The sequence below is a fragment of the Chenopodium album genome, chromosome 20 (genome assembly GCF_948465745.1).
Source record: "Chenopodium album chromosome 20, dcCheAlbu1.1, whole genome shotgun sequence".
Taxonomy (NCBI): Eukaryota; Viridiplantae; Streptophyta; class Magnoliopsida; order Caryophyllales; family Amaranthaceae; genus Chenopodium; species Chenopodium album.
Window position 1 is genome coordinate 34675740 of NC_137853.1, and position 288358 is coordinate 34964097.

Genomic DNA, 288358 nt, shown 5'->3' on the forward strand with positions numbered 1-288358 from the left:
TGACCGTTAATTTATGTAATTTATAACTAACAATTAATATTAATAAAATACACCTAAAGACGGATTTAACGTAATTAAAGTGGAATATGTACATCGTATAAATATTGTAAAAAAAGAAAAAAAAAAAAAGGTGTAAAATATTTTGTTATGTAAAACTATACTTCGACAACTCTTAATAGCAAAGTTAGCTTGACCCAACCTGACTTTTAAATTTTTAGCTCGAAGTAAATTCGGTCTGAGAAATCCTCTTATTTTTGGCCCGAAATGTAGGAATTAAACACTTATTTTTGCTCTAAACTTGGTCCAGCTTGAAGCCTTGACCCGAAATAGGGCCAACTTTTTTGATCAAGGCTCGATCCACCCATGATTAGTTGATTAGCTCTATTATGAATGAGGTAAAAAGATAAGAGAATTCTCACCTTTGACTCTGAAAACACAAGATCAATATTTTTACCAGAAAACCAACCATTACAAGTCAAACTCATCTCTACGATAGCTATGTGAAGTTCGGATAATCATACCAAAAAGCCAACCATTACAAATCAAACTCATCTCTACCATAGCTATATAAAGTTTTGATAATCAACAACATTCCTTCCATTGTCTTTTAAAGTTTACTTTATTTTCCTTTCAAGTCATTCCCAAACAATGCTCTAACTCCTTAATAAAAATAGCATGGTCCCTACAATTCATCTCTACTTTATTAAATACCCCTCATATTAAAAACCAAACAAATTCATTAACTCAGTACATACACTCTTAAAAGTATCAAAATACGACACAACAATCTTTAAGGGACGAAGGGAGTATCAAGAAAGGTAAAAGTTCGCCACAGACCAATATGACTACCATCGTCCGACCCTTAATAGACCTAATCAACTAGACCTAACTCCCATCATCATAGGTTCATTCATATGCTCAAAACCTTGTGCAAAAAATGCAAAATTATAATCCATGAATGACAACTTAGCAACCAAAAACATACCATTTGGCCATATTATATCTACTCATTTAAAAAACCCATAATTAATTATTAATTATACAAATACAAGATCTTGCCTTCCAATTACCAAACTTTCATAAAATACCACCACATGAAAAAAAAAGTCTGCATTCTTCTTCTGACAATAATCCCAAAATTTTGCCTTTTATTTTCTCTCTCCTAAAACTTTCATCATCCTCTGTTTTTATGGTTTTTTCCAGACTCACTCTCTCTCCTCCATTGTTACACCTCACAAATCTCCATTTTTTCTCTTCTCTTCTCTGTAAATAATTTTCCACGTGTTCATCAAATTATAATTACCCTTCTTTAATTAATTATTTATTTTACCAAATTTTGTTGTTGATTTTTGCAGAAGAAGAGGAGAGAGAATTTTAGAGGGGAGAAAAATAAATAAAAAGGGGAAGTCTAAGTGAATTCTCCTTTTCAGTCCACACTAAATAATATCCCCTTTTTTCTTTCTTCTTTCCCATGTGATTCTGATTGCTCCCATCTTATGAAATCATCATTTTTCTTAACCCCTTTTTATATTTTTGTCTAATTTTTGATCCACCATTTTTAATTTTTAATTATTATTATACTTTATTATACTCAATTACATTCTGGGTTCTTCTCGACTTTTGATTTTTCTGGGGTTGTTGTTGAATTCTTCCTTATTTGATCATTTTATCCAATTTTGCACCAAATTTGATAAATTTTGAAGAGGGGTTTGATTATTTAATTCTGGGTATTTTTTTAGCTGGATCGCAATTGATTGGATCTAGATTAGGGCTGGGTTTATTGGAATTAATCGTTTTGGATCCGATTTTGGGGAAAACAGCGCCATCCCATGGCGCTGTTTCGTCGATTCTTCTATAGGAAGCCACCTGATCGGCTTCTCGAAATTTCTGAGCGAGTTTTCGGTTAGTTTTCTGAATTTAATCTTGGTTAATTATTTGTGCAATTGATTAAAATTTTCTGTGTTTGTTTGAATTATGGGTTTGGTTTTGATTTTTTGTTATAATGTGTGTAAATGTTAAACTTTGTTGTTCATTGAGCTGAAATGCTTCAATTTATGCTGATTTTGATCAATCTGAGGGGTTGTTAGGGTTAGATTTGGTTTCCATTTCTGGGTTTTTATGTCATTGTCATTTTTAGGTTGTTGGCATTTGACATTGTGATGTAGCTTGCATAATTGAGCTGGTTTTTTCGCTTGCATTCGACTTCTTGAGACGGTTTTCGTTGTTTCAGCTACCGAGAGCTGATTGATTGTTAGGGTATATTTGCATTATTTGTGGTTTTCCGTTAGCTGAACTTTTAATGTAGTTCTCATTTTAAATGGCGTTCAATTAGTGTAGGATTCTTGCTTCTCTGCTTAGAAGAGAATGAGGATGAGGAAACTTTAAGAACTTGGTTTCTCTTTAGTTAGCCTCTTTCTCTTAGTTGAGCATGTTCAATTGTTCTTTTACATTCAATTCTGCGAAAGGGTTTATCTTAAGCCGGGTTCGTTTGCAATGGTAAATTGGATCGTTGTTCCTTTTCAGTGTTTGATTGCTGCTTCTCCACGGATGTGTTGAATGAAGATGAGTACACAGAATACCTTGGTGGCATTGTAACACAGCTACAGGACTACTACCCAGATGCCTCATTCATGGTGTTTAACTTTAGAGAAGGGGATCGAAGGAGTCATATTGCTGATATATTGTCTGATTATGATATGACGGTTATGGAATATCCTCGTCAATATGAGAAATGTCCTTTGCTTCCCCTGGAAATGGTTCACCACTTCCTGCGCTCCAGTGAGAGCTGGCTGTCGTTGGAGGGACAGCAAAATGTATTGCTGATGCACTGTGAAAGAGGTGGCTGGCCTGTACTTGCTTTTATGCTTGCAGGCCTTCTTTTATACAGAAAGAACTATTCTGGTGAGCAAAAAACACTTGAAATGGTCTACAAGCAGGCCTCGAGGGAACTACTTCAGCTTTTGTCTCCTTTAAACCCACAGCCTTCACAACAGAGATATCTTCAGTATATATCCCGAAGAAGTTTAGGCTCTGATTGGCCTCCTTCTGACACACCTCTCATTCTAGACTGTTTAATACTTAGAGTCCTTCCTTTGTTTGATGGGGGTAAAGGCTGCAGACCAGTAGTTCGTGTTTATGGGCAGGACCCTTTAACCAAATCTAGCAGAAGTACTAAGCTGTTATTTTCATCTTTAAAGACCAAAAAACAGGTTAACCACTATTCAGAGGTAAAGTCTTATATTTTTGCCCACTTAATTTCTGATGATTTAATAGCTTTGAAGACCTTATCTTTGGCTTACAATTGCAGACAGAGTGTCTCTTGGTAAAATTGGATATTCGTTGCCGTGTTCAAGGGGATGTGGTTTTGGAATGCGTCCATCTATTTGATGATTTAGCAAGGGAGGAAATTATGTTCAGAATTATGTTTCACTCTTCCTTTATTCGGTCAAACATTTTGTCTCTTAGCCGTGAAGAAGTCGATATCTCATGGGATGCAAAGGATCAGTTTTCCAAAGACTTCAAAGCAGAGGTAAGTTGTAATAGTCCTTTGAGATGCCTTTTCTTCCTCAAACGTTGGTAGTTGAATGCATACTTATTATCTTTCTCAGGTACTCTTTTCGGACGTTGGAGCAGTTCCAGTTATAACCACTGAGCTACAAAGTGATGATGACAATGAATTTGATAGTGCTTCACCAGAGGAATTTTTCGAAGCTGAAGAGATATTCAGTAATGCTGTTGATGCCCAAGATGGGAAGACTGATTTGGATTCTCCTTCAATTCATGATAGTTCTGCCAATGAAGTCAGTGATGGAGGACAGAAAGAGGATAGAGAGCCACCTGCATTTGTAGATTGTGCACCAGAAGCAGGTGCTCGTAGGCGCAACTCCAAAGGACTATTGGAGCTTGAAGCAGTGAAGGATATAGGCCTGGATGATTGGAGTAAAACATTGCATCGGGATGTTGAGTCTGATCCTAATGCTGTCAAAGACATTCTTATGGATGATACAAATCAAAAAGAAGATGTTAAATGGGCTGTGGATGATATCATTTTGCATGAAGAGAAACATAAACATGAGATACACTATGATCTGAATGAGGTAAAGGACATTGTTTTGGATGGTCAAGATAAAGAGGCAGACACGACGATTGTGGTTTCAGATGTGCTCATAAAGCAGGATATCAAGACTGATTTTGTAGATGGAAACATGGTAGGGGAGCTGGATAGCAAACAAATTGTAGAGGACTGGGAAACGGAAAAGAGGTCAGATAGCAATAGTCCACAGCGAAAGTTGAGTGGTGATGCTACTAAGCTAAAACAAGAGAAAGTCTTGCAACCTTCACCCAAAAGGCCCCCTACATTTAACCAAAAGTCAGCTTCTGATTCTGCTTTGGGCAAGCACAGAGGAAAACAGCAAGAGGTAGCAGTGGATAAGTCTGGAAAGCAAAAACCAACTGAACATAGGTGGATACCTTCAAACAAAGGCTCTTACACCAATTCCATGCATGTGGCTTATCCATATGCCCGGGTTAACAGTGCACCACCTTCTCTAGGAAGTACAAAAAATCAAGTGAAGGACTCTGGTTCCGTTGGTAAATTGAAGGATCGTGCTGCCAGCACTGATCTTGGGTTTGTTGCTTCTAGTATCGATAGACGTCTGCATAAATTTCAGGATGTAAAGTCCATAAAACCTGTCGAATCTGCAAAAGTTTCTCGCCTTGAAACTCCTGATGATGGGGTTAGCCAAGAAGTTTCTAGCCCTATATGCTCTCCTCACTCAGATTCCTCATCTTTGGTTGATCCATCCTCTCACACTTCAGCCGAGTCTCATGAATTTAAAGAAGAAACAAAGGCACCCTTACCCTCGCCTCCCCTATCTACTGTACAATCTTCTTCATCATATATCCCAGCTGTAGAGGTTTTACCACTACAAAGACCTCCGCCACCTCCACCCCCACCTCCACCACCACCTCCTGTAACTTCTTATGTCAATTTTAAACCGTCCTCTTCAATGCCTGCTCAACCATTGCCTCCTAATTATGCTAAACAATGTGGAGTTACAACCATGCCTCAACTGGCACCACCCCCTCCACCACCACCTCCGCCTCCCCCATATTCGAGAGTCACACCTTCACCATCACCCCAAATGATCTCTGCAACCCCACCCCCACCGCCACCACCACCACCACCACCACCGCCTTCTAGTTCAAGTAGAATGCCGACACCTTCTTTTTCACCCCCTCCACCACCCCCGCCACCTCCTGTATATGGTGCTCCTGCTCCTTCCATCCGAGTAACCACACCACCACCACCTCCACCTCCACCTCCACCTCCTTCTGGACGCGAAATGCAAGTGACTTCCTTACTGCCTTCTTATGGAGCTGCTCCTCCTCCACCTCCACCTCCACCTCCACCACCACCATTTGGGGGTAGAGTTGCTTCCCCACCTCCTCAACCTCATGCCCCTCCACCACCACCACCGCCGCCACCACTACCTTTCGGAAGTCGAGGTCCTCCCCCACCTCCCCCACCACCGCCACCTCCTGGGTGCCAAGCCCCTCCCCCACCACCACCACCACCTCCAGGGGGCCGAGCACCTCCCCTGCCACCACCGCCACCTCCAGGGGGCCAAGCACCTCCCCCGCCACCACCGCCACCTCCAGGGGGCCGAGCCCCTCCCCCGCCGCCACCGCCACCTCCCGGGGGCCGAGCCCCTCCCCCGCCGCCGCCGCCACCTCCCGGTGGCCGAGCCCCTCCCCCGCCGCCGCCACCTCCCGGTGGCCGAGCCCCTCCCCCACCTCCGCCACCTCCCGGTGGCCGAGCCCCTCCCCCACCTCCGCCACCTCCCGGTGGCCGAGCCCCTCCCCCACCTCCGCCACCTCCCGGTGGCCGAGGGCCTCCCCCACCTCCCCCACCTCCAGGTGGAGGTCCTGGCCGTCCCCCACCTCCGCCACCTCCTGGGGGTGGAGGTCCTCCCCCACCTCCTCCTCCATTGCGTCCAGGAGGACCACCTCCACCCCCTCCCCCTAGAGGTGGTGTTCCAGGTCCACCAAGACCCCCAGGAGGTGGACCACCACCGCCCCCACCATTTGGTGCAAAAGCCGCTCCAAATGCACCTCCAGCTATGGGTAGGGGTCGTGGGTTGCCACGTTCAGCACCAGGATCTGCACCTAAAAAAACACCCCTTAAACCATATCATTGGAGCAAAGTGACGAGGGTCTTACAAGGGAGCCTTTGGGAAGAATTGCAAAGACAGGCAGGGTCCCAAATGTATTGTATCTTTCTTTCTTTTCTTTTCTGCAATAGCATACATAGAATATATTTTCCTTCCATCGCATGTGTCAATTGTGCTTACATGTTAACTGCCTTTTTGAGTTTTTCGATGGGTCATCATTATACTGCTCGTAATCCTTTTTAGTTTGGAGTTACTAGATCATGGGTCTTCAATTTACTGCTCATAATATTTTTTCGGTTTGGAGTTATTAGATGTCTATTTCAATAATGGAACTTTTCTGTTTTATCTAGGTCTGGTGTATTTTTGTTACGTAAGCATTGATATCATTCTTTCGAATTTAGTGCTGCAGAATTTGATGTGTCAGAGATCGAGAAGCTTTTCTCTAATCAAGTGTCAAAGCCTGCAAGCGCAGGAGGGAAATCTGCTGACAAGAAGAAGGCTGCTGGATCCAAATCTGAAGTTGTTCATCTGGTAATTCAGTAGAAATGGCATATTAATCCCTTAACTCATGTACTTGTGAGGCTTTTTTTTATTTATTTATTTTAATTTTTTAAAAATTATTTAACATGTATGCATTTGTATTGTTCATATATTTATGTTTCTGAAAGACTTGGTTATTAGCTAATATTCCTAGTAGGTTTCATTTAACAATCCAGTGTAGAGTTTGCATTTTAAAGTATTACTCTAGTGGTAAGTGTATGAGCCTATAATGTCGATGTATGATGTCAGATCTTTTGTTTTCTATGCCTACAGTTGCCTATTTTCTTTAGTACATGAATTGATGTTTTTAGAAAAAAAAAAAAAAAATCCTAAAGGTGTGACATTGCTTGGTTAGATCTCCTTTGTTATCACTTGGGTAATATCAGTGTGTGTGTGTTTGCAAAATTATTTCAGAGTTGCATTTTTTAAGACCTCAGTACATGGGAGCACCTTTTATTTTCTTTATTTCTTTGTGCAAAAACATCTTTTGAGACCAAAAATTTATGAAGACCTAAGCACAACTTCCCTGCAAAAAAGTCCAATGTCTGGCAAGTTGATTTGATTTCCTGTATTTTTGTTGATTGGCGTGAGCCTCTCATTCTCTCTTTAGAAGACCTAAGCACAACTTCCCTGCAAAAAAGTCCAATGTCTGGCAAGTTGATTTGATTTCCTGTATTTTTGTTGATTGGCGTGAGCCTCTCATTCTCTCTTTACTTTCTTTTCCTCTCTTCCTCATTTCCTCCATTTTCTTCCTCAAGGTCCCCAACACCACAACTCCATTTTTGCACATGCAAACAACTTTCACAGGATCAAACTAAAAATAAATTAAAAATGCAAATTAGAGATGGAGCACAAGAAAATAGTGAACCAAAACTTTCAAATCTTTTAAAGAAGAGCATGTCAATTATAAGTAGACGCTGATTTTTGGAATCCATTTTGTCGATATTTTTCCACCATTTTGTTTGCTCATCATTTATAAATAAATATAAATGGGAAAAAATCAATTGCTTCAACATGCAAACGAGCTTAAATTAAGTGGGAGAAGTGGGGTTTTTGTTAAAAAGTTAGGCATTGAAGTTAACTGTTGATCAAGCCATCCATGGATATTTGTAAAGTGGGAGGGGGAGGTTGTTTTTTCCCTTACATTTTTGGGTAAATGTGTGTTACTGCTGATCAGTTTAGACCTTTTAGGCTGTTACCTCTTGCAATTTCATTCTGAAGGCTACTACAGGTCAATTATCCAGCAAATTTGATTGTGGAGGTGGGGTAAGAGAGATAATGGCGGGGGAGGAAATAGAAGATAAAGGAAGGGAAAGTAAGAAAATAATGATTAAGATTCAGAGTTCCTGTTTCCATGAATGAATATAATGTGGGAAGTTAACATCTTTGCCAGAAAGAAAACTAAGTCAGCTCTCTGGGAAATTGACCTTTTTTTGCCGGAATGTCAGTTTAGATGCTACTTCACAAACTTTATATCCTAGGGAAAAATATTACTAAAGGTATTCGTTCATAAAATAGAGGTCTTAAAAGGCGTTGCATGGCAAAGAAAAAAAAAAAAAGCTGAAGACAACTAATGAACGGTGGATCTTTCATTCTCCTTACAGTCTCTTGTTTAGAATACCTGTAAGTACATAATCGATTCTTGATTCTCAGAGTGCTCACTCCTGAAGTTTTAACTGGGATTCCCCTGTGATTTATTAGTATCATTATTTGTAGCTATCATTTTTCATAATAAATCAGCAATAGAGCTGCTGTTCTGTAGCATTGTCGTTGTAGACTAGTTCTTTTATTGTTGCGAGACTTAATGAGGACAATGATTTTTCCATCATAATTACTAAGATATACTTTGTGTCTTCAAACAAGTTGATCATATTTTTTGTGAATGTTCCCCTGATTTTGGGGATAGCGAGTTACACGTATTTAGATGCATGGAAAATGTTATAGCCTTTTTTTCCCCATGAGCTATTGGCTGTATAAACAAAACCAATATGAGAAATTACTTGCTAAATTTATCCCCTTTTTAATAAACTTATTGCTTGTTTAGTCGATCCCAAATTTTTTGACATGAAGCACATGGAAAATAATTTTGACCGTCCATATGGAAAATCAGAGGGAACTGAAATGTGGATGTCATGGATCATTAACAAACATAAAGTTTGATGATCACAACGTATTATTTTCTATATCCTGACACTTATTCATGTAAGAAGATAATATGCAAGGGATTACTGTTGCTGCAAGGGTACATTTGTAGTCTTGCACTGAATAGTACACCAGCCAAATTTATGTTACCATGAGAAGGGGTTTTCAATCTTTGTGGTGCTCATGGTTATATTTGATGCTCACTAGTTATGATTGCAAATTTTCATTTCTCAAATGTCGTCACCTTTTTGTACTTTGCTTCTTGCTTGGATTCAATCATATTTATTTGTCTAAATGCTTGCTGCAGATTGATCTCAGAAGGGTTAACAACACAGAGATTATGCTTACAAAGGTTAAGATGCCACTCCCTGATATGATGGTATGCTAGAATTTTCTTCATATATATGGCCATTTTATTGAGTAATGAGGCAGCTCTTGTAGCGGGTTTTCAATCAGCAAGTCAATTTGTGCACATATATTGAGAAAACCATGATCCACGTTATTTAAGTAATCTGTTGCCCAACTTTGATAAATGTAAAGTATGTCCTTAAATCTATTTAAGATAATTGACTGTACACCTATGGACCTACCCTTATATTTTGGTGTAAAGAGAGAATTTGCAAGTTGGTGATGGATTCTGTTAATTATTTGTGAATGTATATAGATATCTCGATGATAATTGACACTCATAGTGGAGTGGTTTTGATGTATTCTTTGAATGGGATGTCTTTCATTCTTGATATGTTCAGAACAGACTTGTTGTACAGAAGATAAAAAACATAGCAGTCCTTTTGTCCTTTGGATGTGTAAATATCTTATATTAAAAATGTTTTTTGTCTTTCCTTGACCTATTTTTAACCTCTAAGACATGGAATACAGTTTTGAGTTGTGAATGTATGTTGGCTCTCAGTTTCATTATTCTTCTTGCACCATAACCACTATGTAAATTGTCAGATTAGTAAAATTGTGTTGCCAATTCTGCAAAAGCTACTAAGGTTCTCCTGGAACTGCACTCTCTAGGAAAGCTTTTACTTGATGTTTGGCTATAGCTGTGATTAAACTTTGATGTAGATGAATTTTAATGTGTTGTAGGTTATACTGTTATACCCACCTTTTCTTTTTAATATATCTGTGTGTGTATGTGTTAAACTTTCCATAGATGTTAATTTGCATCCTCTTTGGTTTAGACAATGAAGATTTAATCTTTTTAGTTTCTTAACATTTTCACTTTTTTGAGAAGGTACGGGGGGGGGGGGGGGGGGGGGGGGGGTGTTGGTTGTTAATTTGTGAAGAGATAAGCATTTACTTTGTCTGTATTTATTCATGCCATGCTAAGTGTTAGTGCTGCCTTAACCTATTTCGCAGGCTGCAGTACTTGCTATGGATGAGTCAGTCTTGGATGCTGATCAGGTGGAAAACCTAATTAAGTTTTGTCCCACTAAAGAGGAGATGGACACTCTAAAGGTTAATTTTTTATCTTTGAAATAAAACTTTATTATTTTTATGTTTCGTTGTTAATGCAAGTCTTCTGCACCATTATTTTTGATTGGGAATGGGTTTCACATGCTATAATAAATTAATAATTATCCCAAAGTAGTCCAAATTATTTTGCTGAAATAGTTTTGACTTTCTTTCTATTGCTTTGTAGAACTACACTGGCGATAGGACAAAGCTGGGAAAATGCGAGCAGGTCTGTAACTATGCATTTTTGTTTGATTAATAAAACATTCTATAGAACTTTTCATCTATTGATGTTAATTACATCTGTGGATCTTTGCCTTCATATTGTAGATAAAATTAGTATTGCTCAATTGATTATAAGTTTCTTTTCATGGTCTTAGCTATCTTTTAAAGATTTTCTCTTTCCTTACTCATTTTATTATTCCCAATGTCTGAGATATATGTGTACTCTGTATGTGACACTTGTGACTGGGTTTGCTTACTATCTCTTCTTTATGTTTTACAGTTTTTTTTAGAGCTCATGAAAGTTCCGCGGGTGGAGTCAAAATTACGAGTGTTTTTGTTCAAGATTCAGTTTAACACACAGGTACTTTTGTTTAGTGGGTTGCTTAATAATAGCACCATTTTGAGCACACATATGTGGCCTTGCTTGGTATACCATATGGAGATGTGTAATTTTACCCCTTTCTTTATGCAGGTTACAGATTTCAAAAAGAGTTTGAATACTGTAAATTCTGCATGTGACGAGGTACATTTCGTTTACGCAGATGCCACTTTTGTACTGTATTCATGTATGTCCTGATTTCTTCACTTGTGCTTTCTTATTTTCTACTAGGTGCGAAATTCTGGGAAGTTGAAAGAGATCATGCAGTTGATTCTTAATCTAGGAAATTTATTGAATTCTGGAACTGCAAGGGGTATGAATACCAACTTTGTAATGTGCTTCTCCGTTAAGTTTTTACTACATTCTTACTTGATAAACATTTACTGGTTATACACTATCCTGGTTGAATAATCTCTATGAAACTCATATTTGCTGCCCTTATCAGATGGTTAATATAAGATCTGTATTAGAACTTAGAAGCATCTTTTTCTCCTTTTTTTTCCCTTAGCAGGCCAAAGTAGCATCCTCCTGCTTTGGTCTAATTGGTATGGGAAGAGTGGAAAATCTACACTTTTTTGGCCAGACATTTAAGCGTGCTGATTCCTAGACTTAGGAAGAGCTCTTTGCCAATTTGTAATTATGCTGCCTCTTGATCTGCAATGTAACCTATGTGAGCTGTGTCCAGCAAAAGTGGACTGATCTCTAATTTTAACTATAACCTATCAATCAGATTTGCGCCCAGATCTGGGTTGATTTCTGTGAGGCCCCTTGTTAATCATATTCCTCTCCATCTAGTTCACTAAGGTAGTGAAGACATCTTTGCTTGATGTGCATTGCATTGTCAACATGGTTTCTGTCTCCATTAATATATATTGTCAAATTAATACGGAGTAATAAGAATCTTAGTTTACCATTATCTCTTCCTTATGATTTTGGTTGCTGCCTGACTATTCTTCAAATATATTAACAAGTCTATGTACATTTATCAATTGCCATTATCACACGGGCAAGGCTAGTTTTTTAGACCAGGCTGACTAAATAACCTTAGCAAACTGTTTGATTTTTAATTGTCAAGTGATGAAACTTCTTTTGATATTTTGATTGATTATTCAACTCTTCACTTCTTATAGGATCTGCAGTTGGCTTCAAGTTGGATAGTCTTTTGAAATTAACAGATACTCGTGCAACTAACAGCAGGATTACACTTATGCATTATCTTTGCAAGGTATGTCCTTCTTTTCAAGGTTTTGATGTCTTTACTTGGAACATTATGTCTTCTACTTGTTCATTGTGAAGTACCCAGGCCGGCCTACTTCAATTGCTTGGAAAGGCTGTGTATATTGGATCCTCCAGTCCTCCAGACAGGAGCCACATGCACTGCATGTCGGTGTTGATTGTTTAGTACTCGAACTTTATTTCGGATTACCAATTCAGCCTAATTTTCTCTGATTGTAATGTTTGTGACCATTTTATTATGGTGTGTGTTCAATGTATTGGGGGTGGGTGAAGGGATCTCGTCTTATAATATCAAGCGTCAAATGATGGGAGCTATATATAAGCATTTATCCGAAACTAATGAATGAGATATCAAAATCAATCAAATAATAGTCTTTAAGTGAAAAGTTATCTCTTCTAGGGATTTATATAAAAAGATTAATAGAGATCAATCAATTACAATATTATACTAATAATATAAAAAAAAAAAACCGTGCGTTGCGAATCTTGCGAGGGGTTAATTGGTTAAATCTCGTGTTTTCTAAATCAGGTTCTATGTGAAAATTTGTTATTTTATAGTCCCATATCCTGCCTTTCCTTACAATTAGAAACCTTTGCATATATAGGGACTGTTAATCTATTTTACTAGATCTAGATTTGACCAGGTGTTTTGATGGATTGAACTACAAACATCCAGAAACCGAATATGGTAAAAAATCTAATAAGTTTTAGATGCAGTGTTTGACGGTGCCTGTTGGAATTGTTTATCTGGTATGCACCATTGAATGAAGTTCATCACTGTTGCTTTGAATCTGTTACTTGGATGGATTCATGCAGAATCGAGCTATGAGCTGGGCTTAGTTTGTTGTTTCGTTTTTGCTTTGCTAGCTTTAAAACTAATATATAGAACTCTTGGGGACATTGGAATCTATTCCTAGACGTCTTGTGTGCTAGCGGCTTGAATATGAAACCTTTGCCTCTGTATTTTAATGTCCTAAGAGAATTTGATATTTTGCACAATTATAGCTTGAAGTCTGTATAGTAAAATTGCATGTGTACATAAAGTGAATTTGCATTGGATCTGCACTACCTGTTGAATGATTACTATAAACCCATGTAGCTGTATTTGATGACTATTAAAGCGATAATGTTGAAGGATTTCTAAATTTTTGTGATAGTTTAGAACCCTTGAAGGCTAGAGAGAATGTGTTAAATTCTCTGATTTATCATTTCTTTTTCTTCTTCTTCTTCTCCTTTTAATTTCTAGTTTCCAGTTCATAATAGTTTCTATTTTTCAGTTTGTAGCAGAGAAGTTACCTACACTGTTGGATTTTCATGAAGATCTTCTAAGCCTTGAAGCTGCAACAAAGGTTTTATTATTTTTCATTATAACAACTCTATGTTAAATAATTGATTATAGGCTGAGTTACAGCTTTTGTTTACAGATACAATTGAAGTCCTTGGCAGAAGAAATGCAGGCTATAAACAAAGGATTGGAAAAGGTTAAACAGGAGTTGTCTGCATCTGTTAATGATGGTCCTGTTTCTGAGGTTTTTTGCACGGTACGGCTATTTGTTATGTGATGTTTGAAGTAACTGTCCTTCATGATATGACATCTGTTGCATTTCTCCAGTTGACTTTCTATCCCCGTTATCCTTGGTACTTTAAGTTTCCTTTATTGGGGTGAATTCCTACTCCTTCCCTCCCCCCTTGACTCTTCTTGTGAGGTTGTAACACATGAAGTGTAGGACCTTTTTTGTTTTGACTTTGCAGTTTAGATTAGGAAAATCCAAGAGCTTTGAGGAGATTCAAAATCCAAACCTTTGGAACACAACCTTAGTTTTACAATAATGATCGCTGGGACACAACCATTCCTGCCAGTCTTGATATTCATGTTGTAAAATTAAGTTTGTTGATTTTGAACCTTCCTGGTTCTGCCCACGAGCTATTGATTTTGTGCTGTTGTCTTTTGATGCTGAAATGATAAATTCAATGTTAAGAAATCACAGCCGTCGGGGAACTTTTGCTTCCATTCTAATGCTGTGAAATACGTTTGTTTAAAAATCCTCATTCATTTATTTTATAATAATTTATTGTTTTTTCATTATTTGATTTTATTTTTCTCAGGCAATTTCACATTACGATTAGTTTCTAGATACAATACAAGATTTTCTTGATTTCTTTCACTACAAAATCAATTAAACAAGAAGAAAATGTTGCAGTCATTTTATGTAAAAAATACATTCTACATCTTAATGTAGGTAAAATAATTTGTCAAAAAATATTCGAACAGTAGCACCTTATTTTTTCCTCCTTTATACTTATGTTTTTATTATATATTTATTTATTTGATAATTTTCCCCCTCCCTTTCATTCTTTCCTCTCCCCTTTTTGCTTTATAGTATTAACCTGTATTTACAAATATTATTTTTATAGACTCTGAAGGAATTTGTCGGTGTTGCTGAAGCAGAGGTGGAATCTGTGATGAGCCTTTACTCTATAGCGGTATTACTTTTTCTATTTTTATCTTCACTATGGTGTACTGCATTCATGCTTTTCGGTCTTGTGTCTAACTTATTGTGAGACAGGGTAGAAATGCGGATGCACTAGCCTATTATTTTGGTGAAGATCCTGCTAAGTGTCCTTTCGAGCAAGGTATCATTTAAAGATTCAGTACTAGTTGTTTTTAAAGCTTATTGCTTGCTTGTTTTATTGAGTATGTCATAGCAAATGATAAATACACTTTTAACATCTTAAGTACCATTTTTGAGCAAAACCTTTTCATTTTCACTCAATTACTCAAGGCCTGCAATTTGTGTTGAAGTAATGTTATACCCAGTTCATCGTTGCTTCAGACTGCAGTTCCCAGTATATTAGCACTTCCTTTCACCGTGACTGAATTTGAACATCTCATATTTTATAAATGTATACTACTTTCCGTAATTTTGCAATTTTTTTTTGTTTGTCTATTACAGAAAAATTGTCTGGTTATATATAATTGCAAACTTTCTTTTGTTTTTCACAGTCTAATTGATTGTACCAGACTTGCAAATAGCAGTAATAAAATCAAGTTAGCTCATGTATTTTCCCCTAACTGAATGCAGTTGCACAGACTCTGTTGAACTTCACAAGACTATTTCGGAAAGCACACGATGAAAATTGTAAACAGGCTGAATTGGATAAGAAAAAGGCCCAAAAAGAGGCTGAAATGGAGAAGGCAAAAGCAGCCAACCCATCAAAGAAGAGTGAAACGTAGTTCAAAGATGACAGTTCTCTCATGAAGCCCAAAGTTGCACCATGGATGTAAAGGCCTCGTGCAGTCTCAGAAACCCAAAAGCAAAATCAAGCTTTTATTGCCACCATTTGCAGTGATAGTGAAAGATGTTTCGTGGTGATGCTGAATGAGATGCAGTCCGTCAAGGCCTTGTGAATTTTCGGACTTTTTGTCCACGAAGACCTCGAGTATGTTCAAGATGGGATGCCATGCAGCCGGTCACATGTTTGTGGCTGATTGAATTTTCAGATGTATATCATATCATCACTGTACAGATACGCCCATCCCTCCCAAGGGGTGTATATCTCACCATCAACTGCAAAAAATGGTCTGTAAATTCCTGTTAAGAAGGAACGCCGGCAGATGATGCTCACTTACCAATTATCCTCCGAAGCAGATGCCATCAGGATGGTGACCTCCAATGCTCATCTTGTCTTCCTGTGTACCATGCGACCTTGTACAAAGCTCTAACCTGTAGGTAGGTAGGTAAATTTTTTGTACCATAATATGTTTTGTCCCTAATTTTTTTCCTCCCATATAATCAAATAGATAGTGTTTAGAATAGGAGGTATAACAAACAGTTTTGTATAGAATTTTAGGGCCATAGAAAGGGAGATTAGGAGGTGAGTGGTTTCGGTATTGTTCATCATCCTTCTATTTCATTCAATGTAATTGTAATATACTGAGAGTGTAGAGTTGGGAGATGGGAAATTTCTTGTTTCTCCCATTCAAATAATTAGCATTTCAGAAGCAGGATCGGTTTTCTCTAATCTTCTATTGAGTGCGTGTTTTTAATCTTAGTGGTATATCTAAATAAATCATACGTACGTCTACTACTCTAAAGGCCATTGTTGGTTTGTTGTAAATGATCATTGGAAGTATTGTAAAAGTGAAAAACTTTTCTTATGGTACAGAAAAGAATTGGAAAATTTGATTCTAATAATCCAACCTTTGCGTGATTTTTTTTTAATAATCCGACCTTTTGATTATTCTACAATAATCCCACCTTTACACCCCATTCTATTCTATTAGGCCAAGTTGACCTACTACCTATTGTTCAGGTAATTTTTTTTTAATTTTCATTTTTTGTAACAATTAAGGATTTTTTTTTTTTTTTTTTTTTAAAAAAAGGTAATTCTTCTCCAGCCACCCACTTTCCCCTTCCCCGACCACCCCCACCTTCCTGCCTCCCCTTCCCATTTATTTCCATTCCGACCACCCCCTTAGCCACCTTCCTCCTACCACCATTAAAATCAATAATCGACAAAAATACCAACAACAATCACCATGAAAGCTCGATTCCATCATCATCTTCATTCTCACTCCCTCCATTACTACCATTACCCCTCAACTCAACCTCTGATTTCGATTTCAAAACCACTTTCTCTCTCCTAATTGTTGTCCTCATTTCACCTAAAACTCAAAAATCTGCCATTAACAGCAATGTCTCTCTTTCCTGATTCCTCTCAACCTCCATTTCTATGGAACTCAAACTCCAAAACCCATCATCCAATTCTATAATTCTGCAAAAACCCACCTCAAATTCTTCCTAAAAGACAATTATATATTTGAACGAACGTTTATCAGAGCGGGTGCCGGAGGATCTACCATTTTTGTCTGGATTTTGAGGAAAGGTAGGTTGGTTTATGGGTTTCGAGCTTTCGACGTATGTGGGTGGTTTTTTTTTTTCTGGGTTTTGAGCTTTCGACGGAGCTTTGACAGAGGTGGGTGGTTGTTTTTTTCTGGGTTTTAAGTTGTGGATTGAGGTGGGGATTTCAGGGGGTGGGTGACATCAAGAAATGAGGGAAAATGGTGAGGGGTACGGGGAAGGGAGGTGGGTAGTGGACTAGTGGTGGGGTGGCCGGAAAGAGAAGAGGATGGGAAGGAAAGGGAAGTTGGGTGGTTGCTGGCTGGAAATTATGAAGGAAGGAATGAGGGAAAAAATAAAAATAAAATTCAAAAATGTTTTTTTTTTAAATGTAAAATTAAATTTGGACTAATCAAATTTTGACACATGGCAAGGTGACTTGCTATTGTAAGTTGATAACCCGTTTGGCCTAATAGAATAGAATGAGGTGTAAAGGTGGGATTATTGTAGAATAATCAAAAGGTCGGATTATTAAAAAAAAAATCGCGCAAAGGTTGGATTATTAGAATCAAATTTTCCAAAAGAATTTGTTGTCTGGTTGTGCAAACAAAAGCCCTTGTTTGTTTGTTTGTTCCTACTGAGGTTATCTAGCTGAAATCATGTTAGGTTGTGTAATGCTGAAACTGCGTTGGCCGTTGGGTTGTGCCATGTTGAATACTAGCTCGGCCAGTGCCACCGTTGGATAGCGTTTTGCTCGGAATTCTGCTCGGAATTCTTACACATTAATGTCGAAATGTATCGTGACCTTTATTACTGCTCCATCTTTCGTTAGCTGCGGTGAAATTCATTCAAGTGTTCCTCAACAACAGGGAAAGACTTTCTTGAAGAGAAAGATCATGACTTATTCTATAAAATTAAGTAAAGGTATTTGAATATTGGTTAGTGGGTTGTGATTGTATCGTATGAACTAGTAGTAGGGTCAAATACACCTAATTATCGGACCAATAATATCATGGTTGTTGATTACTTGGAGTTAATGATGGTTTGTTGTTTGCAAAACCATAAGATATGGGGGAGAACCCACAAAAAAGTAAGATGATATTACAACTCTCACTTGTTAAGTAAGAAGGTTACATGTAAATAATTATTACATCCTTCTCAAATTATTTGTAACGATTATATATATTCTATTCTTTTTGTGTCAAATCATTTCAAATATTTTGAAGGAAAAATACACTTTAATAATCCCAACTATGGGCGATTTACCTACAATAATCTCAACTATTAGGTGAGTTTTTCTCCAGCAGTCCCAAACCGGTCAACAAAAGTCATTAACCTGTTACTGTAGGTTGTTTGACACGTGTCAGCGTGTGAGTGGTTCCAAAATAAAAATTTAAAAAAAATCAAAAAAAAAAACCAAAAAAGAAATTCTGGCAGCCACCATGCCAGCCATAACCACCACCTCCACCACCTGCCACAACCCTAAAACACCACCTTCACCAGCCACCCAAGTCGGAAACGACTCCCACGACCAGCCGCACCCCCGAAACCGGCCAAAACACCTATCCCTTGCCCGAGAAACCACCAACAGCCCCAAATCGCACCAAAAGGCACCAAAATCGCAGCCCCAAATCGCACAAAAATCGCAGCCAAATCGTCAGCGTGGGTTTTCGTGAGAATCCGGTGGGTATTCGTGGGTGTTCGTGAGAATTCGATGGTCGTTCGTCGGTGTTCGTCGGCGGAGGAGAGAGAAAGAGGCACGAGAAAGAGAGAGGAGGGGTCTGGTTGCGTAGGCGTTGCTGGTCGTGCGGGAGGATCGGAGTAATTGGCATCGTTGGCCGTGCGGGAGGAGCAATTGGGGTAGGGGTGGATCGTGGTTGGTGCTGTTGGGGATTGGGAGGGCCCGCCGGCTTTTTTCCGGTGATCTGGAGGTTTGGCTAAGGGTTGGTGGTGGTTTCCGGTGGACTAGGGGTGGCTGGGATGGTTTTTGTTTTTTTTTTTCTTTTTTTTTTTATTGTAATATTAGGCCACTCATGTACTGACATGTGTCATTTAAGAAACAAAAAAAAAAAAGTTTACCGTTTCAGCAGGTAACCGGTTTTTGGGACTGCTGGAGGAAAACTCACTTAATAGTTGGGATTATTGTAGAATAAACGATAGTTGGGATTATTGTAGGTAAATCGCCCATAGTTGAGATTATTAAAGTGTATTTTTCCTATTTTGAAATAGAGGTAGTATAAGAAGCTAAATCACCAATAGTCACTTACTAAAAATAGAGTACTGTATTGTTTTACGCAAATTAAAAAGTCATTAAACTGTAGGTTAATTGGTCTGCAATAATTTATTTATTATCTTTATTCCATGAAATTTGAAAATGCTTAGGATCCATTAGACCATACCCACTTCACTAAATCAACCCTACTATTTTTATGATATATGCTTTATTCGAAATTCTTTTTTAGATATTGATAGAGTATGAAACATATTATTGGGCCTCAACCATCAGCTTAAGCTTTTGGTTGAGATGGTCCTTTAACAGGTATACATCTTTAATTTTATAAACGAAAGTCCTTTTCAATTTAGCTAGCTGTCTCAATTTTAAAAACATAATTTGTGGTTAGGGAAAATGATGCATGTCGTATGAGGCAATGTCTATTTATTTATTTATTTATGGTATTATTGGGAGCGACATTATTCAAGGATAACTTTTAATGTTTTGCTTGAAGGTACATTTTTATATGATTATCACTCAAGACTTTTTTTTTTTAATATACAATTTCCAATTTTTTTTTGAGTTCTACACGATTATTGTAGCAACAAAAATAAAATACAAACAGGAAAAACAGTACTTTTGCTAAGAAATAAAAAATAGTAAGAGAATTGTTAAATACTTCGTACTTTGTTTATTTAGGTCACAAAAAGTGGAATGAGAGATGACAATATATGAATTTTTTTTTTTTTTTTTTTTTTTTTTTTTTTTTTTTTTTTTTTTTTTATATACAATTTCCAAATTTTTTTTGAGTTCTACACAATTATTTTAGCAACAAAAATAAAACACAAACAGGAAAAACAGTACTTTTGCTAAGAATTAAAAGATAGTAAGAGAATTGTTAAATACTTCATACTTTGTTTATTTAGGTCACAAAAAGTGGAATGAGAGATGACAATCTAATATATATATATATATATATATATATATATATATATATATATATATATATATATATATATATATATATATATATATATATATAAAGGGGAGTTTTTTTCCGAGATTTTAGAGCGCCACGTAGGATTTTTATTTTTAAAAAATTATTAGAGCGCCACATAGGATTAATATTTTTAAAACGTTACAATAGGATTATGCCACCTAACATTATGTAAACACATAAATATGAAAAATATTTTTTAAAAAAAAAATAGATCAACCCGTGCATCGCATGGGCTTCATCTAGTATATGAATAAAAGGTTGATAAATGGAATAAAGTAAAGTAAATAAATATATTAGAAAAACAGAGATAAAAAAAAAAGGAGTAAAACTTGGAATTATGAAGGGTATACTACATTGATATGGTTTTGGATGTACCTAGTCCATGCATATACTAGTGAATAACAAATTGCCACTTTTATGGTCATAAAATTACAAAAAAAAATATTTTTTTCAAAAATATGAAGCTATATTAATTCGTGGACAACGCATAATTCATCCAAAGTTTAGTAGAACATATAAACACTAGGGTGCCATGTAACAGCATTAATTTAATCCTTTCAAAAAAAAAAAAAAAAAAAAAAAATCTAGAAGATTGAGCAATAATCACTTAAATTTGTCTCATGCAATTTATATCGAAAAAGCCTAATTCTTAGCCCACATCACATTAAATAATTGACTTAATTCATAATATATGATTGCTAAAAAGCCTAAAGTTTTGCTGTCAATTGCATTATTATACCATATCGAAGCTCTTTGTTGGCTTTTAATTGGAAAATAAATCCCTTTATTCGTTTCCCAATAATCAACGCAAGTCACTGCTTCTAGTGTTGATTTTGCATATAATTTTCACTATTCTTTTATTATAACCGACAAACCGTCGGTATGATGCTATTGCTTGTCAAATCTGAAATCAGCAATAATAAAACTTGATTTTGGAGATTATGTTATGCAATTTGTCAATATTGGTACGATATGAATTTAAGGCTAACTCAAATGATCAAACAACAACTATGTTAAGTCAAAGATCTACTACGAGTACTATTTTTTTGCAGATACGTACATACACTTTGTATTTATTGTCGTTCTATTTGATTTGCAAGTCACAAGTCAATTGGAATTGACCTTTTTGTTATTGTATAGATAAGGTTGTGTGTATCTGGACCTCTTCATTTTTAGAATGAGAAACTTCTTTTAAATGTCCTTAAGGGTTGTTACATATTTGCGTTTCTTGAGCAATTACAGCTCTAATGAAATCGTACTCTGTATATCTATCTTTCCTCTTGATCATTACAGCGGCCTTAGAAGTATATAGCTCAGATCATAACTTATATACAAAGTATAAACCATTACCAACTCACATCCAAAGCATAACCTATATCTTGACTCTTGAGCTTATGCAGTAAGCTGACAAAGGAAATACGACGTATTTATTTGGTCACAGAAGGAAGCATAATGCAACAGTTTAAAACAAATTATATCATTGTGCTAATCCTTTTGATAATGACAGAAAGATTCTCAATCTCCCTGTAAATTTCCTCTGTTTTTGGATGAGACCTGTCATTATACACAAACTTACAGGTTGATCCCCCTAGTTCTACCCAACTACATCCCACTTCTTTCTTCACATCCTGTTGTTTCATCGTTGTTCTGACGTTTTCTGATTCGTCCCACAAGCCCTTTGCAGCATAGATATTCGATAAGAGCACGTTCATCTCTGCACTTGAAGGGCTAGTTTTCAGAATCTTCTGTGAAACTATCCCTCCAAGCTCAAAATTGCCATGTAATTTACAGTAATTCAATAAGGTTTCCCAAGCATATGATGGAGCATCTAATGGCATTTGTTCAACCAACTCATAAGCTTCATATAACATGCCAGATCTTCCAAATAGATCAACCATGCACGCATAATGCTCAGGCCGTGGACTAATATGCCACTCGTTTTCCATAGACTTGAAATAAATTTGTCCTTCCTTAACTAGACCTTGATGTGCACAAGCAGTCAAGAGGGCTAAAAATGTAACATGGTTAGGTTTACAGCCTGACTGAATCATAGAAGAGTGAAGCTCGAGTGCCTGACCTACAGATCCATGGTATGCTTGAGCCACTATCATGGTGTTCCAAGTCACAGTATCTCGATAATCTATGCTTCTGAACAAGGTGGCAGCATCATTTATCAGCCCACATTTAGAATACATAGATATAAGTGAACTAGAAACCAATACATCATGCACATAACTAGTCTTTATTGTTTGTAGATGGAGTGCTTTACCCCAACCATGTAGAGCAAGTGAACCGCAAATAGACACAATGGTTATGTATGTCGTTTGATCAGGCCTATATTCGCGTCTTTTCATCTGAGAAAACAAATACAAAGCCTCCTCTGTTTGAATACCAGAAATCAATGTATTCCAGGAAGCTGTATCTTTTTGAGTCATAATATTTTCGAAGAAGTTGTGAGCATTTATCATATCTCCCTCTAGGACAAACCCGTAGAGTATTGAATTTGATGAAATGATATTCCTCTTTGGCATCCTTCCATACAAATCCAAAGCCTCTTTTAATCTACCATTTTCAACAAACCCGCTAATCATACAATTCCAAGCAACAATGTCCTTATTTGGCATTGCTTGGAATAATTTCAAACCCTCGTCTACCATCCCATTTTGCATATACCCTCGGATCATAGCAGTCCAAGCTTGTGCATCCTTTTCGAAAGGAATATCACCAAATAAGGCCTTCGCCTCGTTCATCAACCCTGTTTTTGCATAACAAGTTAGCATACTAGTCCACGAAGCCAAATCGCGCTCAGGCATGCTTAAGAATAACTCATTCGCCTCTTCAACACATCCCATTTGAACATAACCACTCAACATTCTATTACAAATACCGACATTTCGATTATAGCATTGATCAAATAATTTTCTAGCCTCATCAATTCTTCCAAATTTTATATACCCATTTAACATTACATCCCAGCAAACATGGGTTTTTAATTCATCTGGTATTTGATCAAACAAAATTCGCGCTTCTTCCAACTTACCACACCCAGTATACCCACTTAACATTGCAGTCCATGAAACTACATTCTTAGCAGGCATAACATCAAACAAACGACGAGCTTCATTAATCATATGATTTCTACCAAACCCAGAAATCATACAGTTCCAAGTCACCACATTTCTCAGCGGCATTTCATCGAACAGTTTACGTGCAGAGTCAATATCGCCACTTTTAAAGTAAGAAGTAATCTTTCTATTACATGAAAATGTATCATGGTTTCTTGATGAGATAATTGAACTATTCCCAAAACTGCGAAAGAAACCATTTCTTCTTGCAAAGTGCCGAAACTTTGAAAACATAGTAACAGTAAATGAGTTTCAGAAGAACTGTAATTTCCATGTGTAAATACAATGAGATGACTTCATAAAACTAAGTATGAGTATAATTCTAAGTGGATTATATGATTAATAGATACGAGTATATTTTTTTGGAGTAGATGGTTTACCAACTTTACTAGATCTTGGCTAGTTGAGAGCAAGGATGTTAGTCCATCACTTCATTTGTTGCTTATAGTGCAATCGTACACATGTTTGATATAAGGTTAAGCTAAGGTGACGGGGTAATGTGACAAATGAGTTTAAAACTAATCGAACGGACTATATTACTACGGAATATTAATTCGTATTTTGTATATTAAGGAAGCAAACGTGTCAATTTCGAATAATTTTTTGAATTTTGTCAAGATTGGAAAAACCATTATTTTTTTTTTGAAAGAGTTTGATTTTTGCCTTATTACATACTTCGTAATAACTATGAATGGGGTATTATATGTTTAATATATCAAATTTCTATAATGTTGACTAATAATGAAATGTTAAAAGGTTTTAGTAATAAAAAAATGTACATTAACAAACGTGAATGTCAAATCATTGCGGTTAAGAAAGCAAATGAATTACTCTACAACATATTTATTGTGTATCCTATTAACTCGATCGAGAAGGTTAAAAAATGACAAATTTCAGTAATTTCTTATCACCTCTTCAGCCTTAAAGAATGCCACAACTCAATAGTTTTGGAAAAGTTTTGTAAAACACTTCAACATAAAAAGGTAGCAAATGTACCTAAATTAGTTACATAGCTAAGCTAACTATCCCTTCCAAATTCCGCTGAAAGAGGTATGTATAGTGTGATTGCATAAAGTACCCAACTATAAGAGTCTTGTAATTCACTCAACCAACCTCCACCTTATTTCCATTAAAAGACAAAAACTTTAAAAATATTAATCTAAAAAAAACAAAATTTTAATAATGGAATTTAGTATGACCCACAATTTTTGCTAAACATGGTAATTATGAACCATCACACACCTGAGATGAATGAAACTTCACAAGTTCACATGTTAATATCAAGAATTTATGACAAATTCCTTCTTACCAACCATTCTATTCTTAATCAACCTACTCTTAATTAATTAGGTAAAATCTCACTTCTTAATTAAATTTTCTTAACAAAGCCATTAAGAGATCGTGCACTATTTTAAACTTAATTTTTAAGCAAGTCAAACCCATCATGAAACCCTCAACTCCAAGAAACTTTGGATTATATTCTTAAATAATTTCCCTGAGTGTATAAGAGCTACAAAAGCAATGATGTACATGAAATTCGATCTCAAGTCTTAACTTCTCAGTACTAATAAGCATTTTAAAAAATTTACCAGCTAAATTACCGATACACATACGTAAATTTGTAATAATTGCACACGAAAATCATCCCTGATTGGATGCACAAAGAAAACTTGTATTGAAATATGAAAATCAATAATTTCATTAAATTGATGATTTTTATCATCTTTGCATCTCTTTTTGTATCAAATACTCTATCCTTTTTTCCACTTTAATTTCTCTGTACAAAATGCTCTCTTTTCAATTGGACAACAATGCTTAAAAAATAATGTAAGATCTAACCTTTTTTTTCTTGAATCAAAAAATAAAAACTTACACAAATTCTTCCAATCCTTTCAACTTTTCCTCATTATAATCATAAAAACAATAATCATCATCTTCTGTCACGCTAGCATCTTGATCATTGACAACATACCCTTGAACAACTTGTTGTCTGTAACGTTGATCGTTTTCGCAACATTGATAGAACATACAGCTCATGATAACATCAAGAACAACGAGGATGGAGTATATGTAAGCGATTAGCACCCCCTCGAAGGCCATGAGCCATAACGAGGTACTAGTAATCGGGTGTTGAGCTGTTGCGATTATTCTGAAATGGAACAAGGCCTCCACTGCGGCGAGGCCTAAATTAGTAGGCACGGCTAAGGCCAGCGCAGTGGAGGTCTTACCTCGTATTGAAACACAAGCTTTTAGTATAGACAAAAACCCACCCCTTCTTTCAATTCCTGACGACACCAATGCCAAATTACACACAACAAAAGAATTCGCGAGAATTATTGAGTAAAAAACCGCGCCAAGAGCTGATAAGAAGAGCACCCATCTAGGGGAGTCGAGCTGAAACCCTTCTAAGAAGTTGAATGCCAAGAAAAGGAGTGAAAAACATGTTGCATTCGCAGCGAAAATGATAAACGTGTTGCAAAGATAGGTAGATAGAATAGGGTGGTAAAGTGATATAAAAGAAGAAGAAGAAGAAGATGGTGTTTTATGGTGATTAGTTTTTTTGTAGGAAAAAAAGTGTATAATTGAGGCTTTGGCTAATAAAAGAAAAGAAAGTGTAAAAGGAAGGGTGACAATTGAAGAGGAAATGGTTTGAGAGAGTTTAAGGCTAAGGAGAGTGAAAAAATCGGAGTAAGGGGGGAAACCGGCGGCGAGGAAGACCGAATGGAGGCGGCCATAGACGGTGGGGAGGAGCGCGAATGAGCGAGGCACAATAGCTAAGGAGATGAGGACTGAGATAGAGAAAGGTAGAGCAATGAAGGCAGCAACAGAGGTGAAAAATTGGTAGTGTTGTAAAAAAGTATAGATTGATTTTCTAATGATTTTTGCAGCTCTTGCCATTGAGATTGATGGATTTTCTTCCATAATTTTTTGAGGTGATTTATAAAGAGAAGTTGTTATCTAAAGAAAGTGATGTGAAAATGAAGCGAAAATGATGTTGATGTTAGCTTAAGAATTTTTGAAGTTATATGTATTTTTGTTGGTATTTCATTTATTTCCTCTGTTTTTTTGGTTCTTTTTGCTCTGTTTTTTTGGGGTGGAAGGAAGGGAGTTAGAGGAAGAAATAAGCAAAGGGGGTATGATGTTTGTTCCCTTTAATAATATGCAAATGATGGGAGTTTCTCTCTCTAGATTGTGATGATTTTCTCTCTCTAAAAATGTTGGTGGTAGTTTGGAAGGGGTGTTTGGAAAATGGTGGTTTAGGAGGAATGGATAGGCCAACAACTAGAGACTGACATACTACTAGAGGAGGAGGTGGATTGGAGTTAGAGTTGCTTTCATTAAATAAGGTGGGAGTTTTAAAATATATTTCTTTGTTTTTTTTATTTTTTTTATTTTTTATTTTTTATTTATTTATTTTTTTGTGAAAGCAAATTTATAAAGTTTATATTTCGTATATTATATACTTCCTCTATTTTTTTTTTTTTTTTACTTTGTTTCTTTTATCACGCTTGCCAATACAAAACTTTAACTATCAATAATTTTAATTCTCCATAAGTAAAAATTATAAAAGTTATTTATTATGCTAGTACTTATTGACACGAATTCAAAAAGATGTAACATGAATATGTTTTTCCTTACATATTATTCACAAAAGATGGTCAAAAGAGATATAGTGAATAGTGTAAAAGTCAAAACAGGTTAAGTAAAAAAGAACAAGTATGTATTTATGTATATTCTCCTAACAAATTATGTATGTCAAAGGGGGGAAGTATTACAAATGTGCTAATTCGTGGCTTTATTTGAAAAGAATTTCAACATCATGTGTTTTTTCTTATTTCAAATAATTATCACGTATGAAGTATATTTTTTGGTAATATTATATTGATTGTTAAATTTTAATAGTGTGACTGTTTTGTTTTTTGAAAAAAGTTATGTTAATGCCTTAAAGGTATACATTACAGAGTATATTCAATCATTTTGACTTTGACATGATCTGACCATCATCATAATTCTAACAAACAATTCTAATTATAATAAGAGTCCTTGTATACGATAAGTCTAGTCACAGCTCAGATGTACGATAGTTCACAAGTTCAATTCTCCATCTCCATTTGTAATTTATATTGCTCTTGTATGTGGCATCTCGAAGGAAGAAATAAAAAATCTATGTAGAAGAGGTAATTATTATTTACTTATTTTTTTTTTTTTTTTTTTGGCACAACTTAAGCCGAAGGTTGGTTGAGTGGCTCTTATATGGTTATTACAGTTTTATAGTTTAGTGTAATGTACTAATGTATATGTGAAATTGACTTTCTCCCTACTCTAAAGAACTTTGCTAATAATTTGAAGTTGTAGCACATGTTCGAGTTATGCATTATTATGAATCAACATTATTGTAGGCCATTATTATGACATCAAAACTTGGACTGTAAGCATGGTTTAACTATGTTTTTCTTCATGATTATGAATTAATTGCATAATTATGAATTTATGATCATCAAATGCAACAACATATATGAGTTAACATTAGATTTGAGCCACTTTTGGATTAAGAGTTTAATTAAGAGCTGAATTTTTGTAGTTTATTCTTGTATTTATGGCCTACCATATTCATTGGTATGGACTAACCTTTACTTGCAAGAAAAATAAAAATAATAAATGTATGTAATATAGCTTTTTACAAGGCGACAAGCAATGTATTCTAATTTTATTGGAAAATTAAAATTTAAAAAAATGAATATCGAATTGAATCAACAATCTATTCATTGTAGTTAGTCAACCAATACTTTAGGGGAAGAAAATAGTAAAAGTCAACCCACTTCAAAAATTAGAAATATATTGTGTCAAAAAAAAAAATTAGAAATATATTACTCCTTCCACTCCGGGTCCCTTTGAATTACACTACTTAAATTTACTTATTTATTTATTTATTTATTTATACATTTATTTATGACAAAGAAAATTCTCTATTTATCCACTCAATAATTTTTTTTCCCAAGGAAAAATAAAATCCATATCTTTAAACAACATTCCTTAATATTCTCTTAATTACTAATAGAAGAAAAATAGAAGAAAAATTAGTATGATATAGTCAAATTACTTGTTATGACATGAATTAATTCCAAATAATAATGTTCAAGTTCATGTGATCCACTACTAAGTACATAGCTGAATTTGCTAACACATTTGAGCTGTCTCATTAATATTTTTGGATATAGTCTACTTAACAAGTGGCTAACTTTGCCAGGAATAATTTTTCTAACCAGTGCTCAATTTTTCATGAACATTTTGAAGGTTCCATTTTTTTAAAAAAAGTTAATAAAAAAAAACCAATTATTTATTTATTTATTTATTTATTTTATAAACTGTAAGTAGGGGAACAACGAATACAAAGGGGTTATAATTCATTTAAATTATTAAGATATGCAAATTGTAATAATAAGACAAACAAAGTAATTGTTGCTCATACAAAAGACATGCATTACGATAAGAGAATGATAGATCAGAGTTTGATGTTGATAAGACTTTAAGATAAGAGAATAATAGAGTTTAACAACTACTTATTAATTGCAAATAAATAAAGGTATTGTGCTCAAAAATATGAATTGAGAATTTTGAAATAGTCATATATGTATGACAATTAAAAATTGAGGGATCAAAACATAAACCACATTCTTTTTACACAAAAAATAAAATTTTACAAAAATCTCTCTTATTTATTTCAATGAAATCGAACTGGAGTACTATTGGAAACCATTTATGTATGTTACGAGTAATAATTAAATTAATTGATGATGATTTGAGATGTACGTTTATTATCCTCTATGATCTCCTACATTGAACTGATTTCATGTCAAATGTTCCATATACAAGAAAAATAATTTAAACGGGATTTAATTACAAGTTACGAGTATTGACCGTTATGACTATCGATTAAATTAGTTCATGCCATCCACTCACATAAAACTATCAAAATATTATTCATTAGTATTATATAGTTCTAATTCAAAATATAATTCAACTCAAGTTTCTAAATGATGACATGGTAAGTATTATATAGTTCTAATTCTAAAGTAAATTGACCGAGAGTGATGAGGTTAGTTGAACATCTCAATTGGTGTGACTATATATGGAGTATGTTTTGGTTGGGAAGGAATACTGCCTAAATCACTTCTACTTCAAATTAGGTAAGACAACAATTTTATGCATTTTTGTGGCTTACCAAACTTAAGATACTTAGCTGACTCACCTCAATGGAAAGAGGAAATAAAATAGGCGATCCATTGTTTTCATTATTTCTAATCACCAAAAAAAAAAAAAAAAAAAAAAAAGTTTTTATTTAATTGCCCCAAGTTTCTTTTATTTCAAACATTAATTATTCCTCATTTTTGCCTCTAGAGATACATGTCTTATGAACAATATTTATCCTTTGATTGATAATACACCTAATGTTAATTCTCAACATAATTATCACAAAAGTATATTGCGTGCTTTTCGAATTATTCATAAGATATATGAAGTATTACATATGAAGAAAATACATCACAATAGTATGTTTTCCTATATTCTTATGGAGTATTCCATAATATATAATCTCTCTTGATAAAAAGTATATTTATAAATTCCAATTATTGAAGGTCAACCTATATGCTCTCACTATCTCATGTGTTTCCCTATTAACATTATATAATCTCAATTGCATATTTTTTTTCTTCCCTTCGACAGTGTGAGAAATTCCACCACACAAGGTTTTTTTTTTTTTTTTTGGATAGACCAATAATGTACATAAAATATTATATAAGGCAATGAAAGCGTGTACATGGAGAATTTTTCAACTAATTAAATTTAGAAAAGTGTTTAATTATAAGTTCTTTTATTATTATTATTATTATTATTATTATTATTATTATTATTATTATTATTATTATTATTATTATTATTATTATTATTATTATTATTATTATTATTATTATTATTATTATTATTATTATTTTAGTAGTAGTACTCTTTCAAAGTAGTTTTCAGCATATTTATTTTGGGACATCTTAACTACTAACCGTATGTGTATTAGCCATATCTTAAAACTCAATTCCTTAAAATATACAGATTTATCAACAATAGTACAACTTGTTTGTTTTTTTAAGTACTACTAAGGCCCTGTTCACTTTAGCTTAATTTCATTCCAATTAGGTCAGTTCAGTTCTAAATCTCTAATCAGTTCGGTTAAGTCAGTTCAGCTCCTAATTTCCTTCTCTCATAAAATATTTATTTCAGCTCTATTCAGTTTCAGTTCAGTTCTATTCAACTCCAATCAGTTCAGTTCAGCTCCAATCAGTTCTGTTCAACTCTGTAAATATGAACAGGCCCTAACTCAATCAAAAAATAAAAGTCTTAAATTGATGTTTGAAGCCCAAATCATTTTATATACTCTTTTGAAAGGTATAAGAAAGTTTAAAAACAATATGTGTGTATTATTTATTTATTTATATTTTGACATAAGCAAGTTTTAATAATGTTAAAAATAACAATTTAATTCTTTCAAAAAAATAATCACTTAGCTTTCAAAAAAAAAAAAAAAAATAATCACTTAATCAATTTTGGTAAAAATGATATAAATTCTTTTAGAGGCATAGATGATGTATTTTAAGGAATTAAAGTATTATTATTATTTTTTTTAAAAAAAAAGGATTTTTTTTTTATAGTACTCGTATAAAAAAAACAAATCACTAGTTACTCCATACACATAACTGAACTGATAGATATTAGTATATTACATGCTCTTCCTACTTTAAGATATATTTTTGTAAACTAAAAATCTTTACCATATCTTAGATATCTTTTTACCTATATTTTTTTAGCAAAAATGTTCGATGTATCTTTATCTTTAATTCCCTATTTTTATTTTAATTTTTTTACATTTTTATTATTATTTGTTTTTTTTACAAAATATATCCTAATTCAAAGAAAAATTATCATATTATGTGTTCTTTATCAATAACTTTTATCACGTTTGTTGTATTTTTTTGAAACAAATTATCACGTTTGTTGTATAGACTATAGATACTTCCATTATTTTTAGGTCGTAATGCCTTTTTTTTTTTTTTTTTGAATTTATTTATATTCGAATGTTCTTAAATAGTTATAACATGTTTCAAAAAAAAAAAAGTTTTAACATTATTCTATTCAATAATGAGTTTCTCTTTATCATGTAACACAATGTCCAATTCCTCTTTCAAAAAAAATGTAACACAATGTCCAATTTCATGTACAAGTATTGTAAAGTGCTTGTGAGCCCAATACATTTGGGCCAGATTTGTTATTGCGGATCTAAACTCTAAAGTTTTGGGCTGACGTGAGTAAAATTTTCCAAAACATCTAAAATACAAATCAAGTTAAACTAAAAGCAAGTCAAAATTTAGTTGGCATTGCAAATTAAATTTGTTTCTTCAAGTAGTTCATAATCTTGCAAACTCGACATTACAGTTTCATGTGCACCAAAATTAACAAAAGTTTGAGAAAATATCACAATTTCTGTTGCAACTTAGAAAATAATCCTTTTTTTTTTTTTTTTTTTTGAGGAAAAATAATCCATTAATTTAATACTAGTACTAATATAACATACTAGAAAAGAGGAGCTCTACAAGGGGTTCCTTTCCTACTTCGCTTCCGATATGAATAGCCAAAGACATTGCTTAGCTTCTTCCCATCGGCCTCCTCATGTATCGCGATTGTAGCCAGTCCCTCTAAATCGATCTTTCTCTTCTTCGTATTTTTGTTGTTATTACCTGCTGCAGCCGTTCTCTTCATCTTCTTCCAAGGCAGTAGTGTGACTTGATTTTGATCTTGAATAAGTTGATTCTTCCAATCGTGGTGTCGTTGCAAATCATCATTAGTACAAGTAATCCTGCACTCGATCGAGCAAAACGAGTATCCCTCAGCTGGCAGAGTGTGCATACACTTAACACAACAACGACCGTTATTAATCATCTTAATACTTTTGTCATCATTCTTTTTCCTAGACTTAGGGAAATAAATGTTATACACATTTATTTTAAACCCGTAAATCTCAGAAAGATCTATATCATGAATAATGTCTTGTAAAATTGGAGCGATTTCCTTATTAACATATCCGTAACTCCCTGAACACTTCATAGCCCTTAAAATTCGATGACCATTATGAAACTCGGCCACCTCCGACTTTGTTAAACTCTTTCCTCTACATTTAAGACAGAAGTAGGCTCGATCAATAACCACTTCTTCTCTACCTTCCTTCTTCTTTTTCGTCTCGAATTTCACATTTAATAAATCTTGCACCAATGCATTTGATATCAAAACGCGTCTTTGCTCTTTAGAAAGAATTATTCCACTATCATAACACTTTCCTCCTGTCATAATTAAGATCTGTATGCAATGAAAAGAATTAATTAGGCTAGTGATTTATTATTTATAGTCCATTAATGAATTAAGGAAATTGATTAAAAAAAAATTACAGCAACAAATTAACATTGAGTATTTATAACAAGTCTTAAACCATATATATATGCATCGGTGTTATTACACCATTAATTGAAACCAAATTTTCTCCGATTTCTTTAATTTATAACCAACTAAACGAAAATTGAAATTAATTAATTAGCATGTTAGTTTAAAAATTAAACGTGGAAAATATTCATGCTTCAAAGAATCAGAAATAAAAGAGATTTTTTAGAAGAAACCCTAGATTTGAGTATTTTAAGTAATCCAACTGTTTAAAAGATTAAAAACCTAAATTGAGTATCTTAAGTAATCCAACTTAAAAGAAGTAAGAATAACCCTATATTGAGTATTTAGAAGACCCCTAAACTGATGATGAGTATACTAACAATTACTTAAACAAACAATTAACGTGAAATTATTCTAATTAAACTGATAAAAAAAATAATAAAAAAAAAAACTTGTACTATCTTTACCTCATAAATCTATGTTGCACAAAAAAGGAAACGAAAAGGAAGAATGAAAACAATTAATTAAACAAGAGACATTTAATTAGAATCAAAGACCAAATTGCAACAAATAAAAACAAACACACAATTCAATGACTCGATCGATGACAGTGGTACTTACCTCAAAAGCGGCGGCGACGACGGAAAACAAGGTTCTTCAAGATCAGAAACGCCAATTTGGAAAACGTTTTCCAGATTATTGGAGACGTTTAGCAAACTAAGGAAATATTAGAACAAAAAATATGATGCTATAATGAAGAATTCAGTATATATTAAAAGTATAGGCTGTAGAATATAAATAGAAATCTAAACTATAATGAGCCGACTTAATTCTTTATTTTTTTTTATTTTTTTTTTTTTTTTAAATGAGCCGACTAAATTCTTTCTCTTTAGAAGTGTGTTTGTTTTTGGTAAAACTTGTATCACAAGTATCTCAACTTGTTTAAGTGAAATCTAATACGAAATATATAATTAATAAATCTAAGTAGTACTCCGTATTTTTTTTTTAAGTAGTATATGATAAATTGATAATATACCAAAAATAATAATATTAAACGAAGAGAAGAAATTTTTTACTAGTATAAAAGTCAATTTTTAATAACAGGTTTCAATAATAATCAGATTAGGAAGGTTTCAAAAAAAAAAAAAAAAAAAAAAAAATTAAATTAAAAAAAAAAAAAAACAGGTTAGGAAAAATTTAACACATTGGTGACCCAATTCTTGAAGTGAAAAGGTTAATTAATTACTTAGTTTAGAGCTTCTTTCTTTCCTAATAAGTAATAGGTACTCACGTTTTTTTGTAAGTGAATTTATTTTGGTGACCCAACACAAACTTGGCCCGACTTAAACTGACCCGACCCGAATTGACTCGAATTGAAATTGACCCATCCTGAAATTAAAGTTAGTCCTAAAAATTGACCTAACTCTAACTGAACCGATCCGAACTTGACCGACCCAAAGTGCTCATCTAATTTGACCCGAAACTCGAATAGAACTAACTAGAACTCAACCAGTAACAAACCCGACCCGAACTACCGTTTGTCAGGTCTAGGTTTATCAATATAAGCTGACGTGTCCATGGACGGGGAATTTGATGAGGATATCAGAATTGATTGCTACTTCATGGAGTTTGGTGACGTTTCATATGATTTGTTAATAAATTACACTGTCAATTAAATTACTTAGATAATTTTTTGTCTTAAATTAAATCACCAAACTAATTAATTCACAATGATCAGCAATTTGCCATATAATCTTATTATCTAAGGATAATATTTATTGAAAAAAAAAATTAATTCAGGCCAAGTTTTTCATAATGGGATAAAACAATCAAATTTAAGAAATTATATTATAAGTTGTTGTTTCCTACAAAAAGTACAGTTATTTACAAGTATATCATTATCAAAAATCCTACCTCATATTAAACTCACTATATATTTGAAGACCATTAAATTGCCTAAGGAGAGTGAGGAATAGCTCAGGTGGTCAGAGCTTTCCTCTCGGTCCAAGGTGATCCTGAGATCGATTCTCACAAAGTTGCTAAATTAAAAATCAAGAGTTCTAAAATGAATGATCTAGAGTTGATGCACGATTTGCTTAATGCAGAGTTCTCTACTACTCATGGCGATGATGGAACCGCTCGCGCCTTCTTTTGTATCAATTGTAGAGGGAGGACTTTGACAAAGAAAGAAGCAAAAGAGGATCATGAAACTCATCTAGTGTTTCGATGTAGGGTGTCTTCACATCACCTCGCCTATTTAGTAAAAGATATTGAAAAAGTATTTGATCTTTCGGAAGTATGTACATACATCATCAACAGTGAAAATATTTGTTATCGAAAATCTAGAGCTACTAAACCGATTGATAGAACCAAGAACAATAAAAACAAAGCTTATTGTGTGATATGTAACTTTGTTTTATTAAAGAATGTAAAGTTTTGCTCGATCAACTGTAAGCTTATTGGTTCGAATGGTGGTTTGCAACAACATCGTAGTGAGATGATAGTTCAAAATCAAGTCCCATTGTCATCAAAGGTTGCAGAAAAGAAGAATAAGAAGAGGAAATCGACGACTAATGATGACAAACTTGATACATCAAGAACAACCTTTAAGGCAGCAGAGAGGCAACAATGTTCTATTATTAGCTATAGGAAGAAAAGTAGGAAGGGCATACCTCATAGAGCTCCTTTGTTCTAATTAATCAAACATAATTTTTTTATTTTAGGTTTTCAATTAATTGATCAAATTAGAATTCTTTACTTTTCAATTCGATTTGCATTGTATAGCACATTGTTATTTTAGAATTTCACAATTTAATAATCATTTTTTTCCTTGTTGTACGTGAGTACATCATCGTGATTAAATTTAAACATCAAAAAACTTTATGACTTTTAATTTAAGTTTTTAGAATTTATGAAATACAATATACAAGTAATTCTTATTCTATTGCAGTCTTGTGTAGACTTGTTTGTACATAACTAATTTTCCATATGTCACGTGTGTTCAAACCCGGGTCATACACTAGTTACGGATTTACGAGTACATTCGAGTAATCATGGAATGTCTATTTCATCATCCCCTTCTTAAATCGTTGTTGTTCTAATAATGGCGGTTAAAGATATGGCTCGGCATTGAAGCGTACTCTGAGCTTTCCTCCATTGAAACACTTTGAGGTTTAGTTTTATCCTTCTTTATGACCCTCGAGTATTATACAGTTTTTGATTTAATTGTCCGTATAATCAATTAGGGTTCTTAGATGATTATATTATTTCTTTACGCAAGTACTAAATGCAGTACAAAATAACCTAAATGCAGAAATTAATTAATGATAAGAAAATAATAAATGACTGAAATACCCTTTTCCAAAATGAAAAAACTGATTTGTCATTTCACCAGACTTTTATTTTTTACATTTTCTCTTTTGCAATTCATTTCATTCGCTATTTTTTTCCATTTCATTCACCATTTCAGTCGCTTTATATATATATATATAATTCATTTCATTTCATCATTTTCCTCACAATTTTTCAATCTAAGCTCTAGAGACGAAGAAGTCGTTCACGGTCGGCTATGATTTCCAAGGGGTACTGGTAAAACATGATTTCCGGGGGCTATCATTTACCCCCGGCTATGGTTTCCGGGGGTACTAAAGACCCTCGGAAATCATAGCCGGGGGGTAATAGAGACCTCCGGAAATCGTAGCCGGGGGGTGCTGGAGACCCCCGGAAATCGTAGCCAGGGGGTACTGTTGACCCCCGGAAATCGTAGCTGGGGGTATTGTTGACCCCTGGCAACACAACCGGCACCGTGATACATGCCCATGAATAAAAAGTTCTGTTTAAGATGGAAATTTTATTTTGTTTGATTGTTCTTCTATAACTTAGATTTTGCGAAGAAATAAATTTACAACACATAATTTCATAGTGCACTTTATTATTGTCCATGATTTTGTATTGTATTGAATATTTAATACTTCGTAGGATAAAAGGTTGAATACGTTAGAATATGGTTGTAAATTAAACGGTAGGATGTTTATATAGATATATAGTTGGGAGTGTAAAGGATTTAATTTTAATCCTTTAAAAAAAAAGTGTAAAGGATTAAATCAAATTAAGGGCAAATTTGAAATATAATCTTTTTAATAAAATAACTTATTCTGCATTTAGGTAAAATTGTACCTGCATTTAGTACTCCCCTTTCTTTATTATCTGATTTTTGGGAGAGGGGTTCCTCTTTTCTGGGATTTTTAATTTAATCTAGGATGGAATTTTCATGTTATTTCGCTGTGAAATCAATCTTGGTGTTGATAGAACCCTAATTTTTTTTCACGCAATGAGGAATAAGACTCTGTTTTTTGGACTCACTTTTTTTTAAAAAAAAACATTTTTTGGACTCACTTTTTAATTTCTGGGTTTAGTTTTATTCAATTATACAAGTATTTCATTAAGATTCATCAATTATAAAAAGAACAAGGTCTAACTGTAAAGTTAGATTCAGTCTAATGTATTAAAATTTGCATTCAAATTAATTTAATTTGACTTCTAATTTAACTTGTTTTTATATCTTGAGTATCATGGATGTACTGTGATGTGGATGTTGCTATAAGTAAGATAGATACTAATACTCCCTCTATGTTTAATTAAATGAAATGTTTTCCTTTTGTGGCGTGTTTAAGTATATGAAACTTTTTTTTTTTTTGAAAAAGTTGCTCCCATTAATCTAAACTTTGCCTCGTCCGCCAAAATTAATCCGAACTTTCGATTATTAACTATCACTCCCAATTTTAGGGGTATTATTTTCTATTGCACCCAACAGGTCATCCAACCTGATGTAGGAGGTTACCTAGACACGTGTCAACACGTGATAGGTCCAAAAAAATTTAAAAAAAAAAACAAAAATTAAAAAAAAAAAACTACCAAACCCAGCCACCACCCCCATTCCCAGAAAACACTCTATCACCACCCCCACCTCGCCGGAAATTTGCGCCCACCCCCGAAAACCCCTCCTCCGTTGCCGAAAACCGCCGCCCAACCACCCCTTCCCTTCCCCCACCCCCGAAAACCCCTCCCCAGCAGCCCAACCACCCTCGAAAACCCCTTCTCCCCCTCGAAAACCCCTCCTTAGCAGCGTAGCCACGCTTGAAAACCCCTCCCCAACAGCCCATGTAGCCACGAAATCGGCCACAAATGGCCGAAATCGGCGACATTCAGCCACGAAATCGGCGACATATAGCCACGAAATCGGCCACAAACGGCCGAAATTAGCCGGATTAGGGTTTCAGCCCCAACATCGGCCATTTTTTGCCAACATCGGCCATTTTAATTTCGGCCATCGATGGTGGTGTTGTGGTGTGCGTCGGTAGTGTTCGTGTGGTGGTGGATGTGGTGTTCGTGTGGTGGGGTAGCAGCTGGTTGGTTTTAAGGTTTTTTTTTACACCTTTTTTTTTTTGGAAAATTTGATAATTACCACCAACTATTGTTGCCAAAATTGAAAATACTACCTCAAGGGTTTTTTTTTGAAATTTTACCACCTAGAAATTTCCAAAAGTTTTCAAATCCCCACCTTTTGTGCAATCTCTTTCCCTCTCTCTTCCCTCTTTCTTCCCACGATTTCCTTCCAGTTTCATCTTTAAATTTGATTTCAAATACAAAAAATTCGCAAATTAAGTTATAATTGCTACAATCTAACCTACAAAGAACTGAATTGAGTAGTTTAATTAGGGTTTGGGTAATCAATTTGGGGGTTTTGCTCAATTCAAAAAATTAGGGTTTATGAATTGATTAATTGGACAATTAAACATGTAATTGGGGTAATAAGCAAACCCTAATTTTCCTTTTTTTTATTTTATTTTCTCTATTTTTCTCAACCAATTACATATTGACACGTAAGCAAAAAAAAATAATTCACAAATGTTTACCTGATTTACCGGGTTGCAAGTCATTTGGGTGCAATAAAAATTAATACCCCCTAAAGTTGAGAGTGATTAAATAATAATCGAAAGTTCGGATTAATTTCAACGGACGAGGCAAAGTTGAGATTAATGGGAGTAATTTTTTTTTTAAGTAACTTCTCTCTATTTTTTCATAAAATTCTCTTTACTTTTAATATAATACTATGGGAGCCCGGATGGTTAGTCGTTATGGTTAAATTGCCCTAATACTTAAAGTTTGTTATGTACGTAGGCCTTTATACACTTACTAAGAGGCTAATGGCAAGCATAACGTATCAAATGTTTCGAGCTCCACTCCCTCACTTCAATATAGTTCAAATCTACCAGGAATCTATGAAGCTAACTAGCTAAGAAACGTTAAAGCCATCAATAAACCCGTTCGATTAAAATAATCTAAAAAGAAAATTAACTTAATAATTGAAAGTCAAAGAAGAGAGAAAACGTAAGGGTAGATAGGTAAATAAACTTTTGTAAGGGTATAAACGACAACACACTGTTCATAAGAGTAAGCTTTAACTTTTTATAAGGTAGGAATTCTACTATTAATAACTTGACTTGTTTCTTTTATCACGCTTGTCAATGCAAAACTTTAACTATCAATAACTTTAATCCTCCATAAATAAAAATTATACAAGTTATGTATTATAATAGTGCTTATTGAGATGAATTCAAAAAGATCCAGTATGAATATGTTTTTTCTTACATGTTATTCATAAAAGACGGTCAAAGAGGAAGCGGTGAATAGTGTTAAAGTCAAATCAGGTCAAGTAAAAAAGAACGGAGGAAGTATTATTTAGGGTATAAGGGCAATGAAAATAAAACTTTGCAAAGAATGAAAGAGAGAAAGCAATACTATATTCTTCCATTCCAAATTTTGGGAGTCAATAAATTAGATACTATACTTCTACATTAAAATTAAGGCCCTGTTTACATACTTCACCTTAAAAAAATAATATTAAGTAAAAATAATTTCAATTAAGCAAAAATAAATTAGCTGTGTATATAACAATATCTCTGAAATTTCTAGCTCCGCCACCCACTGCATTAGGAATCTGTTAGTGGTGTCTTGGAGTCATTTTATCCCTTAAGTATCCAAAATGAGCTCGGAATTGGCAAAAAATAATGTAGGTGCCTCGTTTTGCGTGTCATAAAATGTATCTATTTGTTTAATTGTCATTATTTTTTTGCTGCAGAAATTATTCGTGTAAGGTTTTAGGGGTTGGTTTTGCCCTTAAGAATCCAAATTGAGCTCGGAATCGACAAAAAATAATATAAGTGCCTAGCTAGTTTTGCATGTCCAATGATGTAGATCCCAACTTTCAGCTATCTTTTCAAGATAATCTCAACTTATATAGGTATTTTCCTAAAATAATCCGAAATCTTATTATTATTTTATTCACCACAGAAACATACACGTAGGGAGGAAAGGAGGGACCAACAATAGTTGGCTCAAGTGGTAAGCAACTTGATGTTGTTTAAGGGAGGTCTCGGGTTCAAGCCTCACCGTATGCATACAGAAACTCTTGTTGGGAGACTCACCCACTATAAGCCAGGTGTCCTACCCGGGTTGAATCCGGATGTAGTCGGAGCTAAGCTCCGTTAAATCGGGTGAACATCCAAAAAAAAAAAAGGGAGGAAAAGGAAAGGAGGGAGAGAAGGGAAGTTAAGGTGGTTAAGTGCTAACTGGCTATGATACCTGATCAACGTAGACGTGCATGAGCATAACTTGATGAAATCATATTAAAGCTTATAAATTACAAGATCGGGAGGAGTAATATCTGATAAAATACTTCGTTTAAAAATTTTGCCAGCTTTAATTTTGATGTATTATAAGTTACAAGGACGGCAAATGTGATTATAAATAGAGATCAACTCAAAGTGAACATATTCACAAACAACTATTTAATTACAAATTTTACATAGATAAGTCGTTAATTAGCAAGAAAAAATATATACTAGCTTTACTATCATGGCGAGCAACAATAGTTATATTGCTTTATTTTACAATATTTCTAAAATAACTCTCTAGCTATTAATTGTTATACTAATAAGCAATAAACAGAAATAACTTATCTCTTGATGCGTGAACCAAACTGACAATAGCCGCGTCGTGGAGAACCACTGACCTAAAAGACGATTCCGCGCTACCTCCCGGTGCAGTAGACAATTGCGGTCGCCCTCCAGGATAAGCACGGCGCCGGAGTTTATGTGCACTCACAAACCCGACTGGAACTCAGAATACTTGCCCAGAAAACAGAACAGGAAGAACATGTGTTTAAATAATTTTAGAGAAGAGAGAAGACTGATTGTGTGTTATGTTTTGGCTGAGAAAACCACCGAATATTTATAGGGTGAAGAGGAAAAACGGGAAGCATAAAAGGTGGGAAGAACCTGGCCAAGAAGATGACCAGATTAATCTAGTCAGTCAACAAACGAGGCAAGAAACAAGGGAGTGAATTAATCAGCTAAAATCAAGGGATTAATGGCTGATTAATTCCCACAACAGTCAGAAAATCCCAACAGTCAAAAACGGATACTTGGAATATTCTGTTAACAAGGAAAAGGAAATAAAATTTCTCCAAAAAGATAACAAGGACCCACGCCCGCGCATCGCATTCCCCAAGACCCCAAGTCCCGAGGCCCGAGCCCGACCCGACCCGACCCGGCTCGGCTCGGCGCGCGCGCGCGCGTGTGTGTGTGGAGTAACACACACCTCCAACTTACTCAACTAAGTAGTGCTAAAGCACTACATTATAAAAACAAGGAAAAACCTTCCTCCCCAATCAATGTGGGACTTTTCCCCTTCCATTGTTTTTCTCTCTCTCTCTCTTATTTTTTCCTAACACTCTAGCATTATATCAAGAACTTCCAACAATCCCCCACAGGTTCGAAGATATGAAAAGAATGAAAGAAAAAAATGAATTCTGGGCAAAACAAAACAATTGCATAAGTGTCAATGTCTCGCGACTTGAATTAACACATAGTGGACATCAAGCTATGATCCCTCACCTACCAAGTGACCTTCGTCTTGAACTCAATAGGGAGTTAGGGACCCGTCACTTTGAGCCACACAATTGAACATGTATAATATTCTGAAATTCCGCGAATAAAGGTGACGCATTATACTGGCCATACGTCCAGCCTGGATGCTCATAGGTGCTCTAGAGTATAAGCCCACGAAATACTCATAGGAAGCGGCCACACTTCCACACCTAAGTAGGTGAACTCCATCAAGTGTGAGCTACAACACACCTCCAAAAATATGGATATGGGTTCATTAAGAGCCGTATGCTCATCCTCTTTCTCATATGTAGCTAAGCACAAAACAAACATCTAGAGATGGACAAATAAAAAATGTGCTTCCGAATTATTACATAACGTTCCCCTTTGAACTCATAGTGAGTAGGAGTTCATTATTTCACAATTCATACAACGGGCTTTAGCCCCATCTCTTCCGATGTTTCCAAAACTAGTTTTTTACATAGGCCTTTAGTTAACGGATCCGCAATGTTCTTTTCGGACTTTACATAGTCCAGTGATATCACCCCTTCAGACAACAAATTTCTGACGGCTTTATGCCTCAGACGGATGTGTCTCTTCTTCCCATTATAGGCATGGTTGTGTGCAACAGCAATAGCAGCTTGCGAATCACAATGAAGTGCAACTGAAGGAGCTGGCTTCCCCCACAGTGGAATATCTGCAAGCATGTTCCTCAACCATTCTGCCTCATGACCTGCCAATTCAAGAGCAATAAACTCAGATTCCATAGTAGACATAGCAGTACAAGATTGCTTACAAGATTTCCAGGATACGGCTCCACCCCCAAGGGTGAAGACATAGCCACTAGTGGAGTTAACTTCATCATTATCGGATACCCAGTTGGCATCACAAAAGCCCTCCAAAACTCCAGGAAATTTGGAGTAGTGCAAACCCCAATCCATAGTACCCTTAAGGTACCTAAGCAACCTCCTTAGAGCAATCCAATGATCACTGCTTGGATTATGAGTGTACCTGCTCAACCTACTAACAGAATAAGCAATGTCAGGTCTAGTGTAGTTCATAAGAAACATAACACTACCAATAATTCTAGCATATTCAGACTGATTAACTGGATTACCATTATTTTTCTTTAAGTGGAAACTTGGGTCATAGGGAGTCTTAACTGGATCGACATTAAATGAGTCAAACTTTTTAAGAATTTTTTCAACATAGTGTGACTGATTAAGACAGATGCCATTTGGAGTCCTTTTGATTTTTACTCCCAAAATCACATCTGCCTCACCCATGTCTTTCATTTCAAAGTTCGAACTCAAAAACTGTTTTGTCTCATTTACACGATCCAAGTCAGTCCCAAAAATCAACATATCATCCACATAGAGACAAATAATTACACAACCATGACTATCATGCTTAAAATAAACACAAGAGTCACCTTCATTAACATGAAAACCATTACCAGTCATAGTCTTATCGAATTTGTCATGCCATTGCTTTGGAGCTTGTTTAAGCCCATACAATGCCTTGACTAACTTACAAACCTTCTCCTCTTGTCCTGGAACAACGAACCCTTCAGGTTGGACCAAGTAAATCTCCTCATCCAAGTCACCATTCAAAAAAGCAGTTTTGACATCCATTTGATGAACAACAAGACCAAAAATGCAAGCAAGAGCAATTAAAGTCCTAATGGTTGCAATTTTAGTAACAGGGGAGTAAGTATCAAAATAATCAATGCCAAACTTTTGAGTAAAACCCCTTACCACTATCCTTGCCTTATACTTGTCTATGGATCCATCGGCTTTTAATTTTTTCCGAAAGATCCATTTACAAGTAATGGGCTTACAACCTCTAGGAAGTTCAACCAATTCCCAAGTGTTATTATTGAGAATTGATTGTAATTCACTATCAATTGCTTCTTTCCAAAAAACAGCATCAACTGACCTCATTGCCTCATCATAGGTTCTTGGATCATCTTCCAAAACAAAAATATGCACAAAATCATCATCAATTAAGGAAGATTCAGATAAATAAGAAGTAATAAAATCAGGACCAAAACTATTTTCCTTTCTTGCCCTTTTGCTTCTCCTTGGCTCCAAAACAGAATCATCGTTAGTAATAGGAGCATTAGCAATAGGTAAACTAACAGAACTACTAGCATGCAATTCACTATCATTAGAAGGAGACATTTTCAAAGGAAAAATGTTCTCAAAGAACTCAGCATCTCTTGCTTCAATGATATGACCACCTGCATAAGAGTTGTTAGCACCTTTAACAAAGAAACGATAAGCTGCACTTTGATAAGCATAGCCAATAAAAATAGCATCAACAGTTTTGGGACCAATTTTATCCCTCTTGAAACTAGGTATGCCTACTTTTGCTAGGCACCCCCACACTTTCAAGTATTTCAGGTTTGGCGCTCGACCTTTCCATATTTCGTATGGAGTCTTGTCAAGCTTCTTGTGAGGAACCCTGTTCAAAACATGACAAGCAGAAAGAATAGCCTCCCCCCACATGTTATTAGGAAGCCCAGAACTAATAAGCATAGAATTCATCATATTCTTTAAAGTTCTATTTTTCCTTTCAGCTATACCGTTTTGTTCGGGTGAATAGGGAGCCGTCGTCTCATGAACAATGCCAAGTTGCTCACAAAATGCCTTAAGAGTGTCAGGGCTGTACTCACCACCCCTGTCACTCCTAACTCTCTTGATCTTTTTGTCTAACTGGTTTTCTACCTCAGCTTTATATTTGAGGAACATTTCCTCAGCTTCGTCCTTAGACCTGAGAAGATAAACCATGCAAAAGCGTGAACAATCATCAACAAAAGTAATATAATACTTTTTACCCCCTCTGCTTTCGTGATTATTAAAATCACCTAAGTCACTATGAACAAGTTCCAGTACTTCAGTCTGTCTATCTACTGATTTAAATGGCTTTTTAGTAAATTTGGCTTCAACACAAACTTGACATTTCGAAAAATCAGTTTTAGAAAAACTTGGAATCAAATTTAAGTGTTTAAGCCTTTTAACAGAATCAAAATTAACGTGGCCTAATCTAGCATGCCATAAATCAATAGACTCAGCAATATAAGCAGAAGAAGTACTAGCATTCTTATTCATAGTGTCAATTTTAACATCAAGAGTAAAAAGCCCCCCATTACAAAAGCCCTTCCCCACAAATTCCCCATTGCGAGTAAGAACTAATCTATCAGAATCAAAGGAGAGCTTCAGTCCAGCTTTCATGAGCAAACTGCCAGAAATTAAATTCCTGCGCATTTCTGGAACATGCAAAACATTAGTGAGAGTAAGCAATTTTCCAGAAGTGAGAGTGAGAACGATTTTCCCTTTGCCTTGGATAGATGCAGAGGCTGAGTTGCCCATGAAGACATTTTCACCTTCAACCTTGTCATAGGTAGTGAACATGTCCTTGTTGGCGCAGATGTGTCTGGTAGCTCCAGTGTCAACAATCCACTCAGCAGCATTACCTGTAAAGTTAGCTTCTAAAACAACAGCAACAATAACGTCAGAATCTTCAATAAGGTTTGCTTGACTTTGCCCATTCTTCTTCTTGACCCTGCAATCTCTAGCTCTGTGACCAGTCATACCACACTCATAACAGATCCCCTTAAACTTGTACTTCTGAATTTTCCCATTAGGCTTAAGGTTACTGTTTTTGGCTTTGGACTGGTTGTTTGATTTGGGTTCAACAAGGTTGGCTTTGGCAGAAGAAGAGGAAGGGAAAACAGAAGGGGCTTTGTCTTTGATACGGTTTTCCTCCTCAATTTTGAGGTGGGCAGCAAGTTCCTCTAAGGTTAGGTCTTTCTTTTTGTGCATGAGTTGGTTACGAAAATCCTTCCAAGAGGGAGGGAGTTTCTCAATCAGAACAATAGCAAGGGTAGTATCACAAATAGACAGACCTTCAGCAGCCATATTAATACAAACACTCTCATAGGCATGAATCTGATCAATAATAGGCTTATCATCAACAACTTGAAAACTTAACCACTTACTAACACAATAACGTTTAGTACCAGCATCATCAGTTCCATATTTTTTCTCTAAAGCATCCCAAATATCCTTAGCATGATGAAAACCCATATAAATATCCAACAGACTATTCGACATATAATGCAACAACATGCCCTTACAAGTTCTATCATCCTTAAAAAACTTAATCTCATATTCAGACAAATCATCTTTATCAACAGGTTCAACAATATCATCAAGAACATATGCAACATCAATCTGCTCCAAATAAAAACGCATCCTAACAGCCCAACGTTTATAATTCTTTCCATCAAGAGGTTCTAGTTTAGACATATCAGGAACAAGGAATTTGGAAGCCATGATCGTCTTTTAGATTGTTATACTAATAAGCAATAAACAGAAATAACTTATCTCTTGATGCGTGAACCAAACTGACAATAGCCGCGTCGTGGAGAACCACTGACCTAAAAGACGATTCCGCGCTACCTCCCGGTGCAGTAGACAATTGCGGTCGCCCTCCAGGATAAGCACGGCGCCGGAGTTTATGTGCACTCACAAACCCGACTGGAACTCAGAATACTTGCCCAGAAAACAGAACAGGAAGAACATGTGTTTAAATAATTTTAGAGAAGAGAGAAGACTGATTGTGTGTTATGTTTTGGCTGAGAAAACCACCGAATATTTATAGGGTGAAGAGGAAAAACGGGAAGCATAAAAGGTGGGAAGAACCTGGCCAAGAAGATGACCAGATTAATCTAGTCAGTCAACAAACGAGGCAAGAAACAAGGGAGTGAATTAATCAGCTAAAATCAAGGGATTAATGGCTGATTAATTCCCACAACAGTCAGAAAATCCCAACAGTCAAAAACGGATACTTGGAATATTCTGTTAACAAGGAAAAGGAAATAAAATTTCTCCAAAAAGATAACAAGGACCCACGCCCGCGCATCGCATTCCCCAAGACCCCAAGTCCCGAGGCCCGAGCCCGACCCGACCCGACCCGGCTCGGCTCGGCGCGCGCGCGCGCGTGTGTGTGTGGAGTAACACACACCTCCAACTTACTCAACTAAGTAGTGCTAAAGCACTACATTATAAAAACAAGGAAAAACCTTCCTCCCCAATCAATGTGGGACTTTTCCCCTTCCATTGTTTTTCTCTCTCTCTCTCTTATTTTTTCCTAACACTCTAGCATTATATCAAGAACTTCCAACATTAATTACCACTAACATTCTCTATTCTTGTATATTCTTGCTTGCTAATAATACATATACACTTTTAGTTAGTATACCAAGTATTTAGTACTCGTAGCTAGTATGTAGTAAACGTATAGGAGTTTTACTTCATGACTAGACTTGGTTATAGGGCGGGTATTGGATCATGGTTGGTGTGGGTCAATTGCAAGTCAGGTAAAAGAGGATCACATGTTATAGGGCCAATATCGGATCGGGTGCGACTAATACAGGTTATGGGTCAATAGCAGGTCGATAATGGGCAGACCAGCAAACTATCAATTAAACTAAATACTAGACCAACCCATAATTAAGCAATACGAAAATATATATGTATGTAATTCTTTTATACATAATCTATTTTTTTATATATATATTAAATTGGACAAACGCTTTGGTCCTATATTGACATTATCTAATAAGAGCCAACATAACAAAATTAAAAGATCACCGGTTCAAATCTCATCCACCCTTCCTTTCTAGAGAAATTTATTTCACGCTGTCCATATCGTGGGCTTCAACCACGTTAAGCTTTTGCTTGAGAATATCCTTTTAACGTTATGCGTATATGTGTAGACAAATCAAGAGATTAATTAGATCTTAATTTGTATGTTTTTTTTTTTGGTTTAGATACGACAATATGCTATAAGGACAGCACTAAACTCACCGGTGAATGCAAAAGCTTTGCAGACTGTAAAGCCGCATGCTTGGAAGAGGAAAACATTGTTGCCTTATCCGGAACTTGTAAATTTACTCCCGAGTTACGTAAAGCTGTATGCAATACTGAGCCTTTTTTTGATTTAATTAGAAACAAAGTTGTAAGAGACTTAACAAAATGTAAGCCGGGTACCACCACCACAGAGGAAATTATTCCTACTCGTACTATAATATACAGATGTGTCTGCTCTTTCAAATGCTCTAGATAACTCTTATCTAGCTAAAACTATCGTCATTGTAATCGCCTGGTTAGGACCATTTGATCAATATTGTTGTCTTTTACTTTGTTTTGGGAATTTGCTTTGCTTTTGTTGTTTGATTTTCTTGAGGTTTTCATAGTCCTTTGATGCAATTGTTGTATGAATTTGTACTACACTTACATGCAATGTATGTTTGATTTTGAATTATATATGATGCTCCATTTTCTTATACACTTGTCCTTTCGCGCGCCATTGTTCAAGATATGAGAGGTTTCTGTCGCGAGTCAAGAGACTCCAAGCTCTTCAATTTTTCATTACGTATAACAAGACCCCACATGACTATATTTTTCAATACTTATAACTCACAAAACATGGTCAAAAGAAAGTGTGTGAATAGTGGTAAAGTCAAAATGTGTCAACTAAAAAAAACGAAAGTAGTACTAAATTCCCTCAAAAAAATAAAAATAAATACTCCGTATAATACTAAGTTAGCTTGATTTATTTCTAGAGTATCATGGATTTATTGTGATATGGATGTTGTTATAAGTAGGATTGTGAAGGGGTTTAGATGATCTTTACCCATTGCTAGAAAGGTTATTCATGCTATACTTAATTTTTTTATCCCAAATGCAGATTATGTATACTACTAAACATATATTGCAATTGCAGAGTTACTTTTTTTTTTTTTTTTTGAGAAACCAATTGCAGAGTTACTTCGTTCTGAATCTACAGGCAAAAAACTCAAAAGATAATCATGAAACTCATGGAGTGTTATAATAAAATAACATCATAATCAATACCATATTATATATATATATAACATAAATAGAATAGACTTCATCACTCCAATACAATTTGTAACCCAAAATAAACACAAATTGAAATCAGTAAAGAGGAGCTCTATGAGGGACTCCTTTCCTACTTCTCTTCCGGTATGAATGGCTACAGTCATTGCTTAGCTTCTTCCCATCGGCCGCCGCCTCCTTCATCGCAACTGTAACCAATCCCTTCAGATCCACATCAATCGACACCCTCTGCTTCTTCTTTTTCTTACTCATTTCCTTACCAGAAATCTTCGTCTTCTTCACAACAACAGGCAGCCTAACTCGATTTCGTTTCAGCTTGTTTTCGTTACACTCCTTGGTGATCATTTCCATATCATCGGCAATGATCTTCCTCTTCTTCGCAACAGGCAGCCTAACTTGATTTTGTTTCAGTTTCATCCACTCGAGATGTTGTTGCAAAACATCATCCGGACAAGTAAGCTTGCAATCAATCGAGCAAAATAAGAACCCGCTTTTGACCAAAAGATGCTTACATTTAGCACAACAATTACCATGAATTTTGTCGTAGTTGGTTTGGTTATTGTGATTCTGTTTTTTTCTAGACTTGGGGAAATAAAGGTAATGTCCATTAATTTTATACTCGTAAACCCCAGAAAGATCTTCGAAAAGTGGACTGATTTCCTTGATAACATATCCGTAACTCCCTAAACACTTCATACCCCTCAACACATAATGATCTTTATGAAACAATTCTACCTCCGACTTTGTTAAAGTCCTTCCTCTACAATTCACGCAGAAGAAGGCGAGATCGGTTTCATCCCTAGTCTCTTGTTCATCTTCATCACGTTCCTTGGTGGTCAAGAATTCCGCATTTAACAAGTCGTGCACCATCAACACACGTTCTTCGTCACCGGAGAGATTAAGCGCGGTTTCACAGTTTCCTCCTGTCATTAATTAATCAAACAGTCTGCAAAAAACATCATCAATATATTAGAATCGTTAAATTAATTATTATGGACTATAACAACTATAATCTCAGTATTTTCATAACTATAACAACTCTTAAATTATAGACTGTTACACGTATAGAATAATTAACAAGAAGTACCAACTATACTATATTTTCTTTAATTACTTCAATTAAACTAATTAACTTATTTAATGATTGAAATCAGTATATTAAACGCTGAGTATAATCAACAATCCAACTTATAGGAACCCTAAATTACTTGGGTATCATCATTCATCAATAACCCAACTTAGAAAACCTAATTTAAATATTATTATAATTAAACTAATTATTAATCACGCTCGATTATTTGAATAAAAGAAAAAGAAAAAGAAATACAATCTTTAACTTATTACCTGAGAATTAGGTTCAATGGACGGGAGAGAAAGCTCAGTCTTTAATGGAGAATTTTGAGTATGCTTCAATGGAGGAGAGAGAGAGCAGAGCAAGTATTGGAAACTGGTTTATGTTTTGTTTTGATGCAAACAAACTAGTTCAATTACTGATAACAGTAAACCGACATATGTTGTATATTTTTTGGAAAGTCTTGAATCCCACTTCTCAAGCTAAAATAGTTTAATTATGGGAATATTTTGATTGAGATTTTTTTTTTTTTTTTTAAAAAAAAATAGGTTGATTGAGTACGTTAATTGAAGGTCTATTTTTTTTTTTTTTTTTTTTTTTTTTTTTTTTTTTTTTTTGGCATATAGTAACTTTATGAGGATTATGGATTTGTGGGTATGATAAAATTTTGTTTATAAATAATTTTTTTTATCTTAACTTAAATAATAAAAATAATTAAATAACAACAAATAGCAATTAGCCATATAATCTTATTATCTAAGGATAATATTTATAAAAAAATATCCAAGTGAAGTTTTTAATGATTGAGTTTTTTTTCCTTAAAATGTTAATAATATATCAAAGCTTGTCACATCATGTGACCTCTTGTAAAATAAAGAACAAAGTAACCCTTATAACACAATCGAGAGTAGCACCTGTAATTTTGACTAAGGGCTTGTTCTCTTCAGCTTGATTTCGAATTAATTTAAGGCCTATTCACATTTACTGAACTAAATTGAACTGATTGGAGCTGAACTCAACTGAACTGAACTGATTGGAGCTGAACTTAACTGAATATTTTATGAGAAAGGAAAATTAGGAGCTGAACTGAACTGAACTGATTGGAGCTGAACTCAACTGATTGGAGCTGAACTGAACTGAATATTTTATGAGAAAGGGAAATTAGGAGTTGAACTGATTGGAGCTGAACTGAACTGAAATTAAGTAAATGTGAACGGGCCCTTAGTTCAGTTAAGCTTAAGTTCAGTTCAGTTCTTAATTTCCTTTCAAATAAACAATTTAGTTAAGTTCAGTTCCTAATTTCTTTCTCTAATATACAATTCAGTTCAGTTCAGATTAGCTCCAATCATTTCAGTTTAGCTCAGCTCGATCAGTTCAGTAAATCAAAACAGGCCTAAGTAACCCCTATAATACTGACCAAGTAACCTCAATAACACTAACAAAGTAAGCCGTGTAGCACAAGTAACCCCTATAACACTAGCGAAGTAATTCCATGATACATGTGGCCAATTAACCACATACATAGTATATAAGAAGTTGTGCATAAGCTGTTGCATCCTAAAAAATCTAATACTCCCTCCATGTTTAATTAAATGAAATGCTTTCCTTTTACGACCATGTTTAAATAAATGTAACATTTTTATTCAAAAATAAATAAATAAATAAATGTAACATTTTGTTTTTTTAGTAACTTCTCTCTATTTTTTTTTTAATAATATCCTCTCTACTTTATTTGTACATAATAATCTGTTTAAGGATGAGGGTTTGGTTCAAAGTTACTTTGATGGTTTATTTGTGTAACCCGTATATATAAGCGGTTTAATATTAATCTTGTGCAGTCTTGTTTGTATGCTAATTTTAAAAAGTGTGTATTTTTTCAAAAAAAAAAGAAAAAAAAAAAGTTGTCTAGTTTTTTTTTATATATTTATTTTATTTTTTTGATGTAAACATATGCCTAATGTGCTACAATCATTATTTTTTGTACAAGGGTAAGGGTCTGTTCATATTTGCTGAACTGAGCTGAACTGATTGGAGCTAAACTAGACTGATTGAAGCTAAACTGAACTGAAATGAATATTTTATGAGAGAAGGAAATTAGGAGCTGATCTGAACTGAAATTAAGTAAATGTGAACAAGCCTAAATGAAAATAAAACTTTGCAAAGATAATGAAAGAGAGAAAGCAATACTACATTCTTCCATTGCAAAATTTGGGAGAAATTAGATACTATACATCTACATTAAAATTAAACAAAATATATGTATTAGATTTATGGTACTAGAAGCTCAATTTAAGATTAATATTACTCAATATTACTACCTCCGTTACATATTATTTGCAACGATTTGACATAAAGTAGAGAGAGAAAATGTCTAATCGTTGCAAATAATATGTAACGGAGGTAGTATTAATTTTGTTGCAACTTAGGGCCTGTTCACATTTACTGAATTGAGCTGAACTGAACTGATTGGAGCTGAACTGAACTGAACTGATTGGAACTGAACTGAACTGAATTGAGCTGAAATGAATATTTTATGAGAGAGGAAAATTAAGAGCTGAACTGAACTGATTGACCCTTAATTAGAAATGCCCATTAATTAATAATCTAATATTAAGTACTAACAAAACACATTATTAGTAAAGAGGAGCTCTATTAGGGTTTCCTTTCCTACTTCGGGTCCGATAGCCACAATCACTGCTTAGCTTCTTCCCATCGGTCTCCTCCACTCTAGAAATTGTATCAAATCCCTCTAAATCGATCTTGAGCTTCTTCTTGTATATGTTGTTACTACCCTCTTTCGCCGTTGTTCTCTTCGAATTATTCTTCAAAGGCAGTGTGACTTGATTTTGAACAAGTTGTTTCACTAAATCATTACGTTGTTGCAAATCATCATTAGTACAAGTAATCTTGCATTCGATGGAGCAAAACGGGTATCCCTCAGCCATAATGTGCATACACTTAATACAACAGCGACCCTTAATCATCATCGTGTCGTTGTTGATTTTTTGGTTATGGTTTTTTTTTCTTGACTTAGGGAAATAAATGAGATAATCATTAGCTACATACTCGTATATCCCAGAAAGATCTATATCATGAATAATTTCTTGTAAAACCGAAGTGATTTCGTAATTAATATACCCGTAACAACCGGAACACTTCCTAGTCCTCAAAATTTGAAGATTATTATGAAACTCAGCTATCTCCGACTCTGTTAAACTCCCTCCTCGACAACTAATACAGAAGAAGACTCGATCAATTTCGACTTCTTCTTCGATTTTATCTTTATTACGTTGCTTTTTCTTTTCTATCTTGAAGTCTGCATTTAATAAATCATGAACCAATTCATTTGATATCAACACATGTCTTTGCTCCTCAGGAAGAATTATTCCACTTTCATAAATTTTTCCTTCTATTGTCATAATTAAGACCTATATACAATAGAAAACAATCAATTAGTCTCGTTAATTTATTATAGTCGATTAATATTAAGAAATCATTAACAAAAGTACATCTTTTTTTTGAGAATTATATTTTTAATAATCCCTGATACATACCCACAACACCATTGGAATACAGCCACACTCCATACAAATTAACGTTCGATTATTCAAATAAAGAATTAATAATTAACTTAAGAGAACTGTAATTTAAGTTTAATGACAATTAACTAACAATTTACATTCGATTATTCAAATAAAGAGATAATAAATTTAAAAAAATATCTTTACCTCAAATCAACTTCAATGGAGGAGTCCTTTCAAAAAAAAAAAAAAAAAACTTCAATGGAGGAGAGAGATGCAGAGCAACGAAAAAAAAAACAAAGAAAATATTATTGGAAAGTTGGAAACTAGTTTAATTTATAATAATAACTATAAAACAAAATAAATTTGATTATTATTAATATAATAAATATATGAGATTTCCTCAGTTGAGTTATATTTTTTTGGTAAGACTTAAACACCAAGCTAAAACAAGTTAACTGATTTTTTTTCTATTCAAAAAAAAAAAAAAAAAGTTAACTGATTTTGTTTTTTTAAATATGATAATATTTTACATCCCTTCTTTTAATTAAACAAGAGATTCTTTTCTTTGAATTTCCAAAATTGTGAGCTTACTTTTCTTTATACTACCTCCGTTTTATATTATTTGCAATGATTAGACATTTTTCTTCTCTACTTTATGTTAAATCGTTGCAAATAATATGAAATGGAGGTAGTATATTTATGCCAAATTTGTTTTCGGTGCTTTAAAAAAAAAATTTATGGAAGAATTTCAGAAGGGGAGAAATTTTTCGCTAGCCAGTTATTATGATAATATTTTTGTAAGATATGATAATACAAATTTTGCTGGAGTATCTTAATAGTAGCAAATTTGCAAATCGTTTAATATTTTTTATCTTTTTTTTTTTTTTTTTTTTTTTTTTTTTTAATTTGGTCATATGATAACTTAATTTGGAATACGATCGGTATGATAAATTTTGTTTCAATATATTGATAGAGTCTTGTGAGAAAATGTTCCTAATTTCCTCAAAGCTCCTGTTTTCCGATCCCTAAGGTAATCAATTTCATTGATTATTTTATTTTTGTCTTAAATGAACACATCAAATTAATTTATTTTGAAAGAAAATTATATGGAATGGGGCAGAAAAATAGGGAAAGAATGAGTATTATGTAATATTACATAATAAACTTTACTAAAAATTGGGGCAAATTTGTTGATATTTGTAATTTTGTAAATCCCAGTCCGAAACATCACAAAGTAAGTTCATTTGATTATTAAAAAAAAAATAATAATAAGAAGTTAATTTGTTGTTGAGAAATGAAAAGCCTTGAGTAGCCGCGTTGCTGCCAGCATGACATTATACTGCGTAATTTTTGGTAATAAGTCTTGTTTCCCAAGTTGAAATAGTTAAACTAACTAAAATATGATTAAATAAATGTAAAGATATGATAAAATTTTGTTTGATTATCTTAACTGGAGATTTGCAACTTAATAAATATTTTATCTTCCATTTTTAATTTTTTTTTTTTGGTTCTCGCCTGATGATAGTTACATTAGGAAGGGAAGAAAATGAAACTAAGGGTCTGTTCATATTAACTGAACTAATTGGAGCTGAATTGAACTGAACTGATGAACTAAACTGATATGAATTAAATAGAGCTGAAATGAATATTTTATGAGAGAAGGAAATTAGTAGCTGAAGTGAACCGATTGGAGCTAAACTGAACTGAACTGAACTGATTGGAGTTGAACTAAAGTGAACTAAACTAAAATTAAACTGAAAAGAACAAGCCCTAAGATAATAGTGTTGGAAAAATAAACTCTACTATTTCTCGAAAAATAAAGAAAAAAGCATTAAACTCTACTATTTCTCAAAAAATAAAACATTTTGCAAAGAATGAAAGAGAGAAATTAATACTCCACTATATATTCTTCCATTTTAAATTTTGGAGATAATAAATTAGATACTATACTTCTACATTAAAACGAAGTATATGTATTAGATTTATTGTACTAGAAGCCGTTACACTTCCAAAAACCATGCTATACATACACAATTGTACAAAACCTTGTATAATTAAAAAAAAATGTAAGAACAAATTAAATTATTATGACTAAGAAATTTTGATAAAAGATCAATAATCATGTTACATAAAATTTTCCAAGTATAAAGAACCCTAAATCAAAGAACAAACGAATTGAAGAGGTTCACACTAGTATGAAAATAAATTTACTCTGTACCAATTTGTTCAACCTTGATGGTTTGAATTCAACCACCAAATAACACCTTCGTTAATTTTAATTTGCAACAAAGGAATGTTTTATCTCTAGAAATATTACCCCTTTGTTGTAACTGACAATTAGCGAAGGTAGTATAGTTCTTCTGTATTTTTATCGCGATGATTTACCTTACCTCCCTTGAAAGTTGGCAATTTGAGAGAAGGCAGAAGCACCAACTTCAGTATGATCATCACTAGTAGGAGCACTACTACTTTCTACTCCATCTACACCCATAATTGGAGCCGTCTCTAAGGGGATCAACAACGAGCTCTTATCCTCGGCTGCTTCGGTCTTTGAGCTTGCCTCTTGGAGTTGCAATGCATACTCCAAGTTCCACAACACATCTCCCATCGATGGCCTATCAACACCGTATTCGGCCAAGCATTTCTCAGCTGCTTCGACATACTTCTTCAAGGAGGCAGAGGATATTGTTCCTTGCAAATTAGGATCTACTATCTTCTCAAGAAGTCCTTTTCTATAGTTTGACATAGCCCATTCAGCCAAGTTCACCTGGTCCCTTGGCAAGGCCGGGTTTATAGCCGGCCTTGCAGTCAGGACCTCTAGGAGGACTACTCCAAATGAGTACACATCGGACTTCTCAGTTAGTTGTTGTCTTCGAAAGTACTCTGGATCGAGGTAGCCAAAACTACCCTTTACCGCGGTACTCACATGGGTTTGTTCCATGAGGCACGCCGCTTTGGATAGCCCAAAATCACTAACTTTGGCCACAAAGTTCTCATCCAATAGAATGTTTGTTGTCTTTACATCTCGATGGATAATACAATGTGCAGCACCCGTGTGTAGGTAATGAAGACCGCGAGCAGAACCAATACATATCTCAAGCCTCTGCTTCCACGGCATGGGTGCATTGAGCTTAGACCCATAGAGGTGCTCTCGAAGCACACCATTCGACATAAACTCGTATACAAGACACATCTCCGAATTCTCATCACAATAACCAATAAGGGACACAAGATGCCGGTGTCTAAGCTGTGAGAGCATCTGAATCTCGGTTTGAAACTCATTTATACCTTGCTCTGATTGCGGATTACCTCTCTTGATGGCGACTTTCGTGCCATCGTCTAACTGACCCTTGTACACTTTCCCAAACCCGCCAACTCCAATCACCGCGTTCTCATCAAAATTGTTACAAGCATCTTGCAACTCGCTGAAGCTAAAGAATTTACCAACCCCTTGGTTTGTTGATGCAAACATACCACTCTTTCGAGACCCAAACATCGAGCTTTTCCTCGAGGTTGTGATCGAGGTGGTTTTGCTAGAGAGGAAGCTACTATGACTAGTGGTTAAAGGAAGAAGCCAAGAGGAGAAACTGTTATTCCTTTGGCAATTTAGGGGACGTTTATGCCACCTTACAAACATGACTACAACTAGTAGTAAGGCCACTATTCCCATTACTAGTCCTACCACGGCTAACACCTTCATTGTTTTCGAACCCGAGGCTGCCCCCATGTAGTTTCCCTCTACATCGAACAACCCACTTAGGCTGCCCGCGGAGTTGCTCATCTTTATCACCTCCACCCCGTTGAGGATTGCGTTGGGATCGCCTGACCCGCCCGAGCCCGGACCCACCTGGACGACAACCAGTCCATTTGCAATTTTTGTGGAGTTGATCACAAAGTCCCTGTCAACATTTCAATACATGTCTAAGTCATAAAATCCAATACATATTGCACAAACTTTTTTAAAAAAGGCAATATATTATTGTACATCAAATATCAAGTTACACTAATACATAATACTATAATTTACATAATTGTTTTATTGACACAATTACTCACCTTACAAAAAATTTACCCCACAAGAATAATCCTACTACCCTTTATAAAATTTATCTAAGATCACTTCTTAATGTACAATAACATTAAAATAATAACAAATTGTGATATCTCAAAGCATGTTAAAGTTACCAAATGTATTGATTTAAAATTATTCCAAAATTGACTATGTACAACAAAATTATTATATATTCAATAGACCCAAAAGATATTGTACATAGTGATTTGAAGAAGTTTCCTATATTGGATTTTTATGGTCTTAATTTCAAAATATTGCTATATATGATACTACTCATACTAGCACTTGATGTTTGAAAAGAATTACAACCCTTTATTTTTTTTGTATGTAGAGGCACTATCTCGAAATTTAGCACAAAAAACCAAAACCATTCACAAATTAAGCAGGAATATGTCAAAATTCCCCCATGTACACCGAAAATTATAATTAAAACATGGGAGTAGTATCACAATGACGAAAGGCTAGCTACAAAGAAATTGTAGCCATTACAATACTTCTAACTCTAGACGGGCCTAGGCCAGGGTCGGAGTGAGTAAAAGGAATGGATAACTAAATTTACACATGGTAAAATAAAACACAATTAAGTCAACTCATTAGTCAATGCTGTAAATATGCTTTAATGATTATATTATAGTACTAGACTATTATATATAATTAGTTATGTAAAAATGTGCATTACATATTTATAAGATGGCACATATATAAATAATTACCTGTAATAGGCGGTTGATAGAGCCATAGTTTGTGTAGACAGATCGAGATTAGCAACACCCATCATACCATTGACATACACATTGAAGTACAAATCATTCAATGCAATACTCACAATGTCACAAAAATGTAGCCTAACGAGATAGTCATATGACGAATCTACCGGCATCTTCCATGTAAGGTTGAAGTTGGCCTCGATGGTATCCGCATTCTCCATCTCAGCCGCCGTTGCGTACACCCAAGGCGGTGCAATGTACATCGTGGCACCGCCTTCCGGGTACTTAACCTTGCTTGGGTCAATCTTAGCATCCTTTGATCCTTGTGGGAATGTGTTGAACTTTTCATCTGGATGCCATGTTCTCCATAGTGTGTCATTTTTTGGGGACACGAGTGGCCCACCGACGTTTAGTCGGAGGGCCACCTCGAAGGCGTGTTTGGCCACTCCATCGATGTTTCCAACGGGTGGGACCGGGGAGGCGGTGTCTGAGATGAGGTCATCTGGGACGGAGATGACCTCGATGGCGTTGATGAAGGCGAAGGAGTTTTTCTTAGGGGAGAATTTTAGGGTGAGTGTGTCTGAAGTTAGGTTGAGGATGTATTCTTTGAAGATGGGGGAAGGGTAATGGACAGTGAAGTCATGTAGGAGGACGAAGTTTTCGGTTGTGACTCGAAAAACGGCGTTGGAGAGGTTGTAGGAAGGGTGAGGGAGAGGGAAGAAGTAAAGGCGGATGAGGTGGAAGCCTTGTTGAGAGATAGGGAATTTGTAGGAGGATGCACTAGGGAAAATCCGAGCGGATTTGTATAGAGGTAGAGGCGGAGGTGGAGGTAGTTTAGACGAAGGAACGCCGTCTTTAAGTGGTGATGGGAGTGTATCGACAGTCACTTTAACATCCTCGTCGCTACTTAGATTGCTAACCGTCGATGGATCTGACTTGAACGTCCGTCCATCGGGGAGATCGACATCCTCTTGCGCCCCGCAGGCGATTAGGACTTTATCCCTAGGGGCGTATTTTGGTGTTTTAGGAGCAGGAGACGTGACATCAGATGAAGGAGAAGGCGCTTCAAGAGGGGCTTGCGCGTAAATGGTGGTGGGTGTAGAACTAATGAGGAGGAAAGAGAAAATGACGACGAATAAAGAAGATATCATGGTGTTAGATTGATGAGATAAACAAAAACATGTGGTGTACTAGCACATTAAAGGTGTCACATGGCCGTAATCGTGGTCCTGGTCGTGGCCGTGGTGGTACTCATGGAGAAATCTAAGGAACTAAAAAACCAAAAAATTAGAAGGAAATTTTTTTGATATGTTTTATGTTGGATTGGATTATTGAGGGGTGTATAGTAAGGAAGATGGAAAGAATAATAGAAGTTGTGGGAAGGCACTATGTGAAGAATAAAGAAAAGGACTTGAAGAACGTGCTTCAGTGTACTATGAAATTGATGAATGTTAGTGTTTGATGTTTATTTGTTACATTTTTAATGTTTAATGGGACATATTATAAGACCTAGTAAACGAATAGGGGGCAAATATTTGTATTGTGGGTCCCTTCAGCAGGCTTCGTTAGCTGGCTATATGTACACATTTTTAACTACCAACTAACATATGAAAGTCTTAAACCGCGTAATCTATCTTCTTTGCTTGTACTACTTTCGAATGTGAGGGAAAGTTTTGTAGGTCTATAAACACATCATGTCATTTATGATTTATGATTTGCTATGTATCTAATATGATTGGTTTTATTGCGATAAGGAAGAAAAACGATTAAAAACATTCATTTGAGAGGCTACGCCGTGATTATGTGAATCATTAAATTAACTGTTAGTTTCTACTCGTAATGTAATATAATTAGTTTTATGTCAAATTGGTCTTGAAATTCCAGTGTAATCCAAATTAAAATACTCTTACTAAATACTAATGCAGGTTTGAAGTTATAGTAAAGAGGTCATAATCTATTAGTTTTAGAGAATAAAAATATAATTAATTCGTATATTGTTGAGTTGGATTTCACTATCTATCTGACTATTTATTGTCTATCGATTTGTAACACCTACATTTCCCATTATGTAAACATAAAAAATATTCCTCAACAACTAATCATCCCCCATCAATTGCAACTCTACCAATTATTAGATGACAAGTTAAAGTTTTTCCATGTATTACCATTATTTTTGGACAATAGATAATTTTGTAATCAATCCTAACATAATTTTTTTTGTTTATCTAATGTTCATTTGACTTGCCACCAATTATTATTTATGAACCTTTGACACAAAATGATGATGTCTATATCAATCAAGCTCCATTAAATAATGTCAACTTCTTGTTAGTGGCATCCCACAACTTCCATGGGAATTATTCATTTTTATTTTCCTTTTTATTATTCACTCATTTATGTATTTATTTATTTATTTACATATTTCTTTTTTTGGTGAAAAGTCTAAAGGTTTTGAACTCCTATTGAACAAATCATCATATTTATTTATTTATTTTAACATTATTTTAATTTAATCTTTGTTAATATATGGTGTTGAGGGACCAAGTATTTGTAGGCAAGCTAGTAGTAGCCTGGTAGTAAGATAAGAGCAATAAATATAGATGATTGCATTAATGTAACACCCATTCTTGTGAAATCTGATACTCTGTTCTTTGTTGCCCCACATGAGAGGATGAGAGTGCATCTAGGCGCATAGCACCTATAAGTTTAGCATGCATATAGGAGGGCAGTATGGGGTTTTTATTTTTTCATTTGATATTTTTCTACAGTGGTACATTTTTGTGTATTATAATGTACCATTAAGGTATAAATTTAATAAATTGTATTAATAGTACTTTTTCTGTACTATTATACACGTAGTGGTACTTTTTGTTATTTTATGTCGTTGATTATTTTCTCCTAAAATACCTACCACCTAGAGCTGTCAATTCGGGTAAATGGGTCGGGTTCGAGTCGGGTTTGTGTGGGTCGAGTCATCTCGGGTTGGGTCAATACAGGTTAATGTCAGGACCTATGTGGGTCGGGTTCGGGTTGGGTCATGCTTGAGTCGGGTCACGTCGGGTCATACGTCTTTTCGGGTTCGGGTCGGGTTCGGGTCGGGTTTAGGTCGGGTCAATAAAAGGTCGGGTTACATTCGGGTCGGGTGAAAAACAAGTCGGGTTAAATTCGGGTTTTTACGGGTTTAAATGAGTTAGGGTCGTGTTCGGGTTCGAGTCGGGTTTGGTTCAAGTCAATTATTTTCGGGTTATAATCAGGTCGGGTCATTATCGGGTTTGAGTCGGGTTCGGTTCAAGTCGGGTCGTAATCAAGTCGGGTCATTTCCAAGTCGGGTCATTATCGGGTTTGAGTCGGGTTCTATTCAAGTCAATAATTTGCGGGTTATAATAATCAAGTCGGGTCATGTTCAAATTCGGGTATCAAATATTGGATTAATAGGGTTTAAGTTTGATATCAGGTCGGGTCATATTGGTTCCAGTTACATTTTTTTTAATTTTTTTAATTTATTTAAAAATCCAAATTAAATTACGTAATTTAAAACGTTTTCTGAAAAAAAATATTAAATAGACAAGTGAATAATAAAATTTGAATTCCCTTAAAAAAAATAATAAAAAAAAAAAAAGATAAGTCAAGTAAGATGAGAAAGACCTGCTATTGTCTAGGTCTTGTGTATTTTTTATTTTTTTGTTTAATTTTTTTTTTTGGCTGCTGTCCAGTTCTGTTTTTCTTTGACGAGGATTATGCAAGAGATAAGTCAAGTAAGATGAGAAAGGCCACTTTTGTTTTATAATTGGAATCCATGTTAATAAATCGAAAAACAGCCTGAAACTCAATAGTCAATACGGAGTACTCTTTTTATCCTAAAAATTCCTAAATCCTAAAATTCGGGTTAGTAATAGGTCGAGTTTAAATTCGGGTTGGGTCAATAACAAGTCGAGTTGAATTTGGGTCGGGTCAATAACAAGTCGGGTTGATTTCGGGTCGAGTTTAAATTCGAGTCGGGTTAGGAATGGGTCGGGTTGAACTCGGGTCGGGTTAGTAACAGGTTGGGTTGAATTTGGGTTTTGACGGGTTGAATCGGGTTTGGGTCATTCTCGGGTTCGAGTCGGGTTCGGTTCAGGTCAATAATTTACGGGTCACATTTGGGTCGGGTCCTCTCTAGGTCGGTTCATGGTCGGGTTCGGGTCTCAAATACTCGGGTCAAGGGTTGGTTTCAGGTCGGGTTCGGGTCACCATTTTTTTCGGGTTCAGACGGGTTAGGGTTAGGGTCGGTATTTCGGGTCGGGTCAACTTTTGACAGCTCTACTACCACCTATCACTTATTAGGCTGTAGTGGTACATTTTGTCATCTTATATATTTCTAAAACATATAGGTGTTATGCGCCAATACTTAACCAGAGGATGATGGGTTAAACCTCGTTTCTAGGAATTTTGTGACTATTTTTGCTTCGATTTTCATAAACTAAAATTACTACAATTCAATGGTTCTTTGAACTTCAAATGACAATGATTTACAACAAAATTAATACTATACTCAAGTGCCTTGCTACATCAGTTGAATTTATACATCTGATAGGGTTCAGGTGATATATATTCAATATCAATCATTCAATAATGATATTTATTTACGACATTTTAATAAAATAATATAAATAAACTTGCTACTCAATCTCAGCCGTACTTGTAAAGTTGATAGTTCTCATATGAACGGTCAAGATGAAGAAGCTTACCCCGCCGAAGTGGCATATGCGGAAGCAGCATTTAATACTGCGGCAATGTCCCACGAAATTTGGCTAAGATGACTGGCAGTTAAGGCGCCTTAGACAAACACCAACCCAATTAAAATCTAAACATTAAGGAAACTTAAAAGAAAGGTAACATTACAGTAAAGGAAGAAAAGTATAGATTATAATAAATAATCTTGTTATATTCTATATTACAACAAAACTCAGTTTGAGACATTGACGATCCACGGCATCATGTGGATCAAAAAATGCTGGACACTTGAGCAGCCTGTAAATAATATTGAAATTTTCTTTCAAAATGGATAAATTACAGTACTCAATTACAACCTTTACTATTGTAATCGACAACCTTGCTCTTCTTGTCTAAGATATATCAACCCGCGACCTATTCTCTGCATTCAAGAGTAGGCAAATCCAGAAAGTTAGGGTCAGACTTATATTCTAGAGTAAAAGAGCCCTATAAACTGTAGCTTAGAAGGAATAACAGAATTTGTCAATACCTCCTTCGTGTCTTTCAACCGCAGAAGTTCTAGTCTCTCCGATGGTCTTCTTCTTGTTAGCGTAGTTAGCTGCAATTACAAGCACAATTTATTATACTTGAGATGAGTGACAATAAGGTAGGAAGAGAGGGAAAGATGAGCATACCCAAAAGCTGAAGCGCTCAGGATCTTCCTTTGTGGGCATCATTGCTTCCACATTAAGGAGTTCTGCAAGCCGTCTTCTATCTAAAAATCATAGAAGAGGAGGCACTCAGAAAAACAAAGCAATGCTTCACAATATGGATTACCATGTCTCAGAAGGAAAAAAAAAAATCCATGTCAGAACTAGAGCACACAGATTATCATAATATAACTGATGAGGACCATATTTGGCAATCTGTGGTGTGCTGTAGCAGATATACTTGGTTTGTTTGACCAAATGTTTAAATTAGCTCTTTGTATCAGTTTTCTTAGTAGAGCAGCTCCTAGATGGTAGCAATGGCTAGATTTTGGGAAATATAGACTTATTTTCTTTTTATGTAATTATGACTCCAATCAAATAGAAGCTACCCAAAATCAATTTGTAGCTAATATAAGCTCTGATAAGTTCCCACTAACTTCTGACTAATCCTAATCAAAAAGTTGTAAAATTTCCAGTAAGGCAATAAGTTCAGATTAATTCAAGTGAAAAGAGCAAAACCACAGATTATTCTAATCTATGAAAAAAACCGATCGCCAAAAAGAAAAAGCAGATGCTCCAACCAACATTTCCATATCTGGATTTAAAACAACTTCTCAGCCAATGGAAAAGCCACTTACCAAAAGCTAAGCCAATAGCTACAAAAACCCAGCAGCCAATACAAGTTGTAATATATGAACAGACTAAAGCATGAAAAGAAAATCCATATTGCCCCTTGAAGAAACTCATTTTGTGATTACCTTGTCTTGCTGCCTCTTTTGCCCTCATCATCCACATTTGAGCATATTCTGCAGCATTATTTGTCAGTTCCTGCAGCTGTTAATGCCCACAAGTCAAATAAATCAAGACCAACACCTGGATGATGCAGAAGGTAGCTACTCAATTATGTATCAGTACTACAAATTCCCAAGTCCCAACCTACAGAAGGTAACATGAAGCTCTAACCTAGACCCCCAAACTTTAACTGGCAATGAAGTGAGCTAGAACCTTTCGCTTCAATTTGGGAATCATGCATACCTAATGATAGAATTAGTTACTGAGTAGGTCCAGTCGGGTCAATTATGGGTTGGGTCATAAAGGGATCATCTTGTAATGGGCCAAAGAAGGTTACTGGTCAACAGAGAACAGGCTGCAGGCCAGTAGATGGACAAGCTAAAATGAGAAAGCAGAAGCAAAAGTATGCAAATGTGAATATACAAGTAAAGTTTTTTTTTTTTAATTATCTTTTTAATTATATCAATTTTCTATTACAAACATATTGGGGTATCATTTTGTCCATATGTTGACCATGTCCAATCTTGTCCATTAAGACCATTAATAAAAGCCCTATAAGCTTGACTATAGCTTTATACCCATTGGACTATCTTGACCACAGGGCCTAAAGAAGTAAAGATCCTTAAATTGCCCCCAACTAATTAGGCGCAATTCAAGGTTCACTCTAACCTTTCACAAAGAAACTACTGAATAATCAGGGACATTCAACACTAATCAACTGACTAGTTGCCTTAGAGTGCTGAGCATCAAAACAAAAAGTTGCTATATTTGAAGGAAGCCTTAATCTTACATCTGATCTCTCTCTTGATCCTTCTGGTGGATTTATATCATGTATCCATTCTACTTCTGCAACACGGTAACTGAGGAAAACAAAGTAATAAATTTACAAGATAAGATCTAAAGAGACCTGTAGCTAGCAGAAGCAAAGACACAGACAACTTACCCATCTTGATCCCAGGATCGAAGGATGCGAAATCTTCTCCGCCCTTCAACCTGTGAAAAAAATAAGCTATATATGATGAACAATCTGCTGTACGATATATCTCATAAAATCAAGCAGAAAAAAGGAACCAAAAATTAAAAAAATGAGAGAGCTGGAGAAGAACTTGGAAATGGGGGTGAAGAAAAAGAAAAGAAAAAAAAAAAAAAAAAAAAAAACCCACAAATCAAGAGGAATTGGAGGTCATAGCATGGGAAATTCAGAAGAGGGGGGGGGGGGTGTTTAACGAGCCTAAAAAAACTATAGCAAGTAGCAACATTCTTTTCTTTTCTTTTTTTTATCCCTTTTTTAATTGTGGGAGAGGGGGTAGATTAGGTGTTGCACCCTACTAGTCCGAAACCCCACACAATAAAATTGGCTTGGTTTTTTGTTTCAAAAAAAATATATTGGCTCAGTATAGCTATGTGAAATTACACCAAATCACAGGATACCATTTAAGTATAATATAAGAACACCCATCTATATTTTTCATATTCATATTGTTTGACAAGATTATAATGAACCCAAAATAATTAATTAATAATATTATTATGTCCCTTGCATATTTTAAGCATATAAAAAGAACCATTCAGTCTGTAATGCATCATCATAAATTGAAAACTGGTTCATCACAATACTGATGCACCTTCTATCATAATAATAATACTGACGGTAATGCACCTTCTATCATAAAAATAATAATACTGACGATAATGCACCTTCTATCCAGAAAATAGTATCTTCAGGTAAAATGAAAACGGGTTCATCACAAAAGCAAAACTAATTCAACAGTCAACGCAGAAATTCAAGAAGTAAATAGATTCTCTTACTTCTATATAGAAACGGCCATCCGGAAGTGGCTCACATCTGCATGAATAAACGTCGAAACAGGGAGGAAAATTCAAATACGACCATTATACTGAACAAAAATAGCAGAAAAGGCAGAGGGCTATTGCAGACACATACTCTGTTATCTCCACCTCACAAGCAAATTCAGCTATGTGACCGGTTGTGGAGTCAAGTGTTACCTACATCATTATAGAAAGTGTAAGCCCATAGACTACGAGAATCCTGATTAAGGGAGGTAAACACAAGCGACAGGTTGCAGAATTCTACCATGCCCATCCGATGATTTCCTTCCATTATTCTCCTAACCTGTTGTTCAAGCAACAAGAGAATAAAACCACCATAATCTGTAATAAGACTAAAAATAACTATTGTCAGTTGCTATTTGTTTATATGTGATTTAACAGAATTATGCACTTGCAACTAATATATATACTCTATATCAAATAAACTTGTCATCATCCAGTTCATAATGATAATCAATCTTTCAGAAATTTCCAGGAAAGAACAAAACAGGACAAAAAATAAAGTTTTAACTGCATCTAGGTCCAGAGTCAATTATAAAAATCTGTTCCATGCATCAAAAGGAACAAGATACAGTTCCAGATACCTCAAATTTCAAATATTGCTACATGAAGCCAAGCAAAGAAATTGGCCGATTTTTTTTTTTTTTTTTTTTTTTAAAAAAAAAAAAAAAAAAAAAAAAAGCACATTCATGCCAAAATCACATTGTCAAGTCGGGTCAAATTGGTTACCAGTTAATATCAGATTGGATACACATTCGGTTTTAGGTCATGGAGTATCGTATCAAATCAGTTGTCACTTGTCAGTTAATGTCGGTTGGGTTAGGTCGGGTTACAAGTCACTCGTATCATCCATTAACTGGTCATTGCCAGTTTCAGTTGGTATTTCGGGTTGGGTCGAGTCAGTTTTCAACACCTCATTGCCTTGAAACTTGCTATATACCACTCAGCTAATTTAGGGGTCAATGAACTGGACTATTCCAGCACCTATATTATTTCTTTTAGCAAAAGAAAAATGGAAGTAAAAAATATAGCAGGCTTGTCAAACAAAGCAAGGCATGAAGAAACAAACATGAAGCATCAAAGAATATCAAGAAAAACCAGCACATGAGTAACACCAAAGAAACAGAAAAAGAGAGCACACAATAAGCCATAAGCATGAAGCATATGTAAGTTCCAGCAACGACTACCTCCTAATAGAACATAATTTCTACTCCCACAAAACTCACCATAAGCCTGTAGCGAGGTTCAAATATATTGAGTGGCAACTTCTCACAAGGGAGCACAGCATCCATCACAAAAAGTGGCATCAAATCAACGCCAAGTTTTACCAAACTGTCATTCTCTGATTTCCTCTCCGCATATTCCTCCGGAAAATTTTTCTGTATAATATTGTTCAAAGTTACACTGGAAAAAAAAGAAAAACAAAATAAATACCAGATATAGTAACTTATTAATATGTGTACAAGTATTATATTAAAAGCAAAAGTGCCTCCTAAAAGGCATCGTCTCCATATATCAGGCACTTTAAAGTTATGTTCTCAAACTATTGAAATTAATCATGAAGTCCTTTTATCCACACTTTGTGGTCGACATATTTACCACAGAAGACAGCCATAAGCATCTTACAATCCCCAGAAAATACCAAATCTGTTTGTCTAAAGCATAAACATAAGATAGTTACCCCCTATTAAAATAAAAATTCAAACTTTTATACAAATAAAAAATCAAATACATGAACTCAAGAGAACAGACCTTACTGCACACGTCCTTGGAGTGATAAAGAGAACAGTTCGACAAAGGGGACATTTATTACCTGCAATTTTATACAGGGAAAGAACTAAGGGCATGAGATTTGTAAATATATATGTAGTTTAAAAAGTGGAATAGACCATTACAAGAAAGCAATCTCACTTCGGTCCATTGACTGAAATAGACAGGAGCGACAAAATGAATGACCACATGGAGTTGTAATTGGCTCATATAGTAACTTCAAGCAAAGGGTACAATCAAATTCATCACTACGTTCTGGTTTTTCACGACTTCTTCCACGAACTAAGCCAGTACAAGTTCTCTCCAATATCAAAAGTAGAGCCTGTAAATGAGTACTATCAAACACAAAAAGGAAATTAAAGTGAAAATAAAAATACAGAAGCACTCCAACAACAATACAGAGAATCAGTAAAGAAGTAATTCTTACCAAAGTGGATCCAGCTGCAAGCCAGCAATAACAACATCACGTGCCGAATCATATCTTTCTAACTGCCCATTACACAAAGATCAAGATGAGATACAGAAGAAATGCTCTTATACAACTTCCTCACTCATTAACAAACCAACAAAGCATGTACATATGTAATGTCCATAATATAAACAATTTTTACAGCTACAAACTTGGAAATACGCTTATTACAAAGTAAATAATGAGCAAAATAATGAGAACTAAATGAAATAAGTAAATAGACAATAGATGTATCTTTTCATATAGTGGAAAACTTTTAAATATAATTCAACACATCTTACAACCAACACATATATACTTCCAATGGATATCAACCAGAAAAAGGTACCTTCCTCGTTGATGCAATAACATATGTAGCATATAACAAGGGGATGGAATACATGTACCAAAAACAATGCAGTTGTAAATATAACTCTGATCCTTACCAAAAATAGAGCATCGGCTTGCAGGATGAACGACTTGACAGAATTGTTTCTGCAGCTCATGACTTTTTCAGCATCTTTCAAGGCCAGCTGCATTGAGGTAATCAAACATATTAGGGAATTTATGGTTTCTTGTCAATTAAGTTGAGAGCTAGAGAGCTATGACCTTATGGTACATTTAAAAATAGCAGTAGCCTAAAGCTATAATTAGCAAATATCTTCACACACTGAAGGTTCCTCCATTCTCAAACATCAGTGTATTGGGAAAACCGACAAAGTTGGCCTACAACACACCCCCACCCCCGCTCCTCCCCCCCCCCCCCCCCCCCTTCTCCCACTCTCATCTATGTATCAAAGCATGTCATCCCCAAGGCTCGGACCAAAGAAAAAAAATATCTTTGCAGTTGCCATGATCAAGAAATTCCTATTTAAAAAGCCATGGCATAATTCTACAAGTCTGATTTCGATGTTTTAATTTATGTGATTCTTATATCGTATTCCTGCATTAAGCTTAATAAATAACATATTACTTTTACCTTCGAAAAAAAAATAATAATAACAAAATACTTTTCAAGTTTCCAACAAACCAACGCCTTATTTTCTATTACTATTCACAACAAATGAAAAGATTTATACTTGTTTTACCACAGTATACAGGCCCTATAGCTTCCAAAAAAAAACTACTTTAGTGCAACAAATTAGCCCAAATAAACAGCGAGCCATGCTGAAAGATCCCTCTCTACCTATCTCTCTCCACCCCTCTCACTCTTTCTCATCCTCCAAACTCGGAATATCTTCCTCCAAACTCAGAATATCTTCCTCCAAACTCAGAATATCTTCCTCCACATAGAGTCATAGAGATTGTAAATGAAAGCTAAAATATATAGTCCATGAACTAGGCTACAGATCATGTACAAATGATGAAAGGAAATGGATTGATAAATTCACTCCAAACAGACAAAGAACAGATTTTTAAACTTTAATGATGGTATCCTAGTTCTATGTGTAGTTGTGTACCCTGAAAATTCAGTAAAGTTTCTTAAGAAGCAACACATATGATTAAGTATACAGAAAGAAAGATCAACGTATCATACTTCAGCATGTGTTGTAGGATCCAGCCCATACAATGGATTATATTCAGATGCAGAAGGTGCTCGACTTTTTAGAAATTGGCTTAACCTGAAAAGGTTCCGTAGGGGAGCACAAAATTTGAACATCATATATCATTGAATCTTCAATAAGGAAGGAAGGCGAAAAATAACTTAGCCAGATGTCAGCTTCCATGCAGATTACCTTATATAAGCAGCACATCTATTGCTCAGAATAATAGGATCACCCGGTTTGACAAGAATGGCTTTTGAATAACAATCAATTGCCTGCAGCGATGGATATTAAAAAAATAGTCCAAACAAAAGGGTCAAAAAATGAAAAATTATTACTTTCATCTAAAAGAATTTAAAAGTTCCCACTTTTAAAATGAAGATTAAACTGATTAGAATGGTAACTCCCCAAACAGAGCACTATATGAAGTATAGACACCGAATGATACAAAATCCTGTTTTTACAGTAACTTAGCAAAATAGTTTTTGCTTTAAAAAATCAGTCTCAGAAAGCAATTATTAAAATGCATAAACATCTTCAGATGTCTAGAACCAGAATCATCAGTCAAAAGGATCGCTCCAGTTATCATGTGTTGTTACAAATGCATGAAATCCGTACTTATTACCCTGGTTCCCCATGTGCAGCACACAGCTTGGTGTATATAGTATTGAGTATTGCCCATCATATATCAGGTATTTAAAAATATACGCCTCATAGAATTATTGCTCCCCGCTACCAAAGCACCAAGTACTGAATACCCCCTAAGGAAATTAAAATCAAGATGCCAGGAAGCAGCTTAGCAGCTTAAAGTTTCAGGGTCCGAATCTTTTTGCTTTTAGAAAAAGTATAACTAGTATGAAACCCTTGGCTTTAAAAATGCATCATAGAACTTGCTTGCGGCATGATTTTATGACTCAAAGATCACATGAAAAGGTAAGCATTACAAAAAATTCACGGTGAGACTCACTGTTACACAGTCTAGACAGGAGATTGGATGGTCAATAGAACACATTGAAAGGCTATATTTTGTGATACCTTAGGAGCAGTATATGAATTCTCAGCTATATTCATTAGTGATTAAACTCCTCTATCAGATTGCATGGAGCCTGATTAAACAGCGCTCATGAGCAACTTATCCACAGCCTGATTTCTTTAGGGGTTATTATACATTTTCAGTTTGACAAATTTTGACTTACCACTACACAGGGAACATGTTATTGCCACAAATGTCGCGATAACAGAAACTGCATATCCAAGGACTGACCATGAACAACAAAATGACTTGCCACACAACACACAAGTGCTTGTGGCAAATACTCCTTTTGTTCAAACTATTCGCATCGTTCTAACCCTTCATAATTAAAATTCGACATAACTTCACCACAAATTGCCCTAATTGATACCAAGTAACTAGAAAGAAGTCCAATTATAAAGCTTTTAAGTTCAAATGTAATGATCAAGTTTGAACAGTTGAGCTTCAAACATGCAAATTCATCTTCATCAACAACTTCTCTAATATGAATAATATCCAATCATATCATCGGAACAAAATTTCTAATTCCATCAAAATATAAACTACAATTACCAAATTCATCCAATTTCAAAATTAAACAAAAAAAATAAACAAAGAAATTCAATTAATCACCTCCTCAAATCTCCCTCGACGAAAAGCTTGATTTCCAGTTTTGACAAACTCCAAAACCTGATGAATTCTCTCGTTCGTCATCGTCGATTCCTTCTCATTCACCTACAAATTCCACACAAAATCACTCCAATTTCAAAATCACTTCAAAAACTACGTCAACAAATCAAAAACACACTCAAAATTGAACAAATTACTCAAATTTATAATAAAAAAATAGTATTAATTAAACACTAACACAGACGAATTCTTCAACATCATCAATTCCATCGGGAAAACCTCCGATCACCGGAGAATTCTCAGTAATCGACATGAATTCAATTCCTTGTTTCTCTCTCTATAATGAATTACTTTGTTTCTCTCTCTAAAATTAACATAATATCAGTGAAATGCAGAAGTAGAAGAGGAGAGAGAAAGAGCAGAGGTAGAAGAAGAAGAAAAGAAGAAGAGAGGAATCGTGTTCATCTTGGAGTCGTACGTTATACCCACGGACCATATTCGATTACGTGGTCTACGCAGTTCGGGTAATCGGGTATATCTTTCTCTATAATCTTCATCCATTTTATTTTAGTCTATCTTCTTTTTGTGCCTAAATCATTCTTTCTTTTCGTCTTTACTTTGCCGAATTTACCGCCGTCTGTTAAAATTTTGTTTTAGTTGCTCATGGACGGGTTGTGATTGACTGATTGGGTAAGTCGATTGGGGATTTGGGGCATCCTGTCGGGTTAGATTTTGCCGTAAAGAGTTGGATTAACCTGATTGAATCGTGTTGGAGTGAAATGATTATGAGTTTTCTTTTTAAAAAAGAAATTATAATGAGTTGAATTAGAGGTGATAAATTGGTTGTATAGGTTGGGTAGTTCATTAATAGTATTTGGATTTGATTGAGTCATTTCAAGTTGTATTATTTTGGAGTATGTTATTGTATACAATATAGAAGAAGACGAGTTGGTTTCATCCTCATTTTCAATATAGGAATATTCGTTTTTTATTTATTTATTAGTTTTCATATATTGTATGGACTAGAAATGACAATTTAGATTAAATTGAGTTTGTCATGTCTAAGTTAAAGAGGAAGTACTAAAGTAGGGTTATCATGCATTTGCAAATATATAAAAAATAAGAATATTAAAAAGTACATGGAAGAGGGAGAAATGAAGAGAGAGATAGGAAGTGGGACCACTTTTAAATATACCACTAAACCCAATGATACTATTAATCACTCAATAGTTCTACTCTAAAATCGGAATATACATTATGTGCAATTACACTCTTACCCCTCGTTATGCAATTGTTCTTGCATAACGGGACTCCCTTTAAACAAGCTCCTAAGTTAAAGTGATCTCAATCCACATCACCACTCAATAGTCCATGCCAACGTTACATATGTACCCTTCTTGCACTAGCATAGTAGCATCGTGCTACATCACCACTCAATAGCTCATGCCAACACTAAGTCGTTAACTAAAAAAATATAGAAAGAGGTTTAAATTCTTAGGGCCTGTCTGATTGACTGACCTGAGCTACTGAATTAAACTGAGCTGAAGTAAACTTATTAGAGTTGAACTGAGCTGAAGTAAACTTATTAGAGTTGAACTGAGCTGAACTGAACTGAATATTTTATGAGATAAAGAAATTAAGAACTGAACTGAAATGAATATTTTATAAGAGAAAGAAATTAAGAGCTGAATTGGACTGAAAATAATCTGAAGAGAACAGGCTATTAATCTCATGCCAACATTACACTGCTTTGTACCCTAGATGAAGAACATTATTGATTATTCAAAAGTAAGTACTAGACCTTGACTTTTTCAGCTTACCTAGATGAAATGTTCACCCCCATGTTTTTGCATGTGGTACTTCTGCCTCCCAAATTTTAATATGCTCAAGATCTTTTTCGGCCTTTTGCTTATTTAATTGAACACGAATCTTATGTTAGGATTTCTTTTCAAAAAAAATGTTAGGATATTTCTTGTTTACTTCATTTAATAGTCTTTGTTAATAACTATTTTATTGAATAATTGTACGATTTTTGTTTTATATTAATGAGCACGCATAAACTAGGCACCCACTCCACTTTCATCTCACTTTCTTCTCAAACTTCAAATTAAATAAACAATCTTTCATAGTTTCCGTTCAATTATACAGTCGTTCATCTATTTGATTCACTAGCTATTTCAATCGTTAAATGGGTTACGTGACCACTTCTAATAGCATAAAGATCATCATATTATGTAGTTTTGTTGTCATCATTGTGCTCAGGGGCACTATTGGAATTGGAAGCCTCGATCGATCTTCAACTGAAATTGGAAATCAAGCCTTCAATAACGAGACGAATCAGGTACTTGTTGAACTTCATTCGAACAAGAATATATCCGACCCTAACACTCTGATTAAGCCACCTATTAACCCCAATGTGACCTACACACTTGACCCCGCCAATAGTCTAGACAACCCACTCATCGACCCCAATGTGACCTATACATCCAACTTCACTAATCTAGATAAACCACTCTTTGACTCTAATGTGACTTACATATCCGACTCTAATTATCTAGAAAAACCACCCATCAACCCCAATGTGACATATACATCTGACCCTGATAGTCTAGACAAACCATCTATTGACCCCAATATTCCATATATATTGGGGCCAAAGATAACCAATTGGGATTCCCAGCGCCAAAAATGGATTGAGCAAAACCCGGACTTTCCCAACATTGTTAATGGGAAAGACCGGGTTTTGCTAGTGACGGGTTCATCCCCTGACCCTTGTGAAACACCATTTGGGGATCATTATTTGGTAAAGGGGATCAAGAACAAAATTGACTATTGTAGGTTACATGGTATTGAGATTGTGTACAATATGGTTTACCTAGATGAGGAAATGACAGGATTTTGGTCAAAATTACCCTTAATTAGAAAGTTGATACTTTCTCATCCAGAAGTTGAGTGGTTTTGGTGGTTAGATAGTGATGCACTTTTCACTGATATGGTATTTGAAATTCCATTAGAAAAATACAAAGATCATAACCTTGTAATTCACGGGTACCCGGGTTTGTTAGAGGAGAAATCATGGATTTCGCTTAACACCGGAAGTTTTCTCCTAAGAAATTGTCAATGGTCATTAGACTTGTTAGATGCTTGGGCACCTATGGGTCCTAAGGGTACAATAAGGGATGAGGCCGGGAAGCTCCTAGCCGCGAATTTAAAGGGAAGGCCTGTTTTCGAGGCAGATGATCAATCCGCATTGATATACTTGTTAATTAGCCAAAAGGAGAAATGGATGGAGAAAGTGTACATTGAAAACTCTTACTATTTGCATGGTTTTTGGTTGGGTTTAGTAGACACATATGAAGAATTGGAGGAAAAATATCATCCTGGATTAGGGGATGAAAGGTGGCCTTTTGTGACACATTTTGTGGGTTGTAAGCCTTGTAATAGTTTTCGTGATTACCCGTTTGAGAAATGTTTCAAGAGTATGGAGAGAGCATTTAATTTCGCCGATGATCAAGTTCTTAAGCTATATGGGTTAAGGCATGGGAGTTTGTTGAATCCTAATGTTAAGAGATTTAGAAATGAAAGTGATAAACCTCTTAAGTTTGTGGATGAACTTGATATTCGAAGGCACAAAGTTATTGATTCATCAAAGAGTTAGTAGCAACAGGATTTGATTTATAGGAATTATTTTCAAAGATTCATTGTACTTGTAAGTTATTGTAAGGTATGGTTGATGCAGAGGAATGTTTTTTTGGTCAGATGACATTATGTCATACTTTATGGTTTCATAGTGCTAGTTGTAATTTATTCTTTGGTATACTACATTTATGTTTTGTTACGAATGTACAGTAAGTCAGTAAATGACTTCTTGTCTTTGTAAATTAATTAATTATACACTTTATGCTCCAATGAAGAAGTTGATTGCTAGTACTCCTTAGGGCCTGTTGTGATACGATTATTTTTAGTTCAGTTCAGTTCACCTCTAATAAGTTCAGTTCAGTTTAGCTCTTAATTTCTTTCTCTTATAAAGTATACATTTTAGTTCAGTTCAATTCAGTTTAGTTCAGCTTTAATAAGTTCAGTTCAGCTCAGCTCATTTCAGTCAATGAGAAGTACTTATTATGTTGAGGATAATTTGTCTTATACTCGTACTTTGTAAATGCTACGGAGCATTATAATTTACATATTGGGATATGCTTCTATTATTATACTTACTATGCAATGAAGATTATCCGCTTTATTTTTCTTTATGGGCTAAAGAGAAATTCATTATTATCAACAAATATGTAGTAGACATTTCACACAATTGCCATTGCCTTAATCAAAGATAATTTTGTACATAGTACATTGAATTTTTCAATACCTCCACAAATTATGAACTTAAATCAAGAAATTACCACATGTGAAATATATTTTAAGTCATTTAACGAACTTTAGCTAATATCCTTACAAGTATTTTATCAGATTTATAGTACATTAATTGTGTTTATTTAACTTGTGTATTCGAATATGTTAGTTATTGAGTTTTCGAGCCAAGCTTATTCATGTTGAGCTCAACTCAACCTCTTAGAGACATGGTCGAGTTTGAAGTCAACTACTATACAACTTACTTAATACTCCCTCCGTTTTTTTTTATATGCATCACTTTGATAATTGCACTATTCACATACCATGGTTGACTTAATTTTTTCACCTCTAAAAAATGAATAAATGTTATTATATTATAAATCATTAGATTCGTCATAATGTCTAGTTTCATAATATAATTTTGTTACAATTTTTACTAATACACGATTAAAGATATTTATGGTCAAAGTAGCGTTTTGGCAAATGTGCCGGTCAAATTGATGCATATAAAAAAAACAGAGAGAGTAGATCTTTGGTAGAGCCAAGTTTGATTAGCTTGGACTAAATTAGCTTTCTCCTGTCATTGTAAGGTACCAACTTTAAATACTACCTCCGTTACAAGTAATGTACAACGATTTGACATAAAGCATAGAGGGAAAATGTCTAATCGTTGCACATAACCTGTAACGGAGGTAGTACTACTTTGTGAAGAGGAACTTCCCTCATTAATCTCAAAGGCTTAGGTTGAGTTGACTCGTGAGAAATCATGATCTAACAAGACTAGTTTCCTTACCTTTCAAAATTTATGCCCATCTATGAGAGTGGACTAAAATGTTTAATGTTTAATGCTTAATGCTATTGTTAAGGTTGATTTTAATATTCGTCACCCCTTAACACTTGAAACATTTCTCAATTACCAAAATTACCTTACAACAATTTATTACCACATACCAAACCGGACATCGAATATTTCTCCATCAATCTTTACCTCTCCACCCCTAACCTCCTACTTCAATTTAGGATCATGACACATTTGTGTGGTTTGACTATCACTTGTAAAGTGATTACACAAGAGAGAGAAAAAACACAAATTATACAAACATGGATGACCCAGAAGACGAAGCCACAAACCGATTCAAATTCAACGACTGGGACTCCCTCCCTTCCACCCACAACCATCACCGCCACCACCACCGCAACAACCACCATTACCACCACCATCTCTCCGTCTTCCCGCCGATCAATCACGAAGGCCTTCCTATCCCACCACCACCACCACCACCGCCGCCTCCTCCGCCGCACGCGCCGCTAACACTTTCTACTTTTACTTCAGACTCTGATTCTCCCTCCCCTTCTTCTCCTCCTCCTCCCCCGCCAAAACCCAGGTATTCTTTGTTGATTAATAAATGGGTTGATTTTGTTCTTCATCTTTGGAATTCTAAGCTAAGGGCTTGTCTTGCGATTGTTTGCTCTCGTGGGTTTTTTTCCTTGGTTTTTCCGGCGGCTTCTGCGGTCTGGGTTTTGGGTTTTTTGTGGTTTTGGGTTCGGCGACGGCGGCAGCGGTTGAGAAGGGATGGTGGGAAGGAGAGTGTTGAGCATTTGAAGGTTTTGATTAAGGAAAAAGATGAGGTGGGTGTTTTGGTTTTTCATTGATTTGTTTGATTTTGGAATGCTTGTTATGTGTTTGTTGAAATGCCTGTGTCAATTTTGTGTGAATTGTGGAGCAATTATGCTATGTGTTTTTATGACATTGGGTGCTGCTTTTTTTTTTTTTTTTTTTTTTTTTTGGAATTTCTCTGCTTTTCTGGAAGTGTGTATGATGGAATTCTGGAAAAAATGATTGAACTTTTGACAATGTACTATTCTTACTCTACTTGTTGTGAGTCAATTGAACTTGTGGAGTTGTGGATACAACATCATGATACTATGGAGTCGAACTCGTAAACATTCTTTAATCGTATTTTCTCAAACAAAAAGAGGGGGAAAACATAAGGGTTCGGAGTGTTTTGTGTTGGCATTTTGAATTACCCAAGGACATACTAGTGTAGAGTTCGACTTGTTGGACTTCTTTCATTTTTACTTGAATGTGCCTAATCAGAACTCATTCGAATTCATTGACTGAATTACATGAACTCAAGTTTTAGCTGTTAAATGAACTTCATAAGTATTTGGACATATTGGCCTCCATTTGAGTGTACTTTTCCTGAAACTTACCTTTTAAGGGGAAGAAGGATAAAGGCTTACAAGTTCAGATAAAGGCTACTTAAGTTTCATTTACAACCAAACTAAGTCTAAGAAGGGCATAAGAAGTTGATTCAAATTAAGAATAAAAAGTTAATTCAAATTAAAAACAAGAAGGCCATAAATTTAGATAGGAAAAGTTAATTAAGGATGTTAAGCTTAGGGTAGGGGAAGTAAGGTGAATATGACAAAGCTTTAGTCTTAAAAAGTTATGCGGGTTCTATAAAATTCGAAGAAGTTATGGAGGGAGCCCCCGTTGATGTTAAGCTTAGGTTAGGGGAAGTAAGGTGAATATTTCCACTTAGGTTGGCTGATGTTATGAACGCAGGGGGAAAATTAGGAGTTAAGGTATGCCAGTGTAAAATGGGTGAGAATAAATTGCTGATCAGCTTCAGTTATAATGCCTTATTATTTTATACAAAGCTGCTTACCAATTTGCAGATATATAACAATAGGCCCCTTCTACTTGGTTATGCTGGCAAGATTTATGGATAGTGTGGGTTTGAAGCATGATATTTTGCATAACTTCCGCTATAGAATCTGAAGTGAAAGGTAGTTTGACTTTATACAAGTTTCCATGCAATGCTTCACAACATAGGTGAAATACTCAGAAGATTCCAGACTAGTCTTTGTTTTTGGAGGCAATGGACATGTAGTCGCACTTTTAACATAGGTGAAATAAATAAACCTAGCTCCAGAATTAGCTCTATACAAATTCATCTACCCACTTTTAAAGTACTCCAACTGACAAGGTTAACTTCTGAATTAATGAAATCTGACTTAGTTGTGATTGTTTATTGAGTCACACTATTATTTTAGGTAACAACCAATGTTAGTTTGCTACAATGGACTTGTTATCACGAGACATTTATGTTGATCGCAGTCAGCCTATGTATGAAACAGGGTGGCTGTTTATTACTTTATTGCTTTTGATGTTAGAGGCAGCAATGGATTGTTCCATTCTTTAAAAGGCTGAAAATAAATTATGTAGCCATTTAATGGCGTTAATTGTTCCGTCCTGTGGTTTCGATGACTCTAGTGGCCGCTTACTCCAGAATTTTTGAACAACTTTTTAAAAAGCTTGACAAGGTTCTGTCATGGATGAAGTAAAGTGGATTTGGCTGATTATGCCTAGAATTTAATCTTTAAGGCAAAATGCAATCATCTCAAATGGTTTAGGATGAATTTTCAGTGCAGGTCACTATGTGTAAGCAAAGTGACAACATGTGTTCCCCTTGTTGCTTGTAAAACTTTGTGTTTGTGTGTGTGTGTGCGCGCGCGTGTGCGTGCGTGTGTGTGTGTTTGTGTGTGTGTGCGCACGCGCGCGCGCTAGAACTTTAAAAAGGTGTATATACTGAATTTCTGATACGTGAAACTGAAATAGTCTAAAAAGGTGTATATACTGAATCTCTGATACGTGAAACTGATAAATTAAGCTTGTAACTATTATTTCATTCTAGATTTCTTGTAAAAATAACAAGGTCCACTGTTTGGCAATGTTTATAAATTTAGGGGGTGGGTGTGAGTAAGGAAAGACCTGGAAACAGGTATTTAGAGGCAAAAGGGTGTATATGATATATCTGATATGTGATAACTGGTAAATTCAGCTTGAAAGAAAATTTATTATTCTAGCTTCTTGTTCTTGTTTGTAACTAATGTGGAATTAATAAAGTCGATTGTTTTTGGCAACGTCTATATATTCAGTGGTTGGGTGTGGGGAACAAAAGAATAGATCTAGAAACTGCTGTATTTGTTTGAGGTAAATTATTCGATATGAACCTTAACTTGTTCCAATGATTCATTGCAAAAAGCATGGTCTTTTACTTTTAGACTTGAGTTATCCAGGGCAAATGTCGTCTTTGGTATCTACAACTCTTTACAGTGGGTTTTACCCTTCTTTTCTACGTTTCTGTTGGTTTATGATGAAATTATTGCCCTCCTAGTGTTATTATGGATGTTTTTGTACTGAGTAACTTTTTGTGTGGAATTCGGAGGGAAGGCACAAACTTGTTAAACCGGTCAATTAATATTTTTTGTGCATCGTGGTATGCCTTGAACCTGAAATTTGATTTTGTTGCACAACTCAATTGATTAAGAAAATAAGAGATAACATCTTGTAATTTTTTATATTATGACCCTTATGCACCCATTTTTCCAATTTCTACTGCTACCGTTGAATCTTTTGGTATTATGTTTATTGCCTTGTTTGTGCTATCATGCCTGTGTGTTTTTAATCTATGTTTACAGTATTCCTATCGCCATATCTCTTTATGTGGAATAGCTTACTCGTTTGATACAAATATCAGTCATTTAGTTTTATTGATTTATAACTGTACTAAAAGTGTTATGCATCTCTTATGCAGAAGATTATTCAGCTCTTGGACCAGATTGCTCTTATGAATAAGGTATTGCTAGCACGGTACAAAATTCCTGTTATAAAATCTAGCTGATTGAGAATATACCCACGGCTATGTTTAGGAATGTGGCTGGCTCCTTGAAACCACGAATCAGGTGTGCAACTGTGTTATATGTATTCATATTTATTGTATATCTTATGCATAAACTACAAATTGGCCTAATACATTATTAGGCTAATATGTATATAAGTTTTGTTTAAAGTTGTTAGTGTGCCTATGCTTGTAAATGGTAATACCATTATTATTTATCATAGTGATCTCTAGTAGTTTCTTCATTGATACTTCAATCTTAGCTCAATTATTTGTATGTTGATGATTTTTGGAGTCAGAGACTTCTTGTAGTTTTAATGGAGCTACCGCTTTTGGCTATTATCTGGCAGTTCTTTGACATCATTTAACCGACCACATTACTGATATTAGTTGCCTAACATCCAAGAAGAGAAATCGGGGGCCTTATACTTGGTAGTTGCGAAACGAGTGCTACCTGCTTTGCAATGGAATCTGATTTGAACTTGTTAGTAGATCACTGTCCTTTATTACCTTGACCGATGCCCATTATCCGAGACAACCTTCCTTTGTTGCGTAGGTTCGGAAAGTTGCATACAACAACATTACAGCTGACTCAGATTAATCTTCTCAGGAGATTTTCCCTACTTGCATTACACAAGTTTCATTACAGAAGTTGACAGTTTAGCTAAATTGTGATTATTAATGACTAAATTGATGCAATTTGCCGGGTAGTTGAAGCTGGCTATCGTGCTTGTATAGGAATGTCACTGTTTATCCACACACTTTGTTTATTATAGAATTTACATCAAACAACCATGTTTGAATTGGCATTTTTAATTTTTTATATGCACGAAATTGCACGTATTTGAGTCCAGTAGTTGACAAATTATTTTTACATTGTGAATGCTGTTGTGGGCCATTGTTTCTAGACATGAAAAAGAGTGCTTCTTTAGCAACATTTTGAGATTTAAACAAGATCCACAACATAAATTTCGAATTCGTCATTGACGTATATTGATTGTAAAGTATACATGAAACATTAGTACTCCGTATAAAACTATGGACAATTATGTAACTAGACCAAAAATTTCCTGTTTAACTAAACCTTACAAGTTGAAAATACCATTGAAACAACGTTAATCAGCCAAAATTTGGTGTTTGATTAGCCAAAAGTGGTGATTAACTCTTTCATGAACCAATGACGATATGTCTTCGGATATCATGTTCATCCACAACCTTGAGAGGTTTGTCTGTTTCGTTTCTGAGTCTCTTGAGGTTAGGACTCAATAAGCCCCTATGCCTGAACCCATAGAGCTTAAGAACTTGATTGTCGGCGAAGTTGAATGCTCTCTCCATACTCTTCAAGCATTTCTCAGCTGGATAATCCCCGTAACTACCACAAGGCTTGCACCCGACAAAATGAGTCACAAATGGCCATCTCTCATCCCCTAAACCAGGATGGTGCTTCTCAGCCATTTCTTCATATTTGTCCACCAAACCCAACCAAAATCCATGCAAGTAGTAAGAATTCTCAACAAACACCTTAGGCATCCACTTCTCTTGTTGGGAAATCAACAAGTATATCAATGCGGATTGATCATCTGCCTCAAAAGCTGGTCTTCCCTTCAAATTTGCTGTTAGGAGCTTCCCGGCATCATCCCTCACCACGCCCTTAGGACCCATAGGTGCCCAAACATCAAGCAAATCCAAAGACCACTGACAATTTCGTAGGAGAAAGCTTCCGGTGTTGAGTGCAATCCATGATTTCTGCTCGAATAGCAAATCAGGGTACCCATGGATCACAAGGTTATGATCTTTGTACTTTTCTAATGGAACCTCAAACACCATATCAGTGAAAAGTGCATCACTATCCAACCACCAAATCCACTCCACCTCAGGGTGAGAAAGCATCAGCTTCCTAATTAACGGCAATTTCGCCCAGTACCCTGCCATCTCCCTGTCTAAATGAGCCATGTTATACATAATCTCAATCCCATGCAACCTACAATAATCAATCTTATTCTTCACCCCCTTTAACAAGTAGTGATCCCCAATTGAGTTATCACATGGATTAGGAGGTGAACCTGTCACAAGCAAAATCCGGCCTTTCCCACCTACAACACTTGGAAAATCCGGGTTTTGCTTAAGCCAATTCCTACGCTGGACATCCCAAGTGTCAATCTTCGGCCCCAATGTGTAGGTCACATTGGGGTTGAAGGGTGGCTCGTCTTGACCATCAGGGTCAGACGAGTCCTTCCCAGAACGGATTTCAGCAAGTATCCTGTTAGTCTCCTCAATGAGGGCTCGGTCTTTTTTGGCTTCGGATGAGGAACCAATGAGATCACCAACTCCAATAGTGCCTCTAAGCACTAGGATGGTTATGAGCCCACATAAGACGGTGATCTTTATGTTATTGACAGTCTTCAGCGTCTGTTGTCGCCCTCGCAGGAACCCTGAACTTGGTTTCCCATTCGCAGTATCTGCATGACCCATTTAACAAAATAATACAATACACTAAATGAACGTATTAATGTTTGGTTGAATAAATTTTCTTTTCAACCCCCTTCTCTCTGTTTTGAACTTGTTACAATGCTTATGAAAAACTGAGGTTTGAAGATTATAAGTAAGGGTTTTGTAAAGCACTTATTTACAGGAATATGTAGATATGATATATATTTTTATTTTTGTTCTTTGAGCTGGCTTTGACGCGTAGGGGGTATGTATCGAATGTTTGAATTTTCAATTGATTGTATCCATACTTAATTTGTTGATTGTGTTTTCTATTTCTGGAATCTTATAAGTTGTAAGAAAGTGGTCTACCAATATCAGTTTTCATTTGAGCATGATTATACAAGTAGTATATAGTCGGTCGCATGAAATATGGGATTATTTAGCCAGTCTTTTTCTAAAAGAGTTGATTTCTATGATGCTGTCTTGTCTCATTTTCTGTTGGGTATTTGCATCCAGAATCCTTGTCAACTTCATATTGACTTTTTGCTGTCATAAAACATCGTAGCAGTAAAGAAATGGAACCAAACATTAACTCATCATGTATATTCGGTATATTCAATATCTAGATGGTTATACTATCTCCGTTACATATTATTGGCAACGATTTGACATAAAGTAAAGAAGTAAAATGTCTAATCGTTGCAAATAATATGTAACGGAGGTAGTATTATATGCCACTTTTGATCTATCTTTGTAATAAAAGACAGCATCATGTATCTTCCTTGATTAAAAAAATTACATATTAAGATGGTTATGTAGGTTGCACGGACACGTCATATAGATAATATATTATACTCCGTATATTCCGTATATGTTTGACATGTACTGTATGCTGACATCGTCTGAGACAATCTTAACATATCAGATGATATATTCCTTTCATATGGATACTGCATACATACTGATATAAGATATGTTTGGGAAAGTTTACAGGCATTACAAGAACTTCAGAATACACTGTAAAATAAACAAACAAGTCATTAAGAACCCTTAAATATATTAACCAAAGTTGAACTCTTTTTTTACCCCACCATTTGTATTACTAGAATACAATTTAGGTAGTTTTATTGCTGCCATTGAACCAGGCAATAGCAAATTATACACAAAATTTGATCATTTTTCAACCAGATTATCACTTTGTTGCCTTATTGTAGGTTTGTGGTTGCAAAGATACTCACAAAGTTCATCAACATACTGTCCGTTCACAGTTTTGTTAGTGAAAATGATACTCAATTTCTCTGCTTCATCTTTAAACATCTTACCAGTTTCATCTTGAAGCACCATTGTGAGTGATTCAGCGACTGAGCTTTTAGTTAATGATCCGTCCTCTGTATTTCTCGGTATCTCAATCCCAACCTTTTTATCCAGGCTCATGAATCTTGCAATCAACCCATGATCAATAGCTAATGGTAGCATTATTAGTGGCTTTCCGAATTGAAGTGCTTCTATGATCGAGCTCCACCCACAATGTGTTAAGAACCCTCCTACAGACTCGTGATTGAGTATCCTAACTTGAGGTGCCCAACTAGTCCAAACCATCCCTTGGCCTCGTGTTCGTTCCTGAAACCCCTCAGGCAGCTTCAGTATTGACACTTCTGATCTCCTAAACGCCCAAAAGAATGGCAGTCCGGACTGCTCTAACCCGAGGGCTAGCTCTATCAGTTGGTCTTGATTCGGCTCAAACTCACTCCCAAAGGCTACATACACAACTGATCCTTTTCTCTGTTTGTTCAACCAGCTATTGATCAACTTCCATGTATCACTGTCATCTCCTAAACCAGAATCTTCCAAAGAAGACGGTAGCAGCCCCGAGGGGAGCACAGTTTTCTCATTAAGAACTTCAGCAAGCTGAAGATATTCAGCCTCCAGCTCTCTGCAGCTGCGCACTACAATCAAATCGCAGCCTTCAACACAACACTTAACTCGAAAGACATCAGAAACACCAGAAGATGTTATGGTTCTTGCAGTACGTGTGATGTTTCTCGACTCATGTGGAAGAAAATAGACAGAGCTGTTAGGAAATGGAATCCAAGGGGGAGGACAACAGGGGTCGGTCCAAGTACCCGAACCGGCTTCCATCAACTTTGTAGGAAAAGCTGTAAGTGTCCTTGCTGATGTTATGTTGAAGTACACCTTACAAATACCGAGTTTATCAGCAATCGGAGGTATCCAGTAACAACAGAAGTCGTAGATGATCCAATCCAACGAACACGAAGATTGTAATAAAAACTCGGTCATGGGTTGTTGTAGACCGTCGTAGGCCTTCTTAAGGAGATCAGTTCCGATTTCAAAGCCAACGTCGGAAGTAGCCTCCGCACCATGTGGTAGGTTTTCAACTCGAGGCAAAGGAAGAGGGACTAGAGTGATCAAAGGGGCTAACCTTTGAGGGATTTTCGGAAGGCGTTCGAGGTTTCGAGGGGTTGAAACAAAGAAAATGTGGTGACCCTTGTTAGCAAAGTGTTTAGAAAGGTCTAGGAAAGGTATAATGTGACCAAATGCTAGCCATGGAAACATAACTATGTTGAGCTTCTTGTTGTCTTTCATTGTTAAATTTTTTGTGAAAATTGTTGAAGTTCAATGATGTTTAAATTAGTTTTAGTTCATAATTTATACTGTACAAGTTATTATAAGTTCACGTGAAATAGGAATTAGTGATTTTGTGCCTTTTTTTATTGGTGAATTTGTTAGAGCGAACGGAGTAGTAGTTATCCGACCGAGTGGATCATCAAAGTTGATGGAAGTTTTTGTCTTAATATGATGAAAATTCTCGATAAAGTGGCCCATTAGAATTAAAGTTGGAAAAAAAATATTAAAAAAATTCTTGCTACAATTATTGATTTTACTTAAAAAGATAATAATTTTGTTATTAATAATAAAATATAATTAGTGAAGTACTAGCTACTAAGAGCATCTCCAATGGTAAGCTACAAAGGCTTGTAGCTTACCTTGATACATCAAAATTTCAATCTAATTTTTTTTAAGCTACAAAGTGCTCCAATGGTTAGCAATAGAATATTGTAACTTGGAAAAATAAAAAAATAAAAAAAAATAATTTCTATCATACACATGTCATAATATAAGAGGATGAAGTTTTCTATAGAAAATCAAGCAGTGTAGCTTGTTTAAGCAACGTTGCTTGATCTAGCTACATCATTATTGTCACTCCAATGGTAAGCTACATGCTTACAATTTAATTTAATTTGCAAGCAAGTCCTTTTTGTATACCATTGGAGATGCTCTAAGTTTGGATTGATTACAAGAAAGATTGTAAGATTGTAAATAACTCATATGTATAAAGTCAATAGCTAATGAGCGTGGTTAATGTGTGATTTTTTCTATATTCCTAACTTAATAGGAATAATATATTAATTTATTATGGAGCAATAGCGTCAACAGATCAGACTTGGTTATGTTTGAGGCGATCCCGAAAAATCTTCATGTCGCTTTATTGGAGGATCTGAGTGGGATTGCTTAGCCAACATTTGTGCTGCGAGTTTTTTTTTTTTTTTTTTGGACGAGAAGAACCAACGAAAAACAATGGGTAATTCCAAGTTTCTCTTCTTGATAAACAAGAAGCGTTTCTCATAAGGGTAAATTTGGAACTATTAGTTGACGAAGTGAACCTAACGTTACCCCCTTTTCAACTTACCCCCTTTTGCAATTCACCCCCTTTTGCAATTCACCTCTGTCGTGACCAAGTACCCAGAATCTAGTTCCCACCTCCGGCGATAAATCGTCGAAAGCGGGAGCTAGACCAATTAGAGGTGTCGATCAATTAAAAGAACGGCCAACAGTAGGAGTAAGCTTCAATGGAGGAAATTGAGTTTAAAAGGAGGAATTTGAACTCGATGACGGCTTCAATGGAGGAATTCAAGCTCAACGACAGCTTCAATGGAGGACGGTCACCCTTACCCTTTGGGGTTGACCATGCCATAAATTTTACCCTTTCTTATTGGGTTTTTCGTTTGATTTTGGCGGCGAAGCCGCCTATGTTTGCCACCGATAATGGTGCATGGTTGTCCCTAGTGTAGACGAAAGAGGAAGATGATGGTGTCGGTGGGGACGAAAGAGGGAGGTGATGGTGGAGGTGGAGGTGGAGGTGCTTGTTGTCGGAGGAGGTGAAGACAAAGCTGTAATGGAACGCCGCTAACGTTACCGTCTAATGTCCTCTTCAGTAGTCCACGTGACTTGCTTCAATGGAAGTCACAGTCAGCATTTATTCAACTTTAAAAACATTTGTTTATAATTCCCTAGGCTGTTGAGATAGAATTAGGAAACTAATTCTATCATATAATATATTGTGATAATATCTTTAGTGATATGATAATATTTCCTAATTGATGTGTTGTATAGGAATAGGAAATATTGCTCTAGGGTTGTATTATATATATGCTGTGAAGTTTAATGAAGAGGTTAAGCGGAATTCCTTTCATATTATTTGTCATGGTATCAAGAGCCTAGGTTAGGTCAATTTTTTTTCTCTTCCGCAAAAACAGAGGAATTTAACACCTTGGGTTATAATGGCCAAGGATGATGAAATCACACCACCGCCTCCGCCGCAGGTAGACTTGGAGTACTCTCTTGGGTCGAGTGATCACCCGGGAATAGTGATTACTCCGGTGAAATTGAAGGGGCCAAACTATGATGAATGGGCTAAAGCGATACGACGTTCGATGATCGCAAAGTTCAAGTTTGGTTTCATTGATGGTTCGATTGTGGAGCCGAGTGATGTGTCGAAGAAGAAGCATTGGGTTGCGGTGAATTCTATGCTCGTTTCATGGATTACAAATACCCTTGATGACAGCTTGCGTTCTCAAATTGATGATTTTGATACTGCAAGTGACTTGTGGATACATTTAAAGCAGCGATATTGTGTGGTTAGTGGTACCCGAATCTGTCAGTTGAAGCAATCATTGGGTCGATGTCAACAGACGGCTTCCGAGTCGGTCACGGAGTACTTTGGACGTCTATCCAAAATCTGGAAGGAGTTGGTGCAGTATTGTCGTGTGCCTAAATGTTCTTGTGGAGGTTGCAAGTGTAATATTGCTGGGCAGGTTGGAGAGATTCGAGAAGAAGATTATTTACACTATTTTTTGATGGGACTTGACGATCCCTATGAGGCTATTCGAGCTCAGTTGTTAGCCCAATCACCCTTGTCGATGGTTAATAGTGCTTATCAAACGGTTATTAACACCGAACGATTGAGAGTTCGAGATGGAAAACCGAAAGAGAATGTCATGGCATTCAAGGTGGATACTCGTATGAAGGATGGTGAAAAGTTGTTTTGTGATCATTGTAATCGTGTTGGTCATGACAAGGAGGGTTGCTACCAAATAATAGGTTTTCCTCTGGGTTGGGATGAAAATCGTAAAGGAGGCAGGGGTCGTGGAAGAGGTGGCTCAAGTGCTCGTGGAGGTAGAGGAGGACGTGGAAACAATGATGGACGGGGAAGTGCTCCACCCAATACAGCACACCCTGCTAATGCTCTTCAAGGAGGGGGCGTAAACAATGGGGGTAGCACGTCTTCTTCCTCGTCTTCGCAAGCTAATCCTACACAAGGGCTTGTGGGGGTATCCTTGGAGCAAGCACAACAAATTATTGATGTGCTTTCTAAATCGAAACCGCGGCTAGAAGGTAATGCAAGTTTATTGTGGATTGTTGATACCGGAGCCTCAAATCATGTGACGAATGATCTTTCAATCATGAGAGATGTTAAAACCATTCAAAATTGTCCGGTTGGTTTACCGGATGGCCAAACAGCAAACTCGAATCAATTGGGTTCGGTGGTATTGGAGGGTGGTTTGGTGCTTCATAATGTGTTGTTTGTCCCTCAATTAAATTGCAATTTAATTTCTGTAACTCAAATTAGTGATGATTTGAATTGCTTGGTTCAATTTACTAACAAAATATGTGTTATCCAGGACCAGTTGACGAGGACGGTGATTGGCGTGGGTGAACGACAAGATGGACTTTATTTTTTCCGTGGTGTTCCGCAAGTGAAGGTGCTAGCAGTGGATTGTGTGGTCGACTTATGGCATCAACGTATGGGACATCCGTCGGAGAACATTCTCAAGTTGATTCCTCCTGTGAGTAGTTCTAGTAGAAAATATAATAAAGTGTGTGATGTATGCCCTCGGGCTAAACAATCTAGAGTTAGTTTTCCTATTAGTGATAGTAAAGCTAGTCGTATGTTTGAGTTAGTTCATATTGATGTGTGGGGGCCCTACATGACACCTTCGTCTTGTGGAGCTCGGTCATTTTTGACAATTGTTGATGATTTTTCAAGAGGAGTGTGGATTTATTTATTAAGAAATAAAACTGAGATTGGGTTAATGTTTCATAATTTTGTGGCCATGATTAAGCGTCAATTTAATCAAGTGATTAATGTCGTACGGAGTGATAACGGTACGGAGTTTAATTGCCTACAAAATTATTTTTTTGAGAATGGGATGTTGTTTGAATCTTCTTGTGTTGGTACACCCCAACAAAATGGAAGAGTGGAAAGAAAACATCAACATATTTTGAATGTTGCTCGAGCATTGCGATTTCAAGGGAATTTGCCTATAAAATTTTGGGGGGAATGTGTGTTGACCGCTTGTCATTTAATTAATCGAACACCTACTCCAATCCTTCAAAATAGAACCCCGTATGAAATGTTGTTTGGCAAACCACCATCATATGACTCACTTCGTGTTTTTGGGTGTTTATGTTATGCTCATAACCAACGAAGTAAAGGTGATAAATTTGCGTCAAGAAGTCGGAAGTGTGTGTTTCTTGGTTATCCATTTGGCAAAAAGGGATGGCAATTGTTTGAATTAGAGACGAGGGAGTATTTTGTGTCTAGAGATGTGAAATTTCATGAAAATATTTTTCCTTATGTTGAAAGTTCGGAGGAAGTTCGAGATTCATCTTTGCATGTTGAGATGTTTGATGTTGAGAATGTTAATGATTTTGCAAGTTGGCAGCTTGGTAATATTTATGATAGAGTAGTTCATGAAGGTGAACAAGGGGCAGTAGGGCTCGAATGCTCGGATCAGGGGCACGACCAGCACCCAACAGGTGCTGCCCAGACCAGCGGACAGCCTTCGGGCGCTGACCAGCAACCCCAACAGCAGCCACGACCTTCTGGTCTGGCCGCTGGAAACCCAGCGCACGCTGGGAGTGCAGAACAACAGCAGCACCACACGCAGGGGCTCGAGCAGCTGCCTGGAACAGCCCAACCAGTGCAGTCCGCAACCCACCTGCGGGAAAGTGAAGGAAGCCGCGACCAGGTTGCGGACCACACTGCTGGGCAACTTGAGACCGAAGATGATGATGAAATTGAGGCAAAAAATCAGATCAATGCTCCTCAAATTGATGTAGTGAATGAAGATAATTTGGGGAGAGGGAAGCGAGTGAAATATCGTTCGACCAAGCTTCGAGATTGCGTAACACACACCATACGGAAAAATAATAGTCCAAGTTCACTTGCGGCATCATCTTCCTTAGGTAGTCTCTATCCTATAACATATTTTGTTAATTATGATCGGTTTTCCGAAAAACATAGAAATTATATTGCTGCAGTCACAGAAGCACGAATACCGAGATCTTTCAAGGAAGCAATGAAACATGAAGGGTGGAGAGAAGCTATGGCCTTAGAAATAAAGGCACTCGAAGATCAAGGTACTTGGACCTTGGTGAATCTTCCGGTAGGAAAGAAAGCACTTGGAAGCAAGTGGGTTTATATCGAGAAGAGAGATGAGGCAGGTAATCTAATAAGATTAAAAGCAAGACTTGTGGTGCTTGGCAATCATCAAGAAGAAGGGGTCGATTACAATGAAACATTCGCTCCAGTGGCAAAAATGACTACCGTCCGTACGTTCTTAGCAGTTGCAGCAGTTAAAAATTGGGATGTACATCAAATGGATGTACATAATGCTTTCTTGCATGGTGATTTAGAGGAGGAGATCTATATGAAAGTGCCACCGGGATTTCAAAAAGGCAACTCAGATAAGGTTTGTCGGATGGAGAAGTCCTTATACGGATTGAAGCAAGCTCCGAGGTGTTGGTTTGCAAAATTGTCTACAGCCTTGAAAAAATATGGTTTCAAACAGTCATACCAAGATTATTCTTTGTTCACTCTGTCGAAGGGTGGAATGCAGTTGAGTGTCCTAGTTTACGTGGATGATATGATAATTGCAGGAAATAATACTTTTGCATTGGAAAGTTTTAAAGCATACTTGTGTGAATGTTTTAAAATGAAGGATTTGGGTGCCGTGAAATATTTTCTGGGGTTAGAAGTAGCACGTAGTAAACATGGTTTCTATGTGTGTCAACGTAAGTATGCATTGGATATTATTTCTGAGACAGGGTTACTAGGAGCAAAACCGGCAGACTTTCCGATGGTGCAAAATCATAAACTTGCATTAGCAGAGGGGAAGGAGTTTGCATATGGTGAACGGTATAGGAGATTGATTGGTCGACTTATATACTTGGCAGTCACAAGGCCGGATTTGGCTTATTCGGTGCATATTTTGTCCCAATTTATGCAATGCCCAAAAGTAGAACATTGGGAAGCAGCTTTGAGAGTAGTTAGATATTTGAAGAAATGTCCGGGTCAGGGAATTCTCTTGAGGTCTGATAGTAGTCTCCAGTTGGAAGGTTGGTGTGACTCGGATTGGGCAAGTTGTCCTTTGTCTCGTAGATCGTTGACTGGTTGGTTTGTATTACTTGGATTATCCCCTGTGTCTTGGAAGACTAAAAAGCAACCAACAGTAGCTACAAGTTCCACAGACGCCGAGTATAGGTCAATGACAATGTTGACATGTGAGTTGAAACACTTGAAGCAAATACTTCGGTCTTTGGGTGTAGAGCATAAACAAGGTATGAACATGTATTGTGATAGTCAATCGGCACTTCATATAGCTAACAATCCGGTGTTTCATGAGAGGACAAAACACATTGAGGTGGATTGTCACTTTATTAGAGATGCTATTCTAGAAGGAGTGATTAAGCCATCGTATGTTTCCACGAAGATCCAATTGGCGGATATTTTTACAAAAGCCTTAGGGAAGGCACAATTTGAGTTTTTACTTGGCAAGATGGGCATTAGAGATCTCCATGCTCCATCTCGAGGGGGGATGTTGAGATAGAATTAGGAAACTAATTCTATCATATAATATATTGTGATAATATCTTTAGTGATATGATAATATTTCCTAATTGATGTGCTGTATAGGAATAGGAAATATTGCTCTAGGGTTGTATTATATATATGCTGTGAAGTTTAATGAAGAGGTTAAGCGGAATTCCTTTCATATTATTTGTCAGTTTTTATTACACATTTTCCACTAGAGAAACACTTCTTGTTTATCAAGAAGAGAAACCGGGGCGCCCCCAAAAACAATACAACACCACACACACGATGACACGACAACTACATTAAGTAACAAAACCCCAAAAAGGACCTATGCGAGCATGCTTTAGTTTGTTGGACTCTAAGATATTTGCCCGGAGGTTTTAATAATGGAGTGTAGAGTGTAGACCCTTATGTAGGGGTGAGCATGGGACGGGTACCCGTACCGTTATACTAATGGTTCGGGTACCCGATAACCAAAATCACTAAAAGTGATACCCATAACCGGAACCGATAAGTCCGGGTACCCGGATTTTCGGATCGGTTATCTGGTACCCAATAAGATATCTAATAATGATAATTAAACTTATTATGTAGTTATTATGATATAATTTACAACTAATTAGCAACAATACCATATGATCTTGACCAAATTATTAATAATATTACTTATCATTGTAATTATAAAGTGATTATGAAGTAAAGTAAATTTTAGATTTATATTAATAGATTTAAGTAGGGAAAAATAGCAAAAAAAATGCTTATCGGATCGGATCGGGTAACCTTTATTTTTAAAATGATACCCATAACCATACCCGATAACAAATTATCGAAACGGGTACCCTAATTTTCGAAACGGTTACGGATCAGTTTTTCGGGTTTTCAATTTTTCGGGTAGTTTTGCTCAGCCCTACCCTTATGGCTTAAGCTTTCCTAGTTCTTTAGTTTGTTGTACTCTTTGTTTCTTTTCTTTTGCTTGTCTTTGTCTTTGTGTGTGTTTGTTTGTTGCTTTGAGGCTTTGCCCCTCTCTTCCATAAAAAATCATCTAACGTTGGGGTGTAGCAAGATTCATGTATAAGATACTACCTCCGTTTTTCAAGTCTTACTCAGTTTTCGTTTTCTAAATTTTATTCACTTTTATTTATTCCTTTTGTGATAACTTTTTTATTTTTTATCATCTACAACCCCACTTTATAAGATCCAATTCTCCTACTCTCAATATCTCTCATCTTTAATACTCACATGTATGATTCTCATTTTACTTTTCATAGGTTTAGGTAGCTATAGAAAGTGAGTATTACATAGCAAAATGAAGATAGTAGAAAAGTAATAAAAAGTGATTGATTGCAAAAAAGACAAAATTAATGTTGATTACTTACTTTAGCTATGGATACATTAAATTTGTAAGGGAAAATAATGCCCTTTACCAAGTAGTGTTTGATGTAGTTGCATAATGATCAATGATGTTTCACCTTTTGGCTTTGTTATTATACATCCATACGACTTAATTCTTTATACACTCTGTACCTGGTTTTCCGTAAGAAGCATAAACCTCTTTTAATAGACCATAATTTTTCACGAAAAATTATCCAACCCAAAACCAAGTTCTTAGAAATGTAGGGAAGGGAATGGAGAAGGAAATCACCTCCCAAGAATTAACCGTATTTAGTAGGAATTGAGAGCATGTGTTGGTTGGACGTTGGAGTGATTTTGATTGGAAACGGATTCAAATAAATTATTACCGTTATCAAGTGTTTGGTTGGAAGGTTTGGGTAACAATTACCATTACTCAAGGGTAATGGTTTCCACCCATTTGTTACCTCTCTAAAACCTAAAGTAACAATTTCCCTTACACTCCTCAAACAAAAATAAAGAAAGATTTAAGTGATTCCTTTTCATAATTAAACCAAACAAACGGAAAGGTAAGAGTTAAATGATCTCTTTCCTCCCACTTATTTGTTCTCTTTTCCACTCCATCTCCATTAGTCATACCAAACGCCCCCTGAGTGGTATAAGGTAATTAAAAGGTGAACAATACGCTTTGTGTGCGGTTGGCCACACAATGTGACCGTTTGAAAAAGAACAAAGTAATCCGGCCTATTACACTTATTGAGTAATCACTGTAACACTAATAAAATGTACCTGTAATATTGATCGAGTAACCCAATTAAGGTCCCAATGCGTGGTTCCTAAAGGCGTGGGTACCTTGCATCGTATAGCCGTTTCGCGAAAAGAACATATTACACACATGTAAAGAACATACCGTTGTAGTGAAAAGAACATACTATTAAAAAGTAATGAACATATATCTAAAGTAAAAAGAACATATTTATATTAAAAAAGAGTGAAAAGAACATATGTTCATGTTCTTTAATCGTCAGTGTAATGTACTTTTATTTGTGATACAATGTTGATTACTTATTGTGAAATGTTCTTTGATTTTTTTTTAAAAAAAATTATGGTGAATATACATAAATAATGTTTATTACATAATATTTTCATGTTCTTTATAAATATTACGGATGTTCTTTAGATGTATAAAAAAAACATAAAATTGGATGTTCTTTACAAAACAATTATATATTCTTTACAAAACAGCTTTATGTTCTTTAAAAAACTTCTACATATTCTTTCCGCATTTTTTTGTCTGTACCTTAAAATTTTCATTAACGTCCGGTTCTCTTCAACTTAATTTCAGTTTAGTTCAATTCAGTTCAAAATCTAATTTCCTTGTCTCATAAACAATTCAAAACATGCCCTAAATATCGCAAATTCTATGCTACTCCTGGAGTACCGTGTGCATGGTACTCCAGGTTTAAAAAAGTTATGTTATTTTAATATGAACTTTTTGTTACTTCAATTTATATATATATGTTATTTTAAAATAAGTATATGTTATTCTATATTTGCATGTTGTTTTTTTTTTTTTTTTTTAATCAACATTAATCCTTTTGTTGTACCTCAAGTTTATAAAATTCATGTTATTTTGATGTGAACCTCTTATTATTTCAAATTATATGTATGTTATTTTTTAAATATTTATATGTTATTTTAATACATTTTTTTTTTTTTATAAATGATGTTAAAGTAAATAAGTGAATAACATACTAGTATTGTTTAAGCAAAATACCACAAGGTTTTAAGCAAAATAACATAAGACTTCGGCAAAATAACTCACGTATATTGGGTATGGAGTAGTGGAGTACCGTAATCCAGGAGTATATAATACTACTCCCTCCGTCCCCAAATGATAGTCCCTTATGGGCAAAAATCACGGGAATTAAGAAACTTAAATAAAAGTAGTAAAATTACATTGGAAAGATAAATTTACATTGGGTATGTAAAATAGTAGAGAGAGAAAGTAATAAAAGTACATTGGAAAACAAAATTTATATAGGATAGATAAATTTGCACAAATATTGTTGTAATTAGAGAGAATTTTGATAAAAAATTGATATTAATGGTACTTGAAAAAAGCAAATGGGACTATCATTTTGGAACTAACAATAAGCCATAAGGGACTATCATTTAGGGACGGAGGGAGTAATTGCCTAAATATAAGAACTTGTGTTTTTTTGAAACAATAAGAACTTTTTTTTTTTTTTTTTTTTTTTTTTTTTTTTTTTTTTGAGGAAATAAGAACTTGTGTTTAATTTTAGGAGAGATTTTTTTCCCCCAAAGGCCCAAACATAATTACATAGCTTTTCCTAAAAAAAAACATAATTACAGAGCTCAACTCTCTACAGCATCAACTTTCTCTCTCATCGGAAACGCAATGGCGGGAAATCAAATTTCCGGCGACGGCCTGGCGTCAAACCTCGCCGGAATGTCAAAGAATCAACTTTACGACATCATGTGTCAAATGAAGGCAATTTCTTTGAGTATTTTTCTTTATATTCATTGCTAGATTATTACGAAATTAATCAATTTAACACTCTTTATTAGCGAATTGTTTGCGAAATTTGTTGATAATCTTGTTAATTTTGTTTTTTGCAGTCTCTAATTGAGCAAAATCAGCATCAAGCGAGAAAGATTTTGATTCAGAACCCTCTTTTAACAAGAGCCCTATTTCAGGTTTGAATTAGGTTTTTATTTGTTATTTTTGGGAATTTATCAATTTTTTTTTTGTTATTTTTCATCAATTTATTAGCTTGTTATCATTGCATAAAATACTGATTTATCTGGTTATGAGGGTGGAACTGTAGAAGTATTAATGTTCAATTTAGGGTGAACTGAATTTTGGAGTTGAATACGAGATTATTTGAATTGTCTGGGAAGGTTTTGTCCGTCGTTACGAGACGTTTCTGAGCAATGTTGGTGAATTAATATTCTTTGAATTTGTTTATTGGAGTATCTTAATTATCTGCTATGGTTTTGAACCATTTTGGGGATATATTACTATGTAATTGGGTGAATTGATGTAATTTTACTCGTATATCATTATTGCGCCTCTCTCCGTTGAGAAAATAGTGTTTCTTATTGGCCTATCTCTAATTATACTAGTATTTGGTATTTCTTTTTTTGAGATGTTTGAATAGCAAGGAGTGTGATACTTAACGAGAGAGAACTTTTTGTACCTTAAATGCGTTACCTTGGAGATATTAGGATTATATTCGATGTTTATGTCAAATGTTGAAGTGCCTAGCGATTTAAAGAAGAAAGAAATACAATTGTATTGTACTTTGTATAATCTACTAAATTTTCCTTTGCTATGAGAGGAAAGCATGTTACTTCCACATTCATGTGGAGGCCTTGGCATGTGAAAATTATCAAATGGTAAAGATCTTTCGTAGTGTGTTGCTATTGGCAAATGTCATTTGTAGATGATGGGATCATGTAATCTTAAGCATGTAATGAAATGCCTCCATCCCTTGGAAATTATACTCTAGGTACATTTTTGTAATTTTGTGGAGAATCAAATGTAAAGAGCCCAAAAGTTCATCAATATCGCACCCTTGTTGGGGTCACTAAGTGACTTTTTTCCCTTTTTATCACCGGAGGAGGGGGGGGGGGGGGTGGGGTTGTCAAACTCTAAGAAGTAAAGCACCAGCAATCCTCTGAAAATGTGAGGAGACAGATCAAGGGGAGAGAAGATGAAACTAGCAGTCAGGTAATCCAGTTGAATGATATGAAAGCATGAACTGATACATAGGAAGTGACAACAGTTTAAACTTTTGGTCACTGGAAAGAGGAGTGGGTAAGTGATCTGATAGGAGAAAATGAAATGATGTGGAATGAGAGAGGAATCTTTTACTATTGTTGTGTATCATAATCTCCGATCCGTTCTTGAATAATGGCTTTTCTTTAGCTAGTTGAACAACCTTCTTTTCTGTTCCCTTTTTTTATATATAATTTATATATATATCTTTGTTGTAAGCATTTACATATACAAACACGTCCCTAATTACCATAATCATCAACTGATATTGATTCTTTTTTTGAGCACTGTATACTATGAGAGAGGTTTCTTGGTTGCTTACTTTTAATCCAAAGGTTGGAGTGTGGGTGGGGATGAATAAGGGTATTTTTGTCTTTTGCCAAAAAGAAATGTGTCAATTAATAAAGAACGGAGGAAGTATTTATTTAGTGGGAAGCTGTAAGTTAAGGAATTCAGTTTACAATACCAAGCAAGTGCTGCAGGAATTTCAATCTGGCACCAACACTTCCTGCCGATATACTGGTTTGAAAGTTTCTTGATCCATAATATTGAGGGAAACTCTCTTATAGTTAACTCTAATCCCATACTAAGATGGTAGATGTATTTTCTTTCTTTAATAAGTTATGAAATGGTATTTGATTGTGTAACTGTAACCTCTACATTATATTTATTTCACTCTTTGATATACTTGTTATGCAACTCTAGCAGTTTGGTATGTGGTGATCTGATGATGCATGATCATTAGATATTGTGGCTGGTAGTTGGTGTTAAATTCAGTGTTGGTATAAACTCCAAACTATTCTGCATTTTCATGCATTGTAATTGTCTTCTATATTGATAGTTGATACTGTTGTATTTCTTTCTGTATTGGAGAGTCTTGCTTTTAATGTAATTAAGAATATAAGTGGCAGGGTTTTATTTATGAAGGAATTATGTTTGCTCTCTTAAGAATTGCATATAAGTGGAATTACGCACACTAATCTTATGTCTTGGAATAGCTTTTTACTTGAAGTAGTCTTTATTTGCAACCTTTGTTTGGCTGTTGATTCTAAATTTCCATTGCATGCCCCAACAGGCACAAATCATGCTTGGTATGGTGCAGGCCCCGCAAGCGGTAACACTTTTCTCTGTGTATAATTTCTTCCACCTTTAGCTACTAAGTTTTGCATAACTAATAGACTATGACACAGGTTCAGAGCAATCAGCCTCAGGCAGCTCCACAACCATCACCTCCTGTTCAGCAAACAAATATCCATGCAGCTCACTCAGCACCTAAGCAAGTTAGTTTGCCGGACCAAGCTAATATATCCCAGGCTCAAGTTCCTGTGAGAAAGCAACAACATAATCAACCTTCATTGCCAATCGCGTCAACTCCTGTGCAGGGTATGCATCCTCAGTCCATACCACCACAAGTAGTTGAGCAGCCTAGGGGTCCCTTGAATACCCAGGCAAGCCAAATGCCACATCCGCAATCTTCTCAACTTCCTAATATGCCCCCACTACCGATGCATTCTGGATCACAGCCGCCTCCTGTTCATCAACCACCCATGCCACCTGTGCCTGGCCATTTACAGCAACCAATGCAAACAACTGGTGTTTCTCATCATCAACTACAACCTCCACTACCTCCACAGCCTAGGCCTCCAATTCAGATGCAGTATCAACCACCAATTGGAACAAATGTCAACTTTCAGAATGCTGGCATCCCTCAAATGCACCATTCTCAGCCTATGTATCATGTAAGCTGTAATTTATTTAGGGGAAAATGTTAACTGTTGGTTACTATGTCTTCATTTTGTGTTCTAATTTTATGTTTTCTTGGGGGAGGGGGTGGGGATGGGTTGGCAAGGCTTGGCTTGGCTTGTATTATTTCCTAGCATCTGTCAACGTTGTTATGATTCTACTTCATTTTAATTGCTTTCTGTTGACATTTCTAGACAAGTAGCAGGCCTCCTGCTGGAGCTGGACCATTTACTCAAGGGCAACCGCCTCCTCTCCCTCACCAGCCACCTCATCAGTATCAGGTATTTTTAATGCTCAAATATTCAATAGTGCAATGGGGAACATAGCTACTAAGCAAGTGATTGTTGTATTGCAATTAATTGTGTTTATCTTGCTTTTTCTTGGCTTATATTTGTATTTGGATATAAGTTTTCTATAACAACCTTGATTGCGCTCATAAAATTACAATTTAATCTATTTGGTCATCAGTTATATTATCGCTATACCTGTGGCCTTTTTAAGCTCTATTGTCTAGCAACGCGTCCCTTTTTCCTCTCTGCATTTTTAGGGTCAGGAAGTGATGTTGGTGCAGTGAGGGGGTTGATAGGTGGCATGTATATTGACCCGCAAGGTACTGAACATGGGTGTAGAGTGGAGTGCATTTTACTTTTTGTGTATTTAGTGTGTAGTGAAGCATAATTCTGAATTTGTTATAAGAGAGTGATGGTGTCCAAGAATTTTTCATTACTAAGTTAAATCTTTAGAGTAGTAGAAGCTGTAGAACCAAGCTAAGGGTTTGTTTGGTTTCAAGTAATTAGGAAAGGGAATTATGGAACCTTTTGTTGTGTTTCTTCAATTTCCCAGCAACCTTAAGGGGTTTTTGGTTGACACTAATAAGGCAATCCCTCGTCCCATAATATAGTGCCCATTTTTTTACGCAGTCCTCAAGAAGTGCCTTTGACCATCAATATCTTTAGTTACGCAATAACAAAAATGACAAAAAGTCAATATTATAAAATTACACATTGAGATGAATAAAACAATATCTCACATGATTTTGTTTTTTGTATGTTATTAATGAGAATTTTCAGTCAAAGTTTTAAAGTTTGACTAAAAAGAAAAAAATAAGGCACTATATTATGGGATGAAAGGGGTATGATTTATCAATTTGGAATGGCTGAAACCTAGGTCAATTGTTTGGTTTAGAAATTTTCATTTGTAAACCCATACCTCAAACCTAAGGTATGGGGTTTTAGAAACCCAAGAGGAGAGGTGTGTGTCGCTCATGATTCCTGTACAAAACTAAGCACATTGTTTGAAAATTCAAGTTTTCTCTTACCACCCTGATTTCGTTCTTGATTCCAACCCCATACCATCTTGTGAACCAAATGCCTCCTAATAGAATTACCCTAAACCCCTTATGCCTTTTCCCCCACCAAAGAGGGGAGGAGGAGGATTTTCAGCAGGGACTGTGTGGATTCTTCTTGGCTGTATGCAACTCCACATCCCACCTTGCCATCCCCATTATATTCCCAATACCAGCCAAGGTTCATCTTTGTTATTCCTTATCCAGTGTAAACACCTCCTTTTTAACTTCATACACCGCTTACAACCCACATTTGTTTCCTCTCTCACCAAGACCATGCCAATTCAGTGATTTTTGTCTCGTCACCCAACTACAGCCACATGCCCTGCCCAACTCCACCTCTCTTATAGTCATGCCTAAATAACTTCCAACACCACCTCTTAAGGCCAAATAAGTAGACCTGTGAAAAGAAGGGAAAGTGTGTAGGCCTTTTCCTCTCTCTTGCTGGTAAATGAAATCTTGCTGTTTGATGGTCATATCATTCCTCGGTGGTCTAACATCAAATGTCAAGGTCTAGGCCCTTTGATATTCAATGTTTGGAACTTGAGAGCGATTACTTTTCAGCAGTGATACACTTGTCATTTGTTGAGAGAAGTCTTGGAATTGGAATTCACTTAGGAGTTGCAGTGAATGCAACAAAGACGGCTAGAATGAGGGTGGTGACATGAACGAAGGCTGTGGCTAAAGATGAAAGCAGTGACAGATTGTTTGAAGAAGATGTAGTTTGGGGCTTAGTGGACACTTGTAGGAGTATCTACTATTATGTGAATCATCATCCTTTGTTGTAAAAAAGAATAGAAACTTCTTTTTTTTCTTTTTCCTTTTTAATTCCAGCCAATGAATTTTGATAAATATGGGTTTTTGATTTATTTTCTTGTCTTTCTTGCTTTCCTTTTCTTTTCATCTTAACAGACCATAAAAGACACATCTGGCTAAGAGATACTCACTAACCGTTTATTAGAAGTTGTGAGGTGCACTAAGGTGATAAGCATAGGCATTATTGAGTGATGTGCCATCCGCCGTTTTTACTGTGGGAGGGACTTTCCAATTCTTATATGGAGTATCAATCCATGTGCCCTTCTTTTGGTCATTATGAAATCATCTTTAGCTAACTCAGGATTTATTCTTGGTGATTTGGATAATATTTTGCAAGATATGATGCAGAACTGTATTGCACCCTATAGTAGATCTATTTTATAATGTGATAATACAAAGTCAAATTGAGTAAAAAGTCAGCTACTCTAGTTAATTTATTATAAACATGAATTGAACTCATTTAAACTCATCTTGGCAATATATTTTTACATGACATGCTTTCTTAAGATTTGAGTGAGGATTTTGGAAATTTTCCACTGTCTGAACCTTAAAATTTTTGACACTTATCAAGTGTGTATATAGGCAGTATAGACCTTAAACTCTGCTTTTTCTAACTAGTCAAAAAATTCTCCAGCACTGATCAATTCAAAAGCTCAATGCATGTAATTATATGGTAATTTTTCTTTTATAAAAGAGTATTGAACTGTTTTGTTGAAGAGATTATGATGTAGACTTGGGTTATGTTCTCTTTACTAAAATAAGGTTTGATCTGGTCTGATTTGAAATTTTTGATTTGGCCTGGTGTGGTCTTATCAAGATCATATCTCCTGGTTTAATTATAAGAAAATAAATAATCATGTGGGATCTAGTCTGATTTATTTCAGGTCTGGTTTGATGTTGAAAGAGAGAGTAATAAGCAAAGAGAATTTTTATACTAACTCTTTAATTTGAATATGTTGTAGCCTGAGAATACTCTAATCTGAGAGTATTTGACACAATCATGCAACCCATCTGAGCTTGATCTTCCAAAATTGTAAAACTTGCCTGTTTGTCAATTTGTGTAGAAAATTTTTAGACGTTTGATTTTCATTGTGAGCAGCTTGACTGATTTGCCTGTATGAGCAGCTTTCAATTTTCCCTAAATAACCTTTTAAAGTAGTGAAAACTTCTGTACTGAGTTTTGGGCAAAGTGGCTCTGCATTATTAAACATCTTTATTTGATTTTTTTTCCCCCAGTCAGGAGGCTCACATATGAATGTTGACTTTAATCACCAGAGCGCTAACAAAATGCAGATGGAAAGGCCATCCTCTTGGCCACCTGTTTCTCGAGAAAACACGTCTGGGGCACAGCTTCCTGCACCATCTTTGGGTCCAGGACCACAGCCTGTAGGCAATCAGCCTCCTCGTCCACCTCCAGTAAGTCATTTGCAAACCTATTTACCTAAAGATTCTTGAAGCTTGCACCTAGTAAATTGTGTTTGTTCTTGCAGTTAACCCCTGAGGTGGAGCAGCAATTGCTTCAGCAAGTTATGAGTCTCACGCCAGAGCAGATTAATCTTTTGCCTCCAGAGCAAAGGCATCAAGTCCTTCAGTTGCAGCAGATGCTTCGGCAATAACTTGGACTAAATTACATGTGGGTTTTCAGGTTCTGCCCAGTTATACGAGTAATGGTAAAATATATGTCTAATGTCACTTATTTAATCCAAGTTAATCTCTGTTGTAGATTGTTTTACTAGATTTCCTTAGCTATAGGACTTTCTATTGACTTTTTTTTCCAATTTTAAATGAAGCCTAAAGTTAGCTTCAATTTGAACATTTGGCTACCAGTTAGCTGGATACAATTAAGAGCTCTCTGCTCTTGCTTTTTTCTTCGCTTTTCCATCCAAGATCCTACCTAAAAATGCCCAACAAGGTAAATAGCTCGAAAAATGACTATTCGTACCCTTTTCTTTAGTTGTTCCATTTCGCACACTAAATACATTCACACCCACATCGAAAGAGAGAATTTCCAATCAATACTATATACTAAAAGACACACCAGCAATGACACGTGTCATTTTCTGGTGTGTCGATTATATTTTTAAATTTTGTTTTTAAAAAAATCCATTTAAAAAACAAATACATAAATAAAAAGATTTGATCCGTCCTAATATTTATTGCCAATTATAAACTTAAATATAAAACAAATTTCTTATTTACATAAATAAAAATATTTGATGTATGCATGTATCCTTCCACAATCAAATGCATATTTTAAAAGATCCGCTTGACAAATAGGCTATTTTATAATCCATCATAATATTCAGATATGTAAATTTACTTATACAATGTTAATTTAAAATTAGTTATTAAAAATTTCCGTGCATGGCACGGGGTCTAACCTAGTTGAATTATTAAATGATGTTGGCGGAGGTACGTCGCAGAGTGTATCTCCAGGGAGAACCACCAAGGACATCTTTTTTGAGTAGTAATTCTTTGAATACTATATGATTACAAAGTATGTTTGAAAGATTGAGTTGAGAAACTCATATTCAAGGTACAATTTTGCTCTAAGAACATAGTTCAGATACGAAAGAACATAGTACATTTTATTCTTTTATTGAGAAATATGACCTTAACAAAGATTTATTTATTAGCAAATTCATCAATTAAAAATAGACTGAAGAACTCCAAGATTAACATAGATCTATAAGCAAATTAATTGATCGATGATCGTTATGTTTCAGATTTGTAGGCATATAGATGTTCAATAATTTTATCAATATATTGGTCATGCAAGCTTTCATTAGCAATAATTGGTTTATACTTCTTAGCCTCATCTCTGTACACTTTACCAGCTTCATCTTGGAGCACCAGTGCAAGTGCCTGAGCCACTGAGCTTCTAGTAAATGACCCATCTTCCTTATTCCTTGGTATTTCTACTCCAACTCTTTTCTCCTCCATAAATCTCGCATTTATCCCTTGATCCAGCATCAATGGCAGCATTATTAATGGCTTTCCAAACATTAGTGTCTCGATGATAGAGCTTAACCCAGCATGTGTCAATATCCCTCCCACTGAATCATGCTGCAGTATTTTGAGCTGAGGTGCCCAGCTTGTCCAAACCAACCCACGATCTTTAGTACGCTCAAGAAACCCGTCAGGCAGGTCTGCAGAAGAACCATTTGATCTCCTAAATGCCCAAAAGAAAGGCAACTTAGATAACTCCAATCCAAGTGCTATCTCAGTGAGCTGTTCTTGACTTGGTTCAACCTCACTCCCTAGGGCTACATACACTACTGAACCGCTTCTTTGTTTCTCTAGCCAACCAAAAATCGAATTATGCACTTCATCTTCAGCGCTTACCTGCATAGAGGGTGGTAGCAACCCCACAGGAAGCACTGGCTTCTCAGCTATAAGTTTATCTAAAAGTTGAAGGTAATCAGCTTCGAGCTCCAAGCAACCACGTACAAGGATCAAATCAACGCTGTTACAAATAGTCTTAAAACGGAATAAATCAGAAACACCTGAAGAAGTCTCTGCTGTTAAGTTTTTGTGTAATATCCTTGCTTCGTAAGGTAGAAAGTAGACGGTGCTTTTCGGAAAGGGGATCCATGGTGGAGGGGTAGTTAAAAATTCGGCATTGGTAAGTGAATCAGCAGCAGGACCATTATATTGACTTAATGGACCAAAGATTGTAAGCATTCTTGCACCTAATATGGAGAAGAATGCTTTTCGAATTCCAAGTTTTTCCGCAATAGGAGATAGCCAGTAACAGCTGAAATCATAGATGATCCAGTCTAATGGATGAGTAGCAACAGAAGTTTCTAGAAAATTTTTCATAGGCTCTTGTAAACCGTCGTAGGCCTTCTTTAGAAGATCGAACCCCATACTATAGCCAACGTCGGTGGTGGCTTCAGCATTTGGTGGTAGGTTTTCAACTCTAGGCAATGGAAGAGGGACTAGAGTGATCAAAGTGGCCAAGTTTTCGGTTATTTTTGGAAGGCGGTTGAGATTTCGAGGGGTTGAAACAAAGAAAATGTGGTGTCCCTTTGTAGCTAGGCGTTTGGAGAGCTCTAGGTAAGGTAGTATGTGACCAAATGCTAGCCATGGGAACATAACTATGTTGAGCTTCTTATTGTCTTCCATGGTATGGGATAGAGAAAGAATGATGTATTGCTTGTTTAGTGTTTTTTGTGGGAATAAATACTTCTTTAGGTTCCTTATATACTCCCTCCGTTTTTAAATACTTACTCCACTTTCCTTTTACAGCCATTTTTAAATACTTGCTCATTTCCTTATTTGGAAAGTTTTTACAATATTTAATTAATTTCTCTCACCTAGTGGGCCCAACACAAATCATATTCTATTAATTTTATATTCTCTCTCCTCTTATTATCTCCGCTACTTTTGCTTTATACAATTTTTTATTTTTCCACCCACCCTACTACTGTTATATTTTATTACTTTCTCCAATTTCTCCTAAAACTCCGCGCATGGAGAAATGGAGCAAGTATTTAAAAACGAAGGGAGTATAAAAGAAAAAAAAAACGAAGGGTCACCATTTTAATGTTTTAGAAATTAGGGTTACCGTTGATAATTTCTTCCCAATTAGCAATAATTTAAAATGCATACAACATATATCAATTGTGTATTTTTTTTTTAGTAAATCAATCAATGTAATTGATGTTTTATTATACGTATTTACTTATTTCAATTTTTTGTAGTCCTTCCGTATATATTTATCATTTTCCATGTTTTAATGTTGCTTAAATTTCATTTATCATTTCTGACATACTCAAATATAAAAGTCTTGAATCTTTTAATTAGTAGGCCTCCTATTGGAACAATATACCATCCCTCGTCATTCGCCAATCGCAATCGCCATCGCCATCGCCATCGCCATATTAAATAAAAGCTAATACATTCAATAATGCAATAGGAAACTTGCAAGTTACAACATGCTACCTCCGTTTCTTTTAGTTGACACGTTTTCTTTTTGGGTAAATTTTTTACCTTGTATTTACAAGCTACCCCACTTGCTTTTTCATTCTCTATCTCTCTCTCTCCTCTCCTTAATATATGTGCCTAAATCAAACGTGTCAACTAAACAGAAACGGAGGAAGTATTGATTAAGCAAGCAAGTAATTGTCGTTTTGTTATTTTTAGAGGGGAAAAATAAGAGGGATTAATTTCGTTTGCCTTTGAATTTAGCATGTTTTAAAAAGTGAAACTAGTATGTGGTGCTAGTGATGCTACGAGTTGTTGTTTATACTCCCTCCGTTTTTAAATATTTGCTTCACCTTTTTTTACGGCCGTTTTTAAATATTTGCTCCATTTCTTTATCAGGAAAACTTTTTATAATATTTAATGCATTTCTCTCAACTAGTAGGATCCAATTTTATTACTTTTAGATTCTCTTTCCTCCAATTAACCTTTCACTAACCCCAATACCTTTATACTTTATTACTTTCTCCAATTTCTCCTAAAACTCCGCGCATGAAGAAATGGAGCAAATATTTAAAAACGAAGTTGTTTAATTTGATGATATCATATCGAAATTTAATATTTTTTTAAAAAAGATTTGTATTAGGAGAATCATATTTAATATTGTTTTTTGAACAAAACTATATTCAATATTTTGTATGTTATGATTTAAAGGTATTCAACTAGTGTTCGGCCCGAGCATTGGCCCGGGTGTTACTTCGAGTATTTTTATCATATTTATTATCAAAGAGCTTGAAAGAAATTTTTATTGTCGGAAATTATAATACTCGTATTACAATAACAATAATAAATAGATTTAAATAATTTTTGCTTTTATTTCTAATATGTATTTATATATTTATGTGCATAGAGAGAACAACATAAGCTTATAGCTTGGATGGTAATAAGTTGGTTTCATTCAATGAGGTCTTGTGTTCAAACCTTATTGTATGCATTTTTGGTTAACCAGTGGCATATTGAACGATGATGTGGCATTATGCTAGTGCAAGAATGAGATACACGTGGCACATTGACATATTTAGGAACGATTTTTAATATATAAAACTAGTGAGTAGCCCGGGCGTTGCCCCGCGTTGTTACCGTTGTAGACGTGCAATCGATAAATTTTTTAAACGACTTATTAAAATTGTATAATGATTATTATTGTCAAACTAAAAGTGAGTTTTTTTTTTTTTAGTATATTTTAGGAAAAATTGACATTTACTACCGGCGAAAGCACCCTTTGTCACATTTGCTACCCGTTTAAAAAAAAAAATTTATTTTGCTACCACACAAATTCACAAAATTCAAATTTCGCTACCATTTAACGGAATCCGTTAGGTTCCGTTAAATTTATTCCAAAAAAAAAAAAAAAAAAAAATTTAAAAAAGAAAAGTAACCCAGCCACCCCTCCCCTCAACTGCCACCCCGACCCTCCCCCCAGCCGGCGGCCGGCGCCTAGAGCTTCAGCCGGCGCCGGCGCAAACCTATCCCCCTCCCTTTCCCCCACCCCTACGCTGCCGACGGAACCCCCCCTTCCCTTCCCCGTTCTCGCTGCCCCGACCCCACCCCGGAACCAAAACCACCCCTTTTCCCCTTCCCCCCACCGGAATCCAATCCCCAGCCCCGTTCCCCCACCGTAATCGACCCCCCTCCCCTTCCCCTAACCTTAATTCGGCCTTTCCTAACCCTAAACCACCACCCCAAAACGAATTTAGGGTTTTGCTTATGGTGGTTTTGGGGTGGTGGTTTAGGGTTAGGAAGGCCGAAAAGGTTAGGGGAAGGGGAGGGGATCGATTTCGGTGGGGGGAACGGGGTTGGGGATCGAATTCCGGTGGGGGTGGTTTTGGTTTCCGGGGTGAGGTCGGGGCAGCGAGAACGAGGAAGGGAAGGGGGGTTCCGTTGGCTGCGTAGGGGTGGGGGAAAGGGAGGGGGATGAGTTTGCGTCGGCGCCGACACCGACAGGAGGGAGGGGCGGCAGTGAGGTGGAGGGGTGGCAGTGAAATGGAGGGTGGCTGTATGGTGGTTGAATGGTGGCTAAAACCCAACTAACGGAAATAGTAACGGTGTAAGTAGGTGGTAGTGAAATAAATATTTTAGAGTTTTGGGTGGTAGCAAAATAAAAAAAAATATTAAACGGGTAGTAAATGTAATACTATGTACTTTCGCCGGTAGCAAATGTCAATTTTTCCTATATTTTATTTTAATTGATTCTTGTGGTTTGCACTTATATAATTTTTTTTACATATTGATAATATACTTGACAATTGGCTTAGATGGTGAAATGGTTATTTCTTCTTGTAAGAGATTGAGGGTTCGATCCCCCTTATAATGTACAATATATACAACGTAGATAGCTAAGGGTCTGTTCTGTTCAGCTTAATTTCAGTTCAATTCAGTTAAGTTCCTAATTTCTTTCTCTCATAAACAATTCATTTTAGTTCGGTTCAGTTCAACTTCAATCAGTTCTGTTCAGTTCAGTTGTTTTCAGTAAATCGGAATAGGCCCTAAGGTGGTAAGACTTGTAATGTAATACTCCTCAGTTTTTTAAATACTTGCTTCACTTTCCTTTTGAGGCCGTTTTTAAATACTTGCTCAATTTCCTTATTTGGAAAGCTTTTATAATATTTAATTCATTTCTCTCTAATAGAAGGACCCAATTTTATTACTTTTAGACTTTCTCTTCTCCAATTTCTCCTAAAACTCCGTACATGGAGAAATGTAATATTATTTAAAAACGGAGGGAATACTTGTTGGTGATGCTCAAAATCGTAGCATTGCATTGTAGTACTCCGTATTATCTTAGTTATTTCTGTCAATGCAATTGTAGAATATGGCGACAAAATACTAACGACCCCATAGGACATTTGTAGTACAAAGTACTGTATAAAAATGATACTTCCTCCGTCCCTTGTTTACATTCATATTTTTAAAATTACACGAGAATTAAGAAACTTGGAATAAAACAAAGTACAATGGGAATTACAAGACATTAATTGATGTCTTTGAATAAAACAAAGATTGAATAATATTTAATGATGCACATGTCATCAATCCTTTAAAATGAAAAAGGATTAATAATAATTTTTGGTGAAAAATAAAATGACCAATTATATTCATCTAAAGTAATGCACATTTTTTAAAGGCATTAATAAAAGTGAGAATGAGAAAATAAGAGTGAGACAAAAGAGAAAACATTAATTAAAAAACAGAAAAATATGGATAATTTGGGATATTTGTTAAAAATTTACTTACTCCCTCCGTCCCAAAAAGAACGACCCATTTGGCCAAAACTTTGTCCCAAAAAGAATGACCCATTTGCATTAAAACACCCACCAATTTGCTACAATATTTGTGCAAAATTAGCTTTCCCATATAAAATTTTGATTTTCCATTTTATTTTATTACTTTCTCTCTCTATTTTTATACAAACCCCCATGTATATTTATCTTTCCAATATACTTTTACTCTTTTTATTTAACTTCCTTAATACCCGCGTAATCAACCCAAATAAGTCAGTCTTTTTGGGACGGAGGGAGTACTAAAAAAGAAAAGTAAGAACGTAATTTTGAAATCCCAAAAAGGAAAACGGGAATATAAATGAGGAACAGAGGGGTGTGACCGTGTGAACTATAGTACTTGACTAAGGACTGATTTAAACTGAAATTAATTTTACATCAGTACTGTATGGATTATTATAATACGAACTAATAATTAACGCTTAATTTTACCACCTTTTCGCCACAAATCAATTTTCCCCTCTTCTGAATCTCCTCTAAATCCTAATTAGCAATAAATTGTATTTCTAATAAACCCTAATTTACACAGAAATTGATTCGCTTCAGCATTAATGTGCTGCTCTGTTGGTTCGCTGCTAGAATTCTGTGGTCAAATGTAAAATCGCAAAAATTCTGGTATTTTTGTGTTATTCGTTGCTAAGTTTGATATTGTTTTGCTTTTTTGCTGGTATTATGCTATAATTTTGCCAAAAAATTGTTTCAATTTTCTGGTATCATCAATTTTGTTAAATTATGTTTGCCGTTTTTTGCTGGTTATATAGAGAGAGAACGATTAAGCTGGTTAGTTAGATGACAAATTCGTACATGCTCCATTCATTTTTTCTTTTTTTTTTTTTTGCTGATTTGCTCGAATTGAATTTTGTTGTTTTTTGAATTATTTGGTGATTGAATTATGATATATGACTTTAAATATTCAATTCGATATGTAGACATTGTCTGATTAAGTGATTATCTAAAATGATTGGAAAAAAAAAAAAAAAAAAGATTGCTATGATATATGACCTAAGTTTCTGCTCTTAAATTTCAAATCTAATATGTAAAAGACGAGAATTTAGCTTGAGCTAAGGGATGGATTAGTCAATAATCGATGAGAATGCCAGGATATACGAGTTTGATTTAGGCATTTAGCTATAGAAATTTGAAGTTTGCACATAGTAATGTGTTTGATTTTGTAGTTAATATCTGAGGTCGAGCAGCAATTGCTTCAGCAAGTTATGGTTCGGCAATAACATGGACAGACTCATTTACGCGTGAGTTATCAGGTTTTTCCCTGTTATCAGTTCAAGCATATCACATTTTATGTTATGAGTCCTATTAATCCACCAAATTTTCTGAGTATATACCTGTTGATTTTTGTTGCAGTATTACAATGTATGTTTGTTTAAGATCGAGTTGAGAAGTCATGACTACCCTTTTACCATTAGCATGGAATTGTTAAAGATATGATACTAACATAGTGTAATATGCAAAACGTTTCAATTAAAAAAAAACCGAAGAAAATAAATTACAGCTTATTCTTGTCCTGAGATAGATCTGTAAGCAAATTTATCGATTGCTAAGTTTCAGATTTGTATTCATAAAGATGATAAATAAGATCATCAATGTATTTGTCATGCAAGCTTTCATTAGCAATCACTGGAATATATTTCTTAGCCTCATTTCTGTAGATCTTACCAGCTTCATCCTGGAGCACCAATGCAAGTGACTGAGCCACTGAGCTTCTAGTAAATGACCCGTCTTCCTTATTCCTTGGTATTTCAATTCCGACTCTTTTCTCCTCCGCCAATCTTGCATTTATCCCTTGATCCACCACCAATGGAAGCATTATTAGTGGCTTCCCGAACATAAGTGTCTCAACAATAGAGCTAAACCCAGCATGATTCAAAAACCCACCCACTGAGGGCCTGTTCATATTTACTAAACTGAGCTGAACTGAACTGATTGGAGCTGAACTGAACTGATTGGAACTGAACTGAACTGAATTGAGCTGAAATGAATATTTTATGTGAGAGGGAAATTAAGAGCTGAACTGAACTGAACTGATTGGAGCTGAACTGAACTAAACTGAACTGAAATTAAGTAAATGTGAACAGGCCCTGAATCATGTTGCAGTATCTTGAGCTGAGGTGCCCAGTTCGTCCAAACCAACCCACGATCTCGAGTACGCTCCACAAACCCATCAGGCAATTCCACAGAAGAACCAACTGATCTCCGAAGTGCCCATAAGAAAGGCAACTTAGATAACTCCAAACCAAGTGCCAACTCAGTGAGCTGTTCTTGACTTACCTCGACCTCACTCCCTAGAGCTACATACACCACTGAACCACTTCTTTGTTTCTCCAGCCAACCAAAAATTGAGTTGTGCGCGTCATCTTCACGGCTTTCCTCCATAGAGGGTGGTAGCAACCCCGCAGGAAGCACTGTCTTCTCAGCAATAAGTTTGTCTACAAGTTGAAGGTATTCAGCTTCTAGCTCCAAGCAGCCACGTACAATGATCATATCACTGCTGTTACAAGCAGTTTTAAAACGGAAAATATCAGTAACACCTGATGAAGTTGTTGTTGTTGTGAATTTGTGAAACATCCTTGCTTCGTAAGGAAGAAAGTAGACAGTGCTTTTCGGGAAGGGGATCCACGGTGGAGGGCTAGTTAGGAATTCAGCATTGGTAAAGAATTCATCAGCAGTACCATTATCCTGAATTATTGGACCTACGATTGTAAGCATCCTTGCACTAAATATGGAGAAGAATGCTTTTCGAATGCCAAGTTTTTCAGCAATAGGAGGTAGCCAGTAACAACTGAAGTCGTAGAAGATCCAGTCTAATGGATAAGTAGCAGCAGAAGTTTCTAGAAAAGTTTTCATAGGATCTTGTAAACCGTCGTAGGCCTTTTTTAGGAGATCAAATCCCATACTAAACCCTACGTCGGTGGTGGCTTCAGCATTTGGTGGAAGCTTTTCAACTCGAGGTAATGGAAGAGGGACTAGAGTGATCAAAGGGGCTAAGTTTTCAGGGATGTTTGGAAGGCGTTCGAGGTTTCGAGGGGTTGAAACAAAAAAAATGTGGTGTCCCTTTGCAGCTAATCGTTTGGAGAGCTCTAGGAAAGGTAGCATGTGACCAAATGCTAGCCATGGGAACATTACTATGTTGAGCTTCTTATAGTCTTCCATGGTTTAGCCGTTTTAGGAAAGAAAAAGAATGATGCATTGCTTGTTTAGTCTTTACCCCAAATATATATAAGTACAAGTTATTGAGAGAGCTCGGTCGTTAGGATTTAGGAGGTCAACGATGCTACATTCATCATATTCTCTTTAATTTAGATGTCAATGAAATTATAATGCATAAAGTGTTATTATACGGATTAAGTAGTAATCATGTGCATAAAAATTATTTTTGGGGCGGGTAATACCGTAATATAATATGGGGGCAAGATATTTATTTATTAATTTTTTTTTTGTAATTCTATTTTTGGTGTTTTATTATGGGGGCAAGATTAAATATTTAAATACGTGTATGAACGTTGCCCATACTTGTATAGTTGTATCTTATATGTACAACTGTATATGTGTGATAGCGAAGGTTACCCCCATTACTTATAGTGACAAGTTATAGTAGTCTCTCCGTGTTTTAATAAGTGTTACACTTCCTTTTTTTGACAAAAAGCTATATTAAAATATTATATCGATTTCCTCTCATGGTTCCCACCCAAATCCACTATTACTTTTATTATTATATCTTTCGTCTCACATTCATTACTTTTCAATAAACTATTAACTTCACTGTCTTTCTTGTACAATTTTTTAATACTCCAACTACCTCGCTTACGTCTTATTTTATTTAGGTCAATTAAATTGCTTAAAACTATATGCCAGTCAAATTGTAACACTTAGAAAAACACGGAGGGAGTAATGTATAAAGTTAAAAGGGGTTTTGGACGATAAATTTTACTTTTCCAAAATACACATCTTTTTTTTTATTGTTTAAAAAAACTACTCCCTCCGTCCCTAAATTACATTCCTCCTTTCTATTTTTGGTATTTCAAAATTACATTCCTCCTTTCTATTTTTTGGTAATTTTTTTTTTAGTAAAACAACTATCTTTTTCTGTTTTATATTTCATGCTTTCTCACTCATCCTTTCCTAATCTCACTCATAATCCTTGTGCCAAATTACAATGAATATGATTGGTTAAAAATTTTCAATTAGGAGCATGTGATTGGTCCTTTTTTTTTTTTTGCAAAGGATTGATGACATGTCATGAGTAATAACTAATCTATCTTTGTTTTAATCAAAAACATTATTTAATGTTTTGTACTTCCCATTGCATTATCTAATTATTGTTATTTGTCTTATTCTTTCCTCCTTATTTCCCGTGTAAATTTCCAAACAGGAATGTAATTTAGGGACGGAGGGAGTATCATTTTTTTTTTATTTGAGATAATTCATACTCTATTATTTAGCCTCATGAACTCATTGACATGTATATAACTATATTTTTTTAACAACAATTTTTTAATATACTCATTAATTTATTTTATTTATTAGATTAAGGTGGATAACATTCTAGGAAAAAAAAATGAGCTTGAAAGTTTTTTTTTTATATATATATATTGCACACTTACGCATCGCGTGTGTCTCTTAGCTTGTGTGTATAACGTGTGATGTTGCATTTTTTTTTAATAGCAATCGTGTGATGTTGCAGTTTTGTTTATGTACTCCCTTTAATTCTCTAAATGGTGGGTGTACGTTAGTTTATTGTAAAACGGGTTAAAGTTACTTTAAAAATACTTAAGTTACTCTTTATACGGATCCGAATCCTCTATCCCACTATTGTGTCCCATTTCATGTTCCATTCAGTTTAATTGGTCCATATCATTTAAATATCAATATTCTTTATTTAATTTTTAATAGCAAACTAAATTAAATAATTTTTTTACATAATTTATATTCTAGTCTTTTTTTTTCCACTTTTATACAATTACGTTTAATTCAATCTCATTTTTATTTTTTCCTTACACTACCTCCATAACTGTACTCATCTTCTTTATAAAAATAATAATTTTGTACCACTAAAAATTCACATATAAAAATCGATAAAAAATACATGTATCCAAAACCTAAGCAATTAATATACACTCCAATAGCTTCCTTAATGACCAGAAATAAAACATATGCATACAGTATTTCATAGATACATAATTCAATTAAGAATAAAACTCAACCAATTCATACCTCGTATGGTAAATTGTCGAAATCGTTTGTCAATATTTTCGTGGAGTATCCATTAAAGTGAATGGTAGTGCTTTAATATTTGTGGATGCAATTAAAAAAATTAAAGTTCTTCGTAATGTTATCGTGTTGTGGATATAGTATAAAGACAAAAAAATGAGATTGAATTAAATGTAAATGTATAAAGAAGAAAAAAGGGCTAAAATATAAATTATGTAAGTATTTATTTACTAGTAATTTAATTTTCTATTAAAAATTAATTTAAAGAAAGATTATTGATGTTTAAAATGACGTAGACCAATCAAATTGAATGAGACATGAAATGGGACACAATAGTGGGATAGAGGATTTGGACCATAAAAGTTACAGACTTACAGTATTATTTTTCTATTAATAAATTTTATCTTACAAAAAATTTAAAATGTATTAGATTAATCATATTAGACTTTATAATATGTAATCACAAGTCTATAAGAAATTACATATTAAAATAAAATTCAAACAACAACAAATTAAAAAGTATCTCTTAAGTGGTTAAAGTTACGAACAAAATAGTTTATATTATGCTCAAACTGACAGTTTTACAATAATATTTATGTAAAGACTTATTCTTTTGCTTATGTAACACTTAATAAATGCTGTTGGTTTTTTTTTATTTATTTTTTATTTTTTATATTTTAAGGCCTTGTTATGTCGTTCACTTCACCTTATTTTTGCTGTACAGAAATTATTTTTTACTTTAATAAAATTATATTTGCTGAACTTAAATTATTTTTATTGAACAGAAATTAATTTTAATGAACTGAAATTATTTTTGCTGAACTGAAATTATTTTTACAGATTTTATATTATAATTCATCTTTAGGAAAACTGAATTTTACTGAAATGAACTTATTTTTACTGAACTGAAATTAATTTTACTGAACTGATATTATTTTTCCCTTAGTGTTAAACTTTCTTTTATAGCAAAAAAAAAATAATAATAATAATATTATCACTTCTCCTATGATTCCATCAAAATTGACTTCTTTTATTTATATAATTTATTTCCTCTTCTCTCACATTCATTACTTTTTACTTCCTCCGTTTTTAAATACTTGCTCCATTTCTCTTGGACACGCATGCCGATGCTAATCTTTGATCACTAATAGCTTTAATAATCAATAAGTATAAATTCTAACAATTGAAAATTAATAATCTAATCATTAAGATGATTTCAACAAGTACCCACAAAACTATATTCTTTCTTATGTACTCCCTCCGTTTTTTATTTATATCCATCACTTGGGAATGCACATAGTTTTAGAAGATAAATATAATATTGTGAGTGGGTGAATAAATTATTATAATAAAAGTATGATGGGGACCATGAAAGAGAAAGTATGTGAGAGAAAATAGATATTTTATTATTTAAGTGGGGACATAGAATAGAGAGAAATGATAAAATAATTTGAGTGGGGTTTATAGTAAAAGAGAGAAATAATAAAATATAGTATAACCTTACCAAATATAGAAGTGATGCATATAAAAAAAACACCCATAAAAGGAAAGTGATGCATATAAAAAAAAACGGATGGATTATAAATCACAAACATTAGTCAAAGTAGGATAAATGAATAGTGCAAAAAATAGAAATGGAGCAAATATTTAAAAATGGAGGGAGTGTTAACCTATTAACTCCTATATCTGTAATTTTTTTTTTTTAATAATTTTTTAATACTCCATTATCTCTTATATATTGAGTCAATTAAAATGGCTAAACTATATACTAGCCAAAATGTAGCTGTTATGAAAAAAGAGGGAGTAATACTCATGCTCCCTCTGGTTTTTTTTTTTTTTTTTTTATATATATATATATATATATATGCATCAGTTTGACCGGTATATTTGCCGAGATGCTACTTTGACCATAAATATCTTTAATTGTGTATTAGTAAAAATTGTAATAAAATTATATTATGAAACTAGACATTATAACAAATCTAATGATATATAATAAAATCTAATGCTATATAATATAATAACATTTATTTACTTTTTAGAGGTGAAAAAATTAAGTCAACTATGATTTGTGAATAGTGCAATTGTCAAAGTAATGCATATAAAAAAAAACGGAGAAAGGATAAAGTAGGGACTAGAAATCTAGAATTGCGTGCCCACCTAATAAAGTAACAAGCATAGTGTGCTCAGATTTTCAAACGTTGTGGACCTTGTGGTGGTGGTAGGTGCTCCCGGGCTCACCATACTTGCAGAAATCATATGGCATGTAGCATCAATTATTGTTAGGAAAGATATGATAGAATATCTTCAAGATCTTATGGTTAGGCAAGATATAATTCCTAGCTATATTTATGTTATTATTTTAGGCTAGGATAATTAGTTTCCTAGTTTAATATTATCTTTGATATTATCTTCCTTGTTGCTCAAGGAGACCACTTGTATAAATATTTGATCATAATCAATGAGAAGGGCAAGCCATTGAGTATCAATCTTAACAATTATAGACAATTGATGACAGGTTAGTTAGTGACTTTATGGAGTTAAGTATAAAACAGGGGACTTAATTGTTGCAAAATATGGGGAAAGGGGACTCAATTTATTTTATAGAGGAAAAAGGGATTGGGGTTAAATTTCCGATTAAAGGGGGTGTTTTCTGGTGACTTAACTCACCTTTAACTCAAGAAGAATTAAGTCCCTTGTAAAGAATTAAGTCCCCTCATTATTGCCTTGATTAAACCAAATGAATTTAATCCCTTCATTAATTATTCTTGCTGATTGTCTCAAAAGTATAATTGTTTGAAATTAAGAGAGTGCAACAACAAAACAACAAAAGCTTTGGTTTTTTTTTTTTTTTTTTTTTTTTTTTTTTTTTTTTTTAAAAAAATATTTGTTATCCAAAAAAATAATTCTTTCAATAATAATTAAAAAGAAAAAAAAATAAAAAGCAAAGCATTTTCTTCATCTTCATGGTCTGTAGCTTATTTGTCTTTCCTTTGTAGCAGAAGCACACATTAGTACTATCAATAAAGGCTTGCAGAGCCCTGAAAATTATATTAAAAAAAATAAAAAAATAAGTTATGAACTGTAATCTTATATCTTATATATTTTTATCTTAGGATTTCTAATTGTGTTTAAGTGATGTACCTGAGTAGAGGTTTCTGTTGTGACTTGTGATGAAGCTAATGATTGATTTCCTCTTGTGTTAATTTGCTAAGAAATAGTATGAATAAAAGGGAGTTAGTTTAATATTATATAAATGTAGTACTCGATCTAATTGTATAAATGTACATACCACTGCCTGTCTTTGATAGCCATTAGGATAAGTATAGACCCCGAATCCTCGGTTGTGCATGGGTATCGATGTCTGAGATTGTTGAGTGGCAACTTCAGGTTGATTTTGCTGGGTAGGAAGCATGGGGCAGGTAGTCTTTTTATGGCCTACTTGTTTACAATTGCTGCACTTATGTTGCATCCCCTTCTTTGACATCTTGATCCCCCCTGTGAGCTCGCCAGCAGAAGCCTTCCTCTTATAAGTTCTCCTGTGCTTGACAATTTTTACAGGAGGGGTAAATATTTGTAGGTTATGGGAGCATTCTGGCCATTCATTAGGGCCATTTAACGGCTCTAATGGAAATTGATATGCTTGTAAGTACTTATCCTTGGTGAGCCACTCATGAACATAGTGTTCAGGGTGTTCCATAGCCTTCCATATTGCTGTCATTGCATGTCTACATGGATAACCCCTCAATTGCCACACATTGCAGCTACATGTCCTATCTAGTAGGCTCACAACAAACCTGACTTGTGTTCCCCCTTCCCTTACACCATACTTGAAGTTCCCATCCCAATATGCAATCCATCCCCGGGCAGCAACCTTTGAATATTCAAGTCCCTTTTGTATTCTAGGACATAGTAAGACCTCTTGTTTAGCAAGGTAGTCTCTTTTCTTCTGCATTTTCACCATCAATCCCTCCCTTATATCCTCAAGCATTGTTATGATTGGTTTATGCCTTGATGAAAGGATGTAGGCATTGAAAACCTCATTCATATTATTGTCAATGCAATCACATTTTGACTGAGGGCTTTGGAATGCCCTCACCCATTTCTTGTAATTCCTCTTTAGCAAATCAGCAGCAGCTTCATCATTAATGGAAGAGAAGAGCTCCATGTTGGCATTAAACTCATTCTTTGTGGAACTCTTTGCCACTTTCCAGAATTCCCTTCTATACTGTAGTCCACCCCCAAACTTGGTCCTGAAATTACAGTACACATGTCTTGCACAAACTCTAGTTTCCGCTTGTGGTAATACATTAGATATTGCCTTTAATAGGCCCTTTTGTTGATCAGACATCACTGTATAACCATACCCATCCATTGTCCCTAGGTCCACTGCAAGAAGCTCTAAAAACCACTCCCACGTGTCTGTGTCCTCAACCTCCACACATGCCCAAGCTAGGGGAAACATTTGGTTGTTTCCATCCCTTCCTACGGCTACAAGAAGTTGACCACCAAATGGTCCTTTTAGAAAGCACCCATCCACACCAACGAAAGGTCTACAACCAGCAAGAAATCCCTTTTTTATAGAGTCAAAACAGATGTACATCCTTTTGAATTGTCCTTGATTCAGCCCAAACTTGACAGTGTTGTTTGGGTTAGATTTCATTATTTCAGCAGCATATTTATATAACATGGAGTACTGATGTTTGTACTCACCAATAATAAGTTCTTTGGCTATGTTTCTAGCTCTCATGGCAATGTAAAGACTAATCTGAATTCCATACTCAGACCATATTGTGTCTACTATCTCCTGACATTTTACATAAGGGTTGATTCTAAACTTCTTATGGTAGTGTTCTGCAATCCATTTAGACCTCAGTTTGCGTACATTAGGCACTCTCCCACAAGTGTGCTTTGGTATTAATGTCTTGACAATCATCGTGCCCTTGTCTTTGCATACAGATGCCCAAATATACCAAGGACATGCTCTATCAAAAGCTTTGCATTTGGCCCCAATCCTCTGCTTAGAGTTTTTTGTGAAAATCAAATCCCTTCCCTGAGTTACAGAGTAATGAGTAAGTCCTTTTCTGAACTCTACTGCATCCTCAAACTGCTGTCCAATAAAGAAATGTTTTCCATCATCAATCCTAAGGGTTTGCATGTGAGATGAGTGTGTCATAGGCTTCTTACTTTTTTTTGGAGGGGTGTCTGCTACTAAATTTCCAAAATCCGCCTCATCTTCAGACTTTGTTGGACTGTCCGGGCAGTCATCACTTTCACCAGATGTGTCTTCAAATGGATTTGCATCATCTCCTGTCATGCCCTGAGAATTTCTTATACTTTCTAGCTCAATCTGAACCTCTCTCTCTTTTTTATTATGCTTTCTGAGTTCCTCCCTTGCCTCCCTAACCTCTTCATCATCGGCATCACTACCCTCTTCATCATAGTCAGCTTCATCTTCACTACTAACATGCACTGTAGCCTTGGCCCCCGCACTACAATTAGTACCATCAACCTGTCCAGAACCCTCACCCTCATCGGTCTCACTATTGTCTTCATGCTCTGTGTACACGTCCATTATCCTATAATGTGTCAACAAACTAACAAACTTTGTGAAGTTTGCATCATCATAACTCATAAATCTCACTCCTGTGCTCATTGGTTTACTTGGATCACTGTAGTGCACCTTAATTATGTCATCATAATTTAAGCTATCTATTATTTTTCTCATTCCATTTGCATTGAAACCAATAGGTATTTCATCAAATATTCTAAATTTTCCCCCAACATATTCCAATCCTTGATTATGCTTCCAATCACCACCATAGTGAACTACAATTGTCATAGGGATGACTTCCATTATCTATAAGATCAGACAAGAAAAATACAATCAATAATAAAACACATCCAACTCAACACAAATTTCCAATGAATATCATTAAGTCATTCCATTAATAATCAATAAATAATTACATTATATTGGCATGTCAAAGCAATGGCAGAGTGTTACAAATACTTCAAAACCACTTTGTCATTATAAACATTGACATTATAAGTACAAAATAAGTTGATACATACAGTAGCAAACATTAGCATATTAGCCCATTATAGCAAAAAAAAAAAAAAAAATAATAATCATGAGCATCCTACTTGCATCCATTTCCATCCCCAAACATTATCACTCAATGATTCTGCTTATTTTTTTTTCGGAACGATAATCAATGTTTCTGATAACAATGATAAAAAATAAAATTAAAAAATTTAAAACCCCAAAACAAGCAAAAGATACATCACCAAATCGTACACAACAAGAATTACAAAACAAAAACCATAATTCATCACCATTTAAGGCATAATCAAAGTTTTAAAGAGTACTAATGCATGAATTTCACTAAGTACATAAACCCTACCAATTATGCTGGCAAACGAACAACCTAAAAATATATCTCAATTATGTAAATCCAAACAAATAAAACAATTAATTAGAAGAAATACGTACCTCTTGATGCTCTTTGCCGCAATTTCGTTGCAATTCCAAATTTGGCTTTCGTCCAAACCATTAAGGACAAAAGGAGAGCAATGAAAGTGACGATGCTCTGCTTTTGTTCCCAAAAAGAGGCAGGGACTCAATTTTTTGCAAAGTAAAATATTTTTAAAAAAATTAAAAATATACTTTTTTTTTTTTTTTTGAAACAAAAATATACTTTTTTATTATTGGTTAACTAAGGGGACTCAATTATTTAACCAAGGGGACTCAATTCTTTCCCTTAATTAATTAAAACCCACCGATAGCCCAAGCCCGTTCTAGCCCAGTCCCTTTTTCCTCTATAAAATAAATTGAGTCCCCTTTCCCCATATTTTGCAACAATTGAGTCCCCTGTTTTATACTTAACTCTGACTTTATGTGTATAACGTGTGATGTAAATGTTGCAGATTTCTGGCTATTAAGACTACTCTGGTTGTCTTATTTTACTACGTATTTGCAATTTTGCATCATATGAAAAAGTGCTCTTCATTAAGCTTCAGTTGTATGATGTCGATAAGATGAAATATTACAGGGAGGTCAGGGACTAATCAATTTAAGGACTTGTTCTCTTCACCTGAAACAAGTAGATTTGGTCTGAATTTTTTAAGGTCTGATCTGAATTTTTCTGATCTGGTCTGATCTGATTAGATTTAACAGTTTGACTAAACTTTGACCGCATTTTAATACTAATCTATAAAGAAAAATATGATCAAAATGGATCTTGTTAGATTCGTCTCATTAGGAACTTTTTAAATATGTAATTTTTATAAAAAAAATTAATGCGCAATTAACTATATTTAACGATAAGTAAATGATAATCAAAAGTTCTGATGTGGTCTGATCTGAATCTTTCTGATCAAATCTGAATTTGTTATGAAATAAGTAAAAAGTATTTGAAATAAGTTGATGAGAACAAGTCCTAAGTCTGACTGAAAAGTAATGGTCCTTTATGATCATACTCCATCCGTTTTAAAATACTTACTCCATTTCTCCATGCGTGAAGTTTTAGGAGAAAAGTATGTTTGACAGATCGGGTTGAGAAATCATGATTATTTTTCACCGTTAACATGGTGTTGTTTAACCAAGATACAATACTAACACAGTGAAATGCAAGGTGCTTCAATTGAATTGAATGGAGGAAATAAAACATTACATTTTATTCTTATGCTAAGAAATATGAGCTTAACATAGATCTACAAGCAAATTCATCTATTGCTATGTTTCAGATTTGTAGTCATATAGTTGATCAATAAATTTGTCAATATATTGGTCTTGCAAGCTTTCATTAGCAATAATTGGAATATATTTCTTAGCCTCTTTTCTGTAGTCCTTACCAGCTTCATCCTGGAGCACCAATGCAAGTGACTGAGCCACTGAGCTTCTAGTAAATGACCCATCTTCTTTATTCCTTGGAATTTCAATGCCAACTTTTTTCTCCTCCATTAATCTCGCATTTATCCCTTGATCTACCACCAATGGCAGCATTATTAGTGGCTTTCCGAACATAAGTGTCTCGACAATAGAGCTAGACCCAGCATGATTCAAGAACCCTCCCACTGAATCATGCTGCAGTATCTTGAGCTGAGGTGCCCAGCTCGTCCAAACCAATCCACGATCTCGAGTACGCTCCACAAACCCATCAGGCAATACCACAGAAGAACCAAGTGATCTCCGAAATACCCATAAGAAAGGCAACTTAGATAGCTCCAGACCAAGTGCCAACTCGGTGAGCTGTTCTTGACTTAGTTCAACCTCACTCCCTAGAGCTACATATACCACTGAACCACATCTTTGTTTCTCCAGCCAATCAAAGATTGAGTTCTGCACATCATTAATTTCGCGGCTTTCCTCTATAGAAGGTGGTAGCAACCCTACAGGTAACACTGTCTTCTCTGCAACAAGTTTATCTAAAAGTTGAAGGTATTCACCTTCTAGCTCAAAGCAGCCACGTACAGCGATCAAATCACTGCTGTTAAAAGCAGTCTTAAAACGAAAAAAATCATTAACACCTGCAGATGTTTTTATTGTTGTGTGTGTGTGAAAATTCCTTGCTTCGTAAGGCAGAAAGTAGACGGTGCTTTTTGGAAAGGGGATCCATGGTGGAGGGCTAGTTAAAAATTCAGCATTGGTAAAGAATTCATCAGCAGTACCATTATCCTGAATTATTGGACCTATCATTGTAAGTGTCCTTGCACCAAATATGGAGAAGAATACTTTTCGAATGCCGAGTTTTTCAGCAATAGGTGGTAGCCAGTAACAACTGAAATCATAGACAATCCAGTCTAATGGATAGGTAGCAGCAGAAGTTTCTAGAAAAAATTTCATAGGATCTTGTAAACCGTCATAGGCCTTCTTTAGGAGATCAAATCCCATACTAAAGCCTACGTCGGTGGTAGCTTCAGCATTTGGTGGTAGGTTTTCAACTCGAGGCAACGGAAGAGGGACTAGAGTGATCAAATGGACTAAGTTTTCAGGGATTTTAGGAAGACGTTGGAGGTTTCGAGGGGTTGAAACAAAGAAAATGTGATGTCCCTTTGTAGCTAAGCGTTTGGAGAGCTCTAAGAAAGGTAATATGTGACCAAATGCTAGCCATGGAAACATAACAATGTTGAGCTTTTTGTTATCTTCCATTGTTTTTGAAAGAGATAGAATGCTGTATTGCTTGTTCTGTGTTTATACTTTATACACCCTAAGTAATTGAGAGAGGTTGGTTGTTAGTGTATATTGTACTGTGTACCTTCATTATTAGAGGTTGGCAATATTAGTATAATAGTATTATGCTCTCTTTGGCATTGCACCATATTTCTCTTTTAGATGTCCCGTTGATTTTGTCTTGGATCATAAATAGCATAAAGGTCGGATCACTACTTGTTTAAGTAACAATTCTAAAGAGTAGTTGAGATGATAACTCGCAATCTAAACTAGGGTCCAAAATGGAGTTTATCTTCCATACGTTCCGGACTTGGCTTTCATGATAGTGCCTAACTACCAAGCATTTAATATAAATGTATAATGCATACTAACAACCATACTAAATTATTAAGCTTGTAGAAATAAAAGTCAGATGATGACAGGTCAATGTGTTTAACATGTGATACTGTTGTGTTTATCATTGTCTTATGAATTTCAGATTTTGAAGTGCTTGATTCAATTGCAAAAGAGTCTCCTTTATGATATTAGTGTCCAATCTGTATTGGAGCTCAGTTAATAACTAGCAAGAACCAATGCTAAGAGTCTTAGTATACTTACACCTGAGTAACCAGGTTTTGCCCTGTTATCCGTAATCCGTTCAAGCATATCACCTTTTTATGTTAAGAGTCTTAGTATACTTTTTGATTTCTGAAGTTTCTAGAAAAATTCTAATAGGATCTTGTAAACCGTCGTAGGCGTTCTTCAGAAGATCGAAGCCCATACTAAAGCCTACGTCAGTGGTGGCTTCAGCATTTGGTGGTAGGTTTTCAACTCGAGGTAATGGAAGAGGGACTAGAGTGATCAAAGGGGCTAAGTTTTCAGGGATGTTTGGAAGGCGTTTGAGGTTTCGAGGGGTTGAAACAAAGAAAACATGGTGTCCCTTTGTAGCTAAGCGTTTGAAGAGCTCTAGGAAAGGTAGCATGTGACCGAATGCAAGCCATGGGAACATTACTATGTTGAGCTTCTTATTGTCTTCCATGATTTTGGTAAGAGAGATTTCAGATTTCTGTATTGTTTGTTTATTCTTTACCTCAAATATGTAAATACAATGCAAGTAACTCAGAGAGCTCGATCTTTAGCTTATACAATCATTTTTGGAGGTCAATGATCAATGTTGCTTTCACCATATTCCATTTAATATAGATATTATGGGGGAGAGTAATATAATATGGGGGTCAACGATCAAATACTTGTTTGAACGTCGCCACCATTACTTGTATGAACGTAGTTATACGGAGTCATACTCTACCTGATGGTGTTGCCCTGTTGCTAGTATTTAGGCTAAACTATGATAATTTTGGCCGTAAATTCTCTTTAATCTCTAAAAGATAACATTGTCACGAATTTTTTGTTGAATTCGTCTTAATGTATAATTTATTAATCTACACGGAATAATCACTTATGAGATTAAGGCTTTGATTGATTGATTGATAATTAATTAATATCACAATTGATAGTAAACCCTTCTGGACTCTGCAATGAGCATTCTTTCTAATTTTGCATCAACATACGGCTTAAAATTGATTTCATCGAGGCTTTGCGATCACCGAAAGATCCTTTTGCACAGAATTTCAGACCTCTCTTGAATAGAAAACCTGAAAAACTTGGCAGTTTGATAAGTAAAGGAGTAAACCAAAACTTCAAATGGGCATCAGAAGACATGTTTTCAAGGGATCAAGGGCACTGAAAGTCTGAATGACCAAATTTTTGTAGCTGCAGACAGAAATGAGATTTGTTATATAGATTTTTATCATCATATGCGACCGCTGTGTGCCTATTTCAAGAAGGCTCATTTTCTGTCAGAAAAATATTACACTAGATCAGAATTGGTAGAAAGTTAGAAACAGAAAACAAATGAGGTTTATCATATGAACCAAATCAAGTTGATGCTGCTTTCTTCTTAGGCCTTTTCTTTTTCTGCCTTCGCTTGTTACGAAATTTTGGCTTCTTTGCGATCTGTAGAGGACATTTACCCTTGGTAATTCTAGTATTTAGTATTGATGTATCTTTGACTTTCAGAGAGTGCTCCTTCCTCTTGGGCGGAAAAATCTCGGTTATTGAAGGATCCAACACATCTCTTGAGCATTGTAGAGCAATACCCATCCTCTCTGCCTCATCCCAAAGCTCTTTGCCCTTCTCAAATTCACCACACTTACAAAATTTTGGAATCAAAACATCATACACCGGACCATAATCACCAGCTGAGCTTTTCTTCATGCGACCAAACAGCTCCAATGCATAATTTACTCTCTCAACCCCACAAAGAACACCAACTAGGTCATGATAAAACTTTGCTGGTGGCTCGAGCCCATCTTCTGCCATCAATTCCAGTATCTGATTACCTTTTCCAAACCTTCCTGTCAAGTATAAAACCCGAACAATAAGATAATAGGTCACCCAATCAGGAGCACACCCTGATTTCCTCATTGAATCAAAGATTCTGAGCGACTCCTTCACTCTTCTTGTTCTACCCAAACAAGAAAGCAACACATTGTAACTTATTGAATTTGGAATTATCTTGTATGTTTTCATTTCCATGAAAACATTCAGAGCTTCTGGCACAAGCCCGGATGGGTTTTTCTTAAGCTTATGCTCACAGAGGCACCTTAGGTACGTGTTGAAGCAGTAAAGATCCAGAGTAATTTTCTTCGACTTCATCTCTTGGAGAAGTCTGCGAGTCTCCTTGACATTTCCCTGCACAGACCAACCATATAATATACTCCTATAAACACAAGACTCTGCACCGGATATCTTATCCCTATGATGATACACAACCCCTTCTGCCCTTCTTGCATGCCCTTTTGCACAAAGCGCGTTTACAATAGCAGTGACAGTGATTCTGTCCTGTGCACACTTGAATAGGTCCAGATTTTTAAAGATGCCCAATGCATCATCTTCTCTCCCCATCTTAACCAATGTTTCAGCCACAGTTCCGAAAGTCTGAGCTTCCAAAACCCTCTGATCCTTACGAAGATCTGCCAGTAAAATATCAACTGCCCTGTGATCCTTCTTCTCAGCAAAAACCCGAATGGCATGGTTAAAGTCCTTATCCCCTAAAGCCGAACCCAAACTCCTGCATGACCATGTAAAGAAACGAAGCAACCGCCTCGTGGATGCTTCCTCTTTACAATGATTCACCACTTCCACAACAATTGAAGGGGTTAAGTGAACTTCACATTTCTTAAGACTCGATTCCAGTTCACTTAGGCCACCGATAGGAGTCGAAACAAGGCTACATAGCTCTTGAAACCCAGGAAGCTTATGTAGAGCAGTAGGAGTAGGAGGTGTTACCAATGTGGTATACGGAGAAAAACGAAAGCCTTTCAGCTTCTGGGTACATATTCTTCTTAGCATTACGTTCTCTTAGGCAATTCATCGAACACTTGGTGAGCAAGAGCAATACGCGCAAATTCAATCTAAGACTAAACTTTAAACAAACATCCAGGCATAAGAGTAAAAAGACTCCAAATTCCAAATTGTTGCTAAAGATTGGTTGGCATAAATCACAATAAAAATCGCATCTTTTTACAATTATACAAGACTGAATTTGAAGCAAAAATAAAAAAAAAAATGTGATTGTCTGAGGTTTGATGGGTCGAATTTGAGAAGAGCAGGAACTTTGCAATTAAGAATTTGATGAAATACGAGATAACTCTAAATCTCTAGTGACAGGGATGGTTATATGAAGAATTTGACGTCTGGAAGATGGTAAGGAGCAAACTGGGTTGGTTACTTGGTTATACTCGATAGAATGAGCACGTGTGTAAGGATATAATCGTTTCATAAACAAGTTTCGTTTATCACGAGGATAAAAGTGTAATTTTTGCGGTGAAAATAGTAGTAACTTGTTTCATCACGGAGAGTCGGAGATTAAGTGGGGCGGCCTCATCCTACACTTGCCAGCATGGTTATTGGTTGCAAATATAACTTTTAGGAAAGGCTATTAAGCTATTTTATGGTTCAATGAACTCCCTTCATTTTTTTAAGTGCCCCACTTTTTAAAAGCAGCCGTTTTCTACTGTCTTGTTTTCAAGTTTAAAATGCACAACTTTGTTCATTAATAGCTATAATTTTATACTATTAAGAAGTAAAAAAGGTTATTATAATGCAAATATACGTAAAGACTAATTCAAAAATATTTACATGGCAACATATGCTTTTAGGACTTATTTGGTTGACAAACAAATTCATTGGAATTTAGAATTCCTAAGAAATGAATATATGTACACTTGTTTGGTTGCCAAAAATGTAGGAATTGAAACTTCCTAGGAAGTTCTACTTCCCACAAAATGGAGGAATTCACTTACCTAGTCCCCCCTAGGTAAGTGGAATTTCCCATGGGAAGTAGAAATTCTTACATCCAACCAAACAAGTTTTGGGAATTCCTAGGAATTACAACTTCATAGGAATTGAGATTTCATGGGAAATTCTACTTCCTACATCCAACCAAACAAGGCCTTAATATATTGATAATAAAACAAATGTAGTCAAAATAATCATATGAATAGTGCAAAAGTCAAAGTGTTACGATTATTATGAAATGGAGGGAATATATTTTTTCTCTCTCTTCCTTTTAATCCTATAACATCATTTTAAAATAATTTTCTCTCTTACATTATACCTAGTGGTCTCTCGTTTACATTTTTCCTCCTTATTTTTCCAAATTTTTTTATTCTCAGGGTTGTATACCGGTCCAAAATCGAACGGGATCTGACCTGAATGGACCAGGGCCTTAATCACTGATTTCTAAGGATCGGAGATAGGACCTGAATCAACATGTCCGGTTCAGGTCGGTTTTCAGGTCCGGGCCAGTTTTTGTACGCCCCTATCCATCGGTTTTCAGGTCCGGGCCAGTTTTTGTACGCCCCTATCCATCGGTTTTCAGGTCTGGGCCAATATTACTTTACTCTTTAGTCTAAAACTCTGCGCACACTTTAATGGGCACTTAATACACAAAAGGAGTAACTTAAAAGTAATACGAAGTAGTAGGTAAGTATTAGCTGCAATCTTTGCAAATTAACCGTCACAAAAAATGACGCCACGACGGTGTATTTCTTAATAACCAAATTACATGTAGTTCAAATGAAAGTCTCTATGTTCGTGAAACATGAAGGGTACGGAGTGTGGCCACTACGCACCCATCCCACATGTATATATATGCACAATACTTACTACGCACCCAAAGAAAACACAACAATAGTACAATACTTGTTTCGTTTGACTGTAGTTACCCCTTAAATTACCCCTTAAAAGTTAAAACCGCATAAATCATACGGAGTACTCTAAAACAAAATAGCTGTCGAGTATCGACCATAAAACAAGATAAAGAAAGTTCCTTTGTTTATAACACTGTTGAAAAAGTTTACATTTTTGCCATTGCCAAGATCATCCCCAAAACAAATAATTGCTGCAAACTTCTTTCGCTGGAAATTCCTGGATCTCTCCTTTTTCGATCAATCCCATTACGACCTTCGATCACCGGCGTCGATTTCCGATCAATTTTCTGGTGACCGTCTTCTTTCCCCCTGATTGTTTAGTTAATTTTCCCTCTAATCGTACCCAATTGATTAATCTAGGGTTTTCATTACGAATTGAATTTGATGTTTGTTGAATTTTCATTTATTTTGTTGGAATTAGGTTAGAGAGAGACCAAATTCCAGTATTAGTCATCAAAGAAGAAATTCGGAAAAATGAGTCAGGTTTTTGAGGGGTACGAGCGTCAATATTGTGAAATTTCAGCGGATTTGACTCGGAAATGTTCTGTTGCTGCTGCTCTCAATGGAGGTGATTCCCAATTTTCTGAATTTATTTATTGTTTTGATGAATTAATTTGTGTTATAATGGCGGCAAATTCTTTGCTTATGTAGAATGAGGGTTTTCAGTTATAATTAAGTGGGTGGGAAGAAATGGTTGAATTATTAGATTGTTTGTTTTTTTTGGTGTTTAGAGAGCCACAAGGGCGAGTGATGAGAATCAATCCCAAGATTTTTTGAAATCGGGAGGGAGCTCTATCCACTTGAGCTATCCCTCACTCTCATTATTAGATGGTTTGTGATTGTATGATTTGGAATAATAGTCTTGGGTTAATCCCTATAGGTTGATTGGACTCGGATGGTTTGGAAGGTAGATGGGTCGAAGTTGTTAGAATAGGAATTGATCATGGCAGCATTGTATAGTGTATACCCTCCCCTTTTCAGGAAGAACTCAACAGTTGAGTCATAATCGGATACTCGAGCATGGAAGACAATACTCCTAATTATTGAATCTATCTTGATTCTTAGCATGACTATGTTTTAGGCTGAAGTTTTTTGCTAGCTTTGCTTGCTTATCATAGTTGGACCAACTACTTCATATCAATTCCACTTTGGGGCTGGGGGAAGTGGGCATATTGACCTCTTTAGCTTCGGGAGAATAAGAGGTAGATGTTGGTAGGATCTCCCTATGTGTGATGCGGGACTGCAGGAGCAAAGGGTCTACTCAAAATTACATATCTTAATGAGATTTTAAATATCTTGGTGTGGTTTATGCTGTATCTCAAAGCTGTAATGGGTATGCTTATTGATTTAAAGTTGTTTTTGGGCTTTGAGAATAGGAGCAACAGTTTCTTGCCCAAGCCAGCATGTCCCAATTTAGTTAGAATGGACTATGGAGTATTTGGTTGGCTTCAGATAAGTTTTGGTATTAATAATGTGGTATGTATTTCCTTAGGAGTTCTAGTATTTCAATTATTTTAGAGATTAATTCTACAGGTTTCTATTGACCTTCCCAATTTTAGGGTAATTGTATTACATCAAAGATAGACTTGAATTTTGATTATTGTGCTCAATCTTTATGCTTGATTTTTTAAAGGGTTTTAGAGCGAATACTAATCCCTCTTTCGTGTTGCTTGTGCGCTGTAAAATCCTCCCAACTTGCGTTAGGGATTTATTTTTATTTGGGTCTATTTTGATTGTATCAATAAGACTTGACCAACCTGTTTATCTGGTAACATAAACTTTTGAAGAAGCAAGTTTTATTGGTTTCACTTAACAAAGAAAAGGGGTCTTTATGGTGTTTGAGAGAAGGGCTATGTTTTTGTGTCACTATCAATTTGATCCTTAATAGTGATGGGAGCACTTTTTACTTCTAATATAAAGAGGCAAAGAGCTTGGAGTTGATAATGATGTAAAATACAACTGTAGAGGATATGTATTTCTCAGAATTGCAGGAGTGTGGGTCGTTCAATCAGGGGTAGCCCATCCGCAAGCTTACCCCAGCACAAAAAAATATCAAGATTTTGTTTCTGTTGGAGTGGTGGGATAATTGGAAGGTTATTGTTCAACTTTTATTTTCATAGGATATTAAGTACAGCTTAGTAAGATGCATTATTTTGACATTTTTCCGAGGACAGAATTTAATCTTTAAATCCAGCTAAATCTGTCTAGATAACTTACATATAGATGTCTTAAGGTGCAGTATCTAATGTGTTAATTTTTTTTTAAATATATATAGAAAGATATCCAGTGTTTTTCTGCAATGTCTGTTTTCCTCATCTGGCAACTTGATAGCAGTCTCTACCTACTAGACAAATTTTGATTTCACTTTGACTATTGAGTAGAGTTGGAGGCTGGGAAAATCTCTGCAAGTCTGCATACTAAGACAAAATTATATACTGCTTTGCATTAATTAAATCAAACTTTCACATTCCTCATGATGTTGTATGGCACTTCTCTTAGCTAATCATAGTATTTTTATTGAATCATCATTCGTTGGTGTGGCTATTTCCCTTTTTTTTTTTTTTTTTCTTTGTCTGATTTATCCAGTGCTGCTTTGCAGAACAGAAGAAACAGAAAGTCTCTGAAATCAAAAGTGGGTTGGAGGAAGCAGAAGCACTGGTATGTATAAGATCTTCTCTGTTGCAATTTTTCTTGGTGAACATTAATCTCAAGTCAACCCTTTGCAAGTTGTGGTTACAATTTTATTTTTTTTTTCAACGTACACAGATCCGGAAAATGGACCTGGAGGCAAGAGCATTACAGCCGAATGTGAAAGCTATGGTACTTGCCAAGCTTAGAGAGTATAAAAATGACCTAAGCACCCTGAAATCTGAGATCAAAAGACTCTCTTCTACTGACAGTCAAGCTGCCCGAGATGCGTTACTGGAATCTGGCATGGCTGATGCGCTGATGGTTAGTGCTGTATATTTTGTTTATTATAACCTATCTCATTATCTGTATGGCGAACAACTCTTGTCAGTTATATATATTTATTCATTCAAAAATTGAAGATAAACTTGTAAATTGTTTGTAATTCATAATGTATATTACTCCGTATTAAACGTGACTGCTTATATGAATCTTGCTGGTCATTTGACTTTTTTGTGTTTGTTTATACACGGTTCAGGCTTCTGCTGATCAAAGAGGGCGGCTATTGATGTCAACAGAGAGATTGAATCAGTCCACTGACAGAGTCAGGCAGAGCAGAATGACCATGCAGGAAACTGAAGCTATTGGGGTTTCTATACTTGAAGATTTGCATTCTCAACGCCAGTCACTTTTGCATGCTCATAATACAGTAAGCATTGCTTCCTTTTGAGTGACATGTATCTTTTTTATATTCTTGGAAACCCCTTTGTGGTTTTTGTCAAGCCTGTTTGCTAATAAAATTTCTGCTAATTATTGTACCCAGCTTCATGGGGTTGACGAGAATGTTGGCAGAAGCAAGAAAATTCTGGCTGCAATGTCAAGGAGAATGAACCGGAACAAATGGATTATTGGTACTATCATCACTGTACTGGTCCTTGTAGTTGCGTTGATCATTTACTTTAAGTTGTTCCATTAGTTTGTCAACTATGTCTTCAAAGATCTATAGTTTTTGGCAACTCGCCTTGTTGGCAGTTTGATGTCCATAATCTTCGGTGTGATTAATCATTGTATCATTTTGCTGTTGCCAAGTTTCTTTGTTTGTCAATTCATATTGTGTTATGCCACTTCACTTTCTTTGGCCAAGTTTAATATAGCCTGGTGTGTCAAGGTTTACCCTTAATTACCATCTTTGTCAATCATCAGCTATTGTGTAACGGTTAGCACTTAAAATTCGTGTTTTGGAGTTAACAACTACTTCAAGTACTTGTACTTTATTTTTACAGTAAATTTTTAATTTTTTTCAAAACATACTAATCTATCTGCTGTCGGAAGTTCGAAGTCATTATACTATGTAGAGACCCAGAGATGCATATATACTTTGTGTGCCAACTGAAATTAACATGCTGCGTAAAAATGATATGGGCAGAGAACGTGTTAATATCAAGATAGCCTAAATGAAAGTGTTAATCGTATTTATTTCTTTGTCATGTATAACTCAATGAAGAAAGGGAGCAAATAAAACTTGTTCTGCTAAGGTCTAATAACTAAGAAAGATAATACTATATATGCTTGTGCTAGGACGGTAGTACTATGATATCTATCCTAGCATGGTACAAGGTTAAGAATTTACACAGATGCTTTTATCAATATAAATGATCAGTTTCACAGGTCCTGTTTCAAGTCATACTTAACTCATACTCTCATCATGGACATGGTTGAAGTCTTTAAAATAGGAAACCAAGACGGTTAACTAAAGATGCTTCAACTAGCCTGAAAGGAGAAAAAGGATATCCAAATGTGGTTGAGTTGTAATTACAATCGAATCAAGCAGATCTCTAAGTTCTCTGGCTCCCAGCGTAAAATGCACATCAAGAAGGCACCACCTGATTTAAGTATAAACATAGACCAAAATAAACAGGTTTCACAACAATTATGACGTGATAAGAATGAAGTTAAATTCTTCAGCTTTTTCTATAGATACATCTGATCACTATGCGCCTCTTTACAATAATGGGTAAAACATGAAGGAAAAATAAATAAAGAAAAACCCTTCATTTAACCGATCAAGTTGGATTCCCAACTTCACGAAAGCTTCAGGCAGCTCCCTATAAAAGGAGCTTCATGGGACAGCAGATGTTGGAGATTAAATTTCCCACGATTGCATAACTCACCCCCAGAACAGAGATGCTTACAAAGTCGAAGGTACAGGCCTGTAAGCTCTAGAGAGCAATAACAAATCCATGCCATATTTTTTTCATAAAGGACATGAAAAATGGAGCTCAGACAGATTTGGAAAAAAACAATTATGGCAGCAACAGCAGTGATCCATCAGAAAAATGGTTTTCCTCAAATATGTAGTCAAGAAGTGTCATCTTCTGGAGATGAATTAGGATCATCTTCATCTTCCTCATAAAGGTCAGCAGACGGATCTCCATTAAGATCTACAGTAACGCCATTCACCTTCCTCACGAATTGCCCACGTACACGTGGCCTTCTCTCAGCAAGCTTTTTGCGATTCACATACCTTATTTTTTTATCAAAACATCTCTCCTTCCTTTTCTGCCTGAATTTGATCAAAGCTGCCTCTCTCCTGTCAACTTTGCTTAATTTTGCTTCACTAAAAGGTAAATTACCAAATGATGGCACTTGATGGTTAGCAGGCGACTGACCCTGTGGCAAACATACACTCATTGGGTAATAAGAAAATGGTGTCATCCCAGGTACAGGCGATGGACAATGTGAAAGATGGTTGTAATGAGGCATCATAGTTGATTGACCATGGTTTTGAGGATCTTTCTGTTGTGTATGTGCTGACGATGGCATCATAAACTGGTTCATGACTCCAGACATGAAGTAAGGATAAGCAGTATGTGCTGCCAAAGTTGAGGTATCAAACTGCATCCCATTTTTCGACTGCATGTGCACCTCGGACAAGCCTTCGTCATTAGATTTATTTTGCATAAATTCCATAGTTACAGGAGGGGTGCACGACCTTTCCATGGAAGTGGAATCAGGTACACTGGTACTGCTGGGGAAGTCTTCTCCATGTGAGTTATTTTCCCACACGTCAACATTTTCATATCTCATATTGCCATTGATTACATGCCCATTCCAAGTATCTGTTTTATCATCTGGTCTGGAAGGTTGAGCAGCATTAGCTTCAACATTAACAACTGTTTGGCAATTGCTCTCAACTGCGCCGGATTTGACGTAAGTGAAGAATGCAGAACATTCGCCGATCTTCAGCTCACTCTTTCTAGGAAAAAGATCACTCTTTCTCAAAAATGGCTCACTCTTTTTGGAAAATGGCACAAAACCTGACCAAGCATAAAGATTCTCAAAATGATCACCACAGACAAATGGCAAAAAAGACTTGCACGCTTAACCCAAAAAAAAATAAAAAAATAAAAAATAAAAAAAAAATTGTACATCTGTAACAAATCTGATTTAGTTTTCAAACTCGCAACCCCTTTATATTAAACAATACTCACTTGAACGACCAACAGCATATCTGTAATTCAGAAACTACAGCACTGTTCACTGAAAGGGGAAAAAAAAAAACAAAAACCTAAGAAGTTATAATCGAGTCACATGGGATTCTATATATGTTCTGGAGTCATATTTCAATGTCGGTAATTACAAGACTTAGAACAGCAGCACAATTAAACTAAAACCAGATTGGAAACAAAGCTTATAAATAAGCATAAGAAAGAATTATAAATGCAAAGCAGCTTGCCTGTCCGGCGGTCACTTGGAGCCGGTATAGCAGACCGACAGTCAAATAAATTTGCAGGCACAGCTTCAGAAGTGACTTTGTTACACTGGAAAACAGGAAGGAAAAAAAATGAGGAAAATAGGAACAGTAAACTGCAGAAGCAAGAAGTGAGGCGAGAGAGAGAGACCACAAGACCAAAGCCAAGAATATTTCAACTCACAGCATCCAAGTGTTATGTCATTCCAACCAAAAAAAAAAAAAAAAAAAAAAAAACCTGAAGGGCCTGATGCCAAAATGGTTATCTCTATTAGAAAGAGGAGACATTTAATTCACACCATCCTCAGAGAGTCAAATAAAATATAAAACAAAATTTGAGTCATGTCACAATGCAAACATGTAAAACACCAAAAGAAGAGTGTTTTTGCTTGGCAAGATGAATTGACACAGTTAAAGAGTTAGATTACGCAGTCTAACTTTTGCGTTTATACAAGAAACTCAACTTGAAAAATTGAAGAGCCCGCTTACACGAACACTTAGATCAGAAAATTATTATTTTGATCAGAAATTATATATATATAAACAATCAGAACCCATAAACAGTCAGTTTCATCATTTTACAAGACTCTCATCTAAAGTGTAAAATCCTGGATTGTGACCATCCCACCTTTGTAATTAACCAAGGTATGTAGATATGGACAAACCAACAAAGTAAGCATCATCAATTAGTGCAACAAGCCAACAAACAAGGTTACCTACAAAAACATCTGATCCATTCCACTAAAGTTCATAACTTGTTTCAGTCACTCTGTGCCAAAGAAAGCGAAGTTCCAATATGAGCGACCAAGTCCATTTCCTCACCCACCACATTTTAAATCACAACCCCAAAAACCAAACCCCCTTCAAATTTACACTCACAAGGCCTCATGCCCAGCTCCCCTCTCGGCCTCTCCTTCTAATCCAGTGTTATAGTGAAACAACATACATTTTCGTACATAAAATCATTAAAGGATGTAGCTTGGTACTCCGTATATAGTTTTGTTAAACTAGTGAAGTGATTTGCAATTTCAAGCATGTTTTTTTTTTATTTTTTTTTATTCTGTTAGGAGAGGGGACAGAATATATTTGTACCTCGCAAAAGAACCTATATCTAATGCATTGCAGAAAGGTAGCACAACAATCATTTCATAATAGCAAGATAGAGGCCAAAAAATCAGCTGTTCCCAAAGATCCTTCCCATCCTCCAAACAAAAACAAACTAAAAGGCTGCAAATAGTAGCTTGCATTGTGCATTTGTGTTTCTTGCATATACAACATTATAATTTGTTATTGAGAGTTAACATTGTTGGACATGCCAAAGTGCCAAACAAAGTTATCCGATAAGACTCCCCAGACTTCTCAAGTTTATCCAATGAGACTCTCTAGACTTCTCAAATTTATCCATCGAGACTCCCCAGACTTCTCAATCACTAGTTAAGAGCTAGTTTTTATTGTATGCTAGGTTTCACACTTCATGCAAAAAAATATTCTATAGGCACTGAGATTTAATAGGACAATTTATATACAAAAACAAAGCACAAATAAAGAAAAGCTCAAATTGATAAAAAAAAATGGCTGGCACAGATCAAGGACAATAGTAGAGGAGTACATGTAAAAATCCTCTTAACACACAAACAACAAATCTCAGAGGAAATGTTATGCCTGCCTACACACTGACCTCCTCCTCCTGTTGTATTGCAATGCTCATTTCTGGATTAACACTTCTACGGGACTTATCATCTGTGTCATCGGAGAACAGTGTTGTGCTGTTAGTATTAGCATCACTGGGATCTGATGCAGCTATTTCGAGGTCATAACTCACGATATTCTTCTCTGCAAGACCAAGCTGCCAATACAGTAAGGAGCTCAAACAATTAGATGTCTCTGACTGATAAAAAAAACATTTCCTTAGTTGGAAAATGAAGCATGAGCAGACTGAGGTTTCTAAATTTCACAAGCAAAGAACAATTATTTCATCTCAAATAAATTTGTAGGGTGTAGCTACATAGGATCACACAAAATCACTAACAAGCATCTTGGCATGTAAACTACTTGACACTTACCATTCGTCGCCTCCTCCACATGTGAGTCCACAAGTTTAACAGCTCATTCGTCCGTAATGGCTTCACAAGGAAGTCTGCTGCTCCCAGCCTCAAGCACTTCACAACAAGAGTAACTTCGTCTTGTGTTGACATCACTAACAAAAGGATGAATAATAAAAATAAATAACAAATTTAAAAATAAGTTCAAACAAAAAAATTGGAAATAGGCAAACATACTAATCACAGGTATTCGTTGCAACTGTTTGTCCCGCATTATGTACTTTAACAACTTGAACCCCTTTTTTGTAGGAAGATCAACCTCAGAAAGTATAATATCAATGTCAGAACTCTCTGCATTAAGTGCATCAACAACCTGCCTAGCAGACTTGACTGATGTCACTGTAGCATACAAACACACATAAGCACAAGTAAATTCATCGGTGAATAGCCAGAAGATCGTAAAATATATGCAAACAAGAAAACTAGGCCACATCTACACAATTACTTCCATTAAAGAATGAAAGCCACACAATTTAAAGGGAAAAAGTGCAAAAATGTAAGACCATGGGCACATTTTACCTCACAATAATTACTTAGAAGTAAAACGAAGAGATAAATATATTAAACTGGCATGTAGCTAGACAAGTGATCAAATTCTGTCAGATGATACTTGACATGTCAGCACATAAAAACTACAAAGGCAATCCCCATTTGTTAATAGGACTCTTAAGTCTTAGTCTAGTATTACCAGTATAAATGACCATCCAAATATTACGAATAAACTTTCTTTGATTGCAAGGTGCATCATCCATAATTTGCCCTTTACTTACTTAGACCTCCCCTTAAGGAATCTGCTATGAATTCGGTTATACTGTAAGAATTTGTAAGAAAGGAAAACTGAGTAGAGAGAGTAGATAAGAGAAGGAAGAAGATAGTATGTATTGATATTCAACAATGAGCATCCAATACACCTTTCATTTGAGAGGAAAGGGCTCTCCCAGAGTTAATCACACTCAATTAACAAAATAGCATGATCATTACAGCAGATTATTCCCCCCTAATATAGACTAAGCCAGCTCAACACTTGCCTAAAGATTCCCCTTAATCCATAACAAACTTTCTTAACAGAATTATTGCATTAAAGACTCTTCTACCCTTTGGCTTGCTTAACTGATTCCACTCCCCTTGCCCTGCTTCTTCCTTGCGTATGTGACCAAAATAGGAGGCCTGAGCTGATCTCTAGCAATACCTCCCCCAAGAAGATTCACCTTGTCCTCAAGGTGGAAATCTGGAAAACGAGCCACAATATCATCAAAGGGTTCCCATGTTGCTTCAGTGTGTGTGAGATGCTGCCACTTAATGAGTACCTCGACCAAAGTGAGAGCTCCTTGCTGACTGTTCCTAATCCCCAGGACAGATTCAGGTTGCACCTCAAGGATCAAGTCCGCAGTCAACTGAGAAGGCAAAGGAGATGGTGTGTGACCTTGTCCAACTGACTTCTTGAGCTGTGAGCAATGAAAAACAGGGTGTATTTTTGACCCCTCAGGCAGCAGCAACTGATAAGCGACCTCACCCACTCTCTTGACCACAGGATAGGGACCATAAAACCTGGGAGATAATTTCTGATTGAACCTCTGACCCACAGATTGCTGACGATAAGGTTGGAGCTTAAGAAACACCAAGTCCCCCACCTCAAAATGCCCTTCTCGTCTTCCTTTGTTCTCATAATAGCGCATGAACTCTTGTGCCCTAACCAAATGAAACTGCAGCTCATCTAGAACCGCATCACGTTCCAACAATTGCTCCTCCACCGAGGCAACTGCAGTACTACCCGTAGAATAACGAACAAGGTGAGGTGGATCCCGACCATAGAGAATCTTGAAGGGGGTAAAATTTGTAGCCGTATGAAAAGAAGTATTATAGCAGTACTCTGCCCAAGGAATCCAAGCAGACCAAGAACGGGGCTTCCCATTAATAAAGCAACGGAGGTAGGACTCGACACCCTTATTGAGCACCTCAGTTTGCCCGTCAGATTGGGGATGATATGCTGTGCTTCTTGCCAATTGTGTCCCTTGTAACTTGAAGAGCTCGTTCCAAAAGATACTCAAAAAGACTTTATCTCTATCCGACACTATAGTAGAAGGAATCCCGTGCAACCTTACTACTTCCTTAATGAAAACTTGGGCCACCATAGGAGCAGAAAATGGGTGTTTAAGAAGAATAAAGTGACCATACTTCGAAAGTCTGTCCACTACCACCAAGATAGTGTCCCACCCAGCAGATTTTGGAAGCCCTTCAATAAAATCTAATGAAATGTCCTCCCAAACTCTCTCCGGAATAGGTAAAGGCTGCAAAAGACCCATGGGAGTAAGAGAAGAAGTCTTATTTTTCTGACAAACAAGACAAGCTTGCACATAACGGGTAACATCCTTCCGCATCCCCAACCAATACCATTCAGCAGCAAGTCGTTGATAAGTGCGAAAATCCCCCGAATGGCCCCCAATAGGTGAGTCATGGTACTCCTTAAGCAAGGCTGAAGTGAGACCCGAGTGTTTGGGAATAACAACCCGACCTTTATACTTAAGAACATCATTGTCCAAGGCAAACCATTTAGGAACCTTAAGTCCCTGCCTGATGTTGTCTGTCAGCTTACAAATCAAAGGGTCCTTGTTAATATGAGCTTGGAATGTAGCCCACGGCACCCCACAAGAAGAAGTCATTGTAGCACAAGTAATGTGGGGAAGTAATTCACGAGACAAAGCATCAGCCACCACGTTGCTTGAGCCGGGTTTATAGTGAATATCAAAAGTGTAGCCCAAAAGCTTACCCACCCATTTTTGGTAGGCTTGACCCACCTCTCTTTGCTCCAACAGAAATTTCAAACTCTTTTGGTCAGTGCGCACAATGAAATGCCTTCCCAAAAGATAGTGGCGCCACTTTTCAACAGCCAACACGATTGCCATCAACTCTTTTTCGTATATAGGCTTGGACCAAGCCCGGGGTCCAAGTAACTTACTGAAATAAGCAATGGGATGTCCACATTGCAGCAGAACCGCACCCACACCTTGACCACAAGCATCGGTTTCCAGAATAAAAGTTTGTGAGAAATCGGGTAAAGCAAGGATAGGAGCCTTTGTCATAGCCTCCTTAAGAGCGACAAAAGCTTGAGTAGCTGCTGCACACCAACCATAATTATCCTTCTTAAGCTGCTCAGTTAAGGGATGAGCAATGTGAGCATAATTTTGGATGAATTTCCGATAATACCCTGTCAATCTCAAAAATCCCCGTAGTTCCTTCAAATTTCTTGGACGAGGCCACTCCAACATTGCTTGAATTTTACTCTGGTCAACTTCCACACCACGGCCAGAGATAATGTGGCCTAAATAAGCCACACGCTCCTGCCCAAAATCGCACTTCTTGCGGTTTGCATACAACCTGTGAGAATGAAGCACCCTTAAGACTTCCTCCAAGTGCCTCACATGTTCCTCCTTAGACTTACTATAAACCAACACATCATCAAAAAACACCAAAACGAACTTGCGAAGGAAAGGTCTGAAAACCGCATTCATCAATGACTGAAAAGTGGCAGGGGCATTCGTTAGCCCGAAAGGCATTACTAGAAATTCGTAATGTCCTTCGTGGGTACGAAAAGCAGTTTTATTCACATCCTCCTCGCGGACACGAATCTGATGATACCCCGACTTAAGGTCCAATTTAGAAAAAACACAAGCGCCATACAATTCATCCAAAAGTTCATCAATAATGGGAATTGGGAATTTATCAGGAACAGTACATTTGTTTAAGGCCCTATAGTCAACACAGAAACGCCAAGACCCATCCCGTTTTTTAACCAACAACACGGGGCTAGAATAAGGACTAGAAGAAGGTTGAATGATACCTGCCGTGAGCATATCATGTACCAAACGTTCGATCTCATCTTTCTGGCTTTGCGGGTATCTATAAGGTCGGACACTAATGGGGTTCGTGCCTTCCTTCAAGATGATTGAGTGCTCAATTGAGCGTCGGGGAGGCAGCCCTTCCGGCATTGCAAACACCTCAGAGAACTCATGAAGGATCTGCTGTAAGAATTGTGGCGCCTCATCTGAAGGTGTATTCCCAGAAAATTCCCCCACCAAATGATTTAATTCCACCAAAAACCCATACCCCTCTTTCTGCAATGTCTTCATTATAGCCTTAAGCGAAATTCCAGAACGACCAAGAGAGTGATCCCCCTGCAATGTGACCGTCTGATCACCCAACTGGAACTTCATCAATTGTGTCTTCCAGTTGGTAGCGATAGTGCCCAATTTTTCGAGCCATTGAAGACCCAAAATTAGATCAGAATTTCCCAGAGGAAGGAGAAGGAAATCTTCCACTATTGAGAGGCCCTGAACTTCCAATAACACCGCCTTACACACCCCCTCCCCTTGCACCGCCTCACCGGTGCCCAAAGTCACAGCAAAACTCTTAGAATCCGACGGAGGAATCCCCAATTTCTGAGCGGCGATGGTGGAAATAAAATTATGCGTGGCACCTGGGTCAATCATCACCACCACGGCTTGGCCATTCACCGTCCCTGCCATGCGCATGGTTCTTGGGTTGGTTATTCCCATCACCGAGCTAAAAGAGACACCAGGGATTGTGTCGGAAGAGGGAAGAGGTGTGGTTTCGTGAGAAGGTTGTGGGTCTACCGCCGGCATCTCCCTGGGTTCAATCTCATCCGCCTCCTCAAAGTCGTCACCCTCCCCCACAGTCAAGAGAACACTCAACCCACGCCGCGGACAACGGTGGTTGATGTTCCATTTTTCATCACAACGAAAACAGAGCCCCTGCTCGCGCTTGTGCTGAAGTTCGGTCTCCGACAACCGCTGTATCTCTCCGGTGGGTTTAGGGTTGTAGCGGCTAGTGTTTGGGTGAGGTGAGGTGGAGTTTGAGTGAGCTGGGATCGTGTTTGGGGTCTGGTAAGGCTGGATTTGGGTAGAGGAAACGGGTCGGGTCGAAGGGAACGGGGTTCTCCAAGTGGGTAGCAGTCCAACAGATCTGGGCCTTGGGCCCAAACGCAACTTTTCCTCGATCCGCCCGGATAACTCCATTGCCTGGTCCAACGAAATCGGGTCAAGGATCCGAACCTCCACCTTAATTTCTTCCTTCAACCCGTTTATGTATTGGCCTTTCGCGATTTCTTCTGGAACTCCTTCGATCGGAGCAAGGAGTTCAATGAATCTCCTCCGATAATCCGCCACTGTTCCAAATTGGTGATGAGCGAGCCACTGCTCGTGGAGGGTGCCAGTGGCGGTGGTGCGAAAACGGCGAAGTATCACCTTCTTCAACGCCTCCCACGACAGGAGAGGGTGTCTCCTTTGCTCCCATTGATACCAGAGCAAGGCGTCTCCCTCTAGCGCGACAATCGCCGCCTCCAGCTGGTCATCGGCCGAGAGTCTGTAGAAATGGAAAAACCTCTCCGCCCTGAGAATCCACCCATCCGGATTGGTTCCATCAAACAAGGGTAAATCCAACTTCCGCAACCTCCAATTAGACTGACCTCCTTGCTCACCACCTCCTCCAGCCACCAACTGAGATGGTGTTCCCGCAAATGGGTTGTCCCACTAGTATGGTGGCCGCGACAGGGCGGGGCTCCGAACGCGACTTCTCCTGAATTGCAGCGATTTGAGCTGCGATATCAGCTCGAAATGCAGCTAACGCCGAGCTAACCTCATGAGCCACTTGCGACGGCACTCCGGCAATCTCTTGCTCGAGCAAATCCAAACGCTGCGCATGAGTTAATCGAGCCATAACTTGCACAGGTAAGATCGATTGCTCTGATACCAATTTGCTATGAATTCGGTTATACTGTAAGGATTTGTAAGAAAGGAAAACTGAGTAGAGAGAGTAGATAAGAGAAGGAAGAAGATAGTATGTATTGATATTCAACAATGAGCATCCAATACACCTTTCATTTGAGAGGAAAGGGCTCTCCCAGAGTTAATCACACTCAATTAACAAAATAGCATGATCATTACAGCAGATTATTCCCCCCTAATATAGACTAAGCCAGCTCAACACTTGCCTAAAGATTACCCTTAATCCATAACAAACTTTCTTAACAGAATTATTGCATTAAAGACTCTTCTACCCTTTGGCTTGCTTAACTGATTCCACTCCCCTTGCCCTGCTTCTTCCTTGCGTATGTGACCAAAATAGGAGGCCTGAGCTGATCTCTAGCAGAATCGTCCAAAGGGATGTATTAGGAACTGGATGTAAAAAAGGTGGCTTGAAAGCTAGAAGGATGGGAGATGGCAACAAAAAAGACAGTTAGAACACGACATTTTACTAAAAATATCACCTCCACAATTTGTGAAATTAGTCACAAGTCAGTGGCAGATCCATAAAGGACCAAAGCTGGCTGGCTATTCATAACTTTAAAAATCAACTAAAAAAATGACAAGAATTCCTATTTGTGATTTATATACAAAGTATGACAAACCACTTACAGAGAAACAGATCAATACAGTGCAAAACAGAACCTCCCCTGAATTTAGTGATTTATATACAAAGTATGACAAAAAAAACACCATCACTCACCTCAGTCACTCACCAGTAATTTATTACTGGTATTGCAAGAACCAAATTATCCGATAGTCCTGGCACAAACTTTCTTTATATCTCACCATAATCATTGAAATTTTTTGGTCATGTCAGGTGCAAACATTAAGTAGCCCAAGGAGTGAGACGATATAACTTTCCAAAAACAAAAATGCATCTAAACCAACTATGAAGTACGAACACTCTTTTAGAGCTTTGAATAAGGAGAAGCTTGACAGCCTTGACTATCTCCGATCCATCGAGCATCTTTTAATCTCAAATCCGCACAAACAACAAAATGAATGGGAAACTTAGAACTAATAACAGCCTTTGCAAGCCTTCATATGATGTACCCTCCTATCTCTAAAATCAATCTCATATAGTCACATCATTTATAACCTTTACATTACTCCACAAGCTCAATTTTCCAACATATATCTCTGATCTATCGATCATCTTTCAATATTAAAATCTCAAATCCACACAAACCACTAACTGAATAGGAATCCTAAAACCAATAACAACCTTTGCAATCCTTCAATCATAAGAAGTACCCTTCCTACCCCTAAATTCGTTCTCATCTAATCACATATCACCTTTACATAACTCCACAAACTCGAATTTCCAACATTCAGCATAACTTCTCAATACTCTTATCATTAATTCATTATAATATCAGTTTAAACTACAGCTAATCCCAAAACAGCATTTTTTGCCCAACCAAATATTAACATGGCCTGCTTCATATGAGTACTCTAATTTCCGTTAAAAATACCACATCCGTCTAGAAATAATAGTCACATATACTATTTTAAGATATCCGCAAAATTTCTTACTCCGTACATCTCCTAATATCCAAAAAATTACTTCAAAAAGATCTCAAGGGTACAATCATACAATTATTATTTCCTACAGGATTTCATCCTAATCGAAATCATCGCTTATTTTTAATTATGAGAGGTCGGGACAATATAACAACTATTTCTATAGCTAGAATAGTATAGGACTATATGTAAATTAGACAATCTTACTTAAGGTACAAAAAATATCATAGAAAAATATCTAACATAAATATCCAACAGATATTTCCAAGATGAAAGTACAACTATTTAATTAAAAAGAGCAATTAAAAGATTTAAAACAACACTAAAAACATCAAATTAAAGTGAAATTAAATAAAATTACCCTGATAAGAACACTTGCAAAGGAGAGATAAAACCTCTTGAGAGCTTTTCGAATCATTATCACACAACAAAATCCTAACTTTACTTCGATCAATAAACTGATCAGTAGTATTCTTCACGTTACTAGGCCCAACTTCATCAATCTCCATTTTCCCCCAAAAAAAACCCTAAAATCAAAAATCGAAAAAACAAAAAATCCCTAATTTCGTTATCTCATAATTTTCGCCATTAAAATGGAAGAAAAAATCCAATTAATTTTGAGAACTAATAAGAAATTAATTCATAACTATAGAAGTTCCATTAGAGCAGCAGAATTGCTAAAAGCAGAGGAGAGAGAAAGTGGAACAGTGAAGATTTTAATTGAAGACGCCATTTTCATCATCACCTAATTCTTCAGAGTTTTTTCAGGAGAGAGAGAAAGAAGAGGGTAAAATAAATATCAATCATGATATTTGAGAACCAACAAAATTGGACGGCTGAGATTGAGTTTTGATGGAGATTGGACGGTTGGATTGAAGTTTGGTGGGACCTACTCGGCGTATGTTAGTAGGTTGTGGGGCCCTCTTCCCCGACCAAACTATTTTTTCTTTTTTCGCTTTTATTTTCTCTCTCTTCTCCAATTATCAACTTCAAATAGAGTTTCTCTTGTCAAAATAAATAAATAAATAAATGGTGTATTAATGTCAAATTATATTATGACAACTCAACAATTGCTTTGTTTCGACTAATTTTATACCATCTCTGTACCATATTATTTGCAACGATTAGAGATTTTTACTCACTTTTTTGTCAAATTATTGTAAATAATATAAAACGGAGGTAGTATGTAATGTGACTGTATTTTTATTGTATTAATATATATTTATGTCTTACAATTTATTTACATTTAAATAAAATTAATCTCTATTCAATAGAAATTAATTTTCTTTAATAAAGCCAAAAAAAAAAGAACTAGTCATGGCCTAATTTAATCTTTTTAATTGCAGCCATTAGGCAAGTATTGAAAATTACTTGTAAATTTTTTTACTTTTAGTTGAGCTCAAAATGATGTTTTAAATTCATTTTGTTTAATTGTTCTCGTGTTTTTGGATTATGATCTAGCTAAATCAACACCCTAACTATAGTACAACCTTGTCCAATTGATCCAAGTATTGAAATCATACATCAAGGAATACAAAACAGGATTATGAACAACTTAGGGCTTGTTTGGCATCATTTTTGGTTTTCAGTTTCCTGTTTTTTTTTTAAACTAAAAACCAAAAACAGGAAACAAGAAAAAGGTGTTTCCACTTTTCTGTTGTCAGTTTTCAAAATTTTTATGATTTTAATAAGTCTAAATAATTTTTGATTCATTATGTGACATATATAATACACTTAAAAAAAATAAAAAACCAAAAAACAGAAAACCACAGCGATGCCAAACGAACCCTTAAAAATAAATTTAAAAAAAACAAGGAGCTAAGCTTATGTTATGTTCACCTGAATTAAAATACCTCAATATTTACTAGTATATTAATACTTGTAAGAATTTTTCAGTAATTACCTAATTTTTACAAGAATAAAACTAAACTATGATAAAATAATGTGAAAAGAACGTAGCCTAATGAATTTTCAATTTGCAATACAAAATATTTAAAGGTCAAGTGGGCGATGCTTACATGTATAATGGGGTACGTGGACGATTAAGATGAAATTAAGATTTGTATAATAGATTGAAGTGAAAGGGTGAAAGGCGCATTTTAGCAAAGTAGAAGGACGTGGATGAAAGAGAAAGGACACGGAGGAAGGAAAAGTGAAGGAAAAAGGGACAATATTGAAATAGGATAGCCTATTGGAGATAGGGGGGTGGCCACGTCATTTCTAGATCTATTATTTCCTTAGATTTTTTTTAGATTTTTTCTATTTACCCTTGGAAAAGATTGTAAGGATAGTACCACAAAATCAAATTCTGATTTCTTATTTTTGCATTGCGTGTCGTCCTTTTGTTGATGCACTTGCAACTATGGAAGGTATATATTCTATCCGTTTAAGTATCGGATAATACCAACAAGAGTTGGCTCAAGTGGTAAACAGCTTAATGTCGCTAAAGGGAGGTCTCAAGCAAATTCGAAAAATAAAAAAGGTATCTAGATAATAAATAATTGACACAATTTGATTGTTTATACTACTTTATTCTCTCTATATTTTTTTTTTCAATGTAAAACTTTATAATTTTAATTAATGTATAATTACTTACAAATATTGATAGAGTATATATGGTGTATTTCTGAGTTTTAATCATGGTCAAATCAGACAATTAGATCAGACCAGAACATATAAGTTCAAATCAGATTAAATCAGATCAAAAAAATTCAGATAAGTAAAAATAAGGTGAACCAACCAAGCCCTAAGAGTCAACATGACAAAGAGGTAATATTGTGTACTCAGTATCTTATAGAAGAGAATTACTTTCAATGTTGTAAAACAACACAATTTTAATTAAACCATAATCAAACTAAGCGTCTGTTCACTTCAGCTTAATTTCAGTTCAGTTCAGTTCAGTTTAGTTCAGCTCTAATCTGTTCAGTTCAGCTCTAATCTGTTCAGTTCAGCTCCAATCAGTTCAGTTATGTTCAGTTCAGCTTTTAATTTCCTTCTTTCATAAAATATTCATTTCAGCTCCAATTCAGTTCAGTTCAGTTCAGTTTAGTTTAGTTCAGCTCAGTTCAGTAAATGTGAACAGACTCTAACACGGTTTCTTTCTCCACATTTCATGTGATATCCTCCGGCTTATCTTACACTATCTATAAATAAATGCTTATTATCCTACTATTTACCTTTAATTAATATATATGTCCAAACCTGAGAGTACACAAAAGTAGGTTCATTATTGACCACGTACGTAATTAGACATTATTCTTGATGCGTTGACTATAATTAGTTCTCACATCACTAGCTCTATGCATCACTCCCCCATATTTGTCACCAAATAATCCCTTAACAAAAGGAAGCACTTGGTTTATAAGTGTTTGTGAAGGAACAAACCCACTTCCGGCGGCTTTTGATGAGGCAGGCAACCCAACAAAGAACTGCTTAGCTGGGATATTTGAGGTCCATGTTCTCCAAGAATTCTTGAACTTTTCAGGGTTACTAACATCGAACTCACAAGAAGGGTTGTTGTAAAACTGAATCCAAACGTAGTCGAAAAGCCCGGTGTGTAGAGCACCGTTGAGCTTTTGGTCTGGGAAAGGGCATTGTGGTGCAGCACTTAGGTATACTTTCTTCCCTGATTGTTGCCCATGCTCGGTGAGTCTCCGTGCTAGCGCTTGGTAGTGTGGCGTACCTGACTCGATGTCGAAATCTATGCCATCTAGCACGGCATTGCCTGGTGAGAACATAGAAGATCATATCAATGCACTCCATAAATAAGCTGAGTATTAAACTAGGGAAAGGATGTAAAGAAGATGAGAATAATAGAATTTCAAAACATTGTCATAAAAAATTGTTCTTTACACAACTTAATGCTAGTCTATGTTTTTTTTTTTTTTTTTTTTTCCAATTTAATCTAGTCTGATCTGTTACATCAAATATAAATTGATTACTTACTAAAATATAACCCAAAGTGTTACAATAATAATACGAGTAATAAAAAACTCGCAGGGACAATTTTAACACAAATTATTACAATCAGAGTAAATTACATAACAGGCTTATGTGCTAGTGCATACCTAGCGGGCGAAAATTGGATTGGCCTCCAAGGAAATGATCCCACAAGTAATCGGCAACACCTGTAGCTTCCTCGGACGATGATAGAGAGTAACTCTTAGTTCCACCACCAATGGAGAGCATGACCTTAATCCCCATACGTTGGCAATTTCGGATGCCAACGCTCACTCTTTGGCACCCACCACCTTTAGGGGTGCAGTGGCCACCCAAGTCGATTTCGGGTTTATGGCCACTCCCAAATTTGTAGAGAAATGCTATGTTAACATACTTACATAACCTACTTCTACATGTATCTGTTAATGTTCCTTCATTCAAATTTTGGCCCCAATAAACAGCAATTCCCCCCAGCATTGGTTTTTAAGGCCAAGGAAACTAAAAGAGTGGTTATTCTAACTAGCAAGAAAAGAGGATATGAGCCAATTTTAACACCCATTATTTTTTTAGAGGTTTGGCTACTATTATGTGTTAAGTGTTATTGAGTTAATTATTTTAAGGCCATCAAGTGCAAGTCTTATTTATAGAGTAAGAAACTACAAATACTAGTACTATCTCCGTTAATTATTATGTGCAACAAAGGAATAATTTATGTCTCACAAATAATACCCCTTTATTGCACATAATAATTAAAGGAGGTAGTACAACTTTAGGTCTTGATTTATTATGCTTGTTATAAAATCCCACGACTTAGAAGTTGACTCAATAGTACTAATGTGCTAATTGTACACTAGCACTAATAGCCAAGGACAACAACTTGATCAACTTGCATCTTGCATCTTGCATGCATTATTGCATTGTTTAGTTTCACTTTCTAAGAAGTGTTCCCTCAATTTCAAGGTGGAAGTTAAATAATAAGCAAATTCCCTCATTTTGTGAGAAGTAGAATTTCTTATGATTTTGTACTAAAATCTTTATTTTATAGGAATTTGTATTTCTCTAAAATGCATTCTTTGAACATTCACTGAGCTTATATTATTAGGTATACTACATATATGCTTGCAATATTGTCAAGACATGTCCTTTTGTACTTTAAAAAAAAAAACCTATGGTGAAAATAGGTAAACAAGTAATTTTAATTTTTCAATTTAGCTCAGGTAGAGGTAAATTAATCATTATTTTACGGAGTAAATTTTAAAGGGCATTTTTTTTAAAAAAAAAATACAAGTACGTACATAAAAATTGCATTTGCACAATATTTCGGACTTGTTCACTTCAACTTTTTTCAAATACTTATTACTTATTCTTTAATAAATTCAATTTAGATCAGACCAAATCGTAACTTTTAATTATTATTTAGTTAATTGCGTATTAAAAAAATTATAGAAATTACATACGAGTATTTGAAAAAAAGTTGACAGTGAGACGAATCTAAGAGCATCTCCAATGGCAAGCTACAATGCTTTGTAGCTTGCTTTTCCACATAAATTTCTAAGCTACAACACTTTTTAAGCAACAACTTGTTTCAATGGTAAGCCACAACATATTGTAGTTTGCAAAAAAAATAAAGTTTTAAAAAAATAATAGATAATTATACACATGTTCCAATATGAATGGAGATTATTTGTCTCTTTTTCAATCAAGCATGTAGCTTGGTTGGGCTACAATTGCTAGCATGTTGCTCAATTTTTTATTCTCCAATGGTAAGCATGTAGTTAGGAACTTTATTTAAATTGCAAGCAAGTCCTTATAATTGAACCGTTTGAGATGCTCTTAAGATCCAATTTCCCTCCCACGCGCTTAACTCCATTTCTGAGTTTCTCCATTCGACCCGTCTCAAAAACACAAAAACCTACCCACCATCTCCCTGCTCGCCTTACTCGTCGGAAAAAGAGCCGGCGACAACCCATCTACTGCCAGGTAGTCCTCCTCCCTCATCTCTCTTCCTTCTTCCCTTTTCTCTGTTTTCGTTTTTAGGGTTCCAAATAATTGTTGCTGCAACTTACAGTGCCGCCTTCTCTTCCTCTTTCCCCCTTTTTCATGAATTGTCATGCTAGATTATATACCAAACCCTAACTTACATGCTTTTCATTCATTCAATTTTTCTGATTTTTAATTATTTGAATTATACATGTCAATTGATTGAAATTATGCTTGAAATTTAGTTTTCAGTCATCTTGGATATACCTGTATATTTCAATTTATAAAAGTTCTTATTTCATGAAAATTTGTTTTAGTATAATAATTCTTGAATATTTAAGGTTTGTTTGTAATATCAAACATACAAGTATTAAAATTCTTTTTTTCATGCTTAATCATAATGCAACCTAATATTTTAAATTTCCCGATTTATTGAAGTTAGTATGTAAGGTTTTGAAGATGTATATGAGGGTTTAAGATGCTACCATTGAAATGAATGATTTCTGTGATGGGTTTTATATCTCAGAATCTAATTCATTTGTTGAATACAAGTATATAAGACCCTAATTTTGATTCTTGCTGTATAGAGGAAATACTTTCAAAGTATAATTAACTTGTGAATCTTACTTTAAACTAATTTTAGCTTATATGGCCTCATTGCATTTTTTGGGTAGATACCGGAGGAGGAAATTAATTCTCCAATTTCCTTATTATTACTAGTATTTATGGTTTAGCTTAGGAGTATCGGAAAGGGTAGAAAATGATTTATTGAGCTAGACTTAAGCACTTCACCCAAGGTAGCCAATGGACACCTCTTAGTAGGTTCTTTCACTAGAACTCAAGAACTATATGTTTTTTTGAACTATAAGCATGGTTTACACTTTAGACTGTTTTACATGCTGCCCAGAGTTAATAAAAAGGGGTCATTCTGATATTTAAACATCTCTATTTCATGAAAAGAAACTTTAATCTATGTATGTGAGTATACTATCGTACATTGGAATGTTTTGTATTTGATTCTTACAACCCAAATTTTAGTAGTTTTTAGAGTTGCTCAACCATTTTTCTCGTGCCTCACTCCAGGATTTCCAAGGGATATAAATTGCATACTCTATTGTGTTTTAACTCTTACTAGTGCACTTCCACAAATCTAACACAATTGTCAAAGCCCTTATATTCAATTTAACGATTTATCAATGAACTTACCGGTTGATATTTCATCTAAATGAAATTTAAACTAAAATCTGTTGGTAAGTTTTTGGTGGGAAAGTTTTTAAAAATAAGTCCACCAAGCCTGTTATGTTGAAACCCAGCCGCCCTAACTCATCTTAAGTCATTTAAAATACCTTGAATCTACATTGATTTGTTTAGGTCCTTTAGGAATGTGCATATTTTAGTTATGAGGTCCTTTAGGATGCATGCGATTTATACCTATAAGAATTTGATTGAAAATTTGTTTCTTGTCAGTCTATCAAGTTGCATTTTATAATTAGTAATTATTTTCAAAGTAATGTGGTAAAAGATTCATATCTTGAAGAGAGTGTCCCCTTTTTTAGGCATTTCTTTAAGGATAGGGCATGTAGCTCACAATTGAGTGTTTGATTTGCCTTTTAAAATCTCGTAATTTCTCTCTCCTATGTCTTATGTGGATTGTAGATATTGTCTTGTTTCTTCTGGGCAAATGTGACCGTAATTTAATTAGTAGCATTTGTTAGTTTTCCCCCTTCCTGTTTATGCTGTGTCAATTTAAGTGCTTGTTTGAATTTCAGGCCTCAATCTTTTTGTGCATTAAGTAGATTTGGTGGAATATGATTGTTCCTGAAGTGGTGTCTCATCAGATAACTTCCTTATGCTGTTTATTGTCAATTATTGGACTCCATTACTTTTAACTTCCACTTTCTTTTGTTCAAGATTAAAGATTTTCCTTTCTACATTCAGCTGTGCCTCCTTTATGTTAATTCTAATCACAGATTTCCCCAATCCTCCTTATTTTAATGGAAATTGCATGTTTACTGTGTGTGTCCTTTGTTTCATATCTTACTCTTTTTGCATTCATGCTCATGATTCTATTTTTTGATAAATTGGAATGCTGCAGAGGTTTGATTAATTAGCTCATTGGTGACAGGAAAACCTTGAGAAAGTCGAGATGGGATACGCACAGTTAGTCATTGGTCCTGCAGGAAGTGGGAAGTCAACTTACTGCTCTAGCTTGTATCGACACTGTGAAACCATGCGTCGGACAATTAATATCATAAACCTTGATCCTGCTGCTGAAAACTTTGACTATCCTGTTGCTGTGGATATCAGGGAACTTATTAATTTGGAGGATGTTATGGAAGAACTTGGATTGGGTCCTAACGGGGGTTTGATTTACTGCATGGAGGAACTTGAAGATAATCTCGATGACTGGCTTACTGAAAAGCTAGATGATTTTCTGGATGATGATTATTTGGTTTTTGATTGTCCTGGACAAATTGAACTCTTCTCTCATGTTCCAGTTCTTAAAAACTTTGTGGAGCACTTGCAGCGTAAGAGCTTCAATGTTTGTGTAGTTTATTTGCTTGACTCACAGTTTATGACAGATGTTACCAAATTTATCAGTGGCTGTTTGTCATCTCTGTCTGCAATGATCCAGCTTGAATTGCCCCATGTTAATATCATGTCAAAAATGGACCTCGTGAAGAATAAGAAAGACCTTGATGATTTCTTGAGCCCCGAGCCACAGATGTTACTGTCACAATTAAATCGCCGCATGGCTCCACAGTTTGAGAAGTTGAACAAAGCCTTGATTGATCTGGTAGATGAATATAGCATGGTGAGTTTCATCCCTCTTGATTTGAGGAAAGAGAACAGCATTCAATATGTGCTGTCGCAGATTGACATGAGCATCCAGTATGGAGAAGATGCAGATGTGAAGGTTAAAGATTTCGATATCGATGCAGATGATGATGAATAGCTGCAGCTCTCTCTGACCATCGGATTAGCACAACAAAATTAAAGTAGTTTCAAAACTTGGCCTATTGTGAACTGCCTTCCTCATCCTTTCTATTTTTTGTTCTTATGGATCTCTTGGTGAGTGGTGAGTAACGTAAAAGTCATGTTAATTGGAACTATTGAGACTTTGAACTTTTGAAGTACATTGTTTCTTGTTTGTTAATGCTAATTAAGTTGCGAAACATAATACAGAACTTTTATACATGTCAAGATTCCTTCTATTCAAAATGGTGCTGTACTAATTATATTGGTTAATTGGTTAATGTAATCCAGTTATACACTTATACACTCCCCATGTGATTTCAAATGTTGGTTAAAAATAAAGGAAGAAAATACGAGTATTTTTTTTTTGTTTTTTTTTTTTTTTTTTTTGCACGAAGAAAAAATGAACTTGTGAGACTTACAAAATATGAAGTACGTAGCTAGATGGGATTCTAGGGGTTGTAACGAATACGTTTGTTTGGGTCCTTTTTTACGACTTTGGCGGAAATTGACTTGATTTAATTGAAATCTAAAAGATTTCATAGAACAGGTTAAAAGATATCAAAATTTCTACATATTTAGTTAGCAAAAAATTGTTACAGAGTAATTTAATTCACAATTTTAATTGTGAATAGGTAATTTTTTTTATTTTTCCCAATATTTGTACTTGCTGGTTAGTCGTCATAGGGGTTACTTTGTGAGTGTTACTCCGTATATAAGTTACCCAATTAGTATTCAGCAAATCACAATATCTTAACATTTCTACGAAATTTTATAGTCAAACAATGAAAATAGGGGAGTAAAGAAGTGATCTTCTGGAGTTTTCCCCTAGCATGTAGAGCTCCTGCTAGATCTTCCTGTAACCAACTCATGAGCCTGGTATTATGAGTTATAATTTCCAAGTGCAACTGTTTCTTCTCCAAAGCCGAGCTAATACCTGTCAAACACAAGTCAATAAAACTGGTCACACTGTCAGTCTGCTTATTATTAGTTTGGCCTTGAACAACACTTCCATCTGCACCCTTCAACGTCCAGGTCTAGACATTGTGATCTTTTTTTCCTGCTTTCTTCTGAGACAGAGAAGACATCCTGCACTCACTCTTCCCTGCAATCAGCTGCAAATTTTTGTTTTGCCCTTCCTTCTCCTTACTTCCAGTTCTGACTTCAAATCCTGGTGGTAAGTCCTTGTCAGCATCAGTAGAATCTATCCTCTCAGGTGAGTGATGGTTGAGTTTATAGTCAACCAGCTTCTGTTCCATCTTCTTGATGATGATCCTAGCATTTTGTTTTAAATTCTTGAAAATCAGATCATTTCTTGCTTCCCATATGCTCTCTATACCTGTAAGGAAAAGCATATAGGCGATATAGCTCTCTTTCAGCCTTCTCTTACTGTCACATAAGACTCTTTGCCAATTATGTATCCAATTAGCAATTGGAATGTTTGCTTGATGGTCTACATTTATACCCAAAGCACAGCCTGATGTGGATTAAAGCCCTTTAACCTAATAAAAGGTATAAAATCACACAATTAGAATAAAGATTCGTTCTTGACAAGAAATTCGAACCAAAAACGAGTCAAAGTAAACGGATATGACCTTGAAAACGACCACTCCTGGAACGGATTCAATGCCTAATCAAATTATCTAGACTACTCCTAGAACTAGATACTTTGATGAACAAATCTTAGACTACTCCTAGAACTAAGAATTGCACGTTCTAACAATCAAGACAGCTCCTTGAATTGACAATTAGCAAGAAAGTGTTTAAACAAAGCTAAACAATTGTATTGAATTAATCTGATTTTCTATGACTCTAAAGGCCACGAAAATCCCTTATTTATAGGCTAAAAATAAGCTAATTCCATCCCTACAAGGATTAGGACAAACCCCTAACTTTGCCCCCCAAGTATCCTAACAAAAATAGGGAACTACTTCTAATTAGAATAGGAAACTCATCCTAAACAAACTTTACTTAATTAACTAAAAACTTTCCTAATATACTTAGGAAATTTATAGCAACTAAATAACATAAAATAAACTTAATCCTAAGTGCTTAAACCAAGAAAAACCCTTTCAAGTGAAAGGTAAAAACTTGCAAGCAAAACTCTAGAAAAAGCTAAGTATAAAATTTCTTCCATTTCATGTCGCCGCCATTCCACCACCACACGTGCCGCCCCTTGCCTCACGCGCCGGCTCAGGTTGTAGCTGGGTTCAAGGTGGTTCCAGGAAGGTGGCGCGTGGACCCCATCTCGACGCGTGGCCTTCGTCAACCTCGTCGGAATCGAACTGCTGCACAACTCCTTCCTTGGCGATCAAGCTTTCTTCTTCCTCTATTGATCTAGTGGACCTTTCCTTGTTTATTTCATTGTTTGGGCAACCTATAACGAAGCTTTTGGACCTTCTAAAAGTGTCTTGGGCCCTTCAAAAGAATTAGCCTCTTGATTCACATCACAGCCTCTCCAGATATGGCTGGCAAAGGAGCAATCGCGGAAGAGATGCTCCAAAGTTTCCAATTCAGTAATCCCACATTCCGAGTCATTTTTGCAAAGAAGACAGTAGTGATCCGATCCCAAACCCCTCCTTCTTCTTTCACTCCCAACTGGAAGTGCACCTTTAAGAATTTTCCAAATTAGGATTTTTTGTCTTGGATTACCAGGGAAATTCCAAACTCTCTTCCAATTAATTCCACTAGCATCCCTTGGGTGAGCAGGCATGTAGTTTGCATTGTAAAGGTGATTATAACCACTCCGAGCAGTGTATATGCCTCTCTTATCACTATTCCAAGTAATCAGATCCTCTACTCCCGGAGAAGGATTGCCTAAAGAAGATATCTCCTTTACAGAAATTTCATCAAACAACATCCTGCATTTACTCATGTTCCAACCCCCACTACTATCTAGCAGAGTGGAGACACTATATCATCAGAGATCGCAATGTGGTTATTCCAAACAGGCCTCTTACCATGAATCCACGGGTGGTGAATTTTTGTTAGGCACCCATCCCCTATGGACCACGAGCAGCCTTGTTTAATCAAGTGTAATCCCCACTTAATACCTTTCCAGCCCCACGAACCTGACTTCTTAGCACACCAGCTGCTGTCAAAGAGGGTATCCTTTCGAATACCATATTTTGCACTAAAAACTTTGCTAACCATTGTGTCCGTATTCATGATTATGCGCCAACCTTGCTTAGCAAGCAAAGCTTGATTAAAGAATCTAGCGTCAAGAATGCCGAGCCCCCCATCTTTTTTAAAGCAGTTAAATGCTTCCAACTCTTCCAGTAGACACCTTTGTTTTCTCTATTGCCCAACCACCAAAATTTAGCAATTATACTATTTATCTTCTTAAGTAACCCCAGAGGGCACTTAAAAACAGAGAGAACATAAGTTCCTAGGCTCGAAAGAACTGACTTTATGAGCGTTAGTCTTCCCAAGTAAAATGTACACAATTTTCTGGGGTTTAGTTGCCCTTTTGTTCTGCTGTAAAAAAAAAAAAAAAAAAAAAAAAATTTCTACAAAATTGTGCTTTTTTTTCTTTTTAATTTTATAAACCAATGCATAAAATCAAATTTTTTTTTTTTCCTATTACCTTTTTCTTTTCTTTTCTTCTTTTTTTTTTTTTTTATTTTTTTTTATTTTTATTATTTTTTTTTAATTTTTTTAATTTTTTTATTTTTTAATTACAGAAATATGAAAATCGTTGTTAGAAATTCGTCAAGTAGTCGAAACAGCTGAAACCTTTGTGACTTTATAATTTCCCTCGCAGACGCTTAACTCCCACCTTCTCCAAAACTTTCACTCAAACAAACACAGACAAACCTCACTACCTTTTCTCGCCGGAAAATCGCCGCCGACCACCCACTCACGGCCAGGTATCTCTCCTTCCTCTCCTCTGTCGCTTCGTAGTTAGGGCTCCATGCTGCGCCGCCGCCTTCTCTGCGGTGGTCGCAGTTGCAGTGGTAGTGGTATTGGCGGCCCCTTCTCCTTTCCTTTTTCGATGAATTACGATGCTATATCAATTACAAAACCCTAATTTACTTGTTTCTGTTCTATTTTTCTGATTTCAAGTATTTCAATTATACTATGTGAGTTAATTGTAATTATGGTTTGAATTTTGTATTTCAGTTATACAATGTTTGGATTGATTGATGTGATATGATTTAATGCTTTTATGATGGGAGGTTAATCAATAATTCAAGTGAAAGAATTAGGAAGTATTATAGAGTCTTCTGGGCTTACTAATGTGATTAGCTGACAACTGGGTTTCTCGGGTTTACTCAATTTACTCCCAGAATATAGATGAGAATATTATTGAATTGAGAAGCATATGAAATGTAAAACAATGTCCATATTGCATCATATCATATACTATTATACTCGTACTAATATAAGTATGAGTATATATGATCTTAGTTATATATAACAAGGTAAGTATGCTATGTTACTTGGACTCGGGTACCCATGTCCAACATGGGTACGTGTCCAAGCATCCGACTCGGCTATTTTGTGAAAAAATTCCATGATTTTGAACTAAAGTGAAGTGTCTGGGTGTCATACCAATGTCCGAGTGTCGAGGGTCCGACACTGGTACGTGAGGTGACATGAAGAGTCCAAGTATGAGTATATATATGATCTTATTTATATATAACATGGTGGAATGGAGGTGCTGACAGTTTAATTTACTTGTTTTTCTTTTGTGCTAATATGAGTATAAGTATGACTAATGTATGTTTTTCTTACAAAAACTGATTTCAGTATCTACTCAATTAGATAACCAAGCAATTTTTCTTTCAACCTTTGCGTATCCTAGAAACAAGCCAACCTTTGCTAATATGAGTAATTATCTGCCAAGTAAATTACCATCTCTAAGCTGGGTGCTCCTTATGAAATTGATTTCTGTTTTCTAAACACTTAAAATAATAGAATATAAATAAAGAGTTAAAAGTGATAACATTAAACATCAACTAAAATTTAAAAACCCGATATGAGTTTTTATTCTGAATTTTAAAATTACTGCCACTATATGCTAGTTTTAGGTGTGCCTTAGTACACAACTACACAATACATTTCTTTTATTAATTTCATTACACAATTGTCATAAACCTGCATCATAAACTCATTTTTTTTTTTTTAATCTCTCCCTCCAAAACCCTAACTAATTTGCTTTTGAAGCCGAAGAAAATAAAATGGCAGATTCAACACAAAAAACAGAGACAGAAAACCCAGTTGCTGTTAATAACAGTAATAATGGTATTGTAAAGAACAAGAAGAAGAACAAAGAGGTTGCTCCATTTGGAAATTACAGGAATTACTATGGTTACCGTGTAAGTTCTCTTTCTGATTTTATCTTTTTTTTCTTTCTTTCTTCGTTTTTCAAAGTTAAGGGGTTTCCCGAGAAATTAATGTTTCCCTAGAAAATGTTTAGATGTGTAATGATTGTAAACTTATGCCCAAATGCTATTGATAATTATTATTTTAAACTCTTTATCTGTGATAAATTTATTTCATGGTAGTTCACTATATCTGCCTAATGATTTTTGTAAAATTTGGCTGGTTCTAGCAACATTAGGTTAGAAAGTATCAGGGATTTTGATTTCTGCTACTATAAATGATTTTTTGCTAATGAAATTCTAGTGATGTTTATTATATAAATTTTTATCTCCATGGAAATTTTACTGTGATTAATGATTAATCATTTTGTAGAAGGTAAAATTTCACCTTGTATGATAAAATTATTGCTGACTTCTCCCTGATTGTGCTTTCTCTCGTCATGGTAATTGATTAGAGTTAAATTGTATGCTTCAAATTCAAGAGCGTCGAGTAATGTCACACTGAGAATCTAGCATGTTTTATGAAGATATTGATACAGTTGTAGACTATTGTTTTGTATAGTAAATCATTGGAAGAGAGGGAGAAAGGGACCAACTCCAAGCTTTCAGAAGATAAACTTCTTTTTAAAATTTGAAAATTCAACAACATTTGTTATTGAATATTTCATTGAGAAATATAGCTTACTTCTACATGAAAATGTTTTTTTCTGTTTTGTTTTCTAGTAATTACCAAAGGCATGTAATGAGTGAATTTCTAAGTAAAGCCTTTACTGATGTTTATATGTCCTAGTTTTAGGGAAGTTACATTCTTATGCCTTAATTGAGTCAAGATGTGAAATGTAATATTTAAAATTTATGTATTTTGGGGTGGTTGTATGTATATTGTTTGTTTTTGTTTATCTTTCTTGAAAATGTCTGGTTGGCTCATTGGATTGTAAGTTGAATTTCCATGTCACAAGATCCTGCAATTAAGTTTAAGTGATAAATCAGGTTGGTCATGATGTTGAGGAGGATCCACGGTTCAAAGTACTGAAGAAGGAGTGGTTTGAAGGCAAAGATTGTCTTGACATTGGTTGCAACAGCGGATTGATAACTATTAATATTGGTAAGGAATCTAAGGGTCAATGCATTTTAGTTTTCAATTTAGCATGCAGATTTTCACTTCTGATCTTTTTTCAATTCAATTTTGTTTTGCAGCAAAGAAGTTTGACTGTAGGAGTATCCTTGGCATTGACATTGATAATAGTATGTCTCTTAGACTCCAAACTGGCTTTAGCAGGGTAATATTATATGTAAATGATGATACATGATGTAATTTGTAATTTGGCAGTCTTCCTGTTCCTGGTGACAAAAGCTATCAATAAGTCATCAATATCCTTGCGGTAATGATTTGTGCCTTGACCTTTTTGCTAGTAGCCCCTTAGTTTGGACTTGTGCCCACAAACTTCTGCTTAGTTCATAATTGCTTCCATTTTTTATGTTTTTTATTTTTTTCTCTAGTAGATACTGTTATTGACCTTTTGACTTTTAGCACATATAGTTTGGCTGCGATGTCAGGTGCAATGGTTCTTTAGCAAGGGTACTTTGTGTTCTCTTCACTTGGTCACTGACTATTATGTCACCGTAGTTGGGGTATCTGCGGAAGTGGATTGGCTTTGATTGAGGACAAATATCTTCTCTATAGTGTTGTAAAATGTTATTATGGATTTTTTGCTAACCTCATAGAATCATAGGACTATAGGAGTTTCATAACTACATCAAACCAAGCTATTTTCCTATGAAATGACAAATAAATTGCTTTTTACAATGTTTAATGTTGCAAATGTTGATGAACTTAGTATCTTAAGGCATGATGTTTCACTAAGCTGCTCCATGTTCAATAAGCCTGACTTGTGCATTCAGCCCCTTTAAAAATGGAATTACTTTAGGCACGATGTTTCACTAAAGTTGAGAGGCTTTTGGTGTTGTCTTATAGAAGAGTTTTTGTTATTTTGTAAGAGGTTGTAATTATCTTTTCAAATATTACTAGCTGTGTATTTTAGCTTCTTCTTTACCTTTCTATGTATATTATTAGTTTAGATAGAGATTTAAATGCATTTTTGCTTTTATATGAGTTTATATGATAAATTTTAACGACATGGCTTAATGATCCATATTACAATCATATTCTGTTAAAACATGTTTTCTTTACTTCCATTTAGGGGTTGTAAGGTTATTCTCTTTGTAGGACTCTTATTTAGTTAATTATTGTACTAGTTATCATACTCTCATTTGAAAATTGGATGGTGATGCTCTTTGTAAGATTCCTACTGAGTTAACTTTTTATCAGACAATATTCTTCTTCCCCTGCATTAAATTTATAATTCCTATGCTTTGTAGATCGAATCAAAGATGCTTGGTGGCGCCTTCGGAAGATGGCAAGAGAAGAGAAGACTGGAAATGGATGTGTTGGGTCCTCCAAGACAAGGGTTAAGGGTGTGAATGAATTGGAATGTGCTGAAACTTGTTCCACAAGTGCAAAGGATGACGAGACTGATACTTTCTTGGTGGACAGAAATCTTTTTGACATTGTATCTTTTCGATGTGAAAATTTTGTCCTTAGTTGGGTCTCACTTCCCCTTGAAAACTATGATACCATTCTGTGGTAAGTTTTATCTTTGTATATACTCACAGTATACACATTGTTAAACCTAAGTATGACTATGAGGACTTACCTGAAATTTGGATAAGTTAAGCAAAGAATCACATATGCTTCTTTATTTACTCACGTCCCCTAAAAAGGATACAACTATAAAGGATAATTGTGACATGCTAAGATGTCCCTTATTTTTTATGAAAATTATATGACTAAAATGAGATGAGTTCACAATTGCAATGAAAATTAATTGAATGGACTATATTTACTATAAAAATAAAAACTCTGAATTTTTATTCTTGCTTCCATTACCTGTAATAGTAACCTGTTTTTTCATTGATGGATTCCCTTTTGTGTAATATGCAGTTTGAGCGTGACAAAATGGGTTCATTTGAACTGGGGTGATGAAGGATTAATATCGTTATTTGCAAAATTTTGGAGACTCCTCCATCCGGTATGTGTATTTGTTCGTTGTCTTCTTTGTCTTATGAAAATAAAAGCCCAATCATTTTAGGCGGTTATGCTATTCTCTATAGATAGTGTTGAATGGATCTTTGTTATGGGCAGGGTGGCATTCTTGTCTTGGAGCCTCAGCCATGGGAATCATATTACAAGAATCGTCTTACAACTGAGGTGGTTATTTGTTTATACTTCTCATCCATTTTATAATAATTAATGGTATTTTATAAGTATTTTAACTGTTCTTAAATCATGGAGGGCTGAATTCACACTTGAATCTTATAGACATGTCAATTCCACACAGGCATACTTGTTGAGAGTTATACGACACTTAGCTACAAAAATATGACTTAGCATTGACAGCATACAAATTGAACAATCACTTGTCCATATCAGGATTAATTTTTGTATTTAAAAGTACTATTCAGCTTATAATCCAACGTAGGGATGTCAGTGGGGCAAGGATGAGTCCTGGTTTGGCGGGTGGTGGTGGTGGGAGGGATTAAGGTAAAAACCATATCCGCCATGGGTGATGTGGTGGGGGTGGAATTTAGGTTGTAAATATCCCCGCCCCGCCCCACCCCACTTCATATTCGTCCCATACCTGCATCGGTGCATCCATATATATTTAAAAAAAATTATAAATATATGCTTTAAAAAATATTTTTAAAAAAATATGATAATACAGTAAATAAATTTTTTTTTTTAAAAAAAAAAAAAAAAAAAAAAAAACTGTGTAATATCCCAGCCAATCTAATTCCTGCCCCAAACCCACCTCTAAAAACCCACCTCTAATTAGATTGGTGTGGATATCCAGGCAGGGGTGGGGTGGGGTGGGGATGATTTTAGATTTGTACCAGTCAAGGTGGGATGGGGATGGATTTTGGACCCGCGGGGATGAGGATGAAAATGTTAGGCGGGGATGGGGATGGGAAGGCCAACTGCCAAAGTCTGCCCGCCCTACCCCATTGACATCATTCCAACGCATTGTTTTTCATAATTTTGTTTAGGTTTTGGTAACTATTACGATTATCTCTTGCACACATGAAACCTGTATTTTACAAAATCAACACTCAAGGGTCTATAAGAAGACCTCCTCCTAAAGTAGTGCTTGTTGAGTTCTTTCGGTCTTTCCACATGTAATTGTATGCTTAGTTAATCCCGCTTGTTCGATATTATGCTTGGCTATGTCCTATTGCAAGTACGTACCTTGAATACACATTACATTAAATGCTTTTCTTTTGCAGATCACGCAGATGAATTACAATAATATAGTATATAAACCCGATTTCTTCCAGGAGATGCTTCTTGATAAGGTCTCTAGCCATTTCTCAATCCATTGTGAAGTTGACTTAAGTATTGCTCAATTTTTTAAGCTGCTCAGTTCCATAGCTTTCAATAATGGTCTAATTTCTGTTTTTATTTTTTCATACATGGGTGACAGATTGGATTCAGAACCGTTGAACAAGCAACGACGAGTGTATCAGGTGCAACTTTGGGTTTTGATAGACCTGTTTTAGTATTCCGTAAATAAGTAGTGAAGGCAAATATATCTATTTGCAAAATTTTGAGGTTTGTGTTTCATATCAATGTATCAAAAACAGTAGCTGCTATAAATCTAAAATTTTATTCTTTTGGCCAACTGGTGCTGCTTGAAGTACTTGGTATTTTGCCACAACGATAAATACTAGTATTACCTTATACAGTTATACTTAGTATATCTTCAATAGAAACTTCAATACAGGGTACATGATGGCCAAAGTAGGAAAGCAGGAAATTTTATGTATTAGATTAGCTCCCTTGGTTTGATAAACTTACACACTAGCTTTGATGTGAGAACTATACCCAGTTTTCGCATCATTGGCCCTATCCCACAGCATCACTCCTCCATACTTGCCACCAGATCGCTTAACAAATGGGAGCACTCGGTTTATAAGTGTTTGTTTTTGAACAAAGCCATTGTTAGCAGCATCATTTGAAGCAGGTAACCCAACAAAGAACATCTTAGCTGGGATTTTTGAGGTCCATGTTTTCCAAGAATTCTTGAAGTTCTCAGGATTACTAGCATCATATTCACAAGAAGGATTGTTGTAAAACTGTATCCAAACATAGTCGAAAAGGCCGGTATTTAGGGCGCCATTGAGCTCTTGATCAGGGAAAGGACACTGTGGTGCAGCACTTAGGTATACTTTCTTCCCTGATTGTTGGCCGTGCTCGGCAAGTCTCCTTGCTAGCGGAACATAATGAGGTGTTCCCAACTCGATGTCGAAATCTATGCCATCTAAAACCGCATCACCTGTTGAAAAAGAAGTTGAACATTATCTTTCAAGGTTCTTTTAACCATCTGGATTTGTCTACTCATGTGTAAAAAAAACTTACAAGTTTGATTTGTAAGTATATATTTTCTTATAGAATTGTATCACTTCTTTGTCAATGAAGAAATTTGCATTTTTGTACACAATTTAGAAACATCATAGAACTTTTAACATACAATTTTGTTTTTTTTCAAAACCATGCATACCTAATGGCCGAGAATTGGATCGACCTCCAAGGAAATGATCCCACAAGTAATCAGCGACACGTCTAGCATCATCAGTTGATGAAAGCGAGTAGGTACCGGCACCACCTCCGATGGAGAGCATGACCTTAATCCCCATCCGTTGGCAGTTCCTGATGCCAGTGCTCACTTTACGACACCCGCCATTGGCAGGATCACAATGACCAGACAAGTTAATTTGGGGTGTTTGGCCATTCCCAAATGTTGAGAGAGATGCTATGTTAACATACTTGTATAACCCACTGTTACATGTAGCTGTTAATGTTCCCTCATCCTCATTTTGGCCCCAGTATATGGCAATTCCTCCTGCATTGACTTTTAAGGGTAAGGAAATGAACAATGAGATGGTTAATGCTAGCAAGAAATGAGGTGAGCAAATTTTGATACCCATAATTTTATTTTTTTTTTCTTTGAAATTTGGCAAGTGTTTTTGAGTTATACTAAAGCTTAAAAATGTGAATCTATTTTATAGATGAAGAATAGATGAAAGATAGTGTTTTTGGCCTTAGCTAAAAGTCAAGTCAATTAAACAAATGTGCTTGACTTCTAAGTCAACTTTGATGACCAGTAACTAGCTAGGAAAATCAGTAAAGTACTATTAGTTGGCGACTTTTCCCAACTTCTTGTGCATCTTTAGGACCTGTTACTCCCCCTGTCTCAAATTCACGTGTATGTAGGTTTCATCTTAACACCGAACCTCATAAATCAAACCTTAGTTTAGCACATACTAGCTCTATATGCACGCGATGCTTACAGTAATCTTAAAAATAAATAATTAAATTAATACAATTCATATTTTAACTGTTTAATTGTTTATTACGATTTTGTTACAAATATATACAATGTGAAGTAAGCCATTGAGTTAGTACCGTACTAATAATGGTGAGCTCTTTATTGGTTCACCTTTTAAAAAAACATAGTGGAGTATGTAAAAAAAATGAAAGAACAAGTAGTCTTCTTTTCAACATTTCTTTTCCCACTCTATTTTTGAATGAATGATGTTTGACTTATATTTTGAAGTTAGAAATTTAAGACAATGAACCTAAAAAATGGTCCACTACCTAACTTCTTATCTTGAAAGCATGGAGACTTTGCATACGGAGTATCAAAAAATGTGATGTAAGTGTGTTGTTTGGTAATTTTGACTTCTATTTTAATGTTGATTGGCATAATGTGATAATGGGCGTATAAACTTCTAAAATCGATATTGAAAATAAAAAAGTTCATTGACTAAAATGGTGGGTTTTTAATTTGAGATTTATTATTGAGATGATCAAATAGATGTCAATTAGCTTAGTTGGTTAAAGTTTTAAAGGTGGTATCCAAAACTTGAGATTAAATCCCTTCTACATTATTGTCTTTGCGGTTCTCTTTACACTTAAAGAAATTATTGGAATAATCAATATTGAAATTATATGTGATTAAAGCTATTTGTCTATTGACTTATTGATATACATACTCGCTATTGTGTAATAAGTAAATTTGAAAACTTAATACAATATTAATTTACATCACCGTTCTAAGTATATTAAATCCGCAATTGTGCAGTTCAAGTGTCCAACATGAACATAACTAAAAAGACTATTATGTAATACAACATAAGCCAATTAGGCATCATTTATGCAACTTGTTCATACATTTATTTTGGTAGAAACTTGCTTGGATACATTATTATTGACCATATTAAGAAAAAAGATGGTATTTAGCAAGCACTAAACACTATCCTTGATGCGAGAACTATAGCTAGTTCTCACATCATTAGCCCTATCCCACAACATAACTCCTCCATATTTGTCACCAAATCCCTTAACAAAAGGAAGCACTTGGTTTATAAGTGTTTGTGAAGGAACAAACCCGCTTCCGGCGGCGGCCCTCGAGGCAGGCAACCCTACAAAGAACTTCCTAGCTGGGATACTTGATGTCCATGTTCTCCAAGAGCTCTTGAACCTCTCAGGATCACCAACATCAAACTCACAAGGAGGATTGTTGTAAAACTGAATCCAAACGTAGTCGAAAAGCCCGGTGTTTAGGGCACCATTGAGCTTTTGGTCAGGGAAAGGGCATTGTGGTGCAGCAGTTAAGTATACTTTCTTCCCTGATTGTTGGCCACGCTCGTTGAGTCTTCGTGCTAGTGCTTGGTAGTGTGGCGTTCCTAACTCGATGTCGAAATCTATGCCATCTAGTACAGCATCACCTAGTTGATAGAAGTTGAATGCATCATGTTAGTTAAGGGAATGAAAAAAAAGGAGGTAAAACATAAGCATCCCTATAAGAATTAGCTAGGACACCCTTTTGTTCATTTGAAGTATTTATTTTGTATTATGATTATAATGTTGAGAGTTGATGAACATATATAGAGTTGTCTAGAAATGATAAATTGGTGGGCTAAACACAAGCCCATATCAGAAGAGAGTCTGACCACATATAAGTCCAACAAGGTTTCATTCCAAAACTAATTTGTAATAGGTGAAATATCCCATCAATCTTATATGTTAGTCATTCTCCTTCTTTTTTTTTTAGGGGGAAAAGGAGAAACTTAATTAATTAAGATAGTCAAAGGTACAAAATTGGGGATACTAAGCACATAAACACTTAGCCCCTTAAGCCCATTAAGGCTTCTGATAATAAGTGAACAAACCAAAAACCAAATTAAATAACCTCCAGTTCGAAACCAAAGAGCAGTACATAAAATGAAATTATGGTTAATTGTCTTCAGGATAACCACAACCCAGCCAGTCTTGGAGTTACTGCTAGGTGCTTCCAGTGAGATCGTCTTCATACACTTCCTGAGCAAAACTAGGCACCACATCATAGAACTTTGCTCCACACTCAACTCCCATTGCCATTGTTAGACTGCCAGTTTCAAGGGCATTCTTAGCAAGATTATGAGCAGCTCTATTGGCTTCACGAGGCACATAATTGAAGTTAAAGGAGCATCCTTTATCAAGCAGGGCCTGCATATCCATTAGTATGACTGCTAATTCATGTGTGCCATAATTAGCAACATTCTCAATGGTCTTCTTGAGGGAAAGTGCATCTGTCTCAATGGTTACCTCCTCGAGCTGGGCATCCACCGCCATTTGCATACCCCCTCTCATTGCCATAAGCTCCACCTGAGCAGAATCAGTAGCTGCAACATTCCAAGATTTGCCGAAGAACCAGGTACCATCAGAGAGTCTAGCAACTGCTCCTGCACCTGCAGTATGTCCATTCTTGCGCCAAGCTCCATCAATGTTTATTTTAATGCATGTTCCTTTTGGTCTTTGCCACCTTGTTTCCCTGATTAGACTCGCAGGAATCCTTCCTTTCCCTTGAAAAATGTTAAGAGTGGTAGCCAAATCCAGCTTATACTTTAAAAACAAAGTAATGGGATGGTAAATGGCACGCTGAAAAACCGCATAGTTACGAGCCTTCCAAAGATGCCACAAAGCAACTGTGAAAGTAACTCTCCAAGTAGCACTCATGTTTAGATTGTAACTCATCCATCCTTCCCAATTAATGTTGAAAAAGGTGTTGTAGTTGAACTCTTTGTCCATTTTGTTTAAAGTGAAAATTCTAGACCATAAAGTCCTAGAGTTAATGCAATCTCTAAACAAATGAAGGTGGGTCTCCAAATCTAGATCACATCTAGTACACATTGCCTCAAAATTTTCTATTCTTGCAGCTAGAACCGTAGCAGTGGGAAGGATTTGATGACTTATGTTCCACACCAACATTTTGTACTTGAATGGAATATTAATATGCCAAAGTTTTTTCCAGTTAATACGGGGGAAAGAGGGGTGAATGACAAAATTAGAGGCAAGCTTATAGGCACTTCAGATTGAAAACTGACCGTTAGTCTCTATGCCCCAACAAAGAGTGTCCTCATCCAAAGCCACCTTTGGAAGGGGAATGTTCTCAATGAGTTTGCAAAGAAAATCCGGAATGATATGCTTTATTCTACTAGTATTCCACTTCCCATTATCGATGATATAATTAACCCCCCAATGAGCCATGTAACTAGGAATGGGTCTATCAATAACCAAGTAGATTGGTTTATCCCCCACCCAATGATGATACCATAGACAAATATCCTTCCCATTGCCAATCCTATAAGAGATACCCTTTACTAGTAAATCCTTACCTTTAAGAATGTCTCTCCAAAGAGGAGAGTCCTTAGCACTAGGGATGGTATTTAGAAAGGAAGATCTTTTAAAATACCTAGCCCGAAGGATTCTAACCCATAATTTGTCCGGTTCATGTAAAATTCTCCATCCAAGTTTAGCCATAAATGCAAGGTTCCAATTTTTAAAATTACGCATTCCTAGCCCACCTAGTCCCAAAGGTAAACAAACCTTTTCCCAACTAGTCCTAGGCAAGTAGTGAGTTTTATCGACTTTATTCCAAAGAAATCTCCTACAACTCCTCTCTAAATCATTTAGAATGGTATTAGGAAGAAGAGTAGTTTGCATTGCATAAAGGGGGTAAGAGTTGAGAACGGACTTGATTAAGGTACATCTTCCGGCCATATTAAGGAGTTTAGCTTGCCAACCTTTTATTCTATTTTTAGTTTTATTCAAAAGGTCACTATAGTCCTTAATTCTAAGTCTATTAGGGCTAATATTAACACCCAAATATTTACCAAATGAGGGGGCACCCTTAACATTGGAGACATTTAGAATGGTACTTTTTAGAGACAAGCACATTTTAGGTGGAAAAATAACCTTAGATTTGGTAGGGCTAATAAACAATCCGGATTTATTACCAAACTCAAGGAGAACATCCTTAATAGTCCTAACATTTTCAACCGAAGCTCTAGCAAAGAGGAAAACATTATCGGCGTAGAAGAGGTGAGACACACAAACATCATGATCAATTTTAATTGGTTCCCATAGACCCCCTCCCACCCTTTGTTCAATCATTAAAGACAATCTTTCAAGACACAAGACAAAAATGTAAGAAGAAAGTGGATCACCTTGCCTAATTCCTCTTGAGGGAGTAAAATTATCCGTGATTTCTCCATTCCACAAAATGGATATAGAAGGGGTAGTAATGCAACTCATAATGAGATTAACAAGAAAGATTGGAAAATTTAATCCCAACAAGTTTCCCATTCTAAACTATCATAGGCCTTAGAAATATCAATTTTGAACGCCATTAAGTGTTTTTTGCTTGCCTTTTTAAAAAAGTGAGCAATTTCTTTAATGACCAAGATGTTCTCATCAATAGATCTTCCTTCTATGAAGCTAGATTGGACCGGATTAATTAAATTTCCTAAAAGAGGTTTTATTCTATTTGCTATGATTTTAGTAATGATTTTGTAAATGGTATTACATAAACCAATAGGTCTAAAATCATTCATATTTTCAGGTTGATCAATTTTAGGAATTAGGCAAATATAAGACTCATTGACATAAGCCGGAATACTACCTTTCCTAAAACAATCCGTGACAAGATTAACAATAGAACTACCCACCACTTCCCAATATTTTTGGAAAAATCTAGGTTGGATACCATCCGGACCCGGACTCTTCATGGGTGCCATCATGAACAAGGCATTTTTAATTTCCGAATTAGTAACCTTGCTAGTAAGGAGTACTAGGTCATCATCACTAACCACTTCTCTAGGGGTAAAAGTTACTAATCTAGGTTGAGAAGTCTGTCTTGACTCAAAGATCTTCTTAAAATAGTTAACACAAACCGTTTTTAACATAGTTTGATTATCTATCCAATTTCCAGACTCATCCCTTAGACATAAAATTTTACCCCTACTGTTTTTGACTTTGGCCAAAATGTGAAAATACTTCGTATTCCAATCCCCGTATTTTCTCCAATCTACCCCCGCTTTTTGAGCCCATTTAATTCGTTCTAATTTAAGGACCTCATTAAGCTGAGTTAAGAGATTTTTTTCAAGATTTATTAGGAAGGATGAATATCTAATACTTAGTGCTTTTTGGATGCCGAGAATTCGAGCCATGATACAGTTTTTACTCTGCGTGCTTTCATTAAAAACATGTTTATTCCACTCCTTAACTTCAGTTATGAAACACTCTTTAGATTGAAAAAAATTATTTCCCCTTCCCCACGTTTTATTGAAAAACTCATCAAAACTAGGGTTTTCGATCCAAGCTTCCTTGCATCGAAAAGGATAATTTTTATTAATAGCAATATTATCACCAGTGCATATTAAAATAGGGCAATGATCAGAATAAGTTCTGGCTAAATGATATACCTGTGTTTTTGGGTACACTTTCAACCACTCGGCATTTGCTAAAGCTCGATCTAGCCTTTCCCTAATTAGTTCCGTTCCTTCCCTACCATTGTTCCAAGTAAAAGCCGGACCGTTATATCTCATGTCAATAAGGCCTTCGGCATCAGTCATTTCCGTAAAGGCCTTCCCTTGAGAATTAGTAACAGGTCTTCTCCGATTGAGACACCACTTCATTCATATCCCCCATGAGCAGCCACGGAGTAGATGGTGGAGGTGGATTATCCCCCATCTTTTTCCAAAGCTCCCTCTTCTCGTTGCATGATGAAGGAGCATGCACTCCCGTAATGAGAACCTCCGGATCATTTGGAGATAGTTTGAAAAGTGCATGAAGGGCATGAGGGGCATCAGCAGCCATGTCTATAAGGACTACCGGCTTGCGCCAGAATAACCAAATACCCCCTCTAAGCCCTCGAGCCGGTATAGACCTGTACTCCTCAAACCTTAGCCTCCGACAAAGTTTTTGAGCGATTTCATCACTCGATTTAGTTTCTAATAACACCAGAATATCAGGTTTATGCATTCTTACAACTTCAATAGCGTGGGGAGCAAAATCTTTACTCGTAGCACCTCTAACATTCCATAGAACATATTTCATGTTAACATATGGTAGAGGAAAATCGGGAAAAATCCCTTTTCGATGCTCCGAATGATTATTCTTGGTTGGGAGGAGTTTCCCCCAATCCTTCCATTGGTCTAGCATCCCCATCGCCCAAATATCCTCCATCGATAATGGGGATGCTATCATTCGAATGCCCTGCATCAGATTCCCGGTGCTTGTATATTGGAGATCCAATTCGACACCCACTACGCTCCTTTGTGTTTCTAATATCACTATTAAATTGTTGCTCTCCATTAGGTTCAACACTTGACTCGCTAATTGTAATGGGAATGTTGGTGGATTTTTTGGAGGGATTTATGTAGGGATGAACAGATTTTCGTAGTCTGGATGAACGGGTGGAATAAGATGATTCATCATTATTTGGAACCCGCCTCTATAATTCTCAGTTTTTCGGTTGGTTCCGGTGTTATTCTCATAACTGGCCAAAGATGAGGTGTTGGAAATGTTGGGAAAAGGTGGTGTGGTTGTGATAAAAGCGAGGCCCGGGATAGAGTGGATGGGGTTGGGGATTCGGCGAGCTTGGTATGGCGGCAATATCGTTGGTGCAATTGGTGGTGATAGGAGGGTGAATTGAGATGGGTGATAAGGGGATAGTCGATTGATCTGATGAGTCGATGTTGCATTCATTCGGATTGGGGTTAGGCTGGGTAAAATTGGGCGTGATTGTGGTGGAATCGAGTTTTGAGAATTTTCGTTCGCCATGATTCGAAGGTGTTGCTGTGATAGTATTAGTTGGTTGAGATGAAAGGCACGATTTGTCTGGAAGATTAACAATGGGAGCAGGGTTTAAATGAATTGAGGGTGAAATATTATTGGTGCTCGAAGATGGAACCAATTGGATAAAAGGGGTTGCTTCGATTTTGGAAATCTGCTGCCATTAATGTTGGATAGTCCCAAGCTGTGTGTTTTTTCTGGAAAATTTCCTTGTTTCATTTTTTCTCCTTCTTTCGCTTCTTCCCCATACAGTGGTGTTGTATTTTTAAATTATGTCTCTTCGTTTTCCTCCACTGTCAACACTTCCCATTGAATTTTTTTATTCCTATTTTGGCGGCCATTATATTCTCTAGGCACTCTGTTTTTATTTTTTTCAATGGAATATCTCTCCTTTGGATTTATCTTTCCCACCTCTGATTTTCCTTCCTTTTTTGCACTGTTTTCTTTTCTAGCAAATCTTTTCCTTGTAGCCGCCATAACCCAAGGTCCATAGGTATCTTTTTCTTGCTGCTCCAAATCTATCTCCTTTTCTTTATCCTTCTGCAGAGTAGCAGTAGTATTAGCCTCAGTAGTAGCAGTAGCATTGTGTTTTGCACTCTCCTTCACTAAACAAACCATAGCCCTGTCTTCTTCCAACATGAGCGTGCCGCTGGTTTTGTCTTTTCCATCCTTGTCGTGTTGTTGCACCATCTTCTTCATCCTGCACTGCTCTTTTGAATGCCCAATTCTTCCACATTCAAAGCATAGACTATGGAGTTTTTCAAACTCAATCTTCTGCCAAGTTTTTCCAACCCAAACTTTTGTAATTAATGGTTGATCCATGTCAATCTCTACACATACCCTTGCGTACCTACACCTGCTGATTTTATCTGTAGAATAATCGACTCTAATTGGGTTTCCGACCACCTCAGCTATATTATATAATGCCTCCTTATCGTAGTATTCAACTGGAAGTTCGAGGAACCTAATCCAGACTGAGATGTTCTTGAAATTATCAGTTGAAGGTCTGAAATTTGGCCTCCATCGTGTCATCATTAGGTAATGATCTAATATGAACCAAGGACCTCCGAATAACGCCTTCTCAAGGTCATCTTGAACAGTGAATCGAAACAGAAAAACACTATTTTCCATCTCAATCACCTCTACATTCCCTTTTGGATTCCACATTCTTTGCACTCTCTGAGTGATAAATTCGGCTCTGATTTTGAGGCCAAGACACTTCCCAATCAAGGTCATATTCCATGGCCTTCTTAGTTCTTTCAATTTCGCCCTGTCGAATTTGACAGCATGAATGTGCTTTGATATATCCTCCTCCTCCTCTTCCCATTCTTGCGAAGCTATCACTATCTTCCTAGCTTCATTGAACCACTGTGATGAACTTGTAACCGCTTCTCTGAATGATCCTGCTGTTTTCTTTTTGAGTTCTTGAGGGATATCCCTGCTGTTTGTCATTCTTTCCTTCAGAACAGAGGGATTCTCCTCTGTAACTTCATCTGGATTATCATGACTTTGCCGCTGAGAATTGCAAATCTCCATCTCCTGGACCTGCTGCTCTTGTGACACCTCTACTGACTTCCCATCTAACCGCGTGACTGACCTATCAACTAAATCTACCTCCTGTATAGACTTGGATATTTCCATATCCATGACTAACCCCTAACTAAAGGAACAGAACGGAACTAATTAAAAACCACAGACTAAAAGAGCAATCTCAAATGCTAGAGTGGCATTCAAGAGTAACCGCACTTCCCCCTGCTAGTAGACAGCTCCCGGAGCTCCTAACACTATTGTGCTGGAGTATATCTCCGATGACTAGCTCCTAGAGAGAGAAGAGAGAAAACTTCTGTTATAGTACATCAGTACATCATTCTCCTTCTTATATGTCCGTAAATTTCTCAAGTTTTTAAGTTCAATAGTTTGGATTATTGTAATTAAGTTTTCCTCAGCCTTTTTTTTTTTCCTTTCTATAGAACCTTTTTCATACAAAATGCTTTATCAAACACATTTATGCTGCCATGCACATAGTTCATGCAATATACCTAGTGGCCGGAAATTGGATTGTCCTCCAAGGAAATGATCCCACAAGTAATCGGCAACACCTCTAGCATCGTCGGACGATGATAGAGAGTAACTCCCATCACCACCACCAATGGAGAGCATAACCTTAATCCCCAAGCTTTGGCAATTTCGGATGCCAACGCTCACTCTTTGGCACCCACCAGAGTCAGGGTCACAATGGCCAGCCAAGTTGACCTTAGGAGTTTGGCCACTCCTAAATGTTGAGAGAAAACCTATGTTGACATACTTATATAACCCACTTCTACATGTTGTTGTTAATGTTCCCTCTTCCTCATCTTGGCCCCAATACACCGCGATTCCTCCGGCTTTGGCTTTCAAGGGCAAGCTAGCAATGAAAAGAGTGGTTGTCAAAGCTAACAAGACAGAAGATGAACTTGTATTTTTCACACCCATTGTTTTTGGTAAGTATTGATCTGAGTTCTAAGGCTAGGAAGACAAGTTCATATTTATAGAGTTAAGAACGAAGTAATCTTTGATCCAAATGATACAAGTAACTAGACCTGGAAAATGGGTCATTCGAGTCGGGTATGGGTCGGGTCAAGTTCGGGTCAAAGGTTATCAGGTCAAGTTCGGGTCGGGTCGGGTCATTTCGGGTTTCGGGTTGATTACGGGTCGACTGATAATCGGGTCGAATCGGGTATCGGGTCAACACTTCGGGTTGAGTTCGGGTCGGGTCAAGTTTGGGTCGGGTCAGTTCGAGTTGGGTCAATTTTCAGGTCAACTTCGGGTGATGCATTGGGTTATACATTACAGATTAATAAAAAAAATTAAGTCAATTTGATTACGGTTTTTTTCTATTTCGGTTTGCTAAGGTCAAGTCTTTAGCTTAAATAGATTATGGTCATTTCAAGTATAAGATAATTTTGGTTCAAATCACTTTGGGTTTCGAGGCTATTTGGGTCAATTAATTCAATGTAAAGGTCGGGTCAACTTCGGGTCGGGTTATTTCAGATCTCGGGTCAACTTCGTGTCGGGTCGTTTCGGGTCAAGGTCGGGTCAGTTCCACTTCGGGTCGGGTATGGGTCGAGTCGGGTTGATTCGGGTTTTGGGTCAATTTCGGATCACTGTTTTCGGGTCGATTTCGGGTTATGGGTCGGGTCATCGGGTCTGAGTCAGGATTGTCAGGTCTACAAGTAACTCATGTACGAAGTATACTATTCTGTAATGTTTGTCACATCTAGTTTTAGTCCAAAATGTTAAGTTTTACATACTTCCCTTTTTTTTTTTTTAATTGCACCATAGGGGCTGGACACAAATTTTTTGGTAGTGGAAAATAAGATGAGAGTGAAAGGTTAAAATACAAGATTGCCCATGTGATGATATACATAAACTGGAAAATCATGTCAAAAACACAGAGGAAGTATAATTGTATGTGCGAACTATTACTAGTATACTTTAGTTTCTTTCAATAAGCTACTATAATTATACAAGGTGTCTTTTTTGAGGCTGGTCACACGTCCACACCATATGACTGTTAATATTAAAGAATAAAGTAACTCCTATAAAACTAACTGAGTAACCCCTGTAACATTGATTGAGTAACCAATTGGACCGGCTTTCAACGTGAAATGAGAAACAATTCTATGGGCTAGATGTGAACTAGCTAGTACACTAAACTAATTAATAGTTGTAGTTATTTGAAGCCAGCCTTTTCACAAGTAATCAAAATAGAGCAGTTCCCTAAGGCTACTGATAAATGTGGTGAGTACCGTAAGATCGATTTTTAACGCAATGTTATGCATTGAAGAAAGAAAATGTGCACCTTAACAAAAGCGTACACTCAAACAAGAAACAACCAATTTTCTCGTACGATATACTGGCATACTACACATGGTATCTAAGGAAAATTAAAACAGATTATCGTCACAATTTTATCTTGCAATTTTACAAACACGAAAAATGGAATCGAAAACAAGTAGCTAGTACAAGGTACATCACAAATTCACAATGTCATACGTTAGCTATTGCTTCACTCCATTAGCCATTTATAAGGGGTATGATAAACGTCGTTTTAAGGGTTCATAATCTAATTAAATGTTTAATTATACATAGAGCACTAATCAAAACTTGATAGCATTGACCCATGATTATGACTTTGTTATAAATTTTCAAGAAATATAAGGGATATGTATCGTAATTGTTAATTCAAGCTCCTCTTGAAAAAATTGTATTCAAGTTTTGTTCATGAACTTGAATGACCGGTTTCTATCCTTTCATCCTAAAATTCTAACGAAAACCAAGTGAGATATGCCATGCTTATACTTTAAATTGATGTTTGATGTAGCGCCATATGTTTACTTATAAGATTTTAACTTCTTATATGTAACCTTAAGGATTGCATACATCATTACAAAATACTCATACAGAAAAGACGCGAAAAAAAATAAGGGAATACATATCTTTTGTTTTGCGTAACTTATTAAACCTCTTCCCCAGTTACATTAAATGTTTATCTCATCTTAGTATTAGTACATTACCCTTCTCATTTAAGTAGCTATATGTATATTCAAATAATTTCAATTCGTATAATTAACATAGAGCTAGTAATAAACAGTCATATATAGTACAATACGAATTTGGCTTAGCAAGTAGCAACGCGTGAAGGGTTTCGGCACAGGCTAGCAGGCACAAATGCACAATCACATAATAGGAAAGTCCATTCAGCTCGGAATACATGCCAACATTGCACATTAACAAACAAATCTGTTGTCATTTTAGCTAACTGCTTGATTTTGATCTAATCTACCATAACAATAAGAGCAACTACAATGGTTGGCTAATTTATTTAAAAGCTTGGCATGCCACATCACCTTCTTAAGCTACAACAATTCAAGCTATTGCTCCAATGGTTAAGCTAGTTGTAAATTAACTTATTTTTAAAATAATAATATTTTTATCTAATAAATATTTGTCAAGCTAATTAGCTCTACAAAGCTAATTTGCTCGCCAAAGTTAATCAACAAGATGTGCAACAATGGTGTAGCTACCAGCTTTAGAATTTTAATATTTGCAAGCTAGTCCCTTTTCCCAACCATTGAAGTTGCTCTAAGTACCATTTGTGAGCTCTGTAATATCTTTGATTTTTTAAAAATGATTTACTCGTAGTTTTTTTAATCAAGGAGTACTTAGGGCCTGTTCTAATTGACTGAAATGAGCTGAACTGAATTGAATATTTTATGAGAGGATATTAGAAACTAAACTGAACTGAAATGAAATTACTCCGAAGAGAATAGGCCCTTAAATATTGACATAAGATGGTAACCAAAGAAATTTTATTAAAGGTAACTACCATTGAATACAGGTCAAAGGACACTTTACAATAGCAATTGGCCCGAATAGATATTATGATCTAATCTGCCATTGTTAATAATGTAAAATTACATACGTAGTAAATAATTTAGCTATGATAATTAGCAGATGGAGCAAACAAATTACAAATACAATTATTTTAACACCTAACTCGTCCAAACTAATCATCAAATTCTAACTTTTTCTGCAAAGTCCACTCCTGTGGTCATCTATATACATGTTTGAAAATGGATGTACCCCTTGATTTTGATGTGTTAGACAAATTTGACATGAGCTGCATAGTCAATTAGAATGGATGACCAGCTTTTCTGCAACTAATCGGATGCCTGCAGTCTGCTGAAAATCATATTGATTCAAGGAGATGAACGCATCAACAAATGTTCCAGCGGTGAACAAACGATCGAGTTCTGGAGGATCAAACGTACTGAAAAGGAGCTTTTGCTCAGCACCTGAAGCAGCTTCTTTCTGGAAAATTTCGGTACCATACTTTGCAATATCTTCAGTTACAACAGTAGGTATACTGCAAAAGGTGAAGACCATGCACAGATTTAAAAATCGAAAATTTCTTATAAGCAACCTACCAATAGTAAAGAAATTTCCCTTCAGTGGAAATAACTGCTTTAGACCGTCATTATACGGCATTACTATTAGACTGCGAGGGCTGTAGAAATCTAAATATTTAACTGACCTCTGTTTGCAGATCAGACAACAGTGTGTTGGGAAAAAGAATATCACAATAGAAAATTTGTTTTTTTTTTCCTATAAAAAGATTCCCTATTTTAAGTACATTTCTCTAGAGATATCCTATGTGTTTTGACATCATGAAGTTGAGTTATTCTACTTCAATATTGGAAACTGAACAATTACGGAGCGACTAAAGTCTTTCTCATGAATTGATTGGAATGACACCAATAATTGCATGGTGACAGAGTGATATGCATGAGGATTACCAATAAAAAGTACTGTACTATAAAGGAACTGAAGGTATATAGTGCAGATAGAAGAGGAAGGAGAGCAAACTTACTGGAGTCGTATAGTAGGGAAGTTCCAGTATCCATTCTTTCTGGTTACCACGGGCCTCCAGTCAGACGTGCTACCAGACTCTGCGAACAAGCTCTTAGCTTGATTATCACATGTATCCAGAACTTGACATACGCTTGGAGGAGCATCTACTACAAAGCTCAACCTAGGGCGGCCTGCCTGATCTACAAACTTTGTACTAATTCCAAATCGCACTTTCAGATGGGTACAGTGAAGCATGAGTAAAACAGTATTATGAAAAATCTGAATCCTATAACTCCCACGATAGAATGGGACTAGAGATGCACTGATCAAAGGAATAGAAACATCCTCAGGAGTCAAATAAGCAGAAGAACTGCTGCAGCCCTCAAATATAGTTGATAGGCGAGACATCTCTGGGGATTCAGTTATAGTTCTTTTTTCTGCTGCATCATCTTCTTGGATGGCATCATCCATTATTTCCTCAGAAAGCCTTCTCATATCAAAAGGTTCCGGTTCAGATCTACTGGGCTCAACGATATTGAGTAGCTGCTCCCCAATGGTTTGATTTGAAGGGCTTTCAGGCATTGGGTCTGGGTTGGGAGTATAGCTCATTTCCATTGGTGAAGTTCTCCTACCGCTACGAGTTCTTCTTGTAGTAGAAGTCGGAGAAACCAAACTGTCTCTTGTAAGGATGTCTGGGAGACTTGACTCCTACAAACATAGGAGCAAAGAGTTTTTACAAAGCAGACTACATTATAACTTTATAAGAACCTAACATTTCACTGCATTTCATGATTAATGTTCAAAAGTTTTCGAGGTTAAAGTTGGGAGATTATCCTTTACCTTCTTAAAATTTGACTGGTATCTTCTCAATTTAAAAATAAATATTATATTACATAAAAGGTCTTCTCCATCCCTATATATTCTTCACATTTTGATTTGGAACAAAATATATAGAAATTTTGGTAGTAAAATGAGAGTAAAGTTGAAGTGTTGGGACAGAGAGAAATGGATGTGATAGTCCAATACAGAATGAAAAGATAAAGTGCCCTAGAAATAACACAGTGAAATTAGATCTAGGACATCCCAAACACAAAATAGGAAGACTATACAGGACCACAAACTTATTATAATTTTTCAAGAAACAACTTATGTATCAAATCTCAAGTAAGCCATGGCATAGAATATTATAATAGAAGACTCTGAAACTCTTGTCAATAAATTTGAAGGCAACCTTCCGAGGCAGATTAAGGACAAGGATCCCAGGAAAATAAATAAGTTCCCAGAGTTCATTGGTTAAATTCCAGAAGACCAATTCCCTTCATGACGGATTTGATGATTCCCCACCCGGCCACCTCAACCCACCCCACAAGCGTGCACACACACACAAAAAGATTACTTTTATTGGTCCTCCTTTCCTATAGTCCTACATTACTTCATTCAATCAAGGGATAAACTAACACCCACTTCTTGACTATAGGCTGTGTTCTCTTCCTGTTATTCTTATTAATTATCCTTATTAGATTAAGACCAAAGCATACCACACCAATAATCCAGGTCAGGCCAGTGTATAGCCGTTTATAACCTAGTTAAAGTGATTACAGTGAGGTGCACAGCTTTTTTCCAAAATGTTTTCAATTTTTATCAAGTATCACTTCGATGAGATGCCCTGAGCCTCAGGAACAGGGAAATCCATATCGCATTGGTGGCTTGGTGCACCTTGAGCTTTTATATACATTGAACCAGGCCATAACTTGCTTATAGTTAAAAAATCTTTAATTTTGCATTGCATTAATAAAACTATGAAGCCTACATATTTGGAAGGTAGAGATTGAGACATACGGAGTATATAACAAGTTCCCACTTGATAGAGTTGTTTATTACTTCCTCCGTTTCTATTTAGTTGACGCGTTTGATTTAGGCACATATATTAAGGAGAGGAGAGAGAGTGATAGAGAATTGAAAAAGCAAGTGGGGTAGCTTGTAAATGCAAGGTAAAAAATTTACCCAAAAAGGAAACGTGTCAACTAAAAAGAAACTTCCTAAAAAGGAATACGTGTCAACTAAAAAGAAACGGAGGTAGTATATATTAGTATACAAATGCAGTCAAAATTCAGTCAAATCAGAACATAATAGACAAGAAATATACCCACCAGATTTTTAAAAATTCAGATTAAAACACATACATACCAGGTGAAGAGAACATAGCAATGATAGCATTAAGAGGGCAAAGTTAATGAGAAACATCTACATACTGCTTGAAGAGCCAGAATACAAAACCTATGGAGATATAAAGCAAGAATTAAGGAAACGAACTACCCTTCCCTAAATGCTATCCAAGATGTAGGAAAGTTGAAATTGCACTACCAAAGTTAAGCATTAATAGTCAGCTACACAGCATACTTAACAAGCTGTTATAAATTAATTAATGAAACAAAATAAAATAAATTACCAAAAACAGAACAGTTGCACAATACTTGAGGACTTCAAGATTCATGCGCACATCGTCCAAGCTCCTGCAATCATAGGAGAACACTTAAATGAATACGAATCTTAAGCAAGAATCTTATAAAAGCACAATCAAAAGTTGAAGAAACACATATCTCCTCAAACACTACATACATCCTAGTTCCCATTTAAAATGTGGTATTACATAGTAATTACATGAGAAAGCCTTCTTAGAGATTTTGAGATAACAGATTCAATAACCAAGTTTATTCATAATATGCAGACTATCATTGTTACAAAACCCACTTGTATCCAAGGCCAAACCAAAATCAATCATAGCTGGGGCCTACATTCTACGTAAAATACCAAGACTGATGAGCCCCTAGCTTTAAGTATAAGCCAAATCTGAAGAGACTAAAGGTGTGATGAAGAGTTATATAATAAGGGAGTACAACAATATATATACCTTATGAACAGCAAGAGCACGTAGATGGATACCGAAACAAGAACAAATGTAAAAGAGAAATACAATTATTCGGACGTTTATATAGCTAGTGAATCTAAATACCAATTCCCACCCCTTCAATATACTGATCCAGCCATCACACTATACGCCCAACCCTCCCCCCTCCCAAAACTAAAATAGAATAAGAATAACACTATCAGTTGCTGTGTAAACAATGGTGCGGTGAAAGTGAGAAATCAGCATTTTACCTATGAGTTTGCTGACCCAATCCAAAGTAAGTGGCAAGAGTGGCCATCTGAAAAGCAAAAATAACAAGACATCAATTGTCAATCTCTTGCAATTTCTACCACATTCAGGCATCAAAAATTCATGATATTATCCACAATGTGCCAATAATCTAATTTTAAAAAAAACATTACTTCTCATGGCCAAACTTTCATTTGCAAGTTTAGCAACCAACCTTTACACAAACGAAAAATGTCGTCTTTATTGCCATATAATTTAAACTCGTTACTCTGTTTAAAGCTTTGGCTTTTACCTCTTATTTTCTACAATTCAAATTGCTTTTGCTATATAGGCCAACATACTTACCAGGATAATAATACGGAGTGTTTTTTTTTTTTTAATCAACAAACACATCATTTTGCTATTTTCTATCAAACAAGAAATGCTTCTTGCCATCAAACATATAACAAAAGTATGGTTTCAATCCCATTCCAACAAACTGTAGATAGCTTGTTTGTGTTAATGGTAAACCAAAGTAGTTTTATTATTCCTACCAAAACTCAATAAAAATGCACCTTTTTGCATCCATGTTATAAACAAACACCTAAAATGTTTTTTTGATTCAAACAAACACCTAAAATGTGATTTTACTAAATTCAAACTATAGTAGAACTAATCAACATCAACATACAAAGCAGCAGAACAAAGATCATATCTTTAGTCAATAACAACTAACTTAGTCTGCGAAAGTCATAAAAAAATAGCTCGTATCAAATCCCATCTACATCATTTATCCTTTTTCAGCTCTCTCTATATAAAAAAAAAAATTAAAAGACATATCATAGAATAAAATTACCTTCATATTACCAGCTCGACGACCAAATCTCTCAGTAAGCAAAGCCAAAGAATCAATTATCCCTTTCGGCTCCGGTGGCGACCGCCCAATCTCCGCAAATGCTTCTCTAATCCGAGGACAATCAAACCTCAAAATGTTATGCCCTGCCCAAATTCTCCCTAAAATTCACAAAAACTCCATCAATTAACCCAAAAACAAGTCAAAATCATCCAAGAAACAGAGGAGAGAGAAAGAATGTGTACCATTTAGGATGTCGAAGATTTTGTCGGCGATGGCAGAGAAAGGAGGGGCGGAGGAGACGGCGGCGCGTGAAATACCATTACAACGCTCCGATTTGGGGGAGATACGAGAGATATCACTAGGGCAGATAAGAGTGGAGTAGCTTTCGAGCTCAACGAGCTTTTTAGGGCAAACTAAAATAGCCCCAAATTCGAGGATTATGAAGGATTCACCTGGTTTTAATGGAATTGTTGTTTCGACATCGAAGAATGCGATTTCTGCGCGTTCTTCCGCCATTGATGAAGAGCTTCAAGGTTTTTGAGGTTTTAGGGGAAATGTTGAATTGGGGGTTTGAAGAAGAAGGCGCCAAATAATGAGAGATAATAATAGTTGTTAAAAAGAAATGGAATTCGTTACGTTTATAGGCGGGTTGCTTCTTTGATGAGGTTTGGTGTTTACAAGAGAAGTGTCAATTTGAGTTTTAGTAGTCTTGGTAAGGAAGAATATACCTTTTGAGGTGGTCGGCCAATTTGGTACTCCGTGTGCTAAAGGTGTCAATTCGGTGATTGGGTCGGATTTGGTGAAATTGGGTCAAATGTATCGGATATGTCCATACGAATCGAAATTTAAAATTTAAAACTGGTTAGTTGGTGAAGACAACTTTTGACATCTCAAACCGAGTCGTCGTATACGGAGTACTCCTTCTGTTTCGTAATAATCGCAACACTTTGACTTTTACACTATTTATATGCTTACTTTAACTATACTTTTGATTAATGATATAAAAAAAAACATATATTATGATGTAAATATTTTTGAATTAGTATTTGTGTATGTTTTCATAAGATCAAGCTTTTAAACTTTTTAATAATATTTACATATATTAATGGTTAAAGTTGTGCATTGGCATGTGTGCCGATTAAAGTATTGTGATTATTATGAAATGAAAGGAGTATCTATTTCAAGGGTTGTTTAGTTCATAACGGAATAAAGACGAATCACTGAGAATGATGCTTTGCCTTTCCTATGATACTCCTTTCGCAATCATCCATCATGGCAAGTTACCCCATGCGATTACCATTTTCCCCACGATACCTTTGTGACTTTATGCAATGCAAGTAATACCAATTAGGAGTATTTATATAATCTACTCTAAGGTTGTGTGATGTCAATTCAACTTATGTAAGCAAATACTTGCTTATTGAAGTAATAATTATTAATTAAATCATAGTATTCTAGATTAGATCAAAATCGAACCATATATTTGCATTAGCTATCCATTTCATATTTGTAATTCCGTAATAAAATGAAGCAAGCAAACAAATATCTCTACTTCCTGTAACTCGAACAGATTTGCCATCGGTTACAGCACAGATCACTTATATTATCAACAAACTATGGAAAATATGTAATATCTGTATAAGCTAAGATTCATCAACTATGAACTAAATAAATCAAGCAAAAATTAGTCTCAAAAGATCTTTTCATGCATATAAGTACTTAAAGATGTCATGAACTTAGTATGTGCTTGCAGTATAATATGACAGAAACATAGAGCATAGATATCTATTCACACATTCAACTTTCAGGCCCATTTCCTCAAGAAAGACATAGATGCAACAAGTTCAGACACTATGAATACCAGATTTGAAGAAGATGTCTTCAGAACAGAACTTGATAAGATGGTAATGTCACGGTAAGCTCACTTCAGGTAGTCGAAAAGCATCTTTTTCTTCCCATCCAAATTAGACCTCCAGTGAAACTTTAAAGGCCATTATTTCAGAGATCAACAAGCAACGATGATTTCAAAGATACTCTCGACTGCATATAAGGGAGCACATTCACAGGTTTCTGCCAGTTGGAAGATACAGAGTCTGTGAATGTAATAGAGGAACTCTGAATTCGGATTTATATTATCCCAGTCAATCATAATCAAGTATGGCACTGATGGTGCTATACTGTTCTGCAGATTCTCATTTCTCAAATATTATAATTTACACAGGCACACAGCTATGTCACCCAATTCGATTGTCAAAATAGGAAGTAAAAGTACTCCAGCAGAAGCATTCCACCCTCTATAAATAAATTAGTTCCTCCCTTGTATCATGATCATTGTCTTCATATCTGATTACTTTTGTGAGTCTATTTACCATATCATATATCGAAGTGGAATGTATATGTATAATATCACCGGCCATAAATTCATGAATTACTTCATTTATCTGCACCCAACTCCTGCCGTTATCATGAATTTTCTCCAGGTCAGGCTTCATTATGAGTTTCTGAGCTGAATAGGAAGCGATGTCAGGATTCCTGTGAATCATACATCCACAAAGAAGTGCACCCCAAACTATATCATTGGCCTTCATAGGCATAGTCTCTATAAGCCTTTGTGCTTCTTCCAAGAATCCTGCTCGACTCAAAAGACCAACCAGACAACCATAATGCTCGATGCTGGGGCTAATTGCCCATTTTTCTTCCATTGCTTTGAAATACCGACACCCCTCTTCAACATATCCTCCATGGCTACAGGCCGATAGAACCCCCAAAAATGTTCTGGCATCAGGCTTTACTTCACCTGAATTTTGCATCCATTCAAAAACCTCTAAAGCTTTCTTAGCAGATCCGTGTTTACAATATCCCATGATCATGGTTGTCCATGAAACTATGGTTCTACTTGGCATTTCTTTAAAGATCCTACATGCATCTTCTATCACTCCACAATTAGCATACATATGAATGAGGGCATTGTGTACACGCACACAACTGTCTCGTGCCCTCCCATCAAATGCCTTATTAACATAAGAATGAATCCATTTTCCAGTGCTTAAGTCCCCTAACTCAGCACATACCGACAAAGCAACAGTTAGTGATGCCTGATCCAATTCCAAACCTTCTCTTCTCATCTCTTGAAACAACGATAAAGCATGCCTGAACCATCCATTTCGAGCACACCCCGTAAGCATTGTAGTCCAAGAAACAACATTCCTCACTGGCATCTCATCAAAGATTCTGACCGCCCCATCAAAATCCCCACACTTGATATGCCCTGAAAGCAATGAATTCCAAATTACAGGATTACTTCTATCAGGCAGTTCCTCGAAAACCTTATACGCATTCACAAGACCTACTTCATCTCCCAACCCCAAGTACATATTGATCAAATTGCTCCTAACAAAACTATTTGAGTAATACCCATTTGACAAAACTCTCCCATGTATCTGTTCTCCCTCTCTCAACATCAAAGATCGCGCGCAAGCACTTACAAGATTAGAATATGTGTATTCATCAGGCACTAATCCTTCTTTATACAACATTCTACAATATAATTCCACTGATTTTTGTGGTGTTCCACTGAGTGCATAACCTCTAATCATTTGATTACAAACAGTGGTTGATGGGCTAGGCATTTCCTCGAACACCTTGCAAGCATTCCGGAAATACCCATAGGTTGTATAAAGTGAGACCAGCTCAACAATGAGGAAGCTTTTTTGGGAAAAACCATTAATGAGAATTTGAGCGTGGATTTGGGTTAACTGTTTTGTGGAGTTACATGTTTTTAGGAGAGAGAAAATGTGTTGTTGATGAGCTCTTAAGTTGACTTTAATGGCGGGAATAGCTTCTGCAACAAACATTTGAATTCACAGTCAATACAGAGTAGCTCTTGGACAGGCTTTCAAACTTAGATAGTTAGATGTCTCCTAAGAAACTTTCCTAAACTTCTGAAATGGAGATAGACTTGGCAATATTGACTCGTATTAATACTCCGTAATTTTTATCCAATCCAATTGTCTATACTATGCAAAACTATGAATCATAGATCGGTCAAAACTCGACCTAAAATTTTGTCCAAAACACGAGTCAAGTTTTATCCAAACCAAATTGACTTATCCCAATTGGAAATTATATTAAAAAAAAATGATACTCTCTCTGTTCCTTTTTGTTTGTTACATTATGCAGGTTTATTTTAAAAAAAAAGTATTTGGTTATAAGAAATTATGAGGGTATAAGGGTAATGTTATTGTAGCAACTATGACTTAGTGATAGTAAAAGTGTGATCCAATAATACAACTGAAAATAGATTAGGCAAACTTAAAGAGATGTAAACTTTAAGAGACAAAGGGAGTACTAATTAGTGATTGATAATAAAGGAAATGCTATCAAATTTAACGATTGTATTAGAAGGAAAACTCTACTAATTGTTATACACATAAATGCATAACATAAAGTAATACCTAAGATAGTTAATTATGCATAATATCATTATTATTAAAACTCAAAGGCAAGGAGTGTCATATCGCCACGTGTCACTTTTTTTTCTTATTTATATATACTCCATAACAAAAATTTATTATATAGCACCTTACAACTAAAAGGTTGGGTTTTCAATCCGTTCTATTCCATTAGTCTACTAGAGGCAATTTGGGGAATGGATCCCTTAGAGGCAATTAGTCTACTTAGCTTGTTAATTTGGGTTGATTTGTAATATACTAAAAGAATTGGGAGAAAGTAAAATTGTTTGATTGTCACATTCATCATAAAAAAAAATAAAAAATAAAAAAACAATTAGTAATTCCAATGAATTAAATCCAAAATACATAGGAGTAGAGAAATAACCCTAAATTTAACCATTATGACAAGACCTCATTACGGAATAATAGTATTTTGAAGGCGATAATTTATAAACAAATCACTTTAGAACCAAGGTAAACCGAAGTTCATTTCACACACTACTACACTAGTAGTGCTATTAGTGATGATAAGGTAGGTCCCAAAATGACTAAATAAAGGCACTAAAAGCTAATCTAACACAGTCTCTCGATTCTTCTATACGTTCCAGTACATCACTACTATATCAAAGCATGTTCCTCCTCAACATTATCATGTATTCTCATCTCTGATCTCTCACAAGCATTTCATCAAACACATAGTGAGCAATGTCACTAATCCCCAGAAACACCTCCAACAATCCAACCCCTTTCACCCCATTTTCCCAAAACTTCTGGGATCACTTCTTCTCCCATGATTTCCCTCTCCACCCCTTCTCAAACTTCCCACTCTCCCCCTTTCTCTCTCCTCCCCGCACAGTCCCATACTCGGAACTCGCCGTTGAAACCTCCGGCGACGTCAGAACCCGGCTTGAATGCAAGGAGATCCCTGAAGCGCACTTGATCGTCGCGGAATTGCCCGGAGTTGAGAAGCACGAGGTGGAAGTTGCGGCGGAAGATGGCGGGGTTGTTAAGATATGCGCCGTTGATGGGAGATTCTCGTGGCGGTTGAGGTTGCCGGAGGATGCGAAGGTTGAGTTGATGAGCTTCTCAGTTGAGAATGGTGTGTTGACTGTTGTGGTTCCGAAGTTTGTAAGGGAAATGATGTGGGATTGGGAGAGAGGGGATCATCATGATGGAGGGCGTGATGACATCTTTTTTTTTTTTTAAAAAAAAAATTAAAAAAAACTTTAAAAAAACTTGAATTTTTTTTATGAAAGAAAAAATTGAATTGAATAATTATACAATTTAATATTTGAATTTAATAATTATTAAATTTTTTATGGAGTTAAGTTATATTAAATATTGTTTAAATTATATTAATATTTATTGTTCATTCATAATTTACTATATATCATATTATTCATATAACTATATAAGTATTAGACAAAAATTAAATAACAATATAACATATTCCATAAAATTAAAAGTTGAAAAAATTCATTCATAAAAATTTATTAAGTAAAAGATAATATGAAGTACAAGGGTACAACTAACAATAATTGATGAATAACTTATTTTGTTATTTTATTATACGGCTAATGTTAATAGAGTACATAGCCAACATAGGAAATACTAACATTTTCACTAATTAATAGAGTACATAGGAAATACTAGAATTTTCGCTAATTAATATTAATTCTCGAGTTGTTGGTAATCTTCAATCAAGGTCTTCATTATCTTCTTCGTCTTCATCTTCGGCTTCATGTTCACTAGCTAATGCGGAGGAGCTAGTTGAACCAGAACGATCGGAACAAATTAAGATTATTAACTAATAAATAATAATTAACAACAATATTAACAATTATAACAAATTAACAATTATAAGTTTATAACACTAACAAAGTAACAAATTATAACAAATTATAACAATTAACAAGTATAAGTAAGTTTTTTTTCTTAATTATTACTTAATTAGTAAGTTAATAAATTTTCAAAAATAATTATAATAATAGTAGATTATCTAAATCAATGAGATCCCAGGTAGGTTATGGTTAGGATCGACGTTGTCCAGAGCCCAAATCCCGCCTTAGACAGATTTCAACAATCCAAATAACCCACAATTAAAATAGAAAGTAGTTTTTATGTAATTAAGTAGTTCCAAGTATACAACAATAATAATAATAATAATAATAATAATAATAATAATAATAATAATAATAATAATAATAATAATAATAATAATAATAATAATAATAATAACAATAATAATAACAATAACAATAACAATAACAAATTAAAATAAAGTTGAGTTAGATCTTACAATGACGCTTCAATGCTTTCCCAAATTTATAATTTCTCGAATTTATAATTTCCCGAAATTATAATTTCCCGAATGTAAATATAACAATTTTTTTTTTTTTTTTTGGTAGTAGACTAATAATATTAAAAATGTAAAATTTATAATAGAATAAGAGATTAAGAAATATTAAGAGATTATAATTTATAAATTATAATATATGAGAATAAGAGAGTAAGAGAGTAAGAGAATGAGATGAGAAGATGAGTATTGAGTTGTGGAAAGAATTGGAAGTTGAGGGTGGTATTTATAGGTGAAAATAGAGCCGTTTATAGCCGTTTATAGCCGTTTATGGCCGTTGGAGGGAAAAAACAAGAGCAGCGCCAGTTTATAGCCGTTAGCCCGCGGGCCGTGCCTGCGGGCCGTGCCTGCGGGCCGTGCCTGCGGGCCGTGCCTGCGGGCCGTGCCTGCGGGCCGTGCCACGGGCTATTGGCCGGGCTCGTGCCGTGCCGGGCCACTTTTGGGTTTTTTTTCACCGCAGCCCGCACGAGGCACGAGGGGCGTGCCATCGTGCCGGGCCGGGCCTGCCGTCGGGCCGTGCCGTGCCGGGCCATCCTCGTGCCGTGCCCGGGCCGCCCGCGTGCTGACCCGGCCCATGCCCAGCTCTACGTGATGTTAGGGTCGTTGAAATTACGGGCGAAGATGAATAGATCGGGTACGAGTCAGTTTTATCGCGTCTATTAGGAGTTACTTAGATATTAGGAGTAATATGTTTAACATGTTGAATGTCTGTACTCTTGTTATTTTGTGTGTAGTGTATCTGTGTGACTGTGTATAGGCTTGTATTTACAAATGTTATGTGTGTTGTCTTTAGTTAAAAGGTGGATTATGTGTGTGTTATGAATAATACTAGGTTAGATCCCGTGTCATGCACAGTGATCTTTAGCTATATATATAGTTATATAGTATTGATTAAAAAGTATTACTGTACTCAGTATAATCATAAATTAGTCGAGAAATAATAAAAGTATGAAATATGTTAATTTGGTATTTGCAATTTCAATTGTAGCTTCTAATACACAACTAAAACAAAAGTAGGTAAAAAATCTGAGCAATATTTTTTCTTATTGTAAGATTATTTTAAAATTATGATTTTTGGTGTATAATTGATTATTTTTTTTAGAAAGATTTGTGAATAAATCTTTTATTTTAAAAATAATAATTACTACATGTTAATATAGAATATGTAAAAGAAAAAAAATAAATAAATAATATGATTTTTTTTTGTTTCCTTAAGTGAAATATTTTTTTTAGTAAAAAGAAAAAAAAAAAAAAAACTTAGGACACACCAGGAGATGACACGTGTCATTGCTGGTGTGTTTTTTAGTATATTGTTATTGATTGATGATTGATGGATTATTCCGTAGTATTTATAGATTTGCTACGAGTAAAAGATTATGGAATAAGTTTTTGTGTTGTTTGCACCTAAAAAAATTGTGTTGTTTAGATTAGCTTGTACCTTTTCCAATTTTATAGAACGGTAGGAGTTACGGGGCGTTTAGATTGTGGGAAAGGGAGTTTGGGGATTAAAAGGTGGGAATGGGATTGGGGATAAAAAAGGTTGGAATACTTGAAAATATGCCAATATAGGGAATAAATAACAATTTTACAAAAATACTCTGACTAAGATTACCATTTCATTCTTTTCATTAATGGCAAAAAAGTCATTTTCCCCTTATTCCCATTTCTATCCATTTATTACCTACTTACCCTAGGTAATAAAATTGGGGGAATTCACCCATAAATAATCTCATTTCCAAACCCTTTTTTTATTCTCATTCCCACCAAACAAATAAGGCTTATTTTTTCAATTGAAATTAAAACTGCCAATCCCACCCTCAATTCCCATTTACCAAACACCCCCTTAGTTCTTTTGTACGTAGTAATGAAGAGTTGGGAATCTATTAGGTGATTAAGGCGTTAATTAGAATCTTTTATTGATAGAGTGAAGAGTGTCATGTTAAACTCTTTCCCATCCAAACTTTACATGGAAATTTCAACCTTGTTAATATAGAATATACAATAAAGCTTCTCTAAAAAAAACTACTACTTCGTAGTATGTAAACAACAAATATAGTAGTGAATCAATAAAAAATAGAAAAAATACACTTTAATAATCCAAACTATTGTCGATTTACCTATAACAATCCCAACAAAGGTCTATTTTTTAACAATCCTAACTATGCACCTAGTTTTCCTCCAACAGACCCAAAAACCGATTACCTGTTGAAAGGGTAAACCTTTTTTAAAAAAAAAACTTTTAAGCGTCACATGTCAGCACATGATTGGCTGCTTAATATTAAAAAAAAAAAAGAAAAAAAAACATAACAAATTACCAAAAACCATCTCAGCCACCCTCCTCCTCCCTTCACCCACCATGAAATATTAAGCCAACCACCAGCCACCCCAAAACCACTAGTCAACGAGCCCTCCCAACCCCAAAACCACCGGCCACGCGAAGACCTCCCAACCCCCAAAACCACTGGCCACGACACAACAGTTACTCTTCCAGATCGCCAACAATGACCCTCCCAACCCTTAAAACCACCAGCCACGATCCAACCCATCCACTCCAACCCCTAATCGCCGCCTGGTCGCCGCAACAACAATAACAACTACAACACCAACACAGCTAGCCATCGGCGTCGCCAACACATAAGCAGCCACCAACAATTCAACCGACCTCCAATAACCGGCGCAGGGGAGGTTGGGGATTTTCGCTAGCACGCGGATCTAGGCGGAGAAGGAGATAAGGAGGGAGGTTTAGGTGGTTTCACGAGCAGAGCTAGTCGGAAAAGGAGGGAGGTTGGGGTGGTTTCGTGATCGGGTAAACAAGTGGGAGGTTGGGGTGGTTTCGCGATTGAGCAACCAGGTGGAAGGGGTGGTGGTTTCGCGGATGACTGGGGGTTTAGGGTGGTTTTGCGGATGGCCAGCAAGCTGATGGTTAGGGGTTTAGGATGGTTTCGCGGATGGCCGACGAGTTGATGGCGGAATCCGGCTAGGCTACGGGGGATGGGGGTGGATGGTAGGGAGGAGATGTTTTTTTTTTATTTTTTAATTATTACTTTTAATTTTTAATTTTTTAATTTTTTTAACCACTCATGTGATGCCACGTGTCAAAGCAACCTGTTATATTAGTTTGATTACTGGCTGGGTCTTCTCTAGGAAAACTGGGTGCATAGTTAGGATTGTTAAAAAATAAACCTTAGTTGGGATTGTTGTAGGTAAATCGGCAATAGTTAGGATTATTAAAGTGTATTTTTCCTATAAAATAATTTCAGGTTAGCAAAAATAATTTCAAGTCAGTAAAATTAATTTAAAATGCAAAAATAATTTTAGTTTAGTAAAAATAATTTCTGTTCAACGAAAATAAGGTGAAATGAACGGTTCCTAAGTTCAATTTAGTAAAAATAAAAAACTTTAGAGAAGAAACATAATAGGGAATCAGTAAAAATAATTTCAATTAGGCAAAAATAATTTTAGCTCAATAAAATAAATTTCAGTTGAGTAAAAATAATTTCCCAACAAAAATAAAGTTTCAATAATTTTCTGTAAAATACTCTGTAATTTCATTTTAGCAAGAACAAGGTGAAGTAAATGAGGGTAAATAATTTTCGAGTTGGGTACTTGGTACTCTGTATTAGTTTATGTTGGGGTCATTAAGGGCCCGTTCTCATTTCTGAAATAAGTTGAATTGAACTGAATTGACAATAGTTAATGGCTGAGGTCAACCTCAGCCAACACTACCTGAGGTCACTGCCAAATTGAACATTTGGTGTAATAAAAATGAACATTTTCTAGCTGAACCTATTTTACAATAATTTTGTATTTTTTAATAATTAAATGCTCATTTTCATGCACTATAATGTTCATTCTTATAAAATAAATGTTCATTTTCATGTGTTATGATGTTCATTCTTATAAAAAATAAATGTTCATTTTATTTTTTATTTAGTACGAAGTACAACTTTTTGTATTTGTTCAGTTGTATAAAATGTTTGTTTTTATAGTAAAGGATGTTCAATGAACATTAGCATTTTGTTCATTATTTAAAAACATATTGTTGATTTATTTAATTGGTATTAAATATTAAATCATATAGCTCAATTGCATGATTTTCATTATAGAAAATTGAACAAATAAAGGTATTTAATTTGAAACTTAAAAAAATGTTGATGAATAAACAATAACATCATAGGTTTATTGTTATTTACAACTAAAATGTTCAATTATATAATATCAAATATATAACAATAACAATTTCATGCTCTCTTTATTTTACCCTTATATTATAAATGTTCATTTTTATATAATGCAATGTTCAGAAACAAATGTTCATTTTTTTTAAATGTTCATTTTTTTTTCTAGTAAATGTTCATTTGCTGGGCGCGACCTCAGCCAGCGATGGCTAAGCGCGACCTTAGCCAAAAATTTGCGTAAGTTGAACCGAACTTAGTAGAGCTGAACTGAACTGAACGTATTACGGCTGAACTGAACTGAAAATAATCGAGAAGAGACCCTAACTCTTTAGTTCATTTGGTCGTTGTTGAGTCACCCGCAGATTAGACTAGTTCCTCAACTTGGGTTCTCTTGTTCGAGCAGTCCTACTTTCTCCGGCGGCATCACCGTATCATCTACCATCTATTTGCAGCAACCCGGTATTTTCTCTCTCCTCCATTCATCCCTTTTCTCTCTACTTCTTCTTCTTGCTTTCAAATCTTAACCCTAATTATTCCTCTAATTTTTTCAGACTTTACATTTATTTTCCCAACTTCAAATTCCCAAATCCTCACTTCTAAATTTCGTTGAGGTAATTTCTCACTTGCCCACCTTTTTCTTAACAATGTAGATAAAAACCCAGCAATTTGATTGATCAAAGCTTAGAAATTTAATGCATTAATTGGGTGATTTGAGTGTTTTTTTTAGTTAATTTGAGCAAATGTTGAGGGTTTGTTCACCAAAGAATACAATTTTTTGTTGTTTAAAGAGATCTTTAGCATGTTTAAGTATGAGCAATTATTCTTCAACTACTTCATCGAATGATTATATGTGTAAGGTCGTTGATAGGATACTTGGTAGCAAAACCCCTGATCAAGCACTGAATTACTTCAATTCAGTTTCCATGTCGATTGATGTAGCAAAGAATCGCCGAGCTCATTCGGCGATTGTTCATATTTTAAGCAAGGCTAAATGGTACTTGCAGGCAAGGTGTTTGTTAAAATGCCTCATCCAGGATCTTCTCTTGACTTGCCCACCTTCCCGTGTTTGTTCCATTGTTTTTAAGGACTTGAGTCGGGTTGGTGAGTCTAAATTTGACAAAAATTTGTTTGGAGTGTTAATGATTGCATTATCTGAAATGGGTCTTATAGATCAAGCCATTTGGGTTTATTATAAGATTGAAGAATTGCCTTCAATTCAGGCTTGTAATGCACTTTTGAATGGGTTAGTTAAGGCGGGTAGGTTTGATTCGGTTTGGAGGATTTATGACAAGATGATTGAGAAGGGGATGGTTCCTACTGTTGTTACATATGGTACTTTGATTGGTGCTTGTTGTGGTGAAGGGGACATTGGGAAATCACGAGAGTTGTTTGATGAAATGGTTGGGAAAGGGTTCAAACCAACAGTTGTTATCTTTACAACTTTGATTCATGGTTTGTGTAATGAGGATAGGTTGTCAGAAGGGGAAGATTTATTTAGGGTAATGAAAGAATCTGATGTAATTCCCAGTTTATACACTTACAATGTTTTGATGGATGGATACTGTAAAATAGGCAACTTGCCACGTGTTATGGAGCTATATAGGGAATTGCTGAGCCGTAACTTGGTGCCTAATGTTGTTACATTTGGAATTTTAGTTGATGGTTTTTGCAAAAATGGTAGAGTGGAGTCTGCAAGAAGCCTCTTTCCTTGTATGATGAAGGCTGGTATTCCTCCTAATGTATTTGTATACAATAGTTTGATGGATGGACTCTGTAAGGCTGGAAATCTCACTGAAGCTCTGGCTATGTATGGCGAGATGGAAACTTTTCGTATCCCTTTAGATGTTTTTACTTATAGTATTCTCATAAAGGGTTTATCTGAAGTAGGTAGGGTGAAAGAAGCAGATGATCTACTTTTGAAGATGAAAGATGAAGGAATTCTTGTGAATTCTGTGACATTCAACTCTCTAATAGGTGGACACTGCAAACAAGGCAGCATGGAGAAAGCTCTGGAACTATGCTCACAAATGATAGAAGAAGGTATAGAACCTAATGCTATCACCTTCTCTACACTCATACATGGATACTGTCAAAAAGGGAATGTGGATGCTGCAAAGGGCATATACTCAGAGATGATAATCAAAGGAATTTTGCCTGATGTTGTGACCTATACAGACTTAATCAATGGGTTTTTCAAAAATGCTGACACGAAGGGTGCTCTTGGCATGTATAAAGAAATGCAGGAGGATGGGCTCATCCCTAATGGTTTCACAATTAGTTGTCTCATTGACGGGTTGTGCAAAGATGGGCGTCTTAATGATGCATTCAATATTTTTTTAAAGGGTACTGTCTCTGGACATTTTGAAGGCACTCAAAATCAGTGTGACAAAAGAGCAAGTCCTTTTAATCATGTAGCATATACAGCTCTTATACAGGGTCTGTGTAAAGAAGGAAGAATGCTTAGAGCTAGTAAATTATTCTCAGATATGAGAAATCTTGATTTAAAAGCTGATGTAATCACCTACATGATCATTATTCTGGGTCATGCTCGAGCTCTGCATCTCCAAAATTTATTGATGTTGCAGGCTGATATGTTCAAATTAGGCTTCTTGCCTGACACAGTCATATACCCAATCCTACACAAGGCTTACCAAGACATCGGGGATGTCAAATCAGCGTTGAAGTGCTTTGAGGATATACTTGGCTTAGGTGCTGCATGGTCCAAACAGATGTTTCCCAAACAGTTGGGAGGCAATATGTTATTTGTTAATGTTGATTCGTGAATTAGGCAATGTATAAAGAAATGTATGGAAGGATGCCAAACTCCCACTAGGATGTATGGTGAAGTACACTTTTATTTAGGCTTCTATCAGCTGAGGTTTTCAAGTCTATCTTGTGAGGGGTAGCCTAAAATACAAGAAGTCCTTATGTCAATTGATGTTATTTTTGTGCCCATCTTCTTCGGATCAGAATTGAAAAGGCTAACTGTTGAAGAAGATGATGTTACACCCTTCTTTTTGACCAGGATCTCAGATGTGTACATGTGATTAGATTCCCGACTGTCTTGTGAAGTTTCTTACCCTCATAAGTCATTAGAGACAGGATCAAGATATACTGGGTGAGAAAAAAAATAATGCCTGTTGTCCTCGGTACTGATTGCATTGGCTAATTTTAAGTTCAGTTATACATGAATCCCCCCCTCTGTTTTTGTTTTGCTAATATGGTGTGGTAAACTCTACTTATGTTAATTACTACCAATAGTTTGAATATTGGTTCAATTTTATTTATTTATTTATTTATTTTTCTAAAACAAAAATTGTGTAGATTTCCAAAAAAGAAAGAGAATAAGTTGGTGCATTGATGAACTAGTTTAGCATCTCTGACTTTTACTGGTGGTGCTTGTTTCTGATTGTATTAGTTTTTGGAAAATTTATTGTCAAGTGTTGCAGAAGTTCCTCTAGTTACATGAAACCTTGAACTTTGGCTCTTCATGTTCTTGTTGAGGAGTTAAGCATCGTATTGCCTTGTATCCTAGTTATTTAGTTTTATTTTTGGAGTCAGTTATGGCTAGTTTTCTAGTTGTTAATATATGATTTATTTGATTGCTTATTGTTGTGCACTCGTGCTTGAACAGGTCTTTCTTATATTGTCTGTCAAGTAAAGCTGCAAGTTCATAGCATGTGAAAGAATAGCAAGGCCAGAATTTTTGTGCAGTGAGTATGATATATATGAATAGAGTCTCATCTATCCATAAGGTGGTAAATTCTTCATTTACAAGTAGTCAACCCAAATCTAAGCTCCAAGATTTGCTCAGACCACCTAAAGCAAATCAAACGCTCAAAAAATATCTCAAGACACATTCTGCTGCAAGAGCTATAGTATTCTTCAGAAAACTTTGGAGGCAAAATCCTTCTGCTGTGGACAGCTACTCATCTTTGTTTGCTCTCAAGGCTTGTACTCAAAAGTCCTTAATAGTTGAGGGACGTCAATTGCATGCCATTGTCAAGAAAGTGGGCTTTGAATCTGTGATATTTCTCCAGACATGTTTGATAGAATTGTACTCAAAGATGGGGGATGTGGGTTGTTCTCGTCGTATGTTTGATGAAGTATGCTGCAAAAATGCAATCTGCTGGACTTCTTTGATTACTGCGTACGTCGATAACAATATGGCTAGCAAAGCCCTTGCAATATTCAAGCAGATGCTGATAAACAAATTTGATCCCGATCAAGTTACACTGACTGTTGCTCTAGCTTCATGTGCAGATCTTGGTGCATTGTCCATAGGAGAGCAGATTCATGCTTATTCTTATCGTAAACATGGACTCAAAATTGATCTCTGCCTCTATAATGCTCTCATTGATATGTATGTCAAGTGTGGACAGATTAGAGCTGCACGCAGATTATTTTGCATCTCTGGGGAAAAAGATGTATTTACATGGACTTCTATGATTGTAGGGCATGCACTACATGGGCAGTCTCTAGAGGCTCTTGGCATGTTTGCACGAATGAAACAAACTAGAAGTTCTGACAGGGGCAGCAAATCATTTGTGCTTCCCAATGATGTTACTTTCTTGGGAGTTCTTATGGCTTGTAGTCATGGTGGGATGGTAATGGAGGGTAAGCAGTATTTTAAAAGCATGATGGAAGACTATGGGCTATGGCCAAGGCTAGCTCATCTTGGCTGCATGGTAGATCTTTTTTGCAGAGCTGGGCTCTTGGAGGAGGCTTATGATTTTATATCGAAAACATTAGTTCAGCCAAATGCATTGATGTGGAGGATGTTGTTAGGAGCATGTTGTAATCATGGTAATATTGAGCTTGGTGCAAAGGTTCGGTTGCAGCTATTGAACTTGGATCCAACACATGTTGGTGATGATGTTGCCTTGTCAAACATGTATGCTGGAAGGGGGCTTTGGTATGAAAAAATGATGGTAAGAGATCGCATAGAGTGTCGCCGGGTGCCTGGTTGCAGTTCAGTTGAGGTGGCAAGTGAGGTGAATGAGTTTGTTGCCGGAGACACTCATCATCCACTAAAAGCTGAGATATATAATGTCCTTGAACACTTGATGGGAATAGTCAGAAGTTCTGATCATGTTCCAGATCCATCCGACATCAGTAATTATTGAATAATACAAAACATTTATCATCAAACTATGAAAGTATGGGAAAAAAGATGAAGGTTTATATTGTTTTCATTTTGCCTTTCTTTGTGTGGATGCTGATTTCTTGGCCTAAAGTGCATGACTTCCAGGTCCTCAACAGTCAACAGTGCAACATTATTCTGCTTCTCGTCTTGGTATTGGTAGAGTGTGGCGTTACATCTTGGATATGGGTCATGGTCACATCATTCTTACAGTGTTACAATTTTCACCAATCTCAACCAATACTTTAAATTGTTAGAACCACCTCCCCTGACAACCTGCTGAGCGTTGAAGCTTTTTGCTTAATAATAGCTTTGACTGCCAAGTCTGCCATCATAAGCTCTCATGGCAGAACTTGAACAGTTGTTGAAGAAGGCATTAAGTTTTAAAAGGATTAATGCTGGGTGCTACTATGTGCTATGAACTTTCACGGCAAATTTTGAACAGTGGTCATTTTCAGTTCTTGCGTGACTTCATTTAGAAAAAGGTGAAAATTTCTTACTCTCCCTGACTTGTGAAAGTTTCTTTTTATTTTATTATTTTGACGTCCTCTTTATTTGTCTTATTTCTGTAAATGTGATTTCCTTTTCCTGATCCCATCATGCTAATTACATAATTGATCAAATTTCCTCTATTAATTATTTAATTACTCTTCTAAGTACTTCGTACTAGTTAATACAAAGTCAGCTGTAATTTTTTTTACTTGAAATGCTGTTTTGCAAGGGTTGCCATAAATTTTGTTTCGGTGCTGATTTCATAAGTTATAACGTCTGTATGGATTTGCCATATTGTTTATTGTTTGTTCAGTTGGTTCTGTGAGCGTATAGCACTGTGTTCTGTAAGATTATGTTACAGTTGTTTGTAAGGATGGTGCACTCTTAATCATCTTAAACAGCTGCTCCTAGGAGTGTAGTGGTTAAAGCTAACAAGTCTTCTCCTTTTCTTCCCCTGGCATTAGCTGTCTTGGGCTTCTTTCTTTTCTCCCAAAAATCACTTATTGGAATTTGTTATTGGATATTGTTTGAATTCATTGGAACTTATCTAAATTGTAGCCGTGAACCGAACTTGGGTAGCCTTTATTTGGGCCATGCTTGGCAATTAGCAGTACTTTTTTTATTTGTTGTAAAGTGTAAAGAGCAAAGCCTTTGAGCTGATTGTTTTTTCTTCAAAAATGCTATGATATCTAGGAAACTTTCCCATGTCTTTGACTAACAAAGCTTGTGATGGCAATATCGCCATAGTGCAAGGTTTATACGGTAGCCATTTGTAAGGTTAATTCTTTATGTTCACAATTCTAGAGTCTTACACTTTATCTAATCACAGTCTGCACAAATTAAGGTAGTAAGGTCCAAAAGGTAATACAAATCAAATCTGGAAAACAATATCCTTCGACTTTCGATCAGTTGTCTAATAGCTGTATCTTGATTATGGAACTATTAATTTGGGGAAAAAAAAAATTCCCCTTCCCCATGTTCAGCTACCAACAGTTGTGTATTACTATTACTAATAACTCTATAAGGTCTATAAGACAAGGTTACATAACCTTCATGTTTTGTGCATTCCTTGAAGTAGGTGGTCCTTGTGAGAGTTATGACACATAATTGGGTTTCAACTACTTTTATTGCCCTTTTTTCTTACTTCCAGTTTCTCTCTTCATCCTTGCCTTTTCACCTTCTCTTACCAGCTTCTGTCATAATGTAATAACAGAATTTGATATTCATGCAAATTGCAAGTAGATTAAGATTCTAGGTGTACTTTACTGCTAGGGGTGTTTTCTTTTTACTTGAATATGTCTTATCTGAGCTTATGTGAATTTATTGCTTTAGTAAAATTTTCTGAGCTTATTTATTGTAGGTGAAGAGATTATAGCCTATGACGTAATTGTGTTCACTATATTCTATAAATCAGAACTTTACTGGGAAATTATTCTCAGTTTCTCATTGCTCATTAGACCAAATATCCATCCGTTGCTGTACACAAAGAACTAGCATTTCACTATCATCCTCAAATCTGCTGTGTTTCCTTGTTGGATAGGTCTAGATGATGAAGGTCAAAGGTGCAACAACTCCATACAAAGGTAGAATGTGATTATCTCTGGATGTATAAAAACAGTGCAGGCATCAGTTAGTTGAAAGGAGGGCGCTAAGTGCGTTCATGACCTAAGTCATGCTGATCAGCAGGATTTAATGTCTGCCGATTTTGGTAGTGCTGTAGTGCATGCATTAATCATCTTTGGTACTGGTTTTGTATTTTTATTCCATAGCCATATATTCCCCTCCGGCCTCCCCCTCTCATGAGACCTTTTTTCGGAGGGATGAGAGGAGGTTTGCTGGCAGTGGTGATACTGATGGGTTTTGGAGTATAACGTTAGATTCTTACAAACTGCTAATTCTTGAGATGATTAATTCACAATCATTTTGAGACAATTTGAATTGATATGTAAACTGAAAAGAGAGAGCACAATAATATTACGAGTGGAAAATCAAAATGACATTAAATAGCTGTTATGATATCATAAACAAAGTAAGCCACGATGTCTGCCGCTGGTTTTGCCTTCCGAAAACGGTATTGGTTTATAGGGACCATGCAAAATAAATGAGATTCGAATACAAGTCATTTAAATTGTTGAAATCGACCCTAAAGTCTCGATTAATGAAAACGATTACACAAATTATTTGTCTTGATTAATCATTACACATAAAAATAAAGACAATGATATATACGAGATTCAAATATTCAATCAAATACCCGAATACGGATTTAAAGCAAGCAATTCAATCCAATTTCCTACCGAAAAGACTAAAAAACTCTGACTTTATTACATCATTCAACACAGTATCAACATAAAATTCGGGGATGAATGAGTCATGTTATGTGAGGTACCTTATTTAACAACAGCAACCTAAATTTATCAGCTTTTTAATGCTTCCTAAATTCTGTGGATCTGTAAATAATAAACAAATTGGGCACCCCAAATTCGTACAAATGATAACTCAGTTTTCATTATCATGGATGTGGGTTCCACCACCACCCCACCTACACCTGTAACTCTTTCCTCGTTTTTCTCTCTCTTTCAGTCTCAGTCTCAGTCTCAGATTTGAGGGTTTTTCTGGGAATTCTGAATTGGGTCCAACGACTCTTTCATTGACACCTAATCTTAAAAATGGAGGATTTTGGAGATGGGTTTTTTGAATCTTCTGGTGTTGGAGTTTATGAATATATTCCCAAGTTTATTGGTGGTGCTGTTACTGGTGCTCTCACTGGTGTTTTTGCTCTTGGTATAATTCTTCATTTCTCTCTTTAAATATAAATTTTTTTTTTCAAAAGATTCAGTCTTTTTTTATTGAGATTGTTTTGGTTTGAAGATTTGAGATTTTGATTATTTTATTTTGATTTTGTTATATAAGTAGATCTGTTATGTTGGTTGTATAGATTGATGTTCTAATGATGGGAGATGTGCTATTTGATATCACTGAAATGATGTGTTGGTTGTGATTGTTGGAAGTCATATGTAGTTTGTAACTGTTGCATAAAGATTTAGTCAAAGATTTTGAGCTTTTTATTTTAAATTTAACTGTTGCGCCTACAATGATTATTATGTTATTATAAACACTGTTTATAGATAATAATTTATTGTAGTGAGCTAGTGACTTGGTTTAATAGCATATGGTTGGAAGGATCTTAATTCTTAAGTTGGGTTGATGATTGAACCTAAATTCATAATTGGGACTTTGAGATATGGTTTCTGTCTAAATCTAGTTGTCACATCACTAATTAAATTATACTTGTAAGTATTATATAATCGTAGCTGCAATTCTTTTTTGACAGGGTGATTATTTGTTTTGGTTTCTTACATTTTGAAAATTTATGTTTTCCAACTACTGACCTGTTACCTACTTCTGATTTGTTGTGAAGTAAGTTATGATCTTTTCGGAATCTTTCACTCTTTGTTGTCGTAAATGTATGCACATGTAGCTCCCAAATCTACCACCATACATTTGGGCGATTAGGCCATTTGGTTTATGATTTGTGTTTGCACTAATGAGTCCATGAAGTCTTTTTCATGACTTCCTGGAATACTGTGTGTAGGTAGGAGTTTTAATGTTTGCTGGCCGTCTAATTTTTTGATATAGACGACATGATGGCAATATGATATTGTTTTATATCTCTGATTTTTTTGTATTCTGCAGCTGGTGCTTTTACAGGAGCCATTACTGGAGCTTTAGCCGGTAGAGCTTCTGATAATGGATTACTCAGAGGTGCAGGGTTGGGTGCTGTGGCAGGTGCTGTTCTTTCTGTGGAGGTTTTGGAGGCTTCTCGTGCTTATTGGTGTTCACAGCAATCTGGATCACTTAGTTCATCCATGGTTAGTATGCTAGAACTCATCTGTTTCTTATGATATTCTGAAGACCTAGACATGTATGCCTGAGATATTAGAATATACAATATAGAAATCAGAAGCTCATACCTATTTTTTTTAAAGGCTACTGTATGTAAGGTGTTTCTGGACTACCATCGGGTTCTTGAAAATCATGTGTGTTATCTTTTAATTCCTTTCCTCAAATGTTAATTTCGTAGTAGGTTAAAATGAATCTGGCCTCTTTTTTTGCTTTATGATGAGTTGAATAGTTCATGGGTTCCGTGTGTGCTGAAAGGCGCCTTGTTTTCTAAATCGACTTCTCCTATTCCCAGTTTCAAGATAAACTGAGATTTTTCGATTTTTTGCACTTTTTTTGTTGCTTTGTTTTAATTGCCTTTTGTTTTCAGGCTGATTTCATAGAGGAGCTACTCCATGGGAGATTTGTCGAGGAACAATTACCACCTGCGGTGCTTACTGGGTACTATTGGCAGGTAAATCATAGTGTTGTAAATTATTTGATAAATCGGTCTCTTTCTTGATTGTTGACAAGATAGAGAATAATATGCTAACTTTGCATCTAGCATGGACGTCATTGTCCCTACTAATTAAGTGTTTAAGAGAGATCTTTGGCTTCATTTTTGTCTTTTGTATAATTTGAAATTTATGAATTTCGTTGCAAACTCACAGGCAAGCATCGCCAACATTATTTATGACGATGTTTATGATATTTATGGTGATGTTGCTGCGAGAGGGTTATCTAAGGATTCACTTAAGGAGTTGCCATGCCATGTGATCTTGGATATTAACAAAGGAGCAGACAACATTTGTTGCACCATATGTTTGCAGGTCTATCTTTACTCAGTTTTTACTTTAATTTTTCACGCTCACCCCAATAATAACGAAAAAGCAATTACAGTATGCTTTATCCAAATATCGATTTCCCAGCAACAGAATAATGCTGATTGATTATAAACTTGTGCGTAGGAATTTGAAGTGGGAGATACGGCTAGGAGCTTGCCTCACTGCAGACACACTTTTCACCAACATTGTGTGGATAAGTGGCTTGTGACACGGAGCTCCTGCCCTGTTTGTAGAAGAGATGTTAGAATTTGTTGTTCTGAATACTTCTGATGTATATATGAATTGTCAACTGTCGGATACTGCTGAGTTCTGTGGAATTAGTTTTGTATATATTTAGTGAGCACTGAGTGAACCTAGAGAGCCTCCTTCCTCATCCGGAATGTAACCAAATTTTCTTCAGTATTGAGGAAGGAAGTGCTGGCAATTTGTAAGTTTTTATTAGTTTACTTCCGGCTTGCTGTTGCTGCTTGTTACAAATTATACTGCCCCTTTTATTTTCACTAGCAAAAAGAATTTTTGGGTACGTATTGGTCGCAAAGTTTACATAATTTTAATGAGAGAATGTGAAATTAATTTCAGCCATCAAATTACAAGCGATGATGCTGATGTCAAAAAAAAAAAAAAAAAAAAAAAAAAAAAAAAAAAAAAAAAACAAATTACAAGTGATTGCGTTGGAAACAATACTGTTTAGAATGTACAGAGTTCAGATTGAATTGCTGTTTTTTCCTTTCGTAATTTCATTGGGTGTTATATCTGTAAGTTAGAAATGATTTGAAATCAAATAACAAAAGTTTATGAACGACCAAGCATGAGAGTACACAAATTGGGTTTAAGTTTTCATCTTATTGGTAGATACAATCCAAAACAATATTTGTACAGATGTTTATGAATTATTAATGTACCAAGAAATCTAGTATAAACGAGGCTTATGTAAAACAATACTATGTAACAGAGTTCTAATCTACAAGCACTCTTGCTGAACGTCATCTTCAAGCATTAATAATGGTTCCAAACACCTGCTGTATATATATCTGCTCGAGACCTAGGAATATGAAACAATTGAAAGTAATGTGAGAAGACACTTGATTTTGATACATATTAAATTAAGATCAAAACAGCTGGAGCATAAGTGTGCTAATGTCTCTAAATCATATGAACCCAAGATGTTACATTTGATAACAACCCATAGCGTGCCAGAATAAATGCCTTATAGACTATTCTACGGAACTCTCACAGCAGGACTCCATGCCACAATCGGTTTTGATACACATTAACATCAAAAGAATTGGACCATAAGTATGCTAATGTCTAAATCTTATCAACTCTAGATGTTACATTTGATAACAATCCATAACATGCCAGATGCCACAATAGAAACCTTATAGACTATTGAATGAAACTTACAGGGACTCCTATACCACGACTGCACATACTACATCATACACAGATAAATAAGAGTAGCGCTTTTATAGGGGCAATGAGTCTAGGTAATCAACCCCACCCCCTCCCCCTGTCTCTTTGACTGGGGCAATCCCACATTGATACACTTTGACCAAGCTAGTTGACATCCACATTTCACGTCATCTTATTTAGTTTAAGAAAATGTAATTGCACAGAGGCTCATTTTTTCCACACGATTACCTTTTATTTAAAGGTGAAAAGAATGAAAAGTCAAATAGTCTTCCTTTAAAGGAAATTGGTCAATAGAACTAATCCATCAAGTTATCCATCATCCACAATGGATGTATTTGAACTAGCAAAGAACTTATGCTGAACATCTAAAAAGAAATGAGAAGGGAACATACAGGAGATATTGTATTAAGAATCCAGGTCTTGATTGTCAACAAAATTTTACAGTTGGAACCTCATACTGCAACAGGTTCTGGCCTTTTGCTGGTCTTAATCCCTTTTATAGCTGCACAAGATTCAATTCAAAGAGTTAAGATGAAGCGATGCTAATTATACAAATGGAAAAATGTACAAGGGCAGTATATTAAATGCCTTCAGCATAATCTTTAGCTCCAAAGACCGCAGAACCAGCAACTAAAGCATTGGCTCCAGCCTCAATGACCTGCAGAATTATAAAAAAATCATTGTGTTCGCCAATTCTAACAAAAATAACACTGGGGTTCAATATGCAGATTGTAGTAGTAATATTAGCAATAAAAAAAATTATACTCTAGGTCTCAAGCAAGAGGAAGCGATACTGCAAATGAAAGGAATGAGACATGTTGGGGGCTTGGGGGGGGGGGGGGGTGCTGCCATTGGGTTAGGTCACCTATGACCTTACATGGTGGGCCTTAACTTGCCATGTGAAAGCAAAAAACAAGGCACTAAACATACCCTGTAGCTTTTAAAGACAAGGTCACCTGGACATGCATCGTAATATATTCACATCTTTAACAGTTTCAAAGGTTCTTGAAATTCATTTGTTAAAAATATAGCAACCTATCTGGCCTCTCATAGTGCCTATAATAACAATAGAGAGAGACAGCTAAAGTACCTTCACATAACACAGTTGCAAGCATGCCAAGGCTTGTATTTAGTCAAGATGGGATGAAAATTGCAATGAATTTTTAATTGAAGCAAACTGTTGAAGGATCATCTCAACCAAAAGCTTAAGCTGATGGTAGAAGCCCAGGATTGGTTTATATACTCTATGAAACAACCAGCAACAGAAGATTTGGGTTTAGTCGTCTATATTTCAATTTGACAAGGAGCCAATTGAAAAGTGCACTGCCTCTTTTTCTTGGCCCCTTAAATGACTTTTTCGATAGGTTTGCTTTTATCTACAAACTTTTAATGAAAATTAAACAAAAAAAATAGATAAATAAAATAAAATAAAAACTACCTTGTATGCATTTGCTGGAGTAACTCCACCATCAACCTCAATCCATGGGTTCACCCCCTGCCAATTATATGGGAATTCATGACAGTTGTTTGATATCAAGCTATTTTTTTTAAAGGAAATAAAGGAAAATGAAGCAACTTCACAAATACCTTCTCTACACACATTCTTCTTAGATCTGAGATTTTCTTCACTTGGCTCTCAATGAAGCTTTGTCCACCAAAACCAGGGTTTACGGACATTATTAAGACCAGATCAACCACTGTTATTAACAATCACCTTGTAAGTTGTATTGCATAAAGAATCATCCAAGTACATCCATCTAGTGTCCTGCTGAGGGAGCTTAAATGAATTTGCAATCACGTTCAGGACACTGGACAGGTGCCAGGAAAATAAGAACAGGACAGCATGAGGCTATGCATACTCTCCCTGCCTTATGATATCCCATTCATACGACACACCAACTAAAAAGTCAAGTCTTAAAGAGTCAAGCTTGGACTTCAGTCCATTCCACCAAGAGTATACTGACTTACCATCAAGCACGTACTCAATTGTACTTAGCGGGGTTGCAGGGTTTAAAACAACACCAGCTTTAGCGCCCAAACTCTTGATCTGAAGCATATAAATTTAATTTAGAAACTGAAAGTTTGGCTTTTAAGGTATGTATTACGAAGGATAATTAACAAAGAATATAATTTATTACAAAATCGACTATGTAATCTGGGACATTCTAATTTGAACATATTCACAGCTAGAATTATGCTCATTGGTGCTGGACCTGCAGGTGCCATGGGTGGGGTGGGGGGTGGGGGGTGGGCGGTGATTGGGTGATAGTGGTATACGAGCGAGATAGCCAAGGAAGTATTGTGTAGCAGTGTAGTGGTTGGAGACAACAGGACAACAGCCTTGGTGTCACACAAGTTTTCTGTCTTATCCTAATTTTAGTGCAAAGTTCTGAGAGCACATCTTCTCCATGGGGTTCATATAAGTAGCCAATACATTCAGTCAAGTATCAATATTAAACTTCAGAGTTCCATGATCAACTGGATGATTAATTTATTAAAAACCTTCAGTAAATAATTCTGGCAAGCATAAGATTGTCACAATTAACAGTTGCTTGGCACATTGTAAATTTTAAGCAGATTTAACAGATGTTAAATCTCAGACCTTCTTCTAAGCCAAGTTCTAGAGAAAGGCTTTCCAGAAAACAAGTGACCCATGTTCCACAATGTCTTAACTCCAATTTCCTTGAAGGAGAATACTAAAGGATAATACCATTATATAGGAAATTTTTTTTAAGCAGAATTATGAAATTTCAACTGACTGAGGTCAGTGCCTAGATTAATACTCAATACATCCTTTGACCCTCCCAATTCTCAATTCTTCATTGAAGCATTCTTGCATGGTTTCTACTTGCTCTTCCTTGTTGAGATTCCATCTAGCGAAACTTACCAGATGGCTTAAGTGTAGCAATATTTATTTTGGTTTTTACAGTGTAAAAGGTAAATTACCATTGACTAGCTTTTCCTTTTTTGGTACAAGTGGCCAAGTGCAACCAATTGCAATCACATTCAAGAATCATTCTTCACCAAAGAAGAGAAATTAAGGTGCATTCCTCTTGTAAAAGCCACGTGTTTAAAGCCAGATGAAGCTACACCAACATATGGGTTATTTTTAATGGGCATGGGAAAAGAGGACAAGTTCTCATGGAATAGTGACACTTTAATATGGGGTTACTCGAACCATCTTATTAAATAGACCTATCTTTAAGAATTTGCATCTAGTAAGTGCCAAATGAGAATATTCATATAATAACATTATTTAGCAAATATATAAATAATTAAATAAATAGAATGAAGAAGAAACATAAGCCTAGAAAGATAATGCTTATCCAATATTCCAATAACTTACTTGATTTACAGTCCGATGCAAATGAATGGTGGATGACTGCTCACAGTGAACACTCACTATGTCAGCACCAGCTTTGATGAAGTCTGGGACTCGCTGCTCTGGTTCTACAATCATCTACAAACAAATCAACTTCAAGTAAGCATATTACCCAAAATGAATCATAAAAATGTGGTATGCCTGTAAGAGAAATTACCAGATGCACATCAAGTGGGAGATCTGTCACTGGACGCAAAGCATCGACCACCAGAGGTCCAATAGTGATATTTGGAACAAAGCGACCATCCATCACATCAACATGGATCCAATCACAACCAGCCAATTCAACTGCTTTTACCTAGAAGTATTACAAGCAAGAAGTCAAGAACACATAACATCAGATACAATTGATATTCCATAAATAACACTTAGGGAAGATTTGTAAGAGAATATCACCTAAGTTAATATAGCTAGAATGATGATAGGCAATCAAGCTAATAAAGGCTATCTAAATGCTTATATGTTAAAAAAAAAAAAAAAAAAATTAAAAAAAAAAAAAAAAAAAAGATTGAAATAACTCAAATAAGTACCTGCTCACCCAGCTTTGAAAAGTTAGCAGAAAGAATTGATGGAGAAACAATGATGTCAGATTTAGAGAATTTGTCAACTCGAGATGCCTTCACAACAGTTTGAACTTTTCTCCTGCCACAACAAACATGGAAATTAAAAAGATTATAAATGGAATCTGTGTTTCACCATCACAATAATATACTTCACATGCCAAACTTATAGGACTATAGTAGTCTGGACTACTTGAATATTCTAGGACAAACATATCCTCAAAGAAGCCAATATCCGTGAACATAAAATTAAATTGATGATTATGCACAGGAATATCATAGATGTGCTTAGTTTCCACTTGGCAGGTTGTGTAATTATTGTATCATACAATGTAATTTTTGCTTTGCTTTTTCTTTCAGTATGCTAGCACTTTGAGGTGATTAAAATCTGCCCTTCCACATAAAGAATTTATACAAATTTTACTTCTAACTATGCATTTATCAGGCTAGATAATAGTGCTTCGTTACTTATATAGATCATCGATAGACATATAGCGGCATATTAGTCATCCATCTCATCATCCAATTCCATTACGCCACCAATTTAACCATATATATATACAAAGTCCTTTGAGAAGCAAGTCGGCACCAAGTCCTAGGAATTCGCCAAGAGCTTATCTAAAGGATCCTCTAAACTTTAGAAAAAATTCATCTCTGATCTCATTGAACTAACATTCAGTTAATCATACACACAACATTGCAGACTCCCCTTCTTGTCAGAAATTATGAAATTACCAGAGCAAATGCTTTTCATCTTCAAAATTAAACAAATCAACATAACAATCATTCACAGTAAGTACTTCCATAAGCAATAAATACATTTGCTAACAAAGCATTGATCTCGGAATTCATGACAAAATCACATGTGATCAGTGTTCTTACACTTAATGCTTAACGTTTCTTGTATCATAAGCAAACTTTTGAACTAGTCAATAACTACAACTTAATAATTGGAGCATTTCAAACACCAATCAAACTAACTGGCGATAAATGCATAACAATGCGTTCCATTTCTAACAAGTTCCTAATTTCTTGAAAAACCCATCAAATTTAAAGCTCAAAAGAAAAAACCCAGATGAAAGAAAACGTAAAAAGCATAAAAATCATACCTAGTGAAGGTAATAGAATTGGGGTTGGAAGAAGAAGGTTGAAGCTTGCGGATTTGAACACCCCCACAAAACCCATTGATCTGAGATTGAAGAGTTGATTGGCACAAAGAAGCAGTACTCATTCTGCAATTAATTCTTGGGGTTTTCTTGCTCTTTTCTTGTTCTTGTTAGTTTGAGCAAAGAAAGGAGGGAAAATCAATGAAGCAGAGAAATTTGAGGAAGATATTGATGGATTTTTGAGAGAAAGTTTTAAAGAAGGAGTGGCTTATCTAATCTGTAGAATTGAAATGGTTGGTTCTGTATTGCTGATGGGGTGATTGGGAGGGAAGAGGCCCACTCTTGGGGTTGTTGAAAGGCATTGTTGGTTGATTTTATGTGCAAGACTTGTGGTGTTCATACGCCATCAAAAAGGAAACTTGGGGTGAAGTAGACAAGTAGAGCTTTGATCGAAGGGTTAATCGGGCTAGATACGGATCAAAAGTCGGGTTGGATTTTGGTCAGGTTTGGAAAGGATTTTTGATTCGCGCTCAGGCTTGAAGGTTTATGCTAGGAACAAAACATTTAAAATATCTCGGTTTGATTAAAGTTAGAATTAGTTTTGCTTTCGTACGATGTACAGTTTAACAAAAAGAACAGAAATTGATTAATAATTACAAATTTGAAACCATCACAATTTTTTACAATTAATTGAAAAACCTTTAAAGTTAAAACAATTGTATTACATTGAATATTAATCAAATTTATAAAATTAAAGAATCAATAACTGCACACATTAAAAAATAAGTGAAAATTAAAATATTGAAATAACAATGGAGGCATAAAAATTTAAGAAAGGGGCAACGAAATAACACAATTGAAAAAGAAGAAAAGCAGTAAGGGTATCAATAATTGGGGGGGAATGGGAATAGTCCTTAATTTGAGATTGGTAAATATCTAATATGGAGTCCTATTTCTAGGCATAATAGATGGAAGGATTTAGCACAAAAGAAAATAATACTCCCTCTGTCCCAGTTTACTTACAACATTTTGACTGAACACGCTTGCCGATGCACATGTTTGACCGTTAATATCTTTTATTATATAATTATATAAGCTATAAAATTTTATATTAAGAAACTATATATTAAAATAGACCCAACAACATATTACATGATTACATTGGCTTTTATATAAAAGCTAAAAAAGATGGTCAAAGTGAGATGTGTGAATAGTGCAAAAAGTCAAAACATTGCGAGTAATTTGAGACGGAGGGAGTAATAATAAAATAATGTCATCAATACATTTAGGTGGGAAATATTTTTATATAAGAGCATAACATGTGTACAATTTAGGAAGGGAATGATATCAGCAATTTCTACTTTAGTATTAGTTATACATTCTTGTGGTTGCTAACAAACAAATAATGTTGAATCAAAAATCGAGTTTCTTCAAAATATAAAAAGGTATAATCGAGTTTAAGTCAAAATTGTTCAAGACTTGTTTTTCTTCTTTTCTCCATCACTTGAATTATTTTAATACTTCGTATCAAATACTCTTTTCGTATTCTACTATTATGGGCCTGTTCACATTTACTGAACCGAACTGAACTGAACTGAATTGATTGGAGCTGAACTGAACTGAATTGAGCTGAAATGAATATTTTACAATTAGTATTATGTGCACCATGGTGCACCTTGAAATAGGTGCACCTGGCCCAATATGTGCCCAACAGAGGAAGCCAAAATAAAAGAAGCCCACAAAATTTAGTTTTTTATTTTTACTTTTATTTTTTATTATTATTTTTTTTTTAGTTTCTCCTCTCTCCAACAATCAAATCTATTTAAGTTCAAAAAAAAAAAAAAAAAAACTGTCAAATCTATTTTTTTTATTTCATTTTAAAAATTTTCTCTCTCTTCTCATAAATTAAAAACCTTCTTTAATTAATTTTTTTGTATTTTCTCTCTCCTCTCACCATTTTGCTCTCTTAAAAACCTGCAATCTAACATGGCAAAAGACAAAAAACACACAAAAACACCTTCAAAAAGATAAACATCACGTAAACTTCTTTGATATTCCTACATTTATGTTAAATTTGCTAATATAATTCAACACTTTGTAAAATTGAAATTATATTCTCCTACATAATTGTCTTTTTGACTTATTTTTATTTTTATTTGTAGAAAATCAAAATTATATGCTCCAATTGAAGAGGATGAAGATGTGTAAGTAATTTATTGTTTAAATTTGCAATTTGATTTTTAATTTTTAGAATTGAATACTATCTTGAACTCTAAATTTTTTGAACAGTACAATTAGTCAAATGTTCAGCGTCTGAACACCAAAAAAGAAGAAATTAGATGATGCATTTAAGAAAAATCAATTGTTAAAAACTTGTGAACCCCAATTACAAACCACTGAACACCTTACAAAAACCTTTGAACCCCTATAAAACTTTTGAACCCCAACCACAAAGCATTGAACACCCTTCAAAAACTTCTGAACCCTTACAAAAACCTCTAAACCCCAACCATAAACTACTAAACACCCTACAAAACCTCTGAACCCTCTACAAAAAATTATGAACCACAACCACAAACCACTGAACACCCTACAAAAACCTCTGAACCCCCTACAAAAACTTTTGAACTACAACCATAAACCACTGAACACCCTACAAAAACCTCTGAACCCCCTGCAAAAACTTCTAAACCCCAACCACAAACCACTGAACACCCTACAAAAACCTCTGAACCCCAACCACAAACTACTGAACACCCTTCAAAAACCTCTGAACCCCCCAAAACTTCTGAAGCCCAACCACAAACCACTGAACATGACAGGGTAAAGTCGTATCCCCAAATCAAAAGAATTACCTAAGTCCTCTAACTAATGCAGATAAGGAAGTAGGGTCGAGTCCACAGGGAAACAAGTCTTTCTACTCCTAATTAATTATTATAATCTAAATTATCAGGGTAACCAATGTTGTTGTGATTAAAGATTGAACTACGAAGAATATGAGTAAGGAAAATAAAGTAGGGAGAAAACAAATATTAAAAGGCCTAGGGCATAGGTTCACCAATAAATAATACTCCAGGGTAAAACATATTAATCAATCATCAATGTATCAATTAATCAGATCATAAAGGGCTTTCGCTACGTATTACAACCACAGAGTTAATTTACCGGTATTAAATCTCATCTCTCGAATCTCGACTTAACCATTTATAAATTAATCTGCCTATTGAAACTAAGCCTTAATATTAATTCTCATCTCTCGAATCTCGAATCAATATTGCGTAACTCATACAATTAAACCAGCGCTAATCTAATTGCATAGTATTAAATCAATCAATAGGAAATTAATCTAGCATTGACAATCAACAATAATAAATTACCCTTTCATATTATTTATGGATCCCCACAAACCCTAGAATTAAACTACTCTTGCATAATTAAAACTAAACTAAACAAAGCAATTAAATAAAGCATAATAAAAACAATAATATGAAATACAAAATTAAGAAAATAACGATAAGCAAATTAATGTAGTAATAACAAAACAAGAAAGCAAGTAAACTGAAATCTCAAGCTAAACTAAAACGAAGTCTCGGAAAGAAACAAAATTGACGAAGAAGTTACGGAAAGAATTTGTAATCAAAACTAAGACTAAAATTAAAGTAACTAAAAAGCTCCCCCAAACTAAAAACTACCTACTGACCTCCTTTTAAAGGAAAAGGAGTTTGATTACAAGTCAAACTCTAATTCCACTAGGCTAATCATCCAAGCTGCGTGAATTAGGAGCCCATTAAAGTCGCAGACAACCGACTTAAAGAAATCTGAAGTAAAGCCCAAGGAAAAGCGCGTCCAGCTACTAATTTACTTAAATAATCGGGCCCAATTGCTTGGAGTAAGCTCGCATGGCTCTTGAGCGTGAATGTGATTGGGCTTCTAACTTTGGATTCTTCTTCGGTTAGTCCGTAATAATAACTTATAAAATCTTCAACCTTCTCATTTATCAAGCCCTTAATTATCGAGCTAAATTTCTTTAACTCGGTCTTGGGCTTAAAATATATAGTCATAAAAAACGCTCCGACTCTAATATCTTTGTAGTGGTTTAATAAGCTCTAGAATTATCACAAATCTGCAAATTCCAATAAAATAATACCAACTCTACAAAAACACTAGAAAACGCATATTAATAATAAAAATAGCTCTGTAGAGCTCAAATAAGCACAAATATGACCATGGGACGGAGAATAAATATATATAAAATAGACTCATCAGAACACCTTACAAAAACCTCTAAACCCCCTACAAAACTTCTGAAGTCCAACCACAAACCATTGAACACACTTCAAAAACTTTTGAACCCTTACAAAAACCTCTGAACCCCAATCATAAACCATTGAACACCCTACAAAAACCTCTAAACCCCTTACAAAAACTTCTGAACCCTAACCACAAACCACTGAACACCCTAAAAAACCTCTGAACCCCCTACAAAAAGTTCTGAACCCCAACCAAAAACCACTGAACACCCTTCAAAAACTTCTGCACTTGATCAAGACACTGCTCAGAATGCCAAATGTGCAGATTTATAAACTATGAAGTAGAGAATGCCAAATTTTTTAATAAAATTAAAAATACATAGATCTAAAGCAAAAATAAGTTCATAAGTAATGTATCGCATGTTCAGAATTATAATAAAGATGTTCGTAATTCCAAAAATACATGTTATGTATTTACAGAAAACGCATCATACGTTCATATTTTTAACTTAAAATGTTCAAAAATACTAAAATATAATCAAATATAGAACTGTTCATAACAAAATACACAATTATCACTAAAAAAAATCAAAAGAATATGAAAGCTACATATTCCGAAATTCAAACCTAGGCATGGTGATTTAGATAATGAAATCTCATCGGAAAATAATCACACCATTGCTTAACCACCTTCTCCTCGACGAGGACGCCATTTTTAGCTTTACTACTTCATTGTAAAAACTCCATTAACAAAGCTTCAAATTGAAGGTTGAGAAAACAAAATTTGAATTTAATCTATTATAATGAAGGAATTCATTGCATGGAGATCAACAATATGAAGGAATTCAATTAAAAGGATGATGAACGAATTCAAGAGAATGAAAAATAAAATAGAGAGATAAATAGAGGAGAGAGAAATAGAGGGGAGAGAAAATAAAAGAGAGAAAAATCAAAAATTAGGAAAGTAGAGGAGGAAAGAGAAGAGAGAGTATATTTTAATTGGGTGGTTCACATAGAACTATATGCACCATGGTGCATCTTATAATTTGCCAATATTTTATGTGAGAGGGAAATTAAGAGCTGAACTGAACTGATTGGAGCTGAACTGAACTGAACTGAAATTAAGTAAATATGAACAGGCCCTATGATTTGATTTTCATGTATGCCAACACAAGACTTTATTAATATCTAAATTCAACCCATCAACTTATAAATAGTGTCAACATTCATGCAGTTTTACATACAAAAAAGACGAAAAAACGAATAACTATCTCAAGCTTGTACAAATTCTATTCCCATGGTATTATGTTCTTTGCCTTTGGATGAGTTAAGACCATCTCAATTAGAGGCAACTTGTAAAATCTATTACAATTAATTCATTAAACTTACGATCGTTCATGAGGCAGTCTTACCACTGTATGAGATGTTACCGCATGGAGCATAAGAGCACTTACAATGGGAGTACTCTACCCCCATATTTCTCCAATTTGGGAGGATACTCCCATTGTGGTAAATTTACCCAAAGTACTCCATATAGGAGTATTTGGAAGCATACTCCAAATATGGAGTAGTACTCCCATGGTACTCTTGTATAGTGGACCCCCCAACTATCCTATTAATGTTTGACACTTGTACATTGTTGGCCCACTTCTTTTCTTCTTTTTTTTTCTAATTTGTAGTACAACAACAATAATGCAATACTTTAAAAAAAATAAACAACATTGCAATACTCTACCCAGTCAACAATGCAAACGGAACTTTATCAAAATATACATATATATATTTTAAAATAAAAAAAATAAAAAAAAAATTTGAAACGGCTAGTTTCTAGGGGATTTCAAACAAGAAGAATTTGTAGTAATTTTTATATGTTGTAAGTTTGTAACGGTAAAAAAATTTTACATTATATATTTGTCACAACTAATTAACTTTCATTCATCTATTCCTACATATTCCATATTTCTCACAACTAATTAACTTTTTTCCTTTAATTATTCTCAACTAAGAATATCCCATATGGATAATAATAGTGCAAACTCACAAAATACACCAAATAATTTCCAATTTGATCCTAATCTTCTTAATAATCCTCAATTTCAAGCTATGGTACAATTATTTACAACTCAATCTAACCTTAATAATCCAAATAACACTTCACAAAATCCAAATTTTGTTTTTCCAATGTCTCAACATTTTCAACAAATGGAATGTTCTCCGGGAGGAGATGCTAGTAGCAATGCAACTCCAACTTCCGAAATTAGGACGGCACGCCACCTTGAAGAAATTGAAGATGTTGCCGTCGAATTGTTTCCCGAAGAACCAAATGTCATCGTTAACAATAAAAAAACGCAAAAGCAAGCAAAGAAGACGTCACAAGCAAAAGTGTCGCAACAAACGAATGAGTTGCAACAACCTAAGGTATGATAGTTTTTAAAAATATTATTAGCAATAACCTAAGGTGTGATAGTTTTTTAAAAATTATTATTAGCAATAACCTAAGGTATGATTGTTTTTTAAAAATTATTATTAGCAATAACCTAAGGTATGATTGTTTTTTAAAATTATTATTAGCAATAACCTAAGGTATGATTGTTTTTTTAAAATTATTATTAGCAATAACGAACATTATTATAGATAATTTAATTACAACCCATCAAACAATATACTATTCTCACTTGTACACATAAATTTTTGTAAATGATAATAATAAAAAGAATTTTTGTAAATGATAATAATAAAAAGAATCTTTAGCAAAACTTACAGTAGTGTAGCATTCTTGTAAAGATTAGATGATCTAAGATTTATTTTAAGAGATATATTATTACATTATATAGTGCATATAATCAATTAATATTATTATGGCTAACTAGTTTTATTATTACTTTATGTATTGTATTGTTTTAATTAGTTTGAATATTATTGTATGATCAAAGGGGTGGTCCATAAAGGACGATGAAGCGCTAGTATCTGGGTATATTAATGCCGGAGGAGATGTCGGAGAGAGTACTTATCAAACAAAAGTTAATTTGTGGGATAACATTGAAGCTCTCTACAACAAATCAAGAGAAGAAAATCCCGATTGGAAAATTAGTAAAAGGACCAAGAAAGCTTTGCAAGTTAGGTGGAATCATATTAATGAATTGGTTGGAAAATGGGTTGGATGTTACTCATTAATCCGACGTAACCCACCACAAAGTGGAGAATCGGAGGAAGATATTGAAATGCATGCTCACGAGAGTTTTCACAAACAATATGGTAAACATTTTGTGTTGACACATTGTTGGCAAATTATGAGGAAAAAAAAGAAATGGGGTGCCGGAACTATGCTACTACCTTCTGATAGTCGAGGAAGTAAAAGATCAGAGTCCGAGTATTTAATAGGTGATAGTGAAGAAAATCGACCTTATGGGGTTAAGAAGATGAAAAATAAAGGTAAGGAGAAGGCTACTTCTTCTTTTGTCAACATTGATAGTTTGACCTCTACTCTTGATGAGTCTAACCTTAAGAGACATGAACAAGGAGAAAGGATGTATTCTTTAATCAAAGAGCGAAGTGAAGATAGAAAACGACAAAAGGAGGAGGAGGCAAAAATTAGAATTTTCAGCATACTAGCGACAAATCCTAATCGTGATAGCGATGATGAAGAATTGTATCGGAAGTTGAAAAATGAGTTTAGGGGTAGATTTATTTAGTGTTAGTTATAAAAAGTTGAATAATTATATCCTAATTGTTACAATTTTATTGTTTAAATGATATTGTATTGTAATATATTCCATTGTTGTTATTGTAATATATATTTAGTTAATTTATATAATGTTGTTTAGTTCAAATTAAGATTCTTTGTAATATATTGCTCTAAATCATTTATGTGAAATATATTAATTTTTATATTAATTAAAAACAAAATAAAAAAAAATCTTGTAAGCTTTACCATTACAATATGTCATGTCCTATCATATAATTGCTGACATATCATGATGATGTACCTAACGTTACTTGTACTAGTCTTATTGTTTCATATAATTGAAATCCAACATATTTGGATAAGATATCTTCACTCTTATCTTCAGAAGATATCTAGTAATTCTCAACCATTAACTTTTACTTTCTTATCTTCTATATCCAACAATATCTTATCCGTGATTTTATGTTCACTTGATAAATTATAAGTTTACTTCACAATATAAGTTCACTTCACATTATACTCCATATATATATTTACTCTCCTTCTGTGAAAATATCATTGTTTTTTGCACAAATTGTAAAAACACTCAAAGTTTCACAAAAAAAAAATGAACTTTGACTTTGGTTCAGGTTCATCAAGTTCTAGTGATGAAATATATGATTGGATGTTGATGGATTTCATTCAGGAGAGTGAACGTATACAAGAGGTGGAGGATGTAATAAGAGAAGTGGTTACCTCTGCTGTTCAACAACCCACAACTGAGAGTTCACGACCAAGATCGAGGGACTATGTGCCAAGAGATCGTGAAGGGGCTCACAAACGTTTGGTAGATGATTACTTTAGTACCACGCCACTCTATAATGATGTAAAATTTCGACAAAGATTTCGCATGCGAAAGCCAGTTTTTATGCGCATTGTGAATACTTTAACCGAAGTTGACGATTTCTTTAAGCAAAATGCAGATGCCACTGGGAAACTTGGTGCTTCAAACTTGCAGAAGTGCACCGCGGCAATAAGAATGTTAGCATATGGCACCTCGGCTGATCATGTTGATGAGTACCTCAAGTTGGGTGCAAGTACGGCAAGAGAGTGTCTTACTCATTTTGTTGACGGAATTATTACTAGCTTTTCTGCAGTTTACTTGAGGAAGCCAAATTCTGATGATGTGTATCGTCTCCTTTGTGAAGGAGAAAGTCGTGGTTTTCCTGGCATGCTTGGGAGCATTGATTGTATGCATTGGCAATGGAAAAATTGTCCAGCAGGGTGGAGAGGCATGTATCAAGGAAGATCTCGAGAGGCAACTGTAATCTTAGAAGCCGTTGCTTCTTGGGATACATGGATTTGGCATGCATTTTTCGGGACACCTGGGTCAAATAATGATATCAATGTCTTGCAGCGATCACCGGTATTTGATGACTTACTAACTGGACGAGCTCCAGAAGTTCAATACAACGTAAATGGAAAAACGTACAATATGGGTTACTATCTAACGGATGGTATCTATCCGAAATGGGCTGGTTTCATTGATGCCATAACTGCTCCCCAGACTGCTAAACATAAACTTTTTACTATGAAACAAGAAAGTGCTAGAAAGGATGTGGAGCGGGCATTTGGAGTACTTCAAGCTCGATTTGCAATAATAAGATATCCTGCTTTGGCATGGCACCCTGAATTATTATGGAAAATTATGATGGCATGTATTATAATGCACAACATGATTGTAGAAGATGAACGTCATATGTATCGAAATTATCAAGATCCGTGTATTGATTTTGCGGAAGAACAACCCGAGACACTAGCTAGTTCATCAAGTGAAAACGCTAATCGCGGGCCCATCCTTGTTAGTCGCGGAAGATACGAGTACATGGATCGAGATTTAAGCAGATTTATGGGCAAAAGGGAAGAGCTTCACAACAAACAAATACATGTGTCGTTGAAAAACGATTTGGTTGAACATGTTTGGAGAAAGTTTCAAGGACCAAATTAAACTTAAACAATGTGTGTAAGAAAAGGAGATTGGTATTGTTATCATTATTTTTATTTTTATGTTAATTTTAATTTAATGTCGTTATTTTCTAGTTATTGTTGTTTTTAGTTTCATGTTGGTTTGTTATTATTTCAGCTATTAATGAATGTTATTATTAATGCAAATTAAGCGTACTATTTGATTATACTATTTTACAAATATTTACTATTTTATTATCTTAGAAAGTTAACTATATGTTTACGTTTTACTAACAAATATTTTTACTATAATTAAAATTTAAACAAAATTAATTTAATACTAAATAATAATAGGTACAATAATGTAGTGATATATATAATAATAGGTACAATAATGTAGTGACAAATATATATATATATATATATATATATATATATATATATATATATATATATATATATATATATATATATATATATATATATATATATATATATTAAAGAGATAGAGAATAAAAGAGTATGACAAGAGGATCCTCTTGTTGTGGGAAATTATGGAGGAGGAGGAAGATGAAGAGTATTATGATAGTGGAAAGTGGGGTATAGGAAAAAGTAGATGATGTGTCAAAAGGAGAATGGGAGAGAGAGGGAAAAAGTATGGAAGTAGAGTACTCCCATTGGAGATGCTCTAAGGGTTGAATCTTAAGTCCAATTAAGACGGGAAACTTACTTTGTAACTTTAAGAGTTTAAGATCACCCGTTCAAGCCCCACCAAGTACAATTTGTTTGGGAATAGGGGTATTTCCCCTTACTCACCCTATAACATTTGTGTAAATGGATTTTAACCGTCTGATATAACACAGATTAGTCAGATCTAACGGTTGCCATCATATGTGTAATTAATCTTCCTCCTAAATTTCATTTCTTTTTTTTTTTTTTTACTTCTGGAGTTTTTCTCTTTTCTCTTTCTCTTTCCTCCATTGAAGCGTACTCTGAGTTCTTCGTTAAAGCGACTTTTGAGCTTCCTTACTCCGTTAAAGCATACTCTGAGCTCTTCATCTTCCATTGAAATAGGGTAAATTTTTTCCTAATTTTTCATATATTTATTTTGTATTTCCCCAATTTTTCATATATTTATTTTGTATCATGGAATATCAATTTCACAATCTGGGTTTCTTTTCAAGCTATCGCTAATTTATTTTCAGTATAGTTGATTAGGGTCCTTCTAAAGTAGATTATTGAACTATTGTTTATAATTACTCAGGTTATGAACGATTATAACAACGATTTTGTTGCAAGAATTTTGGTTTGTGCAATTTACGTTGATATTCGTAAACTAGAAGAATTTTTTGTGATTTTCCGAGCCTAATGTGATAATTGAGTCTAATTGTGTTGCTAATTTGTTGCATTTTTCGAGCGTAATCGAGTCCGTGAGCCAAGCCCATTTGAGGCTATTGGAGCCCGAGTTGAGCTTGGGTTTTGAGTTGAGCTTATAATCACTCGAGCCGGAGCTCGGACTGACCCTGCTTTAATCTTATTGAGCTTGAGCCATTAGCACCCTAATGATTCCCTCTAAGAAGTTAAACATTTAACTAGGCCTTAATGCCATTGAACCACATCAACCATTCAGTCTAATTATGCAGGCTTTTGTTTAGAATTCTTATATGTTTAGAATTCTTATATGTTAGGATGGAAAACTACGGAAATGGGACTTTTCTCCATGGTAGGGCGGTCACCCCTTTTGCCCTAGGGACAATGGACATTTTAGTTATAAGATTAAGAGTGAGAGTTTCAATTTTATTTCATTGTTAGATGAGTTATGACTCAGCATATTGGGTGTAGTGAGTTTTAATATAGTTGAGTTGATCTAATCATCTAAGTGTATTGAGTTTCGACTTTGTGGGTCTTGTTAACTTGGCTCTATCAGTGTATTTAGCATATTGAGGTGTAGTGAGCTTTGGTGGTAATTGAATCTAAGTAACCCTGTTGTTTTCTCAAATTAGAGAGACAAACGTGAACTCACTTGAATTAGAACCTTTCACAGGCAAGCAAAAGCTTAACTTACAAAATTGTCAATAAACATCTCCCTTGAACATACAATCCTAGCTTTATATTTATTACTGACGTTACTGTGCTTCCCACTCTAACAGGGAGAAGGAAACAAATGGCCACTAATACTCCCTAAAGAATAGATTACTGAACTAAAGTAGTTCAATAACTTGGAATCCATTTTTAAGGCCCATTATAAGTAAAATATATCTATTTTTTAGCACACGGACTGTAATAGTGAAACTGAGAAAATTATGATTGTTTTTCTTCAAACTGGGAAAAATGAAGAATAAGGGTAGGGGACATGTGATGCTAATGGTTAGAGTTTTCAAATAATACGTGGAGTATAAGTTAACCTGTCACAGGAAAAATTCTCACTTTTAGTTTGAGTGAGTGACGTAAAACATGCAACTCCCATAAAGCATTAAAAGGATCAGTTACATATATACTAAGTACTAACATAGCATTAGCCACCATGTTAGAGGAAATAGGATTTGATTTACATCAGGTGGATTGAATTTTGGATTCAATTGATTCATAGTGTAGTGAGCTATAGCTTCTTTTGTTAAAAAAAAAAAAAGTGTAAACAGTAATTCTTAAAACTAAAAAATTGTGAGTTGTGAAATGCTGGAACATAGGAGTCAAGAATATTAATTGTAATTCAAATTGTTATTGAATTGCTGTAAACTTCTCAGTTGTAGGCACGCCATCAATATTTCATCCTCTGAATTTTACAGTAGTTACCTGAATTAGCTACTGATTGTATTCATGTGGCCATCAGTTATTTGTGTTATACACCAATTTGCCGTGTTTAACATTTAAAAAGAAAATGTATTGGTTTCTTATGATGCTTTCAAAGTTTCAAGTAATTGTGGATGTTCTCTTTTAACAGTAAATTTTGTTATGGTGTAGATGAGTCCTTCAGTTGTTCGAAAATCTCCAGCAAGGCATCATTCATCCAGGCACTCGGTCTCCCCAGAGAGGGATCACGGTGAACCTCGCAGAAGAAGAAGATCCCCTGCCTTGAGCTCTCCTCATAGTAGGAGCCCATCTCGTAGAGAAAGATCCCCAGCTCGTCACAGGAGCTCTCACAGGGATAGGGGTGGCTCTCCAATGAGGGAGAGGCATTCAGGCCGCGTTAAGTCACCCAAACCAGTAAAATCGAGCTCTCCTGGCCCTAGATCTCCATCACCTAGGACTAAACGTTTAAGGAGATCTGAGGCTGAAAGGGATGCTGGAAAATCTTTAGAGAGGGAACGTGAGAAAAATCTTGGTAAGGGAAATGATAAGTTTAAGCATGAGAGGAATCATAAGGAAAGGGATTCTGAGAGGGAAGTTCCGAAGGATAGAAGAGAGCGGAAATCTGATAAAGACAGAGAAAGGGAAAGAGATAGCGAAAGAGGCAGAGTAAGAGATGGTGCAGATGGTGGATCTTCTAGATCAAGACACCAGCAATCTGAGTCACCATCAGATCATCATCGACATCGCAGCCGGCACTATTCACGCTCACCTCCACCGGCTTCTCATTCCAGAGCTCGTGATGAGGTGTCTGGTGATATCCAAACCCTGGCTTTGTTTTTGACTTAGGCTCTGTTGTTTTGATGAAAAAAGTTTTTGTTTTGTAAAGGGTGGAAGATATTATTTCTAAAGGTGGAAAATAGTTTTCCTAAGGGTAAAAAACATTTTTTTTAAAAAAAGGATGGAAGGAATGTCACATTTTCCTCCCAAATCCTTACATCCCTTTCCTCTATAATTTTCCATGTGGGGAGTAAAGCAAAATTATTTTTACAATTGTGTTTTCCCTTGAAAATTGTTTTCTATGGAAAAATCGTTTTTACGGAAAATGTATATTTTCAAAACAAACAGAACCTAATGGTTGATTGTAATTCCTACTTATCTTGTGTGCTTTATTATTCGCAATCTGTGTATCTGTGTATATTAATAAGTAATAACTGCAACCTCATATCCTTTACTTTCATATGAGATGTCTTTTAGCCTACTCATACTTTGATAGGTTGGGATAATTGGTGATTGATTCGGGTAAAATTATTGCGCTGTTTAATTTTGGTGTGTATAGAACTAAAGATAATAATAGTTGATCTAAAATTGTTGAATTTCGAAAATCCTGTGTTTGAGAAATAATTCTCAAATTGAAATAAATTTTTGTTGTTTCAATGATGTGCATGTGTCAATGTATATTTATAATCTCACCTCCTTTATCCATACCTGTATCATTCAAAACCATCTAACATGATTGTCTCTTTAATGTATTTTTAATTGTAGAACTGAACAATTAATCTGATAATTACTTCTTATGCTCTAAAAAATGATCAACATATTGGACCAACTCTATGATTCTAACCACTATTTAAGATTCAAGAACTTCTAAAAGAATTCATTTTGGGAATTAGATTGTGTGAGAACTGCTGAATAAGTAAAAGAAAACATTTTATAAAGACTACTAAGGATTTACTATAGATAATGAGTTATGTCTAACTGAAGATGTAACAATGAAAGATTCGTAAAGCTGTGATTCTTAATCATTAATTGGATTGAAAATACAGTCATTTTCCTTGCCCATTTAGTTCCAATTTATTAATAGGGTTGCTTATCTAATAATTTTTCTTTAATTGTGGGAGTTTTTAGATCCGGAATTTGATGCTTTATATTATGTCTAAATTTTTTTTGGTTTCTATTTCAGGATGAAGAATACAGAGGAGCTGAACACCGGTGAGTATTTTAGTGAAAAATTTCTTTGCTGAAAGTCTTTCCATTGTTCATCTGAGTTCTGATGTATATAAAAATTATATGTTCCTTTTTCCTTTGACGGTATAAATTTATGCATCACCTCGTTGTTGTTAGTTTCTCTGGAGATCATTGAATTTTTGATGTATTTGCTTATTCTTTTTGGTTTATTTTTTGTGGCATGATTAGAGATGATGATGACAGTGATGCACTTGCAAAAATGGAAGCTACTGAACAGGCATTGACAACAAAGGAAAAGGTATACTTAGCTCAGACCTTGATATGTATTACCTGTGTCGTTTAACTGTGCCACCTTCCTATTTAAAGTGTTTTGCTCTACTTATCTGTTTTGTACATGTTTTTCTATGATCCTTTATCTTATTATTTGGTTTCCGAACTGTTGTACCTTTCTCTTTCTTGTGGCCAATCACTTATCACATGGATTGATTGTAATAACTATCCTTGTTTTCTCACCACCCTTGAATCTTGTGCCAAAACCAAATGAAACAACTAAGAACTAAAAAAATGGAGGTAGTAGATACTCTTGATGGATTATATTCTCTTATAAGTTCTGTTTGAGTATCTGATGTAAAATTGGTGCTTTTTCTTATTTGGAACTAGTATATTGCCATATGTTGTTAGTATTTTGTTGTATGATTAATTGCTTAATTTTGCTGATTTAGTTTATTATTATTTTTGTTATATGCAGCAAAAGCCATCATTTGAGCTATCAGGAAAGCTTGCTGAAGAAACCAATCGAGTAAAAGGTAACTGTCAACCCCTTAATTTTTCCTCTGGAATTTTGGTAACTCATTACTTGAGGGTTTCTTGAAATTCTGGCACAGAATAGACAATCGTTAAGCTATGTAGATAGTAAACAGCTATCAGTTACATAGGCGTTCTGTTTATTTACTTATAGGCAGACATCAATTCAGTGGTATAATGATATGGAAGAATGGAAACAAAAATAAGATAATTAGATTGGAAGGAAGTTAATTCCTATCTGAATTGACATTTGTCAGGATCCCCGTATTTGACCAACAACACGGGCTGTAGAGTCTTCAGTGTATCCTGTGGCTTAGAATTCCTAAGCTCCTTTCTTGACAATATTTGTACTATCTACGACTAAGATTAAAGGAAAATGGAAGAAAGCTTAAAAATATTAGATTGGTGGAGATGAAGTGGGAGGTGAACTCAGAAATATGTGAATGCGAGTGAACATTTAAACAGTAGCTGCCTAGCTGGTAGGTTACCTTTTGTTTTCCTTCTTCCAGGGGGATGAGGAGTGAGAGGTGCTGTTGAGTTATGTTAGTAGGGGACAAGAGTGCTACTTGGGATGTTGTGGTGGCAACTGCTAAGTGGAGGGCCTGGAGGCTAGTTGCCGAACTATGGCTTTTTGGTCTTCTTCTCTGTCTCAGTCATCCTTCATTGAAGATAATTTTTTGAGTCAAGTTATCTAAATCTTAATACTTCCTCCGTTTTTTTTATTATTGCACCATAGGGGTTGGGTACAAATATTTTGGCAGTGGAAAAAAGTAAGAGAGAGAAAGGTAAAAATACAAAATTGCCCATGTGACATATTGATAAACTAAAAAGTAAGTGTAAAAAAGCAAGGTTATGTTGGGTATTTATAGTGTGTGAACACAAATAATTTTTTTCCTAAAGAGAAAATGGTGCAATATTTGTGAAACTTCCTAAAAAGGCAAGTGGTGCAATAATAAAAGAACGGAGGAAGTATAACTTATGTGTGTTTCTTAATAGCTTTGATTGGTTAAATAGTTAGAGTGATGTGTGTAGCCTAACCCACCATTAATCATCCAACAGCAGTATACATTGTGATCTTTGTGGTCGTTTGCTTTGATTTTAAGTTTTTAACTACGTCTGATTTCATCACCTTCAAGTGGATCAAAAATATTCTTTTGATGAATACCATTGTGATGAAATATTTGGGGGGAAGGGTAGGAGATTAGGAGGTGTCTTTTTCCAAATAGAACTTTGGGCTTAACAATTTGTTTTTTCATACAATTAAAACTTAGCCGTTGCTAAGGTATTTTTTTAGTGGGGGTCGGGGGTTCATTAAAATTCATCTCATTTGACTTGATTAAGCAAACTCCAAGAGAAGGTAAAGAAAAGAAATATTTCTTGTATTTATTTGTTCTATCAATAATTATGAAAGATTATATATATCAGTTCAAAACCAAGACATCTCCCCTTCTCTTAAAAAAGATCTAAAAAGGATAAGAACAGCCAAGATCACAAGACGACCTAAATGATAAAATTCATTCATGCCTAGATTTAGAAAAATAAAGGGAGAACAGCTGCAAGCATATAGTATAATTACTAAACAGTCTGGTCAAGATTGTGTATGTTTGTACCACCCTGAGTCCCTATCTCCCTGACTATGCCATCATGAAGATTCACATTAGGCTTTTGTTAAAGAAAGAGTCAAGCATTTCGGCTGTGTTCTGCAACAGCTAGCTGCCTGATGACTTGCGGGAAGGTTTGGAGAATAAATAGATGACTTGCATAGCAGAGGAAAAAGGGACTCCTAGGAGGAAACAAAGAGGGGGGGGGGGTGTTAGGCGGGGGAGGGCACATAGTGGATGAGTACTCTTGTAGCAAATTGAAGAAAAGGTTGTGTTATTCATGAGGGTAGACTTTTGTGTTGAACTCTGATGTGTTTGCATATATGTTACTTCATAATGTATAGCATTTGCCTTACAGAACCAAAATACTTGTTGCAGAGTTTATATCAGAACAGCCCATTCATTCAACGTGCTAGCACTATCCACTAGTTACAGAACCATTCAGAAGTAGTTTGACTGTTAAATGGTCAGTTTATCCACTGATTGGGGTTTGGATGGATTCAATTGATAAGGGAATGAATCTTGTCTCATGATTTCTCCAACAAACACTTTTTTGTGATCAGTTTTCTACCACGCTCCTGACTTACTATGAGGGGCAGTGGACCAATACCTAATACTTAATGCATGAGGAAAACCTGGATTTTGATGGCTTATGAAGAGGAAACCAAATGCTGCTGAGAGTTCTGACTCTAAGAGTCAGAGCTATTCAGTATTCACGTCCTGTTATCAATTTGACACTTTGGAAGAGTGGAAGATTTGCATCTGCTGCATCTGCATGACAATTCAATGAAATGTATAGGGAACCTTTATTGTAAAACTGAGAGTAAAAATGTTTTCAATTTTATCCTTGGGAGAACTGCATTGATGTGCTTTCCAGATCAAATCCGGACAATCTCGGGCAATTTGTCTTTTTTATGAGAATTTATGCACATCTGGGTACTTATTGCCAAAGATAGTTTTTCTTCTCATGTGATTTTTTTTTTTTTTACTGTTGCAGGTATTACTTTGCTTTTCACCGAACCTCCTGATGCGCGGAAACCTAACGTAAGATGGCGTTTGTATGTTTTCAAGGGTGGTGAAGTATTAAATGGTAGGTTGGAAAGAGCTGCTCATCTTAATCTGTATTTGATATTGTGTAATGTGGTTTTATACTGCCCTTTCTGCTTATTGCAATGCAAGCTATCGTCTAAACTTCTTACTTTTTTTCTTGATATATATTTTAGAGCCATCCTATGAGGATGTTTCACGAACTAGGTTTGATCTAGAGTATTCGAACCAAAAGTAACAACTTTAAAACACACAAATCCTGATGTATACAATCTATTTTCAGATATTTATTCTTGAGTTACCAGTTAAGTTCTCTATTAAGATGTTTAACATTTATATGATCTTTCTTATATCAGAATAAAAGAATACGCTTGCTCTAATCATCCTATGTTATTTAACTTCTTCATTTCACCAGTATGCGTCTTGTGTAGATGACATTCTTAAATGAGCATGAAGCCATGGACCCTGGACGGTTAATTTGGACCAAAAATATGCCATTTTGCCAAGTTTGATTCCTATGCACGTGTTGTTTAACATTAGTAGCCAATTAAGAATGTCATAGTCAATGTCCATATTTTGTGGCCAAGTTTGACTCCTATGCGCGTGCTGTCCAACATTAGTAGCCAATTAAGAATGTAGTAGTCAATTAAGAATGTCATAGTCAATTAAGAATGTCATAGTCAATGAGAGAATATGCCATTGAAGATGGTGTCCAGAGACTTGGGTGGATGACTTGCTAATCTGGATGAGCATAGTTGTTAACTTGGAAATTGGAATTGATAGAATTTGCATTCTTGTGATGTACGAGAATACTGTTGATGTAACAAATGATAAGATACTTGTAGCCTTGTAGGCAACATATGGATTGAGGCTTGTTGGAACTCTGAGGTAGTGATTGGCTAGCCTTTTAGGTAGTCACACTTGATGCTTCAAGGTTTAGGTAATGATTTCATCCATTAAAATGGTTTCTCTCTTTATGTTGCCTTTCACAATTGTCCTGATGGAATTTTTCTGATGTGCTCCTTTATTGGGTCTTAGGGAAGGTCAAGCTGATGTATAGTGTTATTACGGTGTGTGGACTGCTTGTTGTTGAAGCTGTTGTCAGCATATAGACAATTGATCTAGTAGTATGCTGTGTCTGTTTTTGAACTGATTACAAGAGGGGTTGATGACATAATTTGGCTAGACGGTTTACGGTTAGACCATATGACCCATTTAGGATAAGATGCCCAACCATCATGGGTCATGTGTGTGCTTGGTAGCCAGCAAATGAATCTTCTTTCATTTGATTCTGTTTATTGGTGCACCAAATACGTTAACTGCTTTTATTGAAAGTGGGACTATCATTCACAATTGATGTGATTCAGTTTATTAAACAAAGAAGTATCTTCGTTTTCCCTGATTTCGGCTACTTAGGATGTTTAAGCTATGCTAATTCATAGGAAAACTATCTATAGCGGTGAGTCTATTCTGGATTTTTCTCTTTAGTGGTTGGATGCAGTCTGCATAGCCGGTGTCAAAGTCAGATGAATCCATGTACGGTTATTTAGTGCTTTCTTTTCCCACTTTAAAGGCTACACACAACACAATCCCTGTGTTCTACCCATGATAGCTTCCAGGATCATTTCACCCTAGTTTCACCACTAGAGGCTCTAAAAGAATTCCTCTCTAAGGACGACAGTGCCCATCATTACTGAAGCCGAATTTTTTTTGCTGGCTACCACCCACCTCGAGGATAAAATGGGAGTTTGGGGGCCTTGTAATGCAATGAACTGATGTAAAGTGGAGGGGCATATTAGGTAGTGCAATATGATTCTAGTAGTAGTTCCTTAAGGAGGAATACAAGGGAGTTAATAGGAGAAGTAATACTATAGATAAGAGAATAATAGGAAGGGATTAGCATGTTGAATATTGTTTGTCTGTTTGAGACCTTTGAGTGTTTTGGGATAGCTCAGTGAAGCTGAATTAGGATAGAAACCACCTTTCAAAAGTGGAATTATCATTCACATGCTGTTACATCTGCCATCGATGAAGCTTAAGCTATGCTTATTCATAGCATAATGATCCCATTTTAAGTGTACCTTTCCTATAGGAGGGAGTTAGCTTCCCTACTTTCTCATCCCTACCTTATCCTTTGGTTATCTTAATATCTCTTGTTTGTCCATTACAGAAGTGAAATATTCTAGTTTTATGGAGTATTGAGGGAGAAACATGCTTGGCAAGTGACATGATGCATATGCATGTCTGTGAGGGTGGCTGTGTAGCCTATAAAGTTTGAGCTGTTGAAAAGAACAACTTAAGGTAAACTATGATACGAGGAAGAAGACTTTGATTGAGGCCGAAAAGGGACTCGATGACAGAAAGATGGAAAATTCTTGTTAGGATCTGCTAGCTTCTTTCTTCCCTTTCAATTTTACGCTATGAAGTTACTTTTTAAAGCTCTTCATCATGCTCTCAATTCAGCATGTATTCCTATGCTGATTATGTGCTTCACTCCTTTGATGTGGGTCCTGATGTAATTGCATCTCATTTTAACAGAGCCACTTTACGTACATCGTCAGAGTTGTTACCTATTTGGAAGAGAAAGAAGGATAGCTGATATACCTACAGATCATCCATCTTGTAGCAAACAACATGCAGTCCTTCAATATCGGTAGGTTTGTTAACATTTTTTCTCCTCAACTAATCATTTGGTAAGCTACTATAACAAATTGTACTTTTGGTCAGGCAAGTTGAAAAGGAGCAACCTGATGGCATGGTGTCAAAGCAAGTAAGGTAAAGCATGTCGTCAAAACTATCAGGAAATCTTACCTTTTTTGTAAAAAGAAATAAAAAAATATAAATAAAAAGGAAAGAAAGAAAGAAGGAAAAAAAAGACCACTTGCCTACTATTTAGTCATAGCAACTTATTTTGAAAAAGTAAAAACTATTGCTAATGTTTCCTATGATTTATATCCCTTCTACGAGTACTTAATTTCTAGTCTTTTTTTTTTTTTAAAATAAAAATATTTCATTTACTTTACTCATGAGAAATGCCTATGGAAAGGACAGCCTTTATTTAGCAATTTCATATCTGATGTTTTTTTCGAACATTATTAAATTAAGCTGCAAAAGTTCAAAATATCTTATTTTCAAAAATGTAAATGCATGCTACCTGAAGAACTTAATCCAATTTGCTCAATTGCTCATATTTAGGATGAAAATGACTTTGCCCTATTATTTTTGAAACATTAAATAACAATACACCTGCTGATCAGCAGAGTATAACAAAATTCCTTTGTTTTTTTCCTTGTATTCCCCATTGGTAAATTTCAAAAAGTTCTTTCTATTAGGACTTTAGGAGTCTTCCTACTGTTAGCACATTTTTTGTACAGATTTAAACCTGTTTTATTTTTAAAATTCCAATTATTAATGTATGAACTATGAAATGCACAATTATTTATGGTTTCCTCTATCAGATAGTGTATCAAATGCACATTTATGTATGACTTCCTCTATCACTTGTTATTTAACAGGCCATACTTGATGGACCTTGGAAGCACCAATAAGACATTCATTAATGTAAGCTATTCTATAAATTTTAAACCCTTCATCACCTGTGATATTTGATAATGTTTGCTAAATGGCTTGACTAAGTTTGCTGCATTAATTACAGGAGAATCCTATTGAAGCTCAACGTTATTATGAGCTCTTTGAGAAGGATACCATAAAATTCGGCAATAGCAGGTAAGTTATAACACGGTTTTCACTGCCATCACTTCCAGTTCCTATTTCCCATTCCCATTTGAAAAATGTTTGTTTCATGACTATCTACTATGGGTTTCTGCAGCCGAGAATATGTACTGCTACATGAGAACTCAAACTAGTTATTCTGCTTCAGCTCCCAGTTGGCCGTTGATCAACCAAGAAAATGTACACGAATATATCCTGGGATCCTCTTCCTGCGAATATTTCATGCCCATTTCTTGGTTCATTTTGCCCATCTTTCTGTGGACCAGGTTTCTGTTGAATTTCAAAACTTGGAAGGGCCTATTCTATGATGCAGTATGGTCCTAATCGGAGTTAGATTATCAACTGTTGGATGAGTTGGTCCCCGTATATAATTATGGAGTTTAATTTGGCCTACTTCCTATGCTCATGTACTGCTATGATTTATTCGGTTACAGTGTAGTGGATAATGCTATGATACAGTGTGGTGCTTGTTATAAACACTCCAGTGATGATTTTCATTTTATTTCCTATCGGAACTAATCACTGGTCTTCGTAGCCTCCTTGTCACTTATCAGGAAGAGTTTGTTCTGAAGATCTTGAATAAATATTAGGAGCAATTTTTCTATAAATCTTATTTTGCAATAGTATTGCATGACCTATTTACACTTTTAAGACTCAAGTAATTCAATCTATGTCTTTATTCATCACATACCTTAACTAGAGCCTATATCATGATGTCTTTACTATAGAACTAAGCTTGACTAGCTGGCATGTGGGCAATTCATTTCTTGCATCGGTTACAGTCTTGACAAGGATTGTAGTACAAAAATTTAATTTGATGAACCACAATCGGCAAGTTTTTTGGCCAACAAAACAAATTGATTCTACCGTTTTTTGCAAATGGCCATTATGCCGGAAAAAAAAAAGAAAAAAAAAAAAAAAAAAAAGAGAAACTTTATGTGCACATAACTTTGTGCAAGGTTGCTTTCAAAAAAAAAAAAAAAAAAAAAAAAACTTTGTGCAAGGTTGATTGTGGCTTAGATTTAAAAATCACGTACAGTTTGAATTTGATTCAAGCCATATAAAGGTTTAGGTCAAGTAAATTTAAATTATGGTTGTCTAATCAAATACGGATCAGTAATTCGTTCTGGTGAAGTAATTTTGTACAGGTAGTTTAGACTGATCTCTGGTTGATGTGCAGGGTATTCGAGAAGGTATGATGCTTGATTGTTGATACTGTAGTCTAAAAATTTCTGGTTGATATGTGTGATATTCGGGTATGTAACGATGTGATCTTAAAAATACCCTCCTTATAAAGCTATAAATCTTTGGTCCAAATTAATCCTAAAACTCTCTATTTCATTCCTAAAACTCCAGTTTGAAGTCCCCTGTTCTTCTTAGGTACTCTGTTCTTAATCTTCAATATTTTCTCTAGTTTTATTCCCAAACTTAACCATGTCGGATAGAATTTCTCCTAGGACGTTTGTGTATCCGCATATTATAGGTACTTATCAGTTTCCTCCCCAATCTTTTCAAGATAATTTTGATTGGGAGTGTACTGTCATCGGAAAGTTTTGGGACATTCGAAAGTTTTCAGTCGCCCTAGTTCAACGATTAGTCTCAAGGTTCTGGCATCTCCGAGGTCCTGTCAAAGTTTATCCTTATGGTTCGGAATTTATATTTTGCTGCACCAATCAGTATGACGCGGATGATCTTGATCAACTTGGTTGGGTTCATTTCAAGGGGAGTCTCATGGTGTTACAGCGACTTCGAGGACATGAAGTGCCGGAAAATATGAACTTGAATTTAGCTCCGATGTGGGTTCAAGCTCAAGGGCTTCCAATCCGCTACTCAGTCCCGCAGGTGGAATCTTCAATCCTTCATCATGTCGGTGACTTGCTAATGGAGGAAGATCATAATGGTCAGTTTCCTATCCCGCGACCAAAAGTTAAAATTTTAGTTGATTTGTCGTTACCCTTAATTGCGGGTTGTTTCTTTCCTACTTATGGCAATCATGTTACTTGGGTCAAATTTAAATACGAGGGTATATTCCGCTTTTGTAAAAAGTGCGGATTTGTCGGACACGGTCGTGAGACTTGTCCTAAATCCTACGAATTAGGAAAGTTTCTCTTGGAAAGCCGCTTTCGTAAGCTACATGATGACGGCGCACGTGTTTTATTTGGTCCAACGGATGTTTCTTTATATACTAATGAAATTCGTGGTATTACTCCAAATCCGGAAAATTGGACAACTGAGCTATGGTTTGGTGATAACGATCAAGACGATCCGTTTGAATATCCGGCGGATTCTCATCCTTCAGATTGGGATTCTCTGAGTGATATTATTGATAATTTTTCAACAGGGGTTGTTAACTCACCTCCACCACCACCTCATTCGGCGTCTATTCCGGGTTTATTTCCCGGACCACCATACACTGGGTTTCGAAATAGCAGGGATGAGGTATGGCGTCGGGACTTAGGTGTTAACCGGTGCATCCGGGACGACTGGGAGGTTGATGAGGTGGCGCCACCATCACTGCCTGGGTTCACACGTGGCAACCATGCACACAATCTTCGTCAAGGCTGGAGGCAAGTTACTCATTGGGAATTCCCAACACGTGTCGCAGCTGATAATCCTCAACATGTTAATGTTCCAGCTCCAACTCCACGTGCTTCTCTTATGTTACCTCACCAAATATTTCATGGCACTCAATCTCATCCAATCTTGGACACGGGTCAGCAAGTATCTTCTCCACCGATTAGGCCCAGTCAACCCAGCTCTATTGGGCCAGACCCATATGCGGCGGCTTCTTCAGTTTGTGGGCCGGCTTCTTTTGGGCCTCAATCTGAGCCTCATTACAGGGGTTTTCTCTTTCAAGACTTGGGTAACTCTACTTTGGACCCAACTCCAATTTTCTCTCCTCCTCCACTGGGTCCGACAGGGCCGTTATATCCAGATCCCTTTGGGCCGGGCCCAAGTAATTGGATTCCTTCCAATTCTCATACTTCTACTGATTCGCAACAGCAGCATATCGAATCTCCTTCGCCTTCTCTTGCTTCTTCATTTCCGACGAACGTGGCTGCTAGTTCTGGGTATTTCCCGGACTCGTCCTCAGGGGGATTTGATTTTTCTCAATCGCCGCCTTCGGTTGGTAACACCCCTATTGAAATTTCAGATGATACTCTTGCAAATTCCGAAAATCTGATTTTAATTTCGGATGATTCACCTGGAATTCCTGATGAAGCAACACCAATGGATTGGTCTCCTCAATTTACTCCTTCAAGTCCGATTAATTCTCATAATCTTGCGGCATCTGATGATTCTACACCAGTAAATTCAGAACACTCATCTCCTCCCTCTGCTATTGATGTTAGCAAGTGTGAAATTCCTCTTCGTCTTCGCATGGCCCGTGGGAAAGAGAAAATCTGGAAATGGGTTAGGGGTTCCAGTCCTTCGAAACGACAAGCATCTCAAATTGAACCAGATACTCCTCCTTTGATTCCATCTCCTAGTTGTTTTGCTTGTTTCAGGCAGCTGAAAAAGCGCAAGGGTTCTAAGGGTCAATCTCTTTCAGGCTCGTCTGCAACTTCTCCTTCTGACAAAGGTTCGGTGGCTCACCAACAAGAGTCACCAACATATCCATGAATGTTGGTTCTTGGAACTGTAGGGGTCTTGGTACAGCGGACTCCCCTAAAGTTCCGTATTTAAGCTCTCTAGTCCGCTCCTTTTCTGTAGATATCATGTTTATAATGGAAACTCTAGTAGATGTCAATGTGGCTGTAAAAAAATTAGCTTCCCTTAAGTTTGAAGGTTTTTGTGGTGTGGACTCTCAGGGTCTTAGTGGCGGGTTGGTTGTTTTTTGGTTTGCCCCGCTCAGTGTAGTTCCAATTATGGTCTCTCCTAATGTAATTTTGTGTGAAATAACTACTCCGAATGATGAAATAAAATATATTTTGTTTGTGTACGGATCGCCTCATCCTTCGGGACGCCCTTCTGTTTGGGCTGAAATTTCCTCTATTATACAAAGATATCAAAATGTGGTTTTAATAGGGGATTTTAATCAAGTTGAATATAGTTCAGATAAAGTGGGTGGTTCGACTACAATTGTTGGTCAAACGGAATTTCAGGAATGGAAATTATATTCTGGGCTGATGGACATTCCATTTTCGGGTCCCACCTTTACTTGGACTAATGGTCAGAATTCTGGACATCCAACTTTCGAACGTCTGGATAAAGCTTATGCCTCTTAATCTTGGTTACTAAATCATCCTCAGGCTTTTCTTCTACATCAACCAATTCTTTTTTCCGACCACGCTGCTATAATTCTCTGGGAAAAAAAGGACTTACAGGGTCGTAAGCCTTATAGAGTTGACAATTGGTGTCTTTTGTCAAAAGAGGTAGCTTCTATCATTACTCTATCATGGGCCTTAGATATTTCGGGTTCTCCCATGTTTTCCATTTCTCGAAAATTGGAAGCTTTACGATCAAAACTACTTTCTTGGTGTGTCTCCCATAAGCGGTTATGGGGTATTAACTGGAAAGAATTACATGAATCAGTATCCCCTTTAGCCCAAAATCTCGAATCCAAACTTCATCGACATCTTTTTCTCTCGCTCAGAGAAGAGAAAATAAGACATTCTCAGATGGCTTATATGTATTGGAAGCAAAGAGCTAAAGTCAAATGGGATGCTTTGGGGGATTCTCATTCACATCTTCTATTTTCTCATGTTCAGGCTCGTCGTCGGAAAAATGAAATTAGGGGTTTGCAGAATCCCTCTGGTGATTGGATCCATGACCAGAGTGAAATTCGCTCTATCATTCTCAATTACTTTTCAACTCTTTATAGAAGTCAACAGCCACAAAATCAAATCCCTGAGTTTGATTGGGCTTCTTTAGATCTTCCTCGGCTATCGGACGAAGAAAATTTGAATTTAATGAAACCTTTTTCTGATGAGGAAATTAAGAAAGCCATGTTCAGTATTGATGATTCAAAATCTCCCGGACCGGATGGGTTTTCTTCGGCTTTCTTTAAATCTCACTAGCTTGTGGTCGGTCCCTCAGTCATAACTGCTGTTTAGTATTTCTTTTTGCATGGTCATATGCTAAAGGAATGGAATCGAACTTTTATAGTTCTAATTCCAAAGGTTGATCATCCGCAGCAACCTTCGCAATTTCGGCCCATTGGTTTATGCAATGTTCTCTACAAATGCATAGCCAAATGCATCTCGTTTCGACTCCGGCAAGTCTTACCTTCTCTCATTTCAGATTGTCAGAATGCATTTGTCCCGGGTAGACTTATGTCGGACAATAGTTTGCTCGCTCATGAAGTTTTATCTTACATGAATCGAGCACGTGGCAGAACTATGTCAGCAGCTCTTAAGCTGGATATGAACAAGGCCTACGATAGGGTTAGTTGGAATTTTTTGTGGCAAGTCCTTCAGTGTTTTGGTTTCCCTCCCTACTGGATTCATATCATTCGACAATGTGTTTCTTCAGTCTCATATCAAATTCTAGTCAATGGTAATCCTACAAAAGTTTTTAGACCTTCCTGTGGTCTTCGTCAAGGGGATCCTCTATCGTCATATTTGTTTGTTCTTTGCATGGAAATTTTCTCAGCTATGATCCGTCGGGCGGAAAGACAGAGCCTTTTCAGAGGAATTACAGTTTCTCGTCGTGCTCCATCTATTTCCCATCTTTTTTTTTGCAGATGATTCCCTTCTCTTCTTTCGGACGTCTCCATCGGCCTGTGTTAATGTTCAACAGGTGATTCAACAGTTCTGCAGTTTATCAGGTCAGATGATAAATTTACAAAAATCTTTTGTTCGGTTCAGTGCCAATGTGCCGGAGGATTACAGGGATTTTTTGGCTTCCTCCCTTCAACTTAAGGCCTTACCTTCTCTTGGTTCTTACTTGGGTCTCCCTGTTGATATCGGAAGAAGCAAATGCAATGCTTTTTAGCCTCTGGTAGACAAAATTGCTTCCCGCCTAACTAATTTTGCCTCGTTTCATCTTTCGGCTGCAGCTAAGTTGGTTGTTATTAACTCTATTCTAGTTGCTTCTGTTAATCACGTATTATCTGTATTCCGGATTCCATCCTCTATCATCGACAAAATTAATAACCTCTGGGTTCGGTTTTGGTGGAAATCTGGTAATCAGTCCCGCGGTATGGCTCTTACCCCGTCCTCGAACTTATTCTCCCCTAAGGGTATGGGGGGATTAGGTATTAGACATCTGGGTTGTTTTAATTCGGCTCTTTTGGCCAAGCAAGCCTGGCGTATTATGCACAATCCGCAGCTACTTCTGTCACAAGTTTTCAAGGCTAAATACCCTTCACTTTTAGTTCATGATTCTGCGGGTCGTATTCCTACTCCTTCTTGGGGTTGTCGTAGTATTCTGCATGGTTTTCAGACCTTAAAAATAGGTTTGATGTGGAAAATTGGGAATGGTTCTCAGGTTCGTATTATTCAGGATTCTTGGGTGCCCGATTCTGTTGTGCACTTCAAAGATTCCATTGCTGGATCGGTTTCCCCGACTCTGGTGTCTTCTCTTTTAGATTCCAATTCTAATGATTGGGATTCTACTTTGGTTCATACTTTGTTCCCTCCTGCCATTGCAGTTAAAATTCTTAGTCTTGAGCGACCTCCGCAGTTTATGGATGATTATGTTTACTGGAAATTCACTAGGGATGGAAATATCTCAACCAAATCAGTTTATGCTCAGTTGGTCCTTTCCTCTGACTGGTTCCCACAAACTTTGCTGTCAATCAGTCCTTTATGCTGGAATAAGGTTTGGGCGTTACCTATTCTTCCTAAGTGGAACAACATTCGATTCAGACAAGCACTTTGTTCGCCAGATTCTGTCTGTCAAGTTGCTCAACAGTGGGCTCAGCGTAGTTTATCAGCTAAGGATCTGCTGTCTGCAGACCCCCCCTTTACCTCCTGGGTTTGGTTCTCGGTTAAATTCACTCCATCTAGTAGGGGATCTTTGTATACTTCCTACTGTTACTCTCGTTGTTGATGGTGCTTGGAGTTCCCGCGATTGTCGTGCTGGTATAGGTTGGTGTTTTTTCTCCATGGATTCTAATGTTAGTCTTGGAGGTGCAGCAAGATCGTGTTTCGCTCTCTCAGCTCTTCAAGCAGAATTATTGGCTTGTCTCTTTGGGTTACGAATGGCTATTCAGCGTGGTTTTCTTCGGATTCTCATTCGCACTGATTCCCAGCTTTCGATTTCAACTCTTCGAAACTCCTCTCTGGATATTTCTACTATTTGGATTCGGCAACAAATTAGACACATCTCCTCTTCTTTTCAGGTTTGTTTGCTGCAGAAGGTCTCCAGGGATGATGTTCGTCCAGCTCATGATCTGGCTACTTCGGCTAGGCGCCGTCAGTTAATTAGTGTTTTATTCTAGTTTTTTTGTTCTGAGTTGTCCTTTGTCAAAAAAAAAAAAAAAAAATTAATCCTTATTGATTACAAACTGGCAAACATAAAACGGAAAATCAGAATCTGATGAAGAATAACGATAAATCACGTCACAAGCCAATATGTATGATATATATCACAACTTGTTCAAGCAAATATCCAGTTTAAACTTCCATGGTCTACCATAGGGCATCTGTTGGATAGTTATATCAAAAGATAGTTATTTCCAGCAGCACAATCATCATTTTACATGAAAAAACGATGCTGGCAAGTTTCCATTAGCCCCTTCGACCTTCACACAATACAATGTGGTAACCATGCCTGAATCATCAAAATTAGGGATCATTTCAGAGCGTGAAGTAGTTAAAAACAAACTATAATTAAGAATTGAGTTTCAGAAGATTTACGTTGATTTGAAAGGTGGACTGGTGGCTCCTATAGCAGTGCTGAAAGCAACCTCCTGAAATGGACCAGCCATCTTTCCTCGTGGGAACCATCCAAGGTCCCCGCCTCGTTTCGCAGAAGGACATTCTGAGTATGTAGTAGCTAACTGTAAAAAAAAAAAAGCAACAGTGAACTCTAAGGAGTACAGCACAAATACATTACAAGATATCGATGCACAAATACAGCACCAATACATTACAAGATATCGATGCACATTTTGTCAAATTTAATACGGAGTACAATACAAATACATTAAAAAGAGTTTGTTTGGCCAAGCTTCTAAAGATAGCTTCTAGTTCTTGAAAGTAATACTTCAAAAAAATAATGGCATTTGCAAGAAACCCATTAACTTCTGTTTGGCAATGCAAAGGTGTTATCTAAACTTCTAGGAAATAAAATACTGTAATAGGTCCAATTTTCCAGAGGTTTTATCTATACTTAGAGCGAGGAAAACAGGCAACAACGCTATACCAGGAAAAAATGCCATGAACCTGTATACCCATGGTGAGGCACCTATGCTATGCAAGCATCACTTTTTCCCCAAAAATATGCCTAAACTCTTAAAACCATATGTTGCGATCCTTTCAAAGCAAACGCCAATATATGTGTCTGTATAAATTGAGTTTCATCACCTCACCCAGCTAGAAATCTTTACATAAAAAAATCTACATTACCACATTTAAAAGTGTTACCTTTTACAAAACTCCATCTTATGGTTTCTTCTTTCTCCCATTATATGACAAAGGGCATCTTGCCTCATAATACATGTTCAAATGACAGTTTGTTTAGAGAGACAAGAAAGAGACATCAATACTCAAATTCAAGAAAACGGTTTACTTATGTCAGGTATCTCAAATTCAATGAGAAATCTTTTTTTATTTTAACCTAGTTTAACTATGAAGTTCAAAATATCAACAAATCACTACAATTTAACAGAACTGCTAAAAATCAATTGTAAGACCACAGGTCACATACATTTTCATAGACTGAGATACACACGTTTTGAATTTTTAATAAATTCCTTCCCTCCTTCACCTTCCCTCTCCGTGGACCTCCCTCAGCTTGTGGGTTATAAAGGCTCTTTTTTTAAATACCTTTTTTGGCGTATGGGGCACTCGGGTTATGGCTTCAAACTTCACATTTGTATAGTACTCAAACATAAAGCAAATATCCAACTAGCAGAAAGGGGCATGTAAAAATTCAAACCTTATTTCCTAAGGGACGGGGTAGGCTACATGAACCAATGATCTATCTCACTGTCTCACATGGTCATCTGTAAAGATCCTTTTCCTCCATTCGCTTCTGAGTAGTATCCAGTGCTAGCTCTTAAAGAACACTTTCATATCAGATTTCACTCTCCCTTTCAGCTTTAATCTAAGTCATTTTAGGTCTCCTTCGACTTCTTTTGAACTCTTTATTATCTTTACACACCCCACAGGTCGATATCTCAAATGCCCAATTGAATGTAGTCGATTCACCGTTATCTTATCACCAGGGCCGTTTGGTTGGATCATTTGGAATGGAGTTAAAATCCATTCTATCTAATTTGTTGATATTTTTAGTAATGGAATCTCATACCCAAGGGGTCCTAACTCTCTCCCATACCCATGGAATCCCATACCCACCCCTCCCCCTAAGATTCACAATCCATTCTATTAATGAAGGATAAAATCCATTCCAACAATCAAATCAAACAACTTTGGATTAGTATGGGTTTTAAAATCCATACCTCTCTAGTATGAGATTCCATACCAATCCATTCCAACTTGATGAACCAACCCCTTACCTCCAAATATTTGGGTTCCTAATCCAATACCTCAAGTATTTCCCACACATTCATCTAACGTACTCATCTATGCTACATTCAACTTCTAATGCTCCTTAAATGCCACCCGTATAATGTAGGTTTGCAAAATTTTCCTTATTACCTTAGAGGCATGCTACAACGCTAAAAAAACCATGTCATTATTCTTCATTTGCCCAGACTTAATTCCATGACTTACATCATGAATTCATGATATAAAAAGGTATTGTTTGCTTTGTTGACAGATTGACAAATTCTTTAGTGTATTAATTGAAATATGAAGAGTTGTTTTCGATCTTCCAATGTGTTCTGTTATTACTCTAAGACATCAATCATAAAATTCTGATTTTATTACTCTAGTTTGGTTGAAAAGTTGATGGTATTGCAAGGGAACTAGAAATTCGCATGTGAATCACTGGAGCAAGAGAAAAAAATAGTATCTGCAATCCAGATATAGTTCCTCTTGCAAATAATTTGAGATTGCAACCTTTTTCAGCTACCCCCTTATTTTGTATAGTTAGCACTGCCAGCAAATAGTCTCGCTAATCGCTATCATACTACAGCACGAGTTTCCACTGACCACCATTACTCATGACACGATGATAACCACATCAAGCTCGTGCATTACTTTAAAACTGGCAAAACCTTAAATCTTTAACAGTTTATTCGAGCATACCTTTCCAAACTCAGCTGGAGGAACCTTATCCCCAGTGTCAAGCCAACCTTCTTGCAGTTTTTGGTATACTTCATTAATTTTCCCTTGCTTCTCACATAATATATGCCTAGCTGAAAAAGGTAACCAAAACACGAGTTCAGCAATAGTGAAAGTGATATTACGCACAAGGGTGAAGATAAAAGGAAAGGGTAGGGGGATGCGGCCTACCTTTGACAAAATTGCAAGTTCCAAGCTTGTCTCCCTTACCACCTTTTGAACCACCTTTATCCTTTGAAGCACCCTCATCGCTGCCACCAGCTGCTTGTTTTCCCTTACCTTTTCCCGCAGGCTCCTTTTTCTTTGCGTCCTTTCCCATAACTGAGATGATGGCGAAAACAAAAAAATGCATTAGATTGATAAAGGAGTCATGAATATCTTTCAAATACATTTAATCTAAAAAAAATACACTTTTGCTTTAATTACCCACCAGTCCAGTAGTCTGCCAACATCTATAGATTAATATTGTAAAGCACAAGGTAAAGAGAAATGCAAAGTACGGCCATGTCAGGATCATTTTTGTAAATGTTGGCCGAACATTCGATCTCAGTAACCATGACAAGTTGACTACCCCCATCCTAAATCAGATGTTGCCCCTCCAAAGAACATAGTAATGCCTATTGTGTCGGCACCTTAAAGCTGGATAAGTCCAAGTAGAAGGAGTGACACTGATGATGCCAGAGGGTGAAATTCTTATATAAATTAAAACACTAAGTTCACACATAACAACCTGCATTCACTTTACATTTTCTTCATAATTCTTCATTCTTTCGTGTCCCAACATCGCACCATAGAAGATTAGTATCTTCCAAAGTAAGCACACATACTCAAGCTAACTCATGTCCCAGCGTATAAGAAGTTAGCTCGGAAGACTGCTCCTTTTACTCTAATTAGCATAATATTATTCTCAAGAAGCATCAAAATTAGCAATCGCCATACCATCGACAAACAATTAAATAAAAAAAAAGGGTCCTATCTAAAAGGCGTTGCTACACTTGCCCAAATTCAATTTCAAATCAATAACACCAAAACAATTAAACAACCCCCACCCCCACCTCCCAACACAACACAACAATTTGTAGGGCACTTATCCTATACCAAGTGTACATCCTCCTACTTATACACTCGGGTGTAGGATGGAAATTGCGCACAAAAAGGATCACACAAAACTCAATTTATCATTGCACTTATTAAAAATAAGTAATAATTTTTTTTTTTTTAATTAAAAAAAAAAAAAAAAAAAAAAAAAAAAAAAAAACCTTCAATATTACAGAAGTTGGAATTCGAAGTATCTAATTTTTAACATCAAAAGCCCATTAAAGATAATTAAGATATATAGGCAATATAGCTAACTGCGACTCTGCGATTGTTAGCACCATTGCTACCATCTAAGCAATCAGAATTATCCCAAATTGCTACCATCAATTAATTAAGCATCCCCAAAAAGCTCAGAATCAACCAAAAATTGATTAATTGGGTAAGCAACAATCAATTGAAGCAATCAAGGAAATTGTTTGCTTTACAATTTACTAATGCTAAATATGAATACTTTAATGAGTTATTTTGCATAAGAAACCATAGACAAGGTAAAACAACAGTAGTATACAAACCCAATTTAAAAAATAAATGAACCCAAAAAGAATCATCCATGGTAATCAAAATCTAAGGATATCCAAATGAAAAAAGTGAAGAAAGGTCAAACCTTTACAAGAAGAATGAAGAGGTTGAAAGAGAAGAAGAGGAAGAAAGCAGCTTGTTGAGTTTTGTGTGCTTTTAGTCGCGCTTTGCAGAGTTTTCAGGGGATGAGGGGGTTTTAGCTTTCAACTGACGACGGAATATTTTATTAGGTGATAAATTGCTTTTTTTTTTTTTTTTTTTTGAGAGAAATCTCGATCTTTTCAAAAAAAATCCAATCATAAGGGTCCATTTGGCATTATTATGATTAATTTTTTTTTTTTAAAAAAATTCACTTTTTATTTTTGGTTTTTTTATAAAATAATTTTACTGGTAAACATACTAAATAAGGTAACTTAGGGCTTGTTCTGATTGATTGGACTTAACTAAATATATTATGAGAGAAGAAAATTAAGAACTAAACTGAACTGAAAATAATCCGAAGAGAATAGATCCTTAACATATATCACTTTTTAATTGGTTTTTTTTGCTTGAAAATTAATCATCCCTTTCTTCAATAACTTGAAATCATCCTCTTCTTCAATCCTTGTCTTAAACCTAACCACCCTCTTCCATGTCCAACCCCCCTTTTGGCTAGGGTTTTTGTGGGTTGGGGGAAGGGCGGTTGGGAGTTTCAAGGTGGAGGAGGGGTTTCGAGGTGGGGGAGGGGTTTCTAAGAAGTTTCATGGCGAGGAAGGCCGGGGGGCTGGGATGGTGTTTTGGGGAGAGGGGCTGACGACAAGGGTGGGGGGAGGGCGGTGAGCTGGCATTGTTAAATTTATAGCTGATAGTTGAGATTATTTAAAGTAAGATATGTGATAGTGTTAGATTTGTTGCAATTTATATTTTATAATATTACTTTTTCATAAATTTTATTAATGCAAAAGTAGAGACATAAATGGTTTTACTCGTACATTGGAAACCGCACAAAACACAAATAGAAATATTTTTTACAAAACAAAATAGAAAGAGTACTAAATTCCAACTAGTAGACGGATACTATACATATAGCGAATCACCTCATGCAACGCATAACTTAATTCATTTACACCAATTTTTTACAGTCGGTAATCATGACCCAAATGCATATTACCTAACTAGAGAAATTAAATACTCCTAGAACCAATCTTCCAAAATTGGTGCTAATTATTGTGATTCTCTTCAGAGTCTGAATCTGAAAATTCCATTTGATAAGCATCTTTCGGTTCTACGTCAGTTATTGAAGGAGGGATTTCTCCGGTTACACTGTTCCTTCTCCGATTTCTCCACTCTTTAGGGATCTTTTTCTGTCAAAAAGAGTGGAAGATTATTATAAATTGAACCATAAATTCATAGCACCATGAGCAGACTTGTCCGAATGCTCATCACATCAGCTCTTCACAACCATAAAGCGTAGAAAAGAAAAACACACTACACAATAGCAGAATGTAGTAGTAATGCTTCAATTCGGACCAGTATACTTAACAAAAGTAGGCAGTTGGATTAAAAACATTGAGATGAATAGATTGTCTGCTAAATGCAACATAATTACATAATAGGCTAGCTGATAGCCTAATACCCTTGTTCTCCAATATGTAGCAAAGAATGAAATGGAACTTTGAGGCAAGGAAAGAACATTTCAGACATGATTAATAACGAAAACAACTATTCGCATAAGTTAACAATACTGTTAAATAATGCAATAGTTTTTTATTTTATTTTTATTTTTATTTTTATTTTTTATTTTTTATAAAGTCATGGTGATGCTGAATGTCGTTATGATCAACTATTCTGTACCTTGTCAAAGATTCATAACAGAGATCATATCTGCTGGCTGCTGCAATGTAAGACTCCTAAGCATCATGAATATAACTAGGGCTTTGTTGTTCTTATGATATAACTAGGGTAGAATACCAAAAGAACTCTCACCTTGGTATTGGTTTCTTCCAACTGACTAGAGTCACTTGAAGGAGTTGGCTGACTGCGATGGAGCCATATTCCACCAAATGACAATAATGCTCCAAGAAGTAACAATGGACCAATCCTTGGATCACCAGAAAGATCACGACACCAAGCTATGACTCTCCCAAGTTTATGTTTCATTCCATTTCTAGTGGAAAGAAATTTTTCACCACTAACGAACCAAAGGGGATCAGAGTTATCGGGAACAAGCTCAGGTGTGTTTGTTCTCTGACAATTAAGATGACATTTAATCAGCAAAACCAAAATGGAAAAAAAAAAATTACAAAGCAAGACATCTGACGATGTCAACATGACTGAGTGAACAAAATTTCTAAACATGACTGAGTGAACAATATTTCTAAACATGTCAACATGCATAGAATCATGTAAATACGCATGTCTGTGCTGCTGTGTGCTATACAAATGACCAAATGCACCAAACAGCACTATTACAAAGGACAAAACTTTACTTACATAGAAAGGAAGTTTTGCTGAGTCACCATCTTTGATATTCTTCGAAATCCATTCAATAATCTGAAGTTAGATAAAATAATAAGTATGTGCTGAAAAACCATTGTTCAGAAGAAAAAGGATGGAACTAACGGCTCTAATGCCTAGTAAACATAGTTCTGGGACAAATAAACATCTGAAATTAACACTTATGAGCCAGACAAATCGACCTGTAAAGGTTCAGCGGAGCCATTGTATCGCGCTACCAATTGAGACACAGGATCTACATCATCTTTAAGACTGTCCAGTAAACTTGAGGGGGATCTTTTATCCTTAGGATCTTCAACGGAATCATTTCTCATGTAACGCACCATAACCACCTGCGGAGCATCTTCAATGCCTCTTCTTGGACCACAACATTCCAAGCTAAGCTCACCACCAATGTAGAACATGCACAAATTCTAAGATCAAGAAATCACAGTAAGCATAATTATTGCATCACTTTAAGGATTGCAGGCTCCTAGCCAATCAATTTTTGGAGATGAGAGAGATAGAGAGAAAGAAAAAAGTGCTCATGTGATAGGAGAGAGGTAGAGAGAGTTTGTTAAATATACAAGAAAGAGATGCATCTAAATCGAAACTTCCTTTTTATGATGCATCTAAAAATAGGAGGAAGTATTATTATAAATTCATGCAGTGAAGATATATGTTTATAATCATGCAAAGGTGCCTGCATAATTGCATATACAAGGCCAAAGGCTCAATATGATTGAAACTGATGAGTAACGGCAACATTGTCAAGTCAGACTTGAGTGTGACGGGTAAAAAAAATAATAAAATAAATAAAGAAATAAATAAAAATATCGCAGCTGTTGGCACACGTGCCCAAGTTGACTGATGCACTTTATTAATCAGAGGGAGTATTCCCTTATTGGTCAAAGCTTGAAATTTAATCTTGCTTTATGCTATTCGGTCGACAACAGCTTATTGTATCAATTAGACTGTTACAAGTGGTAGAGAAAAGTGATTGTTCTACAGCAAGCACTAGACTTGACTGAATGTCTGACAGACAAGGGCTTGTTGCAAAATAGATATAATCAATTACATCATACTAAAGGCGAATAAAACATGACACTTGTCGAAATCTGGTTAAATAATTTCCCGCCCTTTTTTTTATTACTTTTTTGCCATATTAATTAAGGAAATATTTACTCATTATAATTTGTTTTCCCTACTTTACTAATATATTATTTCCCTCCTAAAAAATTCAATAAAAACATTTTTGCAAAAACTTATAGAAAAATTAAGCGAAGTATTATTATTATTAAAAAGATATGCATAATTTCTAATATAAATTTGTACGTAATATTTATTTTTATATATATATCATACGGGTAGTATATACAACCTAAAATGTAATAAGAAGTATTTTTGTAGTAAAAAAATATTGACCTTTGTCATACTTTTTATAAAGAGAAAAAAATTATAAAAAAAAGTGTTGAAATACATTTTCTTTTAAATCCGTGCATTGCACGGGACCATAAACTAGTTTCAAACTAATTGTAAAAATGACCACTATAATATCATCCCATATAACCGCAATGAATGGTGGTCCATAGAGCTTCCATAATCATAATAAATCGGTCAGATCTAGTGGTTGTACAACTATAAACCTGTCACTATCAAATGAAGGTGACACATAGTATAAGTACCAAGTACCAATCGATGCCCCCTCCCCACATAAATTAATAATGAAGTATTAAAATCATAGCATGCAATCATAGTGAAACCTTGATTGTGGCACTGATAATATATGCAGTACCGTTCCCAAAACCTAATCACAAAGGACTAAGGGAGTTTATCATACAACTGGACTTGCAAACTATAAGTTGGTAGCTGCAACAAAAATTTAGTGGAGAAGTGAAGGGACACTAACCTTTTGTACCTCTCCATCCATCCAAGTTAAAGTTAATCGCTTGTCTTTAAGTGCAATGGCTGCATGTGCTGCCAACTCATTGGAATGGGGTTCATCCTGATAGCTCTTTTCTGATATAGTTTGTTGGGCCCTGCGCAGAACCTAAAGCCTCAAGATAATTCAACAGTCAAAGTCAAAAAACCAGAAAAAAAAAAAAAAAAAAAAAAAAAAGAGCAGCCTTATCAATTGAGATAGTGCACAAACATAAGTCATGAAACATCGTTTATAAAAGAGTCATGGAGAAGTCTCTTATACATGTCTGTTGACAAGTTCACATTTCACAATTATATAGATATACAACTCATTTTAACAAATTGTAGGATTCATGAAGACAGGAAAACACTTTTAAAATACTGTGGTCTGTGGATTTACTATTAGGACAACATGGAATCTATAAAGACAACAAAAGTCTAGCAGCATTCAGATAACATTAATTCTTTGCTTAAACCATGCTTCTCTTTGAAAATCAACACTTTTGTTAATTTTCTCTGTTATATTTCGCTATCAGGAAATATACTAGTCTCCCTGCAAGGTTGCAACCATTCGCCTATTAAACTAGTAAGATCCTCTTGATTCCAATCTTGACTATTCTCTTCAATTGGAAATTCCAAGTGAGAGAATGAGAGAAGCCATTCCGCTCCAAGAAATTACATAGGCCTATACAGATTTGAAACAAGAACTTATGTGCTTGTTTTCAGCCCAAGCCTCCATTTATCACAATGTATTTGGTCAAAAAATATATTTGATTACCATAATTAATTTTCCAAAACAAATTTAGAAACATGGGCTACATGAAATTTCTTTCATTTGTTCAAAATTGTTGCAAATAGCATGAATCTCATTTTACATTACAATTTATAGTTTAACAAAGGTTGAAGCTTCTTTAGAGATATGTACATTGATTAGAGATTAAAAAACATTCATGAATTACATCCTTTCATTTTTATAGGAAACTGTAATTATTGCAAAGTAGACAACTCACCTCACGCATTTCATTCATTTCTGGGCTTGGCCTTCCAATAGCGACGACACAATACCAAATCGTAGCACTTGCCCCTGCTCGGGAATTGCCACGTGAATCGCAACCCAACTCCACTGATGTCATGGTCCTCAATTGTGGAAGTTCTAGAAACATAAAATATTCAGCATCAGGATACCTCATAGTACAGCACCTAGAAGAATATTCGTTCAAGTATACAACTTCACAGCATATATCACAAACTAAGCGGTGTAATTCTTATTGGAAAGATTTTGCAGATATATTGCATGATTAGCAAACAGAATCTGATTACTGGTATATCAACAAATGAACTATTGAATATATAGATTCTATATGTAGTTTAATCATGAGCTTAGAAAGATTGGAATAAAGACAAGGGGAAATACAACTTTAATCAACAATGTAGACACCTCCTCCAACAAGCGTATTACTATGGCTAAACAACTTATGGACAAGCCACCCATAAAGATTGTTATAACTACATACACCACCACCAAAACCTACAAGAATGAAAAAGGAAAATAAATCCTGAGCAGGAGCATTACCGTGCAGTTTATTATCTTCCATTACATCCACAAACCATGAACTGTTTACAGCCCCTGTACGATGACAAGAATGAAGAAAAATGATGGTAAAAGAAACTGTTTGAAAACTAATAATCAAGTAACAGATATGATACAGCAGTGGAAATTGCTATATACCATAAAACACCAAAGGTTTGATTCCTGGATCCCTCAAAAAGACAGTGGCCGGAGCAGATTCCACATCATATCTGTAACCACCAATAACAATTAAAAATACTTTATGCCTATAGAAAAATCCTAAGATTAAGATTGTTAAAAATAAATAAATAAAAAATAAATAAAAAAACCTAAGATTAAGATAGAAATATGCCCAAGATGCTCAGAAAATGCAGACTTGGACTCGTATTATACACTTAAAAATACACCCGTCATAGCGAGAAATAAAACTCCCTTAGGCTATGTTTAGTTCACCTTTTTTTTGCTAATCTGATCTGATATTATTTTTTCTGAATGCAATTTAGTTTTCTGATGATATACAATCAGATTTGATTTCACTTGTACCTTATATGTACGATAATCTATAAAGATAAAATATATCAAATGGGATCTTATTAGATTTGTATTAATGTGTATTTTCCAAATATGTACTTTTAATAATTTTTTTCAAAAATCTGCATGACAGTTGACACCAATCCATCCCCAAAGCATTTTTTCAACAAATGGGTAATTATTTAATTACACTAGTTACACACTAACCACAAATCTAGAGCTCGGTACCGACCACAGAAGTAAAATATAGCAAACAATTAGCCTAAATTTGGTACAAAGAGAGAAGCACATACATAGATGACCAATAGGAAAATTCCTCTTCCCTCCAAAGAACACATGCAAAGGAAGCATAATCCTGATAATTCCTGGCAGTTTGACGCATGAATGGTGTTGCACGCATTCCTGTGTCTGAGAAGAACATGACTTTTACCTTTGAACCAAAAACAATACGCAAAATAAGTCCATAGTCAATTAGTATAATTACTCAAACGTCAGAGAACAAAGTACAAGTAAATCTACAAGGATCAACAAGAAGCATGAGGCGCACATAGAACAATATTTTAGCAGACCATATTCAAGCAGCCTCTATAATGGGAGGCCTTACCTACAAACTAAGGAAAGCATGCTCACATTAGAATTATATTATGATTTAAGATGCATTTTTAGATCCTACAAACAAAGGAGATGAGCATACCTTATTATAACTACTCTTAGCCAGAAATCTTGGTGCCTAAAAATAGGAGAAATCAATGGTAAGTTACATAATAAAAGTAACTAGAAAAAAATACTAGCATTTACAAGTACAAATATATATCACTGAAAAACAAAACAACCTCATTTTAAACAAACATAAATACAGTGTGTACAAGCTTAATACCAATCCAATCTCCAAAAGGTTGACATGACATAGGGAGATCGGGTCCAAATGATTTTCAAAGCCAAAAACTGGGTCGTTTAATTTTCTAGACTTATCAGTTATCATGAAAGCAAAGATGAAAAAGTTCAATCCCTTTACCCATTGGTGGGATCCTCTTCCGAGACATTGGAGTAATGTTGATAATGATATAAAAAACATACTACGGAGTTTTAAAACAGAGTTGCCAACACTCAAATGTCATATAAATAGTACCTCTACTTTGAAAGGTTTAGACAACTTCCATTGTATTCCATTTCAGAAAGTTGTTAACACTTTTATTTATGTTTCATTTAGTGTTAAAAAAAAAAAAAAAAAAAAGCAGATACTACCTTACCCTTCTAGCCCCACAATACTTATACATATGACCTATGCACTCACTCTTTCTCTTACTTTATCCACCTTTATCTTAAACCCATTCACCTTTTTCCACATACTCCCTTACTTAATCTACCTTTTTTCTTCACTCATTTACCACATCAACACTCTCTCCAATAGCCTTAATTTGCGAGCAAACAGTAAATGTTAGGAAATTTCATAAACGTAAGTAGTATGTGTTTGGATATGAACATTTGAGCTCTAAACACCTTTCAAATTAAGTTGTAGTTGTACAGAAATTTATTTTAACAACTTGGATGAAGCTTCAAAAAACACAGATTAGATGTATTTTTCAGAATTGGATGATGGAAATTAAGAAGGATATCTAAAGAGGGGGGGTGGGGTGGGGGGGGGGGGGTGTTGTTCCTTTCAAGAATCTAAAGTGCTTGGATTCCTATAATCCCTTTTCAAACGATTTTATGATGATTTATGTTAGCCGACCCACATCATTTTTGGACTAAGGCTTGGTTGTGGTTGTTGTATTAAGTGAGGCATCAAGACAAACACAATACAAGAGATAATGATTGAGACTTTCCTACGACTCAAGGCACTACAAAAATCGTTACAAAAAATAATAAATAAAATAAAACTTCTTCAGTCATTCAATGAAAAAGAATATATGCGAATTAATATCCTTTAATGCACCATTAGCTAACTTTTTTTCATAAAAAGTACACAAATCATACTGTACTAACAAATTCATATCACAGGGGTAGAAGATGTAAGGGCACACGAACCATACTATACTAATCAGAGATCCATGTCACATGGGCGGAAGATCGAAGGGCACACAACCTTAACCCCCTAACCCTTCCAAATTGTATCCGTATCACATGGGCAGAAAAGAAAGGGTACGCCACACCTTTCCACTTACTGACTCTCTTGTTTAATTTTTTGTGGGCACTGTAGATGCATATCAGATATCACATCCTTTTTTTTATATCAGTGAACTCTTGGCTGATGGACCATGATAGGTATTTAGTATCAAGTTGGAAATCTTTTTAGGTGGTATACCAGTAAAAAAAATTAGATAATTAAATAAACAAACATGAGAAGCCGTCAAACATCTAATTACAATGAAAGAAGATCAACATACCAATGTGTCCTTTGTATAATAAGGAATGCGAGGTAATTTCAGTATCATTACTGCAAACCAATCTGTAACTGCATCAACCGAGAGATCTCCTTCATACCTAACACAAACATTAAGCTCATGATCCCATGGAAAAAAAAAAAAAATGCTAGGCATATTACTCCAACAGAAAATTTAACAGCACTTGAATAATGAAGCTTCATAACAACAGAGCACTCCTTTTAATTTGCCACACACTCCAACATACATGACTCAGAACTTACCTAATAAGACAGCTGGAACTTTTACACCCTTGAGGAAATGCAATCAGAGAAGGAAGACCTGTGAACAAAATACGTAAGAGCCTAGAAGAAAAACATAGATCCACCTTGAGAGTTCAAAGTATGACTACAAGCAGTATGTGAAAACAGTGGAAGTCTGACTCTATAACTCTGATAGAACCCATAAAAATAGCAAAAAGAAACTAAATATATAGCAAAAAGAAACTAAATATATAGCAAAGACAAACTAAATATTAGACTGAGACTTGATAACTATCACAACGGCTAAGTGGCCCCACCATAGTGGAGTAGAAGCTGCAAACATTTTGGTACCTTCTTCACAACATGAGTCAGCTTGATGTTAATGTGACATGTATCTATTGCATAAAATTTAGAGCATATCCAATACAGCTAAATTCGAAGACAAACGATGACTTTACAAGCTTATTGTTTACCATTTCGGAAGAAAAGTTGCCCTGTTGTTTTCTTCTCTGCAAGTTGAGAGGCAAGTTTGATTTCCCCGAGCTCCACTACACCAATATCAGCAATCTCACGCAACAAAGTAGCTGCTCATAATGTATGGAGTCAAAAATTAACAACACAACTACTTTGAAGTATATATAAAAAGACAAATGTTATGAAGACATACTGCATCAATGTCAAACAATCAGACTTAACAGTTTCAAACACATCAGACAAGGAGCATGGGGAAAAAATACTGCACAATTAGCCAAAAATGAGATGTGAACCCAAATTTGAATGTCAGGAATTTTGCTAATTGTACAGCCAGTTTTCTAAAGGCAGAGTTCCTCAACAACACAACTTTGCAGACATGGAAAACAATAACCAGCATTCAAACTAACACCCAGGTGGCAAATTTGCCAAGCCTAAAAGATATGTCCATGAAATAAAATTCATTTTTTTTAATGTGCATGTGTGCTGTGTCAAATGCATGATGTAAATTTGCCTCAAAAAAAAATGCATGATGTAAACAAAAAATTTGAAGGAGCTCCCAATTTAACAAGATAAATCGTTTGTTGCATCTTGCAAGTGATCGAAGGAGCTGAAACAATGGTTCGTCTTTCTTGAACAAATTATTCTCTAATTACTGTCGACACCGAAATTTTGTTAACTTTTAGGTGTCAAATAGGTGTAAATATGGAGACAATATCAAAAAATATACTTCCTCCGTTTCTATTTACTTGACCCATAGCTTTGGGCACACTATTTAAGGAGGAGGGAGAATGTTGCACATGACTAACCTTATTACCCCTAAGTTGCCCCCATGTGCACTTTATGAGGGTAATTTAGATAATATATCTACAAAAATCTTACCAAATATAGTATGGGTCAAGTAATATGATATTTCCATTTTGGGAATGTTGGTCAAGTAAATAGAAACAGAGGAAGTATAAGATATTATCCTTAGAATCTCGCAAATTATTTTATAATTATTTCTTCTCCACTCTATGGCTCTCTACATAGAGAGAGTTGGTTCTAGGAATTCAGGAGGCTTAGATGGAATAAGTCACAAAGACCTTATCTCCTCCCTACTACAAAACATTGTAGCCTTGTAGGTACATAGTACTAAGTAAGCAGACAAGGCATCGTACTATAAACACATCAAAACCCTAGCCGTTTGAGAGAGGAATCGAGATCTAGGAGAATTGTAACCTACAAAATATCATTCATTTTTTTTTTTTTTTTGGTATATTTTCTTACCTCTGAGTTTGTGTATTGCAGGTTTGAATTTTTATGGTTTACACTTACATCTCTTGTCTTCTATTTTATGTATTTTAAAGTACCCTTATTCCTAAACAATCGATGAAATGATCCAAGTCAGGAAAAATTAATTCCACTCTCACATAAATATGATTGCATACATAATATGTTTAGCTTTTTCCCCAATGAATCAGAGCCTCAAAACTTTAGCCAAATGATTGCAAATAAGACAAAGATCATCATTAGAATTTTTACAAAACACATCCTCAAATTAACAAACCTCTCAATACAATGCTTAGAAAGCATAGGATTTCCAAACAAGTCCGCAATATGGGTGCTAATCCTAAAATGTAGTCATTACATAAAGACCTTTCCAATCCACATTGTGATTGGGGCAAAAAGCATCAAACATATCAATCAAAGGGAGAGAAACCAGGAAAAAGAGAAGAAAAAAAAAAAAACACAACAGCCTGAGTGAATTTAGTGCAAAATCCAGTTGATTTTAACCCAAAAGTATAAAAAAAATAAAAAAAAAATAAAAAAAAAAAAAAAAATTTCATACATGAAATTGATGACTTAATTTCAAAACTTTGGGGTTCCATTGATGATATTGAAGAAAAATGATCAAAGGCCTCAGAGGAGAGTCAATCAAGTTCAAAATTTGGCTTTTATAAAAAAGAACCATTCACTAAGGGTTCGTTTGGCATCATTGTGGTTTTCTGTTTTTTGTTTTTAAAAGTATATTATATATGTCACATAATGAATTAAAAATTATTTACACTTATTAAAATCATGATAATTTTGAAAACTGACAACTGAAAAGTGGAAACACCTTTTTCTTGTATCCTATTTTTGGTTTTTAATTTTCAAAAATGATGCCAAACAAGCCCTAAGCTATCAAAACATTGCTTCTACTTCTACTGACTCAAGAATATTCACATGTCACTCACCGTTCAAAATTCACTCCAATCTTCCTAACTATTGATAGCCTTAAGATAAGAAAATTTAGCCTTTAACTTGAGCAAGCTCGACCCTCAAAGAATTTGCTGGTTTCTTTCTTTTCAGGTACACAACAACAAAAGGCCAACAGAACCATCTCTGCTACCTCACCATCAGCTATCCCACCCAAGCCAAGAAAAAACCAACTCAACCAAAACAATGCTATATGACAATGATGTGGACACTAGGGCAAATAAGTACGAGGTGATCAATGTGACTCTTACAGTCTTATCTCTTACTTTTCATCATATAAGTGTCAAGTCATCAATGCTTGCACATTTATATCCATTCACCATCTTATCCTTAACTACAGACTACAAAGTACAGGCCCATCCAAAAAAGGTAACAACATGATTAGGATGAGCATTTATATTCCAAATAGCAAGAAACTTGAGAAAAAATTCCATCAAAAAAAGTTAAGACTTGACAGACATTCCACCAAAAACTTTGCAGTGGGATCAACCTCAATGAACAGTAGTACTTCCAAATGGGAACTACCCCCAGCGGAAACGTTAGTAAGAGTTTATATCAACTCGCGTCATATGGTCCAAACCTTAACTTCCTCCAGAAACATTCGTAATGCAAAATATAACAAAACTGCAACACAATATATGTTCATCAAGAACGACAAAGCAAAAAGGAAGCCTAGCACTATATAAAACATTTACGGCACAATAATAATTGCTTTCGTCCACTTTAAATAAGACAATAATCATGTGTAAGGAATCAATATTAGGGGATGGGTATGTTAGTCATAGCCTATTAGTAGTATCTTGGGGAATAAGTCAAGAGTTTGTTATGAGAGTTTTTCTATAAATAGGCCTCATTAGGAGGAATAATCATCATGTTGAATATTGCTAAGAAGTTTGTTATTGGAGAGCACCTTCCTCTCGAAAGAAGGCTTGTATTGTTACACTCTCTGTTTGATAATACTACTATCATTCCTTTGGCTGCCATTATTCTATCTCTTCTAGCTTGTTTGCTTACTGTTGTATAATCAGCCGTTTTCTTCTCTTTATCTGCCATTACTAGTGCTAGAAGCCACGCTAATGCCTAGCATCATGCTATATGAAATTTGACAATTTGAAAGTAGCATAGCAGTAGAAAGGCATGAGATTTGTAATGTGGAATGAAAGAGAATGGTTACCTAAAGTTACTAAGAGAGTGATAACCTAAAGTTATCAAAGAGAGTAATAGCCTTAAATTATTAAAAAATCACTCGGTAGCCCTTTTTGACATTGGTAATCAAATCAAAGACTCAAGCTTTCATATTTTTTTATCTCTTCTTATTCAATCGATTTACAAAACCAGAAAGTCAATCTATTACAAGGAGCAAGACACAAATTAAGCTTAATCGTAATTAACTTGCTAGACAAGAAACCTGATTTAATAATATTAGGCTATGTCCTCTTCACCTTACTTTCAAATTTTCAAGACGTACTACTTATTCTTGTTAAAATCAAACCACCTCAGACCTGAAACAGTGAGAACAGACCAGACTTTATTTCCCACTACTTTGTTACAAATAATTTTGAAGTGAGTATTAGATAATATACATTAATAAGATTCTGACCCCTTGCGACAATTTGTTCTTATAACTTAACATCAATTATATAATAGGCCAGATATAAATCTAAATAAGTTCAGACTAGAACATTTTCTTCAAAGTGGAAAAAAAAAATAGATGTACACAGGCAAAGATTAATGAAATATCTAACCACATTTATAGGCTAGAGCCTAGAGGTTTATTTATTTACTTTTAAACAATAGCAATACATAGCAACTTAGCAGTATAAAGATCTAAACATATTTTGCATAGAAATTATGACAGTAAATAAAAAACTATACTGCCTAAAGAAAACCCCTTTATTTTTTTCTGTAGGCATGGATAGTGAGCAATATAAGAAAATTGAAGTTACTCAAATATTTACATCAAAAATTGATTAATCTTACAAGTCAGCATCCAAGAGGAAAGTGAACATGTTCTAATGTATCAAAAGGAAAGTTTACCAATTTTCTTCCATTTGCTTGAAAATTGTTTGCATAAATTGCTCCCATTTGAATATACCTGAACATAAACTAATATGTCAGTAAAATCATGGAATTACACCAGTGAACTAATTTTCTTACACCGTAGTAGATATAGTCATCATTGACAATAGTTCAGCTTTGTGTTACAAAATTATAATGGACTGATTCAGAATGGCCCAATAAGCTTCCTCTGCTTTCTAATTGCTGTGAAGTTGTTGACAGTCAATGCAGGGACAAGGTCAGCATTAATCTAATTTCCATACAACAAGTAGGTAGGATTGTAGGAACGTCATTCAGGCACTCGAGCATTATTTACAATTACAATTATTGTCAAGAATTTGTAGGCAATTTTATTAGAGTACATATATGATATATATGATAATATTCCCCTTGAGTGAGTCAGGAGTAAGAACAATGCAGATGGAGGCTAAAAGAAAGTAGGGAAAGTAAATGTTTGGTTCCAATCAGTAAAAGTACAAGGGATAAGGCACGCCAGGCTACCAGCATACAGGCAATCACCTGAATCAACCAAGGCCTCTGACCCCCTACAATTGACTGGATGTCTCCAGAAGTAATGGATTCAAAATCAATATCATGAGAGTCTGCATAACAAAATCATCATTGAAGTCAGTAATCATATTCACTATATGGCATGTACAACAGGAAGGCAAAGGATGGACACAACTGACCTGTGGAACCAACAAGTAAAGGAAGGTTCACTGAGGAGTACACCTTATTAGAATTCAGCTGCAAAATGTTTTCCAGAACATGCTACAGCCAGAGATAGTTTTAGTGTAAGAAGAAAAACAATGATTAATCTAAAGGATATGTATACAAATACAGGATACCTACTTGATACTCATCAATGCCAAACCGGTCATAGTCTCTCTTCCATAATGGATCAGTCAGCAACTCATACGCATATCGAATCTGCAAGAAAAGAACGCATACAATGAGAAAAGCATCATACCATTGCTCGGGTTTGGTTTTAAAGAACAAAGGCATAGATTTTAGCACGAATGCACTCATTCGACCAATAATAAATACCTTCTCTGGCTGACAATCATAGACAGCAAATCTTACAAACTTAATGTCCCACTAAATAGGTTGTTAATTTCTCTTCTACTTTGCAGAGTTCCAGGACCTTAGAGCACTGCCATATATGAGGGAGAGAGAAAGAAGAAAAAAAAAACCTCATTCTCTCTACCAATTATCTGACTTCTCTCACCCAATTTCCTCATGGTTTTTTTGGTGCTTATTTTCCCTTCCACTCATGGGCAAAAATTACCCAAAAATAAATAAATAAATAACTACTCACTACTCTCTCCTACTTTTCACTATATCCACCATATTTTCTCGCTCCTACAAATCAACCTTGATCTATTAATTAATTTAAAAAAAATAATAAAAATTTCATTATTAGCTCTAAAAATACTCCCTCTGTTTCGCAATGATATTCCCATTTACGTATACTGATGCAAATCTTTGACAGTAAATAATTTTAATCTCACACTAGCAAATTGATATTAATAATGTACTCACCAACACGAATCAAACTAGACCTCTTATGACTACATTCTTATCGATAGAGAGAAATTTGGAAGATTTCCTCTCATTTTTAATAGTCAAAAGATTCCAAATGGGAATATCATTGTAGTACGGAGTGAATAGTAGTAAAATAAGTTACTACCTCTGTTTCACATTAGTTGCAACTTTTGGGTATTATTTATAAGACAAAAAAAATTCCAAAATTGCAACCAATATGTAATGGAGGTAGTAATTACTATTCTACTAATAACAATTACAATAGTAATAATAATTTGGTATGGAGTAGTAGATTATGGAGAAGAGGAATTTTATAGAGAAAGTGATTTTCAAAAGTATGTCAAAATATAGCAAAATGAGAATATTTATATAGTGAAAATAGAGCTATGACTAATGGTAAAATTATTTTATTTTTGTAAGAAAAAACTTCAGTAACTCAAATTAGCCATGTAAAATTTGAAAGCAACATTTTAAAGCCAAAAAATCATGGGACATGTGGTGCGCACCCCATAAGCATGCTTTAATTGTTTATTTATTCTTTTTTACTTTTTTTCAACCTTGCATGGAGCCCCTTCCTTTGCACTGTAGCCAAGGAATCTCCTCACGCCATGAGAAGATCTCCATTACTCATGAGGATGCAAATTGACCATGAGTATGGGAGTATTTTTTTAATCACTTACTTCTCCTCTTGGGCAAAAAACTGCCAATGAGTGAGAGTGCTCTTAGGAAGCCAGTTACGATTACCCATATATTGAAGTTCTACATTAATAAGATTAGTCCAGTAGCATGAACTAAGAGTATCTATTATGACCATCCACAAAGATTTTCTCACTCCATTCACTTCTAGCTAGTTCTACATGCTCTTCCAAAACCTATTTGTTGAGTCATTTACAAGTTTACAACAGCCTCGATCCAAATCATCTTTGATCTCCCTCGAATTCTTTTGAAATCCCCATCATCCCAATGTCCAACTTCCTCACTAGCACATCATCCGGGTCGAAGTCTCACATGCTCATAACTATAGCTAATTCTCAGAATATCCAAATTCCTACTCCTATCCCTAATGGTCTGTTTGGAAACTAGAATTTCATTTGAAATTCTGGATTTGGCCCAATTACACTGTTTGGATTTACTCTGAATTTGGGAATTGGATTTGGCCCAATTCCAAGGTTTTGAAACAAAAGTTAATTTTGATTGAATTTAAATTCCAACTTAAAAGGTGTCATTTGAAATTCCAACAGTTAAAAAAAAACCCAACCCTCTTTCCTAATTTCTCAAATTCTCTCTCCTATGGATGGGTTTCCTATTTTCTCTCTCCTCCATGAAGATCGTGAGTTCTCTACTGTAAATGTTCTTCTCCATTAAAGGAAATACTGAGCTTTCTCGATCTCCTCTGTCGGTGTTTGTCAATTAATCCTCCATTGTAGTGGCTTTTGTGCTCTCTTTGCCATTGAAGCTTACCTTGAATCCTCCATTAAAACACACCTTAATCCTCCCATGAATTAGCTTTTGAATTTCTCTACTCTTCAAACCTCCTCTCTTTTTAATTTGTTTGATAAGCTTTCGTTTTTCCCCTAAATTTTGGTTTAATTTTGTCAATTTGATGAAATTAGGGATTCTCTATTGTTAAGTTTTCCCCAAATTCATGCTTCAATTTTGTTGTAGTTTCAATTTGTTTAATTTGTGCGGCAGATTTCTTGTTCTTCTTTATTTCTTATTTTTTTTTCTCTAATTTTTTTAATTCTCTGAGTTGATTAAATTCATGTGCAAAAGTTTACATTTTGGGAAAAAAGCGAAAAGCAAAAACGAATTCTGAAATTTGGTGGAAAAAGAAATCAATTTTGTTGCTGATGAAGTGTATTATCGTTTTAGCTTGAATCTAGGATTTGAAATTTTTTGTTTTCCCAAACAAGTTTTTGGAATTTGAAATTCCAAATTTGAAATTCTTAATTTGCCAAACATGAAACTTGGAATTGAATTCTAGAAATTGAAATTCTGGAATTGAAATCAGTGATTTCAAATGAAATGTGAGTATCCAAACACAACCTAAAGGTATTTCCCAAAGGATTTCCCAAACATTGATCTTAACATACATATGTCTACCACACGGTCCACACCCTGTAATAATGCAAATATGATTGTCGATTGATAGATTGCTTTTAACCTTAAACATATGCTACAATCTCATAATAAACGTGCCACTGCTCTCTCCATTTGAACCACCTATATTTGAATTTTAAGAGTTACTTCTAATTATACTTAAACCTTCAGTAATGAACAACTCCTTACCACCTGAAGTTACAACATCCTTGCTTCGCCTCCTCTCAATACTAAAATGGCACTTCACGTAGTCACTTTTACTCCGGATTGATATAAACCCTTCGGATTCTAACATTTATCTCCATTGTTCAAATTTAGCATTAACCTGATAGTGTCCAACAAGACAAAATCATATGCAAATAACAAATACCACGGTATCTCATCTTGGATTAATTGTGTTACTCCATGCAAAACTATTGCAAAGAGGAGAAGACTTATAGCATATCTTCGTACTCCTCTACAAGTCTTAACATTTATTCTCACATCAGAATCCACATCCTTAACTAGTTCAAAGTAATGTATAACTCTCTTCCAATTCATTCATCCTTGCAAATTAGAAACTACTGCAACAGTTATCCAATTGGGTGAATTGGCATAATTTCCCATATCCTTTCTGCTTGACAAGTTTATTCCTATTCTCATCTCCATCTGGGAAGAAATATCAACTTCAATCAGGGTGCCTTAGCAATTGGCATTTTAATATAGGTAAATTAAAATGAAGAAACCAATTAAGAACAGGTATCATGAATTTGAATTTGACTTAGAAAAAGTTAATTGAGGACAGGGGGAAAGTATAGCACAACAATTCAAGAAGCATTAATAAACACATAACATAAAGCAAGGCAAGTGAAGTGAAGACATAATAACCTTGATAAAATCATTAGTTGAGGGGGGTTTAGCACCTGATTTCCTGAAAATTACCAAAATGATCGAATAAAATTAAAACCTGAATTCCTAATATTACTAAAAATAACATTTGTATATAGCACCAAGGGCCAGGTCAAAGGTAAAGAAAGTTTCTATAAACCTTCAAAAGAATCTTTAAACTACTTCAACTTCTCCCAAAAATAAATAATAATAAAAAAAATAAAATAAAATAAAATAAAATAAAAAAATTTTTTAAAAAAAAAAAAACAAAGGTAATGTACTGATATACTGATATGTGGAAGTTACAGAAAAAGAAGTACTTATTAGTGAATACCTTAAAATCTACCAATAATACGTCACTCAATTGGAACCTAAACAATCAAACCATAAATTTTTTACCTTTCCTTAAGACGGCAAATCATGTTACAGTACCATAAAAATTTAAGTCTTCTTATAACATTATATATTTATATACATTTAATACACTTAATAATATCCATCAGTGTTCTACACATACTGGAGTTGAACTGGTTGGACCGGAAAACTGGAATCTTCCATTTCAAAAGACCGGATCAGACTGGAACTTTCGTCACTTATAATGTTCTTTTCCTACATTTCTTACGTGTGTTCCAATAACCACTCTCTCTACAACTCTACTAATTGTGTATCCAGTGTAGCAGTAATTATTTAAAAGGAACAGAAGCAATATCCTAGTAGATTATATAATATATTAATATAATACTCCATCCATTCCTTTGGGATCTTTTGTTCTTCCATATTGGTACATTTCTTAAAAATACTTTTTCTTCTCACTTTGCCTTTTTTTGTCTCACAAAAAGATTTCAAATGAGAAGAACAAAAAGAATCGGAGGGAAAAGTATTTTCATACTACCTCCGTCCCTGAAAATTCAATTCACTTTTATGCATACGATCAATATAAAATAAAGTTGATCATTCATTTGTTCGATTCTTCTCAATGTTAATTTTTAAAATTAAATAATGCATAATTTTCACGCATGCATATTTTAAGATATTAATCAATGGTCAAATATGTGCATTAAAGACAATTAAAAGACCTAAGTGCCTTGAACTTGTGGTAATGTAGGGAAAATTTTCATAGTTTATTAAGAAACAAGCTTTACTTTTTACTAGCTTCGAGTTCTACCCACTTACTATAGATGTAAATTAGCAAACATTGAAAAAGGTGAGTGGATGTAAGATAAAGTAGGAGTAAGAATGCAAAACAATGGTTTTGTTCAAGAAAAATGGTAAATAAAGTAAGAGAGTATAGATTTTTGGGGTATGAGGCGTAAGATGGTAAATGGATATGTCAAAAAAAAAAAAAAAAGAATAAAGCAAAACTAGTAGAACCAAAAAACAAACGACCCGTAATGGAAAGTGAGTAGAAAAATAAATAAATAAATAAATAAATAAAAGAGTCTATACTACTGTTACAATAAAATAAACGTAATTAAACAATGAAGTGACTGAGATTTTGTAAATTGAAAGCAACATAATAATAGAGATAAATGACTAAACTTTGAGGTTGAAAACGCGATATTTAGATATAGAGATCAATTAAAGGATGAATTTAAGTCAATTCTATAACTTAAAGATAGTACTTTAATAAAATAATAGTCATAAAATGTACTAAAGTGGAGCAAATAGTAGTGAAAGGATAAATTCTTCAAAACAAACTCATTTTGGAACTTATTTTTCATTAAAAAAAAAAGTAATTATCTTAATTTTAAAATATGACTTAAATGGTTAGAGTTAAGAAAGATATAAGGAGGTTACGAAACGGAAAGAAAAGTACATAATTTGCGAGTACAAAAGATAAAATCTTGGTTTATTAAGTCGACCAACGCATCAAGTCCATTACCGAATAACCGCGACCATTTCCGCGATAACGACCTCGAAACCGCATTTTCGAACCATGGGTGGCCATCTATATGGAGGAGTTTAAAGGGTTTGGACTTTACTTCCTAGTCTAATTATCATATGATTATTAATAGACTAGGTGCCTAGAGTTGAACATACAATCAGTAATCATCAAATCAAACCCTAATTAGCAAACACAAGCCAACCACTCTCAAACTCTTTCCCTCTCTCTCTCACGGCTCTTTCTCCTCTCAAAGGTGGTGGTAGTTTGTGGTGGTGTCGGTTGTCCGCAAAGGTGGTGATCGTGGTGTTTCCCCTTCATTCGACGAATCTAATATTGGTAGACAACTCAATCGAATCTCATGGACTAAGTAGAGGAGCAACACTTGGGGCTTTATTCTCTCCCTAATTGTTAATCAACTTGCTACGTGCAAATCACGCTTTAAAGGTATAATTATGTGATTTTTGTGTGTTATGCATATGATCTTGTTTTAGGTGTGTATGAATAAAGATTCATGAAATTCCACTACAGTGGTATCAGTTAGCCTCTAACATGAACACGCTTGATTATAATAATAAATATTTGAAGTCCATGTTCATAATTTTATAAAGAGAAGAATTAATTTAATTATGGTTCAATAATTATATTAAATGTGATTTAACTCTTGGAATTGATTAAATGTGGTTTAGTTATGCTCAAAATATCAATTAAGAGGACGGAATTTTGCCCTAATATGTTCGAAAATTTCGAACCCTAACCCTATATTTTTTTTCGAAAAATTCGAACCTAATAAACCCTAAAAATCATATTTTATGTGCTTGTTTTGTTCAATTTTGTTTAAATAAGTTTCATGAATTTAATAGCATTGATTTGATGTATACATTATGGATTTTACATGAACAATTAATTAACTAAAGTGTAAAATTAATTTGAGATTAAATTTCATGAAGAACCCTAAGTTTAGAATTAAAATGGGATTTAATTTAATTTTACAAAAGTTGTTTTATTTAAATTAATAGAAAAAAAATTAATGTGACAACAGGAAGGGTGGTCCGAGCAAGAGGCAACAATCGTCCAACAGTTGCACGTTGCTGCCGTTATCCACGCACGGTGACCTGCCCGTACATGTGCTGATGCTACGACAATGGTTGCTAGAATAGCACCTAGCCACCATGGCTAGCTCTGACAGGCCAACCAAGGTTGCTAGCGGTGGTGCCACTATTTAAAAAAAAAAAATTGTTTTTAACCACTTTCAAAATAAAATCAATTTTATAATTTTATTTTGGGATAAAATCAAATTTCAAGATGTTAATTTGGAGACTATCCATAATTAAAGTTGATAATTTTAGATAGGATTTGTTAGGATATTTTGAGCAATATTTCAAAAGGATAATAATTGATTTAAATTATATGATTATCCTATAATTATTTTTGGATATAATTAATTTTAAAATTACCATATTAGGTAGTGATTAGGATAGAATCTCCTAAATTAGTTAGGATAATCATGGAAAATAAATATGATTTGTCTTTCCATATTAAAATAAGATTTTATTCTATCTCATACCAAATTTAAAATATATGATATTTTATAGATGGTAATAAATAATATATGTACGAATTTAAAAATATGAGATACTTTAGGAATTGTGTTGCCTTAATTAAGAATATTCGAGATTTAAGTTCAGGCAAGCATGTTGAGTGATTTTATTATGTGGCATTTTTATAGTATATGATGTTGTTATGCTATATTTAGACTAGTATGGCCCATATATTCTAAATAAGATCTGCACATTGTGATGTACTTTTGTAATCTAAGTACAGACTGCGTACCGTTAATTATTTTTGTAACTTTTTATTTAAAGTAAATAGATTAGTAATTTAAATCATTTAGTCTAAGAAGCCCATGAAATGAAGGCCGAAAGTAGCAAGGTGGGATGGAGATCCATGAAGGTTCAAGTGGAGTATTTCAAGACTAGTTTCTTAAGATTAGGGGGCATACTATGTCATGCTTTATTTTATGCATTAGTAGATTATGCATGATATGTCTTACTTATATTGTTGATGATGCGCTAGAGTTCACTAAATTTATCATAACATAATAAATCTAAGTCCCGATAATATTGAGAATTGTTTTTCCAATTAAAAACGGGTGTCATTTTTATATCTTAGAAAATTTGAGTAAATCAAGTTTAACAATTTTAATTGGTTGTGCACAACAAGATTACCTACGGAGTTTATTATCTTGAAATAAGTGTAATAATTAAACATGAGATGGTTAATTATTCGACTTAAAGTTGCAATCAGTAAAGAGTTACCTTGAAAATGTAATGGTTTATTGTAGGCCCAAAGTCCGATCAATTATTACACAAATAAAGGATCTTGGAATTACTTAATTCAATTAGTACCATTTTATATTGAATAAAATCCTTTTAAGTAATTTAAATTGTTTATGGTACTTTAATTTTATTAAACATAATTATTGAACTTTGCCTCGTTTTTGTTTGTACATGAATAGTATAAATGACAACACTAACTTGCTAACCAAATTGAAAACAAAGCTTCACCTAAGAAACTTTAGGGATTGGGAGGGGGAGCTAAGAAGTGTTCTAAAGAACCATGAGCTCAAAGCTTGCCTATATATTAAAAGGCTTTCGAAAGATGTTTCGAATGCATGAAAAGTCAGGAATCTCATCTTATCCTCTATTCCAACTTGTTGGGCTAGAAGAATTAAGAATTATGAGCCAATTTTGCTGTTAAATTGCCTATATGATGCACGAAGAGGACGTGTGAGACCATTAGACATTAATGTTTGAGGAAATTGTTGATTCGATTCCCAAGATTTATTACTCCTAGACTAACATTGTAAGGTAAGAGACTTACATCATTCATAGCAAGATTATGGCCAAGAAACTCATACCTAGTCAGTTAGTTAAGATTCATGTTAAGGAAAAGATTAAATTGCTCAATCGGATGGATATCTTACGGAGACCATTTGATGATGTGTTCGCTCATGACACCATTCTGTCAAGCAGGTTATGATATCGTCGAGCTTATTCGTGATGATGAAGGCTCTACACTCAAGCTTGTCGATTTATTGGTCAACCATTGAGAGGAGTATTTTAAGAAAGATGTTTGCTAGTTATCAATGCATGTGGTCTGTCCTCATAACATGTCATTGAAAACGGAAGGTAAGGAGTTACCTAATGTTCTTGTTGTATAAACAATCTTCCTCCTTCTTCCACTTAGGTATTTGATAGAAGTCGTAGTATTCATATTGTTAATAACATGCAGGACTTAAGAGAGAGTAGGAAGTTAGCAAAATAGGAGATAACGCTTCGAGTAGGAAATGGAGCAAAAGTTGTTATCTTCCAATAGCAAGCGCAACAATATTTGCTCCATTTCCTACTCAAATCGTTATCTCCCCTTTTACTAACTTCATATTCTCTCTTAAGCCCTGCATGTTATTAACAATATGAACACCATAACCGATATCAAATACCCAAGTTGAAGGAGTAAGATTGATTTATACAACAAGAACATTAGGTAACTCCTTACTTTTTAACGGGGGACATTCTGGCGTGCGATAAGACCACGTACCGCAGTAAACTGGCAAACATTTTTCTTCAAGTACTCCTATGAATGGTTAACCAATAAATCGACAAGCTTGACTTTAAAGCCTTCATCATCATGAATAAGCTTGACGATATCAGAACAAGCCTTGACAGAATGGTGTCATGAGCAAACATATCATCAAATGGTTACCCTAAGATATCCATCCAATTGAGCACTCATTTCCTTAACATGGATCTTAACTGGCTCACTAAGTATGAGTTTCTTGGTCATAATCTTGCTATGAATGATGTAAGTCTCATACCTTACAATGTTAGTCCATGAATTATAAATTATAAATCTTGGGAATCGAGTCAACAATTTCCTCGACATTCTTACCGACGAAGCATGCATTGCCTAATGGTCTAACACATTCTCTACATGCATCATATAGGCAATTTAACAACAAAGTTGGCTCATAATTCTTGAATCTTCTAGCCTAACAAGTTGGAATAGAGGATAAGATGAGATTCACTTTTGTGCTTTTTAAACATCTTTCAAATGCCTTTTAGGAATAAAACCGCAAACTGTGAATCTGCTTTCAATGGGAATATATAGGCGAGCTTCTCTTAGCTCCATCTCCAATCCCTGAAGTTTCTTACGTTTAGCCTTGTTTTCAATTTAGTTAGCAAGTACTGTTGTCATTAATGTTATTCATCTACAAACAAAAATTAGGCAAAGTTCAATTATTATGTTTGATAAAATTAAAGTGACATAAACAAATTTAATAGCTTACTTTCAGGGCTTTATTCAACATAAAATGGTCCCAATTAAATGAAGTGATTCCAAGATCCTTTGTTTGTGTAATAATTGACTGGACTTTGATCTTACCATCAACCATTACATTTTCAAGGTGGTGAGTAAACTCTTTACCGATTGCAACTCTTGGTTGAATAATTGATCATCTCATGTTTAATTTATTACCCTTTATTTTAAGGTTCCAAACACTAGGCAACCTTGTCAAGCATAACCAATTAAAAGAGTAAAACTTGATTTACCCTAAATTACCTAAGATAAGAAGTGACACCCTGCGAAGGCAAACCCACCACTCAACGATCGAATGGTAATTAGGTATTTAATTGCAAAAGCAATCTCAATATTTCCATACCTAGATTTATTATATTTCCATACCTAGATTTATTATATTGTGATTAATTTAGTGAACTATAGTGCATCATCACAAACATCAATAAAACCTAGCATACATAATCTACTAATGCATAAATAAACAAGACATAGTATGGTCCCAAATCCTAAGAAACTAATATAGCAAAAACTTTGAACCATCATGGATTTCATACACCTTACTCCTTTGGCCCTTCACTTAATAGGCTTCTTGTATTAACTGCAACATGCAACTCTATTATATTCTATTTACTACTTAAATAAAATAAATTTAATTATAAAAATATCTAACAGTACGCATACCTTATTTACAAAAATACATGATGGTGGGCAGATCGTATTTAGTAATCTATTAGGCCATACTAGTCATTATATAGCAACATAATATCATATATTATAACATTGCCACATAATAAATATCACATAAACGATTGCCTAAACTACAACATCGAACGTACATAATTAAGGAAACATGGTATCAAAATATCTCAAATTTTAATCTGTAATTAGATAATATCATATATTATCCATGATCATTCATAAAATATCATATATTTTAATTTAGGCATGAGATAGAATCCAATCTTATTTTAATCCGAAAAAACAAATCATATTTATACTCCTGGATTATCCTAACTAATTTAGGAGATTTTATCCTAATTACTATCTCATAACAAAATTTTAAATCAACTATATCCTTACATAATTAGGGGACAATCTCATTATCAAATGACTTATTATCCATATGGAATTTTTTGTTCAAAATATGCTAACAACATTATCAAAAATAACAACCTTAATTTTGAAAACTTATCAAAAATAACAACTTTAGATTTGATATTATCTCCAAAACAAAAATGATTTTTATCTTGAAAATAAAATTATAATAAATAAAAAAAAAAAAATTGAAAATACCATGCGCTAGCCACCATGGTGTGGCCAACCGAAGCCAGCCACCGTGGTCTTACATTGCCGCAAGGCAACAGCAGCACCAGCGCAACCTTTGCACCTGGACTTAAATTTATTATGAAGCATATGGAATCTGATCGTACGGGATGGAGGAGGAAGATTTTTGTGGATGACTATATGGAACAATCACTTTTAGTTCATGATGAAGGGCATTTTTCATAGCCAACAAGTCCTACCATAATGACTAGGCCACTAGGGTGCATTCTTCAACAAGTCCTACCATTATGAATAGGCTGCATTCTTCATAGCTACCATTACAAGTTTAAACTACAGAATTACGATATCCAAACCCCATCACTAAACACTAATATCACAAAAGCTATGTTCTTTAAACTCGACACATCGACTAATCGAAACAAATGAACTTAACAAAAACCCATCAATGCAATTAACAATCAAATTATACACAAGTAAAGTTTCTAAATTCATGAATAACAATGTAACAAAAATCATAATTGTATTGCATATAAATCGAGGAAATTTACCAATTAGAAGCCAAATTATCATAAGCCTCTTTCACTTCTTCAATCGAACTAAGTCTGCTGATTCCAAGAACTACAAAATTTAAATTAAAACCAATAAATCAACAAAATTATAATAAAATTCAAACAATTCGACGCAAATTTAAACGAAGGAGAGAGAAATTGAGTACCTTCGTAATGAGAAGGGGGAAAAGCGGTAGGAAGAAAGAAGATTTGAAAGACGAAGAAGAGAATGAAAAGTGTCGCAGGAATCCAATAAGCTTTAATCAACGACGAAATTGGGGGTTCGGAGGGTTTTTTCGGCGCTTTATCTGTTGTTGAAGATGAATTAGTGGAGGAATTTTTCTGGGAAGAATTAGAATTAGGGTTAGAATCCGCCATTGTTGAAGCTCGGATTTGCGATGTAGAAGTTGAGAGTTTACTGGAATCTCTGTTTCTGGTGACAGTGAACAGTATTACAGGATTCCTTGCTTCAATTTGGGGTTTTATATTTCCAACAAAAAAAATGAAATGATTATATTTTAATATTTAATCATTTGAATGGACTATACTAGTTTTATAGAAAGCCCAATACAAAAGCCCAAAAGTGAGAAGTGTTCATGTCCAATATGGAAATTATTGGACTTGTTATATTGAAATGAGTAGTGTACTTGTATTTCTCTTTCCTTAGCATATAATTCAAGCTCACTGCAATTGTTGATAACTAGGTTAGTTCTCGTGTCATGTACGGTTATTTTAATTACCCCATATTTTCTTTTGACAAATTAATTTATTTATAGCATAAGATATAAAAATTGTTTAAAATATCTTGAACAAAATTGAATAAGAATGGTAAATATTATTGCTCATTTTATATATTTGACAAAACAAACATCTTTTTTAAAATAATTTCCTTAAATAAACTATACTTCGTAGTAATTAATTATTAAAAAAATAATATACTAAGGACACACCAGAAATTGACATGTGTCATTGCTAGTGTGTCTATTGACCTTTTATTATATTATTATTATTATTATTATTATTATTATTATTATTATTATTATTTTATTTTAATCTTTGTTAAGTCTTTTATTGAAGGGTATCCTTCATAAGTCTGCAAATTTAAAATTAAATTTTCCTTATTTTTGTTAAATCAAAGATTTTTTTTAAGGGAAAAGTTGCATAATTATATATCACTGTATATATGTTAGGATAATCGGTATATTTAGTGAATATTTTCTTGGTGATTATTATTGTTTCCTAAATTATGTGAGATAATTGATGGTGGGAATATATATTCATATCTTTTTCATTATTGTATCTTTGTCATATTATTTGTTTCTTTAAATAAATTTTTATTTTTTTAAAAAAAAAATATACTATGGACACACCAAGAGATGACACGTGTCATGGTTGGTGTGTCTTTTAGTATATAGTTATTGATTGATTGATAATAAAGGTTATTTCATGGCTTTGAAATATAATGGCTACCCAACTATTGTTGTTGGCTATAATAAAGGTTATTTCCATTTGTAAATTGTTAAAAAAAAAAAAAAAAAAATCTAAGAATATGTTATACAGAGTAGTCAGTGATAAGAAATGCATTTTTTTCCTCATACATAACTACATGGTTAGAAAATGCAAATTTACATGAACATGCATGTATCCAACGGCCTTTCTTCCAAAAAAAAAATTAAAAAAAATAAAAATAAAAACAAAACATATATCCGATAGCCTAAAATGACAAAAATAGAACATCTCTAGCCTAGCTTCATTTCTGTTGTCTATAGAGCCGGCCACAAAAGGCAATGTTACACACAAAATATGATATCAGCTCTCGTATAACCCCTAATACTTTAACCATTCACATGTATTTAATTTCAGTTTAGTTTAGTTCAGTTCCAATTAGTTTAGTTTAGTTCAGCTCAGCTCCAATCAGTTCAGTTCAGTTCAACTCAACTCAACTCCTAATTTCCCTCTCATAAAATATTCATTTTACCTCAGTTAAGTTAAGTTCAGTTCAGCTCCAATCAGTTTAGCTCAAATCAGTTAAGTTCAGTTCAGCTCCAATCAGTTTAGCTCAAATCAGTTCAGTTCAGTTCAGCTCCAATCAGTTCAATTCAGTACATGTAAACAGGCCCTAAACTAATTTATGTTTTCATATCTTTTTGCTTTATTTGGACGAACAAAGAGGTTCCTTAATTATCTTAACTTAACTTACATTTAACAACAACAAAGGGTTAAAGTTTTGTATTCCACATAAGACTAAAGCAGCCCTATCTAATTTTTTCTGACTGAGATGGTCCACATGTAGCAGCCTAAGATTTAATGGATATACATTATCAAACTTTAATATAATGACTCATAAAAATAGACCTATAATTATACAGGTATAATTATGTGTTATATTCATTGCATTGTATAATGTTAATATTCTTATAAATTAAACCTCCAAACTTGTAACTGGTCCCAAATAATTTGGGAGTGACACTTGGTGTGTTTGCCCTATCTTTTTCCGGGTATATGTAGCTACAGGTTTCTGCATAGCCCTAATGGAATAATAATCTTTTTATTGATTGTGATTGCCAATTTTTACTGATTTGTTGACTTTTTTTTAGTAAGTGGGTTTGGCTCTTATCTTTTTATAGTGAATCAATTTGTTATCAGTAACATCATTATCAACCAAAAATGTACAATTAGTAAGATAATAGTTAATTCCATGAATATATATTTGGCCAACTTTTTATACTCAACCAGTTTTATCCTCTGCATGAGCGGTATGATAAGATTATTTATTTGTTTAATTATGTGCGTGTGTATCTTGTGAGCGTACATAGGTCAAATAATGATCTTATATATACCTTGCATGATACAACCGATTGATTGTGCATTTGTGCATTATATTATTGGAGATATTTAGCTCAAATAGTTGTGCATTGAGCAATAAGTGTACTTTAATTAATGACCATGTAAGATGTAACCCTTTTCTTTTTGATGATTTTGATATTAATTTTGTCCATATTAGTAATGATTTAAATCAAACGAATCAATAGATTAAGCCATTGATTTGATTACACGTAATTTTAGTTTAGTGACCTTTGTTTTCCAATTTTGATTTGAAATAATATAGTTTGACCAACTATGTTAAAGTACATATATTATTAGTATACATCAATTTCATCTAGAAATAATGTGAAGTATTTGTTTTTAGGTCTGGTTAATTCTATGTACACTTGTACATTGAGTTATTATATGCGTTCTTTACACAACTATATGAAACTTTTTTAATTTAATGATTAAGATGTTAATTTTGTTTATATTGAAAAACAAAAAATCAATCTTATCCTATTGATTGATTGCACCTATTAAGCTTAGCTTAGTCACATATTTTTAATTACATCTCCAATTTTGAAACAATTTCCACCAACTCACCGCTTATCTGAATGTGACATTACAAATATTTTTGTAAGAAATTACAAAAAAAAAAATATGTATGAATATGAGTTAAATCAACGATAGTCTTCTCTTATATCTAAAATCTACTGTAATAGATTTAAATTGATATATAATAAGAATTATTGTCTATGCATGGAGTATCATACGCGAGAAGCAACATAATCAATGGCCTTAAGTAGAATAATTAAGTACCTTATACATACGTACGGAAATACACTATTATAGGACAAAAATACTGTTGAAGTGTATCACCACATGTAAGTGTCCCACATTGGTTGAAAAAGAGAGAGTTAAACACTTTATAAGGCTAAGGGGCTACTCCTCCTATTGTCATATGGTTTTGAGATAGAACCCCTTGGACTTGTGAAGTGAACTCTCTCTCTTGGTTTGTGGGTGCGGCCTAGACCCGCGTTTATCAAATACCCATGTAACTCCAAAAATTGGTTATTAGCTTGGTGAGTGAACCATTAAACTTAGGGTAATACTATATGTAGTCCTATTATTTAATATCTATACAAATTTGGTACTCGTATTAATTTAAGAATGTATGACAAAATCATGCATAAATCGGTGTATTTTATATTATATTGCATTTGTTTTTATTTTCATTTTTAGCTCCTACATGTATAACATTTTTCATGTAAATAATTAAGGGTCTGTTCTCATTGACTGAACTCAGCTGAACTGAGCTGAACTGAACTGAACTGAGCTGAACTGAACTTAACTGAGCTGAACTGAACTAAACTGAAATGAATATTTTATAAGAGAAGGAAATTAGGAGTTGAACTGAACTGAACTGAGCTGAACTGAATTTCAACATAAGAGATTAGGGCCTAAAAGCAAAAATAATCCAAAATAATTCTTGTTGTAATTACATTATATATGATAATCACATATTCTTATATGTAGATGGCTACAAAGTATGGCTAACCATTATGGGGTTACTTTGTTAGTGTTACAGGGGTTACTCTGTCAATATTACAGGGGTAACTTCGTCAGTTTTATAGGGGTTACTCAGTCAACATTATATAGGTTACTTTGTTTTTTTATATAAGTGGCTACATAACGAGGTCAGCCGCACATAAGACACGATGTATTATTTTTTTTTTTTTTTTTGACGGGATGTATTATAATTTGCTAACAAAAAAAAAATTAAAAAATAAATTTTATTTGGTTTTAAAAACTGACTTAGTGAAAAAATAAAACCCTAGCCTCCTTTCTCTCTTCTCTCTCCTAAACTCTAGCCTCCATTGGCAATTTTGAAGGGGCTTCCATCGGATTTCACCAGTGGAAAGCCCCAATCTTTATTTTCTTTAAGCTTTTTTTTCTTAGGTTACAATAATGTCTCCCTTGAAAGAAAGGGTTTATCTCCTTCGAAAGACAAGGTTTTTTCGATCTCCTTCGAAAAACAAGGTTTTTCGGACTCTTTCGAAAGACAAGGTTTTATTTTTGTTTAATTTGGTTTCTGGTTGTGCGGGGCTACTATTGATTATGGCTCGGATTCGGGTTACGGAATCAGCACAAGAATTAACTTTCTCACAAAATTGCGAAGCGATGACGGATCCACTCAAAAAGTTGTATGAGACAATGAATCGAGAATGTGCCGAATTGTTATATTTATGCATTTGGATTCTTAGACCTTTCCCGATTAATTCTTGTTTGATTTTATTAAATTCGTTTTCACGTTAACTGTTAATTGTAGATGTCGTATGGCTTTTATTAATAAAAATTTAGTGTCCTTTAGGACTTCTTTAAAAAACATAATAATAAAAAAAAAATTTAAAAAAAAATTCTTTCAAGCTCTTTAATTAAAGATTTGAAATAAATCTATATTATAATTGTAGAGTGAGTGAATGAGGTTTCTCCAAAACCTCAATCCTCAACTCTCATGCATTTAGTTTTTTTTTTTTTTTTTTTTTTTTTAATTTTAATTTTAATTTTAATTTTAATTTTTTTTATTTTTATTTTTTTAAATAATAACTACCCACCCCACTACTCTATTTTTTTTCCTTTTTTATTTTTCATGGGACTACTAACATTCACTTTGTGTTTTTTTTTTTTTTTTTGTATATAGTATATAATATGTCCTGTATTAGCAGTGCTAAAAAAAAAAATGTCATGTATTAGCACGGGTATACCGTTCCTTTATTAAAAAAAATTCACCATAGCACTCAAAATTCCCAACCCTTCAATTATACGTTTTTTTAAGGAACTTCTCTGATCATCAAAACGAAAAATGTGCAGCAAGCTTTTTGTGTGACTGGCCTCACCGAATAATTACTTGCAAAAGATAAATTATCTCCTAAGCACTGATGGAATAACCCCTATGACACTAATCAAGTAATCCGTATAACACTAAAACCTCTATAGCTTTGACAGAGTAAACCTCATAATAGTTGGTCACATTGCGTGGCCACCAACGTGTATGAGTTCCTTTATCAAAAATTTCACCATGACACTCAAAATCACCAACCCTTTAATTATATACATTTTTTAGGGACTACACTCTAAACAACTTCAACTTCTCAATCATCAAAACGAAAAAATGTGCAGCACGCTTCTTATAAGCTTCTGAACATCATATTTCAGCATAGCAGCCAGTAGAGAAAAACAAGTGTCAACAAATTATTAATATTTAGTAGAGCATAGCTAAGCAGAGTTCAACAGAGCAAACTAGAACTTAAGTCCACAATAGAGCACAACAGCTCAAAAGAATAGGGTCTAAGTTACAACATTAAAATTAACTTCCCGTGTTCTAAATATATTTTTTTTTCTTATATTACAGTATTTTTCTAATGTAATATATATCCGTGCATTTTGCACGGGTACACTCTAGTTACTTAAAATACCATAGCAACGCCAAGTCACATACTAGTGATTTGTATTTAATCCGTACGATAACGCTAGATTAAAGAATAAAACTTATTGAAATACAGAGAAGTTTACTTTCTTAGCAACATGCACCTACTTTTATACCAAACGTCACATCTTTGATCTTATTTTACAGATATCAACTTGATTTATTTATTTATCTTTTTTAAAACAAATACGAATTGAAGTATCTACCAATACGAAATATTTATGTCGCTACACATCGCATGACGGCGGGATGTGAGAGCACTACTCGTACTCTCTTCTCTTTAGTCAATTATCAACAATAATAATAGTGTATTCGGAAGACATTGATTTTTGGGATAAAATACTAGATTGAATCTTAAATTACAATACGAATTATGGGGAAAAGATTGTGTGAATGAGGTAAGAGTGATCAAAGTTTAAGATATAGATGTCCATAGATAAATTTAATATTTTTGAGAGATTAACAAAAGTTAAACTAATTTCATTTAGAACGTCATTTATTGAAGAGATTCATATTTTTAAGGATATTATTACCATAGTTGGTAATTTTAACGGTCAATGTACTATTTTTGAGATCAAATTACATTTGCAGCAACACCATCATCTATTTACAGCTAATGATGAGTCATGTTAGATTTTGATTAAAAGTCATGGCCATTATTTGGCTAAATATCGTAAGGAGTAGAATAAGTAAAGATCGAATAAAAATGGGTTAAATAATTTCATTAACAATGTCACATTGTCACGTATTCAAGAAATTCACATATTTTGTGGATGTTACGTAGCATATATGATAATATGAAAACGGTGATACATAATTTTTTGGATTTAATCGCATTTCTAGCAACACAATCACCTATTTACAACTAATCATGAGTCTTGTCATATTTTGACTAAAAAAGTTGCTATGGCCATTTTTGGACTAAATTTTCTATCTAAGTATAGAATAGAAATGAGCCTGGGTAGAGCTAGTCTAAAAGCAAAAATTCAATGACCCAACGTGTGTTTTGTTAGAAAATTCTACCCAAAATCTTAAGAATGTCCCCACGACTAAGATGTGTAATTTCCTCATAAAAGCACAAAAACCTAATTGTGAGACTTTGTTATTGATTAACTATTAAAGGTTCAATTTGCTTACCTTATTATTAGTTAGTTATGCTTTTTTGAAAAATAAGTTTAGATGATGCTAAGATTCAAATAAGATGGGTTCAAAAATATAAATTCAAATAGTTCTAATAGAAGTAAATAGCATTGAAAAATTAATTTGTAAAGTTATTAAAAAATATTGGGTGAGTCGTCCAATATAATATCTGACATTAGATTATTAATGTTTGATCAGATATTAAATTATTAATGTCAAGTATTAGATTTCTCATGTTAGATAATAGATTATTAATGTCAGATATTAGATTATTAATGTCAAATATTAGATTATTAATATCAGATATATTGGACTTACGGTCAATCCAGTCTCACGCAAAAGCTTTCCGCAATGAAGAAGAATTTTTTTTATTTTTTTTTAAAAAAACCAAATCCTCATATTTTTACCTTTTTCGAGAGGGGGGTTGTACTACTATTATATAAAGTATTATATATGCACAATTTGTGATTAACATAAGATCTGATAAGTTCAACTGTTCAATAATAAAGTCTAGTTGATAGCTTAATTAGTAAAAATAAGGTAAACATATACAGACAGATGAAAGAGTGTAAGATTGTTAACGTCCTTATCACAACCCTAAAGAAAAGGAGGATAGATTAGCAAATAAAATGTGCAAGTGTGACAATTGACAAATGATAACACATAACTAACTGTTAAATCTTTATCGTTAATTACAGCAGAAGAGCGTGTGTTGAAGTCACCATCATTCCACATTGGCAACTACTCAGCTAAAATCAGCTTCAGTACTTATATAGAAAACAAAATAAAAAATTAAAATAGAAATAAAAAAAAGTCTTCTACAGCACGTGGGCCAGTAAATAGAAGACGGCCCAACGTCGCGTTCGTTAGGCCCACAAGCCAAAGCCAAAAAAATGATGACACAAATAAAACTCTGAAAACAGCAAAGTCCTCATAAACCAATAATAACCGTTATAAAGACCTAACATTATTATGTCAAACACTCTCTTCTCATTGGTTTCACCCTACTTTTATGACCTCACCTTTTGTAACTAAATCATCTAATTATGCTCTTCTTTTGGTTGTTTTTGCGCCTTTCAACTTGGGCCATAATTGTTGTCCTTGCTACTTGTCAACCATGTATTCGCGATTTTGCTCTTTACCCTCCATACATACCCCTCGAAACATGTTTGGCTGCAGTGGCGGATCTAGAAATAGTATTAGCGAGGTCAAATACATTTGATAATCTTTTAATAGGGTCAAGTGGGTAATTTTAATAGAACAAAACTCAATTTTATAGAATAAAAAATGGAAAGTTTAATAGAACAAAACTATTTGAAAAGTTTATTTCGAATTAAGTTTGGGGTTGGGTTTATCATTTAGTTGTTTGTCTCTAACTTTAAGATCATACATGTAATATAGGTCAAATTAGATTTAGGTTCGACCCAATTCACTAAAGTTGTAGTCATATACTCATATTGTGCTCTTTATCTTAAAATTATTATTTTATGAATTCAACACTTTGAAAGGATATTCAAATTGTTTGTTCAAAATTTTCCTCACGAAATTAATAAGAAAAAGACACTGGTACTCTTGATGAAAATTTTCTTATAGTCCCACATAAACCTAATACTTAATCATTCCTTAATATGGTCCATACTAAGCCAAATTAATTTCTAAGCCACTTGTTTGGGAATATAAAGAGAGAGGGGGTGGGGGGAGTGAAGGAGTTGGAGCAAATTTAAGTTTATACCATGCCATAAAGTTTATTTATATTCTATAACTAGATGATAGAAGAAATAGATACTCCGTATTAAATTATATCAAGAAACTATACTCATTATCTAAAAAATTTGACCCCATTCTTTTGCATAATCCCTTGAAATACACAAATTAAGATAAGTAGTAGCAAAATTGTCACTTAAGCTTAAAATTGCAAATGTGCAATGTCAACGAGTCAGGTTTCAATATAGTTGTGCTTGGACCGTTAGACGTACAATATACCTTCTTGTAAAAGTACAAATCGACAATTTCCTTGAGATATTACAAGTGGAAAATATAAGCAGGAGTAGAGGATTAAAAGATCCCAATAATAGTAAAGGTCTCTTAATCAATAACAAATAGAAAAAAAATTTATAGTCGTATATAAAAGAGTATTGTATTTTCATCAAATTTATTTATAAGTGGTTTAGGGTTTAGTTTTAGCTACACTTAGTCGTGTGTCTCCAACCTTAAGATATCACCACGACACCACATCTGCAATGAATATGAGCTGAACTAATTAAGGATAGGGAAATATGAGCCAAACTAATTAAGGATAGGGATAAGCAGGGGGTACAATGACCAATTGACCATAGTGTTGAGTTGTCTGTATCGTGTTCTTCATCTTATGATTTCTATTTTCTAGATTAGTATATATTAATTAAAAAGGTTTTTTAAAGCTATCTGTTTTAATTTTCTCCCCGAAATTTGTAAGGAAAGGGCATTAATATTCTTGATGGAAATCTTCTTAAACAATCACACATAATTATATAAACCTATATCTAATCATGACCTAAAAAGGTCCCTGAAAAGCTAAATTAAGTTTTAAGGCCTGGTCAGATCACATTCACTAAACTGAACTGAACTGATTGGAGTAGCTGAACTGAATTGAGCTGAAATGAATAGTTTATAAGAGAAGAAAATTAGGAGCTGAACTAAACTGAACTGATTGGAGCTGAACTGAACTGAAGTAAATTAAATGTGAACACAGGCCCTTAATGTCACATGTATTGTGAGATTGAGTGAATGCTAATAGAACAGTTGGTTAGAGTTTCCCTCTGGATTTAATGGGATCCTGTGTGATCGATTCTCATTGAAATTGTTGTGTTTAAAGAATATTACAAATTCACAAATTCTAAATTCGCGTATGATTTAGAGTTATTAGTTTGGCCCTATTTTAAGAGTTAATTAAGGTCTTCTAGGCTTAATCCTTACTAGCTCTTCACATCAATTCACCCACGTACTCTCCACTGTGTGGTCATTAAAATCTAAAATCTTTTGTACATTAATCTAAAGTATTCTTAGAGTTTTTATTTGTAAATCGTACACATATACGATATATGGATGCCCAATTAATCAAATTAGTTAGCCAATTAATTATACGCGTTAGTGACACATGCACTAATAATGTTAATTAGTAAGTTAATTAAACTCTCTCTCCTTTTCAGTTCATCCAATCCATTCATACTCTATACAATCGTACTGAATACAAAAACATAATTTGTTTTCAGCACAAAACATTAGATCTCACATTCTCACGTGATAAGAAAAGACAAGTATGAAAGAGAGCCCAAAACGGTTAGCAACTTGCAAAACCGTTATATTTTGACATACTCCGTAATCTTTGCTGTCACTTGAATAAAAAATAAAATATAACAAGGAAAAGGGAAAAGGAAAAAGAAAAAAGGTTAAAGAAGTTAACAAATATACAATACAATTACGCGTTAAATACAAAAATAGACTACACATGGCATAAACTAATACCAAACATAGAATTGAAGAATATTCTTTTGTCATAGAGTCTTAAATTAGAATGAACTTAACAACCAATTAGCTAACTGCTTAACGGATAGCCTTAGCAAAAGGTATGGGGTGGATGCAACATTGTCAACATTTAAATTTCTTCTATCGTTATCGGATTAGTTGGAGTTTGATAGGCTCGTGTACAATATTTTGCAGCGTGATACCCTTAATCATAAAATTTATTCAGAGACGTGGTGTTATTGAAGATCTATTTCGTAATTACTAATTACATAGACAATTAATGAGTGGATTGGAACATATTACGTATAATTGATGATTTGGTGTATAGGGAGAATAGTAGTGATCATCATAATAGTTAGGATCAATGTTATTTTCGAGTTAGTGGTGTCATTGTTTAATTTGTTTTGACTTATTTCATTTAAAATAAATACAAACTAGACGCGTGAAACAAGTACATATGAACTACTAAAAAACCACTTATCTCACAAGTCAAGGAATATAAAGATTAAAGACATAAATTACTTTAAAACTAGGTTTCAAAGTGTCATTTAATCATTGTTCATTTGGGAACTACTCATGAATACAAGTCTATAGACTACAAGATTGTAATACAAATTACAAAAGTCAGGAACTACAAATACAAGATGGGGTGTCGGCTGACACTAGTTATAAATTAAAGGAAAATTTGATTTTAATAATCCAACCTTTCACCGGTCTTATTTTATTAATCCCACCTTTCTATAATTCCTGATTAATCCCACCTTTAGGGGTCATCTTATTCTATTAGGCCCAACAGGTCATCCACCTTCTACAACAGGTTACCTGCACATGTGTCGCGCTATGATTGGTTGAATTTTTTTAAATAAAAAAATCATTTTTTTTCTTTTTTTCCCTCTTTCCTTTTCCCCTACTGTTACCCTCTTTCCTTTCCCCCACCATTACCCTCTTTCCTGTCCCTCACCTCCATGAAAGCCGACACACTCCCAGCCAACCCAGCCACCTCTATTGGCCGTCCCAAACGACCGTAGCGACCCTGTTGGCCTTCCCTACTTCCCAAGCCACCCCAATCACCAACCACGACCAACATCTTCCCTCTGCCCCTCTTTATATTCCGGCGAAAACCCGAAACTCTCACCTAGTTTCCCTTTTCAGTTTCGGTGGGAAGGATTTCGGGGTTTCAAGGGTTTCGATGGGTGGGGTTTCGTGTTTCAGTGGGTTTCAATGGGTGGGATTTCTTTGGGGTTTCGTGTTTCAGGTTTCGGTGGGCGGGGTTTCAATGTGGGTTTCCACCGCTTGCGAGGGTTTCCGACGGGTTGCGGTTGCCGGATGATAATTTCGAGGATTTTTGAGGGATTCTTTAGTGTTGGCCGGAAAGAAAAGAGAAGGGGGGACCAGGCCAGTAGGCCTGAAAAAGGAGGTTAAGGGGAGGGGGAGAGAGTGGCGGGAAGTTTAATTTGGTTTTTCGAATGGTGAGTTGGCTGCGGCAATGGAAAGAGAGGGGAAGGGGGAGAGTTTGGCCGGAAAAGGGAGGTGGTTATGGGGAGGGGGTAGGACTGGCCGGAAATAGGTGGAGTTGCGGACTTTTCAGGCTGCCGGAATCCATGGGGGGACTTGAAGGAAGGTGGGTCACGGGTGGTTGCTGAGTTTTTATTTTTATTTATTTTTTTAAATCCTTTTTGTTTTGTTTAAAAAATTGAAAAAAAAAATTTACCTGAAGAACAGGTTACCAGTCAGTTTGGTCTAATAGAATAAGATGACCCCTAAAGGTGGGATTAATCAGGAATTATAGAAAGGTGGGATTAATAAAATAAGACCGGCGAAAGGTTGGATTATTAGAATCAAATTTTCCTAAATTAAAATTATATACGAAATATTTGATACTAGTGTAATAATTTTTTCTTTTGTAAAAAAATACAGTAATTTACAATCCCTAGTATCACATGAATATAATTCTGACATCCAGTTTTAAAAATCTTAACTCTGCCACCAACTACAATTGAATCATAAACACACACACACACAAAAAAAAAAAAAAAAAAAAAGAACTCAATTACATATACTACTATTAATTATTTTTTTTCTTTTTACATATGCTCAATAGACATAAATAATAAATTAAGACTCCCTCTGTGTTTTAATAAGTGTTACACTACACTTTGACCGGCGCATAGTTTAGGTAAATAAAATAAGAGGTAAATGGGTTGTTGAAATATAAAAAATTGTGTAAGAAAGATAGTGGAGTTAATTGTTTAATGTGAGAGGACGAAAGAAATAATAATAAAAAAGTAGTTTGGGTGGGGAACATGAAAAGAGAAAGATATACTACATTAAAATGTAGCTTCTTGTTGCCAAAAAACAAAATGATGTAACACTTACTTAAATACGGCCGCATTTGATAAGTGTAACACTAATTAAAACTCGAAGGAAATACAAACTAATAAGCTCGCTAAACTACTCAGAGAGTCAAAGGAACCTTACGAGCTCCAATAATGTTAAGGAGATTACATATATAAGTGTTGATGTTTAAAGGTTTTAATGATGAGAAACTTAAACTACAGGTCTACAGCAAACTCATCTCATAAAGGTTTTTCAAGTGTTTGTTTAGTTTAGGTGAAATTGATCTTGGAGATGGAAGAAGTAACTGAAGCTAAGAAGACTTGAAGAAATTCTTTATCAAGAAAGTTATTCAAAATAGAAGAAGAGTTCCCTCACAGGAACTGAGTTCCCTAACAGGAACTTTCCTTAACAGGAACTTGAAGATGGCTGGCTAAGATCTTTGGAGGAACTTAGTAAGCGTGGAGCCCAAGTAAACCTACCAGTACAGGAGCGCAGCGCAGCAATAATTTAGTTAAGATTTTATCTTCTAGATTCATTGTTAAATATGTTAAGTAGGATATGCATGAAATTTATTAGAAGCGTGGCAAGTTAGCTTGACAAATAAATTAAAATCGGAAAAGATAAAAGATAGAAATTGAAAAAGATTTTCTTTAATTGTTTATTTCTTAAAATCAGTTTGTTAAAAAGATATTATGCTTTTTAACTCAATGTTTCTATCTTATTTTTCTAAAAAGATTTTCTTCAAAGGATTTACTTAAAAACCGTGTTTTAAGATAAGTTCAGTTTAACTTATTTATCTTTATTAAAACTTACTTTCTATACGAGTAATACAGGTATAAATAGTAGAGGACAAAAGGAGTTTAGGTTTTGTGAGTTTATGCGTGAATTGAAGAATTACAGAGCTTTAATTGTGTAAGTTTGCCAAGCTTATAATCATGTCATATTAGTTTCGGGTTTCATGCATAGCTTGCCTATCATATACTAGGCGTTATTTCTTGTAATTGGTTTGGGTTATTTGGGTGAGAGTGTTTTTGTTATCATTGCATACAGTGAGAGAGCTTCTGGTGAGAAGTGGGAAGATCTGTACTTAGGGAGTACGAGAGAGTCTAAGTGTGGGACTTAGACTGGGTAGGACAGTGTTCTGTTCTGTAGCAAGTTCGTTCAGGAACTTGTGAGTAGAGGCTTGATTATAATAGGTTGTAACTTGGTGTTTGCCCTATTATAGTGGAGTTGTTTGTGTTTGAAATCCCTAAGGTAGGGTCGAGGTTTTACTTCTAGTTGGGCACTAGAAGGTTTCCTCGTAAAATCCTGTGTGCATTGCAAGTTTCATTTTATTCTGTTTTATATTTGCAAAAGTAGTCACTAGGAACTCACCTACAATTCACCCTCCTCTTGTAGTGTTCGTCTCAACTAACAATAAGCATGCAATAAATTACATGCAAAGGGTTTCCCATGCTTTCTAGGACAATTCTCAAAAGGGTAATCCTTTTGTGAAGCAAATCTAGTATTTTAAGTTGGCTCTTGCAACGCTGGTCGGATAGCCTGGATTTTAGTTATTGCAACGAAGAAATTGCTGGCCGATTAGGAATTTCTCTGCTTATTACGTTTCAGTAATTAATGATTCACATGAGTTTACAAGTGGATATCTTGTTTCCTCGTACATATGCTCATTATGTTATTATATAATATATACACCTCCAATCTTTTTTAATTTTTCAAATTTTCAATTCTATTAGGCCTTGTTTGATTCACCTTAGTTAAGCTGAACTTAAATTATTTTTATTGAACTTATTTTTACTGAACTGAACTTAATTTTACTGAACTTAAATTATTTTTACTGAACTTAAATTATTTTTACTGATTTTCTATTATAATTTTTCTTTAAGAAAACTGAATTTTATTGAACTGAACTTATTTTTACTGAACTGAAGTTATTTTTACTGAACTGAACTTAATTTTATTGAACTGAACTTATTTTTACTGACATGAAACTATTTTTACTTAATATTATTTTTTTTAGGGTGAAAAAAACAGGACCTTAGTTTCACTTTGATTTTGTTGCACACTCTAACAACTTCTGTTGTTAGATTTATAAATTTATTACCTCTATTTTATCCATAATTTAGTTACCTTTTTCTTACACGGACTCAATTACTACTCTCCATCCTCCGTGTATTCACCTATTTTATAATATATGTTGTTATTATTAATAATTCTTATAGAATCAAATCATGTTTTATCAGACTATAAACATTCAAACCATGTTCAACGATTTCTTTTTTATATTCATTTTCTTATTAACAAATAATATCTTTGATTTAGTGTATTACTCGTAGTAAAATTAGATATTTAAAAACCATGCATTACTAATTTAGGACATGTTCTTTTACGTTGAAATTCAGTTCAGTTCAGTTCAGCTCCTAATTTCCTTCTCTTATAAAATATTCAGTTCAATTCAGTTCAGCTGAGTTCAGTTCAGTTCAGTCAATGAGAACAGGCCCTTACTATAGATTCAAAAAAATCTCTCCTTGATGATTATATGATCAAAGTTCAATCAAATCAAGAGATGAAATCTAATCGAGAATTCCTAGAATAATTCGGTAAATATCAATATCGAACTTTCAATCATTTAAAAATTAATTTCAATAATTAATAATCAATTATAATTAGCAATATTAATTTCAATTATTTAAACTTTCAGTCCAATGAAAACTATGTCTAGATGAATCAAACATGTGTTAGGTGAGTAGAACACAACGGGGTGAGCACATGCAAATTATTACTACGTCAATTAAAAATTCTTTACTTGAAATATCTAAATAAATAATTAATAAAAAAGTGTAAAAAGAGTTAAAAAAAAAAAAAATGAAAATACAGATTATGTACTGATGAAGCTGATGAATATTTGGCATCGATTGAAACCATCTAATTAAGAGAATGTTTAATCACTGGTGCTTAAAGTATAATGCCGACACGTGTCATAACTCAATCTGCAGATCTTATAATAATTGAATGTTTGTTGCTTAATGAGGCGGGTTTGTGTATTAAGTGCAAGATTAGTCCATCTTAACTCCGGCATTTACGATACAAATGACACGTATCATTTTTATTTTTATTTTTGTATCCTTTGAGAAAAAAGCTCTTTTTTGTTTATTTTAATTAATTTTCTCAATAGTAATTTAATTTAATTTTTTCTATTTTTAAAAATATTTTTGGGTATAAATTAGATGAATTAACCAAAAAAACATGTTAAGGTTTTTTCAAAAAAAAAAAATGTTAAGGTAAGAAAAAATTGAAATAATTATAGAGATGGTATGAATAAGTACTCACCATAATTATTTATTTTGCCTAATAATATACGGCCATATATACCGTATTTTAATGCGTGTACGAAATGATAGAGGGTTGTATTGAATTTAATGATGGAAAATTATACTCGTATTGAAGTAAAGTCTTAGAAGGCAACGACATCTAAGTTTGATTTTGGGAGCAACAATCCTAACTAAAACCCTTGCTAGTTAACAACTAGTTTAATTTGAACCTTAACAAAGTTCATCACAGATTTGTCAAAAAAAAGTTCATCATTTCAAGCATAAGCTTGATGATTTAGGCCCTGTTTGATTCACCTTAATTTTGCTAAACTGAAATTATTTTTACTGAACTGAACTTATTTTTATTGAACTGAACTTAATTTTACTGAACTGAAATTATTTTTACTGAAATTAAATTAATTTTACTGAACTGAAATTATTTTTACTGATTTACTATTATAATTCTTCTTTATGAAAACTGAATTTTACTGAAATGAACTTATTTTTACTGAAATGAAATTATTTTTACAGAACTGAAATTAATTTTGCTGAACAGAACTTATTTTTACTGAACTGAAATTATTTTACTTAATATTATTTTTTTAAGGTGAAAAGAACAGGACCCTAATTTTTGTTCCATATATAAAACATCCTACTATAATTGTTGACATATATATTATTTAACTGATATATATATATAGAGAGTTACTTGCCCCATAAGCAAACTAAATAAAAAAAACCCTGGTAATGAATTAAGATATATAGTTTACTACTCCGTACTTAATTAGCACAACATTGGAAGCTCAAAGCCCATAACTAATACTAAGACAATGATAAAAACATATTCCCTTAGCTCCGTTGCTAACGTTAACCAATGAACAA

General features: G+C 35.2%; 22 protein-coding genes, 1 long non-coding RNA gene and 9 pseudogenes across 29 annotated transcripts; 14 read left to right on the forward strand and 18 right to left on the reverse strand.

Annotated features, from left to right (window-relative positions):
* The first annotated feature begins 1063 nt into the window (after positions 1-1063).
* LOC145596504 (formin-like protein 20) lies at positions 1064-16179 on the forward strand. Of its 3 annotated transcripts, none has more exons than XM_081652681.1 (17): positions 1064-1902; positions 2524-3227; positions 3308-3529; positions 3609-6268; positions 6575-6704; positions 9163-9207; positions 10221-10319; positions 10504-10545; positions 10822-10902; positions 11014-11064; positions 11152-11233; positions 12051-12145; positions 13434-13505; positions 13581-13697; positions 14572-14640; positions 14724-14790; positions 15240-16179. In XM_081652681.1, the coding sequence occupies exons 1-17, from the start codon at positions 1830-1832 to the stop codon at positions 15389-15391; spliced, it is 4761 nt and encodes a 1586-aa protein (XP_081508807.1). In that variant the 5' UTR covers positions 1064-1829; the 3' UTR covers positions 15392-16179. The 3 variants fall into 3 exon arrangements, with proteins under 3 accessions (XP_081508807.1, XP_081508808.1, XP_081508806.1); XM_081652682.1 differs by having other exon boundaries at positions 9163-9234; positions 14729-14790; positions 15240-15376; XM_081652680.1 differs by having other exon boundaries at positions 1065-1902; positions 9163-9234.
* Positions 16180-21681: 5502 nt separating this feature from the next.
* LOC145597093 (pentatricopeptide repeat-containing protein At3g49170, chloroplastic-like) lies at positions 21682-23568 on the reverse strand. Its single transcript, XM_081653268.1, has one exon. It carries the CDS (start codon positions 23566-23568, stop codon positions 21682-21684), a length of 1887 nt encoding a protein of 628 aa, XP_081509394.1.
* Positions 23569-34882: 11314 nt separating this feature from the next.
* LOC145597094 (uncharacterized) lies at positions 34883-35512 on the forward strand. The gene is made up of 2 exons (XM_081653269.1): positions 34883-35113; positions 35243-35512. Exons 1-2 carry the CDS (start codon positions 34883-34885, stop codon positions 35510-35512), a joined length of 501 nt encoding a protein of 166 aa, XP_081509395.1.
* A 19972-nt stretch (positions 35513-55484) lies between these two features.
* On the reverse strand, positions 55485-59381 carry LOC145596515 (Protein kinase superfamily protein). Its single transcript, XM_081652693.1, has 2 exons — positions 58079-59381; positions 55485-57192 (listed from the first exon to the last, which is right to left on the reverse strand). The coding sequence occupies exons 1-2, from the start codon at positions 59221-59223 to the stop codon at positions 55680-55682; spliced, it is 2658 nt and encodes an 885-aa protein (XP_081508819.1). The 5' UTR covers positions 59224-59381; the 3' UTR covers positions 55485-55679.
* A 3574-nt stretch (positions 59382-62955) lies between these two features.
* LOC145596514 (zinc finger (C3HC4-type RING finger) family protein) lies at positions 62956-71985 on the reverse strand. The gene is made up of 18 exons (XM_081652692.1): positions 71760-71985; positions 71525-71626; positions 70072-70154; positions 69873-69957; positions 68782-68868; positions 68315-68376; positions 68029-68222; positions 67870-67930; positions 67344-67521; positions 66362-66400; positions 66212-66273; positions 66076-66112; positions 65210-65259; positions 65057-65126; positions 64233-64308; positions 63460-63539; positions 63315-63383; positions 62956-63206 (listed from the first exon to the last, which is right to left on the reverse strand). The coding sequence occupies exons 1-18, from the start codon at positions 71832-71834 to the stop codon at positions 63147-63149; spliced, it is 1470 nt and encodes a 489-aa protein (XP_081508818.1). The 5' UTR covers positions 71835-71985; the 3' UTR covers positions 62956-63146.
* A 1724-nt stretch (positions 71986-73709) lies between these two features.
* On the forward strand, positions 73710-75196 carry LOC145597095 (putative xyloglucan 6-xylosyltransferase 5 pseudogene; annotated as a pseudogene).
* Positions 75197-76941: 1745 nt separating this feature from the next.
* Positions 76942-81231, forward strand: LOC145597801 (uncharacterized). 2 transcript variants are annotated; one of them, XR_014103427.1, is made up of 3 exons: positions 76942-77497; positions 80473-80620; positions 80907-81231. It is a non-coding gene; the product is annotated as an uncharacterized LOC145597801 (long non-coding RNA). The 2 variants fall into 2 exon arrangements; XR_014103426.1 differs by lacking the exon at positions 80907-81231 and having other exon boundaries at positions 80473-80807.
* A 492-nt stretch (positions 81232-81723) lies between these two features.
* LOC145598478 (putative xyloglucan 6-xylosyltransferase 5 pseudogene) lies at positions 81724-83028 on the reverse strand (annotated as a pseudogene).
* A 1131-nt stretch (positions 83029-84159) lies between these two features.
* On the reverse strand, positions 84160-85590 carry LOC145597096 (putative UDP-rhamnose:rhamnosyltransferase 1 pseudogene; annotated as a pseudogene).
* A 10133-nt stretch (positions 85591-95723) lies between these two features.
* Positions 95724-103092, forward strand: LOC145598481 (cleavage stimulating factor 64-like). 3 transcript variants are annotated; one of them, XM_081654840.1, is made up of 7 exons: positions 95724-96029; positions 96158-96235; positions 98395-98433; positions 98510-99058; positions 99257-99343; positions 102499-102639; positions 102714-103092. In XM_081654840.1, the coding sequence occupies exons 1-7, from the start codon at positions 95937-95939 to the stop codon at positions 102837-102839; spliced, it is 1113 nt and encodes a 370-aa protein (XP_081510966.1). In that variant the 5' UTR covers positions 95724-95936; the 3' UTR covers positions 102840-103092. The 3 variants fall into 3 exon arrangements, with proteins under 3 accessions (XP_081510966.1, XP_081510965.1, XP_081510967.1); XM_081654839.1 differs by having other exon boundaries at positions 95737-96029; positions 102460-102639; XM_081654841.1 differs by having other exon boundaries at positions 95934-96042; positions 102460-102639.
* An 846-nt stretch (positions 103093-103938) lies between these two features.
* On the reverse strand, positions 103939-105351 carry LOC145597097 (putative UDP-rhamnose:rhamnosyltransferase 1 pseudogene; annotated as a pseudogene).
* Positions 105352-110707: 5356 nt separating this feature from the next.
* On the reverse strand, positions 110708-112655 carry LOC145597098 (putative UDP-rhamnose:rhamnosyltransferase 1 pseudogene; annotated as a pseudogene).
* A 9767-nt stretch (positions 112656-122422) lies between these two features.
* Positions 122423-123875, reverse strand: LOC145599349 (putative UDP-rhamnose:rhamnosyltransferase 1 pseudogene; annotated as a pseudogene).
* Positions 123876-125710: 1835 nt separating this feature from the next.
* On the reverse strand, positions 125711-127303 carry LOC145599371 (pentatricopeptide repeat-containing protein At5g61370, mitochondrial-like; annotated as a pseudogene).
* Positions 127304-129228: 1925 nt separating this feature from the next.
* On the forward strand, positions 129229-132951 carry LOC145598280 (vesicle transport v-SNARE 13-like). The gene is made up of 6 exons (XM_081654610.1): positions 129229-129433; positions 129565-129711; positions 131743-131801; positions 131910-132095; positions 132310-132480; positions 132595-132951. The coding sequence occupies exons 2-6, from the start codon at positions 129618-129620 to the stop codon at positions 132745-132747; spliced, it is 663 nt and encodes a 220-aa protein (XP_081510736.1). The 5' UTR covers positions 129229-129433; positions 129565-129617; the 3' UTR covers positions 132748-132951.
* Positions 132952-133561: 610 nt separating this feature from the next.
* On the reverse strand, positions 133562-145737 carry LOC145598110 (two-component response regulator-like APRR1). Its single transcript, XM_081654422.1, has 6 exons — positions 145332-145737; positions 137802-137963; positions 137586-137719; positions 137201-137368; positions 135508-135592; positions 133562-135088 (listed from the first exon to the last, which is right to left on the reverse strand). Exons 1-6 carry the CDS (start codon positions 145477-145479, stop codon positions 134130-134132), a joined length of 1656 nt encoding a protein of 551 aa, XP_081510548.1. The 5' UTR covers positions 145480-145737; the 3' UTR covers positions 133562-134129.
* Positions 145738-148215: 2478 nt separating this feature from the next.
* On the reverse strand, positions 148216-149468 carry LOC145599246 (basic endochitinase-like; annotated as a pseudogene).
* A 1281-nt stretch (positions 149469-150749) lies between these two features.
* Positions 150750-154167, forward strand: LOC145598419 (GPN-loop GTPase 3-like). The gene is made up of 2 exons (XM_081654770.1): positions 150750-150889; positions 153015-154167. Exon 2 carries the CDS (start codon positions 153036-153038, stop codon positions 153843-153845), a length of 810 nt encoding a protein of 269 aa, XP_081510896.1. The 5' UTR covers positions 150750-150889; positions 153015-153035; the 3' UTR covers positions 153846-154167.
* A 3306-nt stretch (positions 154168-157473) lies between these two features.
* On the forward strand, positions 157474-163928 carry LOC145597380 (putative RNA methyltransferase At5g51130). The gene is made up of 9 exons (XM_081653535.1): positions 157474-157734; positions 159035-159186; positions 160183-160297; positions 160390-160437; positions 161572-161836; positions 162194-162281; positions 162395-162460; positions 163534-163602; positions 163731-163928. Exons 2-9 carry the CDS (start codon positions 159049-159051, stop codon positions 163818-163820), a joined length of 879 nt encoding a protein of 292 aa, XP_081509661.1. The 5' UTR covers positions 157474-157734; positions 159035-159048; the 3' UTR covers positions 163821-163928.
* Positions 163895-165260, reverse strand: LOC145597379 (basic endochitinase-like). The gene is made up of 2 exons (XM_081653534.1): positions 164808-165260; positions 163895-164582 (listed from the first exon to the last, which is right to left on the reverse strand). The coding sequence occupies exons 1-2, from the start codon at positions 165232-165234 to the stop codon at positions 164101-164103; spliced, it is 909 nt and encodes a 302-aa protein (XP_081509660.1). The 5' UTR covers positions 165235-165260; the 3' UTR covers positions 163895-164100.
* Positions 165261-166555: 1295 nt separating this feature from the next.
* Positions 166556-174898, reverse strand: LOC145598795 (basic endochitinase-like). The gene is made up of 2 exons (XM_081655184.1): positions 174466-174898; positions 166556-167037 (listed from the first exon to the last, which is right to left on the reverse strand). The coding sequence occupies exons 1-2, from the start codon at positions 174896-174898 to the stop codon at positions 166556-166558; spliced, it is 915 nt and encodes a 304-aa protein (XP_081511310.1).
* Positions 174899-177763: 2865 nt separating this feature from the next.
* LOC145598068 (protein NEN1-like) lies at positions 177764-183485 on the reverse strand. Its single transcript, XM_081654365.1, has 6 exons — positions 183054-183485; positions 182812-182969; positions 181979-182025; positions 181269-181332; positions 178839-179527; positions 177764-178334 (listed from the first exon to the last, which is right to left on the reverse strand). Exons 1-6 carry the CDS (start codon positions 183325-183327, stop codon positions 178097-178099), a joined length of 1470 nt encoding a protein of 489 aa, XP_081510491.1. The 5' UTR covers positions 183328-183485; the 3' UTR covers positions 177764-178096.
* Positions 183486-185105: 1620 nt separating this feature from the next.
* Positions 185106-186665, reverse strand: LOC145597100 (pentatricopeptide repeat-containing protein At5g66520-like). Its single transcript, XM_081653270.1, has one exon. It carries the CDS (start codon positions 186663-186665, stop codon positions 185106-185108), a length of 1560 nt encoding a protein of 519 aa, XP_081509396.1.
* A 1302-nt stretch (positions 186666-187967) lies between these two features.
* LOC145597101 (18.3 kDa class I heat shock protein-like) lies at positions 187968-188468 on the forward strand. The gene has a single exon (XM_081653271.1). The coding sequence runs from the start codon at positions 187968-187970 to the stop codon at positions 188466-188468; it is 501 nt and encodes a 166-aa protein (XP_081509397.1).
* A 5981-nt stretch (positions 188469-194449) lies between these two features.
* LOC145597916 (uncharacterized) lies at positions 194450-201416 on the forward strand. 2 transcript variants are annotated; one of them, XM_081654186.1, is made up of 4 exons: positions 194450-196914; positions 197431-198955; positions 199048-199424; positions 200972-201416. In XM_081654186.1, the coding sequence occupies exon 1, from the start codon at positions 194537-194539 to the stop codon at positions 196577-196579; it is 2043 nt and encodes a 680-aa protein (XP_081510312.1). In that variant the 5' UTR covers positions 194450-194536; the 3' UTR covers positions 196580-196914; positions 197431-198955; positions 199048-199424; positions 200972-201416. The 2 variants fall into 2 exon arrangements, with proteins under 2 accessions (XP_081510312.1, XP_081510311.1); XM_081654185.1 differs by having other exon boundaries at positions 197431-199424.
* LOC145597102 (putative pentatricopeptide repeat-containing protein At1g74400 pseudogene) lies at positions 197525-199196 on the forward strand (annotated as a pseudogene).
* A 330-nt stretch (positions 201417-201746) lies between the features above and the next one.
* Positions 201747-204658, forward strand: LOC145596540 (NEP1-interacting protein-like 2). Its single transcript, XM_081652717.1, has 5 exons — positions 201747-202215; positions 203128-203303; positions 203705-203788; positions 203985-204143; positions 204282-204658. Exons 1-5 carry the CDS (start codon positions 202101-202103, stop codon positions 204426-204428), a joined length of 681 nt encoding a protein of 226 aa, XP_081508843.1. The 5' UTR covers positions 201747-202100; the 3' UTR covers positions 204429-204658.
* A 323-nt stretch (positions 204659-204981) lies between these two features.
* LOC145596539 (ribulose-phosphate 3-epimerase, chloroplastic) lies at positions 204982-210922 on the reverse strand. The gene is made up of 10 exons (XM_081652715.1): positions 210623-210922; positions 209484-209595; positions 209111-209251; positions 208918-209031; positions 207540-207618; positions 207159-207268; positions 207010-207066; positions 206160-206229; positions 205964-206073; positions 204982-205200 (listed from the first exon to the last, which is right to left on the reverse strand). Exons 1-9 carry the CDS (start codon positions 210742-210744, stop codon positions 206024-206026), a joined length of 855 nt encoding a protein of 284 aa, XP_081508841.1. The 5' UTR covers positions 210745-210922; the 3' UTR covers positions 204982-205200; positions 205964-206023.
* A 10493-nt stretch (positions 210923-221415) lies between these two features.
* On the forward strand, positions 221416-233113 carry LOC145597737 (uncharacterized). Its single transcript, XM_081653977.1, has 11 exons — positions 221416-221573; positions 223460-224092; positions 225249-225277; positions 225482-225551; positions 226002-226059; positions 228656-228748; positions 231244-231358; positions 231433-231480; positions 232221-232266; positions 232361-232431; positions 232535-233113. The coding sequence occupies exons 2-11, from the start codon at positions 223460-223462 to the stop codon at positions 232569-232571; spliced, it is 1200 nt and encodes a 399-aa protein (XP_081510103.1). The 5' UTR covers positions 221416-221573; the 3' UTR covers positions 232572-233113.
* Positions 233114-236057: 2944 nt separating this feature from the next.
* On the forward strand, positions 236058-237458 carry LOC145597103 (uncharacterized). Its single transcript, XM_081653273.1, has 2 exons — positions 236058-236321; positions 236691-237458. The coding sequence occupies exons 1-2, from the start codon at positions 236058-236060 to the stop codon at positions 237456-237458; spliced, it is 1032 nt and encodes a 343-aa protein (XP_081509399.1).
* Positions 237459-239923: 2465 nt separating this feature from the next.
* On the reverse strand, positions 239924-244653 carry LOC145598544 (uncharacterized). The gene is made up of 5 exons (XM_081654918.1): positions 244498-244653; positions 242967-243116; positions 242760-242869; positions 240243-240385; positions 239924-240156 (listed from the first exon to the last, which is right to left on the reverse strand). Exons 2-5 carry the CDS (start codon positions 243112-243114, stop codon positions 240114-240116), a joined length of 444 nt encoding a protein of 147 aa, XP_081511044.1. The 5' UTR covers positions 243115-243116; positions 244498-244653; the 3' UTR covers positions 239924-240113.
* A 703-nt stretch (positions 244654-245356) lies between these two features.
* On the reverse strand, positions 245357-271360 carry LOC145598196 (uncharacterized). Its single transcript, XM_081654517.1, has 20 exons — positions 271057-271360; positions 270890-270959; positions 262817-262859; positions 259157-259234; positions 258994-259075; positions 258824-258906; positions 258284-258341; positions 254008-254118; positions 253556-253613; positions 253296-253392; positions 251603-251638; positions 251202-251338; positions 250537-250607; positions 250381-250434; positions 249818-249960; positions 248797-248937; positions 247091-247321; positions 246885-246944; positions 246378-246638; positions 245357-245755 (listed from the first exon to the last, which is right to left on the reverse strand). The coding sequence occupies exons 1-20, from the start codon at positions 271265-271267 to the stop codon at positions 245612-245614; spliced, it is 2169 nt and encodes a 722-aa protein (XP_081510643.1). The 5' UTR covers positions 271268-271360; the 3' UTR covers positions 245357-245611.
* Between the last annotated feature and the right edge of the window lie 16998 nt (positions 271361-288358).

What these genes read in the sequence shown, in the direction of transcription:
- LOC145596515 (XM_081652693.1), bottom strand. Translation starts at nt 59,223, where the DNA reads ATGATATCTTCTTTATTCGTCGTCATTTTCTCTTTCCTCCTCATTAGT. An exon ending in CTATCAACCGCCTATTACAG is followed by an intron (nt 57,193 to 58,078) that starts GTAATTATTTAT and finishes AAATGTTGACAG; the next exon opens with GGACTTTGTGATCAACTCCA.
- LOC145596540 (XM_081652717.1), top strand. Translation starts at nt 202,101, where the DNA reads ATGGAGGATTTTGGAGATGGGTTTTTTGAATCTTCTGGTGTTGGAGTT. An exon ending in GATCACTTAGTTCATCCATG is followed by an intron (nt 203,304 to 203,704) that starts GTTAGTATGCTA and finishes TTTTGTTTTCAG; the next exon opens with GCTGATTTCATAGAGGAGCT. An exon ending in TTACTGGGTACTATTGGCAG is followed by an intron (nt 203,789 to 203,984) that starts GTAAATCATAGT and finishes GCAAACTCACAG; the next exon opens with GCAAGCATCGCCAACATTAT.
- LOC145596514 (XM_081652692.1), bottom strand. Translation starts at nt 71,834, where the DNA reads ATGTCGATTACTGAGAATTCTCCGGTGATCGGAGGTTTTCCCGATGGA. An exon ending in GTCGAGGGAGATTTGAGGAG is followed by an intron (nt 70,155 to 71,524) that starts GTGATTAATTGA and finishes CCATCGCTGCAG; the next exon opens with GCAATTGATTGTTATTCAAA. An exon ending in TGTGAGGTGGAGATAACAGA is followed by an intron (nt 66,113 to 66,211) that starts GTATGTGTCTGC and finishes TTATTCATGCAG; the next exon opens with ATGTGAGCCACTTCCGGATG.
- LOC145597094 (XM_081653269.1), top strand. Translation starts at nt 34,883, where the DNA reads ATGAATGATCTAGAGTTGATGCACGATTTGCTTAATGCAGAGTTCTCT. An exon ending in AAGTATTTGATCTTTCGGAA is followed by an intron (nt 35,114 to 35,242) that starts GTATGTACATAC and finishes GTTTTATTAAAG; the next exon opens with AATGTAAAGTTTTGCTCGAT.
- LOC145597103 (XM_081653273.1), top strand. Translation starts at nt 236,058, where the DNA reads ATGAATGTTGGTTCTTGGAACTGTAGGGGTCTTGGTACAGCGGACTCC. An exon ending in CAATTATGGTCTCTCCTAAT is followed by an intron (nt 236,322 to 236,690) that starts GTAATTTTGTGT and finishes AATCATCCTCAG; the next exon opens with GCTTTTCTTCTACATCAACC.
- LOC145598481 (XM_081654839.1), top strand. Translation starts at nt 95,937, where the DNA reads ATGGCGGGAAATCAAATTTCCGGCGACGGCCTGGCGTCAAACCTCGCC. An exon ending in TAACAAGAGCCCTATTTCAG is followed by an intron (nt 96,236 to 98,394) that starts GTTTGAATTAGG and finishes ATGCCCCAACAG; the next exon opens with GCACAAATCATGCTTGGTAT. An exon ending in AGCCTCCTCGTCCACCTCCA is followed by an intron (nt 102,640 to 102,713) that starts GTAAGTCATTTG and finishes TTGTTCTTGCAG; the next exon opens with TTAACCCCTGAGGTGGAGCA.
- LOC145597101 (XM_081653271.1), top strand. Translation starts at nt 187,968, where the DNA reads ATGTCACTAATCCCCAGAAACACCTCCAACAATCCAACCCCTTTCACC.
- LOC145596504 (XM_081652680.1), top strand. Translation starts at nt 1,830, where the DNA reads ATGGCGCTGTTTCGTCGATTCTTCTATAGGAAGCCACCTGATCGGCTT. An exon ending in AGGAGATGGACACTCTAAAG is followed by an intron (nt 10,320 to 10,503) that starts GTTAATTTTTTA and finishes ATTGCTTTGTAG; the next exon opens with AACTACACTGGCGATAGGAC. An exon ending in TAAGTGTCCTTTCGAGCAAG is followed by an intron (nt 14,791 to 15,239) that starts GTATCATTTAAA and finishes AACTGAATGCAG; the next exon opens with TTGCACAGACTCTGTTGAAC.
- LOC145596539 (XM_081652715.1), bottom strand. Translation starts at nt 210,744, where the DNA reads ATGAGTACTGCTTCTTTGTGCCAATCAACTCTTCAATCTCAGATCAAT. An exon ending in TGCATCGGACTGTAAATCAA is followed by an intron (nt 207,619 to 208,917) that starts GTAAGTTATTGG and finishes TATATGCTTCAG; the next exon opens with ATCAAGAGTTTGGGCGCTAA. An exon ending in AGCTAAAGATTATGCTGAAG is followed by an intron (nt 206,074 to 206,159) that starts GCATTTAATATA and finishes AATCTTGTGCAG; the next exon opens with CTATAAAAGGGATTAAGACC.
- LOC145598419 (XM_081654770.1), top strand. Translation starts at nt 153,036, where the DNA reads ATGGGATACGCACAGTTAGTCATTGGTCCTGCAGGAAGTGGGAAGTCA.
- LOC145597100 (XM_081653270.1), bottom strand. Translation starts at nt 186,665, where the DNA reads ATGTTTGTTGCAGAAGCTATTCCCGCCATTAAAGTCAACTTAAGAGCT.
- LOC145598280 (XM_081654610.1), top strand. Translation starts at nt 129,618, where the DNA reads ATGAGTCAGGTTTTTGAGGGGTACGAGCGTCAATATTGTGAAATTTCA. An exon ending in TGCTGCTGCTCTCAATGGAG is followed by an intron (nt 129,712 to 131,742) that starts GTGATTCCCAAT and finishes GCTGCTTTGCAG; the next exon opens with AACAGAAGAAACAGAAAGTC. An exon ending in TTTTGCATGCTCATAATACA is followed by an intron (nt 132,481 to 132,594) that starts GTAAGCATTGCT and finishes TATTGTACCCAG; the next exon opens with CTTCATGGGGTTGACGAGAA.
- LOC145598068 (XM_081654365.1), bottom strand. Translation starts at nt 183,327, where the DNA reads ATGGCGGAAGAACGCGCAGAAATCGCATTCTTCGATGTCGAAACAACA. An exon ending in GTCGAGCTGGTAATATGAAG is followed by an intron (nt 182,026 to 182,811) that starts GTAATTTTATTC and finishes TTTGCTTTTCAG; the next exon opens with ATGGCCACTCTTGCCACTTA. An exon ending in GTGCAACTGTTCTGTTTTTG is followed by an intron (nt 179,528 to 181,268) that starts GTAATTTATTTT and finishes CTATGTTTGTAG; the next exon opens with GAGTCAAGTCTCCCAGACAT.
- LOC145597379 (XM_081653534.1), bottom strand. Translation starts at nt 165,234, where the DNA reads ATGGGTATCAAAATTTGCTCACCTCATTTCTTGCTAGCATTAACCATC. An exon ending in ATCCAATTCTCGGCCATTAG is followed by an intron (nt 164,583 to 164,807) that starts GTATGCATGGTT and finishes CTTTTTCAACAG; the next exon opens with GTGATGCGGTTTTAGATGGC.
- LOC145597737 (XM_081653977.1), top strand. Translation starts at nt 223,460, where the DNA reads ATGAGTCCTTCAGTTGTTCGAAAATCTCCAGCAAGGCATCATTCATCC. An exon ending in CATGCAGTCCTTCAATATCG is followed by an intron (nt 231,359 to 231,432) that starts GTAGGTTTGTTA and finishes ACTTTTGGTCAG; the next exon opens with GCAAGTTGAAAAGGAGCAAC. An exon ending in ATAAAATTCGGCAATAGCAG is followed by an intron (nt 232,432 to 232,534) that starts GTAAGTTATAAC and finishes GGGTTTCTGCAG; the next exon opens with CCGAGAATATGTACTGCTAC.
- LOC145598196 (XM_081654517.1), bottom strand. Translation starts at nt 271,267, where the DNA reads ATGGCGGATTCTAACCCTAATTCTAATTCTTCCCAGAAAAATTCCTCC. An exon ending in AAGCAAATGGAAGAAAATTG is followed by an intron (nt 254,119 to 258,283) that starts GTAAACTTTCCT and finishes CATTATGAGCAG; the next exon opens with CTACTTTGTTGCGTGAGATT. An exon ending in TGGAAGAAACCAATACCAAG is followed by an intron (nt 245,756 to 246,377) that starts GTGAGAGTTCTT and finishes TCTTTTTGACAG; the next exon opens with AAAAAGATCCCTAAAGAGTG.
- LOC145598110 (XM_081654422.1), bottom strand. Translation starts at nt 145,479, where the DNA reads ATGGAGATTGATGAAGTTGGGCCTAGTAACGTGAAGAATACTACTGAT. An exon ending in CAATACAACAGGAGGAGGAG is followed by an intron (nt 135,593 to 137,200) that starts GTCAGTGTGTAG and finishes CCTGTTTTCCAG; the next exon opens with TGTAACAAAGTCACTTCTGA. An exon ending in TCCAAGTGACCGCCGGACAG is followed by an intron (nt 135,089 to 135,507) that starts GCAAGCTGCTTT and finishes ATGCTTGGTCAG; the next exon opens with GTTTTGTGCCATTTTCCAAA.
- LOC145597093 (XM_081653268.1), bottom strand. Translation starts at nt 23,568, where the DNA reads ATGTTTTCAAAGTTTCGGCACTTTGCAAGAAGAAATGGTTTCTTTCGC.
- LOC145597380 (XM_081653535.1), top strand. Translation starts at nt 159,049, where the DNA reads ATGGCAGATTCAACACAAAAAACAGAGACAGAAAACCCAGTTGCTGTT. An exon ending in GGAATTACTATGGTTACCGT is followed by an intron (nt 159,187 to 160,182) that starts GTAAGTTCTCTT and finishes GTGATAAATCAG; the next exon opens with GTTGGTCATGATGTTGAGGA. An exon ending in AACTATGATACCATTCTGTG is followed by an intron (nt 161,837 to 162,193) that starts GTAAGTTTTATC and finishes TGTAATATGCAG; the next exon opens with TTTGAGCGTGACAAAATGGG.
- LOC145597916 (XM_081654185.1), top strand. Translation starts at nt 194,537, where the DNA reads ATGTTGAGGGTTTGTTCACCAAAGAATACAATTTTTTGTTGTTTAAAG.
- LOC145598544 (XM_081654918.1), bottom strand. Translation starts at nt 243,114, where the DNA reads ATGGGAAAGGACGCAAAGAAAAAGGAGCCTGCGGGAAAAGGTAAGGGA. An exon ending in CTCCAGCTGAGTTTGGAAAG is followed by an intron (nt 240,386 to 242,759) that starts GTATGCTCGAAT and finishes TTTTTTTTACAG; the next exon opens with TTAGCTACTACATACTCAGA. An exon ending in AGTCCACCTTTCAAATCAAC is followed by an intron (nt 240,157 to 240,242) that starts GTAAATCTTCTG and finishes TTGATGATTCAG; the next exon opens with GCATGGTTACCACATTGTAT.
- LOC145598795 (XM_081655184.1), bottom strand. Translation starts at nt 174,898, where the DNA reads ATGGGTGTGAAAAATACAAGTTCATCTTCTGTCTTGTTAGCTTTGACA. An exon ending in ATCCAATTTCCGGCCACTAG is followed by an intron (nt 167,038 to 174,465) that starts GTATATTGCATG and finishes TCTATCAACTAG; the next exon opens with GTGATGCTGTACTAGATGGC.